Below are 288,358 nucleotides of genomic sequence, written 5' to 3'. Positions count from 1 at the left end.
CGGAAGAGAAACATAATGCATTTGAATATCAAGCGTACTTTCGTTTTGACAACAGACGACACAAATGATTCGCTGTACGATTGTGAATCTAAATTTAGTTTTATTGCAGATTCGTTCATACGACACAAAGACACAATTTTGTTTTACGGATCATTTCGACTTAGAGGACTGGGTGAGTCATGTAAAAATATCGATTATATAATATATATTTTTATAAACAACTGGTAGCAAGATGAGTTGCATGTAATTGGTCAGTAACCACATTTTAACTAACTCTTTTGACCTGTTAATTCTGTTCAGCTCAATTCAACAGTGAAAAATGCCCATAATATCACTTTAAGCAATAAGCAAGATTGTATTACAAAATCATCAAAGATCCGAATCATCTCGTACTGCAATTCTATGCAAAATGACAGTTTGTTTACGCAACTTTCTTCGATGCACATAATCTGTCATAGTTGCAGAAATAATTGTCTTACATCTTCTTTTGAATTGTATATTTAACTATAATTAACGTTAATGCTTTGTAGGTTATCGCATTTGAATCGTATCTCAAATGTTCAACGTCCAAGTAATAAGGATGGTAGCGTTATGGACCTACATGAATCGCAATAGCGGTTTTGTTGAAATGTGCACAACGTCATTGTTTTAACTATGTTACATTCACATGTCGTTCGTTATTACAAGGAAACGTAAGCAACATGTGGCTGACGAACCAAGGGATGGATGATGATAATGAAACATCAAAACAGTTTACGTCCAAAATGCTTTCCATGGCAATGACCTTAACTTTGAGTAATTTTAAAGTTTAATGCGTGTTGTATGAATTGTTTTGTTTTTTATTGGCGTGATTTTAATGCTTAATGCGTGTTGTATGAATTGTTTTGTTTTTTATTGGCAATATAACTTAAAACAAAACGAAAATACGATTTATTTTCTCCTGTTCAGGTGTCCAGGTTTCAGTTTTACTAAATTGCTTTATTTCAAACTTGAGGGATCGTACTTATTCTTACTATTTGAATAATTTTACGAATATTTAACAACTACAAAACATAAATGTATCAACTTTCTAATACAATAATACTCAGTAACTTAACATAACAGAACACAAATTTAGTTACATCTCATGCATACAAGTATGCAGCAAGAGGAACACTATATCGTTAGTTCTACAATATTAGAATAGGCATGTGCTTCACGGTTAACTGGGTACAGCCACAATACAAGTGAAAAGACAACAACAGAAGGACAAAACATTAAAAAACATACTATTTTGAATTTCCTGGCACATTATAAACTGATTGCCTTATTAAGGCATGCGTTAAACTATTTTTGTTTAATGAATATTAGTTTAGTAATTATTAACAATTTACCCAAAGCGATGACGTATGTAAGCATATGTTTGTAAGTATATTCAAAGCAATTTTATGTGGCCACACTTGCAATTCAATTAGAATAGTATACATAATAGATTCGAAGTTGACAGTAGCGGTTTACGGGTTGAAGTCAAAATACAACTGCAAAAAAGAAACCCCAAAAAGATAACCTTATATGTCCTAATGCAATAGGTGTATAGTAAACTCATTGTTTTCTTTAAAACAAACTGAAAGCACTATTACGCGTTTTGAAACATGTTATGATGTAACAAGATACCTAAAGCGATTACGTATATCTGCAAGTATTTTCAGGGTTATTCTAACAGTATCAATACTCTTATAAAATACGTAAATGTTTATTCCTTACAAACACTCTTCAAGCTTGTAATCAAGGATCTTGAAATGTTCACCACCCAACGTACTTTTAACTCTCACATTTATCAATACCGGCTCTTAATACTTTCTTATTAAAACATGTCGGAAAGCAGGAATTCATCCAAACAATATAAAACATTTTATGACAATATCGTCTGGGAGCAGAATCAACTCCATATACAATCTACAAATCTATGTCAATCTAATCTGAAAGTTTGTTTACGAAACTTTCTACGATTGAAATAATCTGTAATAGTTGTACAAAAATATTGCAGGAATAATTGACTTATATCTATATTTAAAATTTGATGTTTAACATTTAAGATGCCAATTTCTGTTTACCTTATTTTATGCAAGGTCGTAAGAAAGGAATGTTATTGGATTATTTTGTAAATTGCTTCAGCAATATAACATGACGTTTTATTGATTTTGCATCAGGATGTGACCTTGAAAAATGGGTTAAGTTTGATAGGTTCAGTGCATCATAGATTCATGTGGTATCCACCGTAAACAACAAGCAAACGTGTTTTACAAAATACGTATCCACACAAAAACATTTCAATGTAATTTTCATTAAATAATAAGCATAAAATATTATGTTCAGATATGTTCAGACAGAATTATTGTATATATTATCATTGAATGGAACATATTTAGTAAACGCCTTTTAAGCCTCGCCCTTATTATTGACGTTTCTGTCATTCTTATGACACATGCTAGGCTTGATCGTTTTCGGAATGTGTGTTGTTACATATACCATTGAATAACAAATTGCCTATGCAAAACACTAATTCAAAAAAGATGCATTTTGGTATATTTACTATGCCAAACTATTTTCTTCCATATGCACTTAACATGGTATTTATAATATATCAATTTGTTTATTTCATTTTACAAGGCTTCAACAACGTTTGGGTTGCAGTTAAGATATCAATTATTCCTTGCTGCGATAACGAAACGTACCCTTACAGAACGCAGTCACATACATCATTCGGCATATTGTTCTCGCACAATGCAACATCATTAGTTACAACTTCGTGTCTGGGAAAGTAAATTGCCTGTCGCTTGTGAAGTTAGGTTCATTAATTTGATTTGCAGACATTTGAATCGACCTTCTTCTTGTCTGGCCAAGTTCCAAATGTATTTACTATTATTTCATTTCAACATGTGCCAGTCAGTCAGATTGCAATCGATGTCTCGTACAAGTACGTTTGCGTAAAATATTTGATAGGTAGTACGTTCGTTCCGAAACGTTGAAGTGTGTGTGTCATCTTCATCTTCGTATGTGACCCCAGCACCAATACTGTATCTCCAACATTGCACAGAATTGCACACCGAACAAGAGACTTTAAATACAAAAGGGGTTGTTATAGCATTTCGCTGATAAAAACGATTAAAAGTGTTTAAGTAGTATAGTATAGCGGATATCACATATGAATATATGCATGTCTTACATATACATATGCACGAGTAAAAATATCCAGTTTTTATAATTATACTTATGTTTTCTCATTTGACGAAAATGTACCAATTTAGTTTAACAAGTACAACTGCTATTTTACTTAGTAACAAAAACTATTAAATACATTATGAATAACTGATTTTAACGAATATATCTGAAGATGTTATTTTGTTTACAAGAAAAGGTTTGTATATGCTAACCTTTTTCGTGAACATCATACATTTATCATTACTCATATTCATTGGCACGTGTATGGTTTCTAGACACCGTATGTCTAACAAGTATCAGGAAATTGTGAACATCACATTAATATATTGCAGTCGTGTTATTCGTATACATCAAATATTTGATATTATCATATTAACAGATGAAAATCGATAGTATAACAACTATCGAATAAACTTTAGCTTTATACTATTGCTATTTTTAGATCAGATTTGTTTTTTTCCGAAAAATTGGAGAATATGCTTTTGTCAACTATGGATTGATAAAATCGTCAAAAATTCGATATTTTATAATTATTAATGTAAAAAGGGATGAAATAATAGGATAAATAGAATATTATGTGAATTTTGGATAAAGATCAGTTTATCATGCTCGGCTCGAACCATGGTAGCGCGAGGCTTGCCGAGTTCTAAGCCTCGCATGATAAGCTTGATCTTAAACTCACATATTATTCTCTATTGTTAGACGGATCATTAAATTTTATGGTTTAAATGGCTTTTGTCTAGAGCGATATGCAATTTGATTGTTGGGCCGAATTACATGCTTTCTTGACGTATGGGAAATAATTGTCACATGAGACCAGATATTTTACATCTGAAATAAAGTACATAATTGTCTGGAGAGGAGAAATTTTGCCAAAATCAAAAGTTTTGAAGGTTTTATGAACAAGTTCAAAAATTGGCTAAAGCAAGTACACTTGCAGCAATATCCAGGCGTCTTCCTGCAGTTAACTCAAAACAGTGATATTATGCATGATTATCTCAGTTGTAATACGATACTCCAAACTGCGAACACTTTTTTCAACTATAATTTTGTACAAATAACGGTATTCTGGATATGTAGAGTATAACATAGAAATAATGAAACATCAGAGACACCAAAAGGGAAAGTCTGTTCACCACTCAAATGCGACACCAACGTCAAAATAGGAAAATATATGCATTACAGAATACATTGAGAGTCCCAAATTTAAAACGGCCAGAACACAGCATTGGGTCTTTAAACTAGTGTGATGCTATATAGTCATACTCACAGGTATGTTGTATTTTTTTGATCACCATGCACTGGCAATGATACGTTGTTTTCAAAAGTATGAATACCTTTTACCGTTAAATAAAACAAGTTAGTGGCCCATTCTTGTAAGTCCACCCTCATAGTATATAAATATTACATGTCTGACAGGGTGACACTAAATTTGTCAACTTGAGGAAATACTGTCAACCGAGGCGAAGCCAAGGTTGACAGTATTTTTCCGAAAGTTGACAAATTTACTGTCACCCTGTCAGACATGTAATATTTATTTTAGTATACCGAACAAACTATTCAAACAGGAGCAATTTATATGAATCATAAACAATTTTAATATTCAATAATTGCATTTAATTTCAGCAATGAACAACAATTAATATATTGAGTGGTTCAGCACCCAAATGTATAAACGCTGGTTAAAGTTACCGCTCAGTAACTTTCAAACCTTGGTAGGTTTGCAATTATTCAGGTTTAGTAACCTTCAAAGTAACTAGATTGTATAAACATGATATACCGCTACGTAACCTCGCCGCGCAAAGTTGAATTTAACCACCGGCATAGAGATGTGTAAAGTATAAGATGGTAAAAATAGCACCACACTGAAATTCGGAATGTGCCATTTTGTACACGGGTATCATCCACTAACTTATCCGTTGTGTAATGGAATGTTTTCCATTTTTTGTGTATTTATATATTAAATTATTTTCGTGTACAATAAGAGCATTAACTATAGACAATAAAACATTGTGCAAGTTTAAACATATGTTGTATGCTTAATCTGCAAATGCAACCGAGTTTACAAACGGCTATTATTTCATAAACTGCTCTGGTTCTTTTTGAACAACAAGAATGTAGAGTACATGGCGTAGCGTGTGACGAAGAAGAAAGTTTGTCGTGTTCATAAACTCATTTGAATATAGTAATAGGATGGCATAAGGGTCTTAATTTAATTATGCTAAACTAATTATTAAAGACCCTTGTCTTGATGTACAATCGTCAATCATTGACTTAAATGGATTATTTATGGATTTTAAAGGTAAGATACTATTTCGAACGCGTTTTGCTTTTTGTTTGTACTTTTGTCGTTCCCTGTTCTCGGAGAAGTTATTTTAACATAGGCGCCATTGATGCATCGGATCACACACGGCATACCCATAACAGAATATTAAAAACACGTTCTGTGCGTCCTTAAATTCGTCGTCCAAAATCGGAAAACGTTTATACTAAATTGAATTTTTTATGACTCCATTCAATGCTAAAATAATGGCATTTATCTATTGTACAGCACAGTTTCAGCTGCAATCGATATAAATTATCCAAATAAAACGGACATGCAAACTGGATTCTGCGCATGCGCAAATGGGACAGTATATTTTTCGAACATTTCGCACGTGGTTGCTATGGCAGCGGGATACAGTATTTTTTGGACAGTAATTTTTTTCCCGCTGGTGGCACGTGATTACCAAGGTAGCGGGAGACAGTATTTTTTGGACAGTAAATTTATTCCCGCTGGGTCTGACAGTATTTCTATGTCACGATGGCCTATGGGAGTTTAGCATTGTGAATGAAAGTGAGGTATAATAATAAAAAGTAGACGAAAAAATATCAGATAATGTTCATTTTTTATAACATATGTAAACATTTTTAAACAGTTTCGGCGGTTTCTAAAAGCAGTATAATAACTAGTAAGTCTTAAAAAGTTGTATCGGCATTTTAAACGCATAATAATACCAACTATGCAATGTTTGACAACACATTGAAGACAGTTAAGTAACATATACCGTAGTCCTATGGGAAATCATAACGCAGTCAACAAAGATAAATATACATATCTACAAATATTGGAATGGGAAATTAAACTTAAGGAAAGTGGCTTTCTAAAAAATGCTTTTAATAAAGATTATGTCCTCAAAAGACCTAAACATATTCACTATGACGTTTCTTCAAATAGCTTGGTGACATAAATTATTAATATGGAGAACAAATATTACTAAAATAATATGTGATATTAGAAAAATTAAGTATTATAGATATACATTTTCAGAAAATCTAGAAAATGGCCATCACATACGATCATTGCCATCTGTTGCTGAATACTAGTACATAGGCATACCATTTTCAAATCGAGTTTCAATAAACACATGCTTATGATGCGATGAATATAATAACTTAAAATATTCATTTTATAATTGTTTAGAATAAATAAAGATACACATTTACTTCAACACATTGAGGGTGCATTATTTGTCTAGTACACATTTACTTATTGACGTTATGTATCTTAGAATCAAATTAATTTCTATTTATACTTTGTTGAAAAAAAGAATATGATATTTTATTATCTTATAATACACTCAATAAACAACTTTGTTATGTGCACGTTAATAAACCCCCCCTTTTAAACCATAGCATGTGATTTCAATGCCCATCTGAACTCTGGACATGTGACCAAATGTAATAAACAAGCATATATTGACTCTGTACAATATACTGATAATAGTTGTATTACTTATTAACTTTTGATACATTGTATATAACCGCCTAAAATATAAGTATCCTTATAATTTACATAATACAAATCCAGAGTCCCCTGGAGTTTGAACCGGGACTCTAGTAGCAATATTATACTCGCTACCAAACCCCACGCAGGCTTTTGAATTTGTTAGTTTTGAAGTTATGTTGTTAATACACGTGTTTGCCAACACATCGATGCAATGGTTGCAACAGATGTATTATTTTTATCACTACGATTGATGATTAATCCGTTTTCTTAGTAAAGAGTGATATTTTTGTTTTGTTTTTAATGCAAAGCATACTTTTTTCGAATATATTACTTTTTATAATTGTCTTTTTGTCAAAACTGCGAACGAGTGCCCTTAAACAAACGCATAATTGCTATGAGCATTGCAAACCAATATTCTATTTCTCACAATGATAAGATATTGTCCAAGCCGAATGAGAACATAACATGTTATATTTGTATTGAATAAAACCGCTTCTTACACTATTTGATCCCTTCATTGTTATTGTATCTGTACTTTCATCAAATTGACACATGTGTCACATTTACAATTCTAGACAGTACGTATGACTAAACATAATTGCTTTTTGCTTTCTATGAAAACATTCCCAATACTAATATTGATACATGCTAAATTATCAGATATTATACAATTAAAATTAGAATAAATAATGTTTCTATTAAATATATTTGCTCTAATATTAAGTAACATTAATACGTTTAAAAAAAAAACTATAAAATAGAAATAATAAGTCGAACACTACTATTGAAACATGCGCACTTTCTATAACAGTTTAACAATTGAACGAGAAGACAAAATGCTTATATACATTGAAAGGCATCAACATATGTTGATGTTTTGTTCAATATGTTTAATATAAACTATTCTTCGGTGAGAAAGTAACAATTTAGACTACAATATATATTTTGGGAAGGTTACGGCTGATTAAAAGAATTGGTGTTGATCTTATTTGCTTAAGTGTTGAAACGATTATATTTACAAAGAATGTGTCGCATTGTTAACCTTAATTGATACAATCTTGTTCACTTCAAAGTATTCAAATCTATTGTCAAAGAATCGGAGCAAGTGCGGCGGTGTCATACGTGAAACTATTTTTCTATCACCATCAACAAGAATATATCAACTTTGTAAATGACTGTTCCATTCGTTTCAAACCAATAATTGATAAGTGGCGTTTAACTATGCATACACAAGTAACTTGCACTATTGTCATTTGAAGTCCTCGCCAATCGCAGCCCAATGTGTTATCCTCAATGCGAAGAATGACAATATGCCAGAGTAATATAATGGATACATCATTTATATTCAATACATTTATATATAAAAAGCATTGTGTGCGTAAAGTGAACATATTGCCATTGAAACGTGTACTAGGTCACTGTCTGGACTCGGGTGACATACACATGTTGTTTGGCATTCCGAAAATCGTTTGGAAACAGGGACTTTGACCTTACTTTGATTAATTAATGAGACGATGTTTCTAGTTTCTCAACACGCTTATAACATGAACTGTAGCATCATTAAAATGAATATAATGAATCAATAATAATAATAATAATAATAACAATAATAATAATTATTATTATTATTATAAAAATAATAATTATAATTATTCTTATTATAATGCTGTTGTTGTTGTTGTTGTTGTTGTTGTTGTTATTATTATTAGTAGTAGTAATATTACTATTAATATTATTATTATTATAAAATAAAAGCACTATTTTAGAAGCAATATTTTTTGTTTTTATATAAATATTGCATGCTTTATCTTTATAGATATAATGATTAATAATGATTTTATAATTATTGTTTTATGAAATTATGAAGCATTACAATTATTTTCAAGTTTGTAGTAAAGTATCGTGAGAAATCTTTTACATCAACCGTAGTTTTTAACCCTAATATATCAATGTTGGTTCGTCATGCAATCGAACAGAAATCATATCAAATTATCAAATAGAAAGCATGCATCCAGACAATAACAACTTGTTTGTTACAAATGCGTCTGGGGGAAATCACGTTATTCAATCTTCAAATCTAGGTCAGAGATCCATATTTTACGACGCAAATAACATGTCAAAACTGTGCACAATATTGCAGAAGAAATTTACTTTTATCGCTTTTTAACAGTACATCAAACATAAAATGGCAAATAAAAATGGCAATTTTAAATCTAAATTATGTTCTGCAGGGTCGTATGATTGTACGGTAAATACATTATATATATATATATATATATATATATATATATATATATATATATATATATATATAAAGCGGTTGAAATCTGTCCTGCAAACAATGTTTAAATAAATATTTACCACCGTCTTATAATAGTCCCTACTAACCACATCAAATTAAGTAGTTGAATCATTATATATATAATATATGTATAAACAATATAGAACGTTATCATAAAACTGAACAATCATTATTGTTCGTGGGACATTATAGAGCGGGATCATAATACTGTTCAATCATTATTGTTCTCGAGACATTTAAGAGCGGGATCATAATACTGTACAATCATTATTGTTCGTGGGACATTATAAAGCGGGATTATAATAATGTACAGTCATTATTGTTCGTGAGACATTAAAGAGCGGAATTATAATATGTACAGTCATTATTGTTCGTGTGATTATAGGGCGGGATTATAATAAGGTACACTAATTATTGTTCGTTGGACATTCATGAGCGGGATTATAATATTGTACACTCATTTTTGTTCGTGGGACATTAGAGAGCGGGATAATAATACTGTATAGTCATTATTGTTTGTGAGACATTAAAGAGCGGAATTATAATACACTGCACTCATTTTTTGTTTTTGGGATTTTAGAGCCGGATTATAATACTGTATAGTCATTATTGTTTGTGAGACATTAAAGAGCGGAATTATAATACTCTGCACTCATTTTTTGTTCTTGGGATTTTAGAGCGGGATTATAATAAGGTACACTCATTATTGTTCGTTGGACATTTTAGAGCGGGATTATAATACTGTACAACCATTTTGTTCGTTAGACATTATAGAGCGGAATCATAATACTGTACAATCAATATTGTTCCTAGGACATTGAATTGCGTCGAGTTTGTGGTTTGACCGACCAACAAAATAAACAAATATACAACGGAAAAAGAATATAAGAAATCCGCGAATTAACGTGTCCATAAAAATATCATTTAAACAAAAACATGTCTACGAATATATAGAAGTTAACATTAACGCGTGAGTTGTATGTATAATGCAGTTTTTTACAATATTTGAATTGATAATTTGTTTGTCTTGCGTAATAAAAGCTTTCTTAACTTTATTATGCGTTTTACGCATTAAATATTGGGATGAAATAAAACCGGTGGTATTGGATTTGAATTTTCTTTACTTAAGATAGAATTTACTTGAATAGCAATATGGCTTCATATTGAAAAGATAGTCACTTAATTTCACCACCCTAAACAATATTAATATCTATATGATATAATTTTTTTAAACTTTTTAGTGTTCTGCGTTTTTAATGGTCTACTCAACAGCAACTTTTTTAAATACAAGCCCTGGTTGGTCGCTTCTAGTAACATAAGAGTGGTTCACCCTTACACATAGACTGCGTTTTCATATGAACATCCCAAATGCTTTGCATGAACGTTACAATGCTGAGATCCCAGATTCAATTGTATTCGTGTATACTGATGTGTTGTATAATTATCCTGTTTATCATGTTAATAGCCAACTGGTAACCTGCCTAAAATAAAAGTAACATTTTTCTTTTTTTAATGTTTTCTAGCGTCGTTAACCCATGCATTAAAACAATATTGAGCAGAATTTTTTGTTTGTGTTTTTGTTAAGAAAATTGTGTTTGTGTTTTGTAATTAAAACATCGTCTTTTGAATACGTAATGCCAATATGATGTTACACTGATATATAATCAGTTCGGTGTAACAATTTTAAATAGGAATATGTTTAAATTGACTTCGTGCATATAAAACGTGTCAACGATGTACCTCATACAGCTACTAATGGCATTGATAAGAGAAATTAAGAAATGCACATTTATGCTGTAAATATGGCCGTATTCCATATTTAGCCACGTAAGAAGCATGATTTTGACATTCAGTACATGATAAGAGGGGTTTATTCATTCTGTGAGCGCGTAATTAGGAGACCAATCTGAATCATTCAAAACTACGTGACAGTGCTTTCACGATTTGTCATAAATAGAATAAATACACTTGAGACTCGCACAAAAGTATGTGTCACAGAGCCGTTAAACATCAGTATAAAAGCATTCCCTTATGTATCATAGAACAGTCTTAAAAAAGGTTCGTCGGATTCAAGAACAAACGACACCATGAACACCATTGCCTGCTTGATTGCTGTCGCCATTGGTAAATTTCTTTGAAATGCTTGTGTAATATAACATTGATTTTTTTGTTAGTAAGTACTTTTACAATAGATTTTCGCCGTTTAAAAGCATACTGAGTGGTCTTCACAGTTGCTTCAATTTACGTTTGTTTACAAAGGGTAGATGGTTTAAATCGGACTTTATCAATTATATAAACTTGTTTATGACTAAAGAAAGTGTAAAACTCCACGCAGAGACATTTATGATTCTAAGCATAGCTCATATCAAATCATTGCTGCCGATGATGATGGGTGATGGCTATTATTATTATAAGATATCAATAAAAAAAGTAACATTAATAACGTTTAATATATATGATTTCAGTTACGATGGTGATGGCGGAGGATTGCCCAACCAACAACGTAAATGCAGAATGCACCCATATGACTTGTGCAGACGGTTTCCACAAGGAATGCATTAACAGTATTTGCACGTGCTCAAGTGAGTGTTTCACCAAATATCGCTGTTTACATGTATTTTAATACCGATACTATTCTTATAAAATATAAAACATTTAAGCAAAATTTGAAGTCTTTTGTATTTGTTCAATCTCTTTACACTAAAATACATAAATACCGTTTAAGAATACATTTAAAACCAAACATAATCATAACAATTGAGCCACAATATTGATTGGCCATTTTATATTTAACTTGATTTTAAATTTAATGTTGGTGCAATTATTTATGCAAGCAATAAAGTATCCATTATTTTGAAATATTTAAAATTGAACTTACATTTCCGAACATTCGAATTAATAGACTACCAAGCAACATCATGGACAAACATATATATGAATTATTTAAATATTTTTATTCCGCAATACCGAAATTCTATAACAAGTTATTCAGTGCATATCGTATATATAATAAGAACACTTTATATGTGGCCATTAAGAAAACTGCACAGTGTTTGCTGTCATTGCTTCGAGTGTAAAAATATTAATTGAAAATCCCCTTAAAGTATGATCAAATGATCATGGTAATAATACTAAGATAAAAATTGAAGAAATAAAACTTTTACGAATACATGTACGTGATTAAAAAAATCATCTGGTTTCAATCCTCATATTTAAAAAGCTAAAATCATCATGCGTCCTTTAATTTAACACTGGTGCAAACAATGTATTCTAATGTAGTATCATAGTTGTGCAGGATTTAGAAGTTTTATTGAAAAGTCTTTCATTTGACGAGAGGCAGCTTAATGTATCCATATCACTATTAAACTCGATAAAAATCGCATGTGTGACACTATAAGTAGTATCAAACAGTAGATGGCGAAATTCAGTGTATTCGGGACAGTAAATTTTAACACGAATTTCGTGTGTTACACCATTTGTATGAAATGGACATATTATTGTATGTACATTATCTACCTATGTCTAATTTAATATGAACGACACTTATTCTCAACTTTCTAAGTGCTGATGTCTGAATGCATTTAATTCTTGGCATAGCGTTCAGTTTAATATGTAACACATTTATGCCTAGTTTACTCTCCCATCCTCTGGGTCTACGCTGTTTAACAAGGCCTTTTTCTAGACGCTAAGCATAAATAGGTTAAATTTCACTTTCTATTATTACTTATCTGAACAACTTTTAGTATAACGACAGTTCACAAACAAGCGTCAATACATGCTTTCAAATAAGCGTTATTTTAGAGTGTCAATATCTAAAGAAACTGCAATCTGTATATTAATCGTATTTTATATTAAACCAATAGAATATTTCCTCTTCAGTGCTAAGATTTACAGTTGCCATCGGGAGCATAAAGCCATGTTTTTACTAACTCTGGATAAATCCATAATTGATCTTTTGCACCATGGTTCCGGTAACAACGTTACCCCAAGTTGCATCCATGCCAATTAAATAACAAGCACATGGAAGCTATTTTGAACGTCCAATGTGTAGATATTACTTGTGGTAATTATGTTCACTTAAACAAGAAGCCGACAACAAACAAGCCGTTATAAAAAAAGATATTAAGCGTATACGGCGTAGTGTTATGCGTTGATTTCACCTCAATCGTGTATTCGAGTTTTGATCTAACATTTCAGCCAACTCAGGATGCGTGCTACAGACCGACTGCCGTGACACCGCGGATCGAACCTGCAACAAAAAATGGCACTGCGTAGACAACAGGTGTCGCTGCTTCTGAACAACCACAGGATTCTCGTTCATAGTATAATGTGATCTTCTGTAATCGATAATGACTTAAAAAAAGTACCAGGGCTATAAAGTTTCAAGATTTGTTTGTTCTTGTTCCTTTGTTTTCGGTAAATGTTAAGATTGTAGTGTCATTGTAAGATTTCTACACTCAAATGCAACACTTACATTTTATGTATAACTGTAAACTATTTAATACATGCCGATGATCGATGTTAAAGCAACCGTGGTTACATCGAATAGTTACGCCGTAGATCATGCCGGTGAAATTGAAAATCCCATTGGTCTACTTCATATAACACAATTTATATTCATGTAGCAGAATAAGGGACTGCTTCTGTAAATAAAAGTACATTCGACCTAGTGACCTATTTTTGACAGATATAATCCTGATTCAAGTTCGGCCTATAAATTGTTCAGTTAATCATTCTAAGCAAGTTGCATCAACATTAAGTCATACAATATACCTCTAGACTGGTGAAATAAATATAAGAAAACATCTGGTAACGTAAGTTTTGGAAGCACGCGACCCATATTTACACACGGCTTCATAGCTCTAGATGGTTTCATACAGGTAGCCTCTACAATGAAAACAATGTTTAAATAAGATTTAACTTTATGACCAAGTTATTTGACGCACATAACTTATGGAAGGGAAAGACCGCCGATATTATTTATCACAAGAAACGTTGCACGTGTGGGGTATTCAGCTGATATGTTCCATGTTGCAATTATAGATTATAAATACATTTCAAATATATCCATTCAAATTAACAAGGTTTGATATTTTATGTTTCAATTTTCAACACTGTTCATTTTCACAGCGGAGACACTACAAAAGTTCATACTGTCCAATTAAAATTGTTCAATGAATCAAAAAACTAAATGCTCAAACTGTAAAATATACATTTATTTGTATTTTGAAATCGCATACACAGCGCACAAAACTAACGCTTTACAAAGGTGAATGCTAAAGACGGTATCTAGTCAATTCGGCACCTGGTTACTTCGGCATCGTAAAAAAGTGATATTTTGGCATTCGGCTTCGACCAGGTCGGCATTCATAGTTAGCCACTTCGGCACTGGTATATTATCACATATTTTAGTGACGTATAATTAGTTTGCATAGTATATGCACAAACCGCGTTTTTCAATAAAAGAAGGTGTGAAAAAAATTATGATGCGATGAATACAATAACTTAAAAATATTCATTTTATAATTGTTAAGAATATATCAAGATAATCACTTCCTTCAAAACAATGAAGGAGCGTTATTTGTCTAGGATACATTTATTTATTGACGTTATGTATCTTAAAAGCAAATCAATTTCTATTTATACTTCGTTGAAAAACATTAATATAGCCCCCTTTAAAACCATAGGATGTGATTTCAATGACCATCTGAACTCTGGAATCTGACCAAATGTAATAAACAAGCATACATGTACGTTGACCCTATAACATATACTTATAATAATTGTATTACTTAGTTAACTTTTGATACATTGTATATTACCCCCTAAAATATAAGTATACTTATAATTTTACATAATGCAAAATCAAGAGTAAAACGTATCTTCATTTACCAACTGAAAATCTGAGCTGTTAAAGTACAATATTGACTATAGCACTTCATTGTGTTCATGATACTTTGTTTTATTATCCCCACGCTTTTTGAAAAAAAGGTGGGGATATTGTGGTTATCTCCGCCGTCCGTCCGTCCGTCCGTCTGTCTGTCTGTCTGTCTGTCCGTCCGTCCTGGCCACTATCTCCTCCTACACTAAAAGCACTAGAACCTTGAAACTTACACACATGGTAGCTATGAGCATATGTGCGACCCTGCACTATTTGGAATTTTGATCTGACCCCTGGGTCAAAAGTTATAGTGGTTGGGGTGGGGCCGCGTCAGAAATTATCACTCATTTTTTTTAGGTTATTTTACATTTACTTCTTTATTTCTACACCGATTCACTTCAAATTGATACTGGACCTCTCTTATGACAATACGGTCAATCTCAACCATGCATGGCCCCATTCCCAACCCTGGGGCGCCCCGCCCACATAGGCCACACCCACCAAAAATTTCCATTTACTATAATTTTTTCATTTCTACACGGATTCACTTCAAATTGATACTGAACTTTTGTTATGACATTAGGGTCAATCTCAACTATGCATGGCCCCAATCCCAACCCTGGGGCGCCCGCCCACATAGGCCACACCCACCAAAAAATTCCATTTACTATAATTTTTTCATTTCTACACGGATTCACTTCAAATTGATACTGAACTTCTCTTATGACATTAGGGTCAATCTCAACTATGCATGGCCCCATAACCAACCCTGGGGCCCCGCCCACATAGACCACACCCACCCAAAATTGCCTTTTCTATAATTTCTTCATTTCTACACTGATTCACTTCAAATTGATATTGAACTTCTCTTATGACAATACAGTCAATCTCAACTATGCATGGCCCCATTACCAACCCTGGGGCCCCGCCCACATAGACCACACCCGCCCAAAATTGCCTTTTACTATAATTTCTTCATTTCTACACCGATTCACTTCAAATTGATACTGAACTTCTCTTATGACAATACGGTCAATCTCAACTATGCATGGCACAATTACCAACCCTGGGGCCCCGCCCACATAGACCACACCCACCCAAAATTGCCTTTTACTATAACTTCTTCATTTCTACACCAATTCACTTCTAATTGATGATGAACTTCTCTTATGACAATACGGTCAATCTCAGCTATGCTTGGCCCCATTACCAACCCTGGGGCACACCTAGGTCAAACATTCGGCGTGGGGATACGCGTCGGCCTCTGCCGCGCCATTTCTAGTCTTCTTAATAACACACATTATCCTTTTTGAACCTTTAAACAGTTTAATGAATGCAAACTGAAAATAGGAGGTCTTAATCGATGTTTAACCGTTTTGGAGAAACAGGTATGTTTCGTCAGTCCGTTTAGGATACTATTAATAGGTTCAAATCACGACATATGCGATGACTTCAGTGATTCAGTGTAAAGGCATATGTGCATGGGATCTGAAAAAACACAATTTACCAAAATAGTTTAAATAACGCATACTGAATATAACGTGTTTAAATTCAACAATGTTCAACTACATACATTCAGAATAGATTCATTTGAAACAAACCTGTAGTATTGAATAATGTATTCAGTTTTATTATATGCTAAGGCATTACATCAAAGAACAACAAAGAATCATCATCATCATCATCATTACCACCACTACCACCATCATCAACATCATCATCATCATTATCCTCCTCCTCATCATCATCATCACCATCATCTTTCCCGTTAACGGTCTGGTCGTCCCGAGACATGAGGGGTGACGACAGAGAGATCCTCTTATGTGGGCAGCTGTGAGTAGTTAACATATTAGGAAGGACGTCCACTCTTCCATATTGAATATTCAGCTTTTATTTTGACGGCCTCAACGACGACCTCCCTCTAGCGTGCCGTTGAGCACATTCTTTGATAGTCTACTTATACCATACAGGCTGGTCAAACTTTACTTAAAACTCAGCAATAACCAAAAAGGGTAGATAGTGAAAACACGGCATTTACACAACAGACAAAAATACACCAAATATGATTACTTTTGCGTTTGATGGCTAGAAAATGGTCAATGTGAACAGATATTCGGAGCTCTTGAAAAACCTCCCACTTAGATCAGAATTATTCACACAACTCGCCAGTGTACATAAATATTTACCTCATAGCATTGTGCACTTCAATGTTAACAAATATAACGCGCATATCAACTCCATATAAATACAATTTCAATACTCAGAGGTTAAGGTTTTGCCAGAGCTCAAGAGACATATCTTAATTGTCTAAATTTATGCAAACAAATTAAAAGGGACTAGTTTACAGATTTTCGATTTCTTGAAAGAATTTTATTTGATAAATTTACGTATAAGCATGTAATATTTCGAATAGTTTTAAATCATTTTATTTAAAGGAAAAGAATTAAAATAAAAAAGTGCGTTCCCTGAAGTTTGAACCCGGGACGTCTGATAGCAATATTCTAGTCGCTTCCAAAACACAACGCAGGCTTTTGAATTTGTTAGTTTTTAAGTTATGTCGTTAATACACGTGTTTGCTGAATCATCGATCAAAATGGTTGCAAGCGCCTTATTATTATTATGAGTTTGATTGATGATTGACTCGTTTTCTTAGTTAGGAATGATATTTTTGCTTTTTTTAATGCAAAGCTTACTTTTTCCGAATGTAATACTTTTCATAATTGTCTTTCATGAGAATTCCAAACCAATTGTCTATTTTCTCATATTGAACAGAAAATGTCCCAAGCCGAATGAGAACATAACATGTTATATTTGTATTGAATAAAACCGCTTCTTACACTATTTGATCCCTTCATTGTTATTGTATTTTTATTTTCATTACATTGACACATGTGTCACATTTACAATTCTGGACAGTACGTTTGACTAAACTTGAATGCTTTTTGCTTTCAATGAAAACATTCCCAACACTAATATTGATTCATGCTAAATTATCAAACATTATGAAATTAAAATTAGAATAAATAATGTTCCTATTAAATAGCTTTGCTATCATATTAAGTATCTTTTAAAAAGATAATAAAATAGCTATAAAATATAAATAATAAGTCGAAAAATACTATTGAAACATGCGCACTTTCTATAACAGTATAACAATTGAAAGAGAAGAAAAAATGCTTAAATGAAAGGCATCAAAATATGTTGATGTTTTTTTTAAATATGTTTAATATAAACTATTATTCGATGAGAAAGTAAGTATTTAGAGTACAATATATAATTTGGGAAGGTTACGGCACATTTAAAGAAACATATATTTAGTGTTTATCTTATTTGCTCAAGTGTGGAAACAAATATATTTACAAAGAATATGTCGAATTGTTAACCTTAATTAATACAATATTGTTCAGTTCAAAGTATTTAAATTTATTGTCAAAGAATCGGAGCCAGTCCGGCGATGTTATACGTGAAACTATTTTGCTTTCACCATCAACAAGGAAATAGAACAACTTTGCCAACGACTTTTTCCTTCGTTTCAAACCAATAATTGATAAGTGGTCTATAACTATGCATAAGCAAGTAACTTGCACTATTGTCCTTTGAAGTCCTCCTCAATCGCAGGCCAATATGTTGACCGCAATGCGAAAAAGGCGGCATGCTAGAGTAATGAAATGGATGCGACAATTGTATTCAATGCATTTATATAAAAAAAAAGCATCGTGTGCGTGAACTGAACATTATGCCGTAAAAACGTGTACTAGGTCACTGTCTGGACTCGGTGACATACAAATGGTGTTTGGTAGTAGTAGAAGTAGTAGAAGTAGTAGTAGTAGTAGTAGTAGTAGTAGGTAGTGGTGGTGGTGGTGGTGGTGGTGGTGGTGGTGGTGGTGGTGGTGGTGGTGGTGGGTGGTGGTGGTGGTGGTGGTGGTGGTGGTGGTGGTGGTAGTAGTAGTAGTAGTAGTAGTAGTAGTAGTAGTAGTAGTAGTAGTAGTAGTAGTAGTAGTAGTTGTAGTAGTAGTAGTAGTAGTAGTCGTAGTAGTAGTAGTAGTAGTAGTAGTAGTGTGTAGTAGTAGTAGTGTAGTAGTAGTAGTAGTAGTCGTAGTAGTAGTAGTAGTAGTAGTCGTAGTAGTAGTAGTAGTAGTAGTAGTAGTAGTAGTAGTAGTAGTAGTAGTCGTAGTAGTAGTAGTAGTAGTCGTAGTAGTAGTAGTCGTCGTAGTAGTAGTAGTAGTAGTCGTCGTAGTAGTAGTCGTAGTAGTAGTAGTAGTAGTAGTAGTCGTAGTAGTAGTAGTAGTAGTAGTAGTAGTAGTAGTAGTAGTAGTAGTAGTAGTAGTCGTAGTAGTAGTCGTCGTAGTCGTCGTAGTCGTAGTAGTAGTAGTAGTAGTAGTAGTAGTAGTAGTAGTAGTAGTAGTAGTAGTAGTCGTAGTAGTAGTAGTAGTCGTAGTAGTAGTAGTAGTAGTAGTAGTAGTCGTAGTAGTAGTAGTCGTAGTAGTAGTCGTAGTAGTAGTAGTAGTAGTAGTCGTCGTAGTCGTAGTAGTCGTAGTCGTAGTAGTCGTCGTAGTAGTAGTAGTCGTAGTAGTAGTAGTAGTAGTCGTAGTCGTCGTCGTAGTCGTCGTAGTCGTAGTCGTCGTCGTCGTAGTAGTCGTAGTAGTAGTCGTAGTAGTAGTCGTAGTAGTAGTAGTAGTAGTAGTAGTCGTCGTAGTAGTAGTAGTAGTAGTAGTAGTCGTAGTCGTAGTAGTAGTAGTAGTAGTAGTCGTAGTAGTAGTAGTAGTAGTAGTAGTAGTAGTAGTAGTAGTAGTAGTAGTAGTAGTAGTAGTAGTAGTAGTAGTAGTAGTAGTAGTAGTAGTAGTAGTAGTAGTAGTAGTAGTGGGTCTTATGGTCATTCGGCCAGCGTATACCACGTTTACCTAATTCGAGCAACCTAATTATTTTTTCTGATTATCGCAGAAACGCAGTATGCGGTCGGACAAACAAGTGGACAGATAGACATAACGGACGAAGGGTTAAACTATCATCTCATCCAGTGAAACAGATATAGGACTAATACAAATATCTCATATTGTTATGATACATTGCATAATTCTGCATTTAGCACTCAACATTAATAATAACAGGTTACGGAGCTGGTTTAAAACCTTAATTACGTTTTAAAATCATATACATTGTAATTTAATTTATCTGAGTGTGGGATAAGTAAAACTTTGGGGATTTCTGCTCATGTTTTATGATTATTTTAGTGCCCATAAACACCGTGTTGTCTAGACGTATGAACGAGATGACTTTAAGGGGTTAATTATTTAAATATGTTTTTAAAGTGACAGGTTCTACCAAGCGTGTTTTTATAAACAGATCTTTGCTTATTCTAGGATTCACTTGATTGAACTTAGTACTTAGAACTTATTCCATGGAAACAGTGCAACTTTTTTCACAAAGGTTGTGAAATTTCGTTGGGGAGAACATACTTTTACTAAAATATGTAAGTTATTCAACATGCCTGTAGAGCGACGTCAACTATGAGTATATACTGTAACAGTACGATAGTCCATATGTAAATACCATGTATATAAAGCGATGTATTGATATCTAGTTCACGTGCATATTGCACAGTGTGCTGCCACACGCCGATTATATTGCAGATTTGAGACTCCCTTTATATCGTCGCGCGCATGTCGCATATGTTAAATAAACTGTTAGACAGTATACATGCAAAATATTCATATAAATGAGCCGTGCTCTGTGAAAAGGGGGTTAAATGGATGTGCAAAAAGTATCGTCCCAGATTTGCGTGTGCATTTCGCAGAGGCTGATAAGGGACGACACTTTCTGCCTAAACTGTATTTCTGCTAAGAAGAGACATCATTGTAACGAAAACATATCATAACAGCGGACTGTACATGCTAATCTGGGACGACACTTTACGCACATGCATTAAACCCCCTTTTCACATAGCAAGGCTTATATAAATATTTCGTAAATCTTTGGGATGATTAGACTAACATTATTCCCGTTTATAATGCGAAACCGCGTTCGGGGCTTTACATGCAGTGGACCGAGAAGATAAGAAATTTAACAACACGTTTAAGTGCATTTCTGAATGGTCCGTAACTCGTGATCATAGAAAATAGATATTTTCACTTGTGGCTGCGCCACTATTGAACATTTTATTTTCTATGTTCACTCGTGACTTAAAATCGATATTCCACCGAACCCAACACATATCCTCTATACATTTGATAATGTTACCTTATTGTAAACAAATAACATGTTTATTGTTTATGAAAATGACATTTATGGAAAATACATCGTAATTTAATTTTCGAATTCGGTCAATGATTGTCGTCGATGTCAGGTAGAAAATCGAAAGTATGTTTGTTGGTCGGATCCGCTAGACCGCAACCATCCTTTCTTTGTAAACGTAACAGTTCTCAAAATGGGAATTAAACATTACGCAAGTACAAACACACGGTATTGCCAAAATGTTGATTAATCATCGATCCCCACGTTTGCATGTTTATGCACATCCGCATAAACGCAGCGCAAAAATAAATTACAAATTAAAACGATATTCATGCCTTTATTCATGTTCTATCAGTAATTATCCGTAAAATGGTTCAGTTTCATAAAGAGAAGTAATTTAATCTGAGATATTGCTAGTAGGAGTAGCTCGCTATTGTTCAATAGAAATAATAAGAACGTGTTTACAACTTCACGCCGGGTATGCGAATACTTCCTTGACGGATGGCACTTCACTAACAGAGAACAACAAACGCCACGCGCGAGAGGTAAGTTCCTCTGTTTTATTTAAAGTTGTATCCTATAGTTAGTTTTTAAGACAAGACACATGGTCGAGTTGATAAATGGTGTATCCTTTTGTATTGGGAATACACAATTTCACGGAAGAATGGTACAGTTTTGCCCAAAAAATAGAAAATTCGATCGGAAAACAGCATAAACTGGATGAACAGTAAACATTTTAACAAAATAAAACTACTTAGAATTATTGCAAGAAAGTGTTTGCTATTCCAGCATGTAGAGTAATCACTGTGCTTCAAATACTGAAATTTTGATAGTATTCAATGAAATATAAACAAAGATAGTGCATGTTGTAATAGGTGGCATACATAAAGTTGCAGGCACTTTGTTTACCGATAAAGGGCACTTCAGATTACGGAGACTTTCAACAAAGCGGGCACTCTAAAAACTGAGTTTTATCTTCTACCTTAAATGCATTTATTTATATTATGGCTATTCATACGTAACATTTTGAAAATATATTTTTCAAAAATCACATTACTGTTAATTTATACTATGTTTATTATAATTGCAATTTTCAAATGAGATAATATTTAGTATTAAATAAATGTGTACATAACACACACAAACAAACACACACACACATACATGTTTATATATACATATATATAAGCCTCGCTCTGTAAAAAGGGGGTTCAATGCATGGGCGTAAAGTATCGTTCCAGCTTAGCCTGTGCAATACACACAGGCTTATCAGGGACGACACTTTGCGCCGTTATTGTACTTTTCTTTATGAGGAAGACTCTTCTTGACGAAAATCCAGTTTAGGCAGAAAGTGTCGTCGCTGATTATATTAAAAACAAAAACGGATATGCAAAACTTTTTACACCACTGTCGTGTGATTAAATCGACCCTGCCCGTTCTTTTATTGCTATTTTCGTTTACTGGCATTGAGCCAAAAAGTTCCAATAGAATTTCGGACCTGCATCGCTGCTGATATTAATCTCTGAGAGGCAGTTTAAGCAGAGTGATTATTCATGACATGCTATATAATATATAAGTAAATAGCCTTAGTACCTTCATTTGGACATAAAGATAAATGCTTTAGATCAGCCGTTTAGAACGTAATTTAAAATATATGGTCATATAGATTTTACTCATTAGACATATCCAATTTGTTTAACATTTATCTTTCACATTTATACCAAATCATAATCATATTTCAAAGGGATAAGAACATGCTTCGGTAATTCGTTTTTTATTTGCGTACTAAGTACATACAGTTTTATTTATTGCCTGCTTACTTTAACAGTATTCCACAGCGAATTCTGCATTTTTGATTCACAAAAAACGAGTGTGTTATATCTGGAAAAAAGTGTCTCGATGTCGGGAAACAAAGTGCCATTGTTTTTTAGATGATCGGTAAACGAAGTGCAGATGAAAAATGTGCATGCGACTCTTAAAACATTTGAATTTTCTCAAATACATTAGTAAACTAAAATGTAACATGTTGTAACATTACTGGATATATTGATCTTTTATTTCGAATAGTTAGCACGTTCTTGATTTATTTCCAAGTATGTTTATTTTGTTAAAATATGTACTGATCATTCAATTCATGCTGATTATCGATGGAATTTTATCAATTTTTTTTTTAAGAATTCACCGTTTTTCCGCAAATTTCTTTCTTCGCAATACGAAGTGCTATACCATTAATCACCCAAACAATGTTCTGTGTCTAAAAACCAAATAAACAGAACATAAATACAAAAAAGCTGAAGAACTCACCTCTCGCGCGTGGCTTTTGTTGTTCTCTGTTAGTGAAGTGCCATCCGTCAACGAAGTATTCGCATACCCGGCGTGAACTTCCGAACGTAAACTATGATAGCTACCTCACGTAGCTCAGTTTTACATACTTAAACATCCTTATATGATGCAAAATGTTTTTGTGGATTGATACATCCTTATTGCCGCTATTTAAAGCTTTTAGTTCGTCCTATGCTGCGCTTTATTAACCTTTTTAACAACAATAAATAAATAAACATCTCAGTTTCAAAGGAAGCATGCATAAAAAGAATGCATTTTAACCCATTTATGCCTAGCGTCTCGAAAAAAAGGCCTTGGCAAACAGTGAAGACCCAGATGAGACGCCGCATGATGTGGCGTCTCATCAGGGTCCTCGCTGTTTGCTGAAAGAAATGTCTGTAAGAAATATTCTAAATATGGAAATAAATATACTAGACATCCCTAATCATGGAAATGAATTGATCCAATTAAGACGGATGGGAGAGTCCACTTGGCAAAAATGGGTTAAATGCGGATGAGATTATTGAACTTGCCCTGAACAGGAAAATGGTTGACATTGGCATTAACATATATACTTTAAAATAAGCGAAACTGCAGTATGTTTGCATCAATATTTTGTAGCATACGTAGTATTTTTCCTGTTCTAATTTAGAATCCTAAATAAAAGGAAAGAGACTGCTTCTTTATATCGCCCCCCTTGGTGCAAAAGGGTAGCATGTGACATTGAAATTAGAAGCCACGTGGTGCCTTTTTTGCACCAATTGGGCGATATGGTCCCTTGACCTTAAACACAATCGCCGTTCTTTTTTTAGCACATACATGTATACATATATACAACAATTTAATAATGGTCTGTACATTTGTAACGACCATATTTTAACATCGAAACATTTACTTCTGTTTTGTTTTTGTTTTAATATTTGCAATGATTAAATGAGAGTGTTTATAAGCAACCGATAGAAACACGCATATATTTATCTATCATTTAATTATGTATGCTGTGTTGTGTTTACATGTTCTTTTATTTTGGTATGCACTACTGCAAAAATGAATGTCACGTTTATATGACATTTACCACAACCTTGTACCCATTCGAGACACACGTTCATGTGCGAATGGGCAAGTACTTTGGCCGCACTGTGACAATTTGTGAAAAACATGTTTACTGGAGTTTGGGTAGAAATGGTTTTACTGCCATACAAAGCGTACATGATGTTAGGTTAGTACTACCCGTTGCAAGTCGGTCTGCTCTTAACTACGCGAAGAACGATAACCACCGCATCTGAGGCTATTAAAAAATGCTGGTAAACACGTATAGTGTGATGTTGTGTAACTTCGTTCATAGTGCATGCTACTATTGCTGTTTCTGGGAATCATTCTTTTGTTCCCAACAGATAGCGGCGATCTTTTGTATTCACGGGTGCTAACAACGCAATAGTAAAAGGTTAAGTTTTTTACATTCACAATTCACAATTAATAAAACGTTAAACATGAGTTCACCATTTACTAAAGGTATATTATAGACAACAACAAAAATGCTTTACAATCGCTAAACCGAATATAAAAAAAACACTTAATATAACAAGAAATATATTTTCAAAAGGTAGTCGGCGGAAATGCTGACTTTTAAATTAAGTTTTCTATTTACGTTGCTAAATAATTAAATTGAAAACATAAGTTTAACAATTGTGTTTGTTAACGTGTTAGTCACATGTTCACCGCATGAAATGTATGTTATCAACTTATCATTGTCAACCCACACATTAGTGTAAGTAGATGAAATTATACTACGGGAGTACCACGTATTAGTGTAAGTAGATAGAAAATATACAACGGTAATGCACATCATATGTGTCCTCACATGCCTTATTATGAGTGTATTTCTTCACCATCGAAATATATCGTACGTTAATATTTGATTCACACGCAGCTTTCTTTCGACACATTTAAATCACACTTTTATAGCCGCGTCATGCTAAAATGGGTCTTATGCGTTTCGGCCAGCGTATCTTAAGCCCAACCTGTGCATTTGTGCAGTCTGGTCAGAGGCGATGCTGTTCGCTATAAAATTACCCAATGTGTAATTGTCTCATTATGTATCTCCTGACCAGACTGATGCGCAGGCTGAGTATGCTATACATATGATGGGCGCATATGGATTCAGACCCATTTTCGCATGACGAGGGTCATTAAAAATCTCAACGCGAATTGTAAATTCACATTTAAGCACAATGCTTTTCGATACAAAATTGTATTCTAAATAGGAAACTTGTTAATAAGGGCAGTCTATCCACGCGTTTAGGAACGATTTCTAGATGTGCTGACAGAGAACAGCAAACATTTGTGGTCGGATATTTAAACGATTTTCCTCTTATCGTGACACTATACCATTTTTTTGTTTTCTCATCTTGAAAGCAAAACTGTGTGTATCGATATTTAATTATATATTCCCCGGACAATATAGTGAACGAGTACTGACCCTGAAATTTTGCAAGCTGGACTGTAATGCGTAATTGTAACTGGGCCACAATTTGTGTCATTTGAACATACAGAGAGTAGTCCGGAATTCCTTACACTGAATAGTGATACATCCTTTGCGCTGAGCACAGACACGTTGATGTAGCCAAAGTGCAGAGGTTTTATCTCGAATCAGCCTATGAAATATTCGAATGTATTAATGCGTGTCTGCTGGCGTTATGTAAAAGTCATTTAAGGTGAAAAGCTGCGTACAACAGCTATGCCGAAAAAGCGCATTAGTGCTCTATACCCATGTTTAGGTCAGAGTTGTTGACACCGCGTAAGATAGGTATTCGATATTCAAACTATATTCATTTAATATGATGGTGATTGCAAATTGTCAGTTCTCATTACCATTTTTCTCATACTTACTATGCTTTCTGAACGTCAAAAAAGGGCCATGTTGTTGTTATTTTGTCTAAGTTATTTCTATAAAATAAATAGGATGATAAAAAGTGCACACACATCTCGACCCTTGCGTTATGACACACTCTTTATAAATTTGAATGGCTTGTTAATTTCAAACTTGCGATTAATTTTGTAAAAATTAGTTGCGTCTTAAATTATGCAATAGCGAACAACTTCAGTGCCTTCAGCGCTTTGATTATATATTGAAAACGTCACACTTGTTTATTTATAATAAATCTTTCAAAATACGGACAGGATGTGACGACGTTGATATCGACCGCAATTTGTATATAAACATGATTGTGCTTATTTCGTTTCTATACACATATCTGAAAGCGAAATAAAATAAGGTATGTTTTTATTTTGAATATTTTCGTATTTTATTGGTCACAGTTGGCGAAATTGTAACACATGCTTACTAAGTAAGATTTAAAGTTGCTTAACCGTAAATGCTTAAATAATAAGACCTGTGCGCATACAGCAGTAACAAAACACACACACACTAAATAACGATGATTTAAGCGTGTTAATAAAATTTATACAACATCAATGTTCATTTCTTTAAAAAATGTTGATTCATGGTTGTTTATTGGTCAATACTCAGCGATTTGGAGTTTTGATATTTCAAGTTAAATTAATACTTATATTTTGTTAAAATGTAATTTTACGTATGATTGAATTTTGTGTGTATTTAATAATAAATGAAACACTTAATGTAATTGTTTCGAAAGGATTAGACCTAATATCGTATAATTAAAAGTTGTTGTCAAAATGATGTTACCTGTTTACAGTACACATATCGTGATTATATGGTTTTATATTCGACCACATCCAAGACGATTATTAACACCCCTGATGTTGCATTGTTTGTACGCACGTATTTAAATCATTCTGCACCGAGCAAACTTGATAATAAATTATTTGAATATTAAGAAAGAAGAAGTTCATTCTGCTTGTAATATTTATGAACACACGATGAAAACCACTTTTCACTTAATGATGTGAATAAATAATGTCGTGATTTACGGAGCTATTAAATTGAACACGTGTCAAAGAGTTGACTGTATTACTGTTGTAACTACTATTTCATTCATATTGAAGTTGTTCTAATAAGCGGTGTCTTGTTTCTATTTCACATTGAGTTTGACACCTATTTTTTACTACACGCATTTTCCAGATTGTATGCATATATTTACCAATTGACGATGATATACGGATGATATCGTCAAGCATAATGATATACATGTACACTGATTAAGATATACACTGCACACATTTATTTTATTGGATAGTGGGACCTTTACCACGGTACCGTTCTGATATAACTACTTCGTATATTGTTAATACTATTACTTTTTTCCAGCGCTCTCGAAACAAGCGAAATAAAATTGTGTTGATAAAAATATTTCACGAACAGACACTTTTTTATGGAACCATTTAACAAGTATTAAAATTTAATCTATGATTTCAATGAAATAAATACTTTGAAGTCGATATACCTTTATAATGTTTGATACATTTGCAAGATTTCTATTAATGTTTATATCATGGTCTTTCTTCTTTATAGATAACATGAGGTACGCGATTGTTGTAGCGGTGGTCCTTTGCCTTGCTATGTCCGGTATGTAAAACACTTGACATGACTTATTCATAAAAGTGGGACAGATCCGTATAAAGTAGTTTTACATTTCATAGCATATTTCAGGCATATCTATTTACATCCCAATTAAACTATCAATGTCAATAAATTGTATTACCACTCAAATTGAATTACATTGTATATTGAGGTTTTAATTAAAGAGCTTTTTACTATTTCAATAAATGCAGTTCAAACATATATTAAAACAATGCATTATCACTTTATTTTACCCAATACATATTTGTTAACTTAATTACATAAGGCATGCCATTCATATCATACTTATTAATATTGCAAATAAATGTCTTTAAAACTTTAAAAATAAATATGTTTAGCCCCTTTCCGAAGGCCGAGGCCCCTTTCCGCTACGAGCTCTTTCCGTGGCGCTCGCTTCTTTCAGTTACTCGTATCGTACGGCATTCAAACATATTATAACATTAAATCATTTCTTGATTGATTTTGAGTAAAATTTAAAATGTAAACGTAAAGTAAGGTTTTGTTAATGAAAATACCAATAAATTTATTTAAAACTTTAAAAATAAAGGTCAAAGTTCAAGGTCACTGTGACTCGAAGCAATAAAATGGTTTCCGGATGATAACTCAAGAACGCTTAAGCCTGGGATCAGGAAAGTTCATAGGGACATTGGTCATGACCGACAAATGACCCCTATTGATTTTCAGGACACTAGGTGAAAGTTCAAGGTCACAGTGACTCGAAGCAGTAAAATGGTTTCCGGTTGATAACTCAAGAACTCTTAAGTCTGTGATAAGGAAAGTTCATAGGGACATTGGTCATGACCGGCAGATGACCCCTATTGACCTAAAGGTCACTAGGTCAAAGTTCAAGGTACTGTGACTCGAAGCAATAAAATTGTTTCCGGATGATAAGGAAAGAACGCTTAAGCCTTGGATCAGGAAAGTTCATACGGACATTGGTCATGACCGACAGATTACCCCTATTGATTTTCAGGACACTAGGTGAAAGTCCAAGGTCACAGTGACTCGAAGCAGTGAACCTGATGATAACTCAAGAACGCTTAATAAGGGATTAGGAAAGTTCATGGGGACATTGGTCATGGCCGACAGATGACCCCTATTTATTTTCCGGACTCTAGGTCAAAGTTCAAGGTCACAGTGACCTGAAGCAGTGAAATGGTTTCCGGATGATAACTCAAGAATTAACGTATTCACACAATAGCTGTCACTACAACTGGGAGGGGGGGGGGGCATGCGTGTTTTACAAACTGCCCTTGTTTGTTTAAAGGAAGTCTCTTCTTAGTGAAAATCCAGTTAAGGCAGAACGTGTTGTCCCTGATGAGCCTGTGCAGACTCCACAGGCTATTCTACGGCAACGCTTTGCTCACATGCATTTAACCCCCTTCTCACAGAGCAATTCTCAATAAAAACAGATAAATTATGCCTTGCTACCCTCATTGAAAATATTAAGTTTTCTTGTTTTTCAGTTACGGCATGAATTGTCCAACTTAATTTTTGAGAGCATCTAATTGCAATAAAATGTCACAAGAAAAGTTTCAGACTTAAAGATTGGAAGAAAAACATTATGAACAAAACATTTATAAAAGGATGAATATCATTTCATTCACAAGGTGCCATTGTATACATGATGATCAATTTACTGTGATGTTAAACTAAAGTAGACGCATAATAATGCCATCACTTTGTCCACACTTGTGAATACTTATTGGGGTTCATTGCACACAGATGTGGTGAAGATCAATGTAGGGGGAGGAACCAGTCAGATCCAGTTCACGAGTACCAACTACACGTCCACCATTCCCGAGCACAGCCCACCCTCGACCTCGGTCGTCAAGGTCGCAGTGACATCTGTTCAGCCGGGGCTCGAGTTCAGTTTTGCCTCTGGAAATACCAACCAAGCCTTTTCGATCAACTTGCAGGGTTAGTAAAGTGTACAAATGAATTGTTGTATTTTTTGCAGAAAATTACAATCTACCTGTATTTTGTTTGTGCCCTTTATAAAAATTGAAGTAAGTGTGATGAAAATATTGTGTTTGTTCAGTTAACATCTAATTAACGTGTTGGTCTTGAAAGCTTCAGCTACATGAGACAACTGTATCTCATAATTATGTCTCTGTTTCTCGGAATAATTGAAAACTGAGTCGGTTGACTTCTTATCACTACATTATTTACCTTCAATGAAAACAAATACCAGTAAATAATAACAAAATATTGTATATGATTATATGATCATCTTAGCATTTAATAAAGACACAATTATTTTAACTTACATAATTACATTATGAAATATGCAAATATTCAATTACAGAGCCCATTTGATTTCTATTAATCCTGCTTTAAGTAATTGGAGATGTAATAGTTTTTCCACTAGAGCTCACCATTTTGTGATTGCACCATTATTTCTTTATACATTTACTTACATTTGGCACTGATTTCCATGCTTGAGTTACTAACAGGTCTTTTTCCACTCATCAGGATTGGTTACCGATAGCAACACAGAAGCGATAGATTACGAGGAGAGCCAGCACATTAGTCTTATTGTCGCAGCCACTGTCGGGAATGAGTCCGCGTATACGACCGTCTGGGTGTCTCTCCAAGACATCAACGACAACCCGCCCTTGTTCTCACAAAACAAATACGTGACCGAGTTGTATGAGAGAGTGCCGATTAACACTTATGTTATGCAGGTATGAGTTTCAAATGTATTTGATACGAGGTGAACTACAATTGTGCATTTACATTTCATTCTTCTTATGAAATGTGTATTAAAAACAATTTTCTGTTTATAATTGTGTTAACTATATATTTGTTTTAATTATTTATATCACTGTGTGTGTATGAATTTGAATATTATTATTACTTTTGACATTGTTTTATTATGTCTCTTCTTTTGTCAACATTTTACTGCTTTTTAACAGGTTAAAAGAAGTATATTTTAATACATGTAGTTTTTTAAACTTAATTGAAAGCAAATGAAGTAAAAGATTCTTTAATGTTTGCAGGTTTCTGCAAGTGATGCTGACAGCATCGGGCCAAACTCTGACATCGTCTACCGCATCATTGGCGAAACGAGAAGGGCGTCTTCACCATAGACCCGCCGAAAAGTGGAATGATCAAGACAATCGCGATCGTAGATTACGAGGTGCAGGACTCGTACAGACTTGTTATAGAGGCCAGAGACGATGGGAAGACACTGTCCCTGTCGAGTACTTGCGTTGTGGAGATCAACATTATTGACATCAACGACTACCCGCCCTTGTTCTCACAGAACAAATACGTGAAAAAGTTGTATGAGGAAGTGCCGATTTACACTTATGTTTTGCAGGTATGTGTTTCAAAGCTTTTTGATACAAAGTGAACTACAAGTGTGCATTTACATTTTATTCATCTTATAAATTGTGCATTAAAAACGATTTTCTGTTTATAAGTGTGTTTACTATAACTATTATTTTTTAATTATTTATATCACTGTTTGCATTAATGTGAATATTAATATTACTTTTTACGTTGTTTTATTATGTCTCTTCTTTTGTCAACATTTTACTGCTTTTAAACTGCCTTAGCTTACGTAAAAGAAGAAGTATATTTTAAAAGTTTTTTAAACCAAAGTGATATCAAATGAAGTAAAAGATTCTTGAATTTCTGCAGGTTTCTGCAAGTGATGCTGACAGAATCGTGCCAAACTCTGACATCGTCTACCACATCTTTGGCGGAAACGAGAAGGGCGTCTTCACCATAGACCCGCCGAAAAGTGGAATGATCAAGACAATCGCGATCGTAGATTACGAGGTGCAGGACTCATGCAGACTTGTTATAGAGGCCAGAGACGATGGGAAGACACTGTCTCTTTCGAGTACTTGCGTTGTGGAGATCATCATTATTGACATCAACGACAACCCGCCCTTGTTCTCACAAAACAAATACGTGAAAAAGTTGTATGAGGAAGTGCCGATTAACACTTATGTCTTGCAGGTATGAGTTTCAAAGGTATTTGATACGAGGTGAACTACAATTGTGCATTTACATTTCATTTATCTTATGAATTGTGCATTAAAACAACTTTCTGTTTAGAAGTGTGTTACTATAATTAATATTATTTAATTATTTATATCACTGTGTGTGTATGAATGTGAATATTACTATCACTGTTTACATCGTTTTATTATGTTTCTTCTTTTGTCAACATTTTACTGCTTTTAAACTGTCTTTGCTTACGTAATAGAAGAAGAATATTTTAATAGTTTTTTTTAACCAAATTGAAGGCAAGTGAAGTAAAAGATTCTTTAATTTCTGCAGGTTTCTGCAAGTGATGCTGACAGCATCGGGCCAAACTCTGACATTGTCTACCGCATCGTTGGCGGAAACGAGACGGGCGTACTCACCAAAGACCCGCCGAAAAGTGGAATGATCAAGACAATCGCGATCGTATATTACGAGGTGCAGAACTCGTACAGACTTGTTATAAAGGCCAGAGACAATGGAACAGTGTCGCTGTCAAGTACTTGCGTTGTGGAGATCAACATTATTGACATCAACGACAACCCACCCTTGTTCTCACAGAACAAATACGTGACCGAGATGTATGAGGAAGGGCCGATTAACACTTATGTTATGAAGGTATGAGTTTCAAAGCTTTTTGATACAAGGTGAACTACAATTGTGCATTTACATTTCATTCATCTTATGAATTGTGCATTAAAAAAATAATTTCTTTTTATAAGTGTGTTTACTATAATTATTACTATTAAATTATTTATATCACTGTGTGTGTATGAATATAAATAGTATTATTACTTTTTACATCGTTTAATTATGCCTCTTCTTTTGTCGACATTTTACTGCTTATTAACTGTCTTAGCTTACGTAAAAGAAGAAGTATATTTTAATTGTTTTTTTTTAACCAAATTGAAAGATAAAGGAAGTAAAAGATTCTTTAATTTCTGCAGGTTTCTGCAAGTGATGCTGACAGCATCGGGCCAAACTCTGACATCGTTTACCGCATTATTGGCTGAAACGAGAAGGGCGTCTTCACCATAGACCCGTCAAAAAGAGGAATGATCAAGACAATCGCGATCGTAGATTACGAGGTGCAAGACTCGTACATACTTGTTATAGAGGCTAGATACAATGGGACAGTGTCGCTGTCAAGTACTTGCGTTGTGGAGATCAACATAATTGACATCAACGACAACCCGCCCTTGTTCTCACAGAACAAATACGTGACCGAGTTGTATGAGGAAGTGCCGATGAACACTTATGTTATGAAGGTATGAGTTTCAAAGGTTTTTGATACAAGGTGAACTACAATTGTCCATTTACATTTCATTCATCTTATTAATTGTGTATTAAAACAATTTTCTGTTTATAAGTGTGTTTACTATAATTATTTTTTGTTAAATATTTATATCACTGTGTGTGTATAAATGTGAATATTATTATAACTTTTTATATTGTTTTATTATTTTTCTTCTTTTGTCAACATTTTACTGCTTTTTAACAGTCTAAAAGAAGAATTATATTTTAATAGGTTTTTTTAACAATAAATTGAAAGCAAGTGATATAAAATATTCTTTAATTTCTGCAGGTTTCTGCAAGCGATGCTGACAGCGTCGGGCCAAACTCTGATATCGTCTACCACATCATTGGCGGAAACGAGAAGGGCGTCTTCACCATAGACCCGCCGAAAAGTGGAATAATCAAGACAAACTTGGTCGTAGATTACGAGGTGCTTGACTCATACAGACTTGTCATAGAGGCCAGAGACAATTGGATGTCAAGTACTTGCGTTGTGGAGATCAACATTATTGACATTAATGACAATTATCCAAGGTTCACAAAGACGTCACCTGTTTGATATCAGTGAAAGTACGTGAATTGTGCACACAATTTCGTATCATTTACTTATTTACACCATTAACAATGTTGATGAAAGTAATCAGAAAATGGGTAATAATTGATTTTTTCAATAGTATGTTGTTTTTTATGCTCTGGTGGGGAGAGCATGTACTTGCTGCTTTGTCAATCCGTCTAATTTCTTATTTTGACGGAGTTGCGTTTGGTGGATCTGAAACGAATTTTCCTTGTTATCTAAATTTCCTACTCAATGTCAGTATGTCCTTCCATCCATTATCACACTTTTCGTAGACACTAATGATCAAAATTTGACGAAACTTTACATGCAAATCCTTCTCATGACGTTATGGCCAAATGATTTTGTGAGGGAGTTTAAACACCTTGATTGTTAATACGTCATTTTCATGAACCTTTGCTTTAATTATTTACGCTTTTTTAGGAAGAACATGTGCATATTCGCAGTTTGATTTGCTCCATTGAATTTAAAAAAGTTATGAGCCTTTGAATAATGATTTCTCTCAGCCTTAGACTTCGGAAACTAATGATACAAATTGTATATGCATCTCTCCGAATCATTTTAAACATTGAGGTCAAGTTTTATTCAGAAAGAGTTCATTGACAGATATCTCACAAAGATCTGGTTGAAGTTTATGACAAATACACACCAGACTCTCATCTGCAACTCAATGTGTCCAGCGAGCAAATCTTCTTTTAATTGTCAATCATACTCTAACTTTGTCACGCAATGGCTGCCACTACAACTGACAGCCCATTTGGCGGTCATGCGTGTTTCACAAACAGCCCTTGTTTATCATATGTTTGAAGGATTTAGCAGTTTTATTAAAAAGTCTTTAATTAGACGAGAGGAAGCTTAATTTATCCATATCATTATAAAATTCGATAAAAATTGATTGTTTGACACTGCAAGCAGTATCAAAAATTAGATGGCGACATTCGGTGTATTCGGGACTGTTAAATTTAACACGAATTTTATGTTTTACACCATTTATAAATGGACTTATTGTTTGTACATCATCTACCTGGTTCTAATTTGATTAGAAGGACACTTATTCTCAACTTTAAAAGTGCTGATGTCCGACTGCATTCAATTTTTGGCATAGCGTTCAGTTTATATTAAATTTGTTTTTTCAAATTTTAGTTATCTGAAAAATACTTTTAGCAAAAACACAGTTCACAGACAAATCCGTTCATCAATACATCTGTTCAAATCATGATTTCACCTCAATCGTGCATTCGGGTTGTGATCTAACATTTCAGCCAACACAGAATGCGTGCAACAGACCGACTGCCGTGACCCCGCGGATCGAACCTGCAACCGGAGGTGGCACTGCGTAGACAAAATGTGTCGTGTTTTGTGTGTCGGCCTTAGAAAGCGAGACACGATATTTTGTGCGATACTCAAAGCGACACACGATATTTTGAGCGATATAAGAAGCGACACACGATATTTTGCGCGATACACGAAGCGACATTGGATATTTACTACGATAAATCCCCTTTAGGGCTAGCAACACAAGAGCAATATTTCGTAGTACATTCTCGCGCGTCGCTTCGTATATTGCGCAAAATATCGTGTGTCGCGCAAAATATCGTGTATCGCTTCGTGTGTCGCCCTTAATGAAAGAGGGGCGAGATTATAATTGGCACTATCCGGATTCCGTAATCATAAGATACAAGCAGAGGACAATAATCCATGCGTGAAATCGATTACAGTAGTGACTGTCTGACGTCACTATTGACTAATACGGTATATAAGGTCGGGTTTCACGTTTGACGTCCTTTTGCGAAAAAGCTTTGACTGAGAAGCTCCACCACCCTCCCTAATAAATTGCTGTTAATTATGTTTAACCTTTTTGTCATGTTCGAATCTACTGCCGAGATATTTATAACAGAATTGCTGTCAATCTGTTGTTGGCAACCACGGCACACGTTCGGATTACATTCACTAACTGTACACCACTCTTATGCAAGACGTCGGTTTTATTGTCGGGCCTCAAATCGTGGAGAGCGGCGGCGCCATGGTATGGATACATCGCTATCGTCCAGAATTAAGTCAATCTCCAGGATGTCGCTGGGACGCGACATTAGTGAATGGAAATTATGGGGAACAAAGGGTCATCCAATGTGTTTGAGTGTTTCTGCAACTTAACTTGCCGTGTAAAAGTGCTGTGATGTGTGCCTTCTTGAAACGAAATGAATGTGTATTAATATGTTATATTGTTGCTGCATAAAGTGTGAGATATTGTTCTTACCACGACAGTTAAATCTTAAAATCTAATTCAATCTGACACCATAACTTATATGTCATTATTAACTTATATTTATGTTTAATACTTCGTTCCAATATGACATTCTATGTCTTCGAGGTGATCGAAAGCATTAAAAGTATAAATATGAAACTACATGTATATAATGATGTACATACGTCCGGGGGACTTAAACTTAGTATTTTGTTTTCATCTATCACGTAGTGCTAGTCTGTGTGAGGATGGCAGGAATTCTTTCAAAATTATTTTCTGGATAGTATAGGTGTTCTAGTACTCACTCAATGGCAATCGTGCTTAGGCATACCCGAAACTGCTCTTTTTAACTTTGGAAATTATTGTGGCATTGCGAATATTTTAATATATGTTGCAATGGGAATCTACGGTACGGCGTACCGAGAATGTATTTGGCCGCTTGCGGTGGTCTTAGCGATTGCGCATGTACAATATGTTTCACAATACGGCGTACCGAGAATTTATTTGGCCGGTTGCGGTGGCCTTAGCGATTGCGCATGTACAATATGTTGCACGGTACGGCGTACCGATAATTTATTTGGCCGGTTGCGGTGGCCTTAGCGATTGCCCGTGTATAATATCTTTTTCCGAACCAGCCTGGTGTTCGTTGAACTAGGAATTGCATAAATAAATATGAGCATATTTTGGAGCTCTTGTGAAATAGCATATAATGCGGTGCATTAATTGGTGGTGATGATTGCATAAACGAGAAGCTAAATCAATAGTGCAACTGGGGTTGGGGCTATCTTTAGGGCAGTACTTCCGGTCGCCTCCTCGACATGCCTCAGTTGTAGTGATAGTCTAAAGCTGAGTTTTATTTACTCTAGTGCTAGTCTGGTGTAAATTATATTCCGTCATTTGGCCATTAAATTCCATTTATCTTTTTGTATTGTTCCTTTTATATGTTTTGTAATGTTCAAAGATACAATATCAAAATGTGTTTTCGTAATCACATAAAAATAATTATAATAAACATGTAACTGACAAATGCCTTTGTGATAATTATTCATCAGCTCTTTTAATACTTATTTACGGATTTGAATGCAACGGAGTAAAATTATAAAATCTTTATCAAGTTTATGCATTTATTAATAAAATAAGAACTCATCAATCATGTAGTTGGTTTCTTTTACATTAGACAAAGTGATAATTCATTAGCTGTTCAATTTATTATACAATATTTAGAATGTTAATATATATTGAAATTGACAACATCCGCGACAGGCTGCTATAACTTTTTAACCACATCTTGTACAATTTAAAAAAAAAACTTTACAAATATCGAATTTATCATGTCACTCAAATGTATTAATACCAAAAATCAAGAGTTCATTTATTATTGTTCACATTAAACATTTAAATGAATGTGACACTTAAACAATTGCCCATGTCTTAAGGCGCTAATCGTTTGCTAAAATCATCTTACAAAAAGGGCCACCCATTATAATTCTTAATGAAATACAAAAATAAGTATAATAAAATTAATAACGTCAATAAACACATACAGCAAGATCAAAGTTTTCATTGCAATTTAATATGAAATTCCACGTAAAATACCAAATTATTAGTTTCGTCTTAATCAAATACTATGTATAGAGAAACGAGGTAATGGTATTTATAACCGACCAATGACGTAACACTATGTAACTTTCAATTTACACAGTGCTTTATTTCAGAAAGCAGCTCAGTATCCCATTCGTTAACCAAGATTAGATTCATTCATCCGGTTAGAGTAATTTGGATTACAAAGTGTAACCGTCTTTGAGCGTTTGTTTTTGTCATGAATGTTCCTTTACAGTAACCTCCTTATCAAATGGATCCCTGATCCTTTGGCGACATCCCATTGTTCTACGCGTATTTATTAACAAGAGCAAGAGCTTATGAATAATTACTACAAAGGCAAAATTTATCAGTTACATGTTTATTATAAATTTTGTATGTGATTACGCAAACATATTTGATATTGTATCTTTGAAAAATACAAAACATATGAAAGGATCAATACAAAAAGATAAATGGAATTAAATGGCCAAATGGCGGAATATAATTTACACCAGACTAGCACTTGAGTAAATAAACCTCAGCTTTAGACTATCACTACAACTGGGTCATGTCGAGGAGGCGACCGGAAGTACTGCCCTAAAGATAGCCCCAAACCCAGTTGCACTATTGATTAAGCTTCTCGTTTATGGAATCATCACCACCAATTAATGCATCGCATTATATGCTATTTCGCAAGAGCTCCGAAATATGCTCATATTATTTATGCAATTTTTATTTCAACGAACACCAGGCTGGTTCGGAAATATATATTATACACGGGCAATCGCTAAGAACACCGCAACCGGTCAAATAAATTCTCGGTACGCCGTACCGTGAAACTATTGTACATGCGCAATCGCTAAGGCCACCTCAACCGGCCATATACATTCTCGGTGCGCCGTACCGTAGATTGCTATTCGCAATGCCACAATAATTTCCAAAGCCAAAAAGACCTATTCCAGGTACGCCTAAGCACGCCGTGCCATCGAGCGAGTACTAGAACATCCATACTATACCAAAAATAATTTTGAAAGCATTTCTGTCATCAACATACAGACTAGCACTACGTGATAGATGACAACAAAATGCTAAGTTTAAGTCCCTCGGACGTATGTACATCATTATATAGTTACATATTTATACTTGTAATGCTTCTGATTACCTCCAAGACATAGAATGACATATTGGAATGAAGTATCAAACATATAAAATAAGTTAATAATGACATATAAGTTATGGTGTCAGAATGACATACATTTTAAGAATTAACTGTCCTGGTTAGAACAACACAATTATGCAGCAACAAAATAACCTATTAACACACATTCATTTTGTTTCAAGAAGGCACACATCACAGCACTTTTATACGGCACGTTAAGTTGCAGAAACACTCAAACACATTGGATGACACTTTGCTCCCCATAATTTCCATTAACTAATGTCGCGCCCCAGCGACATCCTGGAGATTGACTTAATTCTGGACGATAGCGATGTATCTATGCCATGGCATCGCCGCTCTCCACGGTTTGAGGCCCGACGATAAAACCGACGTCTTGCATAAGAGTCGTGTACAGTTAGTGAATGTAACCCGAACGTGTGCCGTGGTTGCCCACAACAGATTGACAGCAATTCTGTTATAATATCTCGGCAGTTCATTCGAACATTACAAAAAGGTTAAACATAATTAACAGCAATTTATTTGGGCGGGTGGTGGGGTTTCTCAGTCCAAGCTATTTCGCAAAAGGACGACATTCGTGAAACCCGACCTTATATACCGTATTAGTGACGTCAAACAGTCACTACTGTAATCGATTTCACGCATGGATTATTGTCCTCTGCTTGTATCTTATGATTACGGAATCCGGATAGTGCTATCTATATTATCGCCCCTCTTTCATCAAGGGCGACACACGACACGCGAAGTGATACACGATATTTTGCGCGACACACGATATTTTTCGTGATACACGAAGCGACGCGCGATAATGTACTACGAAACATCGCTCTTGTGAAGGTGGCCCAAAAGGAGATTTATCGTGGTAAATATCCCTTGTCGCTTCGTGTATCGCGACAAATATCATGTGTCGCTTCGTGTATCGCGCAAAATATCGCGTGTCGCATTGAGTATCGCACAAAATATCGTGTTTCGCTTTCAAAGGGCGACACACGAAACACGAAGCGACACACGATATTTTGCGCGACACACGAAACGATACACGATATTTTTATCATTCAAATGTCACACAAATTATCCGAACTCGTGTATCTAATTTCAGACCGCGACACACGACACACGAAGCAATACTCGATATTTTGCGCTATAAACGAAGCGACACGCTATATTTGTACTGTTCAAATATCAATGTAATATTATCGCCTGTCGACTCTCTCGTTTTATAAACGGCGTTACAGTAATTATTAACCATTTTTTTTATCAATATGGCTGCCCTCGACCCCTTTTTTGTCTCATCTGATTTTTTGAAAACGCGAGACACGAAATTTTGCTCGATACTAAAAACGACACACGATATTTTGCGCGATACACGAAGCGACACACGATATTTTGCGCGATAAACGAAGCGACAAGTGTTATTTACCACGATATATCGCCTTTTGGGTTACCTACACAAGGGCGATATTGCATGGTACATTCTCGCGCGCCGCTTCGTGTATTGTGTATCGCTTCGTGTGTCCTGTTTCGCCCTTGATGAAAGAGGGCGAGATTACAGATGGCACTATCCGGATTCCGTATATGATCGATACGAGATTTAAACCTTTATCTACCGGAGATATGTATTCGCTAAGAAATCCAGAGAGTGCCATCTTTAATCTCGCCATTGTGTACACACCGGTCTTACTGACCTGTGTACTAACGCGAAAGGAATTGTGGGTAGCACTTCTTTTACGAGTGAAAAGTGAAAGCCAAAGAATGTCAGGTAATCGTGCTTCTGATAATCGCTATCAGTCCTAATAGAGATTCAAAATCACATTAAATCATAATTAAATAATATTTCTTTAAATAACATTCCGTTTTAAACACACAATAAAAAAATATTTTTCTTTCATTATTAACATTTTCATTCATACGCAGAACTACTATGGCGGAAGCATAATTCCCCAAACCAGGGGAATGTGATGCGTCTTAGTATAGAGGTGACAATAACGTAGTGACGTCACCATCTATGTATAGAATGTAATCTCGCCCTTCTCTCATCAAGGGAATGTTATCATACTAATTTAGTCATTCGCTGTAGTATGTTGTAGTGCGCAAGAGAAGGCCGGTCTGATATGTTGCATATGTGGCAGGCTTGATTTTGGAGTTTTAGTACTTTCATTGAGTTGTTTCCCTTAGACCATACTTGTGTTTAACCAGGTGTATTACTTGACCTTCGGTCACTTCCTTTTCCCACCAAATTAGAGGCTTTTCAATGGCGCCCAACGTGATATAAGTGTTCAGGAGCCGAACACACCAGCGCCAAACACTCCAGCGTCGAACCCAAGCCAGCATCTGGAACTACGGTGATCCAGTGAACTATCAATGCAAACTGTATTTAGTAAAATTCCATTTAAGAAATTTATGAATTAACAGCGAAGTTCAGTGAAAAATGGTAACATTTTGTGCGAGGGGGGAGAGAACTGTGACTTCAATGTAATTTATCGCATACCAGCAGCCAATTGTATAAACAATTTAACCACAAGGTAACCGCAAAATCGCGGTTACCGCTGTGGTTAACGCGTCTCGGCGGTTTGTATAAAAAACGACGTTGACGTTATTCGCCCTATTACCGCGGTTATTTTTAACCCACCTCTACGAGCTGGGTTAGATGCTGGTTACCACACGGACTACTGACCAACATGGCGGACGTTCTCTATTTTAGACACAGACAACAGCGACGATTTTGACGAATTGAAAAAAGAATGCAAAATGATATAGTGTAAGCTTCGCCAATAAAGTTTATTGCTTTATTTTACGAGAGGTGATGTTTCTGTGTCAAAATAAAATAATGTCCCCACACTGATCCTACCTTTTTCTAACCGTTCAAACGCGCGGTTGCACTTTACTGAAAAAATATTCATTTGTTTTACAAAATCATGATACCTATAGAAAACTCTCATGAATGAGCGGGCTCTCCACTTTATCCCATTGAAAATGATGACATATTAAAAAAGTTATCCTTAAAAATCTTACCTGTGTCGTGCTTTTGTTGACAATTAGCTCCCCAAACAGATCTTAAAAAGTCACGTGGTATAGGCACCGTGGATATGTAGGTCAATGAGAACAGCTGATTTGAAATAAATAGATAGGGCATTAGAAATCAATTTTTCAAAGAGTTTTAATAATTGACTTTTGGTATTTAAAACATTAGTTAATGTTGTAGATTTAATACCGGTTGGTTAAATAGAAATATTAAACCTTATATTATAAAGTGATTGGAACAGTTTGAGATTAATTTTTTTTTCTTTCTTTTTCAATACTTAGTTCTGAAATTTATTTAATAGAAATTTAATCAGTTGTGAAACAGAAACTTGAGCTCAAGCAATAAATAAGATACATAGAGTCACACGGTATAATTTTTGTCATGATATAGAGATACACTGTTCATGTTGTCATAGTTACCCGGTATCTTGCATAAAGCCATAGACCTTTAAGTATCATATCTGTTGTAAAGTTACTTTGATATTTCTTTGACAAAACACTTAAAAAAAATTCTTTCACTGACATTGTTTTTAACATTGATGGAAAAATTAAAATTTTCTTTATGGAAATATTAATTTTTTATATTGATGCAATATGATAGATAAATAAATACAGGTGTACTTTTGATAAATTGATATTGGAGAAAATAGATATTGATTTTCACACTTGATTGAAAAATAAGTTTTGAAGAGATTATAGTATACTGGTACAATTGTTTATACAACTAGGATTGAGGATATATTTGATTGGTTTAATGAGCCAGGGTGTTGAGTTATTGTAAATTGTGTACTTTATATTTGTTGAGTATTGTATTGTAAACCGAAAGTGAAAGTAGAAAATATTGATTGAATTGACTTACAGTTGTTTGAGTGAAATTGACACTTTGAAATACATTGACTATTGAGTACGGTTACTTCTGTCAGTTGAAGTCAACGCATCAGAGAATTAAATAAGCATTATTGTTATCGCCAAAACAACTTTTACAGACAATGAGTTGGTGCATTAATGCTTTATTGAACATTAGACTTTGATATACTCTGATTGTCAGATTGACTTACGTGAAGTTGAGTATTGGTATTTTTAAATATGAAACATTGAAAGATTGCGTGAAAAAGATTAGCGCCAGAATAGATTAAGTACAGTGCTGGATTGAAGTTTGGATTAAACTTAGTGAAAGATTGGAGCAAATTGAATTGAAAATTTGGATTGAAGTTGAGTTGACGTTAATGAAAGTCATTAACTCAAGTTGAGTTGAAGTCGTTTGAAGTTGAGTTGAAGTTAATTTAAGTTAAGTGGAAGTCATTGGAAGTTAACTTAAGTGGAGTGGAAGTTACTTGAAAAGTTAAGTTGGATTGAAAGTGAAGTTGAGTTCACTTAGTGAGACACTTGGTGAAGTGAACTAGATTTGTGTTTGAGTTGAGTGGGTGCTACAGTATTCTAAGTTAAGTAAAGCCGAACTTTAGTTGTGTTGAAGTTGGTACCACACTGTTGTAAACGAGTTGATATACATTGAAAGGATTGATCTGAAGTCAGTGCCATACAGCTGTAAGTGAACTGAACTTGAATTTAGGTTGATGCTATACTGCCGTAAATAAATTGAGTTAGAAAAGACTAGTGATTTGAAGTTGGTGCTGTACCATAGTACATGAATTGAATTTGAAGTTAGAAGTAAACTAGACTCATAATTGAAGGTTAGTGAAGAGCATTCGAAGTCAGAAAAAAAATGTTGCCTTGAGTTGAAGTGTAAATATTGAGTAAGTAACAGACTATACTTTAGGTGAAGTAAGTTGTGAAGCATTGAGTGAAGTGGAGTTATTGAGTTAGTGCCAGACTACTTTAAGTGAAGTGATTTAAAAGATATAGTGAATTGTTGAGTGTGGTTATTGCGTTAGTGCCAGACTATACTAAGTGAATAGTGAAATATTGAATTGAAGTGAAATATATGTTGTTGGTGCTGGACTACAGTAAGTGGATTGAAGATAAGAAGCAGAGTGCATTATTGACTTTAACGAGAAGAATTGAGTTGGTGATAGACATCATTAAGTGGAGTGGAGTAGAAGCAGAGTGAATTATTTAGTTGAAGCGAGGTATTGAGTTGACTGTGAACTGCTTTAAGTGAATTGTAGTCAGAAGAAGAGTGAGTTATTTAGCTTAAGTGAAGATTGGAGGTAGACTTTATGAAATGAATGAGCTGAAATAGTGTCATATTGAAATGAAGGGAAGAAATTATTGAAACTACGTTTAGTGAAGAGAGACTTAGTAAGAAGAAACTTAGATTATTGACCTGAAGAGGAGAGTTAGTGCATTACAGAAGTATAGTTGAGATTGACGAGTTAGTCAGTGCATTATTGAACTATTAGTGAGGAGTTGAAGAGTAGAGAACTATAGTAAAGAGATTGAGAAGTCAGTGCGTTACTGAACTATATTGAACTTTGATCTAAAAATAGTTAGTGCATAACTGAACTATTGAACTGAGATTGAGAGAGGTTAGTGCTACAGTGAATGAAGTGTTTAATTGAACATATTGAAGAGAGTTAATGCAAAACTGACTTAAGTGAAAGTGAATAAAAAAAAGATTTGAATATTTACACAAACCGATAGACACTAGTTAGTGCGAAAAGGTGATAAATATAGAACTGAGTGAATCCCATAATTCCCATACACAAAGATAGGCATCATGGAGTTGGATGCAGAAGGCAAGCCAAAACTTTCAGAAGAGGACATCAACATACTGCAAGCGTTTCATGCAATGCATCTGAAAGCACAGAAGATAGAGAATTTGATGTCGTATATGAAGCATATGGTGGATCATTACAACAAAGAGGCAACAGTAACAGTAACAACACCATCAGCAGCAAATACAGCAACAACAACAACAGCTCCTGATGTTAAACCTAGTGAAGACTTAGGAGCAATACCAAAAACAGGAAGTCACCATTACTCTAGATTGTCCATATTTTATGGTGAAGCCAACAAAGGTGATGTGATTTGGCAAGGGTTTAAATTTGAATTAGATTCGCTTATGGCAAGAGGCATTTTCAACGAAGATCAAATCCTGTACGGACTTAGACGAGCCTTGAGAGGAAAGGCTAGTGACCATCTACGAAGAGCAGTTTGACATTGGATGTTGCTGTTCGTAAACTCGAACAAGAGTTTGGTTGCATCAAAACCGTTGAATCTTTATTGCAAAAATTCTACTCTACAGAAAGCAAGCGAGGACATATCCACATATTGCGCGAGATTATATGACTTATATGAATTAATCGTCAAGCAAGGAGGATGTAGTAAAGATAACACTGAGATTTAAAACGAGTGTTATATAAAGGTTTGAAGAAAGAACTTAAACAAATGGCAGGGTATAAATTTGATACAGTTCATGATTATGATAAATTTAAGATGGAATTACAAATCATGGAAGCAGAAATTAAAAGTCCAGAACCTGATTCAAAAAAGTGTCATGCAATGAATGTAGATCCAAAGAAATCTGAATTATCTGAAATGAAAGATCAATTAATAAAACTTAATGAAAGAATTGAGAGGTTAGAAGAAGAAAAGCATGAACATAATTCATCAGCGTACACAGGTAGAGACTTAAGTAGGAGTCAAAGAATGGGCTTCAGTAAACCCCCTGGTAGAGGCAACAATGGTAATGCACGAGGCAGGGGCGTCTACAAACCACATCGTCCAACTGGTACCGGGATAATGCAGCCAACATGCTTCAGGTGCAATGAAAAGGGCCACATTGCAAGGAACTGTCCAAAATTAACAATGCAACCAACGTGTTGTAGGTGCAACGAAAAAGGCCACATTGCAAAGAATTGCCCAAATTTATAAGTGCCTCTGTTTTTGGGTCAAACACGGGCACTAATAAATAACGAGACCCCATATTAATAGGCGAAACAAATGAAGTCAACGTCAAAATAGCAAATGAAGAAACAAGAGCCCTTTTAGATAGCGGAAGCTGTGTTAGTGTCATCTCAGAATCTTATTGGAAAGAAAAACTATCTGAAACATCTCTACTTAAACCATAACAAGATATTGTCAACCTGAGAATAGAATGTGCTGATGGACAACAACTTCCATATTTAGGTTACATAGAAACAGAACTAAACATTACGCATGGGCTACCAAAGTCATCACCACTACATTGTTTATTTTTAATTACGCCAGATACAAATTACTCTTCCAGAACTCCAGTCATCATTGGTACCAACGTCCTATCAGAATAACTTGAAGAATGCAAACAGAACTTTGGTCCACAATTCATACAGAAAGCAGATTTACACACTCCTTGGTTTTTGGCGTTTAGATGTATTTCTTATAGAGAGAAAGAACTTAAGAGAAACAAGAATAAGATTGCCATAGTGAGGTCTGCAGCAACATCTAGAATCATACTAGGTCCAAATGAATCAAGAGACATTATAGGAGAAACATACAAAGAGTTGGAATATGGACAGACAGCAGCCATCATTCATGAGACTGAAGATAGTGTACTTCCAGATTACATAGACATTACTCCTGGCATTGTGAACTATGATGACAAGAAGAAAATGCAACTTGTTGTTACTGTATCCAATCTGACGACGAACAGCATTGTAATCTCTCCAAGGGCGATCATATGTGAACTACAACCTGTAAAGATAGAAGACAAGGTGTTTAATGAAATAGAAGAAGATAGTTCCTACCATGACGTTTTAGGAAAAGTTACAATAGACACCAACAATGAAGTTACTGAAGAACAACATATACAAATCAAAGGCTTACTTCTGAAACACATAGACATTTTTTCCAAAGATGAAACAGATATTGGCAACTGTACTAAAATCAAACATCGCATAGACTTAATAGATGAAACACGTTCAAACAACGCCATAGGAACATTCCACCAAACATGATTGAGAAAGTTAGAAACCATCTAAAACGTTTATTATCTGCAGGCATTATACAGAAATCTAAGTCACCATGGGCTTCAAATATCGTTCTTTTTAGAAAGAAAAACAATTCCCTGAGAATATGCATCGATTCCAGGCAGCTTAACAATAGAAGTCTACGAGATTCATACAGTTTACCTCGAATAGAAGAACTTTTTGATGTTCTACATGGCACCAAATATTTTTCAACTCTAGACATGAAGGCGGGTTATCATCAGGTCGAAGTAGAAGAGACTCATAGAGAACGTACCGCATTCACTACAGGGCCATTGGGATTCTTCGAATACGTTCGGATGCCATTTGGATTAGCCAACTCACCTGCAACATACCAACGACTGCTGGAAGAGCGTTTAGGAGACTACAATATGACCATCTGTGTAATCTACCTCGATGACCTTATAATTTTTGCAGACAGCTTCGAAGAACATCTAGTCAGGCTGGATAAAGTTTTAACAAGGCTAAAAGAATGCAATCTGAAATTTTCTCCCGAGAAATGCATCTTCATCCAAGAAAAAGTCAAATTCCTAGGTCACGTCATAAGCAAAGAAGGCACCGAAACAGACCCGGACAAGATAAATAAAATTAGAAAGTGGCCTACACCAAATAATGCTGAGGAACTGAAATCCTTCGTGTCGTTTTCGGGATATTACCGTAGATTTATTCGAGATTTCTCCAAAATAACTAAACCACTGACATATTTGATACCCGGAACAGCAACAAAGAAACATGCAAAGAAAGAACACAAAGAATGGACCTGGACAGAAGTTGAACAACAAATGTTTGAAGATCTTAAACAAACACTTACATCACCTCCCATTTTGGCTTTCCCAGACTTCACAAAAGAATTTGAACTACATACAGATGCATCTACAAAAGCCTTAGGCGCTATCCTTTACCAAGACAAGAAAGTAATAGCATATGCCAGCAGATCACTTACAAAATCCGAAAGATACCACTCCGCATACAAACTAGAATTTTTAGCACTCAAATGGGCTGTTACGGAGAAGTTCAATGACTACCTGGCATTGAAATGCTTAACTGTATTTACTGATAATAATCCGTTGACCTACATACTAACATCAGGAAAGTTAGACGCTACAGTATAGAGATGGGCGAGTACAACTTCGATTTAGTTTACAGATCAGGCTTTAAGATCATCGATGCCGACGCAATGTCCAGATACCCGTATGAAAGGTTAGCAACAGATGAAGATCAAGTAAAGATAGAAAATAGTACAGTGAAGACTATATGTAGCAGCATAACATCACCGCCGATTATTTAAATAATACCAGCAGCAAGTATCAACATAATTGAAGCTACAGAAATTCCAGGAACACCTATGGCACAGCTTGAAATAAGAGAGATACGACAGAGACAGCGAGAAGATTGAAAGGTGGCGTAGAGCGGTGATAGATCGGTATTTACCAGATAAGAGTCAGTGCTGGACCAAAGAAGACATGTTTATAAGGAAGAACTTTCACAGACTCAAGATAATGAGAGGAATCCTGTACAGAGAGGTGAAGGGTGAAACAACAACGAACCAACTGGTGTTACCGAACTGCTACAGGAAGATGGTGTTACAAGGATTGCATAACGACATTTGACATCCCGGGCGTGACAGAACTACATCACTACTGAGAGAGAGATCCTTCTGGCCAGACATGGCAGCTGATGCAGAGAATTGGGTCTCCAATTGTGAATGATGCATACGGAGAACATCATCGACGAACATCAAGTCAGAACTGGTACACATTGTGACAACGTACCCTTTAGAGCTAGTGTCAATGGATTACTTTACTCTCGAACCATCTAGAGGACATGGAAACATTTTTGTAATTACCGATCACTTCACCAAATATGCACTTGCGATACCAACAAAGAACCAAACAGCGAAACCACAGCAGTGTCTTTTTATAACCACTTCATTGTTAACTACGGCATTCCAACAAAACTTCACACAGACCAAGGGGCAAATTTCGAATCTGACTTAATAAAAAAAATATGTAACATCACAGGCATGAAAAAGACCAGAACAACACCGTATCACGCAATGGGCAACGGCTGCACAGAACGCTGGAACAGAACACTTCTAGACATGTTAGGTACACTAGAACCATCGAAAAAGCCAGATTGGAAGAACTACATACCCTCATTAGTATATGCTTACAACTGCACACGACATGAAAGTACCAAAATAACGCCATTCGAGTTAATGTTTGGAAGAAAACCCAAGCTACCCATTGACGCAGTATTCGAAACAATAGATATAGATCAACCAATCAGTAAAACAACAAAAGAGTACATACAAGATTTAAAGAAGCGAATGAAGACAACCCAAGACATAGCTAAACAGAACACAGACAAAGCCAGAGAGAAACAGAAGAAACAGTATGACAAAAGAGCAACACCGTCAAAAATCTCAGTAGGCGATAAAGTTCTGGTGAAAATACTCGCGTTTGAAGGCAAACATAAGATCGCCGACAAGTTTGAAGAGGACATATATGAGGTTATTGAACAGCCAAGACAAGAGATTCCTGTATTCAAGAAAAGATCAATGAATGGTGTGGAAAGAATACTTCACAGAAATCATCTGCTGCCCATACAGATAACAGACACTGATAGAGAAGAGAAAGAAAGTGAAGACACACAAACCTGTTCCTGTAAAGAGAAATAAACTACCGGTAAAGAGAGATAGAGTTGAAGAAAAAGGTGAACCTTAAGTTATACATAGAGCAGACGATAAAGGTGACGTCACCAGTGATTCGAAATCTAGTGTTTCAGGGGATTAATATGTGACTGACACATATAAAGGTGGGGACGCCCACAAACCTGAAAGTGAGAAGGAAATTCCAAGTGGAAAAGAAAGTAGTCATGATCAGACAATAGTTGTTGTTACAGAAGGAACAGATAGTACAGGTATCGTAACAGAAGAAGACACGGAAGAAGAACATTGTAGTCTAATCGAAAACATAGAAGTGAACGTAGAAGAACAGGCTGAATCAGGAACAAAGACCTCAATGACAGAGGAAAAGATAGATAAAGATACAAAAATCAAAGAGGCTGATGAAACCAGTGTGAAGAAGATAGTTGATGAAGCTACAGAGATGATGAAAGAAGACGAGAGAAAACCTGAAGGTGCGACAAAACAAGAAACAGATGTAAAGAAGAAAGACACAGCTGAGACTAAGTCGAATGAGACAGACACAGACACAGGAGATACAACTGGTACAGCATCAGGAGGAGTACATAAGAGGAGGAAAGGACCAAACCGGCTCCTAGACCACCGACAAGGGTATCAGAGAGACCTTAAACGGCACCTATAAGATACGAGGACTACGAGATTAATTTAATGGTCCAAAGAACATCTGATAACAGAATTCATGCTTTGGATGTTTTTATCAATTCTGGTGTTTTTAAATATGTGGATCCTGAAGTAGCGAAGAAAGTTATTAACGCAGTGATGCAATGATATATTCTAGACTACAAAGAGATTATTTTAAAGTTGAGATATATATATACAATTATGAAAGTGAAGTAGTATTGGAAACATTACTATTAAAATTTTGAATAGAAATTTTATTATAAGAATATAATATGATATTTTGAAATTTGTGTAAGGAATCATTTATATTGAAAGGATAACAATGGCATATTTTTGTTTTGAAAGTTGTTAATAATACATTAGCATTAAAGGTTATACTTAATAGAAAATATTGTGTTTTACTTGTTTTTAATTTTTTATCACAATTTTTAGAAGGGGAGACAATAGCCTGAAGACATGTAAGATTTTTTGACATGTTTTATGTATTTTTGAATAAGGTCTTCAGATTAAGAGCTTTAATTTTTATTTTTGAAAAATTTTGAAGGTTAATTTGAATGTAGCCTTTACTATTATGGATGTATGTATTATACATAATTTGACTATTATTTATTATGTACTTAATGAGTACTAACAGATGAATGATGGGACATCATTTCACAGACAGGGGAAGTATGTGGCAGGCTTGATTTTGGAGTTTTAGTACTTTGATTGAGTTGTTTCCCTTAGACCATACTTGTGTTTAACCAGGTGTATTACTTGATCTTAGGTCACTTCCTTTTCCCACCAAATGAGAGGCTTTCCATTAGTCTAAGGAGCAGATGAAAAGAAGTCTTGACTTGGTCAACATGTTGAGATGGTTGTTGATTTTTTAAACTTAGATTTGTGGTTTTAAATGAATGGAATATAAGATTTAGGTTAGTATAAGTTACTTATGATTCTCCATAAGTTCAGTTGATCTTATAAAATGTTTTGGGTCATTTTATCTTTTTATGTTTGACTTTTTCATTTTTGGTAACGATGAGGGCTTTCAGTAATGCTTATGTTCATAAATGACAGATTAGTTACATAATCTCTATTTCATTCTTTCTGTGCACCCTGGAACAAAGTACGTATTTGCAGACTACTGGTACGGAGAGATTGGGGGTTTTGACAGAGTGTTGGTGAGCTGATGTTAAGAGTCTGATTGTATCATTCCAGTCCACAACTGAGTAAGCTATAGCTCTGTATTATGATGTACATGTATATTTGTGTAATTTGTATATATGTAAGTTTACATATGTTCTAAGGTACATGTGTCTAAAGTACAGTTTTGTACATGTGTCTCATAACAGAAATGAGCCACTACACACAAGATAATGTTTTAACCTGTACTGTTATTATAATATGTGATATGTAATGTAATGTAATGTACTAAATGTTATATATATGATATTATGATATATTTGGATATGTAACTGATATACATTACATGAGATTTAGTATTGTTAATATATATTTTCAGGATGAGTATAAATACACTTATGAAAAGATCTTGAGCTGCTTGTTTCTTACACTTACGGTCAAGAAAGAACCTATCCCTTTAACGGTTGCGGATTACTATCCCTTTAATTAATATGGAACTATACAAGTAAATCGACAAAGTAACACATCTTCTATTTTTAGGTGAAATAGTAGTTGGCACTCCATCCATGGTCAATATGGCATCCGATATCTTAAAATAAACAAGTATCTTATATAAATAAAACCTATTTATAACAGTGTGGTCATCTGAATTTTAATCTTTGATATAATTACCTTACTACACAAGTGTCCTAAAGTAAATACAAATAAAACAAGTTCACCTGCACAGTAACCAGTTTTGTTTTACATACAATATAACCTAGCATGCAATGTAAAAAATGTTTCAAATGCTTATAATTGCATTGTGATGTCGTATATTGCAGTTAAATTCTCCTCACAATTCTATTTTTTTTTCAATAAATAAACATCAATATACTTTAACCCACACACCATAAACATTCTTTTTTTCTGCATTAAAAAACTAGTTTTTACGGCTCACAAAACATCAAAGTTTGTATAATATATATAAACAGTTATCAAACACAGACAGCAATTATTTCCAAGTTCCTACACATCCAGGATCCCTTCTGTAGCACTATCTGATATGTTGGGCATAGCGTTGACCTGTAGAAATATATAGGTTATTTTTAGGCAATATACATGTCTATTTTCTTTAGTATTGTTAACAAACAAAGCTTATAACAAAGCAACCACAGTTTAAAACTTCCTCAACAGCTCAGTGGTAGAGCGTTTACCACGAGTTCGTGGGGTTGTGGGTTCAATCCTTAGCCGCATCATACCAAGACGTACAGAAACGGTACCAGTTTCTACCTGCGGTTAACGCTAACCACTATGCAGGAAAGTACTGGCTTCTTTTCAAAAATGAAATGAGACCCTATTGGTGATGGATTCCATGAGGAATGAGGTGTCGAGTGTGATTAATATAAGTTCCCAAAACTTGTTTCAGAATCGACCTCAAATAAATTACTATAATCTAACCATCAAACATAATTCAAACAATATAGCACACAGATGCCAAACAGTCTATTTTATAAAATAAACATTGACAAGGGGACCAATACATGATTCCACTTTGAATTAATGTATCACACAAAATCTCTGTCCGATACAGACATTCCCAAAAGTTCCGGACCGTTGGACCTGACAGGTCCGATTAAAAATGCTATGTTGCCGGTCCGAATGTCCGGCAAAAATAGATAAAAACTTTATTTATTTCAATGAACTAAAACCTGAAAAAATAAAAGAGAGCTAATTTGAACAATGAGCAGTAAAAAATACGTCGACTTTTTGGTTAACATTTATGTAATGTTACTGCGCATGCGCATCGAACACTTCCTTCCATGCGAGTAAATCTTTCAGGTTACGCATGCGCAATTAATTTCCTTCTATGTTACATATACAATAGTTGAAGTTCGATATCAATTTTTAACCATGATCAAGCGTATAGCCACTCTATCATCATACATAATTGGAAAGATATTTGCATAATCTTTTGAAAAAAATGCATGACATTAAATTGTATGTGTTGTAACTCAAAATATTTACCTTAGAAAAGGAACAACGGTTTTGACCGATGTGGAGGTGGCCATTTTGGGCTCAAATAGTATGACCTACTTTCAAAGCCGGGAACCATCAACAGAAAAAAGTAGAGCACAGAAATGGCTTTTTTTCTTATTGCGTACACATATACCTTCAATTTGATACCAAAACATACCATTTGCAATGTATTTTACAAATCCTAGGCAGCCTGCTCTGAACAATGTGTGCTTAGTATCAAGTTGACTGCATGTAACCCTGCAAACAGGAGTTCCGGTATGGGGTTATGTGACCTTCAACAGTCTCTTACGGTTAAAAGAAAACACGCTCTGCAACTCAGATCGTTAAAATCGGGGTATATACAGTTTGTCCCTGATCAAAATTACGCTTCAAATTGCATTTAATTCATTTATATATATATTTCTAACGCAACGCTTTTTGCACGTGAATTGACAAATATTTATCGGTCGCGAAATTATATTGCAACTCAGAATTAAATATTAAATATATATATATATACCGATAAATATTTGTCATTGAACATTTCTGAATTGCGGTAATTCCTTTGTGCTTTAAATTATGTACTTAATATCCCACACGTGTTATGCTGATTTAGTATAACTTCTCTGATTCATATCAAGTATAAATGTGATTTTCTTTTGTAAAAATATTTTATTTACATTCATTAGTCACTGTCACAATTGACTATCAATATCTAAAAACACGTGATTGAAGAGAATACCAGTATACAACTTTTGAATTTTAAATTGAGAAATTGCATGGTTTTTAACATTTTGGTAAGGGTGCTGCCAAAAATGAAAGCATCAGGATATTGTTATCCAAACCTCTATTACATGATGCCAGTTAGAGAGAAGCTGTACAAAAAATGGATGAAAATCACAATATTTAGGACTTGCTCAACTCTTTCAAAGTTTTAAATATTTGTGTCAAAACCTGTGATCGCGAGTAAAATAACCTGTAGAACACACCTTTGACAGTTGTACATACATCATTATATGAAAAGTAATCATAGTCAAAATAAAAACAAATAATGATTAATATTCAATATTCATTTTCATCCTTTATGTTCTTTGGATCGGTGACAGTAACTTAGCATAAACAGCTCAAGACTTAGATGGTGCCGAAAAAAAATCGATGACTTGAAGTAGATATCAGTATTACCTCGTAATATTAACAGTTTAGTATTCTTTTTACATCATTTTGATTCAAGCAACATTGATTATATACCTTAGTTTACTAGGCGAGATTTATCAGTTAGTTCAAATCATTATCTGTAATCACCATCTAATTCTTTGACTGATAATATAGAATATAGTATGAATTAATTAACAAACACGCAACAGGCACATAATACAACTAGTGTGATTTACAACAATTGCCTTAATATAGAAGCAAACTAACGCAAAAAACAGTCTGTATTCTAATGGCAACGCATGTGTTGGTAGGTGCAGCCCTGGTAAAAAATGGCCAAGCATATTCGAGAGTATCGCTCGATGTAAGTAAAATGTAAAATGTATCCCAGAGACCAGATAGCCCACAGTTTCTCAAAACAGAGGTACACTTGGAGACTTTTCTAACGCAACACTTTTCAAACCTGAATATCTCAGTTATGCGTTAAGATTTTTTTCTAAAATTTCACACGTGATCATTTGACTATATTTTGTGCAAGATTACGATTAAAATCATTCATCCGTAACAATCAAGCGCTTGTGCACGTGGGGTAGATGTGATTTCATCTTTTTGCACGTGAATTGATGATAGGCGATATGATTCTAATTTTATTTCAATATCTTCATTTTAAATGGGTTGATACTCTAGGAAAACATAAAATTAATTTAAAAATCAATATGTCTCGTATAAAATTTCAGGAGCGCAACAGCGCAATCGGCATGTTGCAGGCTACCTTCCCCGCTTGCTGAAGCATCCAATCTTCACGGATGAATGACTTCATCGTTGGCTTGTGCATTTTGTAAACAAATGATCACATCTTAAATTTTAAATCAAAATATTCACTCATGACTGAGAAATATATATATAAGTTTGAAAAAGTCTGCGTTCGAAAAGTCATCACGTGTAGTACAGCGCGGTATATAAATCAAATTTAATTTCAATGTCATCATTCTAGGTGGGGTTTTACACCAGAAAAGCATAACATTAATAAGAAAAACAATATTGCTCGTACGAGCGCACTTATACAAGCCGGTCGGTATTAAGGCGTGTAAGTTTATGCGGTTTTGTTTACACGTTGTTATTTTATAATGTACGATTTTGCGAATTTTACATTTTTTCAAAGATTTTTTTAATTTGATATATTTGATATTTTAATGTTAATCAATTTCAATTAAATTTCCACGAATGATTAGATATGTGTTGAATAAGTCTGATTCCGAATTTCAACAAAATCCGTTCGAAAATAAGGGAGCTATAATGATTTGAATACGTGTTGCGTTAGAAAAGTCTCTAAGTATATTTTGATATTTTACGATTATGATAGGTTAACAGTGTGCATGGTAACCATTAACATCATTTGCAGAATAGCTGTTTCATGAATTACCTACTGTTTTACACTGTACATGTAATGCATATAAACAGTATATATATTCAATATTAGCCATTACAAGCGTCATTCTCAAAATCACTTATAGGCATGAAGTTGAACTATAAGATGAAAACTTCATGAAACACTGTGGTTTGACAGCAGACTCGTACATGTTCACGAAGATGCCGTTTATAACTGTCGAAGATTACCACTTGTATCAACGTTGTGTTTTTAATTGATCTCTATTGTGGCAATGTATCGTAAGCATATGCTATTAATGATATTGCATAGGCTAAAATGTATTAACTGTCATACATGTATATTATCAACATCATAAGCGTTTTATGCAATGATAATACAATTTGTAACATTATAAATAATATGATTAATATTATTCCTATTTCTATTTATATAGATGCGAAGAAAATCGGGATCTACTTGATGCTATTCCACGTGTTTCACTATCTATACAGTTCAAGTAGCTCTCAAAATAAATTCTTAGTTAACTATTTAGTGTGATATATAGCTGACTCTGGGACAGATATTGACTGAAAGTTCGAATTCTCATCAGTGAGAGTAATTGTACATAAGGTATTTGAGATAACAACTGGAACCTGATGGACATATCAAGAATTATTATTGTTTTACAGTATTTGCAATCATAACTCCAATTTGTCTATGTACAGTTGTTGAATTAATGTTATTTTCATTTTTTCTGGCATTTTATAGCATTTTATTTAATGTTTATTCAAAAGTCCTGCATATATTTTATCTAAGTTACACGCAACACACAATGGAGACTTCTTGAATGGTAATACGGAGTAAGAAATCAAATATAAGATATAATAAAGTATATGTATGTATTAATGGGATTTAAAGAGAGTATGCGCGATTTTTATATGTGTTAAATTGCATAATATTGATAAAAATATGTTACAATAACACAAAATAGGCAAGAACCATTATACATTGAAGACGAATTTCATAAAATGCAGCAAAGACAAATTAGCGCCCCGAGCCGATTGTGACGAAGATATTACGTACATATTTTCCTACAATAACCGAAGCATTCGTCTTTTTATTAGGATCGGAGTGTTCGTGTGTCGATTGAAAAGATAATGTTGCAGGAACTTAAAATGATCCGTAAAACTTAATTTAATTCACATCGTTCATGCATGATATACATGCTGGCGAATTCGACTGTACCGACATTTTCAAATTCAGAATTAAATATCTGGCTTATTTCGCATTTTTAGACACAAGTTCTTCTCAAATTTTAGTATCCCGACGCTTTTTGAAAAGCGTGGGGATATTGTGCTATCTCCGCCGTCCGTCCGTCTGTCCGTCTGTCCGTTCGCCCTGGCCACTATCTCCTCCTTCACTATAAGCACTAGAACCTTGAAACTTACACACATGGTAGCTATGAGCATATATGCGACCCTGCACTATTTGGAGTTTTGATCTAACCCCTGGGTCAAAAGTTATGGGGGTTAGGGCGGGGCCGGGTCAGATATTTTTACTCATTTTTTATGTTATTTTACATTAACTTCTTCATTTCTGCACCTATTTACTTCAAATTGATAATGAACCTCTCTTATGACAATACGGTCAATCCCAACTATGCATGGTCTCATTACCAACCCTAGGGCGCCCCGCCCACATAGACCGCACCCACCCAAAATTGCCTTTTACTACAATTTCTTCATTTCTACACCGATTCACTTCATATTGATACGGAAATTCTCTTATGACAATACGGTCAATCTCATCTATGCATGGCAATACGGTCAATCACAATTATGCATGGCCCCATTACCAACCCTGAGTCGCCCCACCCACATAGGCCCAACCACACAAAATTGCCTTTACTATAACTTCTTCATTTCTACACCGATTCACTTCTAATTGATACTGAACTATTCGTATGACAATGCGGTCAATCTCAACTATGCATGGCCCCATTACCAACCCTGGGGCGCCCCGCCCACATAGGCCACACCCACCCAAAATTGCCTTTTACTTAACTTCTTCATTTCTACACCGATTCACTTCTAATTGATACTGAACTTCTCTTATGACAATACGGTCAATCTCAACTATGCATGGCCCCATTACCATACCTGGGGCGCCTCTGGGTCAAACATGCAGCGTGGGCATACGCGCCGGCCTCTGCCGCGCCATTTCTTGTTTTCATTTATATTGAAATATATGTATAATAAGTTTTTATACATTTTATATAAATTCATGAATATTTGACAAAATCGTGCATACTCTCTTTGACTGTGTGAGCTACTTTGATATGTTGACTGACTTACAAAATCATTATTTTGACAGATTACACGTGGTTAAGTGCACATAGTTATGATGCTTAAGGAAAACAAATTTACTAAACAAATAGCAATGTTCACAGCCAAGATATCTGCTTGTGTAATATGTCACATGACACAAAAACACAAATTGTAAAATGCTTATTTGGTCAGAAAATCGCTGAATATGGTACAAAAAACTTGTTTTTGAAATCTAAAACGTGATGAGTTCTAAATATTAATTTAATTATCCCCACGCTTTTTCAAAAGCGTGGGGATATTGTGGTTATCTCCGCCGTCCGTATGTCCGTCCGTCTGTCTGTCCGTCCTGGCCACTATCTCCTCCTACACTATAAGCACTAGAACCTTGAAACTTACACCCATGGTAGCTATGAGCATATGTGCGACCCTGCACTATTTTGGAGTTTTGATCTGACCCCTGGGTCAAAAGTTATAGGGGTTGGGGCGGGGTCGGGTCAGAGATTTTCACTCATTTTTTATGTTATTTTACATTAACTCCTTCATTTCTGCATCGATTTACTTCAAATTGATACTGAACCTCTCTTATGACAATACGGTCAATCTCAACTATGCATGGCCCCATTACCAACCCTGGGGCGCCCCGCCCGTATAGACCACACGCACCCAAAATTGCCTTTTACTATAATTTCTTCATTTCTACACCGATTCACTTCAAATTGATACTGAAATTCTCTTATGACAATACGGTCAATCTCAACTATGCATGACAATGCGGTCAATCTCAACTATGCATGGCCCCAGTACCAACCCTGAGGCGCCCCACCCACATTGGCCACACCCACCCAAAATTGCCTTTTACTATAACTTCTTCATTTCTACACCGATTCACTTCTAATTGATACTGAACTTCTCATATGACAATAGGTCAATCTCAACTATGCATGGCCCCATTAGCAACCATGGGGCGCCCCGCCCAAATAGGCCACTCCCACCTAAAATTGCCTTTTACTATAATTTCTTCATTTCTACACCGATTCACTTCTAATTTATACTGAACTATTCTTATGACAATACGGTCAATCTCAACTATGCATACCAACCCTGGGGGCCCCGCCCACATCAGCCACACCCGTCCAAAATTGCCTTTTACTTAACTTCTTCATTTCTACGCCGATTCACTTCTAATTGATACTGAACTTCAATTATGACAATACGGTCAATCTCAACTATGCATTGCCCCATTACCAACCCTGGGGTGCCCCTGGGTCAAACATGTGGCGTGGGGATACGCGTCGGCCTCTGCCGCGCCATTTCTAGTTAGGAAATATTTTGGCTACCGAGTTTTATTATGGCACATCATCAAATGGTGGGTTGGTGGTAAATAAATACCTTTATTATTTTTTTCATTATGGATGGGAGCACCCTATGCCGTGCCTGCGTGCGTATATGTCTGCGTGTGTCTTTTGAAATACGTAAAACTAATGTGATGTTACATCGATATATAATCAGTTCACCGTTATAATTTTGAATAGAAATATGTTTAAATTTACATGAAATTGAGAAGAGAAACTAAGACACGCACATGTATGCTGTCAACATGACCGTATTCCATATTTAGACACGTAAGAAGCATGATTTTGACATTCAGTACATGATGGGAGGGGTTCTATCAATCTGTCAGCGCTTATTTAGATGACAAATCTAGAATCATACAAAGGTACGTGACAGTGCTTTCACGATTTTTCATAAATAGAATAAATACACTTGAAACTCGCACAAAGTCATGTGTCGCAGAGACGTTGAATATCAGTATAAAATTATTGCCTTGTGTATCAAAGAACAGTCTTACAAAAGGTTCGTCGGATTCAAAAACAAACGCCACCATGAAAACCATTGCATGCTTGATTGCTGTCGCTCTTGGTAAATTTATTTGAAATGCTTTTGTAATATAACATTGATATTTTTGTTAGTTAGTACTTGTACAATTCATTTTCGCAATTTAAAAAACTGTGTATTCTTTTTATTATTTCAGTTACGATGGTAATGGCGGAGGATTGCCCAACCAACAACGTAAATGCAGAATGCACCCACATGACTTGTGCAGACGGTTTTCACAGGGAATGCGTTAACCAAATTTGCACGTGCTCAAGTGAGGTTTTCACACAATAATGCTGATTACTCGTAGTTTAATACCGATACTCTTCTTATAAAATGTAACACATATAAGGAAATGTTAAAGGTTTTTGTATTTATTCAATCGCTTTAAACTAAAATACATAAATGCACGTTGAGAATACATTTATAACAAACAAATCAACAAAATCACAAAAAGTGACTCACAGTATTAATTGGCCATTTTATGTTTAACTTAAGTTTAAATTTGATATTGGTGCTATTATTTATTCGAGCACGTAAGTATCCAATATCTTGGAGTATTTAAAATTTAAGTTACATTTCCTTACATTCGAATTTATAAACTAACAAGCAACATCATGGACAAATATGTATATGAAGTATTAAATAGTTTTATGCCGCAATAACGAAATTATGTAAGTTATTGTGCATACCCTTATATAATATAAGAAAACTTTTTATAGCCATTTAGAAACTGCTGACTTTGCTTCATGTGTAAAAATAATATTTGAAAATCTCCGTAAAGTATGATCAAATGAGTCATGTTCTGAAAAAACTGGGCTTAATGCATGTGCGTAAAATGTCGTCCCAGATTAGCCTGTGCAGTCCGCACAGGCTAATCAGGGACGACACTTTCCGCTTGTATGGTATTTTTAGTTTCAAGGAAGTCCATCCTTACCGAAAATCAAGTTTAGACGGAAAGTGTCGTCCCTGATTAGCCTGTGCGGACTGCACAGGCTAATCTAGGACGACACTTTACGCACATGCATTATGCCCAGTTTTCTCAGAACACGACTCAAATGATCATGGTAATTATGGTAAAATAAAAAATGAATAAATAAAACTTTTGCGAATACATGTACGTGATTTAAAAACATCATCTTATAATAATCATCATTTTTAAAAAGCTGAAATCATCATACGTCCTTTAGTTTTAAAAATGGGGCAAACAATGTCTTCTAGTTTATATCATAGCTGTGCAGGATTTAGCAGTTTTATGTACTACAAGTCTTTCATCAGACAAGAGGGAGCTTAATTTATCCACATCACTATAAAAATCGATAAAAATCGAATGTGTGACACTACAAGCATTATCAAACAGTAGATGGCGAACTTCAGTGTATTCGGGACAGTAAAAGCTAACACGAATTTAATCTTTTACACCATTAGTACAAAATGGACATATTATTGTATGTACATAATTTACCTGTTTCTAATTTGATCTGAACTATACACATTCTCAACTTTCAAAGTGCTGATGTCTGACTGCATTAATTTGTTGGCATAGCATTCAGTTTTATATTTAAATTTCAGTTTCAAATAAAGTCTCAACTTTTATTTATCTGAAAAACTTTTAGTGAAATCACAGTTCACAGAAAACTCCGTTCATCTATACATGTGTTCAAATAAGCGTTTTTTAAGAGTGTCCATATTTAAAGGAACCATGTAATCTGTATATTCAGCACATTTTATATTACATAATATTATATTTACTCTACAATGCCGAAAATGAAAATTGCCATTGGGAGCATAAAGCAAGATTTTTTGACATAGTAACTGTTTACTGATCCATAGTTGATCTTTTGCACCATGGGTCTGGTTACTACTTGACCCCAACTTGCATCCATGCCAATTAAATACCAAGTATATGGTAATTGATTTTGAACGTCAAATGTGTAGATATATCATGTGATAATTATGTTCACTTAAACAAAAAGCCGACAGCAAACAAGCCGTAATACAAAAATATATTAAGCGTATACGCCATAGTTTTATGCGATTATTTCGCCTCAATCGTTTATTCGGGTTGTGATCAAACATTTCAGCCAACACAGAATGCATGTTACAGACCGACTGCCGTAACACCGCGGATCGAACCTGCAACAAGAGGTGGCACTGCGTAGACAACAGATGTCGCTGCTACTGAAGAACCGCAGGATGCTCATTCATAGAATAATGTGATCTGCGTTAATTGATGATGACTTAAATAAAGTACCGGGGCTATAAGGTTTGAAAATGTGTTTGTTCTTGTTCTTTTCATTTCGGTAAATGTTTAGGTTGTAGTGTCAGTGCTAGATTTTTACAATCACATGCAACACATATTTACCTTCAACTGTTTATTACATGACCATGAACGATGTTAAAGCCACCTTGGTTAAATCAAATAGTTACGTCGTAGATTTAATACGATCATGCCGGGTAAAATTGATAATCACATTGGCCTTCTTCAAATAACAAAATATATATATATAAATGTAGCAGAGTAAGAGAATGCTTTTGTTAATAAAAGTACGCAAAAAATCAATGAATCACGTGTGCTAATATTTTAAGAACGACATTTACAGTAGCATTAAGTTAAACCTTGGCGATTACATCCCGTTCCACACCCAGACGCCGCATGCCCTTATATGCAACGGAAGATATATTAACGTTACGAAGTCCTGAGTTAAAACAATTATACAAGTGTCATCAAGATTCAGTCAACAATGTTGCTTCTAGGTATGTAGTATAGCTTTTCTAATATTTGTTTTGTGACTTTTTTAAACGAGATCCAGATTTTAACTTGGCCTACATTTTGTTTATAGAATGATAGTAAAAAAAATTCTAACATTTGACCTAGTGACATATTATTTGACACAAATCACCCAGATTCGAGCACGGCTTTTATATTATAAAGGTAAACATTATAATCAAGTTTCATCAACATTATATCATACAATATACCTCTGGATTGGAAAAAAATCTAAGCAAGAGCACCGCCTTGCGGGTGCAGACCGCTCATCTATTTTTCTTTTTAAATGTGAAGGGACCTATCTCGATACTTCAATCACAAAGGAGGGAGGGGTGGGGTGGAGAGGGGTGTATAGTGTGGGTGTGTGGTCATTTATTACATTATCTTCCAAAAATAAGAAAAAACAATGCAAAAAAAGTTTGTTTTTTATTGGAGGGGGGGATTCTTGGGTGGGATGGTTGGACGGTATTTCACAAATAAAATAATAAAAATAAATATTTGTGTTTTTTTAACCATGTTTCAAAAAAAAAATTTTTTTTTTTTTTGGGGGGGGGGGTTCGGGAGGGGGGGGTCGGGGGTATAGTGCGAGGGTGTGGTAATTTATTAGATGGTCTTTCAAAAAAAGGAAAAATAATCTCGGGGGGGATTCTGGGGTGGGGCGTGGGGGATGGTTTGGTGGAGTCTATTGTGGTATGTCAGGTAAGAGTTGTTTTGTCAAAGTATCAATCAAATCTAATAATAAATAAAGAAGTTTAATAACTTGACCTTAAGAATCAAGGTCATTCAAAGGTCAAGGTAAAATTCAACTTGCCAGGTACAGTACCCTCATGATAGCATGAAAGTATTTGAAGTTTGAAAGCAATAGCCTTGATACTTTAGAAGTAAAGTGGATCTAAACACAAAATTTAACCATATATTCAAACTTACTAAGTCAAAAAAGGGAAATAATTCCGTCAAAATAACAACCAGAGTTATGCAACTTGTCCTGTACTGTCCCCTTATGATAGTTTGCGAGTGTTCCAAGTATGAAAGCAATATCTATAATACTTTATATGTAAAGTGGAACAAAACACAAAACTTAACCAAATTTTCAAGTTTCTAAGTATAAAAAGGGCACATAATTCTGTCAAAATGCACGCCAGAGTTATCTAACTTTGCCTGTCCAGTCCCCTCTTGATAGTTAGTAAGTGTACCATGTTTGAATGCAATAGCTTTGATACTTTATAAGAAAAGTGGACCTAAACACAAAACTTAACCGGACGGCGACGCAGACGCCGACGCCAAGGTGATGACAATAGCTCATTTTTTTTTTCAAAAAGTAGATGAGCTAAAAAAAATCTGGTAACGTAGGTTTTGGACGCACATGGCCGAGATTCGAACACGGCCTAAACATTGTTAGGATAAGCAATCCGACAACGCTTCATAGAGATGGCTTCATACATGTAGCCTCTAGAATGAAAACACTGTTTACCTAACATTTAACTTTGTGACCTAGTTTTTGACGGACATAGCTAAGACTTATATTCGATCTAGATATAGTCAATATTTAAATTCTTGATGGGTGTGTCATCTGTAGAGGTTACAATTTTACTCCAAAATTTAACCCTGTGACCTACTTTTTGGACAGATGTGAGCCAGATTAAAAATCGCCTAGATATTATCAAGATGATAATTCTCACCGAGCTTAATCAAGATTGGATCAAAACTGTGGCCTATAGATTGTAGCAATTGACAAAGCACGTCGTACACCGCACGACGGACGAAGATTGGCGCCAGACAAAGGGTGATCATAATAGCTCACACTGAGAACTTCATGCTCGCTTAACCCATTTATGCCTAGTGGACTCTCCCATCGATCTAAATTGGATCAATTTATTTCCAAAATTAGGGATGTCTAGTATATTTATTTCTATATTTAGAATATTTCTTACAAAAATTCCTTTAAGCAAACAGCGCAGACCCTGATGAGACGCCGCATAATGCGGCGTCTCATCTGGGTCTACGCTGTTTGCCAAGTCCTTTTTTGTAGACGCTAGGCATAAATGGGTTTATCTTAACAATGTGTGATGACTTTATCATTGCGCATGCAAAATAACATAACATTGCGAACACAACATGAAGATTACGATGTTCTTCGTTGAAAAGTGTTAGGAGTACATAGTCGGACAAGTTTCGAATTTAAATAAACAAATTGTATGTTCAGTTCGTGTTTTTGCGTCACGCATCATGCATTTGGTCAGATTTGACACAAAAACCGGACTCCAAAGATTGAGCTTCATTGTTCTATCGGCAGCTTATTCAGTAGGCATTCAAAAGATACTAATACAGTTGCATGAAAATCATAAGCGATATCTGGCCGTACGGTTGATTATTTTCTCGCGGGTCCACACGTTTGTAAAACTGTTTCTACTACTACCAAATAAGCACATGTTTAATATACATATGATAGGCCTGCGAATTAACCCATTTATGCCTAGCGTCTAGAAAAAAAGGCCTTGGCAAAAAGCGTAGACCCAGATGAGACGCCGCATAATGCGGCGTCTCATCAGGGTCTGCGCTGTTTGCTTAAAGGAATTTATGTAAGAAATATTCTAAATATAAAAATAAATATACTAGACATCCCTAATTTTGGAAATAAATTGATCTGATTTAGAAGGATGGGAGAGTCCACTGGGCATAAATGGGTTAAACAAAATGTGCATATTTTTTATTTACAACTGCTCGTTCGAAAAGTACTTTTAAAAGCAACGTGCACAGTTTATAAAATTGACATATTATGGCTGCAAAGTGTTTCGATTACGCGTTTTAAATAGTCATGGTCATACATGTTTTAGAATCATTCGTTCGTAACGTATTTCTACAACAAACACACAAACACCAATGTATAACATATACATGCTTGGTCTGTAAATGTTCCTCAGTCACGCGCTTTAGCAATATTGCATTGCTTTTATTTAGAAAAGCTGCATCCCAGAAAGAGTGTACAGTAAGAAACTGAACATTGAAATGAAACATTCTTCAACAATTGACTCCGAATGCTATAATTCTTTTTAAATAGAACTCGGTTGAGATGATTAGGCAATTACATTAGTTGTTATCCATGTTTTAGTTTGTTTACGCATGCTATCTAGCATCCTGGAAGAATTTATGTGTGTTTAACCCTTTCAGTGCGGAAACCGAATTTTGAAGGCCTTTGCAAACAGTTTGGATCCAGATGAGACGCCACAAAACGTGGCGTCTCATCAGGATCCAAACTGTTTGCTATTCTGATAGTATTCTTTGAAAAAAATCGAAGAAAATGCTAATTTTAGAAATTCAGCAGACGACATTTAAGCAGACGACAAATTTCCCAGCATGCAAAGGGTTAAGTCAGTGCACGTAGATCAGAATTGACATTTATTTGGAGCACTCAACAACGCATTAGACAAATGCGACCTGATAATGACACTTTCGTTTAACCAAACTTTTGCAAACATTAACTTAACTTAGGGCTTTAATAATCGAGCCCCATAAGAGGTAAAATGCTGATTTTCTGGTTGGTATCCCATGTCTGAGCTATTAATTTTAATTGATTAAAACCAATGTATTATATTATTGTTTTGTTTATTGAATTGCAATGCTATGATAGTATATCATGCTTGCATTTATTATGAATAATTATGCACCGCAGTTTGCGCGTCCTTAAATCGGATTAAACGTCCGTTTTTCATCGACGGTTCCAAAAAGCGCGTATAGTGCTCTAATACCGTAATATTTAAACTGAGGAAAATTAACATTCACTTCGCAAAAATTTGAATTTACTGTCCACACACTCCATAATCATTTGGGTTGACTTCCGCGTATGATTGATTTGATGCATTTACAGTTAACAACAAGATAAGTATTGATGCAAAGCAGCAAAGGGCGTCGGGAATTTCAGTGTAAAATGCACTCAATGAAGTTACATGGAAAGGTTACATGGAACGATTGTTTTTTTCTACAGTAAAAATTAATATATTGGTCGATTATTTTAAACAAAATAGAAAAAGATACTGGTATAACCATTATCAATGAGTTTGTGTTATAACCCCCGAATAACCATTATCTATGATGTTGTGTTATAACCCCCAAATAACCATTATCTATGATTTTGTGTTGTAACCCCCAAATATTTCATAGTTCATTTTATTTACATTGGTTTCCTTTTTTACTGGCATCCGTGTGCAGTTTTCATTAATGGAACAGAACTGTGTAGGTTTTAAAAAATCTGCTTCATCTTATAAGCGTAATTTCATATATTTCTCAACTTCAAGAGGAGATGATTCTGAACTTATTCTTACGTTGCTTATTTACGATAGGGGTTGAGTACTCATTGATATGAAAACACTAAAAAAAAAATAATGTGTTTACGAACCCCCACCCCCCACCCCCCACCCTCTCACACATATATTTCATGGACATAATGAAACCAAAAAATGGTTACAATATGACAGCATATTTATTTAAACTAAAATATCTACATCAAAACAAAAAGTTAACATAGAACACAAATAAAATAATTTGATTCCACTGGGGCTCGAACCTTGGGCCTCTTACATGTGAAGCGAGCGTGTAACCACTACACTACGGAACCGCTTGAAAAATCACGTTCTAACTAAGATATTAATAAGTGACTGTAGTATAACGGTTATCAATAAAGCAATAAACCATGTAATCGCTGTCGTCTTGTAAAATTGAAGAAAATATGCGTTTACCAAAACTCGAACAGCAAAAGTCTGCGCTATTGTTAGAAAATCCACAAAATAAATATATTTTGATTATGTTTTGTTTTTATACAAAACCAGAAAGTTTCACCGGTTCGCGTATTTACCCAGTCCCTGTGATCTTTTATTATTGCCCAGTCCCTGTTATCAGTTATTAATTAAAAGAATTAACTTTGCATTATTGGCAATAAATGTTGTTGTAAATGTAATAGGCACAAATGCAGTACTTATTTGCACTACTTTACACAAAAAATCACCACTATGCAAGATATTCTGACAAAAAAAATTATATACATTGATCCGTAAAAAAACTTCTCCTCCCATAAGCAAACAGAAACGTATTACATACTAGTCGCCGCACTTCAGTGCGACGCCAATAAATGAGACATGACAAGGTGATCAATTCAGTAAAATAACATTCTCAACATTTTATAATAAACAAACAAGCTCTAGTTGAATTACAAGGAGATATTTCTTACCATCACTACATCAAGATCCTTGACATGTACAAGCGACCCATTGCAGAACATTCAGAAACAGGGCAAAGCACATAACGAAAACAAACGTGTGTGTGTATTTCGATGTTTATGGGGTCCTTTCCGAGCCAGAGGCTTCCTTTTGTATGGACCCAGAGTGTGTCCCAGCTCTAATACATTATTAACTGACTAGACTCACGAACGTCGGGGCGAATTTTAAATTATAGCTGCAATTTGCAGCAACAATGTATTTAGTTCTTACTGAAAGATTTTTCCAATTTTGGTGTGGTCTTGTGTTGTGGGGGGAAGCCGGAGTATCCGGAGGAAAACCCACCTGTCCGTTATGGTGACCACCAACCAAACTCACATGCTGCCGGAAACGGGAATTGAACCCGGGTAGCCTTGGTGAGAAGAGTGTTGACCAACCACTGCGCCTGCCGGACAGCACGAAAACAAACATAAATGAGAGAAGAGGGTTCAGTGCCTTAAGAAGGTACGGGCTAAGTATAGCAATTTGAGTATAAAGTCGATTACATGGCGCCCAAGATTTACACTTGGTACATATTTATTAATTTAAGTGCAAGTTAACATGTGTCAAAATTTAACCTCGTAGCAGGACTGAAACAGGTACCAAAACAGAAAAGCCAACGTTTCGCGAAAGATATCGGTTCTGGTCGCCGTCTTAAAAGGGTTGATCACAGTGTTAAACAGTGGAATGATTGCACAAGTGCAGGGAAACCGTCTCATGTGTCATTTTAAGATTTGTTTTCATTGCACATCAACATCAACATAAACAAACAGTAGCATAAAAGGCATGTTAGTCGATGGATTTTCTTATTTTTACTCAAATCCGAACGTGACACAAATATTTATAAAAACGAAGCGAATTTCTAAAATAAACTATGGTGTTTTAATCTCGATTCATTGCAAATGGAATTTATACCAAAGCATATACATTTTCATTTATCCGCTTCGTCTCATATTTAAAATAAGTTCTATTCATTGTTCAAAAGTTCTGTTCCCCACAAAAAATGATATATCCGCAAGGTTTTCGTTCATACAAATCTTTAACATAAACCGATATTCCTTTGCGCGAATTGTGTTTGTGTTTTGGCTTTTGTCGATTCTGACAGTACTATCGTCGGTACAATCATTCGTCAACTATAAAACGTGTTTTTTAATTAAGACCTTGTTATTAACATGTATAAGGTGATAATATCGAAAAATATTAATCTTCAAAAACAAAGAATATTTTAAAGTTGCGATCGCGGTAAAAGAAAATAGAAATAAAAGGTAGTTCATACACTACTCAGTGCATAACGCAAATAATCCAAAGTTAAGAAAAAAAAACATGCATGCGTTTGATTTTAGATTGGTCTGCATGTAGGTCTGTCTGCATTCAGGTACGAACGAACGAACGAATAAATAACCGTCACTTGGGTGTTTGGATGTCAGTTCATTATAAGCAACCCTTCTCGACCGAGTTTCTCTCTCTTCTCACATCCAATTACAGGCATGCTTGGATCCATCACTGTGCATGTGTACTCACAGACATGGTTATGTCTACAAATCGTTTCTTTCACGCGGTATAGAAATATGTGCATTGTGCTTATTTTAAAATTCACATCCAAGCTAGAGTGAACAGAATGCAACAGAACGCGGAAATATCACATCATTCCCTAATAGACACGGAGCTCCAACATTCTTCCGATTTGGAATAAGGTTGACATGCACAGGCAATAACGTTAGTTGTTCTCCTTGCTTTACATGGTTTACTCATGCAATATGACATCCGGGTAACATTAATCTTATTGTTTTGTTTGAGTAAGTGCGAGTAGTTCAATGTTATTTTAATGGCTTTGACATTTGAAAATGCCCAAGAACCGGATAACGGTTTCGAAGCTGACCCTGACCAGTCAGTTTTTTACATTACAATACGTGTCTTGTTCTGAGAAAATTGGGCTTAATGCATCTGCGTAAAGTGTCGTCCAAGATTAGCCTGTGCAGTCCGCACAGGCTAATCAGGGACGACACTTTCCGCTTTTATGGTATTTTTAGTTTCAAGGAAGTCCCTCCTTGCCGAAAATCAAGTTTAGGCGGAAAGTGTCGTCCCTGATAAGCCTGTGCGGACTGCACAGGCTAATCTGGGATGACACTTTACGCACATGCATTATGTCCAGTTTTCTCAGAACGTGGCTCATACGTATACAACTCGAAATGTTTGCCACTCGTAATCTATTATCGCGACTTTATGCACCGCGGTATATACAAACGGACGGCATTGTTTTGTTGCGAATTGTACTCAATATTGAAAACAAAATCATTTTTTTTCGGAAATTGTGTTACACTTCCTGTTTCTGTTTTTACAACAACAAAACGCCACGAACTGGCCTAATGACATTAATAATGGAGTAGTGATCTTTTTAAGCAAATCGCCTGAGCAAACATAACCCGTCTACATCTGAACATAGATGTGCACGTCACTGTTTTATTGCTTACGTCAAAGAAGATTAAATAAATAATTAAGCGAGGCGAAAAGTTAACATTAGGCCTACTTTCTGTTGTATGTTACATTACTTTTGTAACAAAATAATAGAATAATAGAATAATAATAGAATAAACCATCAACATACGAGTCTATGAAAAAACATATCTGTTTCATTAATCATTTTGGATATAGTGTATTTTATATGAAAACATTTTCGTACCAGCATGTTTCGTACCAAAATATGTTTCAAAACTGGACATTGACAAACCTTTATTATAATTTATTGATTTGTGCTTGTTTTTCGCTTTTATAAGTTGTTGTAACAAGCATAGGGCATTGTACATACATTGTGAAATAGAAATTAAATTATTAATTTTGGCAATAAACACGTTGAAGACATTGAAAAGAAAGAATTGTACGTATGTCATTCAGTGACTTGGAATGATTGTATATCTAGATAATATAAACAAAAATATACAACAAGTAAGAAAATTGATTGTCTTGATCACTACGTTGTGATTTTTAGGAGTAAGACAGCGCAATGTTAAACACCAGCAACTACATGTATCTTGTTTAATGTATGCATCTACATTATTTATTTTTTTATTTTGAAATAAATAAATTGGCTGTGATGTTGGATAACATCATACTTTTTTGACAGGTTATACATTATGTTACTTATGCAATAGTGTTTCAACAAACTGCAAACTCTTCTGTATTATACCTGTGTATACACATGATATATTGAACGGTATATCAAACATAGATCACTAATTTTCCAAGGAAATATCACCTTAAATTTCAGTAAATTTTATTATAAGTTAGTTGCCGTGTTTTAACTTAAATATGTTTCTTTTCTTTTTCTTACAAATAAAGGTTATTAAGTGTTTCATCGCTTTACATTACCATATACTTTATTAAACAGGAATGTACTGGATATACCAATATCGTTTCGTGTTTATAAAGCGGCTAAGCATTGACAGCAGATGGTTGACAGATAAATATATGGCTACGCACTTTGTGTATGCATCTAAGACAATAATATAATAATAGCTACAAAACATGGTGTGTTTTTTTGAGTGGCGACTGTCACAGAATTCGTGGTGAACCAAAATTTAAAGCCATTTAGATAAATGTATTTAGCAAATGATTCAACTGGACAGTGGACACAAGTCTGTTGTGTTTCTACTGCACTCCGCACAAGCTAATCAGGGACGACACTTTCCTCCTAAACTGGATTTTTGCTAAGAAGAGACTTTCTTCAAACGAAAAATACAATAAATATAGAAGAGGAAATGTGTGTCCCTGATTAGCCTGTGCGGACTGCACTTACATTAAACACCCTTTGCCCGCCCCCTCTATAATATATATGCATTGACGTTCGTCCTTCGGTGTCGAAGATGACCATGAGTTCAACTGTTTGTGTTTCTGTGGTTGGTGTTGTGGGTGCGAAGGTGACCGATTAATCCAATCCTGGCATGGAACGCCCTTCCACATTTCGGGCAGGATGTTTCAGTTGGGGGTGCATCAGACGCTTCCCTCTCCATTCGCTTTGCTCTCTTATGCTCGGCAAGGCAGACACGATGCTGCTCGTGTTTTTTGGCTCCGACCTTTAAACTCGATCTCCAGGCACTACGATTCTGGGCGAGCTTCTCCCATGAGTCGGGTTCAATGCCAAACAGCTTGGTGGATACTTTCAGCGAGTCTTTGAACCGCTTCTTTTGACCACCTCTAGAGCGTGAGCTATTTACTAGTTCACCATAGAACAACTGTTTCGGGATGCGTGTGTCGTCCATCCTACAAACGTGACCAGCCCAGCGAAGTTGGCTTGACCGCAGTATGGTGTCGATACCGTACATGTTTGCACGGCTCAGGACCTCAGTATCCGGGATCTTGTCTTGCCATCTGATGCCTAGAATTTTTCGAAGGCATACTGTGTGAAAGTGGTTCAGCTTCTTGGTATGTCTCTGGTACACCGTCCAGGTCTCGCTGGCATACAGTAGTGCTGTAAGTACAACTGCTTTGTATACATTGAGCTTTGTCGCTGATGTGATACCTCGGCGGTTCCATACAGTGTTGTTTAGGCGACCAAAGGCAGAGCTTGCTTTAGCTGTGCGGGAGTTGACTTCGTCATCAATATGGACGTTTCTGGATAGGGTGCTACCAAGATATGTAAACTTCTCCACAGGATTGAGACGCTGAGACTTGATTGAGATGTTTGGCTCGATGTAAGGGATATTTGGTGCTGGTTGGAACATGACCTCAGTCTTTTTAGTGCTGATTGTCAGACCAAAACTGTCACAGGCATCTGAGAATCTGTTCAGGCTCTGTTGCATGTCAGCCTCTGTTGAAGCATTAAGAGCACAATCATCTGCAAAGAGAAGGTCTCTTAGCCTTTTGAAGTGGACCTTGGTCTTGGCTTTCAAACGCTGCAGGTTGAAGACTCCGCCGTCTGTGCGGTACCTGATGTCAATGCCTGGGTCACTTTCAGAGAAGGCATCTGCGAGCATGGCAGTGAACATCATGCTGAAGAGTGTAGGGGCTAAAACGCATCCTTGCTTGACGCCATTTGTTACCTTAAAGGTTGAAGATTGATTACCATCATCGAGAACATGGGCCTGCATACCATCATGAAATTGGCGTACCATCGTGATGAATCTTGATGGACAGCCGAATTTCTCCATGATTTTCCATAAACCAGTCCTGTTCACAGTATCAAACGCTTTGGTGAGGTCTACAAATGTTTTGTAGAGGCTGACATTCTGTTCTTGGCATTTCTCTTGCAGTTGTTTAGCAGCAAAAATCATGTCCATTGTACCACGACCGGAGCGAAATCCGCACTGACTTTCAGGAAGGAGGCCGTTTTCAATGTGGATTAGGAGTCTGTTCAATAGTATGCGTGCAAGGATCTTTCCTGTGATGGATAATAGAGAAATCCCTCGGTGGTTGTCGCACGACTGTATGTTGCCTTTACGCTTGTAGAGGTGAACTATTGACGCATCCTTTAGGTCTTGTGGTAGCGTTTCCTTTTCCCACATTGACTGAAAAAGTTCTGTCAGTTTCTGGATCGTCAGTTGGCCTGCGGCTTTGTAGATCTCAGCTGGAATTGCGTCTGCGCCAGGCGCTTTGCCAGTTGACATTTGCTTAATAGCCTTTTCTGTCTCTGTAGCGGCAGGAGGATTGTCGAGTGTATTGTCAATTGGGGCCTGAGGTAGGCGATTTATTGCTTCGTCACTGATTGTAGATGGCATGTTTAAAACCGATTCAAAGTGCTCAGCCCACCTATCAAGAATGCCAGACTTGTCTGTGATAAGTTTGGTTCCATCTTCAGAGAGCAGCGGTGATGTACCAGCAGGCTGGGGACCATAGAGTGTTCTGACAGCTTGGTAGAAACGTTTGGAGTTGTGAGAGTCAGCATAGTCCTGGATTTCATCGGCTTTTTATTTGAGCCATTTGTCTTTCATGTGCCTTAGCTCAATCTGAACCTTTTGCTTTGCCTGGTGTAGAGCGGCTGCGTTGGCTTGGGTTTTATTTGAGAGGTTCAGCTTAAAGAGCATATTCTTTTTTTCAAGCAGTTTGTCGATAGCCTTGTTGTTTTCATCAAACCAATCCTGGTGAGAGTGCGTTTTAGGACCAAGTAAGGTACAGCATGTCGAGTGTACAGTGTTCTTGAAGTCCGCCCAGTCTTGTTCAATGTTGCCAGAATTTAAAGGCATTGACTTAAGTTTATCATCCAACTCACTTGCTACCTGCTTTTGACGTCAGCATTTTTCAGCTTCTCAATATTCAGACGTTTTGGAGGTTTCTTCCCCTGTGGGCGCCTAGGAGGTTGAATATGAAAGTTGAGTCTACTTATTATGAGGCGGTGGTCCGTCCAACAATCTGCTCCACACATTGACTTTGTCACTCGCACATCGTTCCAGTCGGCAGACCTGACAATGACATAGTCGATAAGATGCCAGTGTTTTGAGCGCGGGTGCATCCAAGAGGTTTTGTTTCGGTTTGGCAGCTAGAAGAGTGTGTTTGTTACACTAAGGTTATGCTGGGCACACAATCTGAGCAAGAGTAGACCATTGCTGTTGCAAGATCCAACACCGTGTTTGCCAATGACTTCTCCCCACGTGTCTACATCTGACCCGACACGGGCATTGGAGTCGCCAAGAACCACTAGTTTGTCTTGTTTGGGTGCGGAGTCAATAATTTTATCAAGCTCTTCATAAAACTTGTCCTTGATGTCATCAGGGTTTGTCATGGTAGGAGCATAGCAGCTAACAATGGTTGCGTTTCTTTTTCCTTTCAGTTGAAGAGTGAGCGTCATAAGGCGATCATTGACTCCCTTTGGTAGGCTAGTTAATTTGCCTATGAGGTAATTTTTGATAGCAAAGCCAACCCCAGCCTCACGGCGTTCATCCTTCCCACGACCACTCCAGAAGAAAGTGTATCCAGCGTTTGGCTCTCTCAACTGTCCCTCTTCCGCAAAGCGAGTTTCGCTCAGAGCAGCAATGTCCACAGTGTATCTTGACAGCTCCTTTGCTACGAGAGCGTTTCTTCTTTCTGGTCTATTGGACTCGTCCCTGTCCAATAGTGTTCGTACGTTCCATGCGCCGATTGTAATCGGTATATGTTTGATATTTCTTGTATTTCGACCGCATGATTGGGATCCCTGCCAGCCGCGGTAAACTAGCCCGGGTGATTCGAGACAGGCAATTTTTAGGGCACCTTTTCTAGCCCCCTCCCCAGACTACGGGGGTGAGCAGTGCATTCCTAAAGAGGGCTGCTCAGTCACTCAAGATGTTGCCGGGAGCCTTTGCTGTCTCGGTCAAAGAGCTGACGACCAGTGTCTTGAGACGCCTGTGTGTAGGGTCGCAACTGCAGCTTCCAGTGTATCCACACCTGCTGGTATCGTCGCTTGCCAATCGCCACAGGACTTTTAGTGGAAAAGAGTTGAAAACATGACTTGCGCTAAAGACTTTGATAAAAGTGAAGAAGGGTTGCGCATAAACCAGCCTCACTCTCTCGTCCGTAATCATCTGGATCTAGTGGCAGGACGTTGTCGAGACGACTAGAGATGAATTCGGGTGCAGAAGTTGCCGGAGCCTTGCCTCATTTGCACAAGACACCGCCTACGGAACTTCACTCCGAACACGCAAAAGCTTGTTGTTGCTTTGGCCGGTGACTTCTTCTTGGAAGTTCATACGCCCAGTGATGCCGTGTTAACATCACCCCCTCACATGGTTTAGCCCGCCGACTGAAGCGGTTTCCAGGGTGTGGCGCTAGGAGCCAGCATGTGAGAGATTAGGAGATGGATGAAGACCAGAGATACCTGTCCATCCTAAATGTAGGATGCAGTCGACGGGCACCAAGGGTACTACTTCTATCCAGAGCCCCTTACACCCTTATATATGAATTATTATCGCAATAAAAAGGGATTAGAAGCATCAAATTGTATTAAAACATTTTTACATTTTTCTATTTAATCAGTACATTATACAGCTTTTACCAGCTTCGAAATCGTGAGGCTGAAAAACTTACCAAAAAGCGCAGGATGGTATAATGTTAAATCTAACACCTTATTTGGTCATGGAAATAAACGAATTGCATTAATTTTTTGCTAAATGACAGTGTTTTTTTATTAAAAAGCATTCATATTTTGTGAACACATTTATTTCCTGACATGTATTGATTTATTGATATCCAAGGCAAAAATTATTATCATATCCTTGTTTCTTATTGTTTGACGATGACGATGACGACGATCTTTAAATTCGTGACTAATTTTACTAAACCTTTATTTCCCGCCATTTTAATAAATCTGTGTTGTGAAAGAAAAAATACTGTCAATAATGCCAAGCATCGAAGACTGGATCAACGACCCACTGGGTATCATACAGAACATATTTGGTGAGTATACATCACCAAAATGATACCGTTATTTACCAATAAAATGGAGTTTTAAGTCAAATGTCCCATATTTTCGCGAGGTGCACATTAAACTGAAGTGACAACAATCGACATACATGCCAGACGTCCCGATCTCGGCGGGACAGTCCCGCTTTTGGGCCCTTTGTCCCGGCGTCCCGATATGAGACGATTTGTCCCGACATTCGTTAAAAAACGATGTAAGGTCTATAGTAGTCAATATAAATTGCCGCCTAAGAGTCTTTTGATGATTTTTGCTTTGGCAGACTCTTGGCGTCAATAGTCCACTCTATCTTTTTAATAGCGAGAGTTTTCCTTCTTTGTCTATATTGATGCGCAAGGAATTTGGTGCGCAACATTCAAGCCCCGATATCAGACAGTTAATATCAACGGATTGCAATAATATTTACATACCTGTGTAGATAATTCATTTCTCACTTATGTTCCGTAAGAATTATGTAATGACTCTTTCAATTTTGCACGCCTGACCAATTTAAATCAACACACTACTCAGATTTTCAATTCCTATCGCTGTGCCCGCTGTATACGGCAGGTAGATTTTAATCGATAACGCAGCCTATTACACCGTAATGCCTTCTTCTGATTGGTTGATATTTAAATATTTCATAACATGGCGAGAGGTCAGTGATTGTATTGCGATTTAAGCAGAAGTTTTACTGAAACAAATTATGCCTTTTAGCTTCAGTTCGACGCTATTTGAGGTAATAATGGACTAATTTACTAAAACTTTTTGAGTTGGTAATGTTATTTTGCAATTTTAAGCATATTGATATAATAGTATTGTATTTATTTTTCGTTATGGTTTTTGCAGACCGGAGTTTCAGCGTTCAGATCTATTCTGAACGCGAATTATTTCAGCTAGGTCTATAGGTTCCCAATGAAATTCGCTATTCAAGCTCTGTTTCGCTAACACTTACCACCGCTAATCCCTTTATTGCCCCTAATAAACAATCCGATTCTACTTCTCGTGTGTACCAGTGTTGTTTATGACACCTTATCAGTGATTTATCGGCTAATTATTGATTTTATCAGGCATTCACACCATGGTGGTCTTCAAGATAGTGGTCGCTTATTGCTATCGATAGTTGTATTATAATGAAATAAATGTTGAAAATGTGTTTGTTTTTATCTTTGTTTGAAACGGTTTACAAAACAATTGTTTTGTAAAATTAACTCTACGTCATTAATGAGTCTTTTACATTCAATGTTTAGTTCCAAAATAGCAGGATAATCCGAATGTGCAATATACCGAAATCGCAACAAACAGTCCAATAAGTGATACCCATCCTGTCTAGTGTAATTGGGTGTAATTGTAATAAAAACAACGAGGTGCTAAGCATGACAGTTTGACCCTACTCCAATTAAGTTGTTGGCAGTTAAAATGAACACAATGACGGTTTGCTTCCACCAAAAACCTACCTCGAAAATGTGTACGGCCGCGCATACCGTGTCAAGCTGATGTAACTGTTCGGTAGATAGTTTACTGTAACACGTACTTTCAGTGTACTGGATAACCTCCCTTGCGTTAATGTTTGCCATTGAAAGTAATATAATGAGTATTGTTGTCGTAATGTTCCAGATTTTGTACTCTAAAAAGATGAATATTATCTTCGTTGTTTGCTATTGTCTTACAGTACACTCCACGCGTTTTCCCCAAAAAACGCGCTCCCTCCGCGTTTTTTTTTCTGCTAGCGAGTGTTCACGCGGTGTTGAGAGAGCGAGGTGAACTTAATAAAACGCTCGGCGTTACGCAGCGTTCGCTAATTCCCGCGGCGTGTATTACTTTAGCCTAGTCGGTAAATGCAGACAATTTCCGTTTTTATCAGTGACCGCTGCCAGGGGTTTTTTTTAGAAAAAGGGGAAGACGCTGGACGCTGGGTAAAAGGGGAAAATGGAGCGGGAAAGAGACATATTTGGGGAAAAAAATTGTTCATTTCAATGTCTATAACTCACCAGGGGTGTCAATTTTCCGGATTATTCCGGAAATCCGGATTTGAGCCGTCCAGGGTTGATTTTGAGGTGAATGTAAATCCGATGAGTTTGTTTAAGGGGGGGTGGGGGTAGGGACAAAATTCTTTGAGTGCGGGATCATTTCAGAACGAATATTGTTATAGCATCGTCGGCATTCCGGACATTTGCGCTTGGTACCGATTTTATTTATTGATTTCTGATTGGTAAGCGGCTGGCACTGACATGAGCAGTAACTGACAAAGTAAAGCACTGCAATATCATATTTTAAAACAATATGTTGATCAAATTATATATTGACTGCGTATTTGCTAGGTTACTGGTTACTGGTTTACATTTTCTGCAGTCAAACGATATGCATATTTTATTTCATTCGCAAATGATGTATAGGGACATGTTTTCAGACAGTCGTTTTCGGATACGGTATGACGGTATGGTTTGTCGATTTTAATTTAATTTTGAAGTTCTTAATATCATTTGTTTAAAATGACAAATACACATGCGGTGTTACGGATGGTTTGGTTTATAATATTTCGCATTGTACTCACCAGAAATTGCACCTAGAAAGACTATAAAAAAAGAACAATAAGCTAGGGCTCGGTGGGGTTGGGCCCTCTCTTCCCTTTATCCTACGACCTCAGACTCTCGGCTTAATTTTCCGGATTTCAAATTTGGTTCACAAATTGACACCCCTGCTCACCTACAGACCTCAGGTTTTTTTTAAGAAAAAGAGGCATGTCTCTGACCTTTTTGTTCTTAAACACTGAACAAGTATGATATTAAAGTCAAAGTCCTAAATAAAGTTGCAAGTGTAGATCTAATAAAGGGAAATGTTTTCAACTGGGGCCGGGGAACGATGTCAATTTCATGATGAATGGGTTGACGATCTAGATCTGCTACAGTATTGGAAGGGAAAGGTGCGGCAGCTGCCGATTGTCTACTTTCACTTTCACAATAATCCGACAGTATTAATCAATGTTGATTACATGTACCTCCGAATCCTGCTGGGTTTCAACGGTTTTTGATGATTCATTCTTAAAAAATGCGTCAACGCAATGAATATTTTCCGAGTTCGAACGTTTTATTTTGTTCGTGTATGAACGCCAATTGTGAGACTTTATTCTGTTTTAACGTTTCTATCTTGGCTTTCACATAGCCCGGATGAAAATTCGACTGGTTTCCGGTAATTAATTGACGAAACACCCTTCTCGTGCAAGACCGGAATCCAGTAAAATAGTCATATGATTAATACGATTAGTTGCCCGGTTTTAATGACGTAATTTAAGAGCTATATATAGAATCACTGGGATTCCCAGATTTTAGAGTTCGTCGGGAGAGAGAGAGAGAGCGAGATCGTTTTACATGGTACAAATTAGATAAGTGTCGACTTCCCAAAAGAAAAAAAACATTTCTTTGAGGGTAAAATATTATATTTTGGTGAAAAATTATTTTTTTGGAGGGGAAATGGTATTTTTAGGGGAAAAATTCTGGTAGGGGAAGACGCCGAATATCGGCGTCACTTTCTTAGTAAAAAAAAAACCTGGCTGCGCAACGCCGCGTTAGCAGTGTGCTACTGGGCATGCCAAAAAAATAAAAACATTGTTATAATAAATTGTTTAAATACTGTAGTATATGTATAAAAAGATAATTGTATAGAAAATTAATACGTATTAACATTATGTTTTTTAATTCACAGGTACATCTACAATATGAATGAATATAAGACATTTGACAAATTAATATTTAAATCATAACACATATAAGACAAGAATAAATGTTCCGTAAAATTTCCAAATGAGAATAATAATTAGTAATCCGAAACACACTACGATTTTTAATGTTAACACGACGTTTACAAATGCTTCCAATATACAGTCATCATGTATATTTCCTGACAAAAGCGCGCGAAAATTATGCTGCAATGTACAAGGTATACTCCTGCAAAGCGTGCGTGTATTTATTTTTTTATACAAACTTTATAGCGCAGAGAACATTGAATTTTGTTGATTTCGGTTAAAAGTTTCTTTGGTATTTTTTAACAAAATTATATCGCGAATAAGTTGATATTTCCTCCAAAATAATTTCAAATCATACCCGCCGAATCTTTATCGTTACGGTATTTTAGTAGAGTAATTATTTTAACAGTAATTGTACTGTAAACTGATTAAAGAAGACATCTGGGCGGAACTGGATTTTAAGTGTTTGACGTTATGAAAACACGCAAAGCTTGTCTACTGACCTATTGTGTAGACTGCTGTCTGCGGTGTTTTGTCAAAAGGGATTAACATGTGTGAATGTCACTCTGCCGATTTGGTCCATAATTACTGGTAAACATTGTTTTGAATGTCGACGCAACAAGAATACGACTGTGAATATTAAATGCAACTATCAACTCAATAGTTACCACCTTCTTTTAGCAATCAATGGAATAACCTAACTTCAAAGAGAAAATAAATGCATTAGCGAGCAGAGAATTAACTTTGTTCCGACAATTAAAACCATTCCTTATGCATTCGTTGAACGTGTTTACTTGAGTAAGTTATGCCTTTAGACAGGAAGCGGCTTTTCTTTGATTACGTCAAACTGTCAATTCACACAGATTTGCGAGATTTTTAGGGTCTTTGGTCATTTGTTTACATGTTCAGTATAGAAAATCACCTGCTAACATGAAAACTTTGGATTAAATTATCAAAATAAAAACAATGTTGCAAACCGAGTTTATATTAATTGGTAAGTATTAGTTAAAAGAGGACGTTTTGTTTGTTGTAAATCAACGAGTTTTCTTTACAACAACTACTTCTACAACCACGTCGGGATCGATCTATTTTGGTTGTTGTTTTTTTAATTGTAAATATTATACTACATGTACATGTATGTACTTGTAATAAATGTAATTTTATTTGAAAATCAGGAAGTCAAACAAAATTAAATTGATCGTTATCTCGTAAAACGCGGAGTTTCCCCCGCATTGCCAACGCCGAGGGCCGCCGCGTCGGCTTATCAGTTTTGCCGATCGTTAACCGCCGCGTTCAAAATCATGCAAACGCCGCGTCTGGCGGGATTTTCTTAATCTCCCTCCAGGTCAATCACCGCGGAGTATGGAGGGAAATTGGGGAAACGCGTGGAGTGTACTGTATTTAATAAAACTGTTATAGTTACATGTATGTTTTAGATTTCATGCTTCATATCAGATGTTTTATGTCTTGAATAAAAGTATCAAGAGTTTGTGTTAGTACTATACTGACTACAGTAAAGGTGGAATGATAGATCGTTTTAGGTGTCCTGCTTTTTGGTCAAATGTCCCGTCAATTTTTTATGGAATGTCCCGCTTTGGACCTAAAAAATTCTGGCATGTTTGACAATCGAGTATATTCAAGTAACTACCACAATGTACCATGTTGTTGAAAAATACAATAATTGTCTGTGCATTTGTAAAGCAATATTTTTTTTCTTGTAAATACATGCATATTCTTCTGACAGGACATGTGGTTTTAAATTGACTCCCCCAGCCTTTGAAAATTTTTGCTATGACGGCTCTAGAAGTCCAAAAATCTTCAGTGCATAAAAGACCGTTTTTCTTGCAGTCTGTGCCGATATCTTTTGTTGACAAATTTTGACGTTACGTAAACATAACCGTGTACAATGAAAACAGTAGAACAAGAAAACATTCTGATTAAATAAAGTAATTCCGATGTATTTCAGATTGCCATAAGAAGCATAAAAATATGTCTTTTATGCTGAAATTCTTAGGAAAAATAGTTTTAAAAAGTTATCTGAAATAAAGCACTACTACCGTCGTGTAAACATCTATTAAAGCTTAAAAGGGGATTCCACACAAAGTCATTGACACATGATCCCGCACCCTGAATACATGTATGGTAGATTGAGCCTATGAAAGAAATAACAAAGTGAATTAAAAGCAATTATTTATTGCTTTTATGGTACAATTTGCATGACTTTGTGCTTTGGACAGGTAAACATTGATAAGTTTTTGTAGTATCAGTGTAATTGTTCCTTAGCCCTCGCAGTGGTGATCAAATTTTGCACAGGTCTTAGGACAATAGACAGCGCATTGTAACTCTTAGCAACCTTTTGGGTAATAAAGCTGATAGTTGAATTATTGCAACTAGGACAAACTACAAACTAATTGCTTAACACAAAGAGATATTTTAATGGGTCAATATACAAGATAAAAATGTGTTAACATATTAGTGTTTTTCCCAGGAGGGCGAAGGGGCATGGCGCATTACTTTCAAAAAGGGCATTTTAGCGCGCAGTTTAGGCAAAAAAGGGCAAAAACGTTCCCTGAATACCTGAATTACGGGGAAACATGTAATCGCATCAGAAGCAGTTGTGGAAAAAATAACATATAAACAAGCACATTTAATGGTTATAGATGTATTTAACTTACTATGATTTATATTAATATATTTACTTTGCAATTTCATTTAAGTTCCATGCTGTTTCAATAAACTGTACAGCACGACAAACATAATAAAGCAATATATGCATATAAATCTGATTATACACAGATCCACTAACATATTAATGAAACCATGTTTAACCAGGTTTTCCGAAGGAAAAAACTGGTTATTAGATTGGTGAATGCGGGCTGGCTGGCGGGCTGGCGGGCTGGCTGGCTGGCGGGCTGGCGGAATAAGCTTGTCCGGGCCATAACTATGTCGTTCATTGTCAGATTTTAAAATCATTTGGCACATTTGTTCACCATCATTGGACGGTGTGTCGCGCGAAATAATTACGTCGATATCTCCAAGGTCAAGGTCACACTTTGAGTTCAAAGGTCAAAAATGGCCATAAATGAGCTTGTCCTGGCCATAACTATGTAATTCATTGTGAGATTTTAAAATCATTTGGCACATTTGTTCACCATCATGGGACGGTGTGTCCCACGAAAGAATCACGTCAATATCTCCAATGTCAAGGTCGCCACGACTAAAAATAGATTTAAAAAAAAAAAAAACTTACAAAGGGGGTTAATTTTTTTTGGTCATTTCAAAAGTTCAGTTTGAGTTTTCTCCCTTTATCAGATTTTTTTTTCACAATGAAAACCTGGTTTTGTGACAATTTTGTCCCTTGTTGTCTTATCCCATTTTAAATCTCGACAGATGTTTAAAATAACATTGCGAGTAAATTGGTCGCTAACAAAACAATATGCAAACACTCGTTTCCGTGACATACATCCACCGATATCTGTATAGTCCGCCATGTTGATAAAATGTCAAATGATGTAAGCGACAGGTGCGCATAGCAACGTTAAATAGTATACGCGATTCGCATTTTGTTAAATTAGTATACGTCTCAGTAATTATTTCAATAATTAGATCTAATTATCTTAAAGATGAAAACGATAAAGAATAAATTTGTTTGTTTTTTAAAATGTAATTATGCGTAATGCGTATGTTTTGATATAACTGAATAATGCATGCAATGCACAATTGCCACGAGAATAACATCGAGTTTTTCATCAAAAGTCTCCGAAGTAATGACTTTATCGTGAGAAGTACACATTGCCGAGCGAAAAGTGCGCTTGGTATAACATAGCCTCCGGCATTATCGATTGATATACTGACAAGAGGTTATTCACGCATGACTAATTCACAGCTTTGGAGCAGTCAGTAAGAACTACCTATAAATTGAGCACTGTTATAGATTAAATCTTCTCAATTAATATAGTCGATTAGACGTTGACGTCTCTCGAGTAAATCAAGCACAGTCGGAGCGTCACAGACAATCAAGGAAGCTGATTTTGCGGACCAAGTTAGATCGTAAGGCAATAAAGATGTTATCGATAAGGGCGCGTGGCGAAATTTGCCATTGAAAAAAGGGCGCGTGGCGAAATTTGCCTTTGAAAAGGGCAGGGTGGCGATCCGGGAGGGCGGCGTGGCTTTTCACCACGCTAAAATGGCCTGGGAAAAACACTACATATTCTGGGAACACATTGTGATAAGACTTTGTTGTTTTTATCACGGCTTTATAATGTTTTTATTTTGTTCCAGATAAACAGCAAAATTTAGAAAGCAGTAATGTGAAAAACTATTTTACAGAAAAATTGAAGACCAAAAATGCATTGACATGGGTAATATTTTTACTATTTGAGTTTTGTAATCTATCCCATTTTTAGCTCGGCTGTTTTTGGAGAAAACCCAAGGTATTGTCAAAGCCAGCTCGTCGTGTCATCCGCCGTCCGCGTCGTGCTTAAACCTTGACATTTTGTCAAAGTTTTGAATATTGGCTCTAAAATCAAAGTGCTTCAACCTACAACTTTGAAACTTCATATGTAGCTGCACCTTGATGAGTTCTACATGCGACACCCATTTTTGGGTCACTAGGTCAAAGGTCAAGGTAACATTGACCTCTAAAAAAAAATTCTGACAAGCTGTCATTTATTCAAAACTGCAACCGCAGCCGAGCGAGGCACCGGTTATGCGGTACTCTTGTTTTTATGCCCCCGGATCGAAAGATCAGGGGTATATTGTTTTTGGTCTGTCTGTCTGTCATTCCGTCATTCTGTCATCAAAACTTTAACCTTACATTAAGTTTTGTAATAACTTTTGAAATATTAAACATAGCAACTTGATATTTGGCATGCATGTGTATCTCATGGAGCTGCACATTTTGAGTGGTGAAAGGTCAAGGGCAAGGTCATCCTTCAAGGTCAAAGGTAAATAAAACAAAAAAAACTTTAACCTTGCATTCAAGTTTTGTAATAACTTTTGAAATATTGAACATAGCAACTTGATATTTGGCATGCATGTGTATCTCATTGAGCTGCACATTTTGAGTGGTGAAAGGTCAAGGTCATCCTTCAAGGTCAAGGTAAAAAAAAAGCGGCGCATTAGGGGGCATTGTGATTCTGATAAACACATCTCTTGTTTACTACGGTAGTTTAAATTAGAAAGACAGTCAATTTTTTCGACCTACATTTAATACACACTAATGTTAGATTAATTGTCCCCTACCGGTGAAACCAGAGGGGACTTATGGTTTGCACTCCTTCTTTCTGTCAGTCTGTCTGTTTGTCAGTCAGTCCGTCACACTTTTCTGGATCCTGCGATAACTTTAAAAGTTCTAAATATTTTTTCATGAAACTTGAAACATGGATAGATGGCAGTATGGAGATTATGCACGTCATTTCATTTTGTTCCTTTGTCAAAAATTCTGGTTGCTATGGCAACAAATAAATAAAAAATATTTATTTTTTTTTTACTGACAATGGTGGAGTTTCAGTGGTAGGGGACCATATTGCTTGGCAATCTCTTGTTAATTTTAAGGTGAAGAAGGACCCAGAGCTCTAGTGTATACATGCTATAAATAAGCTTTAACATTTCTTAAACCAGTGTTTTGCACCTAATAACAGAACACACCAGGAAACTTGTTATGTTTAGCTCACCTGAGCACAACGTGCTCATGGTGAGCTTTTGTGACCGCTTTTTGTCCGTTGTCCGTTGTGCGGCGTCAACATTTGCCTTGTTAACTCTCTAGAGGCCACATTTATTGTCCAATCTTCATGAAAATTTGGTCAGAAGATTGGTTTCAATGATATCTTGGATGAGTTCGAAAATGGTTACGTTTGCTTGAAAAACATGGCTGCCAAGGGGCATTTTTTTTCTTATATGGGTATATATGGCCATAGTAAAATCTTGTTAACACTCTAGAGGCCACATTTATAGTCCGATCTTCATGAAACTCGGTCAGAAGATTCATCCCAATAATATCTTGGAAGAGTTCAAAAATGATGCCAGTTGGTTGAAAAACATGGCCACCACGGGGGCGGGGCTATTTTCCTTATATGGCTATTGTAAAACCTTGTTAACACTCTAGAGGTCACATTTATTTTCCGATCATCATGAAACTTGGTCAGAAGATTTGTCCCAATGCATACCTTGGATGAGTTCGAAAATGGTTTTGGTTGCTTTAAAAACATGACCACCAGGGGCGGGACATTTTCCTTATATGGCTATATATGACTATAGTAAAACCTTGTTACCTCTAGAGGCCACATTGATTGTCCAATCTTCATGAAATTTGGTCAGAAGATTGGTCGCAATGATATCTTGGATGAGTTCGAAAATAATTGTGTTTGCTTGAAAAAAAATGGCTTCCAAGGGGCGGGGCATTTTTCCTTATATGGCTATAGTAAAATCTTGTTAACACTCTAGAGGCCACATTTACTGTCCGATCTTCATGAAACTTGGTCAGAAGATTCATCCCGATAATATCTTGGACGAGTTCAAAAATGATTCCGGTTGGTTGAAAAACATGGCTGCCAGGGGGCGGGGCATTTTTCCTTATATGGCTATAGTAAAACCTTGTTAACACTCTAGAGGCCACATTTATTTTCCGATCTTCGTGAAACTTGGTCAGAAGATTTGTCCCAATAATATCTTGTTATCTCAGGTGAGCGACTTTGGGCCTTTCAGGCCCTCTTGTTTGTTTTTTTCACTCTGTATCTCCCCCCCCCCCCCTCAAAAAAATAAATATTTTCTTAAAATTTGTAGATTCCAAGCCTAAATGACAGTAGCCTTCACACTCTGAAGCCCAACTCCCTGGTGCGTTTCCGATGCATGGTGCAGGACATGTTTGACCCAGAATTTTATCTGGGCTCTTACGAGGTCAAGGACATTGTGACAGGGCAGACAACCATGAAGTCTGGCAAATACAAGGACATTGCAGAGTGTGGGGTATGTACTTAATCTTTCTTACTAGATTCAACTTTTAAAGGTTTCGTTTCCAACCCTAAAATACTGATGAGGAGCAACAGCATAAACCCTGAACAGACTGCAAGTAACTCGCTGGCTGTTCTCATTCTAAAAAAAAACGTTACTTCTTTAGAGCTATATGTCAACACAACTTCCATTATCTTCATTTTTCATAGCAGTTCTCAGGATCCAAAGATCCCGAAGTAACTTGTCAGGTCAGTTAAGTGATATGAACAATGTTGTTTGTTCTTGGATAAAATGTCCATAATTATTTTGAATATTTTTCTGACAAATATTATATAATTATTTTCAAATGCATACAAAAAGAATTTTATTCCATAACACATAAATGTTTGCCGAATTTTACAGTTCATATTCAGGGGTTTTCCTCGCTTCATTGGGAAATGGCCCTAGCCTATGGATTTTTGGATAAATTTGCTCATTTTGGGAAAAATTATCGCTAATATTACTGCTTTGGGAAATGAAAAAGCTGGTGTAAGTTAGGATTTTTGGGGAAACTGCATGATTTTAAACGCCTCAGTTATATAAGGCTGAAAACCACTGATATTAACCTCAGCTTGCAAGTGTTGTGAATGTTTCAAGCACTGGTTTACCATTATTAAAAAAAGACGTAACAGCCATATTGATTTTGAAGTTTATGCGCAGCAATTCTGCTACAATGAACACTCTGGGGAAAAGCCTGAGGCGAGCTGTGCTGTGGGGAAAAAGGCTTAATGCATGTGGGTAATTTCTAGTCCCAGATTATCCAGAGCAGTCCACTTTTCCTTCTTCGGATTTTTATCCCCCGCCAAAGGCGGACGGATATAGAATTGGCTTTGTCAGTCTGTTCATCCGTCTGTCACAAACTATTGATTGCTATAAACTATACAAGATATCAACACAAAACTTTATGGGTGTTTATACATCAACAAGGAAAATTAAGAGGTGTTGTTATTTATTCAACGAATTTGTTGGTTTAAAAGAAAGTTTCTTCTTTACAAAAATCCAGTATAGGCGAGAAGTTGTCCCTTATCAGGCTTTAATGGGACAATGTTTTAAGCTCATGCATTTAGACCAGTTTCCTGGTGTGTGGATCATATGTATGTACAGTAAGGGTCATGAGTATGAATCAAATTATGCTGCAATTATGAAAATAAAGAATCAAGTCCCATACACAATTTTTTACAAAAATGTGATTTAACAGAAAATATGGCGTCATGTTAGTGACTATAAGCATGATATGACTGTGTATGATAGATCAAACTGCAGTTATTTATTTCAGGCAAATCAGTCGATTGATCTTGACTCGATGAATAACAAAACGATGGACAGAATGACGCTCTACTGTGTACCAGTCCCTGGCGAGTCAAATTGGGTCAAGACAATATCCTTTCTTGAGTACATCAAACATAGATTGATTTCTCTGCCTAAATGTAGATTGATTTCTCTGCCTAAATGTAGTTTGATTTCTCTGCCTAAATGTATATTGATTTCTTTGCCTCAATGTTACTTTTGTTTTGAAAAATGTGATAATTTAAATGACGTATTTTCATGCCGGGTCAAAAACTATACCATTGGGTCATTTAGTGCATTTCAAGGATTAAGCATGGTGTCCGCTCTCTAATTGAAGTAGTTTTCATCCGATCTTCACCAAATTTGGTCAGAAGTTGTGTCTAAATGATATCTAGGTCAAGAACAAAAAAGGGTCATACCGGGTCAAAAACTAGGTCATGAGGTCACTTAGTGCATTTCAAGCATTTAGCATGTGTTCGCTCTCTAATTGAAGTAGTTTTTATCCGATCTTCACCAAACCTGGTCATAAGTTATGTCTAGATGATATCTAGATAAAGTTCGAACATGAGTCATGCCGGATCAAAAAATAGGTCACAGAGTCACTTAGTGCTTTTAAAACAATCACCATTGTGTCTTTTAACTTAGTCCATTAATTCAAATGGCTGTGTCTTGTGACAGTTTGGCACTCTTGTTCCTTATATGGCTATATATGGTTTTAGTAAAACTTTAGAGGCCACATTTATTGTTTGATCTTCATGAAACTTTGTTAGAAGATTCATCCTAATCATATCTTGGACGAGTTTAAAAATGGTTCGGGTTGGTTGAAAAACATGTACACCAGGGGGCGGGGCATTTGTCCTTACATGGCTATAGTAAAACCTTGTTAACACTCTAGATTCCACATATATTGTCCGACCATCATGAAACTTGGTCAGAAGATTTCTCCCAATTATATCTTAGATGAGTTGAAAAATAGATATGGTTGGTTAAAAAACATGGGCACCAGTGGGTGGTGCATTTTTCCTTATATGGCTATATGACTATAGTAAAACCTTGTTATTTAACACTCTAGAGGCCACATTTATTGTCTGATCTTCATGAAACTTGGTCACAAGAATTGTCCCAATGATATCTTGGACGAGTTGAAAAATTGTTTCATTTGGTTGAAAAACATGGCCACCAGGGGGCGGGGCATTTTTGCTTATATGGCTATTGTAAAACTTGTTAACATTCTTTTAAGTCACATTTTTTGTCCAGTCGTCATGAAACTTTGGTCAAAATATTTGTTTTGATGATATTTTGGATGTGTACGAAAATGTATCCAGTCTGTTAAAAAACATTGCCACCAGGGTGTTCACTATTCTTGAAAGTTGGTAAGAACATTTGTTCTAATGACATCTTGGGCTGCACAGATCAGGTCAGTTCCTTTGAATTTCAGGTGAGCGACTTTGGGCCTTTCAGGCCCTCTTGTTTCTTGAGAATTATTGCTGAAAACACATGCAGTTTTGATTGAATTTTTTATTCCTTAACTGACTTATACGCTAATACTGACATGAGCAAAGTGAAAACCAAGTGCTACCCTTCTACCTCCCAGACCCCGATGCGGTGCAAGCGTAACAGGGACAATAACGAAACCATGGAAACGTCCCCTGTGGACAATTCTGAAGACAGTTGTCAAGGTCAACCATTTTCCAGTGTAGTTGGGGACACAGACATAATGGAAATGGATTCCATTGAAATCAAGAGGAAGCAAACCAATAAAAGTGGTAGAATTGTGTTGTTTATTTTAAATATAAGGTCACAGTTTTGTTTCATTTGACAAAATAAACCTAGAAATAATTGAGCATTCAAATATAACTATACAAATTCAACTAGGAGTTTTTTAGTTTTTGCTGTTTGTAATTAGAAAGCATTGAGCTTGCTTTTAGCTCGGCTGTTTTCGGAGAAAGCCGAGGTATTGTCATAGCCAGCTCGTCGTCCGACGTCCGCGTTGTGCTAAAACCTTAAAATTGGCTCTAAAATCAAAGTGCTTCCACCTACAACTTTGAAACTTCATATGTAGATGCACCTTGATGAGGTCTACACGCCACACCCATTTTGGGGTCACTAGGTCAAAGGTCAAGGTCACTGACCTCTAAAAAGAATAATTCTGACAAGCTTTCATTTATTCAAAACTGCACCCGCAGCCGAGTGTTGGCACCAGTTAAAAGGTGCTCTTGTTGAAAATATAGTGTGAGATAGATTTCATTAAAAGAACTGTCATAACTGCTTAAAAACAGCCTAGCGATCTGGAGGTCACGGGTTCAATCTCCACTGTGAGAGCGTTACTTAGATCTCCCCCCTATACACCAAGTACTGGTTCTAGTCCCAGGAAACAGACTCGAGAGCGTTTTAAATAAGCCTTAGGCTTTCTATGCAATTGAGCTAAAATAAATAGGTTTGAACTAACTAACTGCTTAAAGACAAACACTATTTCTCTAGAACCTGGTAGTTCCAAGATTCCTGACCTGAATTTCCCGTTGCCATCGGAAACTGGACCAGCTTGCCTTGTTAAGGTAAGTTAACTTGCTATCCACAACCCAGCATCCAATGACTTGTTCTTTAATTTTTATGCTCCCCCAAAATAAATTTTGGGGGGAGCATATAGTCGCCGCTTCGTCTGTCCGTGTGTGCGTCTGTCTGTCCGTCCGTGCACAATTTTTGTCCGGGGTATTTCTCAGCAACTAATGACCGGAATTCAATGAAACTTTATGGGAAGCTTCACTACCAAGAGGAGATGTGCATATTATCAGCGGGTTCTGGTCGGATGATTTTTCACAGAGTTATGGCCCATTGAAATTTTCTATAAAAAAATTCTTGTCCCCCCAACTACTGTGCCCTCAAGACGTTTCCTTTTATCTGAATATATAGTGCAATATTGTGACAAAAAAAAACTTTGGGGAGCATCACCCGTCTCAGACGGTTTCTTGTTTACCTTTCTGTAATGCTGAACTTTTGAAAGAAAAGGCAAGCTATTAACCGCCCCAGCATCAGTGTTCAATGTGGTGTTTTCCTGTTAGTTGATTTATCAGAAAAGACGCTCAGGATTTCATTCAAACTTCATACATATGCTCTTCCAATTGTAATAGACCCATTGACCAAGATTGGTAACTCATGCTTGAATTGAAAATGGTCTAAATTAGGGGTCTTTTACACCCCGGAATTTTACATGTATCCAATAAAAGCAGGGTTTACGCCCCGTTCGAAGAAGGCAGCATATAGCATGCACACTTTCAGTCTTCAGGAGTGTTAACAAATTCCTGTCTGAGCCGTGACCTAGCCATACATGAATTGATATGAAAAAAAACTTGGCGCAAATGTAAAACCAACGTGAGACCAGTCCATTGTATTTCCCCTCTCCCTACCTTGAAGGTCATGGTCACATTAGGAGGTTAGAGGTCAATTTTGACCACAAGAAAATAATGAACATTCGTGTCACAACCATTACTGTCATTTATTAATGGATATTAAAGCAAGTCAAACACAATCAATTATGTCTTCACATCCTTTATAGCAGGTCACTGACATAAAATGTATATTAAATTATCAAATAAAAGAAGTTGAGAGCTGTTTTGCAAATAACCAAAGTTATCCCCCGCCATAGGCGGAGGGATATTGTTTTGGCGTTATCCATCCGTCCGTCTTTCCGTCCGTCCGGAGCCTTATCTTGGAAGTGCTTTGGCGGATTTCATTGAAACTTGGTAGGAGTATATATATGGATAAGAGGATAATGCACGCCAAATGGCATTGTACACCATCTGTTAATAACGGATTTATGGCCCTTTGTATCTTGAACAAATGCTTTTTTGAGTGTCAAATATAACATTTTGTGTCCAGAAGCATATTGGCGGGGGATATCAATTCAACGAATTTGCTTGTTGAAATACATTTTGAAAAATCTTTAGTGCATAAAAGACAATTTTTCTTGCAGTTTGTGCTGATATCTTAAGGTATAAGAATAAATCCTTGAATACTTCTGAAATCGGTGACAAAATTTCACGTTGCGTGAAGCATAACCGTGTAGTAAAAATCGAATTTTGAACAAGATTCAAGTAAGTAATTTAAGTAATTATTTAAGTAATTCTTATGTATTTAATATTGCCATAAGCAACATTATATAAATATTACATGGCTGACAGGGTGACAGTAAATTTGTCAACTTGAGGAAATACTGTCAACTGTTGACAAATTTACTGTCACCCTGTCAGACATCTAATATTTATTTCATTATACCGAAAAAACTATTCAAACATGAACAATTTATATGAGCCATGAACAATTTTAATATTCAATAATTGTATTTAATTTCAGCAATTAGCAACCATTAATATTTTGATAACAATAATAAAAGTACACTGGTTAACACAGTCAATTTCTTATCACAGAAAATAACAATTCAATAGTTAAACAGTATTAAGTATTTATTATATACCTGTTAAATGCTTTTAACAAAATACAGGTTGTATTAATCGTTGAAATAAAACCGGTATTATGCTACTCGCTGTTTTCTGATTCCGTATTACCATACTAGCCGGACTACTTTTTTCGACCCATTTAATGAATATATTACATAGTACATCGGGTGACGTCATTTCTGTGATGAAACACAATACAGTCAATCTTGTGCTTGCGACCACTTGAATTAAGCGACTTTTGTCTTATGCGACCACTTTAAATCCCGCCCGAGCGTTTTAACTTTATTTAACCAGGTTTTCCGAAGGAAAAAACTGGTTATTAGATTGGCGAATGCTGGCGGGCTGGCTGGCGGGCTGGCGGAATAAGCTTGTCCGGGCCATAACTATGTCGTTCATTGTCAGATTTTAAAATCATTTGGCACATTTGTTCACCATCATTGGACGGTGTGTCGCGCGAAATAATTACGTCGATATCTCCAAGGTCAAGGTCACACTTTGAGTTCAAAGGTCAAAAATGGCCATAAATGAGCTTGTCCGAGCCATAACTATGTCGTTCATCGTCAGATTTTTAAAATCGTTTGGCACATTTGTTCACCATCATTGGACGGTGTGTCGCGCGAAATAATTACGTCGATATCTCCAAGGTCAAGGTCACACTTTGAGTTCAAAGGTCAAAAATGGCCATAAATGAGCTTGTCCTGGCCATAACTATGTCATTCATTGTGAGATTTTAAAATCATTTGGCACATTTGTTCACCATCATGGGACGGTGTGTCCCACGAAAGAATCACGTCAATATCTCCAATGTCAAGGTCGCCACGACTAAAAATAGATTTTAAAAAAAATAAAAATTACAAAGGGGGTTAATTTTTTTTGGTCATTTCAAAAGTTCAGTTTGAGTTTTCTCCCTTTATCAGATTTTTTTTTCACAATGAAAACCTAGTTTTGTGACAATTTTGTCCCTTGTTTCATATTGTATTAAGCGACTTTTGTCTTACGCGACCAGTGACCGCTGATTTTAGTGTATTTTGATGCCCGAGTTTATCTAAGCCGATAACATAAACGATAACATCCGTCCGAAAAAAACTTTGACATTGGCGATAACTTTATCACTTTTGAAGATAGCAACTTGATATTTGGCATGCATGTGTATCTCATAGAGCTGCACATTTTGAGTGGTGAATGGTCAAGGTCATCCTTCAAGGTCAAATGTCAAATTTATGGTGTCTGTCCCTCCGAAAACTTTAACATTGGCCATAACTTTTTCAATATTGAAGATAGCAACTTGATATTTGGCATGCATGTGTATCTCATGGAGCTGAACATTTTGAGTGGTGAAAGGTGAAGGTGAAGGTCATCCTTCAAGGTCAAATGTCACATATATGGCGTCTGTCCGTCCGAAAACTTTATCATTGGCCATCACTTTTTTTAATATTGAAGATAGCAACTTGATATTTGGCATGCATGTGTATCTCATGAAGCTGCACATTTTAAGTGTTGGAAGTTCAAGGTCAAGGTCATCCTTCAAGGTCAATTTTTTTTTGGTTAAATGTCAAAGCGGCGTTCTCATGCTGCTGCACATTTTGAGTGGTGGAAGTTCAAGGTCAAGGCCATTCATCAAGGTCAAGGTCATCCTTCAAGATCAAAGTTAAAAAAAAAATCAAAGCGGCGTTATCATGAAGCTACACATTTTGAGTGGTGGAAGGTCAAGGTCATTCTTCAAGGTCAAAGGTAAAAAAAAACAAACGCGTTCTCATGAAGCTGCACATTTTGAGTGGTGGAAGTTCAAGGTTAATGTCATCCTTCAAGGTCAAGGTCATCCTTCAAGGTCAAAGGTAAAAACCCCACATCAAAGCGGCTTTATCATGAAGCTGCACATTTTGAGTTGTAGAAGTTAAAGGTCAAGGTCATCCTTCAAGGTAAAAAAAAAATTAAAAATTCAAAGCGGCGTTTTCATGAAGCTGCACATTTTGAGTGGTGGAAGTTCAAGGTTAAGGTCATCTGTCAAGGTCAAAGGTAAAAAAAAATAATTTCAAAGCGGCATTATCATGAAGCTACACATTTTTAGTAGTGAAAGTTCTAGGTCAAGGTCATCCTTCAAGGTCAAAGTCATCCTTCAAGGTCAAAGGTCAAAAAAAATAATTTAAGCGGCGTTATCATGAAGCTGCACATTTTGAGTGGTGGAAGTTAAAGGTCAAGGTCATCCTTCAAGGTAAAAAAAATATATAAAATTTCAAAGCGGCGTTCTCATGAAGCTGCACATTTTGAGTGGTGGAAGTTCAAAGTCAAGGTCATCCTTCAAGGTCAAGGTCATCCTTCAAGGTAAAACGTCAAAAATAAAATAAAATTCAAAGCGGCGTTCTCATTAAGCTGCACATTTTGAGTGGTGGAAGTTCAAGTCATTCTTCAAGGTCAAGGTCATCCTTCAAGGTCAAAGGTCAAAAAAATATATTTCAAAGTGGCGTTATCATGAAGCTGCACATTTTGCTTGGTGGATGGTCAAGGTCATCCTTCAAGGTCAAGGTCATCCTTCAAGGTCAAAGGTAAATTTTTTTTTATTTCAAAGCGCATTCTCATAAAGCTGCACATTTTGAGTGGTTGAAGGTCAAGGTTATCCTTCAAGATAAAAGGTAAAAAAAAAAAATTCAAAGCGGCGCAATAGGGGGCATTGTGTTTCTGACAAACACATCTCTTGTTTTTTTAAACATGGTTAAAGAACACAAATATTTATTTTTAGCTCCACTGGCCAAAGGCCAGCAGGGCTTATGTCATGGTCCTGTGTCCGTCGTGTGTGCGTGCGTCCGTGCGTGCGTGCGTCCGTGCGTGCGTTAACTTTTTCTTTAAACATCTTCTTCTCCTAAACTACTCGTCCAAATCTGAAGAAATTTCTCAGGAATGTTCCTGTGGTAAACCTCTTTCAAATTTGTTTAAATTATGCCCCTGGGGTCAAATTTGACCCTGCCCCGGGGTCAAAAAATTGAAAATTTGCTTATATAAGGCCTATTTTGTGCAAACTTTATAAATCTTCTTGTCCATAACCATTAGGCCTAGGGCTACCAAATTTGGTATGTATTGACATCTTATAGTCCTCTATCAAGTTTGTTCAAATTATGCCCCTGGGGTCAAATTTGACCCTGCCCCAGGGGGTCAAAAAATTGAAAATTTGCTTACATAAGGCCTATTTTGTGCAAACTTTAAAAATCTTCTTGTCAGTAACCATTGGGCCTAGGGCTACCAAATTTGCTATGTAGTGACATCTTATAGTCCTCTACCAAGTTTGTTCAAATTATGCCCCTGGGATTAAATATTACCCTGCCCCGGGGGGGGTCAAAACATTGAAAGTTTGCTTATAAAAGGCCTATTTGTGCAAACTTTAAAAATCTTCTTGTCCATAACCGTATGGCATAGGGCTACCAAATTTGGTATGAAGTGACATCTTATTGTCCTATACCAAGTTTGTTCAAATTATGCCCCTGGGGTCAAATTTGACCCTGCCCCGGGGGGTTAAAAAATTTGCTTATATAAGGCCTATTTTGTGCAAACTTTAAAAATCATCTTGTCCATAACCATTGGGCCTAGGGCTACCAACTTTGTCATGTAGTGACATCTTATAGTCCTCTACCAAGTTTGTTCAAATTATGCCCCTGGTGTCAAATATGACCCTGCCCCGGGGGGTTAAAAAATTGAAAAATTGCTTATATAAGGCCTATTTTGTGCAAACTTTAAAAATCTTCTTGTCCATAACCATTGGGCCTAGTGCTACCAAATTATCTATGTAGTGACATCTTATAGTCCTCTACCAAGTTTGTTCAAATTATGCCCCTGGGGTCAAATTTGACCCTGCCCCGGGGGGTTAAAAAATTGAAAATTTGCTTATATAAGGCCTATTTTGTGCAAACTTTAAAAATCTTCTTGTCCATAACCATTGGGCCTATTTCTACCAAATTTTGTATGTAGTGACATCTTATAGTCTTCTATCAAGTTTGTTCAAATTATGCCCCGGGGGGTCAAAACATTGAAAGTTTGCTTATAAAAGGCCTATTTGTGCAAACTTTAAAAATCTTCTTGTCCATAACCGTATGGCATAGGGCTACCAAATTTGGTATGTAGTGACATCTTATTGTCCTCTACCAAGTTTGTTCAAATTATGCCCCTGGGGTCAAATTTGACCCTGCCCAGGGGGGTTAAAAAATTGAAAATTTGCTTATATAAGGCCTATTTTGTGCAAACTTTAAAAATCTTCTTGTCCATAACCATTGGGCCTAGGGCTACCAAATTTGCTATGTAGTGACATCTTATAGTCCTCTACCAAGTTTGTTCAAATTATGCCCCTGGGGTCAAATTTGACCCTGCCCCGGGGGGTTAAAAAATTGAAAATTTGCTTATATAAGGCCTATTTTGTGCAAACTTTAAAAATCTTCTTGTCCATAACCATTGGGCCTATTTCTACCAAATTTTGTATGTAGTGACATCTTATAGTCTTCTATCAAGTTTGTTCAAATTATGCCCCTGGGGTCAAATTTGACCCTGCCCCGGGGGTCACAAAACTGAACATATGACGTTTACCAGTGGAGATTACTGCGGCCGTTTGGCTGTGACCAACAACAACATCAACATCTTGTAAACATGAGATAAAACCCTGTCATTTAGTGCCATTTTAGGTCAGATGGTGACTGCTTACAAAGGCATTGAAGTAAGAACATGTGTTATGAATGTTTTTCTTATAAACTGAAAAAAGTCGGGTTTTATTTAAATATGTCGAAAGTGACCATATATGCGGATGAAAATATTTTGGATGACATGTTAATTTCATGTATTTTTTGTAGTGTTAAAACCAGTTTAATAATATATTATTGATTTTAAAAACACAACTTCCATGAACATAATTATTTCAAGGAAAGTCAATATATGATACTGCACGGTAAACTCAAACTTTGTATCCAAGAGAAGGTGTTGAAATTAATGAGGTGCAATGTTCTTAACTATCGTATATGCTGCTTTTTAATAACTAATGATTCATTGTTCCTTTTGTGAATCGTGACTGATCATGAATTGTTGAAATGATTGTCAATTGCTCTACAATGCATATATATATCTGACCATTTTATATTTTTCTTAATATAAGTTATGAATTGATCTTTGAAGTCAAATGAATTACTTAATTAAATACATTTATAAATATAAAAAAGTAATCTTTAGATTATCATATTCATAATATTCTCAGGCCTGTTGGTCTTGGGGATGTGTGGGTTGATGAGCAATTTTCCTTTTATCACAATTATTTCTACCCTACCTGATCATTTCCTTCATATTCCATTTTAATTCAATTGACGTCTGCAACCTCTTTCAAATTGGGAAAGTCCAAAATGTGTTGTTTGGTAAAGGGTTAAGGCATTTTGATTCCTATGGGTCTTGTGAATCTGTTTCAAATCAAATGCGTAGATTTGATCTTCAGCATCTAAAAATATGTGAAATAGAAAGTACGACAATATCTTTTGGAGAGATAAATGTACCTACATTATAAGCAAAGGACCTGTGCAACAATTCCGGGGCTTTTTTGTCTGTTTAGTTAACACCGTAGTAACTTTTTCCATATATAAAAATGCTCACCCTTCCAACTTTAAGCGCCCAGTGGGACGAGGGATAGAAAGAGAAAGTCACATGCTTGAGTACATTTCAACCCATGCACATTACACGTTTTTTTCGCAAAGAAAAAACAGTGGAGCGATACAGGGCCATCATGGCCCTTTTGTTATTATTTTATTTTTGAAATACCGTCCAACCATTTCACCCAAGAATTCCCCCCCCCCCCCCCCCCCCCCCATAAAAAAATATAATTTTTTTGCATTTTTTTTTGCATTTTTGGAAGATAATGTAATAAATGACCACACCCCCACACTTTAAACCCCTCTTCACTCCACCACTCCCTCATTTGTGATTGAAATTGAGATAGGTCCCTACACCTTTAAAAAGAAAAATAGATGAGTGGTTTGCACCCGCAAGGCGGTGCTCTTGTTTATATTTAGATTCATTTGATTACAAAAGCAGAAATCGATGTGTCAAAAGGAGATAATCCGATATCTGGATTTAAAATCAAAGGTCTGCATTCATCACAAATGGCCTTTTTTTATTTAAAGACTATTTTATTAAGAGACCACTTTTGGTTACTCCCTTTAGTGGTCTCTAAATAAAAGATTGACTGTAGTTTTATTTAAACTCTCTTGAATTTAAGAACATGTCGGATGTGTTGTTTTTTAACAGTAAACTATTTGTTTAAAACATCCAGCAAATGCAAAACGTATTTCAGAGTGGGTGTTTATCATGCACAAATTTAAATTTCGGATAGGAATACAATGAAATAGTGTGGTTTAAACTAAGTTTCAATAAAAACATTGAATAAATAGAAGTGGCAGTTCATATCGTTTCAACGTTTTTGTTATAAACATTGGATTAAAATTGTCAACTGAATACTTATAAACATTGGATTAACGATGTCATTAAGGTAAGCGTGTCGGAAACCTGTGTTTTCCCGGTTCAAATGTTTACACGTTAATTTAAATAAACTGTATTTATATGCTTCTTAAATAAACTATGGCGTAGCGTTTAGACATTGTTTTGTAAGTTTTGTTTAAGGAAAAAAATACAATTGTTAACTGTTTTCGTTAGTTGTTGTATGTAATAAAAGGAATATTACTCTAGTCCATTGTTCCAAGAGTTTGTATCAGTCTCGTGGCTTGTGCTATTTCGCATCACACTCTAGGCTCCGCCTCTCGTGTGCTACGTCATCACACAAGCCACTCGACTGATACAAACTCTTGGAACATTTTACTAGCGTAATATTCCGTATGTCTCTTAAAGTGTTTTCTAAGTCTAACAGTAACAAAATATTAACTTCAAACAATTTTCCTTAAAAACGTGACGTCACCACAACAATGGAAATCAAATGACGCAGTCTTCATTCATAAACTGTGCGCGGACAATCATAGTGACATTCCGCATGTGATTGCTAAGGTAGCGGGCGGCAGTATTTTTTGGACAGTAAATTTTTAATTTTTTCCCGCTGGGTCTGACAGTATTTCTATGTCACGATGGCCTATGGGAGTTTAACATTGTGAATACAAATGCGGTATAATAAAAAAAATCTGTCTTTTATGCACTAGTTGAAATTCTAAAGAAAAGTTGTTGGAAAAAGTTATTTGAAATACTGTGGTGTTTACATCCATTAAAGATAAACAGAGGAACTTCACAAAGTCACGTGATCCTTCATCCTGTGTTTTGGAAGTGCTCTTGTTTCATCAAGTTTTTTTGCGTATAGCTAAAGATAAATGTGTCAAGATAGTGTAATGAAGCTTAACCGGTTCGCACTCAGAAACAAAGTGAAATCTCTGTGCAAACTGCATAAAACCAAAACAGCATAAAACCAGAACAGCCTGTGAGTAACTAGCAGTCTGTTCAGGCTTTATGCTGTTTGCTTCTGATCAGTATCTAAATGTTGGAAATGAAGCATAAAAAACTTGAATCTAGTAAAAAAAGTCTTAAATTTAATATTACTTTCTAAAGCACTACAAACACGTCAAAATACGTATCCAAGTGGTTACGGGTTAATGCATAGATACCTGATTTCAAATCTTAGCTTGGGATTGTATGAACTAATCTTAGCTTGGGATTGTATGAACTACGGGATCATATTTTCTTCACTACATACAATATATTTGTTCAATCTGATGGGAACTCGTTGAAATAATATTACAAACTTTCTGGGAAGAACCGGTGTCTAGAATTCAGCACAATATTGGCTTTTTTTTGTAGACTTGTAATTTCTCTCTAAAAACTATTACAGTACACTACAGTCAGTCAACCAGTTTAGAATCACCCGGTAAAAAACGTTAGATCTTTTCACCACAATAATTTCTTTCGTTATTTAGTGTCAATGTGAGAAAATGTAAAAATAAAGGGTAAAATTTATTTTGTATGATAACAGGTTAGGCCACACGGCATTTGCAGTTTTTTGTCAAAAATAGCCAATTAAAGTTCACCCTTCGGAAAATTATTTAAAATCATTCAACTTACAGAATTAGTATTTCAAAACTTTGTCATGGCATTTTATTTCAATCAGCAAAAAGTTTATTTGAAAATAATAAAATCCATATGCACATTTCAATAACTTATTCAATCAGTTCCGGTTAACTTTTGCTGCATTTATCCCCCCTCTGTATGCATTATACAAAAGATTTCTTGCTAAAACTTTGTTAATTTATTCCTTTACCTAATGTATACCTTAGACACTTATCATTTTGTTTTTATTGGGGCATTATGGAAAATTAAATACAAATTAATCGGAACTGCTGATTATCGGAACTGTTTGATAAACTGTATAATTTATTTACCCTGGATGTTATGTCGAAGATAAAAAAAATCCATTTTAGCAATAACATTGCTCTGGCAAGAAGTATTGTTAATATATGCTAGCTTAAGAATGCCTTTGTGAGGTTACATGTGAGTTTTCATGCATATATATTCATTTATGTGGAAGTATACAGAACAAAGGTACAGCTGTCGTTTATTCAATAATTACAAATGATAAACACGATAAAGCGCTGTCAATATATGTTAAAGAAAAAAAGGCAAATACACATTGTCTATAAAACAAGCACTACTTTGATGTAGAACAAGTACAAATCAAACTAAGGCATGTTGCAAATCACCGGATAAGAAATAAATTTCATGCTGTGCTGTTTGTTGCAGTAAGTAAAAGCTTTCATAGAGCTGCATGATTATTAATAAAAAAACTGTTATTTATTCCAGTGTTCACCCTTTACCACTTAGATACGTACTTTCACGCATTTGTAGTCCCTTAGAAAGTTATATTTAATTTAAGACCTTTCTTACTAGAGATTAAAGGTTTTGAGACTTGATCTCCAAACCTTATATACTGGTGAGCAGCAAACAGCATAAAACCTGAACAGACTGCGAGTTACTTGCAGGCTGTTCTGGTTTTATGCTTGTTTGCACAAAGCCATTTTTAGCTCAACTAATATATATAAAATATATATAGTGGAGCTATCCTACTCACCCTGGCGTCGGCGTTAGCGTCTGCGTTAGCGTGCAAATGTTTAAGTTTTCGTACTACCCCAATTATTTTCTTTGTCCCTTGACATATTGCTTTCATATTTTGCATACTTGTTTACCAACATGACCCCAACCTATAAACAAGAGCAGACAACTCTATCAAGCATTTTGTCATAATAACGGCCCCTTTTCCACTTAGAATATGCAGCAAATGTTAAAGTTTTCGTACTACCCCATTTATTTTCATTGTCTCTTGACATATTGCTTTCATATTTTGCATACTTGTTTATCAACATCACCCCAACCTATAAACAAGAGCAGACAACTCTATCAAGCATTTTGTCATAATTATTGCCCCTTTTATACTAAGAATATGCATATTATTGATAAATCTATGTTAAAGTTTGCGTACTACCCCAAATATTTCCTATATCCTTTGACATATTGCTTTTATATGTTGCATACTTGTTTACCAACATGACCCAAACCTATAAACAAGAGCAGACCACTGTATCAAGCATTTTGACATACTTATGGCCCCTTTTACACTTAGATAATTGAACATTTTGCTTAAATTGCCATAACTTCTTTATTTATGATCTCATTTTATTATTACTTTGACAAAACAACACTGACCTGAATAACACAATAGATTCAACCCAAACAATACCCCACGCCCCTACCCAGGATCCCTTTCCCCCCCCCCCAACCTCACCCCCCCCCCCCCAAAAAAAAAAATATTTTTTTTTAAACATCATCCAATAAATTACCACACCCCACATTATACCCCCCTTCTCACACCCCCCTACCCCCCCCCTACCTCCCCCCCCCCCTACCTCCCCCCCCCCCCAATTTTTTTTTAAACATCATCTTATAAATTACCACACCCCACATTATACCCCCCCCCCCACCCACCCTACCCCCCACCCAAATTTTTTTATTTTTTTCCTTTTTTTTTTTTTTTTTTTTATTGTGAACAATTTCCCATTGATGGCTTACGTTATACTGTCAAGCACTCGAATAGAATAGTCGAGTGCGTTGCCTCTGACAGCTCTTGTTACTTTGCTTCTGAGTGGGAAAGGGTTAATATGAGCAAGTGTTCACTATATCACCCTATTGGTGCACAAAGGTACCATGTGCCTTTTGATTTTAATGTTACATGGTACCTTTTTGCACCAATGGGGGAATTATAAACTTTTCCTATGCCTATCCCGCAGGTGTATGATGACGTAGACAGTTTCAAGGTCAACGATGTGGTTGAGTTTGTGGGGGTATTGTCTGTAGACCCTTCCCTTGCCATATTCCCGGGAAATGGGTATGTAGAAATCCCATCTTAGCCTCATTTATGATGGACTAGTTTCTACCTTCAGTAGATACATTATAGCTTTGGTTTGCGAAATTCAATTGAATTCTTATTGCTTGTATGACTCGATGTTTAGTGGTTAAAATGTCTCCTGTGGAAAAGCATGTATGTAATGTTTGTGATACTCAACAGTGTATATATATGCCCCGTGCTCTGTGAAAAGGGGTTTTAATTCATGTGCTTAAAGTGTCGTCCCAGGGATGACACTTTCTGCTTTTATGATTTTTCATTTCAAGAAAGTCTCTTCTTAGCAAAAATCTAGTTTCGGCGGAAACACTTTACACACATGCATTAAATCATCTTCACAGAGTGAGGCTCATATCTGTGATTGAAATGAATCTCTTGACAATGTCAAATTATTCTGAAGCCATTCAGTCTTACTCAGACTCCATGATGGCAATCGTCAGTTTCTGCACTGGTGTAGTGCTAAGATTGTCTTAGCTTGCCCAGGAACAGTAAGTGTGTGTAGGTTAATGTCCCCTACTGGTGAAACCGGAGGGGACTTATGGTTTGCGCTCCGTGTGTCAGTCTCTGTCAGTCCGTCACACTTTTCTGGATCCTGCGATAACTTTAAAAGTTCTTCATATTTTTAGCTCACCTGAGCACAACGTGCTCATGGTGAGCTTTTGTGATCGCCTTTTGTCTGTCGTGCGTCGTCAACATTTTGCCTTGTGAACACTAGAGGCCACATTTATTTTCCGATCTTCATGAAACTTGGCCAGAACATTTGTCCCATTGATACCTCGACTGAGTTCGAAACTGGGTCATGCTGGGTCAAAAACTAGGTCACTAGGCCAATAAAAAAGAAAAACCTTGCGAACACTGTAGAAGTCACATTTGATGCCAAATCTTCATGTAACTTTGTCAAAATGTTTGTCTAAATTATATGTTAGTTGAGTTCAAAAATGGTTCCGGTCCGTTGAAAAACATGGCCGCCAGGGGGCGGGGCAGTATTCCTTATATGGCTATAGAGAAACCTTGTGAACACTCTAGAAGTCACAATTTTTTTCCCAATCATCATGAAACTTGGTGGAAACATTGGTTTCATTGATATCTTGGACGAGTGCGAAGATGGTCCAGATTGATGAAAAAACATGGCCACCAGAGGGCGGGGCAGTTTTCTCTATATGTATAAAGTGAAAACATGTTAACACTCTAGAAGTCAAATTTTTGGTCCAATCTTCATGAAATTTGGTCAGAACATGTGTTTTCTGGATATCACAGATGAGTTCGAAAATGGTTACGTTTGCTTGAAAAACATGGCTGCCAAGGGGCAGGTCATTTTTCCTTATATGGCTATATATGGCTATAGTAAAATCTTGTTAACACTCTAGAGGCCACATTTATTGTCCAATCTTCATGAAACTTGGTCAGAAGATTCATCCCAATAATATCTTGGAAGAGTTTGAAAATAATGCCGGTTGGTTGAAAAACATGGCTGCCAGGGGGCGGGGCATTTTTCCTTATATGGCTATAGTAAAACCTTGTTAACACTCTAGAGTCCACATTTATTTTCCGATCTTCATGAAACTTGCTCATCAAATTTTTTCCAATGATATCTTGGATGAGTTTAAAAACGGTAACCTTTGCTTGAAAAACATGGCTGCCAAGGGGCGGTGCATTTTTCCTTATATGGCTATATATGGCTATACTAATATCTTGTTAACACTCTAGAGGCCACATTTATTGTCCAATCTTCATGAAACTTGGTCAGAAGATTCATCCCAATAATATCTTGGAAGAGTTTGAAAATAATGCCGGTTGGTTAAAAAACATGGCCACCAGGGGGAAGGGCATTTTTCCTTATATGGCTATAGTAAAACCTTGTTAACACTCTAGAGGCCACATTTATTTTCCGATCTTCATGAAACTTGGTCAGAAGATTTGTCCCAATGATCTCTTGGATGAGTTTGAAAATAGTAACCTTTGTTTGAAAAACATGGCTGTCAAGGGGCGGGGCATTTTTCCTTATTTGGCTGTAGTAAAATCATGTTAACACTATAGAGGCCACATTTATTGTCCAATCTTCATGAAACTTGGTCAGAAGATTCATCCCAATAAAATCTTAGAAGAGTAAAAAAAAATATTGCCCTTTGATTGAAAAACATGGCCGCCAGGGGGCGGGGCATTTTTCCTTATATGGCTTTAGTAAAACCTTGTTAACACTCTAGAGGCCACATTTATTGTCCAATCTTCATGAAATTTGGTCAGAAAATTGTTCTCAATGATATCTTAAATGAGTTCGAAAATAATTATGTTTGCTTGAAAAACATGGCTTCCAAGGGGCGGTCTTTATGAAACTTGGTCAGAAGATTTGTCCCAATAATATCTTATTATCTCAGGTGAGCGACTTTGGGCATTTCAGGCCCTCTTGTTTCATGAAACTTGAAACATGGACAGATGGCAATATGGAGATTATGCACATTGATTCATTTTGTTCCTACGTCAAAAATTGTGGTTTCTATGGCAACAAATGTAAGATTAAAAAAAAATACTGACTGGTGGAGTTTCACGGGTTGGGGACCATATTGCTTGGCAATCTCTTGTTTGATTATGTTATTCAAATATTGCAGTTGTCATTATAACAGCATATCTATATGAGCCTTGATCTGGGGAAATGGGGTTAAATGCATGTGCATAAAGTGTTGTCCCATATTAGCCTGTGCAATTCTCACTGGCTGATCAGGGAGGACACTTTTCGCAAAATCTTGATTTTCCCTTAAAGAGACCTCCTTTAAGCCCCATTTTCCTATGTTGAGATTTTTATGCCCCCCTTCGAAGAAGAGGGGGTATGTTGCTTTGCACATGTCGGTCTGTCGGTCCGTCCACCAGGTGGTTTCCGGATGACTACTCAAGAACGCTTAGTCCTAGGATCATGAAACTTCATAGGTACATTGATCATAACTCGCAGATGACCCCTATTGATTTTGAGGTCACTAGGTCAAAGGTCAAGGTCACTGTGACCCGAAATAGTAAAATGGTTTCCGGATGATAATTCATGAACGCTTATGCCTAGGATCATGAAACTTGATAGGTAGATTGATCATGATTCGCAGATGACCCCTATTGATTTTCAGGTCACTAGGTCAAAGGTCAAGGTCACGGTGACCCGAAATAGTAAAATGGTTTCCGGAAGATAACTCAAGAATGCTTATGCCTAGGATCATGAAACTCAATAGGTAGATTGACCATGACTCGCAGATGACTCCTATAGATTTTGAGGTCACTAGGGCAAAGGTCAAGGTCACGGTGACCCAAAATATTAAAATGGTTTCCGGATGATAACTCAAGAACGCTTATGCCTAGGATCATGAAACTTGATAGGTAGATTGATCATGACTCGCAGATGACCCCTATTGATTTTCAGGTCACTAGGTCAAAGGTCAAGGTCACGGTGACCTGAAATAGTAAAATGGTTTCCGGATGATAACTCAAGAACGCTTATGCCTAGGATCATGAAACTTGATAGGTAGTTTGATCATGACTGGCAGATGACCCCTATCGATTTTCAGGTCACTAGGTCAAAGGTCAAGGTCACGGTGACCCGAAATAGTAAAATGGTTTCCGGATGATAACTCAAGAACGCTTATGCCTAGAATCATGAAACTTCATTGGTACATTGATCATGACTGGCAGATGACCCCTATTGATTTTCAGGTCACTAGGTCAAAGGTCAAGGTCACAGTGACAGAAAACATATTTACAAAATGGCTGTCACTACAACTGAGAGCCCATATGGGGGGGCATGCATGTTTTACAAACAGCCCTTGTTTGCTCTTGTAACTGTTTAACTTACAAGAATTGTTTAACTTTCTCAGGAAAAATGTAATGTTTACAAATCTCTTTTAAGTGCTTTTAAATACAGCTATTAATCCCAACAAACATAAACCTTCATTGTCATATTTGTGTTGTATAGGGATGGAGATCACCCGCTCCTGGGTGGAGTTGAGGAGTCTATAGAGGAGCTTCACGCCCATGCCCCACCCCCCTCCTTGGTGCCACGCCTCCATGCTGTATTGTGCAATCACCGGGCACATGTCAACCCTCTAGTGCCAAACACTGGAACTGAGGAGTACAGTACAGGTGTGCTTGATTTTAGTTGTAACAGTTTAGTGATTGGTTTGCCCAAATTACAGCCTCTTATAGACTGTTTCCCAATGGCAAAAAGTCACATTTTTTTCCAAAAAATAAGCCAAACTTTCCAAATAAACTCAATAATTGGTTTATTGAGTTTATTTAACTGCAATATAATGCCCTGGTACTTAATAATATAAAGTTGTATATAAAGTTTATCATGCATATTTAAACAATTTGAATGCTGTTATTTATAATCATATTAATAATGTTTCATTTTTCCCAATTTCAATATTTTGGAGGCTATTTTTTGCAATTCAAAAGGCACAGGCTGTAAAATATCAAGCAAACAAAATCACTGTGGTTAATCTATATTGGTTGAAGTGCCTTTGATTTGAAAACCAGGCCAGCTAGCTCAGTTGGTAGAGTGCTGAAATACAAATCTGAGGACTTGGGTTTTGATTAAGAGCCTGGGCACATTAGGGGTTTGATTAAGAGCCTGGGCACAATAGGGGTTTGATTAACAGCCTGACCACTTCGGGGTTTGATTAAGAGCCTGGGCACATTAGGGGTTTGATTAAGAGCCTTGCCACATTTGGGGTTTGATTTACAGTCTAGCCATATTAGGAGTATATGTTAGTTTAAACCTATTAATTTTAGCTAAATAGCATGGAAAGCCTAAGACTTATTTGAAACACTCTCGAGTCTATTTCCTGGGACTAGAACCAGTACTTGGTGTCTTTAAGAGAGATCTAAAGAACACTCCCGCAGTGGGGATCCCCTTAATTCATGTCATTCTTGACACTTGACAAAATCACATCATGTGGGAAGTAATCATGGAGAGCCTGGGTGCATTGATTGCCAAATAACATCTTGTTAGCACATAGAAATATGAAATATTTACTAAGATATAAAAGTTGCTTTACACACGACAACACAATTTGGTATGCATAGTGTTGACTATGCAGATGTAATATGGCTGTTTTGCTTAAGAAACTGTTACAGTATGATAATAAAGTATCAGTTCAGGTTTGTCCGTATTAAACTGTTGCATACTGTGTATATCCTCTCGATCTAATTTTACTGCGTATTTAAGCCACCTTTTCCAATAAAAAGTGAGGCCTTAAATGTGAAATGTAGTTGAGATTTAGATGTTATAGCAATCATTTGGGAAAGCATATAAGTGGCTTTGTGTATGTTCCAACTTCTGTTCAACTATCTTTTTTTTCTAAAAGGGTTTAATATTCAATTAAAATTGAAATATTTGGCTTTTATTTTAATAATCGAGTATTTGCTTGCCATCTCTAGTTTAAAGGCTTTAATGTTGCTCAATATCTTACCTGTAAATTTTAGGAGTCCCTTGCATGAAATATTTCCTCTTTTGCAGATTTAGAAAATAGTCAAAGGGAGGTAACAAAAAATTTCAGCCTTGCAGTTCTAAACAATAGTCAAAAGAAGATAACATAATGTTTTCACCATGCAGTTCTAGAGAATATTTAAAGAGAGGTAAACAGAATGTTTCCACCTTGCAGTTCTAGAGAATATTCAAAGAGAGGTAACCACGCTCCGGGAAGAGTTGCTGTCCATTCTGGAGCTGTCGTTGCTAGGAGACCGACTGGCTGCCGAGTACCTGCTGTGTAACCTAGTGGCCAGCGTGTAAGAACTGGTTTGATTTGAGCCTTGGTCTTGGAAAACTGGGCTTAATGCATGTACGTAAAGTGTCATCCCAGATTAGCCTACATATAACACAGGCTAATCTTGGATAACTTTATACGTGCACGCATTTAACCCAGTTCTCCAAGAAACAAGCCTATTTTATGCTAGGTAGTGAAGTGTAGAATAACAGAAGTGGGATAAATAATTACATTACTCACAATGCTAGATAATTGTCTTCAAATGTAAAAAGTAAAAAAAAACTACTTTGTATCATAAAAATGACAGAAAGCTAGTTTCATTCAGTCTGATAGCATTATAAAATGACTAATACATATTTTCATTTGCTCTTTCACACTTTAAATTTGTATCAGTATCACACTGGAAACAAATATCAACTGTTGGTTTCAACTTAGAGAAATGTTGCTTAAAGACACCATCAATACATTTTTAGCTTAAATATTTAACAAAAAGTTACACTACTCACCCAAATGCCAGCGTTATGCTTTCGGTAAACTAGCTACATCTCTATATCCAGTGCCCCAGATAATTATTTTGAAAATAGGGTTTTCACCCATTGATTTTGAAAAATAGGGTGATTTCATTCTTGAAATAGGGTGAATCGAGTTATAAAAATACAAACCGTAAAATTATTTCTGCTTTACTTCTATTTAAGCCGCACACTTGTATTGATTCAATAAAACTGTAAACTATCATAATTAACTTTAATAAACAGATGTTTCATAATATCTTTAACCATTGAAACTGTCCATAATATAAACTTTAAACTTTAAAAAAATCGATAACACAAATGATTTATTGGCTCTTGCTATCTTGGTTCGAAACAGTTTGCGATCGACTGATATTTTGGCGCAACAATCGCGCACGTCTTTTGACCACTCTTGGACATTATTATTAGGCATCGTAATAGAAACTGAAAGTACAGACGCTTTACAAATACATGCACAATGAACAACGGATTCAGTTCGATTGAAAATGATGTATGTCGTTGAAATAATTTGGTCAGACACTTTATTTAACGATGAAATCCAGACAGCAAAGCGTTTGAATAACTTGACTGTTTTCCTGCTCTGTCATCCAGGTGCTTGCTAAATGAAAGCGTCACAACGTTACGATAATAATTCCAAAGAAAAATACTGAAAATGAGCAAAGCATTTGATTGAAGCTATTGTACCTAACGCATCAAATTTGATGAATTTGCGTAAAAGTCAAATAAGTTGCGTTTTCAATACGCAGAATATTGTATCTCTTTGCGTTTTTAAACATTTAAATAGGGTGAAAAACGCAAATACACAGCTTATCTGGGGCACTGATATCATTGTTTCTAGTAAGGGTATTTAATTATACCCCCATTACCAATGCTATAAAGGAGTAACTTTGTCGGTTGGTCTGTCGGTCCCGAAATTTTAATCCGATCTTCACCAAACTTGGTCAGAAGTTGTATTTAGATGATGTCTAGGTCAAGTTTGAATATGGGTCATGTCGGGTCAAAAATTAGGTCACGGGGTCACTTTTTTAAACTGAAAGTTTGTCCGGACCATAACAATGTCATTTATCGTTAGATTTTAAAATGACTTGGTACATTCGTTCACCATCATGGGACGGTGTGTCATGCGAAAGAAGTACGTCGATATCTCCAAGGTCAAGGTCACACTTGGAGTTGCCCATAAATGAGCTTGTGGGGGCCATAACTTTGTCATTTACTGTGACACTTTAAAATCATTTGGCACATTTGTTAGCCATCATTGGATGGTGTGTCATGCGAAAGAATTATGTAGATATCTCCAAGTTCACACTTTGAGTTCAAAGGTAAAAAATGGCCATAAATAAGCTTGTCTGGGCCATAACTATGTCGGTCATTGTCAGATTTTAAAATCATTTGGCACATTTGTTCACCATCATTGGACAGTGTGTCATGCAAAAGAATAACGTCAATATCTCCATGGTCAAGGTCCCACTTGGAGCTCAAAGGTCATAAATGGCCAAAAATGAGCTTGTCCGGGCCATAACTATGTCGTTCATTGTGAGATTTTAAAATCATTTGGCGCATTTGTTCACCATCATTGGACGGTGTGTTATGCGAAAGAATTACGTCGATATCTCCAAGGTCAAGGTCACACTTTGAGTTCAAAGGAAAAAAATGGCCATAAATGATCTTGTCCATGCCATAATTATTAGAGCTGTAATGCTTCGCCCATCATTCGAATTGATTCAATTTCAATACCAAATGGTCCGATTTGATTATATTCAGATCGATTCAAATTAAACTACTTGCTGCTTATTTTGCAAACTATTTAATGTTTGGTTTGTCCAGGGCATGAATTAACATGTTTGGTATTTGTTATTTCCTTATTATAATGTACATTTGAAGTGTTTAATTTTTTAAATAAAATTTTAAAACGCAACATTGTTTTATAAATAACAAATTTATTGAACAAAACTTCATGTTGCGTTATTCATAAATAACATAAAAAAAAACACAAAACATGTAAGTATATAAGCAACTTCCAGTTGAATTCTTAACAGAATGCACTCAGTTTAGTAAACAAACCGTATGTATTGAGGAAAAAAATGAGATCAAAACATCACATGGGTATAATTTTTTTGCTAACGTGTTTAAAGAGCTTGTCGTGGGTGATGAAGATTTCACATTTGAAATATCAACAGAGTGTTTTCTCTTTAAATGCTGCCTCAAATTTGTAGTGCTTCAAGATCTAGGGTAACTTACGTCAACAAAACACGTTTTGCAAGTTGCCTTTGTATCAGAACCTTCGCGAAATGTTCCCATACTTTTAATTTTAATTTTGACGGTGGGTCTTTCAGCGTGGTTGAAGGAGCCATTTTACCGGCTGATGTAATGCTCAGCATGTTATTCAGTCATTCATTGGATGCCATATTGGCTTTTGACCAATCACAAGACGTATTACAAATGACAAGAACGTTTAGACGACAGATTTGGAAAGTAAGGTTTAAAATGGGGATCAAATTGGATTGCAGTGAATCGAATCGAAATTGGCCGTATTGGTATAGAAATCGAATTTGCGGTGTTGAACCGGTTTTTCGATGCATCGAACCCAATCGTTTCAGCTCTAATAACTATATCATTCATTGTGAGATTTTAAAATTACTCTGTACATTTGTTCACAATCATTGGACGGTGTGTCATGCAAAAGAATTACGTCGATATCTCCAAGGTTAAGGTCACACTTGGAGTTCAAAAGTCAAAAATTGCCATATATGAGCTTGTCTGAGACATAACTATTGTCATTCATTTGTGAGATTTTAAAATGACTCTTTACATAACTTTTGTTCACAGTAATTGGACGGCATGTCATGCGAAAGAATTCAAGAGTTCAAAGGTCAAAATGGCTGTAAATGATAATGGCATAATAATTCTTAAAAATCGCCATAAATTAGCTTCTATTGTTTTGTGAAGACAGCATGCAAAATATTCTGTGTCAATGCAGCATGTGGTGGTATATGTCACGTCTTTGACAAAGCTCTAGTTGAAACTGTACACATGTATTCGGGGTCATTGAGTGAGTTCACTGACCAAATCCATAAGCCTACAATGCAATTTTCAATGAGTAATTTCTCAATATCACTGTTTCTACTTGAAGTATTCAAATGAATACAACTATGAAGGTTGTTCTCCTGCTCTGGATTCATCATTTGAGTCAATAAATTCCATAACTCGGAGCAATATTTGCTTACTCTGATATTTCGACTATATCACATAGTCTTCATCAGCGATGTGCTGGTCAGTTGAGCGAGTCACGTGACGTAGGATGGTTCAGGTACGTGGATGACACAATGACCAAGCTTCATGAGTATGATATTGAGTAGTTCTCCTCACACTTGAACTCCATAGATGAACACATCGAGTTTACATCAGAACAAGAGGAAGATGGTAAGATACCCTTTTTGGACACTTGTGTTCACGTGAACGACGACGGTTCCACCAAGGTTACTGTTTACCGAAAACCAACACACACCGTCCAGTACCTAAACTTCAATTCCAACCACCACTTAGACCACAAACGGTCGGTAGTTAGGTCATTATTCCACAGAGCAGAGAAAATAGTGAACAACATGACCAAAAGTCAGAAATTGAACACTGCAAAACTGCACTAAGGGCCAACGGTTATCCAGAGTGGATGTTTACGATCGCCAAGAAGAAAGACAAAACACCATCTGATAAATCCTCCAACAAAAACCAAAAGATTAATATAGGTATGCCATACATCCGGGGCACGTCAGAAGCTCTGCACAGAACATTCAAGAAATATGGTGTCAACATGTACCATCGCCCATATAACTCTATCAGACAACAATTAACTCACGTTAAAGATAAGACAGACAAATTAAAAAAGTGTGGGGTGGTTTATTACATACAGTGTGAACAATGCAAAAACGATTACATAGGTGAAACAGGAAGATCATTGGACATAAGACTGAAAGAACATATAGCCAGATCCAACTCGGCCATATATGAACATTGCTCCCACACAGGACATAAGATTGATCCAAACAACACCAAAATACTAGCATCTGAGGACTCGCACATAAAACGGCGGGTCAAAGAGGCCATTAACATCAAATAACGAGGACCGTCGCTTAACCGGGACGAGGGGCTGGAACTTCCGCCTGTGTACAATTCTCTCCTCGTGTCACGTGACCATTCTAGGTCACGTGACTCGCTCAACTGACCAGCACATCGCTGATGAAGACTATGTGATATAGTCGAAATATCCGAGTAAGCAAATATTGCTCTGAGTTATGGAATTTATTGACTCAAATATTCAAATGAAACTTCGCAAATGTGTTTAGGATGATTGTTTTAGTTCACTGACCAAGGTTTCTAACTTTGTCCTGCAATTTACCATGCGTGGGTCCAACAACTTGTGTATCTAAGAAATTCAGGTTACATGGGCATCCAACAAATTTTATAGGTTGGAAATTGAGTTAAATGTGTGCATCCAACAATCTTGCTGACATGCAGATTGTAGATGGGGCAAGTCAAGATCAAGATCAATGATGTTAAAAATATATTAGCCGTGTTCTGTGAAAAGGGGGTTTAATGCATGTGCATAAAGTGTTGCCCCAGATTAGCCCAATCTGGATTTTTGCTAAGAAGAAGCTTTCTTTAAACGAAAGCTTTCTTTAAACGAAAAAAAGTCACAGCCGTAAGTGTTGTCCCTGATTAGCCTGTGGCGACTGCACATGCTTATCTGGGATGACACTTTACGCATATGCATTAAACACCCTTTTCACAGAGCTTGGCCCATATAAATGGGTTTTAGGTAAATAACCTCTTTAATCATAGAAATATTGTGCTGAAATTGTTTGTGTAAGTATGTTACAGGCAAATCTAGAGAGGGATTGCATTTGGGACCAGTGAGGTCAAGGTTGCTGTTACTAAAAATAGAAAGAGTTTCTGTTCAATAACTTACAGTTGGATGTAGGTTTTGTGGATCCATTTTGTTATTAAAGTAGCCTTCAAGTAGACTTAGGATTGGATTGCACTTAGGATGAGTTGGGCGAAGTTTATGGTTACTAAAAATAAAAAAATGGTTTTCACTCAATATCTTGTGGAGCATTGTGCTGAAATGTTTTGCCTAGGATACTTAGATGAAGACCTTGCATTAAAATGTGAATCTTTTTTCAGATATGGACGAGCAGACGTCATGCCCCTGGGCAAGTTTGGCCTCAACCTGAGCAACTGCCCCAGTACCCCTACATACTCCCAGCTGCTTCATCATCTCATATCTAACCTCGTCACTCAGGTATAACCTGCCCCAGTACCCCTACATACTCCCAGCTGCTTCATAATCTCATATCTAACCTCGTCACTCAGGTATAACCTGCCCCAGTACCCCTACATACTCCCAGCTTCTTCATCATCTCATATCTAACCTCGTCACTCAGGTATAACCTGCCCCAGTACCCCTACATACTCCCAGCTTCTTCATCATCTCATATCTAACCTCGTCACTCAGGTATAACCTGCCCTTGTACCCCTACATACTCCCAGCTTCTTCATCATCTCATATCAAACCTAGTCACTCAGGTATAACCTGCCCCAGTACCCCTTCATACTCCCAGCTTCTTCATCATCTCGTATCTAACCTCGTCACTCAGGTATAACCTGCCCTTGTACCCCTACATACTCCCAGCTGCTCCATCATCTCATATCGAACCTCGTCACTCAGGTATAACCTGCCCCAGTACCCCTACATACTCCCAGCTGCTCCATCATCTCATATCTAACCTAGTCACTCAGGTATAACCTGCCCTTGTACCCCATCATTCTCCCAGCTTCTTCATCATCCCATATCTAACCTCGTCACTCAGGTATAACCTGCCCCAGTACCCCTACATACTCCCAGCTTCTTCATCATCTCATATCAAACCTCGTCACTCAGGTATAACCTGCCCTTGTACCCCTACATACTCGCAGCTGCTTCATCATCTCATATCGAACCTTGTCACTCAGGTATAACCTGCCCTTGTACCCCTACATACTCCCAGCTTCTTCATTATATCATATCTAACCTCGTCACTCAAGTATAACCTGCCCTTGTACCCCTACATACTCCCAGCTTCTTCATCATCTCATATCTAACCATGTCACTCAGGTATAACCTGCCCTTGTACCCCTACATACTCCCAGCTTCTTCATCATCTCATATCAAACCTCGTCACTCAGGTATAACCTGCCCCAGTACCCCTACATACTCCCAGCTGCTTCATCATCTCATATCTAACCTCGTCACTCAGGTATAACCTGCCCCAGTACCCCTACATACTCCCGCTGCTTCATCATCTCATATCAAACCTCGTCACTCAGGTATAACCTGCCCCAGTACCCCTACATACTCCCAGCTGCTTCATCATCTCATATCTAACCTCGTCACTCAGGTATAACCTGCCCCAGTACCCCTACATACTCCCGCTGCTTCATCATCTCATATCAAACCTCGTCACTCAGGTATAACCTGCCCCAGTACCCCTACATACTCCCGCTGCTTCATCATCTCATATCAAACCTCGTCACTCAGGTATAACCTGCCCCAGTACCCCTACATACTCCCGCTGCTTCATCATCTCATATCTAACCTAGTCACTCAGGTATAACCTGCCCCAGTACCCCTACATACTCCCAGCTGCTTCATCATCTCATATCTAACCTCGTCACTCAGGTATAACCTGCCCCAGTACCCCTACATACTTCCGCTGCTTCATCATCTCATATCAAACCTCGTCACTCAGGTATAACCTGCCCCAGTACCCCTACATACTCCCAGCTGCTTCATCATCTCATATCAAACCTCGTCACTCAGGTATAACCTGCCCCAGTACCCCTACATACTCCCAGCTTCTTCATCATCTCATATCAAACCTCGTCACTCAGGTATAACCTGCCCCAGTACCCCTACATACTTCCGCTGCTTCATCATCTCATATCAAACCTCGTCACTCAGGTATAACCCTTTCCGGCTCAGAAGCGAAGTGAAAATGGCTTTATGCAACCAGCGATCCAGCATAAAACCAGAATAGCCAGCGAGTAACCCCAGTCTGTTCGGGTTTTTATACTGTTTGCTGCTCACCAGAACTTTATTGTTGTAAATGAAGCCTTTAAAACCTGAATCTAGTAACAAAGGTGTGTTTTTTAGCTCACCTGTCACGAAGTGACATGGTGAGCATATGTGACCGTGTGATGTCCGGCGTCCGTTGTGTGTGTGTGTGTGCGTGTGTGCGGCCGTCAACAATTTGTTTGTGTAGACAGTAGAGGTCACAGTTTTCATCCAATCTTTATGAAATTTGGTCAGAATGTTTATCTTGATGAAATCTGGGTTGGGATTGTATTTGGGTCATCTGGGGTCAAAAACTAGATCACTAGGTCAAAAACTAGGTCACATAATAGGTCAAATAATAGGAAAACCTTGTGTAGATAATAGAGGTCGCAGTTTTCATCCAATCTTTATGAAATTTGGTCAGAATGTTTATCTTGATGAAATCTGGGTTGGGGTTGTATTTGGGTCATCTGGGGTCAAAAACTAGGTCACTAGGTCAAAAACTAGGTCAAATAATAGAAAAACCTTGTGTAGACAGTAGAGGTCACAGTTTTCATCCAATCTTTATGAAATTTGGTCAGAATGTTTATCTTGATAAAATCTGAGTTGGGATTGTATTTGGATCATATGGGGTCGAAAACTAGGTCACTAGGGCAAAAACTAGGTCAAATAATAGAAAAACCTTGTGTAGACAGTAAAGGTCACAGTTTTCATCCAATCTTTATGAAATTTGGTCAGAATGTTTATCTTGATAAAAGCTGGGTTGGGATTGTATTTGGGTCATTTGGGGTCAAAAACTAGGTCACTAGGTCAAAAGCTAGGTCAAATAATAGAAAAACCTTGTGTAGACAATAGAGGTCGCAGTTTTCATCCAATCTTTATGAAATTTGGTCAGAATGTTTATCTTGATGAAATCTGGGTTGGGATTGTATTTGGGTCATCTGATGTCAAAAACTAGGTCACTAGGTCAAATAATATAAAAACTGTCAACAATTTGTTTGTGTAGACAGTAGAGGTCACAGTTTTCATCCAATCTTTATGAAATTTGGTCAGAATGTTTATCTTGATGAAATCTGGGTTGGGATTGTATTTGGGACATCTGGGGTCAAAAACTAGGTCACTAGGTCAAAAACTAGGTCAAATAATAGAAAAACCTTGTGTAGACAATAGAGGTCGCAGTTTTCATCCAATCTTTATGAAATTTGGTCAGAATGTTTATGTTGATGAAATCTGGGTTGGGATTGTATTTGGGTCATCTGATGTCAAAAACTAGGTCACTAGGTCAAATAATAGAAAAACTGTCAACAATTTGTTTGTGTAGACAGTAGAGGTCACAGTTTTCATCCAATCTTTATGAAATTTGGTCAGAATGTTTATCTTGATGAAATCTGGGTTGAGATTGTATTTGGGACATCTGGGGTCAAAAACTAGGTCACTAGGTCAAAAACTAGGTCACTAAGTCAAATAATAGAAAAACCTTGTATAGACAATAGAGGTCACAGTTTTCATCAAATCTTTATGAAATTTGGTCAGAATGTTTATCTTGATGAAATCTGGGTTGGGATTGTATTTGGTTAGTCAGGTGAGCGATTCAGGGCCATCATGGCCCTCTTGTTTTCTATAATTTGATTTGATTTTCTGAGGGCCTTAAGGTGTGTCAAAGTGCATATCCGAGTGGTAAAGGGGTAACCAAGGCAACAGAAGTTTGCCAAAATTGAATATCCTTCCTTTTATTATTGAGCGCTGAGTGATTTTAATTTGGCAGAACTTTCAAATTGTCTTTGGATCTATGTGGTTGTAGCCCTGACTTAAGCCTTTACACTCAGAAGCAAAGTGAATATGCAACCAGTTTATAACTCGCAGTAACTCGCAGGCTGATCAGGGTTTATGCTGTTTGCTACTCATCAGTATAGTATAGAGTCTAGTAAAAAAGTCTTTACTTTAATGTGATTTTCTAAGGGACTACAAATGGATCGAAATGCGTGTCTGAGTGGTTAAGGGTTAAACAGTCTCTCTCCATCACTCACATGTTTCAGACCCATCTAGTGCACATGTCTCTGGACAACATGAACAAGCTGCCGTTCTCCCCACACAAAGATTACACAGCCAACAGACTGTGTTCCGGAATTCTGCAGCTGGCCTGTCGGACCAACTTGGTGTTGGACGAGACCTCTCTGGGGGCGGGGCAGCTGGATGTGCAAGGTAAGAGGGGGCCATCTGGGGGCGGGGCAGCTGGATGTGCAAGGTAAGAGGGTGCCATGGGGGCGGGGCAGCTGGATGTGCAAGGTAAGAGGGTGCCATGGGGGCGGGGCAGCTGGATGTGCAAGGTAAGAGGGTGCCATCTGGGGGCGGGGCAGCTGGATGTGCAAGGTAAGAGGGGGCCATCTGGGGGCGGGGCAGCTGGATGTGCAAGGTAAGAGGGGGCCATCTGGGGGCGGGGCAGCTGGATGTGCAAGGTAAGAGGGTGCCATGGGGGCGGGGCAGCTGGATGTTCAAGGTAAGAGGGGGGTCATCTGGGGACAGGGCAGCTGGACGTACAAGGTAAGAGGGGGCCATCTGGGGGCGGGGCAGCTGGATGTGCAAGGTAAGAGGGAGCCATCTGGGGGCGGGGGAGCTGGATGTGCAAGGTGAGAGGGGGCCATCTAGGGGGTGGGCAGCTGGACGTGCAAGGTAAGAGGGGGCCATCTGGGGGCGGGGCAGCTGGATGTGCAATGTAAGAGGGGGCCATCTGGGGGCGGGGCAGCTGGATGTGCAAGGTGAGAGGGGGCCATCTGGGGGCGGGGCAGCTGGACGTGCAAGGTAAGAGGGGGCCATCTGGGGGCGGGGCAGCTGGATGTGCAAGGTAAGAGGGGGCCATTTTCTTGTTGTGAAATATGAGCCTGGTTGTGGGAAAACAGTGCTTAATACATTCTACCCAGTCCTTTGAAGCAGCAACCTGACTTTTTGGTGAGGTTTGGTATAAACCTCGTTTTATGAAAACTGTGATTGAATTAATTTAATTATCCAGCTCTATAAATTGAACACCAGTGCGCGTAAAATGATACAGGAGGTCAGCAAATAAGGTAGTTGTGGAGATTCTGTGATGACTTGTATATAAACTCTGAAAGACGCACAGGTAATATTGAACAGACTTTCATTCTCAATTTTTAAAGCAATGGAAATTTTAAAAAAGCAAAAACATTATTTTCCCAATTTTAGCCAAAACTATATGATTTTTCTCATCCTAACAGCCTCGGCACCGTTTTTTTCAAAATATTGGTTGGATTCCGTGTTATAACGAAGCGTGTTAAATTGGATTTACAGTGTACATGTGTCATTCACATACCTGTCCTGTACATGTGTCCCTCACAAACCTACCCTGTACATGAGTAATTCATGTTCCTGTCTTGTTACTCCAAGGTGTGAAGAACCTGGCAGCCCTAGGCAACCTCATCACGTGGCAGAAGGTGGAGTATGACTTCAACTTCCACCGCCAGGAATTCATGGCAGATGTGTCTGTTCTCATATTGTCAGAGGGAAGATCAATCTTACCTGTAAGTGATATTTATCTTTCTTGTTAGTGATATATATCTTGCATGTAAGTGATATCTGTCTTGACTGTAAGTGAAATCCATCTTGACTGTAAGTGATATCTATATTGACTGTAAGTGATATCTATATTGGCTGTAAGTGATATCTATCTTGACTGTAAGTGATATCTGTCTTGCATGTAAGTGATATCTGTCTTGCATGTAAGTGATATCTCTTCCATATTAGTGATATCTATCTTGCATGTAAGTGATATCTATCTTGCATGTAAGTGATATCTATCTTGCATGTATGTGATATCTGTCTTGACTGTAAGTGATATCTATCTTCATTGTAAGTGATATCTATCTTCAATGTAAGTGATGCCTATATTGCATGTAAGTGATATTTATCTTGCATGCAAGTGATATCTGTCTTGCCTGTAAGTTAGGGAGTAACTTTTCTATATAAGTTTATTTTGTGCATCTATAAATAAAGATTTCTCACTCACAGTGTCTAATTGGATAGAATAGGCCACGAGTTATTTAACAAGAATCTTGTTGTAAAGTGAAAGAATGAATTAAAGCAGTATTGCAAATTAAAAAGATTTTTTTTTTAAAGAAAGGTGCGTGTTTTGAACTCCCATTACTCTGTCAAGCAATTACAGAATTTAGCTTAACCAGAAGTCAACGTGATATGGGTCTGTGACTTGTTTGAAAAGGTTTGAATCAAGTTGTTATGCCCCCCTTCGAAGAAGAGGGGGTATATTGCTTTGCTCATGTCGGTCAGATGGTCGGTCGGTCGGTAGGTCGGCCGGTCGGTCAGTATGTCGGTCCGTCCACCAGGTGGTTTCCGGATGATAACTCAAGAACGCTTGGGGCTAGGATCATGAAACTTCATAGGTACATTGATCATGACCCGCAGATGGCCCCTATTGATTTTGAGGTCACTAGGTCAAAGGTCAAGGTCACAGGTGAAGGTCACAGTTACTGGAAATAGGCATTATAAATTTATAAGGATTTAGCATGGTTAAAACAAGGGAAACAACTACGGTTTATGCATGTTCTTTTTATTACAGATTTGCTTCCCTTTAATTCATTCAAAATCTCATTTTACAGCAGAGATTCCAAATCTGACCTGTAAATGAGCCTCATATTTACTGCCAGTGCTAGGTTACCTTTTCCCATTTGATCATTCTTAAGTATTGGTATTGTAATGCTGCTACTGCTGCTGCTACTGCTACTGCTACTACTACTACTACTACTATTACTACTACTACTACTACTACTACTACTACTACTACTACTTCTACTACTACTTCTACTACAACTTCTACTACTACTACTACTACTACTACTACTACTACTACTACTACTACTACTACTACTTCTACTTCTACTACTACTACTACTTCTACTACTACTACTACTACTACTACTACTACTTCTACTACTACTACTACTACTACTACTACTACTACTACTACTACTACCACTACTACCACTACTACTACTACCACTACTACTACTTCTACCACCACCACCACCACCACAACCACCACCAACGTTCACAGTGACAAAAAACGTATTCACACAATGGCTGCTACTACAACTTATAGCCCATATAGGGGGGCATGCATGTTTTACAAACAGCCTTTGTTGTGTTCTTGTTTTTATGATTCTGCACAGAGGAGCTTATTGTTGGTCGATCTGTTTGTAGGCATAGGTTGGAAGTCTGTGGAGCAAAATGCTTCCTCTTTTATATAGCTATAAAATGAGAATTTAGAATATGTAATCATCATTAAGAGACTTCCTTTAAACAAAAAACTCAATATAAGCGAATGGTGTCATCCCTGTTAAGTCCCCACGGTCTCATCTGGATCAACACTTTTTGCACAGGCATTAAGCCCCATATTCCCAGAGCGAGACTCATAAATATCTGGAGTATTATGCTCAATTAATTTCTTGCTTGCTTGTGCTATATCTCATCAAGTAAAGGCAGTATTGTTAACAGAATTAAGAGAATGATGCACGCCAAATGGCATTGTACCCCATCTATTAATAACGGAGTTATGGCCCTTTGTATCTTGAAAAAATGCTTTTTTGTGTCCGGAGCCATATCTTGGAAGTGCCATGGCGGATTTCATTGAAACTTGGTATGAGTATACATATGGATAAGAGAATGATGCATGCCAAATAGCATTGTACACCATCTGTTAATAACGGAGTTATGGCCCTTTGTATCTCGAAAAAATGCTTTTTTGAGTGTCAAATAAAACACTTTTGTGTCCAGAAGCATATTGGCGGGGGATATCAATTCTAAGAATTTGCTTGTTTATATATAAATGAAGAGTTCATTGAAACCTGTTAAGGGGGTATTTCATTTTCCTCCCCTGAGGTGGTTCTTAAATCACGACCCCGGGAAACTGTTGTCCCTTATTAGCTTGTGCGGACTTCACAGTGTAATCCGCTACAACACTTAAAGCAAATGCATTAAGCCCAGATTTCCCAAAATGATGCTAATTCTTTGCAGAGTGATTGCCTGTTGCCGCTCCAATACTCCGGTGCCCCGGACGACCTGCGCACCCACTTCACGCAGCTTGACTCTCGACTCACGGAGGACTTTCTCAGGCGATGTCGCACATACCTGGGCCTGGCTCGCAACCTACAGTACTCCATGAATGATGACATACAGAAGGTAGAATCACAAAGATTAAAAATAAACCAGTTTTTTTTTTCACCATTTGGGAATGGGGCCGGGTACTTTTCGTGTTGTTGTTTTTATGCCCCCGGTAGGGTGGCATATAGCAGTTGAACTGTCGTCTGTCTGTCAGTCAGTCTGTCCGTCAGTCCGTCCGAAAACTTTAAAATTGCCCATAACTTTTGCAATATTGAAGATAGCAACTTGATATTTGGCATGCATGTGTATCTCATGGAGCTGCACATTTTAGTGGTGAAAGGTCACGGTCATCCTTCAAGGTCAAAGGTCAAATACATAGCTTCAAAGCGGCGCAGTAGGGGGCATTGTCTTTCTGACATACACATCTCTTGTTTAGCTAACAAATACTAAAAAAATATTAGAATGAATAAATGAATATTATATTTACTAAGGTTTTATAGAGGTGGATGGAAGAGGAACAAACTTTTGTTTTTTAATCGGAATTTGAAAGAAAAATACACTGTTAAAACGCTTTATCTAGACATTATATTGATATCTTGGCTTTTGTTTTTAAAAATGAATTGTGAGGGCAAAATAAGGAATTCTTAATATGCTGGCATCTGTATGCACAAAAGAAAAAGCAAGCCATTCTATTTGCCTCCCTTATGTAACAGCTTTCATGCTAGGTTGTTTTTTTTATGGTTTCTCAGGCATGGCTTTAGAGTGTTCATTCAATAAAAATGAACCTATTTACCAAATTTGTATTTGTTGTAAATTGTATAAATTAATGGGCCTTTTTTAAACCCACTTTGAAGAAGAGCAGGTATATTGTTTTGCTTGATGACTGTCGGTTGGTCTGTCGGTAGACCAGTTCGTTTCCAATCCATAACTTGTCAACAAATTGACCAATTGGCTTTATACTTCATATGTGCATTGGCCGTGGGCAGTAGATAACTCCTATTGAAATTTGGGTCAATAGGTCAAAGATCACTGTCACAATAAGTATGGAAATCAGAATGAAAATCATTTTCGATCAAGTACTTGTTAATGTATTGACCAATTGGCTTGATACTTCACATGTGCATTGTCCTTGGAAAGTAGATGATCCCTATTGACATTGGGATCACTAGGTCAAAGGTCAAGGTCACTTTCCCAATAAGTTTGAAAATCATTTCCAATCAATAACTCATCAATTAATTGACAGATTAAGTTGATACTACACATGTGATTTGCCCTTGGACAGTAGATGACCCCTATTGAATTTGGAGTCCAAGGTCACTGTCACAATAAGTGTGAAAATCGTTTCCAATCAATAAATCGTTATCAAATTGACCGATTGGTTTGATACTTCACATGTACATCGGCCTTAGATAGTAGATGACCCATATTAAAATTGGGGGTCATTAGTTCAAAGCCCTATTTGGGGGTAGGTGGGGGGGGGGGGCGGGGGGCATATGTGTCTGAACGTTTAACTCTTGTTTACACTTAGAAATTTAAAACAAAAAAAAAGCTATGGTTACTGGTTTAAACTTTTCAAACAAAGGTTTTAACCTTATTTCTAAAAAAAAAAAAAATTAAGATGTTTGAATGCAACTACTATTTATTGAATTCTGGCTGGCTAACTTGGGGATTATTTCCAGCCCGGCCATATGACTTGTCTGGTGATTGGACGTAAAATTGTTTCTACAGCCCTACCTCTTATTCAAGTATGGCACTTGTCAATGTCTACTTCAAGTCTGTGCATTTCGAGCTGGCAGGGTTTTTTTTTCCACTTTTTGGGAAGAAAGCCCATGGCTTTGGAATTGGGAATTTTATCTGCATTTTCATGAAATTGGGAAAATAAATTCATTAGCCTTTTTTTCCACACGAAAAGTCCACTGATTAGGGAAATACTAAATTTGATTTAACTCTTTATAATCATTCAAATTAAAAGAAAAAAATCATATAATACTTTGTTAGATGTAATTGAATTAAAATTGAGATAAAATACACATAAGACTTCTTTCTAAAAAAAAAAAAAAAACTTTTTTTTTTTTGGTAATTGGGAATTTTTTGCCACATTTTGGGAAAAAAGTATACTTTTTGGGATTGGGAACATAGCCGAATTTCGGCTATAAAATCGGGCCAAAAAAACCCTGGCTGGTAAACCATGAAAAGTGTGAGTAGTTATACTGAGGGCCATGATATATTTGAAATGAAATACTGACTGAAAAAGCAATTTCCCAATCGAATATTACTTCATTTATAAGTTCTTCAACCTAGACAAGGCATATGATTGTACATGCAGTGGACTGGGTCAAGGTCACCATAAGTGAATCTAGCAAATGATTTTGGCTCTGTTGCTTGAGAACAAAATGAGGCATTGTAAGGAAACTTATAAATCAGCACGCTATTTGTTAACCGGGCTTAATGCGTGTGCATTAAGTGTTGTCCCAGAATAATGTGTGCCTTCAGCACAGGCTAATCAGGGACAACACTTTCCACCTAGACTGGATTTTCATTTAGGAGAGACCTCCTTTAACCCTTTGCATGCTGGGTAATTTGTCTTCTGCTAAAATGTCGTCTGCTGAATTTCTAAAATTAGCATTTTCTTTGATTTTTTTCAAAGAATACTATCAGAAAAGCAAACAGTTTGGATCCTGATGAGACGCCACGTTCTGTGGCGTCTCATCAGGATCCAAACTGTTTGCAAAGGCCTTCAAAATTCGGTTCCTGCACTGAAAGGGTTAAACAACAAAATTCCATAATAGCAGAAAGTGTCAACCCTGATAAACCTATGTTTACTGCACTGGCTGATCTGGGACGACACTATGCGTATGCATTAAGCCCCGTTTACCCATAGTAAGGTTCAAATATAGATAGAAAGGTACTCAATAACCACAACTGGCTAAGGATTGTGTTTAGAATGGGTGTGGTATTGGTCACAATTGCTAAACATTGCAACAGGGGTTACTCTTGTAAGAATGAATTCAGCTGATGTCATGAACCTGCAAAGATAGATGGGTGTCATCAAAACTTTATTTAGGATTACATTTTGGGTGGATGGTGTCTTCATATAGCTCTGCCACAGTTACTAAATGTAATACAATTCTTACTTCTCAGTAACTAAAGAATTAATTTAGCTACAAAAATGAAACTTCAAATTAAAAATTACTCTTACTTTATACCCATAATATTTTATTCACATTGGAACCAACAATCCATACTGTTTTTTGTCCCCTACCGGTGAAACACTCTATGGTTTGCACTCTATGTGTCAGTCTGTCTGTCAGTCTGTCCATCACACTTTTCTGGATCCTGCAATAACTTTAAAACTTCTTCATATTTTTTCATGAAACTTGAAACAGGGTTAGATGGAAATATGGGGATTATGCATGTCATTTCATTTTGTTCCTACGTCAAGAATGGTTGAGTTTCACCGGTAGGGGACATATATTGCTTGGCAATAGTATTGTTTTTAGAAAACAATTGCCAGATATGTTCACATGCACATCAAAATTCGAGAGCACTGAACTTGTTATATATATCTAAGGAACTAGAGACTTTTCTCTCTTTCGTTTCCAGGACCTATTTGGTTTTGGTTCTTTAAATCGATATACATCTCTCTAAAAATGTGTAACCTTTGAAGTTTGAACTCAGTTTTGTATTCAGTAGGGATCAAAGTAAATTGACACTGACAAATGTTCACCCTTTCCTATATACTTCGGCTTAATAGGCTCTTTTATTATGCCCCCCTTCGAAGAAGAGGTGGTATATTGTTTTGCACATGTCGGTCCGTCCGTCTGTCCACCAGATGATTTTCGGATGATAACTCAAGAACGCTTAGGCCTCTAGGATCATGAAACTTCATAGGTACATTGATCATGACTTGTAGATGACCCCTATTGATTTTCAGGTCACCAGGTCAAAGGTCAAGGTCACAGTGACTCGAAGTAGTAAAATGGTTTTCGAATGATAACTCAAGAATGCTTACGCCTAGAATTATGAAACTTCATAGGTACATTGATCATGACTCGCAGATGACCCCTATTGATTTTCAGGTCACAAGGTCAAAGGTCAAGGTCACAGTGACTTTAAATAGTAAAACAGTTTCCGGAGGATAACTCAAGAATGCTTACGCCTAGGATCAGGAAACTTCATAGGTACATTGATCATGACTGGCAGATGACCCCTATTGATTTTCAGGTCACTAGGTCAAAGGTCAAGGTCACAGTTACCCGAAATAGTAAAATGGTTTCCGGATGGTAACTCAAGAATGCTTACGCCTAGGATCATGAAACTTTAAAGTTACATTGATCATGACTGGCAGATGACCCCTATTAATTTTCAGGTCACTAGGTCAAAGGTCAAGGTCACAGTGACTCGAAACAGTAAAATGGTTTCCTGATGATACTCAATAATAATTAGGCCTATGATCATGAAACTTAATAGGTACATTGATCATGACTGGCAGATGACCCCTATTGACTTTCAGGTCACTAGGTCAAAGGTCAAGGTCACAGTGACAAAAAACGTATTCACACAATGGTTGCCACTACAACTGACAGCCCATATGGGGGGCATGCATGTTTTACAAACAGCCCTTGTTTAAAACTTACTTTGAAAAATCCTATTCAGGCGTAATATATCAAAAAAAGGTTTTTTAAATACGATTTGAAATTGTATATGTATAAAATTATGAATTACCAGTTTAATATCCTTGTCTTTCAGAAAATTCAGGACGACTTTGTTGACATGAGGAAAGACGACCCCAAGAACATGACGGTTGATGACTTTCACTCTCTGCTGTCACTCACCAGGTTGGTGCATGAAGACCATTTAAACTCGATCAGGGGGATTTTGTGTTGTTTTTGTTGCGTTGATTCTGCTGTTTTACCCTTTTGCTGTTCTTGCATTGACTTGAACTACAGCTTTTGAAAAAGTACCAACTTTGGATATGTAACTAAATATGAAATGATTATAGATTGTATGCCTACAATTTAACATGAAGTCAAATATCTAGATTGATAATATTGTGCTGCAAAAAACGTGATGTCAAAATAAGATAACCTTGTCAAGCCTTTAACACTTGATGTTCATCAACTCAGGTGAGCTATTGGGGCCCTCATTCTGAGGTAAAATCTACTTGATCATGTACTGATACACAATCAGTGAACCATCCATTCATAATATATACATGTGTACTATAAACTTTTAATTTTTTGTGCTCCTGGTAGGATGGCATATAGCAGTTAACTGTCCGTCAGGCAGTCCGTCCGTCCGAAAACTTTAACATTGCCCATAACTTTTGCAATATTGAAGATAGCAACTTGATATTTGGCATGCATATGTATCTTATGTAGCTGCACATTTTTAGTGGTGAAAGGTCAAGGTCATCCTTCAAGGTCAAAGGTCAAGTATACGGCTTCAAAGTGGCGCAGTAGGGGGCATTGTGTTTCTGACAAACAGGTAATTAATGTTGTTGTATTGCAGGCTGCTGTCACTGAGTGATCTCAAGTCGAGTCCCACCAGTGAGATCTGGAGTCGAGCCAAAGTCCTTGAGAACAGTCGCAAACAGCGCGTCTCTCAGCTGCCAACTAGGGAGCGATCAGCATAGCAAAGCAAATCAATGCAGCCCATACTGCTAGTTGCCTTTGTATATTGTTAAAGATGCTTCGTGAATAAATTGACTCCCATTATTTACAAGTATCAATAGGTTTACAGTGTTGTTGGTGTTGATTCAAACTAGGGCTTTGCCGTAACAAAGCAAATGATTCGGTACAAATATGATGTTGCTTATATCAGGCGCGTAGGAAGCCAATGAACATTAGGGCCACTCACCTTCCAAACAGTTTTTAGCTCACCTGAGCACAATGCTATTGTCCGTTGTTTCTCGTGCGGCATCAACAATTGCCTTGTTAAAACTGTAAAGGCCACATTTATTGTCGGATCTTCATGATATTTGGTCAGAAAATTGTGCCAATGATATCTTAGACGAGTTCGAAAATAGTTCCAGTTGATTGAAAAACATGCCTGCCAGGGGTGGGGGCATTTTTACTTATTTGGCTATTGTAAAATCTTATTTACACTCTAAAAGATACATTTATAGTTCACTCTTCATGAAACTTGGTCAAAACATTTGTTCTAATGATATCTAGGGCTGCACAGAACAGGTCAGTTCATTTGTTTTTCCGGTGAGCGACTTTGGGCCTTTAAGACCCTCTTGTTTTTGTTTAGGGAGTGGATTAATCATTTTCCTATTTAAGAAAGTGTTCATATTCAAAGAATATTTTAATCTTTGTTCGGTTTAAGTAATAAATGAATTTAATAATACAATTTTTCATTATCAGTATGGTAAACTCACCTAAACAAAGGAACAAAGTATATTTAGTTTTAAATATCAGCTCAATATTTAATCGGAGAAAAAGCTTCATTATTTAAAAAGGTTAACAAAATTAATAACAGTTTTTCATGTCATTCACACACCTATAAGAGGGAGATCTTGACAAAGACAAAATGGCTATATTAAATTTCTGCTAAGCTTACAAATGATTTCACATTTTAAGAAATCGGTAAAATGGTTTGGGTCAAATTGTCGTCACTTGCCATAAGATGTAGGCCTCGACTCTGGCCCCCCAGCTGTTACTATGTGTATATTATTGTTAAAGATGTGATATAATACCTGTTATGTGTGGCTGTCCGGCTAGCGCAGTGGTTGGTACAATCGCGTCTAACCGAGGCGACCCGGGTTCAATTCCAGTTCTCTGCAGCACACGAGTTTGGTTGGTGGTCACCATACAGGACATGCGGGGTTTCCCCTGATCCGGGACGACACTTTACGCACATGCATTAAACGTCCTTTTCACAGAGCACGGCCCAAATCAATTAATTGGCACATTTACCACCATATCACGACGACGTGTTCAGTGCAACAACCATTTTGATAGCTGAATGATTCAGGAAACAATGGACCCGTCAAGTGTTTTCACATTCATTATATGTACTAGCATAAAGTGAACGAACATTTCTTGATCGGCCTATAACTTAGTTGTGTATGATGTGGTTACGACATACATTGGCACAAATGATGATCATATGAAAAGAACGATTCGCATGTACTAACGATGTCGCTCGCTGCCAAGTCACAGTAGATACACAGTATTTGCATATTCCTACTCGCACCCGGTTGGTAACCGAAAAGAAAACCTGGTAGTTAACGACACATGCTCCTGTGCGCTAAAAAAAGCCATTGAACTTCGACAAGGGTGGGTTTATTTATTTAACAATAACATTATTTAAACAACAGGATTTTGTCTTATTCTAAGGAATATGTTCAGTTGTGAACATTGGCAAAACAATTCTCTATAATAACTGTTTTCCGGAGGTTTTTAGAAATGCTTTCAGATATTTAGCCGATTTTTGGTATGTGAGTCAACCTACCTGACTTACAGATCTATGAAGTGTGAGTTTCGTTCCGGTGTATTGATTTGTGGCTAGGACTTTGAAATTTTCTCTGCAATAATCGTTCCCCGGAGGTTTTTTTTACGAAACGTTTTCAGATATTTAGGTAATTTTTGCTATGCGAGTCCTAACTACAGGATTTACAGAGCAAGTGTGAGTTTCGTTACGGCCAATTGATTTTTGGCGAAATGATGGGCCTTGGACTTAGAAATTGTCTATAATAACCGTTTTTTCTGGAGTTTTTTTTCGAAACGCTTTCAGTTATTTGGCTGGTTTTTGAGTGGAAGCCTAACTACAAGACTAAAAGGTGAAGTTTGAGTTTCGTTCCGGTCCGTTGATTATTGGCGAAATTATGGGCCTAAAGGCAAAGTAACCTGGCATAACGCGCAGATAGTTTCAAGACATTGCTATTCGCAATAACTCCCCTTTTATGTTATGCATGAACAAAATACTTGTTGTTTTGAAAGTGTTGGCCAACTAGTGGATGCTTACGACAGTAAGGAAAATCAATATGGGAATAATCTATAAAATATACATCATATTATGTTAACAATTATACTAATACACAAACATGAAGAAAACACTTTTTTTTATGAGTTTTGTCAAACGTAGGTTCGCCTTATCTGAACGACTGCTTGAGTCCGGGCTTAATGTATAAATATATCTTTTTAAACAAATACCAGCAGTCGCATCGTCTTTAGAAGTAAACGGTTATCGCCAAAATGAAGTTTAGCGTCGGGAAACATGGATGATTTGGGGGTAAGTATTTCTTGCAGTCTGGTGTGAAAAGCTGGGTTGGAACAATATTGCGACGACATAAGTCGTCATTTAGTGAGTTTCATTCTAAACGTAAGGAAAGAAATTTTCAATAACAAAAATCCTCCAATCGTTTTCTTCAATGTGATGTTATTTTGCGACAATGATTGAATGCACCACATTTTATCAAAAATTCAACCTCGAAAATAAAACAGTACATGTATATAGTTTGCACCATAAAATAATGGACACGATTAACTCGATTTTGCCTTATTTATGAACATTGACGTAATGATTCCACCGAATACTAAATGTGTCGACCGTCTGGAGGGTGCGAGAACGACGACACTAGTGGTTTGTTATTGTTTGTTTTCAAGGTAATGTCAATATGGCGTTACCTTAACGCCATTTTTTCCAGAACGTCGACAAGAATGACGCAAGTGTCAAGCTTTCGTTAATATTTAAGATGGTTGGTAATGATTTTGTGTTATTGTTTCATCATGATACAAAAACATTTTGCGCCCAAGTTTTCAATTAATATAACTCTAAAAGTTTGCATAGAGCAATATTTGTATTGTGATACGTGACGTGTTTTAAAGAATCATCTAAAAAAAACACTACAGAAACGCTCTGCACAACACTAACACTATCTTTATATATTTATTTAGGTTTGTTGTTCACAAAAATATATATAATACCTTTCATTCGTAATATTTAAAACTATTTTTTATCATATCATTTTATCATATTAGAAAGTTTATGAAAGAAAATCCATCTTAAATAAAAATGTTAGACACAACGCATGTACCACCTGACTAAAATATCAAACGCCAATGCCAAAAAAAGTCCGATTTCAATAGAACTTCGCCGAAATGTGCGAAAAAGAGCAATAGACGAAACTGTACTTCTGTTGACCTCAATAATGAAAGAAGTGTGCAAAATACACGTTTTTTATAAGAAATATATTGTCGGGTCACACACACAAAACTAATCAATTACGTAAAATGCTTCGGAAACCCATGAAATTATTTGTTCCAACACTAATGTCAATTGAAAGATAAAAAAACGTTTCTTAAACTCGAAGCGTGTCTATTGCCATAAATAAAGATACCGCTTTGTGTTATAGTTCAAATATTAACGCGGTTGTCGAGAGAATGTTCCAGCGCCATGCATCAAATACAATAAGACGGCCAGGTCAATTTCAGAATTGTTTATTATGCAACCTTAATCTCTATGTGTTATTCAGAGCCAAAAACAATAGTCCTTATATAAGTTAGCTACGACGTCTAAACTTATTTAGTCGGAAAACAAGGGAAAACTGACGTTTTAACTGTGACAAAAAGTATAGCTTGTTCATTTCCACAATCTCGATTTGAAAATAAGCATCACTGTATGCGCGTGTATATTTTTGTGTTTTACTCAATATATTAGACATGTTTGCAATAACTGTCTAAGAATGCATATACGTATGACAGCACACAACATGATAACGAATAAACTTGACACACTTTAAAAACTTCATATACATGTTTATTGGCCGATAGTTCAAAGGCACTGGTAAAACGGTAATGCATAGATGTCGTACTAAGCTTTATGATTATTTACGGAATGTTTTTGAAGTTGTTTAGGAGTGGACGCATAATATAAATAATCAATCTAAAATCCATATCGTGAGTTGGGCTTATGTCCGTTTCGAGCTTTAAAGCACAATGAAGACAATTTCACAGCAACGCAGGTTCCACTTTAAGATGTATTAAGTCTCGCAGCAGAAGACAGTCACGAACACGGTAGGGCAACTCCACCTCCGCAACTAATCGGTGCAACCGCCGAGCACATCTTTTGCGCACGAAGTTGCGCGCGCACGCAAACAAAGATGGCGCATGACTAGAATAATGACGCAAAATGCTTTTCACTTCTGGTTTGGCTAAGCACATTAATTCATCTAAATCTTCATTCGACACGTCGTATCCGGATTCTAAAAGAAGACGCGCCGTATAAACGAAGTTTTTCTTTACAGCAACGCCAAGTGTTGACAATTGTTGAGCAGTCGGTTCTATAACTCCATAATATGGAGGAAGTCCGATTTTGTATGCAGACTCTCGCGCACTACACTCCATTACGACGTTTGCAAATATGAGTTCATTGATCATACTCAGCTTGTTCCAGTACACGGCGTGCCAAAAAGGAGTTCCCCCGCAAACATCTGGAATGTTACAGTTAGCACCTAGTGATAATAGCGCGCGCACGCCGGAAACACTTTGCTCTTCCACGGCATAATGTAAACCAGTCCGCCCAAACTTATCCTGTACATTGACATCATAACCTTTTTCGACTAGCCGTCTAATAGGCTCTGTGATGTTAATCCATTGAACAAATCTCCATATTGATATAAGTGGACTAAGCGTTGGATCATCTAGTTCACACACATATCTTTCTGAATCAGTTTCATTATTGTTATCATCGTCCTTAATTTTGTCGTCAATGGATGAATTGATCGAATTACTTTCAAAAGAGTTACCGTTGTCGTCGAATTCAGACAGAATATGTTTAAACTGCGCGTTGCGCAGTACGTTAACGCTTTCGGTCCAGTCTAAATGCAGCGCCCATTGAAGCGCCGTTCCGCAAACGCCTACGTCAACGTTTGCACCATAATCGACGAGGATTTCCAAACATTTGTAGGAATTCAAAATGGCCGACAATACGAGAGCTGTCGTCTGCCAATAGTATCCTTGGAACACATATTCAGCCGGACATCCGTTGTCTAGTAACGTCTTCAAGACAACGTCGTTATCTGAAAAAACGCTACATTTTGTATCTTGTTTTAAGCCATTATACAGTAGTTATTAACTCGTTTAATTTTTGAACGAAGAACGTTCATAATGAACATACTTGTGTATATTTGGTACTTTCAATTTATATTCATTTGGATTGCATTACACCACGTGTTGGTATTTATTAAGAGACCAATTTTTCAACAGCATTGTTACATTTCACTTCATAGATACCAACGTCGGTAAATATAAATATGTGGAAAGTACTGTTAAAAGGAACTGGGTGTAACACATACCAAAGATCGCTGATAAACGTCGTTCAGACCTAAATGCAAAAATATCAAATGCATGTTTGCGATTGACCTGATTTTCACATTGTGTTTGACAACTACTACAATGCGTCCCTATAATTATTCGATTTTGGTTTACCTTGTTGCAATGTCTCCAAAATGGCACAAGGATGGTGAAGGTGTCTAGACCGTCCGTCAGTCTCACTCAGCTTGTTGCTATGCACGTCCTCGGCGCTAAGCAACAGGTTCACTAGGTCAATATCGTTGTTTTGCACGGCGAACAGAACCGACGACTGCCGAAGTGAGTTCCGGTAGGACGGGTTTATTTCGCGGACCATCAAAAGATTGCGCACCATATCAGCCCGGTGGTATTTAACGGCGAGCATCAAAGGGGAGAATGACGTCCCATGTGACTTCATAACGGCATTGACGTCAACCTAGAAAACAGAAAACTCCGATAAGGACACAACTATAAGTGCATCGTTCACTGTAGCTCATTAATTGTATGAGCGTCATGATCGTCCACAAATCCAACATTTGCCTAAATTGGTAAGTATTTTTAAGTAAGTCATAGAAATGAGTTTTAATATACGCAGAGGTTTCCTTATGTTTTACAGCAGAAGCACATGCTTGCGTTTTTATTAAACATTTGCTACCATTGAAAACTGGAAAAACGTATGTGACAAGTATGCGAAAATATTGTAAATGAATGCATTATTATATGTCTGGCACTGTAAAGTGTTGGTATAAATTCCATTCACTGTGATATTCATTTATATGAACATAGAAATTCCACAACATTCAATATTTCAACAGTGGACTGCCAATACCTTTTGTGCAAGAAGATAACAGAATATGTTGAAATGACCATGTATGATAGCTAAATGCAGAGGGCGAAGTTCGAATATCCCGGAAGTGGTTTCGAGGCTGCAGCCGGCCCGATGTAGGAACCACAACACTTCAAACCTGCCGGCGGCAGCGGCGATGTGGATGAGGCGGCTGGAGGCGGTGACCGTGTCGTACTTCCGGTCCATGCACCTGGGGAGAAAATATAATATTTTTTTCAGTTTTACTGTTAACGATCATTCTATACATACATGTAAGACCGGTGTGTACACAATGGTTAACGATAAACAACGATATAACGATTACATCTGTAAGAATAAGTGCAAAGCCATACCGTTAACAGAATGAAATACGTTTTTCGGATATCAAACCGTAAACTTATAGAAAACCGAAAATCAACATCGTAACCGAAAAAAATCCCACTTTAAGTATCCGTTGCCCTTTTATTTGTATTTATATTAATATTTTTTCGGCGTAGCTGTTTAACGTCACTTTTGACATTAAGTGACCTTTAGGTTACATTCATAAAAATGCCCGCGGCTACCCACGAATGAATACACTTCATTTATTCCATTGGCTGATTTGAGAATACCACCAGAACATTGGAAACATGGCCGCGTCTTTCTAACACTGTTTAACTGCGTGTTCAGCATGAAACAATTTTATCTCTTATGAAAAGGCATGATAGATATAACAGTTTTACACTCAACTCTTCACATCAATACAATTTGTGCTTAGATTCTACACCTTCGTCAGTTCGCGGTTAGTGTGTGTGAATGTCAGAGTTTATATACAGGTCATCGCTGCGTCTTCACGACTACCTTATGTGCTGACCGGAGTTCGCGGCCAGTAAAATAATCGTTATATAATAAAGACGCTATAGCGTGAACTAGGTGAACTGGAATTTTCTTTAGACCAGAAAGATGTTAAATGAAGATATCCAGAGATATAATAATGGTATGTCAATAATAGATTCTTAATGTGTTTTCAACAATACGAAGATAAATATTATTTTTGATTTATTTAACAAGAATTATTCCACCATATTGACTAATGTATTTAGCATGAGCGCGATGATTCTCGATACTGTTAATACTCGAATCAAATAGCAATGCCCGACAAACCACTAAAACAGGTTTGTTCAAAGAACGCGCGTATAAATATTTCAAATATGTACGGATACCTCGCGTATACCTCACCGGTTGACTCATATGTTTTAATTTCACTTCCATTCAACAATATGTAATAATGTAAAATAAGCCGCAAAAACTCCGCGTAGCATCCCGTACTGCGTGTGATGCAGCTAAGAACTGCACAGAAAAAGACATTCGCTATCCTTGATCTCATTCATTGAACTCTACCTTTCATAAACTCCAACCACAATCAACGCCGTATATCTTTTTTAAAGATATTTCTTGTTTACAAATTACACGGTTTAACGTTTAATAATGAACATTATTAGGACTGGTAAAGTATAGATTATAGACAAATACGACTCAAGTAACAATGTATTTTGTCTGCAAATTAAAGTTCGGGTACATAAACTCATAATGAAATGCATAATCGTCACCCATGCAAGCGAACTAAAAGTAGTTTACTTGTAGCGCTGACAATGAAAGCATGAGCCCTTCTTTAAACACTGGATAACGTGATCAGGCTTCCGGAAGTACTCGAAGTTCTCCGCGCAGATGCAATGGTTTGTTATTGTCGTGCAGTCTGAAATGGACAATATCATTTTGTGAAATGATATTATAATTTCAAAACGGACAATTCAATATTAAAATTTAAATTCGTGGATTCTAATTTCATAAACGTTTGTCTGTTTAAAGTGCTCAACACTTAAATTACACATGTACACACGAATACAGTGACGCCTCAATAAAACTGAGGTTATTTTTAAATTAATCAGTGCTATGATGTATATCTAATACATGTGACATAGTTCCCATTTGCATGCAGGTTCATACTTCAAGCTCCAAGACTCGAACATGCACCAAAGACATCACCCAGAGGAATTAGATGAATATTGAGATCAGTTTACGATTACAAGAGAAAAGAAACCGACAAAAATGTCTTTTTTTAAATATCAGATCAAGTAAACGTTTCACCACAGCAATTGCTTAACTGGAAAAATCAACGATAATTGTTTATTTAAATATCTTCAAAGACACTTTTACTTAGCGATTGTACGCGATCTTAAGTTAACAGACTAAACAGCTCAACATGCGGTGACTGGCTACAGTGGTTGAATAAACATTTAATTTAGTTGCATTCAAATGGACAATGCTGTGGAAGCGTTTGCAAAAATGGGTCAAATTCAGATGGTAAATTATCGAATTTTAAATCGGCATTTGACATAGTTAAAAGGTAATTGGCGATGAATTATTTATCAAACTACCGGTAATAACAAGTCAGACTTATGAAGGCAATTCAATCTCAGATCGCACCTATCGATATTTCTTTGTCGAACAGATGCGAAGCTTTGTTCAGCTCTTCCAGAGCCAAATGATCCGGACTGTGTACCACGTGAGTAATGATGGCCTCCATTTCCGAGCAGAGTTCTCCAAACACCATGGTACCGATCCTGTACGGAAATAACAATAAATTAAATTGTGCGCTAAATGCATGCACATGCCACCGGTTGATGCTGGGTTTATTATTTATTATCCTATTTATTAGTCAAAGTCAATGACAAGCTAAAGGTTGGTTAATGCATACGAAATTGCCGTTAGCAAACAATGTGCATCATAGAGTTGTAGCAAGTGGTGTTTATGCCATACATAACGTTTTCATCTACCGGTACTTAATCTCTTACGAATAGATGGTTTCAATAATTCCATGCCAGAATTAGGCCAGGGTCAAGGAAAGGCCACGTCAAAGGGATCGGTTGTTTGACGGATTTTAATCCCCCAGAAAAGAAGCGATGTTTTCGCGGTATATAATCACAGTTGAGCGAACAAAATATTTTATAATCTCACATTTCTGCAAAATACTTGACATTGCTACTCGTCAATCATTTCAAACTATTTAATCAAATCATAGCGGTTTTAGAAAATCAGTAATATCTGTTATTTTGTCGGCTTTGTGCCTATCGTGTGCCTGTAATGTAAATAACAAGAGGGCCTGAAAGGCCCAAAGTCGCTCACCTGAGATAACAAGATATTATTGGGCAAAATCTTCTGACCAAGTTTCACGAAGATCGGAAAATAAATGTGGCCTCTAGAGTGTTAACAAGGTTTTACTATAGCCATATAAGGAAAAATGCCCCGCCCCCTGGCAGCCATGTTTTTCAACCAACCGGCATCATTTTTTAACTCATCCAAGATATTATTGGGATGAATCTTCTGACCAAGTTTCATGAAGATCGGACAGTAAATGTGGCCTCTAGAGTGTTAACAAGATTTTACTATAGCTATATATAGCCATATTAGGAAAAATGCCCCGCCCCTTGGCAGCCATGTTTTTCAAGCAAACGTAACCATTTTCGAACTCATTCAAGATATCATTGAAACCAATCTTCTGACCAAATGTCATGAAGATTGGACGATAAATGTGGCCTCTAGAGAGTGAACAAGGCAAATGTTGACGTCGCACAACGGACAACGCACGACGGACGACGGACAAAAGGCGATCACAAAAGCTCACCATGAGCACGTTGTGCTCAGGTGAGCTAATAAAACAGGGAAAGACCACTTATAATGTTTTTAGAACTTAAGGTTCTACCCTTTTTTCAAAATAGTTGTATTTCTATGTACATTTTGTAGATTTGTGATTATTTTGGAAATAAAATATTTTTAAACTATCGTGTTTCTTATTTTCTCGTTTAAGAAACGGCATAATGACTAAAAAGGTCGTGTTTTTTTACCATGGTTCTTTTAACGAAACATAAACAGGCTTTTTTTATCAAAATATAGGTTTATCAAAATTGAAAAGAAAAATTGCTCGTCGAATAAATATCGGGTGCGAATGCTATTTAACAAATTATGTATATTTCACGATATGATTTTTAGGTTCTGCAAGTCGGAACATCTTATCAATTTATTGCGGCCTAAAGCGATGTTGGATGATAATTGGGATCGCATGAAGTCCGATTTTTCAGAACGATTATCAAGTTGTGTTGGTTCTATGTAATATTTAATTAACCTTCCGCAGACAGAAAGACGGACGGAAGAAAACCATTAATAAATGATTGGTTATTGCATGATTTGTGTTATGGCTTTTAACTTTAAAAGGACCTGTTATATATTTTGAAACATTTTAAAGTATGACATTCAATATAATAAATTGAAAAATGTAGAGAAAGATACTACAAAGTTTATAAAAAATAATACAAGAAAACATATTTTAATATTGCCATTTCATCCCGTTGCGAACGGTTTATATTTCTTAAACTCCATTTGATAAATAACAGACTACAAACATTAACTACAGGTACTTTAACTGCAGGTGCTGTTTTTGTGATGTAACTGTACACATCGTTGTAAGGGACGTGCTCACGGGTTTTCTTAATTTTGAAAATCTCTTTAATATGTTTACAAATAAATATAAAATGTGTTTAATAGTCTACATTTATTATAGTAGCAAGAAAACACGTTGAATAAAAAATATCGCCTTACTCGGGATTCGAACCCGAACCTCTTGAAACAAAAGCAAGTCACAAGCTGTAAATTAAGTGCGCATTAGTGCCACGCTGTAAATTAAGTGCGAATAATGCCACGCTGTAAATTAAGTGCGAATCAATAACTCTTAATTAGTAATACACTTATTTTCTCAATCATCGTGCAAAAGCAACTCAAACTCAAACAATTTTATTTAAGTAAATACAGGCCACCGGCCCAAAAATACACAATATAGTATACATGTATACAATAAAACTAAATACAATCACATAGTTGCCTTGTAACTAAGTTTATCCTTATTTACGATACATGTTGGTAGATCTACATATAAATACAAAGTTGATGTTGATTAACGGATGGTATACAAAACTTTCGACTTAAGCGTTGAAAACGTTTTATTATATTTTTTATACAAATAATTGTGTTTTAGTAAAAAGTTTTGTTTTGCTGTTTAAACATTATGTACACTTCTTTTTTAAACCTATGACAATTATTTGAATCGTCATTTTGCAAAACTGCCCTTTAAGGGATATTATTGTATTGTTCATATACATTGCTATCTTGTTAGTCGCTGTTATAATAATTGCTAGTGTGATGCTCATTGTTTGTTGCTTTGTGGTTGTTTAAATTAAGCGTTGTTCGTTGTTACATTTTTTTTTGTGAATCGGGATGCTGTTGTGGTAATTAACCCTTTCCCTCTCAGAAGCAAGGTGATAATGGTTATGTGCAAACAGCAAAAATACCAGAATAGCCTGCAAGTACCACGCAGTCTGTTCAGGTTTTATTCTGTTTGCTGCTCATCAGTATCTAAATGTTGTGCCCAAGTCTCGCTATTGCCGATAGAGCTCCGGTCCATCCCGGTTTGCTAACGCCGGTCGACCGGCGATAACATTTTAACGCGGTCACACTATTTCCCGGTGCCGCCCCGGTTGAAGCCTGACAACAACCCGGCAGAGTCCCGGTCAACCCCGGACTAGCTACGGTTTATCCCGGTGAAGCCGCGGCAGAGCCACGGTTGTCGCCGGTAATGCCCAGGTGGAGCCCCGGTGAAAGCCGGCAGCGTCCCGGCAGAGCCCCGGTATACCGTAACTTCACCGGCACTCACCGGGGCTATACCGGCATGAGACCCCGGCAGAGCTACGGCAACGCCCCGGTTTAACTCCGGTCGTCGCCGGTAATGCCCAGGCGGAGCCCCGGTAAATTCCGGTGGCGTCCCGGCAGAGCGCCGGTTTACGGATGTACCATAGCTATACCGGAACTCTGCCGGCATTCACCGGGTCTCCACCGGCGACAACCGGGGCGTTGCCGTAGCTCTGCCGGGTCTGTATGGGCCCCGGTGGTGCTACGGTGCCGTCCCGGTTATTCCCGGTGCCGTCTCGGTTGTTCTCGGTGCCGCGCCGGTCGTTACCGGTCCTTCCTGGTGACTCCCGGTTCATCCCGGAGGTATTAAACATTCTAATACTTTTCCGGTGGAGCCTCGGTTGTTCCCGGTTCATCCCAGTCGTCCCCGGTGGAGCCCCGGTTCATCCCGGAAGAGCCCCGGTGAGGTGTTTGTTGATGTGGTTAAATTATTCCTTAATATAATTTTATGTGGTCGTTGACATGGTGTTGGTAGTCCCGCTAATATAGTTGTGAATGTGGTTCATAGGGTAGTGATGATCGTTAATAAACTTGAAAATATCGAATTGGATTAATTCAAAGCAAAAAACGCCTTTGACAAAAATATCGACCGTTTCCTGTTCAAACTTAATCAAATACCGGTAGTGTGAAACAAAACATCTGATACAGTAAGCTGATATAAACGATAACCCTTTTATTATGAATTATTAATTGAATGTAGATGGCGACACCTTATTTGCAATAAAAATACAGTAGTTAATTAAATTACTCGTACAATTTTCGATTATTATTGGACACGCGCTGTGGAATGTCAATTCTTGCCCATGTAAAGTTGTCACTTTCGCATTGATCCGTCTGTATTAACATTTATAAATTTATTAATTATGAATAAAACATGAGACCAGGAACCTTTCATCCGTGCGCGCGCTTGATTTTGTTTTCGATCAAAATAGAAGCTGAAATGCAGCAGGTAAACACAAAAATATATGTGTCTTGTTCTGAGAAAACTGGGCTTAATTCATGTGCGTAAAGTGTCGTCCCAGATTAGCCTGTGCAGTCCGCACAGGCTAATCAGGGACGACACTTTTTGCTTTAATGGTATTTTTAGTTTGAAGGAAGTCCCTTCTTACCGAAAATCAAGTTTAAGCGGAAAGTGTCGTCCCTGATTAGCCTGTGCGGACTGCACAGGCTAATCTGGGACGACACTTTACGCACATGAATTAAGCCCAGTTTTGTCAGAACAAGACACATATGTAAATTTAATGTTTGATCAATGAAAACTATGACTAACTATGAATAGATTTAGAGAGTTTGGTCCATATTATTAACACTACACTTAAGTTACTATAGTGCAGTTAATCAATATCTTAACGCATGGATATTCAAACGACCAACTTGAAAATTCGCACAAAGAACGTTTATAACAATCAAGTGAATTGAAATCTAGTAGTTTAAATCAGTCGTACATAATGGGCGATGCAGATTGTGGTTTATCGATCAGTAATTCTTTTATAAGGTTGTCATTCTCTCAAATGTCTTTTTGAAGAGGCCATTTAAAACGAAATCCGACATTAAGCTGCCATGAGATTGTCGCCATGTGGCGATTTAAACATGAGCGTGTGTTTAGTAGACAGACAAAGGCTTCGGAAAACAAGAAATACTAAACACTAAAATTGGCTTGCATAATTTGTATATTTCATGCACTTAATTCGTTACGTTGCCTCGCATGTGGGTAGATATTTCTTTTTAAACGTCCATAGAATTAATTCCAATATGTATGACGTATGATTTATACGATTTGTAGAAGAATCCAGTGCATTTTGGAAATGAGTGCATGTAAGCTTGTCAAGTTATACTTTTATTAATCTTCGATTCACGATGGGGTGTTTTAATCGGATGCCTACGTAAGGAATCCACATTAGTTTATTGCATGCAAATGTCTATTTATTCGGATAAGAACGAATTTGCAATACACTGTGGCACAGTGCGGCTGTTTTAAAATACATAAAATCAATGTTTAAGATAATTCGTTAGGTTTGTATGCGGGCAGATTAAAACACAAAATCACATTTTCAGTTTACATTCACACTTATGTTTAACATGAACAGTGGTGAATTTGAAAATAGATAAAAAAAACAGACCTGGTAAAGCATGATGATATTACTATAAAGCATGGAGCAAAATAAAGTTAAACAGACGAAATTTTAATGCATAAAAACGTTACCAGTTGTTTAGCGTTGGTCACATACTTGCACAGGATAAAATCCGCTTTGCAGAATGTCAAGTCTAATCCGCGTCCATATACCAATAAAGCATTCACAGACTATGAACAAATACCTGAATTGCTCTTGACGCCGTTATAAGTGTCACACGGAGATCGATAATCGATTACCCGATCTTTGCAAGCCACTGTAGTTTGTAGACCGGCCACTATTGTATGAACTACGCCTAGTGATCGAACCACCCTGAACCGCTCGGAGAAGTAAAATATGTATGTGCTAAGTACGAAACGAAAACAAGATCATGTGTATTAGGACAAGGTTTGTTATGGACATGATAACAATACGAACAATAACAGAGTTGCGTCCAAATTATTCAAATTGATTTCTTATTTCGAATTAACTCTTGCGACGAATCGCTCTGTGATAGAAAAATCCTACCGATATAAAAATCCTGCCGATAATTGAGGGGGGGGGGGGGGGTTAATTTGTAAGTCCAATCTTGGTTACGATAATGTAACAATAATGTCGAAGCCAAGCGTTTCTGCCATATACATGTACACATGTAATGCAGGGACTTTCATTTGACTCTCCTTTTAATCACCCCACTCTTAGATTTTTGAAATATGTTTTCACTCCTTTTAACAGAACAGAGTATCGGTAGTTTATTTCGACTTAAGCATATATACAGCCAATCGTCATAAACATATATATGCAATAACAGCATGCGTTCAATTAAATACAAAACATACATCATTTCGAAGAAATATCAATTTAAAAAGGAATGAAAAACAGCATGTTTAGCTAGGATGTCACATGGATGAGGTTAATACATTATGATCACATAATGCAAACATGTAGTTTAATAATTGCAACACGTATAACATTATTCTAAGCTTACCGTATTTGTGAAAATTATATAATGTATCCTACATAAACATTTTCTCGCATTTTAAACAAAACATGGCTAGTTTTCTCAACACTATTTCATTTAAACTAATAAGTTCGATAAACTTGAACATATTTGGGCGAGATCTATAATACTTTGGAATTAATGAATTCCTAACATCGGCATAGTAAGGACATTTAATAACAAAGTGATCATTTACCGTGTAGATGATGGGGCACTCAATTATATTCCACTTAGTGATATACTGGTCTCGTTATCTGTTTTTAAGTAACGGGATTAATTGATTAGAGTTCACAGATTCGGGAAATAACCATACATCGTTAAAACCGGTTTGGTTGAGAATGTCCCGTACTTTCGATGACCAATTGTTTGTGTTATTTTTGCGTTCAATTTCTAATCTCGGTGATAGTAAAACGTGTTTTAGAATACAATTACCATGTCAACTGTATACAATTTCAAAAAGTATTTCACGATCATGACATATCTGCTCTAAATATAAAGGGAATCTAACAATATAAGAATCAAAATAGTTATGAACTCGTTTAAGAAAAAAACAGTCACAAAATCTTATTGACTTTCAGAATTTATGCCTACTGATCATTTTTGACAATTTATTTTTTAAATCTACGGATTTCCTTCAGCTAAATAGCAGTCAACTTATGCCGTCGTTGTAAACAATTTATGCATTTCATTCGTTTTAAAATTGTGCGCATATAAAACATTACACAGGTTAAAATGTCTCACCAGTTTGACCGCTTTGTTTGACCGGTTATACTTTTACCGTGTTGACGTGCGTATTGTTCGGTAGCGGTTTTGAAAATGGCGGATCAATTAAAATCAAAAATTCGTATCAATGAATTGATATTGGAATATTCATTTACTGAAATTTGGGAAGAGTTTAAACTCGCCAAATCACTTTCCGAAGACACTGTTGAATTACTTAATGGTGAGAATTGCGCGCAGTGATTTTTCTGCTCGGCTAAAAGTAATTTGTTGTTTCTATCCGAAAATATTTGTCCGAAATAAAGACCATTACCATGTATTATGTGACTTAAAGTGAATGAAAATGGAACTCCAATGCACTTTTAAACTGCTGCATAGCTGTTATAATCAAACCAGTGCCTTCCCCAGGAATTTTTTCAGGCGCCCCGGGGCCGATAGGGGGTGGGTTCGGGAGGGGTGTCCCCTCCCGTCGTTGATTTTTTTAAATTTAACGTGTCAATTCACGTTCTGTGGTGCGTTATAGCTCAAAGAAAAACAGCGTCAAAAGACGTCATTTGGTGCGCTATGACTCTTAAAAAAAATCCCCCAGTCATTTAAAAATATATATTTTTTATATTGTTTAATTGTTTTAAAACTTTTCCGCACAGATAGTAAAATCCCGACTCGAACAATTCCCCAATACATCCGTTTCAACCCGACTCTATTACTGTATACTTACTATTTTTCAAGTTTTTATTTATTACCAGATAATCCCGTTTATTCCGTTTTTATCAATCTCTTTCTGGTAAATATTAACGATAAAAGCTTTCAGTTATTTCTTTAACACAAACCTTGCCAGTTTTGAGTGACTATTTATAGATTTGATGAAATATTGCCTCTGAATATGCGTCAATCCCCTGACCTGTTGTGTGCTTGTTAAAACGCTCAATACACGCCATTTGTATGCAATAGACGCGACGTTGTACATGCTGCATAATTTTCGCGCTCTTTTTAATTGAGAAAAAGATTCGACACAAAATAAATTTGCACTGCTAATTTGAAGCAAAAATATTTAACGTTGCGGTAACATTTACATTCGGAAGTGTGTTTCGGATTAAAAACGCGTTAACATCGACTTACGGGAATGGGTTTCGGATTACAAATTTAATTATTCCCATTTGAGATTTCAACAAATATTAACCGTTGCGTTATAAATTCTACGATAATTTGTTTAAACACTTTACGAGTCGAATAAATGTTTTGACGGAATTATGCATGAAATTCACGTTGTCCACGAGGATCACGGCCGGTTGCCATCATCAGTCTTCTAACTATCGATTATCGGACGAAACATTTACAAGTGTGCATAATTAATTCAAGGAAAATTTGTTAAAGCGCATTACGTGTCGAATAAATGTCATAGAACTGAGTTGAATCAGTTCTATAAATGGACATGTTGAAATATACATGTACTGGAATTAAATAAATTGTTATCACATAATTGTAACCGGGAGTCATTTGCACAACTTACTCGCTATAATAATTAATTGTTTACCACTTGCAATTAATTTCTCGTATTAATTATGAGTCATAGGTAACACTTGTTTACAGTAAAAAGGTGTGATGATGATGCCCGAAACCGTCTTTAATGTTCTGTACTGTACTAATTACCGGTTTTATATTACTCAAATGGTACAACTTCTTGCTAATCAAGCTGCGATAAACTCTTACTTCATGCCCGACATCAATCAAAAATAATGGTCGATAGTTAACCCCGCCCTCATAAGCATTCGCGTAACCGATTGGACGATGAACTTCACAGTTTGACGACTGGAAAGTTACCAGATACATCCTTGTCAGCATTTAAATGACCGTGTAATGTGGCTAGAATAATCGATACGCGCGCCATGCTATTCTCTTATCAGTGGATTATCCATTACCCCATATGGTGTTTATGGCGATTACTTGTGAAAGTAGGTACCGAGTGCTCTTTTAAAACAGGGAATATTGATACACTGATAGGGAAACCTTGATTTTTTTGGTCAATCTCCACTTTCTTTTACTGAAGAATACACTGATCGGAAAATTCCAAGCGCCCCGGGGACTCTGATTTCGAAATTCAAGCGCCCCGGCAAGGGGCGCTTAAATGGCCTGGGGAAGACCCTGACTCAAACCATAGCCAAGTCTTGTTTAATGTTCAGCATAATCAACAATTAAAAAAAACGGTAATCTTCATAAACTTATTAAGATCAACATGTCCACTGATTTTATCTTGTAAGGTGAAGTAAAGAATGTTATATTGGACAAACAGACATTTTTTTCTTGTTTACCTCCTTAACTGATTTAAGCAGAATACAGATCTAAAGATAGGCTTTTGGGGGTAATTGGGTGATGGCCTTAAACCTATGATTGAATTTAATGCTTTCCACAGGATTTTTTCAGACACACTGGGGCTGTTTGGGAGGGGTGAATTATGACTATTCAAGAAAAAACCCAAAGTCAGTCATAAAATCTGATCGGGACAGGGTTTTCCCACTGAATTTGCTTAATTCGCCTGACCTAAAGTTCCAGATTTCATACAACAATAAATACACCAACACTAGATCAAAGACTTATAGAATACACACATTGGAAACTTCGCGCCTTATCGGGCTATCTCGTGGCGGGGTCACGTGGTCGAGAAACTGATAAGACCACTTTGGATCAGCAGACGATTTATTCCATAAATCAATCGGAGGAGTCCGAAGATAGCCGATGTATCACGATTGCGATAAGATAGCGACGTGTCCAGTAGCAATGGCTACGATTATCGAGCAAAGTTATGCGAAAATGTTAGAGCTATAGAAAGGCGGCTGTAACTTGGTCAATAATGATCCGATTTTTATATAACAAAGTTTCATAGAAACATGAGTTATTATGCTTTTACAAAATCTCGATTCTATTAACCTAAAATAAGAATTTTTAATGCCGCGCTCGTTGAAGTAATAGCGCTATAAGAATTTCCAAATCGCGGCGAGAATGCCGTTGGATAATTTATTTGAAAGGCTTTTTCTGATAAAATTTTCTTGTATACATTTTTAATTCAAACATTTAAAACCTTATAAAATAATATTATTTCAAAACGGATAGATATATGTGGACACATAGATCTAGGTCTCTGATAAAAACAACATTACAGTATAATAAATGCTATGATCGTTCGATCCAAAAACAGTTTCAGTTAGTCTTATTTCAATATTGATTCTGTGGATTTTTTCAATTTTTTAATTCTCTATTTTTTATTTAGATCTTATTCATGAGTTATAGGTTATTAAAGTTTTGTTTGTAACCAAGTTTTTTTTCTATTGGTAATTAATAAAAGCTCTAATTGTCATGGACTAGGATTTGGCGAAAAGAAAACAAAACAAACATTTCACGCGTGTGTTAATTGTCTGATTAATTAGCGAACTGAAGGAGATGTTATGTTTGTATGAAAAATGACAAAGGTTTTCACAATGAACCAAAGCACGTTTGACGACAGGTGTGTACAATAGGGTATAAGAGCTAAAAATTGTACCAACTTTGTACAAGGCCAAAATCCTTTACAATGAACATTTTCCTCCAGTTTGTTTAATTCAAACCTAGAAAAACATATCACCAAGCATAAAAATCTGACTTTATCTATTTGGGATTAAAAATGAAAAAGTTTATCAAAAAGAACAAAAACACGTTTGACAGCAATCGTGTACAACAGAGGAAAAGAGCTTAAAATTGTACCAACATTGTATAAGGCCAAATCCTTTAAATTGAACATTTTCTTCTACGTTTTTGTAATTTATACTTAGATTAACATCTCTCCTAGCATTAAAATCATACTTCAACGATTTGGGATGAGAAATAGAAAAGTTTTTAAAAAAGAAACAAACCACTTTGGCGACAGGTGTGAAAATGATTGAATGAAATAACAGTATAAGATTGTACAAAGGCAAAATCCTTTAAAATGCCTTATTTTTGTCTTCTTTTTATAAATCATACCTAGATTAACATCTCACCTAGCCAGGGCTCAACATTAACAGTCGTCCTATTGCCCCTGGCAAGTAAAAGTTGGGTCCGGGCAAGTTATTTTATCATCTAGTTGTCCTCCCGGGCAAGTGCAAAAAGAACAAAGAGCGTTTATTTAAACTTTAATTAGACTTTAATTGCTGTAATAATTTTGTTAAATGTGCAAAAATAAAAAAGGTTTTGTGGTGTATCATTTTGATCTTTATAAAAAAATATGAGGTTCACAGTTAAAATGATATTTCATGTTTGGGCAAGTGGCTTTACGTTCTGAGGGCAAGTAGATTTCTAAGTACTTGCCCAGCAGGGCAAGTTGGTTTCTAGGTTAATGTTGAGCCCTGCTAGCATAACCATCTTACTTAATCAATCTGTGATGAGAAATGAAGATGTTTTTGACAAAAATCGTTTGGGCTTTTCAATTTTTCAAAAATTATCGAAAATGAACAAATCCATTGTTCTCTTTCAAATTCCGATAAATTAATAATACATAAGAATAATAACTACCAAAACCTGAAGCATTACCAACAAAGAAAATAAAAACTTATTTTTATTTACACAAAAAAATATTCAATATGTCTGTTTGCGGTGACCGACTTTGCCCATAATTGATTGCTTTAAAACAAAATGGCCGACAGTAGCTGGAACAGGGAAGAAAATACAGGTACACCGGCATCTCCAAAATCGATGTCACGTGACCCGCGTCCGCCGTTAGATATTATCCCATATCGCTATCGCGAAGACGAGAGTTTCCAATCTGTGTTATCTATAGGTCTTTGACTAGATGTTGTACATGTCTGCATAAGTTTCACGCTCTTTTTATTGAAACAAAGAAACACTATACATGAAGCGCTGTTTATTTAAAGCTAGCATTTATTAGGCCATAGAAAATAAATTCCTAGATTCTCATCCCTGCCCGCCCATCGAAAATCGTCCCGCCGGAAAGTTTTTTATTTTGAAAAAAAAATCCGTAAAAAAATTCGAGCCGCAAAATACTGAGGACGAAACAGCTGAATGAGTTCGAAAATAGAGAAGTGCAAATCAGGAACTCAATGTCTCCAAGACGTTTATCAACTTTTAACGGCACACAAACGTTGTCTGAAATTTAAGTGATCTAATGAAAACAACAACAAAATATTTCTTATTTGAGGTGTAGAAACGCCGTTACAACTTACAACCGTAAAAGATTGGTACGGGGTGTCAAAATGTACAGAAACTTTAACTTTCGCGGACCTGTATAATGAGTTCATTTGTGTGTGGTTCGTATGATCAAGCCCCATTGAAAGTTGACCACCCTAAAATCGTCTGTGCCTTCATCGGCCGAAATAAATTAGAATAGACACAGGTGTCACCCGATGTTACAGTTAGTCAAACTGTCGGCTGTCTAGGAAATTTTTATTGACTTTAGTATTGGAGACACCCATGAACTTCCCATATTAAATGTGTATCATCTTCATTCTCAACATCTTCATCCAATTAATACAAACTGAACTCGAAATAGTAAATGCTGTCTATTGAATGCATACCATGTTTTAATCAATGATATCTAGTCATACTGAAAAAATAATGTAAAGGGTTATGTTACAGATTTGTATTTTCTTTAATACTTTGCCTAGTCAATGTTTTATTGAATGTCATAATATGTTTAACATGATATTCAAAGGGTAAAATAAAACACAATATTCAAATTTTGATAATATATTTCTTTCATTCTATATAATTTTACATACATGCATACAAATAGGCGTTATGCATATAAACCAACAAATTCGTGAACATTTCATTACTTATATAAAGGTCCGCCACATACAATGAAAAATAGAAGAAAAAAAATAAAACCCACCCACCCGCCCCAATTTTCCCCAAATTTTGGATGATAATCTAGTTATTTATTTTCTTAAAGCGGGTATATACAATCTTGTCAAATATTTATTAATTAATATAAAATGTGTAAAAAAGAGAATATATCATTATAAATTAAAATAAAAGGTAAGAAGAACATGTGTCGAAAAATGCTAAATAAGCCAGATATTTAATTCTGAAATCGAAAAAAGACTGTACAGCCGAATTCGCCATCATGTATATCATGCATATACCATGTGAATCTAAATTTAGTTTAACGGTTCATTTGAAATTCCTGCAGCAATAGCGATTCATACGACACACGAACACTTACTAAAAAGACGAATGCATCGGTTATTGTAGGAAAATATGTACGAATTATCTTCGTCACAATCGGCTCAGGTCGCTAATTTGTATTTGCTGCATTTTATGAAATTCGTCTTAAATGTATAATTTTTCTTGCGTATTGTGTGTTATTATAACATATTTGTTTCAATATATTACAATTCAACACATATAAAAATTGTATAATCACGCTTTAAAGGGAAGCGAGACAAATCAAAGTGGCATTAACTTCAGAATTGTGGTTTGGATTTCTATAGCTCTGAGAATATCAGGATTGTACAGTCTACATTTGACGATTGGCCTACAACAATAAAAAACTTCTTTTTTTTTAAATTGGTGTTAATAACATTAAAATAAATTTTCGTTTTTTTTTATAAACCCCTTAACTGGCCTCTGTAAAGTATAATATGACAACGCCAGCCTGATTCATGAATATTATACTAAGTAATATAGTAAACTGACCTTAAAAAATGCAAACACAAAAACACATATTATTTTAAACTGTAACTATTTGAAATATTATACTTAAAAGGTGATTTTTAGCTCGACTATTATATATGAAATATACGGTATATAGTGGAGCTATCCTACTCACCCCGGCATTAGCGTTAGCGTCTGCGTGCAAATGTTAAAGTTTTCGTACTACCCCAAATATTTTCTTTCTCCCTTCACATATTGCTTTCATATTTTGCATACTTGTTTACCAACATGACCCCAACATATAAACAAGAGCAGACAACTCTATCAAGCATTTTGTCATAATTATGGCCCCTTTCCCTCTTAGAATATGCAGCAAATGTTAAAGTTTTCGTACTACCCCATTTATTTTCATTGTCCCTTGACATAATGCTTTTATATGTTGCATACTTGTTTACCAACATCACCCCAACAAGAGCAGACAACTCTATCAAGCATTTTGTCATAATTATTGCCACTTTTATACTTAGAATATGCATATTATTAATAAATCTATGTTAAAGTTTGCGTACTACCCAAAATATTTCCTATATCCTTTGACATAATGCTTTTATATGTTGCATACTTGTTTAGCAACATGACCCCAACCTATAAACAAGGGCAGACCACTGTATCAAGCATTTTGACATAATTATGGCCCCTTTTACACTTAGATAATTGAACATTTTGCTTAAATTGCCATAACTTCTTTATTTATGATCACATTTTATTATTACTTTGACAAAACAACACTTACCTGAATACCTGATTCCACCCAAACAATACCCCACGCCCCTACCAGAATCCCCCCCCCCCCAACCTCACCCCACCCCCCCCCCCAATTTTCTTTTTTTTTTAAACATCATGTCGCCTACTGAATGTAATAAGTCATGTAACTGACATTTTTATACATTTTTACTTTTTTCCATTTTTGTGTTTATTTAGATGACATACATCAACTGTTAAAATATTAAGTCTACCTTTTTGGTAAAAATAATGTTTTTATCAAATTTTCGAAATTGACTTAACATTGACATGTCATTTTCTGAATGTAAAAAGTACCGTAACTGACATCTTGTTAAATTTTCAGGAGAAGCAAAAAAATGTTTTATTAAAATAATAAACATTTTTCCGTATTCAAATTTTCTGATTAGTATTATAATAACACTTGAACAAGAGCACCGCCTTGCGGGTGCAGACCGCTCATCTATTTTCTTTTTAAAGGTGAAGGGACTCTCATTTTCAATCACAAAGGAGGGAGGAGTGGAGTGAAGAGGGGTGTATAGTGTGGGGTTGTGGACATTTATTACATTATCTTCCAAAAAAGCGAAAAAAAAAAATAATAATAAAAAAATCGGGGGGGGGGGGTATAGTGTGAGGGTGTGGTGATAATTTGTGAGATGATCTTAAAAAAAAAAAAAAAAAAAAAAAAAAATCAAAAAAAAAATTTGGGGGGGGGGGGTGGGGGGGGTGGGGTGGGGGTATAGTGTGAGGGTGTGGTGGTCATTTGTGAGATGATCTTATAAAAAAAAAAAAAAAAAAAAAAAAAATTAGGGGGGGGGGGGGGAGGGGGGAGGGGGGGGAGGGCACGGGGGATGGTTTGGGTGAAGTCTATTGTGGTATGTCAGGTAAGAGTAGTTTCATCAAAGTATCAATCAAATCTAATCATAAATAAAGAAGTTATGGCAATTTTAGCAAAATTTAATAATTTGACCTTGAGAGTCAAGGTCATTCAAAGGTCAAAGTAAAATTCAAGTTGCCAGGTACAGTAACCTCATGATAGCATGTAAGTATTTGAAGTTTGAAAGCAATAGCCTTGATACTTCGAGTGGATCGAAACACAAAATTTAACCATATATTAAAAGTTACTAAGTCAAAAAAGGGCCATAATTCCGTAACAATGACAACCAGAGTTATGCAACTTGTCCTTTTACTGTACCCTTATGATAGTTTGTGAGTGTTCCAAGTATGAAAGCAATATCTATGATACTTTAGGGGTAAAGTGACCAAAACATAAATCTTAACCAAATTTTCAATTTTCTAAGTATAAAGGGCCCATAATTCCGTCCAAATGCCAGTCAGAGTTACATAACTTTGCCTGCACCGTCCCCTTATGATAGTTCATAAATCTTGCAAGTATGAAAGCAATAGCTTTGATACTGTAGGAATAAAGTGGACCTAAACACAAAACTTAATCAAATTTTCAATTTTCTAAGTATAAAAAGGGCACATAATTCTGTCAAAATGCCAGTCAGAGTTACATTACTTTGCCTGCACAGTCCCCTTATGATAGTTAGTAAGTGTTGCAAGTATGAAAGCAATAGCTTTGATGCTTAAGGAATAAAATGGACCTAAACACAAAACTTAACCAAAATTGTCAATTTTCTAAGTATAAAAAGGGCACATAATTCTGTCAAAATGCATGCCAGAGTTATCTAACTTTGCCTGCCCAGTCCCCTCATGATAGTAAGTAAGTGTACCAAGTTTGAATGCAATAGCATTGATACTTACTGAGAAAAGTGGAACTAAACGCAAAACTTAACCAAAATTTTCAATTTTTTAAGTATAAAAAGGGCACATAATTCTGTCAAAATGCACGCCAGAGTTATCTAACTTTGCCTGCCTAGTCCCCTCATGATAGTAAGTAAGTGTACCAAGTTTGAATGCAATAGCATTGATACTTTCTGAGAAAAGTGGACCTAAACGCAAAACTTAACCGGACGCCGACGCCAACGCCAACGCCGACGCCGACGCCAAGGTGATGACAATAGCTCATAATTTTTTTTCAAAAAATAGATGAGCTAAAAACGAAACAAAACTCCAAATTGATATGTCTTTTTTTATCAATAAAAAAATTAAGAAAGGAGCAGTTAACATAATTTCAACACTGAAATATTTTGAGCGCAAAAAATAACGTAAGTGCTCTTACTGTATTTTGGAAAATGTCTGAAAATATGCATTCCTGAACAATTCACAAAATGTCAGTTACCCTAGTTATTACATTCAGTAGACGATGTAATAAATTACCCCACGCCACATTATACCCCCCCTCTCACCCCCCCCAACCCCCCCCCCCCCCCCCCCCCCTACCCCCCCGAATTTATTTTTTTTTCCTTTTTTTTATTTTGAAAAATCGTCTAATAAATTATTGAATATGAACACTTTCCCCATGATGGCTTACGTTATGCTGTCAAGCACTCGAATAGTCGAGCGTGCTGTCCTCTGACAGCTCTTGTTCTCATTGTTTTCATGTTTTATAGATAATGTGTTCAATTATAATCATGAAAAACTTCTTTCCTTCTTTGGCCTCATTTTTTGGATTTTAATGAAAGTGAAAATTATCCGACTTAACTGAATCAAATTTGAATCCATGCAGTGCACTGACAGCGTATTAATTATATGATGATATACAAATTCTCAAATTTAATTACTGTAAAACCATTAAATTTCGTGTGGTACCAATTTTTGTGGATTTTGTTGGTCCGCTGAACCACGAATTCAAGTACCAACGATAATATATACATTTTTTATCCGAAATCTGTCATTTCGGAATGTCATGTCCGACATTATCTTTTGTTGTCAGTTATCCCAGATATTTGTTTTTTGTAATAGTAACTTCACTTCAAATAAACTAAAATAGTTAACAGATTTATCACATATGTCAATTAGTGCCAATTAAGGTTACAAGTTAAAGTTAAAAGAGACATTACGGTTTTCAATGTGTATTTTGGGGACCTTATTATGCCCCCCTTCGAAGAAGAGGGGGTATATTGCTTTGCTCATGCAGGTTTTTTTTTGGCCCGATTTTATAGCCGAAATTCGGCTATGTTCCCAATCCCAAAAAGTATACTTTTTTCCCAAAATGTGGCTAAAAATTCCCAATTTCCCAAAAAAAAAAAAAAATTATTATTTTTTTTTTGTTGAAAGAAGTTAAATGTGTATTTTATCTCAATTCTAATTCAATTACATATAACAATTTAAGTATTATATGATTTTGTTCTTTTAATTTGAATGATTATAAAGGGTTATATCAAATTTAGTATTTCTCTAATCAGTGGACTTTTCGTGTGGAAAAAAGGCTAATGAATTTATTTTCCCAATTTCATGAAAATGCCGATAAAATTCCCAATTCCAAAGCCATGGGCTATCTTCCCAAAAAGTGGAAAAAAAAACCTGTCATGTCGGTCGGTCGGTAGGTGGGTCCGTCCACCAGGTGGTTGTCAGACGATAACTCAAGAACGCTTGGGCCTAGGATCATGAAACTTCACAGGTACATTGATCATGACTTGCAGATGACCCCTATTGATTTTGAGGTCACTAGGTCAAGGTCAAGGTGACCCAAAATAGTAAAATGGTTTCCGGATGATAACTCAAGAACGCATACGCCTAGGATCATGAAACTTCATGGGTAGATTGATCATGACTCGCAGATGACCCCTATTGATTTTGAGGTCATTAGGTCAAAGGTCAAGGTCACGGTGACCTGAAATAGTAAAATGGTTTCTGGATGATGACTCAAGAACGCATACGCCTAGGATCATGAAACTTCATGGGTAGATTGATCATGACTCGCAGATGACCCCTATTGATTTTGAGGTCACTAGGTCAAAGGTCAAGGTCACGGTGACCCGAAATAGTAAAATGATTTTCGGATGATAATTCAAGAACGCATATGCCTAGGATCATGAAACTTTATAGGTAGATTGATCATGACTCGCAGATGACCCCTATTGATTTTCAGGTCACTAGGTCAAAGGTCAAGGTCACGGTGACCCGAAATAGTAAAATGATTTTCGGATGATAACTCAAGAACGCATATGCCTAGGATCATGAAACTTCATAGGTAGATTGATCATGACTCACAGATGACCCCTATTGATTTTGAGGTCACAAGGTCAAAGGTCAAGGTCACGTTGACCCGAAATAGTAAAATGATTTTCGGATAATAACTCAAGTACGCTTTTGCCTAGGATCATGACACTTCATAGGTACATTGATCGTGACTTTCAGATGACCCCTACTGATTTTCAGGTCACTAGGTCAAAGGTCAAGGTCACAGTGACAATAGTCGTATTCACACAATGGCTGCCAGTACAACGGACAGCCCATATGGGGGGCATGCATGTTTTACAAACAGCCCTTGTTACTCAATTGTTTCTACTAGGGGACCGATTGTGCTGAGAATTGCAAATATTGTCAAAATAAAACTGATGGGAATTAGCGAGCTGGTACCCACAGATGCGTCGCTTTATCGCTCTTATCGAAAATTATCGGCAACACTTTCATGCTTCAGTGCACATTAACCTTAAGTCTTGCTGTCAACACAGATTAGCAGATTATGCTTTATCATTACTCTGGTTGTTATAATAAAAGTTTAACTATTATGACGGTCAGTCTTCCCCGAAAATTTGAAATCCACGAAATTACGTATCAACGAATTAGATGTTTTTTATTTGAAATCCACGAAATTATGTGTCAATGAATTAGTTGTTGTTTATTTAACCACGAAATTTCATACCAACGAATTTCTATACGTTTACAGTAATACACATTCATGAACCTATAGGAATGAAGGATATACCGTTAAATACAAAATGTAACATGCACTAAAAATGTAAGCATTTTCTTAACACAATATTTTTTGTCTGTTTTCTAAAATAACTGGGTGGCCAATTCTATAATAATTGATGAAACAATACGAAAGAGGGTTATATACATGTACAATTACAAACCCAACATAAGTTAACAACAGAACTTCTCTATGAGAAGTTCTCTTGGAGTCTGTTTTTTTTTTTTTCTTAATCCACTGTTTTACCCGTAAATAAATGAGAGCTCTAACACAGGCACCGAAACTGTACGAAAAAATTTGAAGATCGGACTAGAATTGAATGTTGTTTGGTTAATCCTAAATTGATATTTTGTTACTGCTTAAAATTTAAATTAAATCACAATTCAGGCTTTTTTTTTATTTGTTCTGAAAGAAACATTTTAATTTGGTGCCTTATTTCATACTCTCTAAAACTCTCATACGTGCCAGTGTTTTGTTTTTGCCCCGTCTGTTGGTTGTTAGTTTGTTTGCGTCAAACTTTAACATTGGCCATGATAACTTTTGCAATATTGAAGATAGCAACTCAATATTTGGCATGCATGTGTTTAGACATTTTTCCTTATATGGCTATATATGGCTTAAGTAAAACCTTGTTAACACTCTAGAGGCCACATTGATTGTCCTATCTTCATGAAACTTGGTCAGAAGATTTGTCCCAATTATATCTTGAATGAGTTCGATAATGGTTCCGGTTTATTTTTTAGCCTGGCTATTTACCGTACAAACATGTACTGGATTGTTTATATGCCGTCCTATGAAGAAAAGAAGGCAGTCTTTCATGCAGTTATCAATCTTTGGGGTATTATTGTAATTATTTGTAGACCCGTCCGATTTCTACTTTCATTTTCAAGGTATTCAACTCAAAATGACCCGAAAACGGGGTGCATTGCTTTGAACAGCCATAACTACATCAATTGTCTAGCGATTTTCACGAACTCAGTCTTATTCAACGCAAAAATGAATGAACTTTGATCAGAAATCCAGTAATTGTTTGTTGTTATGTACAGGTACCTTTTTGAATTCCATTTGTATAAATAATATAGTAACCTTAGTAGATTTTTATTATATATGTTATTCCCTAAATTACCCGATTTAGTTAAAAACCCGGGGGTCAAAAACCCAATTAAGCTCAAAAGAAGGGGGTAAAATTTTTTGCTAAAACTTGAATTTACAAAAACCCTATTGTTGTCAAAAAATAGGGGTTGATTACCCAATATACGGGATTAACCCCAAAAGTTATCTATAGCCCTGTATATAGCTATAGTAAAACCTTGTTAACACTCTAGAGGCCAAATTTATTGTCAGATCATCATGAACCTTGGCCAGAAGATTTGTCCCAATGAAAACTTGCAGTGCTCACTCTGGCCTTCAGTAAATAATAGCCATAATTTTTTTCTTAAAAAAAAAATGGCCAAAACATATGCGGACTTTTCCGCAAAACGGTACTTAGGCAAAAAGAAAGAAAAAACAATGAATCTCATTTATCTATGTTTTATTAAATGTATATCTATTGGATATATATATATATATATATATATATGTATATATATATATATATATATACAGTGCCTTCCCCAGGAATTTGTGCAGGCGCCCCGGGGCTGATTGGGGGTGGGTTCGGGAGGGGTGTCCCCTCTTGACGTTGATTTTTTTTAATTTAACGTGTCAATTCACTTTCTGTGGTGCGTTATTACTCAGAGAAAAACAGCGTCAAAAGACATCATTTGGTGCGCTATGACTCCCCCAGTCATTTAAAAATATATTTTTTATATTGTTTAATTGTTTTAAAACTTTTCCGCACAGATAGTAAAATCCCGACTCGAACGATTCCCCAATACATCCGTTTCAACCCGACTCTATTACTGTATACTTACTATTTTTCAAGTTTCTATTTATTATCCGATAATCCCGTTTATTCCATTTTTATCAATCTCTTTCTGGTAAATATTAACGATAAAAGCTTTCAGTTATTTCTTTAACACAAACCTTGCCATTTTTTAAGTGACTATTTATAGATTTGATGAAATATTGCCTCTGAATATGCGTCAATTCCCTGACCTGTTGTGTGCTTGTTAAAACGCTCAATACACGCTATTTGTATGCAATAGACGCGACGTTGTACATGCTGCATAATTTTCGCGCTCTTTTTAATTGAGAAAAAGATTCGACACAAAATAAATTTGCACTGCTAATTTGAAGCAAAAATATTTAACGTTGCGATAACATTTACATTCGGAAGTGTGTTTCGGATTAAAAACGCGTTAACATCGACTTACGGGAATGGGTTTCGGATTACAAATTTAATTATTCCCATGTGAGATTTCAACAAATATTAACCGTTGCGTTATAAATTCAACGATAATTTGTTTAAACACTTTACGAGTCAAATAAATGTTTTGACGGAATTATGCATGAAATTCACGTTGTCCACGAGGATGACGGCCGGTTGCCATCATCAGTTTTCTAACTATCGATTATCGGACGAAACATTTACAAGTGTGCGTAATTAATTCAAGGGAAATTTGTTAAAGCGCATTACGTGTCGAATAAATGTCAGAAAAACGAGGTGAATCAGTTTTATAAATGGACATGTTGAAATATACATGTACTGGAATTAAATAAATTGTTATCACATAATTGTAACCGGGAGTCATTTGCACAACTTACTCGCTATAATAATTAATTGTTTACCACTTGCAATTAATTTCTCGTATTAATTATGAGTCATAGGTAACACTTGTTTACAGAAAAAAGGTGTGATGATGATGCCCGAAACCGTCTTTAATGTTCTGTACTGTACTAATTACCGGTTTTATATTACTCAAATGGTACAACTTCTTGCTAATCAAGCTGCGATAAACTCTTACTTCATGCCCGACGTCAATCAAAAATAATGGTCGATAGTTAACCCCGCCCTCATAAGCATTCGCGTAACCGATTGGACGATGAACTTCACACTTTGACGACTGGAAAATTACCAGATACATCCTTGTCAGCATTTAAATGACCGTGTAATGTGGCTAGAATAATCGATACTCGCGTCATGCTATTCTCTTATCAGTGGATTATCTATTACCCCATGTGGTGTTTATGGAGATTACTTGTGAAAGTAGGTACCGAGTGCTCTTTTAAAACAGGGAATATTGATACACTAATAGGGAAACCTTGATTTTTTTGGACAATCTCCACTTTCTTTTACTGAAGAATACACTGATGGGAAATTTTCAAGCGCCCCGGGGACTCTGATTTCGAAATTCAAGCGCCCCGGCAAGGGGCGCTTAAATGGCCTGGGGAAAACCCTGATATATATATATATATATATAAATTAAAAAAGAAATTGACACACTGATATTATGCTTGTTTTTAAGTATATATATTAATTTAATATATATACTTAAAAACAAGCATAATATCAGTGTGTCAATTTCTTTTTTATAGTTTTTCCAATTGCAATTTTTGGTGAATACAACTCAAAATATTATAAACCACACCTTCTGTATCACTGCATGTGTATTCGTCATTCTATTTTTGGTATTATGAACTTTGAAAATAAATCATAATCGACGAAAAAAAATACAGTATCTGAAAACGGTAATCCGAAAAATTGTACACGTTTTGCACATGAAATATTTATAATATAAAATATTAATACGTATAATCTAAAATGTGCATATCGTTGGACTTCTTTATCTCTTAATACGACATTTGCCATCGGCCGCAATATTGTAGGCAGAGGCCAATATCAATTGTAAATGATTTATTTCAAAAATAACACTTTGCAATGCCGATCATGTTTACTTCAAGTAACGTCACAGCGCGTGAGTTAAAATACACCACCTCAGTGTAATTCCAAACACGTGTTTCATTAAAATTAGCTGGCCATGGCATATGCCGGGTCCCTTTGAATTGGGAAAACCAGGTTACCTGGTTAAAAATTGAAATCATTATGTTAAAGCAGACGACAAGCAGCGGTAATTACGGGGATAATTAGTTGATGGCGATTAAATAATTATTTCATCAAGCAATGTTCAACGTAATCTAATTGCAGAAAAAACGGTGTGAAAAACAAACCTGCTGACAATATATAAGCGGCGATTTCATGACGATTAATAATAATAATTGGCGAAAAAATAACAAAGATCTAACAGTTACCGATAATTGGTAAAGCAAGGGGAGATTAAAAACGTTTTTTCCGAAATATATCACTGCTGTCGGACATTGATTGAGAAAAACGCTCTAGGCCACAATGTCGCAGAAGTTATTGACGCGTGTAGGCAATTTGTTTTTTGACGTAGGGGAATATATTAATCGCCATTTTTTCTAGACAATTTTAAGAAATAATAGCCAGCTGGATAAAATAATCACCATTGGCAATAATGTCTGGCAGCAGCGTGAGCACTGTCTTGGACAAGTTTGAAAATGGTAATGTTTGCTTGAAAAACATGGCAACCAGGGGCGGACATTTTTCCTTATATGGCTATATAAATGGCCTTAGTCAAACTCTAGAGGCCACATTTATTGTCCGATCTTCATGAAACTTGGTCAGACGATTCATCCTTATTATTTCTTGGACGAGTTTGAAAATGGTTTGGGTTGGTTGAAAACATGTACATGTACACCAGGGGGCGGGACATTTTTCCTTATATGGCTATAGTAAAACCTTGTTAACACTCTAGATGACACATTTATAATCTGACCATCATGAAACTTGGTCAGATGATTTGTCCAAGTTATATCTTAGACTAAGATATAATTTGGACAAATCTTCTAACCAAGGTTCATGATGGTCAGAATTCTTAGATGAGGTGAAAAATAGTTACGGTTGGTTGAAAAATATGGGCACCAGTGGGCAATGCATTTTTCCTAATATGGCTATATTAAAAACCTTGTTAACACTTTAGAAACCACATTTATTGTCTGATCTTCATGAAACTATGTCACAAGAATTGTTTCAATGATATCTTGGAGGAGTTGAAAAATTGGTGTTGGTGGAAAAACGGCAACCAGGGGGCCGGGTATTTTACCGTATATGGCTATTGTAAAACCTTGTTAACACTCTTTAAGTCACATTTGTTTGTCCAATCTTCATGAAACTTGGTCAGAATATTTGTTTTAATGATATCTTGGATGTGTACGAAAATGTATCCAGTCTGTCGAAAAACATTGCTACCAGGGTGTTCACTATTCATGAAAGTTGGTTAAAACATTTGTTCTAATGACATCTTGGGCTGCACAGAACAGGTCAGTTCCTTTGAATTTATGGTGAGCGATTTTGGGCCATTCGGGCCCTCTTGGTTTTTTTTACATCTTAAATAAAAATATTGAAAAAAACACAAAAAGTATTAAAATTTATTTCATATTTTTACAAGCCATTTAGAATGCTGAATGTGAATGCATTTCAGTTCTGGTGAAGAGAGAATACTCATCAAATGAGTTTGTCACACAACTTCTCAGCTTTCTGATGGTACTGTATTGCCTCCATGAGTCCAAACAGCCAATTAGAGAAGAGATTTGTGGTAAGTGTCCAGGTTCTGTTTTGCAATTCAAAACACTTTTATTACAATAACTTTTTTGGTACTCCTGAATTTGATGCGACCATGTTTCACATTTTAAGCCTTTTTGAACAGATAAATTGATATCTTTATTAATTATCTAAATAATCAATTCATTTAATTCATTCTGTTTTCATGCCCCCGGTAGGGTGGCATATAGCAGTTGAAATGTCCGTCTGTTCGTCCGTGCGTCTGTCCGTCCGTCTGAAAACTTTAATTGGCCATAACTTTTGCAATATTGAAGATAGCAACTTGATTTTTGGCATGCATGTGTATCTCCAGGAGCTGCACATTTTGAGTGGTGAAAGTTTAAGGTCAAGGTCATCCTTCAAGGTCAAAGGTAAAAAAAACAAATCCAAGGGATGTAACAAGCTTTAAAGGGAGATAATTTCAATTTATCATTTGGCAGGTACAGATCATTTTCACAAGGGAAGTATTTTTGTTTTAAAGAGATATAATAAAAAAAGGCTTATAAGGGTGGTTTTAGCAGGGGTGTCCCCTCCCGACGTTGATTTAAAAAAAAGTTAACGTATCCATTAATGTTCTGTGGTGCCTTATTACTCTAAGAAAAACAGCGTCAAAAGACGTCATTTTGGTGCGCTATGACTCTTCAAGAAAACCCCCCAGCTATAAATTCATTAATAAAGACATTTTTAGCTCATCTATTTTTTGAAAAAAAATTATGAGCTATTGTCATCACCTTGGCGTCGGCGTTGGCGTTGGCGTTGGCGTTGGCGTTGGCGTTGGCGTCGGCGTCCGGTTAAGTTTTGCGTTTAGGTCCACTTTTCTCAGAAAGTATCAATGCTATTGCATTCAAACTTGGTACACTTACTTACTATCATGAGGGGACTAGGCAGGCAAAGTTAGATAACTCTGGCGTGCATTTTGACAGAATTATGTGCCCTTTTTGTACTTAAAAAATTGCAAATTTTGGTTAAGTTTTGCGTTTAGTTCCACTTTTCTCAGTAAGTATCAATGCTATTGCATTCAAACTTGGTACACTTACTTACTATCATGAGGGGACTGGGCAGGCAAAGTTAGATAACTCTGGCATGCATTTTGACAGAATTATGTGCCCTTTTTATACTTAGAAAATTGACAATTTTGGTTAAGTTTTGTGTTTAGGTCCATTTTATTCCTTAAGCATCAAAGCTATTGCTTTCATACTTGCAACACTTACTAACTATCATAAGGGGACTGTGCAGGCAAAGTAATGTAACTCTGACTGGCATTTTGACAGAATTATGTGCCCTTTTTATACTTAGAAAATTGAAAATTTGATTAAGTTTTGTGTTTAGGTCCACTTTATTCCTACAGTATCAAAGCTATTGCTTTCATACTTGCAAGATTTATGAACTATCATAAGGGGACGGTGCAGGCAAAGTTATGTAACTCTGACTGGCATTTGGACGGAATTATGGGCCCTTTATACTTAGAAAATTGAAAATTTGGTTAAGATTTATGTTTTGGTCACTTTACCCCTAAAGTATCATAGATATTGCTTTCATACTTGGAACACTCACAAACTATCATAAGGGTACAGTAAAAGGACAAGTTGCATAACTCTGGTTGTCATTGTTACGGAATTATGGCCCTTTTTTTGACTTAGTAACTTTTAATATATGGTTAAATTTTGTGTTTCGATCCACTCGAAGTATCAAGGCTATTGCTTTCAAACTTCAAATACTTACATGCTATCATGAGGTTACTGTACCTGGCAACTTGAATTTTACTTTGACCTTTGAATGACCTTGACTCTCAAGGTCAAATTATTAAATTTTGCTAAAATTGCCATAACTTCTTTATTTATGATTAGATTTGATTGATACTTTGATGAAACTACTCTTACCTGACATACCACAATAGACTTCACCCAAACCATCCCCCGTGCCCTCCCCCCCCTCCCCCCCCTCCCCCCCCCCCTAATTTTTTTTTTTTTTTTTTTTTTTTTATAAGATCATCTCACAAATGACCACCACACCCTCACACTATACCCCCACCCCACCCCCCCCCCCACCCCCCCCCAAATTTTTTTTTTGATTTTTTTTTTTTTTTTTTTTTTTTTTTTAAGATCATCTCACAAATTATCACCACACCCTCACACTATACCCCCCCCCCCGATTTTTTTTTTTTTTTTTTTTTTTTTTCGCTTTTTTGGAAGATAATGTAATAAATGTCCACAACCCCACACTATACACCCCTCTTCACTCCACTCCTCCCTCCTTTGTGATTGAAAATGAGAGTCCCTTCACCTTTAAAAAGAAAATAGATGAGCGGTCTGCACCCGCAAGGCGGTGCTCTTGTTTAATAATTGTTTTTAAACTTTCCCGAAAAGATAGTAAAATTCCGACTGGAACGATTCCCCAATACATCCGTATCAACCCAACTCTATTGCTGCATACTTACTACTTTTCAAGTTTATATTCATTACCCGATGATCCCATTTTTAAAAGCACTGTCTGGTAAATATTGACGATAAAAGTGCTCATTAATTTCTTTTACAGCAAACGTTGCCATTTTTCTAAAGTATCAAATAAATTTCGGCATAAGTGACTATTTATAGATTTGATGAAATATTGCCACTGAAAATGTGCCCTGGTGTGTGCTTGTTAATACAACGCTCAATACACCCATGCTTTCTATGCACATGACGCCACATTGTACTTGCTGCATAATTTTCTCGCCCTTTTTATTGAGACAAAGGGTCAACACGAAATAAATTATTACTGTTTATTTGAAGCAAGAATCTGTTAACGTAGAGTAAACATTTACATTCGGAAGTGGGTTTCCGATTACAAATTTAATTATGCTCATTTGAGACTTCAAGAAAACATTAACAGTTGCGTAATGAATTCAACGATAATTTGTTAAAACGCTTTACGAGTCGAGTAAATGTTTTGATAGAATTATTCATGAAATGCGCACGAGGATTACAGCCATCATCAGTCTTCTAAGTAACTGGCCAAGATTTCTGTGGCAATTACATGTACGTCACGAGTCGTCTGCATGATTAATCTGAAGGCACTGCCTGCCTACGAGTGCTGTCGCTTATACAAAGCGTACAATCTCATTGGCCAATATTGATTTTCCAATACAGCGACGCTCCGCCCTTAAGTGCGTTTTAGTTGGATGAAGCAGGGTTTTTTATCTGATTTTGGGGAATGGGCCTGGCCTTTTTTGAGGGGAAAAAAAATCGCGCGAAATGCCAGATTTTGGGGTAAAAAAACACGCGAAAAGCCGAATTATGGGGGAAATAAGGAAAGTCTTAAATAATCTATTCAACATATTTTGCTGTTTTTAACACAAATTCAAGGCAACAGATAATCTAATTATGCAATATGCTATATTTTCTACACTGGATCAGGTTAACTTATGAATAAAAAGTTTAAAAAAAAAAAATATATTTTTTTTCTTTCTTTTTTTAGGGGAAAAAAATGAAGTCTGGGGGAAAATTCACCTGCTGAGGGGAACAAAAAATCCGCGGGGAAAGGGCCGATTTTCGGCGGGTCCCAAAAAAGGAAAAAAAGCCCTGGGATAAAGCGTTCGATGTAGTTGACAGAGGATCGTGAATTGGCTTTCAAAATTTTCGGCAAAGTCAAAATCGCTTTTATCTTAAGAATGGCTAGTTGCAGTAACAGCCAAAATACACTTATTGGACAATTTCAGGCGCCCCGCGGACTCTGATTTAGAAATTCAAGCGCCCAGGTGAGGGACCGTTAAATGGCCTGTGGAAAGCACTGCTTGTTCATCTTACTTAATTGTTTCACTTTGTTTGGGCTCAAAGGGGTTCAAAAATGTATTATGCCCCCTTACAAGAATTAAGAAAAAAGCATTGGTACTTTAAATTCCATTTTTGTCTGTCTATGCAAAACGTTCTGTCTCAGCCATTAGTTTTAAACATTGTTGAATTGCGATGGATTTCAAAATAAAGCCCAAATGTCAACAATCATATGTCAAAGTGTATTATGTAACACCTGGCTCCCTCTATAAAGGTCAAGGTAACACTTAAAAGTAAAATTTGGTCATAAAACAAGTTGATATTTGCTGTCTCAACCTAAACTTTGGCATTTATTGATGGATTCTTTAATAATTCTGCGAAAATGTGAACTAACATTAGACAATATCATTATGTCTGCCATCAAACAGCTTATATGGACTGTAACTTTTTAAATCATCATACAGTTAATAAATAACTTAAATGAATACCATTAGGAAACAGCATTTTGTGTTTAGCATGAGCCTTAAAGTTCAAGGTCACTCTCTTAGTTGTCAAAAGTCTTTGGCATTCAAATTTCTTGAAAGGACCTGTCTCACCCTTAACTTTGCCATTTATAGATGGATTTTCAAATAATATCTTTGCACATGTTACAAATGTTACACTTCGTAACAAAAGGTACAGTACACTCCACGCGTTTTCCCCAAAAAACGCGCTCCCTCCGCGGGTTTTTTCTGCTAGCGAGTGTTCACGCGGCGTTGGAAGAGCGAGGTGAACTCGATAAAACGCTCGGCGTTACGCCGCGTTCGCTAATTCCCGCGGCGTGTATTACTTTAGGCTAGTCGGTAAATGCAGACACTTTCCGTTCTTATCAGTGATCGCCGCGCAACGCCGCGTTAGCAGTGTGCTACTGGGCATGCCAAAAAATAAAAACATTGTTATAATAAATTGTTTAAATACTGTAGTACATGTATAAAAAAGATAATTGTATAGAAAATTAATACGTATAAAAATTATGTTTTTTAATTCACAGGTACGTCTACAATATGAATTAGTCTAATATAATACATTTGACAAATTAATATTTAAATCATAACACATGTGACACAAGGATAAATGTTCCGTAAAATTTCCAAATGAGAATAATAATTCGTAATCCGAAACACACTACGATTTTTAATTGTTAACACGACGTTTACAAATGCTTCCAATATACAGGCATGTATATTTCCCGCCAAAAAGCGCGCGAAAATTATGCTGCAATGTACAAGGTCAAGGTACAATGTATACTCCTGCAAAGCGTGCGTGTATTGATTTTTTTTATACAAACTTTGTAGCGCAGAGAACATTGAATTTTGTTGATTTCGGTTAAAAGTTTCTTTGGTATTTATTAACGAAATTATATCGCGAATAAGTTGATATTTCCTCTATAATAATTTTAAATCGAACACGCCGAATCTTTATCGTTACGGTATTTTAGTAGAGTAATTATTTTAACACTACAGTAATTGTATAGTAAACTGACTAAAGAAGACATCTGGGCGGAACTGGATTTGAAGTGTTTGACGTTATGAAAACACGCAAAGCTTGTTTACTGACCTATTGTGTAGACTGCTGTCTGCGGTGTTTTGACAAAAGGGATTAACATGTGTGAATGTCACTCTGCCGATTTGGTCCATAATTACTGGTAAACATTGTTTAGAATGTCGACGCAACAAAAATACAACTGTGAATATTAAATGCAATTATCAACTCAATAGTTACCACCTTTTAGCAATCAATGGAATAACCTACAAACAAAGAGAAAATCAATGCATTAGCGAGCAGAGAATTGACTTTGTTCCGACAATTAAAACCATTCCTTATGCATTTCGTTGAACGTGTTTACTTGAGTAAGTTATGCCTTTAGACAGGAAGAGGCTTTTCTTTGATTACGTCAAACTGTCAATTCACACAGATTTGCGAGATTTTTAGGGTCCTTGGTCATTTGTATACATGTTCAGTATAGAAAATCACCTGCTAACCACAGGTGGTTAGCGTGTGGCTATGATATTAATTAGTGAAAACATCATTTTGAATGATAAATAATCATATTATAACGAAAAATTAACTTTTCTGAAAAAAAAAATATTTCACTATCAAATATATATATAACAAGGTATGCAACTCAAAATCACCCCAAAACGGGGTGCATCGCTTTGAACAGCCATATCTTCATCAATTGTGCAGCGATTTTCACGATCTCGGTCTTATTCAACGCAGAAATGAATTTCCTTTCTGGAAATGTATATGTCTTGCAATATTTTTACAAATGCTGGGTCAACTTTTAAGAAATAACACGATACACAACACGCATGACCCAGTTGACAGTGATCATGCTGTCTTTAAGACTGAAATCTTCACGGAGTAAAGGGCAACTTCCCTACAAAGTTCATGTAGTTCGATACCATAATTCAATAAAACGTATGAAAAAACATTATTACCGTTCTTGTCGTTACATTCTGCATCAAGACTAACTGTCCAGCGCCGTTTGAAACCTTTGTTTACATACATTTCAACTAACTGACATTTTAAACATACGAGTGATTTCATTGGTCCAATGCGGAGGTGTGTCTTTACGACTGGAGATTTCATTCATAAAGAATACATGATCACTGTCAACTGGGTCATGCGTGTTGTGTATCGTGTTATTTCTTAAAAGTTGACCCAGCATTTGTAAAAATATTGCAAGACATATACATTTCCAGAAAGGAAATTCATTTCTGCGTTGAATAAGACCGAGATCGTGAAAATCGCTGCACAATTGATGAAGATATGGCTGTTCAAAGCGATGCACCCCGTTTTGGGGTGATTTTGAGTTGCATACCTTGTTATATATATATTTGATAGTGAAATTTTTTTTTCAGAAAAGTTAATTTTTCGTTATAATATGATTATTTATCATTCAAAATGATGTTTTCACTAATTAATATCATAGCCACACGCTAACCACCTGTGCTGCTAACATGAAAACTTTGGATTAAATTATCAAAATAAAAACAATGTTTCAAACTGTGTTTATATTAATTGGTAAGTATTAGTTAAAAGACGACGTTTTGTGTGTCGTAAATCAACGAGTTTTCTATAAAACAACAACTACTTCTACAACCACGTCGGGATCGATCTATCTTGTTTTTTTTTTATTGTAAATATTATACTACATGTACATGTATGTACTTGTAATAAATGTAATTTTATTTGAAAGTCAGGAAGTCAAACAAAATTAAAGTGATCGTTATCTCGTAAAACGCGGAGTTTCCCCCGCGTTGCCAACGCCGAGGGCTGCCGCGTCGGCTTATCAGTTTTGCCGATCGTTAACCGCCGCGTTCAAAATCATGCAAACGCCGCGTATAGCGGGATTTTCTTAATCTCCCTCCAGGTCGAAACCCGCGGAGTATGGAGGGAATTTGGGGAAAACGCGTGGAGTGTACTGTAACTTAAAATAAAACAATGTCCCATCTCCCTACTTCAGTGTTCAGGGCACACTTAATGGTCAAACCTCAAATTCTGCCATAAAAAAGCTTGTTACATGTATTTACTTAAGTGCAGTATTGGAACAAAAGTCAAATGTGATGGTATCCATGCCCTATGAATACATGTCTTTTTTAAATCACTTTTGCTAGCATATTACCTAATACAAATTATTTTTGCGACTTGGATCACTGGAAAATTGAACATATGACATACTAGTAAATAAAGTGACATACTAGTAAATAAAGTATCTTCTCTTCAATTGAAGGGCAGGGTGAGTCCATGACGCCCCTTGAAGAAATGCACATATACTGGGATACACTGGTAAACTTCCAGACTGAGGAAGAGATTAAAGAAATTGGACAGAGTTTTGTCAGTGTCATCAAACAAGCGGTATATTTTACTAACTCATTAATACTACTTTTGTGTCTAATAAATGATTTCTTTTTCTTAAACAATTCATGCAAAATATTCATACTACTTTATTCTTTATTGTTGACTGAGCAAGCAGTACATATTTCTTATATATAATACTTCCATACTGCATTAATGCTGTAGTTTGCTTAAACACTGAAGTGAATAATATATATGCCTGTTTATTGTGTTGTTATTTTTACTGAATTGTTTCATGATGTGCAAACAGTTTATAAATATGTTTTCCTTAAAGATCCATAAACACTCAAAATCAACAAATGTGTATAAAATAAAGTTTACCCATAACAAAATAAGTGTTCTTTATAGAAATAGCAAAAATTTCTAAGCTAGATGTGGTCTGGTTACATTGATTTAACGAGTCACAAAATGCTCTTTTTCTCTTTTTTTGTGGGACAATATTCCATTTGAATTTTCTGTAACGATATCCGAATATTGACAAGCGAAAGGGGGATTGTCTTAGGGCAGTGTTGGAAGCATGAAGTAATTCTCATGAATTTTCATTATGTTATTAATAAGTTATTCAGCAAGAACAAAAAGAAAGTGTGTAAACTTGAAAGTTTATGTGAGGCAATACATAACTGAATGGAACTGCCTCAAGGAACGAATGGGGTTGTCCAGTTATTTTGAAGTTTCTGGTCCTCATAAAGTGCAGGAAAATGCACTGCAAATTAAAGCAAACCAACAAAATCCTATCTGAGATCATCCGTAAAACGAAACAATCTGACATTGTGAAACGATTTTTAGATGCTAAAAATTTGCAGAATGTACGTATTGAATGTTTCTACACCAATTATACTATATTCAGGGTCTTCCTATTGTAATTAAACTTTGTATGGCACTTTTTGTTGTTGGAAGTTTTTATAAAGCATATTACAATGTAGTATTTGACAGTGTTAATGGACCTTTAAGGGGTACATGTATATATATATTTATAATAGAGTGCAATTGTTTTGATTTATCATAATGACCAGGTTGGGACATTTATCAGGGTATGTTCACAGTGTTTTTTTCTCCATTTTTGGAACGAAGCAGATGCCCTTTGGATTTGGAAAAAATCCTCTTGTTTTGACTAAATTGGGATATTTGTGTCATTTTTTTTGCTAATATATACTTAAAAATTGAGAATAAGTGTTTTTAGTATTATATATACTCAGGATCAATCCATAGATTGTCATAAGGAAATTTACTAAATGTTGCATTTTTATCAGAACAAAATTTAAAAATATTGATATTCTTATTTTAGGAAACCTTTACATTTGGGAATGGTGCCAAATTTTGTTTTAAAACACACACACACACACACACACACACACTTGTAACCTGTGCATTCTCTTGTAGGCAGTGCATGCATGTCTGAGGCAAACACACTGGGTAACCTGTGCATTCTCTTGTAGGCAGTGCATGCATGTCTGAGGCAAACACACTGGGTAACCTGTGCATTCTCTTGTAGGCAGTGCATGCGTGCCTCAGGCAAACACACTGGGTAACCTGTGCATTCTCTTGTAGGCAATGCATGCGTGCCTGAGGCAAACACACTGGGTAACCTGTGCATTCTCTTGTAGGCAATGCATGCGTGCCTGAGGCAAACACACTGGGTAAGCTGTGCATTCTCTTGTAGGCAGTGCATGCATGTCTGAGGCAAACACTTGTAACCTGTGCATTCTCTTGTAGGCAGTGCATGCATGTCTGAGGCAAACACATTGGTAACCTGTGCATTCTCTTGTAGGCAGTGCATGCGTGCCTGAGGCAAACACACTGGGTTACATGTGCATTCTCTTGTAGGCAGTGCATGCGTGCCTGAGGCAAACACACTGATAACCTGTGCATTCTCTTGTAGGCAGTGCATGTGTGCCTGAGGCAAACACACCGGTAACCTGTGCATTCTCTTGTAGGCAGTGCATGCATGCCTGAGGCAAACACACGGGTAACCTGTGCTTTCTCTTGTAGACAGTGCATGCGTGCCTTAGGCAAACACACTGGTAACCTGTGCATTCTCTTGTAGGCAGTGCATGTGTGCCTTAGGCAAACACACTGGTAACCTGTGCATTCTCTTGTAGGCAGTGCATGCATGCCTGAGGCAAACACACTGGTAACCTGTGCATTCTCTTGTAGGCTGTGCATGCATGCCTGCGCCAAGGCAAGAAGCAGCTGGCTCAGCAGGTGTTTGACAAAATGTTCACCGCTGAAGATCGTGCCAATGACACAAACGGCTCAGTAAGTAATGGGATTTGTACAATTATGATTAACTCTTTACCACTCAGATTTGCACTTTGACCCATTTGTACCTGTAAAAATCTAATTAATTATAGAAGTTTCTGAATAGATTCAAATGTTATATGCTTCATTTGCAACCCTCAGATACTGATGAGCAGCAAACAGCATAAAACCTGAACAGCATGCGAGTTACATGTACTTGCTGACTATTGGTTTTATGCTGGTTGCATATACATGTAGCCATTTTCACTTTGGTTCTGAGAGAAAAATGGTTAAGGCAAATCAATAATATGCAAGGTTTTTAAATGGCAGAACATTGACATTACTTGAGGGGTGGGGCCCTTTTATGCTTATTAAAAGTCATGGGAAATTAAAGTGTGTACAATAACATACATGCCATACGTCCCGGATTGTCCGGGACAGTCCCGGAAATGAAGAACTTGTCCCGCTGTCCCGGAAATCTGTCAAATGTCCCGGAATTTACAAAATCCATGTATACATGTACCTTATCTTAGGCTTAACTGCACCTCGAATCTGTGTATATCTGCAGCGTCTCCATGACAATGCCTACCCAAATAGGCAGACTACGCTACATGTCAAAATCAATAAATTAACAGGGGTCCTATTATTATATCGATTGTCTCACGTTCGCGGTCAAACCGAAAAGGCGGCATTGTTTAATGTGGTTGTTAATTTACTTTAATCTACTACGTCATTATTTCCCGCTGCGTAAGGGCAAAGTATAGTTGTTCACACATCTGAAGTCCAACATCGCTGAGAAAAAAATTAAAGCAGTTTATGTTTGCACATTAACCGACAAAGAAGTTGAGTAAAAAAGTAAGCATATAAAAACGTCATTATTATATAAATGTTATAAATCAATAAAGGCGTATCAACAACTACGCGTTACACACCGGTCTTAATGACAATAACGCAGTGACGTCACCATCTATGTTTAGAACGCTTACACTGATAACACGTGGCTTGTATCTAGTAACGGAAGTAGTAATGTTTAATTTCACGTTAATAGATCAAGTGTATTTCGGATAGGCTTTCGAACTTTTGCAATGAACGATGCGAAACAAAAAAAAAACGTACCAAAAATGCATATGTCTATAAATATCGCTACATTTTATACATGTCCCGGAAAATCGGCAAAAGTCCCGGACAATTTAACTCAATGTCCCGGAATTGGTCTGAAAAATTATGGCATGTATGACAATAATAAGGTACATGTAGTCCCAGGATGTTGTTTTTCAACTTTGGGGGAAAGGTGGCACAAGGAGAATTTCATTTAGATAAACATGATTACGTGCTAATATTCTTTTATGCCCCCAGAAGGGTGGCATAAAGCAGTCTGTCTGACCTGCATTCCATTTTCCAGACTTTTTTTCTTAAAAGCTTTAAGATATTTACCTAATATTTGATGTGTGAGTCTACCTACATGACTTACAGAGTAAGTGTGAATTTCGTTGTGGTCCATTGATTTTTTAAGGATTAATGGGCCTTGGACTTGAACAATTCCTTTATAATAACTGTTTTCTGTAGTTTTGTTATGAAATACTCTCAGATATTTAGCTGATTTTTTGTATGTGAGTCTTCCTAAATGACTTACAGATCAAGTGTGAGTTAAATGCATTGTTAAATACATGAAATGCCCCATCTGGCAAAATGCAAGTGGGATGCCCCACTATGACATCTTGTTAATTTCAATTAGCACCTGAATCGGTCAGTAAATATATAAGGCCTGTGAATGATAGTGAGATTCAATTCAATCTCTTTCAGGGCTTTTTTCCCATCTTTTGAAAGTGGCTTTGGCCACCTCATTTGGTGACAAAATGAGAGGCAAACTGTTAAAAAAAATGTTCAAAATTTGGAGAGAAAAAAAACAAATTGCAAATGTGTTTAAATAGTGAAAATTTGAGTTGGGAAGTTCTTTAAATTGTGAAAATTTGAGTCGTGAAATGCCCAAATTTGTGAAAAACTGCCATTCTCTAAGAAGAAAAAAAGCCATGCCTTTATTTTAATCTAGGTAAAGTGCACCAAAAAGATGATAAAAAGGGGGACATCAAATGTGCCAGACGACAAGAGGCTTGTTGATGATATCATCACGTACCTAGGCATGGTTTCCGACCAATACGCAACTCCAGCGCTTCTGATGGTACGGTTTTTAAAGAGGCTATACACATTTTATACTATTTTTGTAAACAAATACATGTACTTTGTCTTTTATTGTTTATGTCTATGAACATCATAATAATCTTTTGCATAGCGACATGTGTTTCTTAGAAGCTCCATTTAGGACAAGCATTTGTGTATGTTAACAGGCTGAGAAATTGATGAACTGCAGGGAAAATGCTGGACACAAGAACAACAACAACACACATCTTTCAATTCAGGGCGAATGTTCCACGGTCAGGGATGGAGGAAAATTGAGAGAACCTGGCTCTAGAAAACAGCATTCAACTGCCAGGTATAAGAGCATTTCATTCCGTTTTCAGCCTTTTGATGTTTTCCACACTGGTGATGGGTGTGTGGCCAATACACTGAAACATTATCAATATGTCATAAGACAACATTTTTCATCACTTTGACAAAAAAATAATTTCTGATTTTAAATTAATATATATGAACATATGCTTTATATTATATCAGAATTTATTTTTGGTCAAACCGATGAAAAATGTTAATTTATGACATATTGATAGTGTTTCAGTGAATTGGCCAATCTCCCAATACGTGTGGTTTTCCCTGGATTGGAAATCATTAAAGCCCACATAATCGAGCTAAAATCATTTATTACAATTATGAATATATCCAGAAACAGGAAATCGTCCATCAAACTGAGTGACTGAGCTGTGATGACATATAAAGCTCATCTAGCTTTCCCATGTAGGAAAAATATATTTACAGAAACTATGTATCAATTATTGTTAGTCTTTTATAAAAGGCAAGGCCAGGGCCTACTCTGCCATTTGCCAATTTAGCCAATGGCTACAAATTCGGAAATTTGGCTACAAAAAATTCCATTTAGCTGCAATGTTTTCTACATAATCACCCATAAAATATCCAAAATGATAAGAATTTAGGCTTAAAAAGGTAAATTTGGCTACAGAAAAATTTGACCCAGAGGGAGCCCTGAAGGCCTATACAATAAAGGACAGCACATACATTACAGCATGTAATACATAAAGCTGGGATCACAGCATTGTTCAAGCACATACATTACAGCATGTAATACATAAAGCTGGGATCACAGCATTGTTCATTGCAAATCTTTAGGGATTTAAACGCACTAGAATTCCAGCCTCATCACCACACCACTTTCCACTTTCATGGAATTTTTTGTTTAAATGTAGTCTCTTAAAAAAAAGTTGAGGCTCAAAGTTTTGTCTAAGATGACACTACACACATGCATTAAGCCCCATTTTCCCAGAACGATACTGTAATGTTGCTGTTCCCCCTTCAGAAAGAGGTACAGCAGAGACGTAATACAGAAGGCCCAGGAACAACTGGAGCCTGAGGACATGACAGGCCTAATGGAGAGAGGCAATGCCAGGCTGAAACAACTGTGGAGCAAGGTAAGGCATAATGGAGAGAGGCAATGCCAGGCTGAAACAACTGTGGAGCAAGGTAAGGCATAATGGAGAGAGGCAATGCCAGGCTGAAACAACTGTGGAGCAAGGTAAGGCATAATGGAGAGAGGCAATGCCAGGCTGAAACAACTGTGGAGCAAGGTAAGGCATAATGGAGAGAGGCAATGCCAGGCTGAAACAACTGTGGAGCAAGGTAAGGCTTACCTAGCTGTGGGTTTTGCAGAGCTTCAATGAGCAATGGGACTAAACCCTCAGACTGACCTGTATTTAAGTGTTTCCTAATGGCAGGTACATGTCAGTTTGAGTTGTGTTTGCTCAGAAAAATGGGTCTTTATCATGGACGACACTTTCTGCTTTTGTATAATGTTTTGTTTAAAGGAAAAACCCTTCTAAAAGAAAATCCAGTATAGGCGGAAAGTATTGTTTCTACATTATTGTATTTAGCCTTAGCAGCCTGCACAGGTTTATAGGAAGTGACACTTCTCACATGCATTAAGCCCAGTTTTCTCAGAACAAGGCTCAATTTAAAGTAGACCAAAAGATTCCAAAAGCAGGAGGAAATTTAAGTTTGTATGCCCCGGATCGAATGATCGGGGGTATATTGTTTTTTGTCTGTCTGTCTGTCTGTCATTGTATGAGTGTGTATCTGTCCCAAAACTTTAACCATGGTCATCACTTTTGCAATATTGAAGATAGCAACTTGATATTTGGCATGCATGTGTATCTCATAGAGCTGCAAATTTTGAGTGGTGAAAGGTCAAGGTCAAAGTCATCCTTCAAGGTCAAAGATCAAATATATGGCTTGAAAGCGAGTAGGGGGCATTGTGTTTTACAAACACAGCTCTTGTTGTACAAAAAATTAAACAAAGTAGCCGTTTGATGTTGTTTCTGTTTTTGGAAAAATTACAGGATGCTCATACCCCCCCATGGGCGTCAGGCTGTTAATTAATGAGACCCTTGAGGTAGTCAATACATGATTTAACCTTTGCATTCTGTTTCAGAACAACAAAAAGAAGTTCAGTGAAAGTCCTGAGAGGCCTAGTAAGTTGAACACTGTTTTCAATTGATTTGCGTTCTGGGAAAACTGGGCTTAATGCATGTGCGTAAAGTGTTGTCCCAGATTAGCCTGTGCAGCAGGGACGACACTTTCTGCTTTTATGACATTTTTCATTAAATTAAAGTCTCTTCGTAGCAAAAATCCAATTAAGGCAGAAAGTGTCGTCCCTGAATAGCCTGTGCGGACTGCACAGGCTTATCTGGGATTACACTTTATGCACATGCATTATGCCCAGTTTTCTCAGAACACGACCCAATTGAATACTAATTTTTGAATGAAGTCCATGTCATTAAGTCCATTGCCCTACCTAGTGACTCTTTTCACTTGGAAACATTGTACTGATTGGGTAAAAGTGATGATGAATTATTTTGTGGTTTATGCTGGCTTCTTACAGTGCGAGAGATACAATTTTAGAGGAATTGGTATAGGCAATAGTGCAAGCCCATTTCTTTCAATTACTAAAAAAATCGTAAAGACTGGCAATAAATATTGTACTTATACAGAATGCTTCTTTTCATTGCATTTACCATTGCATTGTGTTAATTAATCCCGTAGTGTTCTTTATTAGTTCAGTAGATTTTAAATATCTAGTCTATAAAACCACCCTTCAACATAAAAATGAAATGATGTACACTTAATCTCATTATCAATTGATGTGTCCCAGGCAGCAGTAGTCCTGACGACATGGACTCTCAGCAGGAGACCCAGGCCCCGCCCTCTCCTACACACACTGATAGTGCCTCCACCTCCTGTACTGCACCGAAAAAGAGGAAACCTTCCGAGCCAGACGCGTCTCAACGTCGGTCAGGCAGCAATTTCGAACCTTCAAAGGGGAGATCTGTCAGTGACACCACTACATCTAAGGGCAGTTCCGTCAGTGACACCACTCCAACGAAGGGGAAATTTTGCAGTGACACCACTCCATCCAATCAGAGGTCTGGCAGTGACACCAATCCATCGAAGGGGAGATCTGGCAATGACACCACTCTGTCCAATCGGAGGTCTAGCAGTGACTCAAACCCATCAAATCGGAGGTCTGGCAATGACTCATTCTTCCGTGAGAGACCCAGTCACACCTCCACACCGTCTACCTCTCATGAATTTAAGAAGCCAAAAAGGCAAGCTTTACTTCTGTTCATCTCATCTTTGCATGTGATCCTGTTCTAGCACTGCCGACCAGCTTCCTTCAGGTGTCTTGGTTCTTGGCTAGTATTTCCAGGTGTCCCCAAATTTTGTCCATCTGCTTAGCACTGGCATTAATGTCTCAGGTCCCAAGTGTTTCTTGGTCCATCTCTCTTCTGTTTCCCTTGAGGGTTCCAACTGAGAGATTGCCCTGTGGTATTGGATGCAGGCTTGCACATTTGTGTGGCCATCCATCGCCAAGTTCTCTGAAATATTATTATTTCAAAATATGATATGGTATATTACATTACTTATCCCCTCTAATTAGATTAATTTCTTACTTTGCATATTGTTTTCAACTATGTTTTACAGTACGGATGGGCCCTTCCCAGGGTTGAGGTATCGCAAGAACATTGGAAGACCTGACCGACACAAGCCTGCCACTAACAGGGCCATGTCTGATGTCAGCGATATTGGTGAGAGCTATGGTTAGAACATAATGTTGGGTTTATATTACATGACCTTCCTGAGTAAAATGCCTAGATTCTAGAACATTTGATTGAGTTTATCAGGTATTTTGAGCTCACCTACCCAGAATATGTTAATGGATAGCTCTTTAGTCCCCTACCAGTGAAACCAAGGGGACTTATGGTTTGCCATCTGTGTGTCTGTGAGTCTGTAACACTTTTCTGGATCCTGCCATAACTTTTTAAGTTCTTCATATTTTTTCATGAAATGTGAAACATGGATAGATGGCAATATGGAGATTGTGCATGTCATTTCATTTTGTTCCTACATTAAGAATTCTAAGCGACTACCAATGCGTGGAAATAGGTATCTAAATGGTAAAGGATTAGCAAGTAAAGCATGGAAAACACATTTTGTCATGATTCTTGTATTGTATCCATTATTTTATGTGCCCAAACTTTGTGTAACAAATAAATAGAGCTTTCAAAAAGTAATGTTACCCAGACTTAAAGGGTGTATTTTGTCCTCATTGGGCACTATTGTTTACTTTCTGGATTAAGTAATTATTCTGTACCATTTTTTTACTGTACCAATAAAAGCAGCAATTAGTGAGGAAGTTGAAACATTGAAATAACCATAGGAATAACTTTTTAATTGGTTTAAGACTTTTAATTTTTATGTTATTTTGTGAATTTAAATATACATCATCTTGGATATTTTCGTACCCAAAACAGTCTAGTATTTGGAAATCTAACATTTTATCATTTAGATACGCATTTTTACACTAGGCTTGTTTTCCAGCCCTTAGATATAGAGGAGCCAACAGTATAAAACCAGCTTAGCCTGCGAGATTCTCCCTGGCTTTTCTAGATTAATGGTGGTTGCATATAGCCATTTATCTTTCTGGGAGGAAAAGTGCATACAATATTTGTTGTTGTTGATTGCAGAGGATGATAACCGGTCCATGACTTCCTCAGGATCAAGCAGTCGACAGCGATGGACCTGGGAAGAGACAGTTGAATTCTACAAGGCCGTAAAGATGATAGGGGTGGGGAAATGGTCCAAAATTCAGGATTACCTAGGGACAACACGGTCACAGGTCCAACTCAAGGACAAATGGAGGAATGTTGTAAAAAGTGGAGATGCTAAAAAGCTTAAAAGAGAATTAGGCTAGATAAAGAGTTAGACTTGACTTGAGTTGAATCAGTGTAGCCCTCAATGGTTTTAGGGAGCCAAGGCTACTCCTTTTACAAATCTCTTTTTCTGGATCGGAGACACTTTGCAATAGTGTTCATGCTCTAATGTCGCCGTCTCATTGTCCACTGCCTAGGGTGCTAGCCCATGGTGTATTTAGAACCAAACTATGTCATACTGATTAAAAAGGAACTGGGATTTTGAAATTAAGGATATTGATGTACTTTATCTACCCCCATTTTAACTTTTTCTAAGAAATTTGATGGATGGTACATGCCAACATACGTTTTTTATGCTAATGTTTTCTACACGGTTCTAAATAAAAAAGAAACCAATTTACTGTATGCTTATTTTTATAGCATAATTACATATGTTTGCATCCATTTACTTTAATAGCAACTTAATACTTTTTTAAGGTCACCTGTCACGAAGTGACATGGTGAGCTTATGTGACCGTGTGATGTCCGGCGTCCGAATGTGCGTGCATGCGTGTGTGCATCCGTCAACAATTTGCTTGTGTGAGGGTAGAGGTCAAAGTTTTAATCCAATCTTTATGAAATTTGGTCAGAATGTTTATCTTGATGAAATCTGGGTTGGGATTGTATTTGGGTCATCTGGGGTCAAAAACTAGGTCACTAGGTCAAAAACAAGGTGAAATAATTGAAAAACCTTGTGTAGACTATAGAGGTCTCAGTTTTCATCCAATCTTTATCAAATTTGGTCAGAATGTTTATCTTGATGAAATCTGGGTTGGGATTGTATTTGGGTCATCTGAGGTCAAAAATTAGGTCACTAGGTCAAATAACAGAAAATCTTTGTGTAGACAATAGAGGGCGCAGTTTTCATCCACTCTTTATGAAATTTGGTCAGAATGTTTATCTTGATGGAATCTGGGTTGGGATTGTATTTGGGTCACCTGGGGTCAAAAAAACTAGGTCACTATGTCAAAAACTAGGTCTAATAATAGAAAAACCTTGTATAGACAATAGAGGTCACAGTTTTCATCCAATCTTTATGAAATTTGGTCAGAATGTTTATCCTGATGAAATCTTGGTTGGGATTGTATTTGGTTAGTCAGGTGAGCGATTCAGGGCCATCATGGCCCTCTTGTTTATTTATTTTATGACTCTTTTTATGTAAGAACATTGTGAACTATTATGAAGGTTAATCAGTGTGCTGTGCAACAATCTTTTTATGATAATCATACTTAATTTAAGTTAAACAATTAATGCTTTTGTTTGTTTTTATCAATATGATTGAATATCAAGTAATATCTGTAAGAAAACAAAATAAAGTACAATTCAGATGGTAGACATGGTGTTGGTTTCAAAGATGCTGGTGCTGTTGCTGATGATGAAATAATGCTTGTATGATGTTTTATGTAAAAATAATAATTGGTTCCATTATTGGCCTTGTCAGGTTTTATGAGTGAATGGCAGCCGTTATTAGTTCTTTAAACGCTGATTTTTGGCTAAAACTTACGATAAATGTGAGACATGTTCAGGAAAGGGAAAGATATATGGTGGTCTATTGACCATTTTTCTTGTAGCGGCAATGTATTTAATATGGTGATATAAAGAAAATGGTTATGCAAATAAACTAAATTATTGAGATTTCTGGCTTCTATAACTTAATATGTTTGCTTAAGCTTATCATCTGAATTATGGCAAAATCTTTAATCGTGCAGTATGCTTCATTGGTAAGAATCAATATTAACCCATTTATGCCTAGCGTCTAGAAAAAAGGCCTTGGCAAACAGCGTAGACCCAGATGAGACCCAGCATGATGCGGCGTCTCATCAGGGTCTGCGCTGTTTGCTTTAAGGAATTTCAGTAAGAAATATTCTAAATATAGAAATAAATATACTAGACATCCCTAATTTTGGAAATAAATTGATCCAATTTAGAAGGATGGGAGAGTCCACTAGGCATAAATGGGTTATTGTCTTGTTAGATTGATAATGAGATCTTGCCTTTTGAGAATCAAACAGTAAACAGTTTGTCAAAACAACGCTGAGACAAAACTTTACTTGATCACCATCATCAGTGGTATTAGTCGAGTCGCGTTCTGAGAAAACTGGGCATAATGCATGTGAGTAAAGTGTCATTCCAGATTAGCCTGTGCAGTCTGCACAGGTTAATCAGGGACGACACTTTCCGCCTTAACTGGAATTTTGTGTAGAAGAGACTTCCTTTAAATGAAAAATACCATAAAAGCGGAGAGTGTCGTCACTGATTAGCCTGTGCGGACTGCAGAGGCTAATCTGTGAGGACACTTCACACACATGCATTATGCCCAGTTTTCTCAGAACGCAACTCATTTCGTTACCTAATCAGCTTATAAATAATGATAAAACTTATAATTTAACGATTACGCGGGCGATATACGGCAAAGCATGAAGTCATTGCACCACTTTCCTGTGCACGCCTTGGAGATGTTTCCACAATACGACATGTGTTCAAACTTAAACTCCGACATCCCGTCTTACAGTATTTCACTGATGTTACGACATGTAAACCCAATTTTCGACACAAAATGTAATTGCAATCGGGATAGTATGGTTATAACGATAATTTCGATGAGTTATTATATATCTTGAAAAACAGACTTTGCCATCAGCATGCAATCATATTTTGATAGCCTTATCTGGCTCCCAATGGTCGATTTACTATAAAAACATACTGTTCAAGCAGTTACCCTGAAGTGCTGCGCATCGGATGTTTGGCGCTGAAGTTACGTTTATACATATGACAGCATTATACTGCACTAAACTTTGAAATGGTTGAATGTTACACAACTACGAGAAAGAATTTCCGTCGTTTAACACGTGATGTTTAACGCTGTACCTCAACAAAAAAGATTGATACGTATCGAAGTGAAAACAGAACGTTTTCTTTTCTGCTCAGAGTATTTTTTAACAGAGGGGGTATTCACGTGATAGTCAAGATTGCGACGCTAATGCCGATGCAGGTATTTTGCGCTGTTTTATACCCCTTTATTACTTTTATGATTTTTTTAAATGCCGCTCACTTTCCAGTCATATCAGATAGAACGTTACAAGCGTTTATTTTGTATTAATATTCGCTCTATATTATACTATAATACTAAGTCTATATATCGACTTAACTCGCTGCGTAATTTCTTAGCGAGATGACCTAATAACAGCTCCACTGAGAAAATGTGCGGGGAGTAAAGTCTGAGATACAAGGCGAATTTTAATACGAAATAAATGCTGATCACTTTTTCGGCGTAGCTGTATTAAGCCAGTTTTTCACCTTACCTGACCTTTGTAAGTGTCCAATAAAATTCAAATAAAATTTCTCGCGGCTAGGTACGAATGAATACACTTCATTTATTCCATTGGCTGATTTGAGTATACCACCAGAACATTGGAAACATATCCGCGTCTTTGTAACACGGTTTTACTGCAATTTTATCTCTAATGAAAAGGCTTAATAGGTAGAACAGTTTTACACTCAATTCTCGACATCAATACAGTTTGTGCGTGCACCTTTTATTTTCAGAGAATTACCAGCGCAAAAGCGTTTATACTGTCAAAGTATAAAGAGCAGTGGAAGCGAGGCCTCACTTTAATGCATTGCATTTCATCCCGCGAGGTACCGGGTCAATTCGCGGCCAGTGTGTGAATGCCAGAGTTTATATACAGGCTATAACCGGAGTTCGCGGCCAGTAAAATAATCGTTATATAATAAAGACGCTATCCGTGAACTAGGTGACCTGGAATTTTGTTTAGACCAGAAATATGTTATAAATGCAGATATTCAGCAATATAATTATGGTATGTCAATAATAGATTTTTAATGTGTTTTCAACAATACAATGATAAATATTATTTTTGATTAATTTAACAATAATTATTTCACCAAATTGACTAATGTCTTAAGCATGAGCGCGATGATTCTCGATACTGTTAATAATCGAATCAAATAGCAATGCCCGACAAACCACTAAAACAGGTTTTTTCGAAGAACGCGCCTATAAATACGGATACTTCGCGTGTGGCCGGTTGACTCATATGTTTTAATTTCACTTCCAATCTTCGTTTGGTTTTCTGTTTCGTATCTATAGTTTTATGACCAGCAATATCCTTGATCTCATTCATTGAACTATCAACGCCGTATATCTTTTTTTTAAAGATAATGCATGTTTATTGATATGGCTGGAAAGTTGGCGTCATTAAAAAAATAATAAAGGGTATAAAACGGCGAAAAATAATGTCCCGTTCAGACGTCGCCAATTGTTATCACGTGATTACCCGCTCTGTTTAACAAATTCGAAAATTATTTTTGTTTGGCCTTTTGGCGGGAAATTTGCTCAACATTTGATAAGACGTTCACAAACGTCGAAGTTTAGGTTAGACAGCTACGCCGAAAAAGATAGTGATAATCAGTCATATCACATAGCGTCATTTAAAACTAGATTATCAACTACATGTACTAGTATGTACTAATTTTTGTCTCGGTAAGAGTTGATTTGGTAATGAATGCACATGAGTTATCTTTGCAAAGTTATAGGACTAATTAAATACTTATATGTTTGACGTTTGTGCAAATTTATAGTTAATATCTAATGTTGATGTTTGTATCAACTGTTTATATTAATTGTTTGTTTCGGAATAATTGTTGTAAGTGGACTCTGAACGTGTACACTTAACATGAAAGATGTATTCAAAGGATTCGCGAATTTCACGCTAGGTTGTTTCAATAAAGATGCGCATTATTAAGTGAATCGCTTTCAGGTGAAGTGTTAAAAGAGAGAGCTGTGGTCAACGTCTCAAATATAATTGGGATCTGTTTGATAATTAGCCCCAGGACGGCTATATATTTGAGTACTTTGCCTATACTTCTCAAGGCTTCTTTACAGGCGGCATTTAGAAATTGAGGGGATGAGTACTGCGTACGTTCTTCATAACAATTGAACGCAGCGCAACTCAATTAATGTTATTATATTAACTGGAATTACAAATTACATTCGAACGAATACGAACAAAGGAAATGTGAGTCAAATGCAATTCTAAATACTAGTTCATTTGATATTAAATAAAGCGGAACAATTAAATGTACCTGTTTCAAATCTAAGCGCTCAGAAGGTCACATAACCCCAAACCGGAACTTCTGTTTGCAGGGTTACATGCAGTCAAATTGATACTTAGCACACATTGTTCAGTGCATGCTGCATAGGATTTGTAAAATACATTGCAAATGGTTGTTTTTGGCATCAATTTGAAGGTATATTTGTAAGCAATAAGAATACAAGCCATTTTTGTGCTCTACTTTTTCTGTTGATGGTTCCCGGCTTTAAAAGTAGGTCATTCTATTTGAGCCCAAAATGGTCTTCTCCACATGTGTCAAAACTGGTGTGCCTATTCTAAGGTAAATATTGTGAGTTACAACACATAGAGTTTGATGACATGCATTTTTTCAAAAGATTATGCATTTATCTTTCCAATGATGTATGATGATATAGTGCTGAAACGCTTGGTCATGGTAAAAATTGATATCGAACTTCAACTATTTTATATGTAATATAGAAAGAAATTAATTGCGCATGCGTAACCAGAATGGCGGACAAGTACATGTATCATGAAAATAGTTCGATGTCGAATACAATAGAGGGCGAACAAAAGAAACAAGACTTTCTTTCCCGATGTGGCGGTCGCTGTAAGTTGCTTATTTCAGTTTAGTTTGTGTTTGTTTTGGGTAATTTGTAATTTTCCTTCACAGGCACACAAACCGTTGAATGACATCTTTAAATACCATGAAATTACATTCAAACAAATCTTTTATACGCGATTGGTGTCTCAAAAAATATGTCAATTCGCATGATGTTAAATAACTTGTGACATGTCTAATTATATTCACAACGTCCAATCGTATTCAAGCATATGCAATATAAATGATGATTTTTATAAATATCTGTAAAATTTATCAATTACTAGATTTAAATTGTATATTTTTTAAAGTTGTATTTTTTTTAACACTAGCAAACTGGCTCTATGAGTAATTAAGTTAAGTTCCGTCCTGATGAAGCAACCCACGCATCCGATGATATTGTACCACTTCATCCGATTCGAACTGTGCATTATGCCCAGTTTTCTCAGAACGCGACTCAAATATAATCATGGGGATCCACAGAGAAAATGGATGGCATATGCCACCCCGTGTTCCAATGGTAAAATCGAGCCTGATCAAAATCAACCGTAATCAAAATAATTAAATATCGCATATGCAGTTGAATCAAGTGCCTCGTCTGTTTTCTGTTGACTAGTGATATATCGGCTGTTTTTTTTTAATTCTGCAGGTTTTAATCATTATGATATGTGCTTATAATATTATGCTGTGTGCTTGCCATAGTAAGCTGTGTGTATATGATGGTATGCTGTGTGTTTGTGATGCTATGCCGTAGTCTGCTGGGTGTTAGTCATGGTATGCTGTGTGCTTGCCATACTATGCTTATGTTTGTTTTGGTATGCAGTGTGTTTGTGATGGTATGCTGTGGTATATTTTTCCCGTTTTTATTTCTACTCTTTTTTAATAAGATAAAAAATATGAACCGTAACGTGTACATTATTTTCAACATATAATAGAAAATGGTACTACTTTTCATGATATACTTAGTAATACTTGAAACAAAAAAGAACAGCCTACCAGATCTGGTAGAATTTTCTTGTGATGGAACGAGATTGTATGTGAGAGCATGGAACGATAACTCTGCGTGGAGATTGTGATGTTTGTTGGCGAAATTTTTTAATTGGGAATACTCGGTTCTTGTCAAAAAAGAATGGTTACGTCATATGTATGTATGTTTGTCCGTGCGTCTGTCTGCTTGTATGTTTCGTTCTGTTTGTCTGTCTATCGGTTTGTGTGTCTGTCTATCTGTGTATATGTCTATCTCTCTGCTCCTGCGTCCATCCGTATGTCCGCCCGTCTGTGTGTTCGTCCGTCCCTAAGTCCTTATTTCCGTCTGTAATGTTTTTCTGTCTACCTGTTTATGTGTCTGTCCATCCGTATGTCCGTAAATCCAACAGACGGTAAGACAGGAAGACGGGTGTACGGACGCAGGGAGGGACGGACGTACAGACAGACAGACGCACGAACAGACAATCATTTGGACAGACGGTCAAATACATAAATAAACGACAACAACAACACGCTTTTTTTTAGAATGAACATATATCCTCGATGTTTTGAATTAACTAATTCCGTCGTCCGTATTTAAATATAAAAAAGCCGGTAAGCATTTTTCAGACGGTGTGTACTATTACGAGTGTCCCTTCGAGCCCCAGATGTCAATATGGCTGCTGGTTAGCGGAACCGTTTCTTTTCTCTATATTGTCCTGGTTCATCTTGTCTACGAGCGCAAGATAACAAAAGGTACCAGGTGATGTCGATCCTCACCATTTGCTCGATGTTCCTAATCGCTTGGGTGATATTGGGTAAGGACACTTGCGATGGAAAAAAATATGTAGGTCACAACACGGTGTAATAAATGACAAGCTGTCATAACGTGAATTTCGCAAGTTTGATAACATATTCTTGAATGTATATTGGCATAGTCAACTATAGCATAAATACCATATTTTAGTGCAAACTAACGCATGGCATCAGTTAGCGTATAGCTAAGGTATTGCGTAAATAAGTGCTTATAATGACGTAAATAGTGTACAAATAACGCATATTCTAAATAACTGCATACTTAGGCATATGTTTTATACTAGTTCACATATAACGTAACTGTCAATTTTGCACACAGAACCTTTATTTCTAATTTATAAATATTAAGCTTTTTGTTAAATAATTACGGTGGCATAGAGGTGACATTCACTCCTCTTTTTTTAAATTGCACTCCTCTTTTTTTCTATCTCGTGGCCATGACTTACTAACTCGTGGCAACGAGTTACTAAGTCGAGGCCACGAGATAGAAAAAAGAGAGTGTAAAACTAAATAAAACAGGAGTGCAATTAAAAAAGAGCGGTTCAGTAAATAAAGGAAGGGTGCATTAAACAAAAGAGGAGAGAAGGTTAGCTATCTCGGGATCCCGACTTAGCCCAGCAAGCATGCATAATATGGGTCCCATATGGGCTAAATCCGGGCAAGCCCATATGGGTTTGCACATACAGTACCCATATGGGACCCATGTACTTTTCAATTGAACTACCCAAATGTATATGGGCTTTTCCATATGGTGCCCATTTGGGACCCATATTACACGTACAGTACTGTAAGGAACGTAATAAAGCATGTGTTTAATGAAAGATGGATTGTCTTAAAAAAATATAAATAGCTTTTTATGTCGCCTCGATTGCATTAAAAGAGGTATGTTATGATAATTTTATATAATGAAATCGACTTTTAAAAAAACACAAGTTTATTAAAAAAACATGTTTGCGCGCGAAAGTTCTGTCTGGGCGCTCTTTCTAACGGTTCTTGGAAGTTGGATGTCTGTTGAAGAAAATTGGCAGTGAAATTGCGAAAAAAAAGTAAGCTTTATGAACGAATTTACATATATATTTTCTAACGAATTTCTGGCACCATGTCTCTTTTTTAGAAAAATAAATATCTAAAGGGCCGTTCCATTGTAATTGCAGTTGTTAGAGCGTTGAAATGTATATGTCACATATTTTCGCGATATAATTTTATATTCAAGCCAGAAATTTCAACATTGCTTCGCAATGGCGGACAAACGAAAAGCGGAGTATTGGTATTCGTACAGAAAAGATCGTTCTAGTGTCGAAGATCATATATCTGCAATCTACCAAGGTAGTGATTCGATGTCTCACACTTCTGTCAAATAATTGGGAGAGTTTTATTCTAATTTTTCCGAATTAACAGACTGTAGGCCAACATGAAGAAACACATCTTTCAGTTGACAATGGAAGTTCTTCACATTTTCTTCAAGATGATCACTATCATCAATACCTTTCAGTGCAAGACTCTCAGTCTTCTGTTGATGTAGATTTTTTTCGGAAAACCCTCCTTACTTGACAGATAGTGACAGTGATATTGATGATGACGTAGATTTTGATTTTGTTCGAGAGAGAGTTTGTTTGTTTAAGATTAAATGTGCTCTGTCGCTAAAGAGATTACATTTTCTAAAATGTTTTTGTTATATGATTCTGCCGAAAAGTTCTTTATTTCCAGTAAATGTACAACGGCTCCTGGCGGGCTCCTAAAATCCCATGGCCGACTTCCAAGCGCATATCTGTGCCATGGTCAGGCAACTTCCTCACAATCGATCGAGATGGGTCCAACATTAGGTCCTGTCCAACTGGGGCGCATTCCGACGGACAGCGTGGCGCGGAACTTGGAATGTATTGAGAGGCTTCAACTGACCAACGAAACTGAAGCGTGCTCATATAGTGCACAGAACTTTAACCGCTACCTAAGCGACAATGACTCAGCACATTTGCTCGAATGTACTCGGTGGACTACATGCTTAGACTATCATCCTAGTCTTTTCGGGTAATTGCAATAGCGATCGATATGGGTTCAACATTAGCTTGTGTACAACTGGGGCGCATTCGGATGGACGGCGTGGTGCGGCGCTTGAAATGTTTTGATCGCTACAACTTACCACCGAACTGTTGCGTGCTCATATAGTGCACAGGAATTTTTACAGCTAACCTATGCGACACTGACTCAACACATTAGCTCCAGTGGACTCTGTGGGCTACATGCGTAGTTCACATATCTTTAAGGCAGCAAAAGTAATCAGAATATTAGTCTTACAATATCTAAGGCGAATTTGAATCTGGGTAAAAAACCTAGATCACCATTGAAAATCTTACATAAACTTTGTTTAATGTCTACTTAATCATACAATTTAAAAAATGTTAGATTTTTTTGTGATAAATAGCTGTTATGGGCTTAATTGTTAGTAACCATATGAATATTTCGTAAAGACTGATAAAGGAAATACTAGTAACATTTTTGTGTGCAAAAAAATAAATTATATTTAAAAGTCTTGATTCTATCAAATAATTTGTCAACCTTTGTCTATACACTGATCCTCAAAGTTGGTCATCGTATTAATCTAATTGAACTGTTAGTAGTAAGTCATCTTATGATAGACTCAATTAAATACATGTACATTTAAGGCTTCGATCAAGTTCATTTGTGTGAGCGTTTTTAAAACATATATACGTCAAAATCCCTGTGTATCTTTAAGTGTGTAATGTCCGCATGTATGTTTACCATTGTGTTTGTTGCATTGTAATTTATGACATATGTTTGATAAAAAAAGTATGTTCATTCTTTCTGTAAGTGGTGTAAATGCATCTGTAAGTGTATACGCAAAGACCGTGTGACAAAATGCTGCAGTGACTTATAGTTGTGATGTTTGAATCACACCTTTGACAGATCTGCTTGTAACCATTTGTTATGTTCATTTTTTTCACTTATTAAATGTCATAACAAATTATTATTTTTGTTGTATCTAAATAGAATCCTTATCATTTCAACATCATTTTCATTCTTAGGTTGGGATAACAATGGAGACCCATATGTCCTTTGTAGACACCCATATTGAACCTGGTTATTGACCGGTTGTCATATATGGCCCATTTACCAACCAGATGTCGTGTGAGGGACCGATATAGGGCCCATATAATACCGAGATGTCAGACAAGTTGACCCATATGGGGTCAATATTATACCCAGATGTCAGTTACGGGACCCATATCGGGCCCATATAATGACAGACAAGGGACCCATATAGGGCCCATATTTTACTCAGATGTCAGTTAAGGGACCCATATAGGTCCCATATAATACCCAGATGTCAGACAAGGGATACATATAGGGCCCATATTATGCCCAGATAGCAGTTAAGGGACCCATATAGGGCCCATATTTTACCCATATAACAAGCCCACATGGGTCCCTCATTTTGCCCGGTTGCAAATCCCGCGTGGGCCCCATATGGGGTGCCCAGTTGGGACCCATATAGACGCCCAGATGGGGCCCATATGGGTCCAATATATAATGTTTGCTGGGGGCTTACTCGTGGCCACGAGTTAGTCAGCCAATCAAATTAATCCATATGATTGTCCATTGTGATCTTAATACAAAGAAAAGTAATCATCACAGTAAAAACCCGCTTTGGCTATATATATATATATATATATATATATATATATATATATATATATATATATATATATATATATATATATATATATATTTATTTATTTATTTATTTATAAGCGTACATAATTTTTGCACATGTTACGCAAAATTTGATTACTCGAAATAGCTAAAATTCTCTCCTCTTTTGTTTAATGCACCCCTCCTTAATTTACTGCACCGCTCTTTTTTTAATTGCACTCCTCTTTAATTTAGTTGTACACTTCTCTTTTTTCTATCTCGTGGCCTCGACTTAGTAACTCGAGGCCAAGGCATAGCTAACTCGTGGCCACGAGATAGAAGAAAGAGGAGTGCAATTTAAAAAAAGAGGAGTGAATGTCACCTTGATGCCACCGTAAATATTGCATGCTGTGACGCATATTGTTAACAATTAACGTATTGTTAACTAGTGCAAAATAACACATATTGTAAATTATTTCATATTGCGCATTTTGTTTACTAATGCACACATTATGCATATTTTCATAAAGATTTAACAAAGATATTTAACTCATGCTCATGAAACGCATATTACCAACTAATAAACACATTACGTTTATGGTCAACTACTACAGATATAAAAATATGGTCAACTATTTCACATATAACACATAATATAAACTTTCGCAAAATGAAGCGCATGATAAAAGACAGCATACATCACAAAAATGTTAACTAGTGTGAATATGAATCATATTAATAACTTGATCGCATAAAACTCAGATGCGGAGCTAAAAATGCAGATACGGCGCATGTTAACACTACACAACGCTAGACATCAACTAGTACAGATACATTGTCAGCTAGTGCCCATATGAAGCATATTGTCACCTAAAAAACATATCGTATATATGTATAATGCATATTGTTAACACGTGAAAAACTCGCGTGTACCAACAATAAAGACATAAACAATACTTAACAAGGGATTGAAAACTTTGAATAACGAACAGCATGTGTATCAAGCATTACTTCGCCCAAAACTCTCTTTTACAAACACTTTTATTCATTTTCAGGTTCGATCTGGGTGTATCCAAAATTCGCCACGATTTATGCAGACGACATTACTCCTTGTGTCGATGACGTCATTTCCGGTTGTGACAATCATTGCAACGACAATCTCCTTAGTTTTTCCGTGTTCGCGGTACATTAGAATGAATCGAAACACCCTTAACGGTGTTTACATATTATGTTTAACTCTTTCCCACTCGGAAACGAAGTGAAATGGCTCTATGCAACGAGCATATACAACCAACATAAAACCAGTACAGCCTGCAGGTCGCAGTTTTTTAAGGTTTAGTGCTGTTTGCTGCTAATCAGTATCCTATGGCTGAAAATGAAGGCTTTGTACCTTCAATCTGGTAAGAACGTATTAAAATGATTTTATTTTCTAAGGCATTTACCGAAGTCGCAACATCGTCGGAGTCCGTTACTTTTACAGCATAATGATCAAGAAGCATTGTAGCTTATTTGATTTTCGCTATGGGGCTTACTTTATGCATTCAACTCAAAATATATATTAAAAGTTAACTTTTAATCCAATACAAATATAATAATAAGCTTTAACCAGCACATGTTTTATAAGTGTACACGTCAATTAAGGACTAGTAACAAAGCATAACAAACAAGCATGTAAATTTAGAGTGTGAATCGAAATATAATTATTGTAATAGTGTAACAATAATCAATATTTGTAAATGTAAATAACTGTATTGTTGCATATATATCAACAATCAAAATTGGTCAAGAATCCATTAACTAATAGAATAAGCGACAACGTACACATTTTTATTTTGTCTAATCACTAGTTTTATGTCTTGAACGCACTATGCATGTTCGAAATGTACTTGTTAATAAATATAACGATAGAAATAGACCTTATATGTATATTTGAAATATGCATATACATACATGTATTAATGACACTTGAATGAATGTGTATATTAGACATGTGCACGAAAACAATTGTATTGCTAAACTTTATAAACAATCAATAATGTTTAAGGGTTTAAGTGGTAAAATTACTAATAGTTTGTGTTTTTTTCCCTATAAATATGTTAAAATATTATTTATTTACAATGATTACATTATTTATTACATAGAAGATTGAACAATACTTAATATTGAACGAGTTATGAACTATTTTTTCAAACATAGAATAATTTTTGTAATCGTGCATTATGTTATTAAAAATGAACGAGTAATACACCTCAGATGCCTTACCTATATATTTTTTTGCCTTTCGATAATAGGTAGGCGACACATCAGAACTCAGTGTATTAATATTTGTCTTATATGAATCAACTGAATCAACATCTATGTCAAGTTATTGAAGACCAATCCTTTAACGACTGTCGTATATTTTCGTATTGTTTAAAGCAAATACTTAAAGGAGAGGCATACTTTGACAACAATTGTGTAATAATTGATGTATACTTATATGTTTTATTTAAAAAAAATACTATGTTTATCTTAAGTATGTATGGAAAGACTTATTATTATATTAAGCATACTTGCATGTACAGCATGTTTAATATTATTGTCAGCAACTCACCAATTATGTGCAGATTAAGTACCATAAGATGTCTTGTACACTATAGATTTAACATGTTAGCCCATATCCATATTTAATAGCATGGATATGTTTATTCATCTTTCTGAGATAGTATCTAAATGGACAAGCACGTACTTACATATCATTTATTATAACCCCATTCTTTATGAGTATTAAAATATGTACACTTAATGTAAAAGGGCTAAACAACAAAGAAAAACGTATAACAATGTTCAAATGGTTAGAAGAAAAGAAATATAATATATGCCTACTACAAGAAAGTCATTTGACGGACACTGTTATTGAAGCATTAAATCACGAATGGGATGGTGATATTTATCTGAGTGGACATCACACAAACAAACAAGGAATCACATTTCTAATAAAAAATAACTCAGATGTAAAAGTCAGCAATTTTAAAGACATAATACCTGGAAGACTAGCGAGCCTTGACATTACAATACACGAAACACAAATAACATTAATTAATGTTTACGGTCCTAACTTAGATAAAAGTAATTTTTTCAAAACATTGCAAACCTTTATTAATTACAATTCAGATAAAAACATAATAATTGGCGGAGACTTTAAAACCGTAATAAATCCAATATTAGACAAGAAAAATGGCAATTTATATACACATCTGAAAAATAGGACATTGTTGAATGACATAATTGAAAATTGTAACTTGTTAGATATTTGGCGTACATTAAATCCATCCGAGTGCAAATTTACATGGCATTCAAACTCCAAACCTACTATATATTGCAGGCTAGACTACTTTCTTATATCGGAATCATTATGTAATATAATCGACAATTGTTGCATCAAACCAGGTTTCATGACTGACCACTCCCTTGCTGCTCTCAAATTAAACAACATTCAACTAGAACGAGGGCCGGGTTATTTTAAATTAAATAGCAGCATATTATTGGATGCTCAATATCAAGCCCACATAAAACAGGAAATAACATATACCATACAAAACAACAATGATGCAATCCCGAATAGTTTATGGGAGATTATAAAAGGTAACATACGCAAAACAACAATAAAATACACATCATTCAAACAAAAAGGAACACGCAAACTTGAAGAAAAAACACTACATGATATAGAAAAATTACAGACACAACTACATAACACTTAAATCATCGACAAAGCCAGTTTTGAAAGTGAACTCTATTAAAAAAAAACAAGTGTTAGAAGACATTTATCATGAACAACTAAAATGGTATAATCCTAAGGGCGACAGCTAAACACGTAGAACACAATGAAAAAAATACAAAATATTTTGCAAACATCGAACAACGTAATAGTGAACAAAAAATCATTCACAAACTTGTCGTAAATGATATTGAAGTAACCAAAAGGATACAGATTCTAGAAGAGCAACGATTATTTTATGAAAACCTCTATAAAAAAAGCAAACCTCAGCCAACACGAATTTCAATACTCCTCAATCAACTCTAAATGATAATGAAAAACACTCATGTGAAGGACTCCTTACTAAATACGAATGTGGGATGGCACTTAAAGAAATGCAAAATAATAAAAGTCCGGGATCAGATGGTATAACAATAGAATTTTACAAACTATTTTGGAATGAGATTAAAACATATTTAATCAACTCCCTAAACTACTCTTTCAATAATGGAAATCTAACTGTTCTGCAAAAAACAAGGTATCATATCACTTATCCCTAAACCTGGAAAAAACCTAGAAACCGTATCAAATTGGCGCCCAATAAATTTATTAAACAATGACTATAAAATTGCAACAAAAAGCATCGCATATAGAATTAAAAAAAATATTACCTTCAATTGTTTCAAGTTCACAATCCGGATTTATAAAAGGACGCTATATCGGCGAAAATGTACGATTGATACAAGAATGCATTAATTACTTCAATTGCACAAATAAATCAGGTCTTATATTCTTTGCAGACTTTGAAAAAGCATTTACTCCCTCAACCATTCCTTTATGTTCACATGTTTAGAGAAAATGAACTTTGGAGAAAATATGATTAAATGGGTGAAACTTTTTTATAGTGACATAAGTAGTATAAATAATGGGTTCTTCTCTGACTGTTTTAATGTCGAAAGAGGTGTTAGACAGGGATGTTCACTCTCATCGTCGTTATTTATTATATGTATAGAATTCCTATCTCATTATCTACAATCTAACCCAAACATAAACGGTATAGTCGTTAAACCAGGTGAAGAAATCAAACAGTCATTATTCGCCGATGACGCAACTTATTTTTGCACTAACAATCCTTGCTCCTTTAACAACTACATAGAATCACTGACCCTGTTTGGAAACGTATCAGGACTAAAATTAAACACATGTAAATGCACTGTGCTAAAAGTAGGTAATTACAGGCATTCAAACATTCATCTTTAAACGGAAATGAACTTCAGATGGACAGCAAACGAGGCATCAACGTTAGGCATAACATTCACAAACAATGAGAATGAAACAATATTAAAAAACATATTACCCAAACTACAAAAATTCAAAAGCTGTCTTAAATCATGGCGACATAGAAAACTAACCTTAATTGGAAAAATAACTGTGTTAAAAACTTTCGCACTACCGAAATTAATATATGTACTTACCGTTCTTCCAAACCCAGATAATAAAATAATCATTGAATATATAAAAACATCTATAATTGATTTGTTTATGGGTTGGCAAACCCGACAAAATAAAACGAATACAATTAATACAACCTGTAGAGCTTGGAGGTCTACAACTGACTGACATTTGTTCGTTCATAAATTCAATCAAATCCAGTTGGGTGAAACGTATGTTAGATACCACAAACAAGAGTAAATGGACGTTGTTTTGTCAACAAACACTAGCCAAATATGGTGGCTCTTTAATTTTTGAATGTAACATTAGTGAGTCTCTAATACTTGATATAGCAAAAAAGAATATAGTTGTTTCTAATATACTATCAGCTTGGAGTAAAGTCACAGATATGTTAGACGAAAAAAGTAACAGCAAAATAATTTAATGGAATAATAAAAACATAAACGCAAATGATAGCACATTATTTTATAAAAAACTGGTTTGAAAAGAGCATAAAGTATGTCGATCAACTATTTGATTACCGAATAAACGACTTTATTCCTGTCATAATATATGCTACTTGTATGAAATCCCATCAACAGACTTCCTTATGTATTACACGCTGATCAAAAGTATTCCATCACATATAAAATCTATTATAAAACCAAACAACACGCAAAACATTAGAACTCAATTTCTAGAAAAACTCACAACAAAACAAAAACCGAACAAACTATTATAAAGAATACAAATAAACAACAAGATAAACAAACTACTTAAATTCCATTAAAAAACCATTGATTGCAAATGAAAGACACGTATGTATACAATATATGCTTTAAAATGATTAATGCAAAACTAAAAAATAAAAAGATTTTAAAATACAATACAATAATTTAATAAGAGGAAGAAGGTGTGAATGTTGTAATTTATATGTGAGACTTGAAAACAAGTTTTGCATTTGACACTTATTGATTTGCAGCGAATATTAATGAACTGCTTTGCATACGCCTACAGAGACCACGTTTTTGCGGAAAATATACACTAATACCTAGTCATTTTGAAGCTGATAAACTATGAATACTGCGTATTTCCGGGCGATTATGAAATGATATTACTCTGAGGTCGTTTGCGTAGGCACTACGTTGACTCTCTGCTTGGTTTGTCCACCTGGAAAGAGTTGTTAAAGATTTAATGTGTATGTAGTTAAAAATGTAATAAAGGTTCAATCAATATGGAATAATGCATTTTAACAAATCACGCTTAACGTTCATGTGTTCATTACAAAGAAATACAAAATTTCAAGACTTACTTGTTGGTCTTTGCAGTCCTTCGTAGTCGTGTATTTCTTTTAATGATGATATCAAGTCGTAATCATTTGGTGTGATTGAAGATGGCCATTGCACCGTTGTATCGCATGATTTACCAGAAGACCTGTGAAAAAAACAACAACCTTGAAACGAGAGTTAAATGTCATTGGACAATATAAACGTGTTATAGTTCGTTGTCTTTTGCCTTGAATGTGTCAAGTTATCTCATTTTCAAAACGAAAACAATTATTAGCGCAACTGTACAACATATATAAACTACGAGCAATTGAAGTATGTTTTACTTAGTATATGAATAGAGTAACGATATGAAATATTACTTGTAGTTTCAACCTTATATCTAGTGAAAAAGCGTTTAAAACATGGCAGACGAAGAGACAGAAAAAGAAAAGGAATGTTTTAATAGATTTTCTAAGTATTGGACACAAATAAGAGACATCAATGGGATATATTGTATTCTGAAGATTATACTCTGAAGACACTAATCATGGTTACAAAGGACACAATCTCACAAAAGGGGAACTCTCGTTTGCAATGGTGTTTAATACGCTTTATGAGGTCCTGGATGCTTGCGTTGAGCCTAATTGAAACTTTTATCAAATATGTCATTATCTCTTTATTCAATATTGTATAAGGTTCTATTTAATCATTATATGGACATGCATGTTAACAACTCACATGGTATGCGAAAATGGCATGTCTTTCACGAACATTACCAATGATGACCTTCTTTAAGATATAACGAGATACATTTTATTACAACCTTCACATGTACATTGTGGTAAGAATGTCGTCGAAATATTGTTGTTTTCTTAATCTTCTTTTTAAAGTATGCTCTCAGTTTGGAATAAGTTACGATACTTACTCGATCGTTAAGCAAAAGTGACTATCATACAATATCCAAATACAGCACATTACAGTATCCAAGCATTGGAGCTGGAAACTTTTGTCAAGACGTATTTTATGGACGGCGAGGTTCCCGTTCCGGTTCCCCTTGTGGCGTGTTTTACCGCCCATTATGTCATTATAGGAAAAACATGTTACATTTACACTGTCTTTATGGCAGTTTGCAATAAATGCCTTTTTTAAATCAGTCATATAGTGTTTGTTCTTTTCTTTGTGACATCCGGTCTAAGACCTTTTCATTACTAATTAGGACAATACATAAATAACATTGTATACACAAATAAAAGGTTCTATGTCATTGTACGCCTTTAATTACTTGTGTTTAACCCAAACGTTAATTGTTACTATTTTCAATCGTCCAATCATATCGAGTTATAGGATAATGTGAGCAATTGTACTAATGAAAATCGAGCCTGGCCATACTTGTTTTGGAATTCCTTCTACACAGTTGCGTCGTTATTATCGACACAAATATCAACACCCACCACCCTTTCTCCACCATATGTTTTTTTGTTTTTTTTACTTGTTCGTTATATTTTTATATGATTGTGTTTTTTTATTTATTCAATATCATACATACAATGTAAACATGTATATGATCATACAACATAGTGATTGTACAAAGCAATATAGTTCAGCCATGTTATACAAGATATGCTAATATGTTTTTTTTTAGAGAGAAAAGAAAAGAACAACAGAGGAATAGTTATGAAAAATGATGAGTTGTATAAAGTCGGAAGAAAGCATACTGGACTTGTGTGTTTTGTTGTATATTTCCAATGATCTTGTCAGATTGAAAAATAAGAATAAAAAAATGATTCTTATTTTATATGATTGTGTTACTCTATAACATTTCATCTTGTATCATTATTATAACTATCGAAGCTTTTTGTTTATATACATGTTTTTATATACCTTTTTTACGGCGTGCTTTATCGCCCATGATGTAATTATAGGAAAAAAACATGTTCCATGTTCACTGTATTTATGACATTTTACAATAAATGCCTTTTTTCAATCAGTCATATAGTGTTTGTTCTTTCCTTTATGACATACGAGTCCGTTTGGTCTAAGACCTTTTCAGTACTAATTAGGACAATACATAAAAGGTGAACATAATTGGCTCAATTTAATATTTTTTTTTATTTCGTTAAAACCCGGAAAAAGACTAAATGTCCTTTGTCTACTTCAATTAGATATTAATGCGCATGGGCTTACAGAACAATCCTGTAAAATAAAAAGCAAGACAGTGCACATCAAAATATCAGAACTGTGTTATTTCTGCGTTGCAACTTAATTGTTGTCCTCTTGCGAAAAGAACGTGCTATTTTAATGAAAAACAGTGTCTCCAAAAATAATATCTATACTAGTAAAATAGTAATACATGTACATTCATTATTTTGCACATAAGCTTTTTTTACGTACAGATTCCTCCGTCGCCTTATGTACAGCGTTGCCAACATAATATTCGCCCCAACAGAAATTGACAGGACCAAAGCAACTGCAATAATCGCACTAAGTGGTATTCTGTTAGGATCATTATTTGATGCAGTGGGGTGGTCTTGTTCTTAAAAACAATGAAATGGTGTAGCACATTTATTATTTCCGTTGTAAATCAACAAAGTAAAAAAAGTTTAATTAACAACAAACCATGTGCTCAAAATAAATCTTAATTCACAAGAGCCAATGTGTCGATATGTAAAAATAGATCAATAGAAATATACCCGCCAGACACTGATATCCCGTCCAGCCTGGTAGACACCCGCGAGTGCAAAGGCCATCTATGTTGTCACAGAAAGACCCATTACATTGGCCACAGACGTTTCGACAGTCCACACCGTACGTACCGTTAGTGCATTCTTTTAAATTCACAATGTTTATTGGTTATAGAAAATACATTAGAAATCCGGAATATAATTATCATAAAATTATTAACTTATTCATTTCATGTTGACATATGTAGCCAGCGTAAAACATGGTACGTTAATTGATCTTTGTAAAACCCGAAAAAGTGCTGTCAAGTAATGTTAATGTACTAAAAAACCTGTCTCAAAGCGGCCCCTGCGGCATTTACCTTTGGTCTATTGATCTTTTTATCTATTCGCAAGGAATAGTCAATTACACGAATTTTATATTAAATTCCATTCCATAGTCACGTACCATGTCCGTTTAAAAGTTTTTTTTAGATTCATATGAGTGATGTAAAATGAAACACATGGTTATACCTTGACTGCAGTCATCAGAAAACCAGCCAGGTGCGCATAGTTTATCAGAGCAGTTACCGAAGACATGATCGCAATAAACGCCGTTCTTACAGTGACATACTGACGAACAGTTTATGCCATAGAATCCTTGGCAACATTCTGAAATCCAAAAGGCGCAAACACATTTAAAGTTTTATGCTAGAACTCAGATAAATAAATAAATTGCATGCACTCACTTCAAAATTTGCAAACACACAAATTGGTTTCTAATTACACGTGACTATCCGCAAAGAGGTTTAAATCAATTGACGAGCACATTTTGTCATTTCATACATTTATCCTAGGCTAGTGATTATTCAAACGTTACCAACATATATTCTATTTAGAGAAGTAAATTGTGATATATATATATATATATATATATATATATATATATATAATATATAATTGTATTCCTAAATTTACAAACATTCACATTCATTTTTTTTTTATTATAATGACATTAATTAAACTTAATAACACTATAATGTGGTTCAATAATGATTTAGTGTTTACGATCCAATATGCGATCTTTGTCAATTATCACATATAAGATATCTAATATATTCTCATCCAGTACATGAATCAAAACCTTTGATACAATAAATACAAGATTAATATTCTGTTGTGTTCTACTTTACCAGTGCTGCATTTATCGCCTTTCCATCCCGCCGCACAACGATTGTTCGGACAGTTGCCAAACACGTGATCACACACAGAGTCATTTTGGCAGTGACACTGAGCAGAGCAATTGCCTCCGAAATAACCGGGGTCACAGGCTGTACAAAAAAAAGCGTTATCTTTGAGCTTTTACATCTAATTTTGAATGCGTATCCTTGTGTGTTTTCGGCCATTAATAATTATTTTTAGCCAAATGTTTCTTTAGTTTGTTTGCTTCCTAATACTTCAATAAGTCCAAAGAGTATTGGCAAAATAGTGAATGAAATACTTTAACAGATGACCAAGTTTCTTAAATACTGTGAACACATTTTATGACGAAGGCAGCAAAACAAGTTCATTTGAAGATATCGTTAATGAAAAAAAAAACAACAGACAACCAATAATAAAAATAATCTGGAAAAAATGTTTCACACTCGCAATACCTCATCCCCGTGTACATATGGGCTAGAGAAAACATTGAAAATAACTATTGGCAATTTTGACAATGTGTTTTCAAACCAGTAAATCAGACTTGTTTTATACCTAAAGTTTTTCAGACGCAGAAAAGGCCTGGTATTATATAGACGAACAAAACAATAGCACAAAATGTGGATTTGGCGGAAAAAAAGCGTGTTATTGGCAGTGGTAGAGGTTGGCAGAATAAAAATTTTGCATTTATTTACATACAAATTTCAGAGTGAGATATATACGGAATATTACGCTAGTCAATTGTTCCAAGAGTTTGTATTACTCGAGTGGCTTGTGTGATGACGTATCACACGAGAGGCGGAGCCTCGAGTGTGATGCGAAATAGCGCAAGCCACGAGAGTGAAACAAACACTTGGAACAATTGACTATCGTAATATTCCTTTTATTATATACAACAACTAACGAAAATAGTTAACAAATGTATTTTTTACTTTAACAAAACTGACAAAACAATGACTAAAACGGTATGCCATAGTTTATTTAAGACGCGTATGAATACAGTTTATGTAAATTAACCTGTAAACATTCGAACCGGGAAAACACAGGTTTCCGACACGCTTACCTTAATGCCATCGTTAATCCAATTTTTATAACAATTAAGTTGACAACTTAAATCCGATGTTTATAACAAAAATGTTTAAACGATATGCACTTCCACTTCTATCTTCCATGTCTTTATCGAAACTTAGTTTAAACCACACTATGTTATTGTATTCCTATCGAAATATACATTTATGCATGATAAACACACACTCCAAAATACGTTTTTAACACATAGTTTACTGTTAAAAAACACCACGTCCGACATGTCCTTACATAGTTTAGATGAAACTATTGTGTTTTGTCACAGAAATGTCGTCACACGATGTACTACGTAATATATTTCGTAATATAAAATATTTCTTTTTTTCAGTGCGTGTAATGTGACGTCATTAAATGAGTCGAAGTAGTCCGGCTAGTATGGTAATACGGAATTGGAAACAGCGAGTAGCGTAATACGGGATTTTTTATTTCAACGATTGATACAACCTGTATTTTGTTAAAAGCATTAAACAGGTATATAATAAATATTAATATTGTATATAAATGAATTTAAATGAAATCATAATATAAATAACTTTACCGTTTAATGCCTGCCATTTCACTTCTAATTGCCATTATATTACTGTTGACAGTGTGGTGTGACAAATATAATACATCAGACTATGCATTTTAAAGGGGCCTTTTCACGTTCAAGTAAATTGACAAAATAAAAAAAAGTTTCAGATACGCAAAGTTTCGTTGTAGTTATGATATTTGTGAGGAATCAGTAATACTGAATATTTACTGTGATCTTAAATATCAATAATATGAATCTTTTGACGATTAAAAACCTGAAAATTATGAAGCGTTGCAATGCGAAACAATTGAATAATTTGGAGAGTTCTGCTGTTGTCGTTATAGTTTGTTATACTACAAGGATTGCTTATATAACATACATCATTCTTTGTATGAGCACGGTTTGCCGAGTGGTCTAAGCGATAGACTTTTACTGCAAGGTTCAGTGGTTCGAGCCCAGTTCAGGGTTTCTTTTTTCTTTCTTTAATTTTATTATTGTTTTTTACTTGAGCATTTTTAGATCTACTGTTCACATTTATCAATATAAAGCATTTAATGACAAACTTCAATACATGCCAAAATATGTGACCCCTTTAAAACAAATCCAATTACAATGTCTATACAAAAATCAAACCCTGTTTACCACTAACCAATTTCTAACGATAATCTTTTTAAATAATTTTCCTTGCGAAAAGAATCAACTCTGATTAATAATCAATTTATTTATTCCATTTTTTTTGCGATACAAAATTTTAACTTGGTTAAAAAATGATGCTAATTGTTAAATGGATTGCTACATTTCATTGTTGTCCAAAATTGTAGTCTTTTTCCGCTGTCTTAGAATATTGACCAATGGGAAACGCAGCGTATCTTATTTGTCGAAAATTGAGATTTGTTTGTCCGCTGTCTTGGTATTCTGACGTATGGGGAATGCAAAATAATTTGTATAATACTGACTACCGGTACATTTGCGAATAAATAGTTTGTGTGACGTCGTTCTGTGATAAATCTGTAAAAATTCGAGATGCGAAAAAAGGACATGCATTGATATGCTTATTTACGTGTCCATGGTAAAATCGTTACGATGCTGTTTTGCAAACGAATTTACGGATTTGAATCGCACAGTTATGTCTCTTTGACTCAAATGTTTAATATTCGGATAATGCGGTATATAAACAAAATTCGATAATTTTGTGGGAAACAGAATTGATAATGTCTAGGGGGTTTAGACAAGCTTTGTTTGACCAAAACACAGGCTGTTCTTTAACGGAAGTCTAAACTTAAACTTAAAATAGTTCAGACACTAAAAGACGGAGTCCTTACCCAAACCTTGTACATAAACTTCATCAACGACATCATAAGAAGAATCCCTCGAAATATCCACTGGGCCATATACGCGGAGGGTCTTTCACTAAGTTTCCTTAAGTAAGCGCATCACAACCGCAAACTAACTTAACAAGATGCGCTAAAATTTCTTGAGGACTGGATAAGGAAGTGGCTCATCACTTTCAACTCAATGAAGCCTTTTTACACAATCATTTGTCTATTTTCAAAATAAATGAATGCTAGACTCAAGCTCTGTGGATAGACGCTGGAAGATGAAAAAAAACACAGGTAACTTGGCGTGCGTTAAGACAGGCGACTCACCTGAAAGCAGCATACAGTCGAAGCTAAAACAAGCTGATGTTAGTACTCATAAAACAGCTTTAACGGCGCAACATGGGGCAGATGCAGGAATCCTCATGAAAATATATGTCGGCTTTCTAATTGAGTGACAGCATAGGGCCCAGCAGCAAATTAACACTTTGAAGGAGTCAGCAAAGTGCATAATGAATCGTGCGGCCCTAATCATCAACTGCGTTATGCGGTCAAAATCTATTCAAGAGCTAGAAACCATCTCGGGCCTTGATCCCATGGGGGCAGATTCTCATTCAGGCAGCAAATGCAAAACGTTTTCCACATAATCACATGAAAGACAGACTGAGTCATCGAGCAAAAGACTGAAGATAGAAAGCTTTAAACTCGACAAGAGTTTCGGAAAGGAAATGACCAGATATCCTGGATCATGTCCTATAAGATACATAAAAATAGCAAGAAAGACTATCAAAGCGTTGCTGAAAAGAGGTCCATCTCCATGGAACACACTTCACTGCTAGACTTCACTGACAAGTCTGCTGTCCACGCGGGCAGATGTGATGGTGCAGAAATCTACATCAGGTACCAATTAGGTGGAGAAGGAAACACCTCCATCGCTTCAGGCTGAACCTACGTCAAAGCTTCAGCAGTAACGCTAAAAACATTGTACAGTCCTCATTTAAAACAGCCAACTATCCTCCAACAACGTTTTTTTTTCAGCCACGCATAGTCAATCTTGCAGGCGCTTGACGATGCAAGTGACAAAAAACAGAACGATCTGTTAATTGCATTTGTCCTTCTATGCAGTGCTTACATGGACGTGCTGCAGTGGGTCACTTCTCAATGCAACATACTTGGAAAAGAAGCCGCAGACAATCAGGTCTACAATCTTCAAAGAAGGCAAGACAGTCAACAAAGCAAAGCAACACGAAAAATGGATGCAAATCATTCGCAATACAACAGACACGGCCCGTACCATCTGCCCTCTAGAGCCGAGCAGGTCAAAATATTGAGGCTTGGGATTGAGCTGCCGCATGAACCATCACATGTTCACCAAGTTCAAGATTGGCCCCTCAGACGAGTTTGTCGGTAAGGCTGGCAGCATGCGAAAAGCACACTTGCTGCTATAATGCCCACTACACGACACCCGCAACTGCCACATCTGTTATAAGGAGAAAACAATGCAGAGACGTTCCACGGCAGTCAGGATGATTTGCAACGTTTTTCTACCTTTGCACAGGGTGCATGCGTGTCCATCTGAGTGATAAGTTCAAGAAGGAGAAGATTGAAAAAAAGGATTCAAAATTTAAGACGCTTGTAATGATATTATATATGTTTTTTTATCATGTTAAACTGGTGCGATAGGGTTGTCTTTATTATTAACATAGATTAATAATATCACCCATCCGCGTGAAGTTAAAACGTGCATACGGTTAGACATTAAAAGTAATATTGTCGCCCTGCAGCCCGGACTTCATCCAGCCGTACAGTCTTCTCTTGTTTTGTCACACTCCGAATCAGTCTTGAAATGTTCATGCGGTTTACCAAATATATCCGTATTTGCCGGATTGCATATACAGCTACAAGTATGTTTATTGATGTGTACTTGTATATTGATTTCAATATTATTGCTGTGACATATTGCTGTTTGTGTTTTATACGAACGCACTGTTGTTTCGGCTCACAAAACCATTATATAAAAACGTTTAGGCACAACAAATTTGATCATTTTGATGTGTGCGTATTAAAAAGGGTTTAACTATTAACTGTTGTATACAAAAATGTATAAAGCTTCTAAACTAACCCATGATACAGTCATCAAGTGCCCATCCTGGTTCGCATCCGTTTTGACAAAAACCCGTTGTTTTGTTGCATATCGCAGACATTCTACAACGCCCACATGGTTGACAAGTCATTCCAAATGTCCCGTCGTCGCAATCTAAAACAAATATGTATGTTGTTATAAAACACATTTACAATTACATCTTATTAAACGACAATAAAAGTTTTGTTTAACAATGTGCACTATTTTTATGTACACGTACCTTTTCTGTAGATCATAACCTCACATATTGTAAGGACACTTTCGTACCATCTTCGAATCAGCAAATATTGGAATGTTCTGTTCCCCAAGTAAATTAATTGTCCAATGTTCGACTTCCAGTCCTTTACCATTATCACTAAAGAGTGATTGTCATTCGTTTGTGGAGCGTCACTTGTGTAAACAAGAAGGTCCTTACTTTGCTCCTCAGGAGCTAAAATACATTTTACACAAACCTGTCTGAATTATGTATGATTGATTGAAATTGACCTTTCCATGTTTTCTAAAACATTATTCAAGCAAAGTTCGCATATGTAACCGCGTAGATGGCTGACGACAGCAGACGCATTATTACATTACTGCTCAACGAAAGAAATGGTTTCATAAGGATTTGATATGCAAGATATCGACACCTCCTGCTCCCATGAACACTTTAAAATAAAGTATTGCGATATAGCGGTTTATTCTAGCAATAATACATACATCATTTTACTAACAACAATAATATCTCTATGTGATTTAACATCCATGTTTTTTATGCTTCATATCGTTACCAGAAAATATAGCTTTTGAGACGATGTTAGTATTTTTTATATAGAAATTGAAAAAAGGGGAGGCGATAAGTTAAAATAATAAAGGAGAGGGAATTTGATTTTTAAAAAACATCAAAAGACACGCTATGTTTATTACTTAAGAGAAAAACGCACAGACTGTATGTGCGCGGGAATTACGCCCTGGTTTTTGGCAGTAATAAGATTAACTAAAAAGGAGAAAAGAGGAAAGAGAGAAAAATAAACAAAACTATGAAAGAAATATCGTTAGGAAAAAAAACGGATATAGGCAAGATTCTTTAAGGACTTTTAGTTCATAATAAGGAAACTGTTGTCATAAGAGGGCTTTTATCTTGTAGTGACTGATTTTAAGATAATATGGCACAACAATATAGAACATAGGATGGTGTTTTAACTGCAAAAAACGTTGCATTCAATGCCAGTGGCAAAGAGTAAGGCAAAATTAGGATTCTAAAGGAAAAGTAGGGCATTGCTCTACACCTAGACAATACAGTAAAGAGTGTTAAAATACCTTTGGACTTTGAACAATATGCGTCGGTAAATAACGCTCAGGGACCTATTGGCTAAATCCAAGGTTATGATCATATTAAAAGGTCCAGCGTCAGACTACAATTAACTATCAAAATGTCAATATAGTATAATTTAAGTTGATATGTGGATATGCGCTTGTATGGATAGAACTCTCGATAACAACCAGATGACTATAATGCTCTTGATAGATATAGTTATATGGAACTTACAACCGAGTCGTCCAATTATGGTGATGAAATTCGCAATTACTTTCTGGCCAAAATTAATCTCCCACCACGGTAATGGATCGTCATCAGTAGCACTGCACTGTCTACATATATCTAAGCCGTCAGGATACGACGAAGAATACTTTCCATCTATTGCATGATCTGCTGAGCACAGTGCAAAAGTGGCTGCTTGATTAACACTATAGTTCAACCCAGGTACTGTTAATAAGTTGGAGACTGAAATATTGAGATAAATGAAATAAACGCATTGATACAATCGACCTCTTCAGCAATATGTAACACACAAAAAAACGAAATAGTTTGTAGATCAGCCCAACGCATACCCACTACATGCAGTTAATTTATTAGAATCATTCATCGCAAGCCATACGTAGCTATACATCTAACACCATAATTTGCATTCCTTTAATGTGATATATAATAATGTTAAATCAACGTAAAAACATTTAACAATCGCTTCATATTCGTTTGAAGAACACTCTTTGCCACAGAAATGTAGCTCAACAACATTAAAGTAACACTAACCTGTACGCATAACTATGTTCGATCACAATACATGTATAATATATGGTCACATGTTGACATTAACAACAGGCATGCCTTAAAAACTGAAGTGATGAGGTCAAAAATCGCTTTAACTAAGCACACAGAAAACATGCCATTTAAGGAAAGTCGTTCAAAATAATAACAATGACCTTGAAGCAATAATGTTTTATAAGAAGTGGCTTTTTTATTTACTAGTGCAGTGATTTTAACTATTTTCATGTTTTTGTCTAAAACAATTTTACTTCCAGTCTTCATAAACTTGATAAGTCGTTTTCAGTTTGTCTATTCAGGTTTGTGAACACTTATGAATTAATATTGAAATTCATAATTTATATTTAAAAATGTTAATTAACTTGACATTCCAAAACTATTATTGAAATACGAATCGCATCTTTATGTCTTCAATGTATTGAAGCTTTGTAATGTTCTATGTTGGTGGTTGCAACTTATTTTTTACATAAGCTACATTCGAGGCGGGATGGAAGTCGAGCAATAGTGACAAATTTATGAGAAAAAACTGACCGCAAAGGAGGAACATGTGATTGACATCCTAAAACGAATAATAATAAGATCTTAAATCGCATTTTGAAAGAGATCACGGAAACAGCTTCGAACAGAAAGCATCTTAAACTGAAGTTACAGAAACTGAAAAAAAGAATTCAACAATGAAATACCGTCGACGTCGTTCAACCCCCATGAAAAACTTCTTCCTATTTCAGTCACCAATGAATATGGACCCTCGACGACAACCTTCGTTGCAATATCTGAGCTAACGCCGACGTTCTACCAGGGTTACCGCCGAATTCTCCTGAAAAGAAACCTGGCCAGCGTTCGCTTTTGCTCCTGAGTATGTTCGGATGCCGTCGAAATCACCCGCGAGGCAATATTCGTCCTCCTCGACCGAATTTCTACCGCCGCACCATTTTGTGTAACATCATCATTCGCATTAGCGCTTCTGCCAACGCGTATTCATGGCAACTGCAAATATCCAGAAATATATGTCATTGGTCACCGCCGACGTCTGCAAAATGGATTCCATACGATATCAGCTGACATGTCCTAAATGGCTGATACATCGGCTTCATTGCCATCTGGGATGCCCTTTTCTTTGCCGGTCATTCGTCTTCATCAAACTTGCATAAACTATTATGATCGATGCTATGGTATATAGTTTGTGAATGCCGTCGCTCCAATCTTTAGTTTGATTATGCGTTCAAAATCGAGCAGTGTTCGCAGTGTTTCTAAATTGATAACTACTATACCTTTTAAACTACTAAACTGGCAAATGCTTTGGGATTTGTTTGAAACAACGGTATATTTCCATCACAGTTTGATTGATGTTGGTTTAAGTTCTGCTATCTGAATCCCAATTAAAAACGATGATGCTTGGACGATTGAATGGTTTCCATAAACGAACGCAAAGTACCATAGGGCAACTTATCTTTTGCGACATAGATATTGACAATCTTACGCAGTTATTTACGCTACATGCAAGCCCACTAACAATTACCAGCTCCGTTGATATCATTGCATAGTGTAAGGCAATCCTATTAATCGAATAAAAAGCTTCATAGGAGGTAAAGATTCATAAGGATAATTTCATACATGTGGTGGATTACTAATCCCGATTATCATCAATCAACTCATAGTTAAAGTATTTGGTCCGAAAACATGGAGGAAATAACTTGATTTCGAAAGAATTGCGTTGTGAAATCGAAATAGTCACTCAACACACCGAAAACAGTCTTTCCTCACCATACAGCCCCGACATTTAATTGTTCTCCTGAACACGACGATTGCTATTGGGAAATTACTTGCTGTTTCGTCGTGTGTTTCCATTATATTTGGTAAAGGTTACCAGCAATCATTTATCGCAGTGGAGTTGACCCAACGCTTGTGTCTCACGGAAGAGGTTCAGCTAGCTGCATTCGGCAGATTGAACAGCCTCGGATGTCCTTACCGAAACTGCTTGTCTGAAGACTTGTGATTTTAGTGCCGAATATCGAAGCATTTATTGAGAACTACTTAACGAATGTAGTAAGCCACCAACATATCCTGAAGTTAGCCCTTCTTGAAGACCGCTACGTACACATTCGGTTGAAACCGACATTTACCGAGACATTTTAGACAACCAGATTATCTGTAGAAATGTAACAAATCCTTTTGAAGACGAAAATGAATATCTGGACCGAAATCCCATCAGACAAAACGTCGACCCGTTAATCACGTGATCAGCATACTCACAAGTATGAGCTTGATAAGCAGAACTTTGGAATAAAATAGTACATCAATCACGATTTGTTTTGGACGCGTTTCTATCTCTATTAATTTATTTAATGCCGGATTATAATAATTTAACCCCTCTTTTTGGAACTGACTTTCTTTTAAGCATATTTTGGGACCTGACCTTTAAACGACAAACACAGCTCATACCCTTGTTTGAAGGTTTTACATGAAATACCTGTCGTCAAAGAATTCCGAATTTGTGCGAAATTGTTGAAGAACTTTTTCTATATAGAAGTCAAAATATAACATTTTTTATTCTTTTCTTGTTGACATAGTATCTTATATGTGAGGAATTGTTTCGTTTTAAGTCATAAGCTTAAAGGTGGCATAAACAGTGATTTAAATGTTTATTCCCATACTTAACTCTTACATCTGGTGTGAGTAGTATAAGGCACCAACTAATTGTTTTTAATGAGAATTCAATACTGCTCCAGCAGCTGGAGTTTCACTTCGTTATATTTAAAGCTATTATTTGCACAGTGTAACTTTTACATGTTTATGTTCACACATATGAACGAACTTATGTTTGAATATTCCCAAAACGGCATACTGTGCTTACTAAACAGAATACTATGCTTAATATTTGCACGTAACAAGACGCCAGTTATAGACGTTGAGGATGTCTAGATTAAAAAAGAAAGCGTTACTAAGTGTTTAACCGACGCTCTAGAAAGCGAACGGTACCCGAAAACCCTCCAAGCAAACAAAAAAATAATATAACGTCTAAGTACCACGCCAGTTAAACACGCACACACCAATTACATATACGTGCAATATATGTGTAATGAAAAAAAGATAAAGCCGGTTCGATTCTATTCGAAGGTTAATGAGACAAAAATACTACAATTATTGCGACTCGGAATACCTGAAGCTGTTTGGAATACCTGACGCGAGCTTAGAAGGTGCATATCAGTAGATAGTTGTTTGATTGCAAACGTTAATATTTACTGTTTATTGAATGCAATGCCATTTAACGCGTTTTGCCACAACGAAACTTATACATGTATGTAATTTTGATAAGACATATTTTGGACAACATACTTTTAAACAAGTTCTGTAGTTGGAGAATATGTCATAACCGCAAAAAACAACTTGTATTGGATAGAAATATTTGTGCAAATGCGACAAACGGTATGATTTCAGAAGAGATTATCAATATATACACGTATTTTATTACACTTTTATAATTATGTGAATACATATTATTTAACACTGTTTTATTGAAGAAATAAAGTATTAGTTCACATAGAAAGGTTATTTTGTTCAACCTAGCATTTCCTTCAAATCTTAAGTTATGTGTATAAGTCAAATGCATAACGAATTCATTCCGATATTCATTGACATACACTAACAGGAAGGAGCCGTAATGTTCATACGGAATCGTATGTAACCCCCAACAATATAGCATACCTTTTAGGCGGTACACTTTAATCTCACATATAGTCATCATATAAAAGTTGTATCCAATTGACGAAACGTTGATATATTGCCCGAGTCTTGTTGGATTGAAGCTTTCTTCTAATTGCGTAGTATTTAATATATCGCATGAAAGGCCAGGAAATATTCCAACACACAGCTGAATGTTTTGAGACTGCACTGTTGCTGAAAGAATACTCCAGATTGCAATTGATTTGGGTAAAGTATACGCACATGAGCCTACCCTTTCACATTTGGAATGGTATACAATCATACCGAAGATGGAAGATGCTCATATGTCCATTACAAGAGTTAATGCATACAGACACACAGGCATCTGTTTCTACACACGCATATTTGAACGATCCTGTTGATAGGAGATTCTTGAATCCAGGCGTATGCACATGATACACCGTTTCTAAAGTATACGGAAATTTTTGCATAAAAGAAAACCGAAACTCCCATTTATGATTTAGTATGTCGTTTCATGGAGCGACCCATATGCTGGCCTTTAATAAATTTTCATTCCTTACTGATAACTTTGATATTCCTCTTATGACCATGATAATATAGCTTCCTGCTGAAGCTCTGTCTTATTCGTAAGGAATTTAAATCCGTAAGGAATATTATTTAAGGAAAAAAACGATATCCGAACATTTACGAGCGAACGCGATATTGGCTTCGGGCAGCTTCGGAAGCACGACGTAGTTATCATGAATACGTCGTCCTTCCGACGCTGCCCGATGCCAGTCTGGCGTAAATGTTCGGATATCGTGGCGGGAAATTAACATGGAATATATTGCCGCACAAAAAATAAAAACGAGCATTTTGTATCTCGTTAAATCTATGTTACCATACCACATGTAGCGTTGAAATTTTGGCAATGCTATAAGGAATATTGAATTTTAATGGGTCAACCTTATTTTATGAAATATTTTTAGAAATATTCGATTATTTTGACTCTTTTGAGAAGTTATGTTACTTTTAACAAAATCTTTAATAACATGATTGAAATAAAAAGCGACGCCCACGAGTTCTATACTTATTTACCGATTTAATACGCTCATGCGAAACCCATATCGATTCTTAGATGATGTGATATACAATTTAAAATAATTAAAATAAAAAAAAACATATTTTACTTCCGCCGCAAATCGCACTAGTAAGTTCTGTTTACTCTTAATTTAAAGTCGAGTGTTACACCTGGACTCATTAAAGCAGACACTTGCGTCAATACCCTCGATGTTCATAATGACACAAATGTTTACTTTCACCAAAGTTCTGTTTAGTACTAACCAACATTACTAACCAACAATAAATTGGACTGGCAACGGGCGTGTTATTAAAATACTACTGTTTCATATACTAAACATGGATGCAGAATGAAGATTTCGATAGATTTGCTTAATTCAGAACAGGTGCACATGTACATGTTCTATGTTAAATACTAAAATATTTAAATGCTTAGAATATATTAGATAATAAAAATCTTACTAATAACCTATATGAGTTTAACATATCGCATGAAAGTTTCTAACAACCTGTGTCTGTTCGTCCATATACTTGAATCCGTGTCAGGGGATATGGCTGTAGGAGATCAATTGCAATCCAGGCGGGTCGCTGGATAGCTGTACAGCATGAACAAGCGCCCGCGTCTGTTCTATTATTGCCATCAATAACTCGACGGGGATCCCAACATTCGAAGGGTATACCATTAAACGTAAGTTGGCGGTTGTCTATGGGAACGAGTTCTTCATCTCCTTTAATGACATAGAAAGAAGTTTGATATTTTTTACTACGCTTAATACACTTGTATTGTATTGTATTGTCATACATGTAATTTATTATCTCCCTTGTAATTTGTATCTACTTTTGTTGTAATTATGTCCTTTGCCCAGTTTGCGTTCACATATGAAGGCTGTTGAAACAGTAGTTCTGTCCACTCATTATAATGTAATGTTATGATGCAAGGTTTTGATTCAACATTCACTTGACCTGTGCAATTTTCCATAGTAAATTACTGACCATGTTAGCATTCATCAACAGCATTACGACTCACGTTCGGTGCACCTTAGATTTACCAACCTGGTGGGTCCTGGTATTGTTTATTTTCGTTTGAAAATATTGGTTGATTGGATTTAAAATACGCCTAAAGTTAATGTGATAGTTATTCCATTACGTATTTCAAATGTATGCTTTTTAAATAATTTTGAATAATTGTATTTTTTTAAATACTTGATACTCATTTAATACCGTTTTTCATAAGTTTTTTTTTCCTGTAAAATTGTTGTATGGTATTTTTACAGGTTCTGTAAAAAGATGGGTAAGAACACCATGACCTTAATGTTCCAATCTATAAAATTGTAAAAAGAATAATCTCTCTAACTATTGAGGCGTCACATTGGTAATAATAATGTCTGAAAGTGAAAATATATCAAACGAAGCTCAATTTGGATTCAGGAATAACCGTAGTAAGGTTGATTGCATTTTAAATTACACTTTATAATTCAAAACGAATAAGCAAATAATATGACACTTTTGTGCGCATCTATGAATTGTGACGTCCGTGTGGGTAAAATTATTTCAGTCGGGTGTAAGTTGTAAGATGCTACATATACTAAAGTCAATCGATAAAAAATTCAAATAATGTGTTAAAGTTACTGATAACATAAGCTTTGCATAATTCTTAGATATTTCATAAGGCGTCAAGCAAGGCGAGCCTTTTTTCCTCTCCCATTTATTCTGTTTATAGATGATATAAATGACAGTTTAAATTTTAAGAAGCCCACATCTCAAGATAAAGATATACTTTCTATGCATATGTTATTGTTTGCAGATGATATACCGCTGTTTACAATAGATCATGCAAGCTAACAAGCTCAATTGAATTGTATAAATACTTACTCTCGAAAATGGGGTCTAAAATAAATTTAAAAAATACTTCAGTCTGTATATTTCAAAAAAATAAATATACAAATAATTATTAATGTTCATTGAACAACGGAAACATTGCGATTGTTAACAAATTTACTTACCTTGGTATTACATTTAATTATAATGGTTCGCGCAGTTAAAACAATGCATGAACAAGCCTAAAAGGCATATAATCTGTCCATATAAGCCTATAAGGCATATAATCTGTCCATATTACGTAGAGTAAAACACGATGTAAACAACAAATTTGTCACTTTTTGCCACGTTAGGTTTACCTGTAATAGCGTACGGTTGCGAAGTTTGGGTTCTACGAAAAAGAGGTTAACAAAGTACATCTTAAATTCTGTAAATATATAAAAGATGGCTGCCAACAGACATCAAATGCAGCCATCTTAGGCGAACTTGGCCGAATCCTATTATCTGTTATCTGTAAAGAGAGTGATCTCAAATTCTAGTGCAACATTGTTAATTCACCAAACTTGTAAGATAAGTAAGAATATCATAGATAATACGTTGGATGACACTAATTTAAAGCTATGCTGGACGAAAGCTATTAATAGCCATATTGACAATTTAGTCTATAGCTAAATATTGCCTGAAAACGTGAACACATCATTATATAAACAAACAAAGACAAATCGTTTTACACGTTTAACCAGTTCTCATCTATGATTTCCAGTACTAACACTACATAATTAATCAATATTTAAATTTTTTACAATGCTATGTTGACCAAATATGATTACCTTGCTAGAAAGCTACTTTGTTGCCTTTTGATAACATACAGATATAATCAGTCAGTTATTTATGTATTACCTAAATTATTCATTTATGTGATATGGATTTTGTTAAGTATTTCATTTGTGTGATAGTCTGTTTGTATATTTGTAAAGTAGGTAGTCAAAGGCATGTAATTGCTGATACTGCCAATAAACTGTAACTGAATCTAAAACTTTTAATTATTCGCCCGACCCGACAACAACGCATTAAACAAATAACTCAAGCGAATTTGTATGAGAAGTAAGTAAAGCATCATGTATCCATTAATCAAAAGTTTGTTAACAAAATACCGCTTAATTTTTAAACAAAATACAACTTAACGTTACTCATTCTGATTATTTCAACACCGGATTAAAAAAAAATACTTGACACGAACTTGATTGTAATTCATTGGTTGTATTATAGTTTAACAAAAATAGCTGACGGGTATTTAAAATTCACGTAAATAAGAAGTACTATATGATTTATAAAATGTATTGGGCATCTAGTCGCTCTTTAAATAAGAATAAAGTCTTATATTGCAAGAATGCCTTTGAAATATCAATTTGTGGCAGTAAAACACAACAATAAACTAAATTTGAGAATAAACATACAGACAGAAGTGCCAAGGATCAAAACAAACAAATCAATTATTTTAAGCATATAGTTTCAAGCATTTGTAGTGCATATACTCAGTTTGATTTTTATGTATGTCATCTATCACATCATTCGATAGTTATACAAAATATTGTTTATCGTCAAGAAAAGATCACAAATTATCGCGTAACTCAATCAGATTAGTGGTAACACAAACATAACCTTCACATTACAGCTATACGATCATATAACTTAATCATATGAAAGTGTTTGTTTTGTTACAATTTATGTTTGAATTAATGCCGATGCTCATTGTTTTGTGAATAACACGTTTGGTCATTGGATGAGTTTTGCTATCTTTAAAACCAGACACTCAACCAGTTCTACCTAAATCAAGCAACAATTAATTCTAAAAGCATAACGCACCAAAAAATTTGAGTATCTCGAAATATTACCTTTTATCCCAACCACAGGAATTAAAATTCCGAAAAATAAAATTGTAAACATTTTAAATTTTCAATTTATAATTGTCAAGTATACTTTTGAAACAACTTATTGATTTGAATAATATTTTGTGCTTATTGAAACCCCTATATTGACATAAAATAACTGGTAACTTAAACAGGTTGACCGTTTATGAGGAAGTATTAATAGATACGAGCGTTGATATCTTATCAGGCATTACCGGTGTGGTGTTATCTTGTCAAAAAAATGACAAATGTCTAGCGCAATGATCCACGTTGTTGTTGAAATGCTGATATCGCGGTTGTTTAAGGGGTTATTTACCAATGGGTTTAACAATATGTCCATGCATGTATTGCACGCCTTTAACTGGGAATGCGAGTGCAAAACTACAAAGTTATCTCTCTTTACTAATGAGGTGCACCCTGAATTTGATACGATATTTAAAACAAAATCAAAATCGTCTGGCTATAACTTAATATATATTTTAGTTGTAAGACAACACGTTTGAATAGGAATCTAATAATAATAATGCCATGACGATTTATGAGGTCAGGTTTTATAAACGAAATCGCATGTTCTGTCACATGGTGTTTGAACCTAAATACCCGAGCATTGTTTTGACCAATCCTGATGCCTATTTGTGCTTTTTATGTAATTCCCAACACATAGTACTAGTTTCTAGAGAAGTGTTAACAGAGAAACAAAATGAGGTTGATGTACCTGAAATGAGTTGACTATGTTGGCTGATTATTGCCATGTCGTACTATCGAGTTTGAAAGGCGACACAACGCGGACACGCAAGAACGACTAATATATGCACAAACATGATATGTATTAAATGTGCCTTCTTTCTTGTTAGAGTTTTTTTTTGCCCAGACAACACGCCAGAGTGACAAAGAAGCAAAGATTACACCCATCAATTTTTTTAATGTTGGCGCCTCCGATTTGTCGTTTTGGCGTGTTGTTTCGCGAAAAATTGACAAATTAACACACAAAAGGAATAGTTATATAATTATATCATTTTTCATTATTTCGTGTTATCGTTTTGACGTGTTGACACTATAAAACGCCTCAAACAAGCATAGACAGACCAGCTAATGGAAGATATCATTCACCATAAATAACAGCCGATTTCAGGACGCAATTAATGTCATCTTTTCAATATTGGTTGTTGATGTTTAACACCATCGTAACTTGCACTATCCTAATAATGAACATTGAGTGATGAACCTAGACTACCCAATACATCTCTCGGATAAGATGCAATATTACCTAACTAGTAATGTAAGTCAAAATATTATAACAATGCGTGCACTCTATTTTTTAATTGAGCTCCCACCATTCGGTTTAAAATATGTAAAATATGTACCGACAAATGAAAATATTCACAGTCTATTTATGTATGGAAGTTCATATATAGATATTAAGATATAGATTTAGCACTATTGTTCATCAGTTTATTCTCAAAGCAGTATTGAAATTAACTAAGACTACGTTTAGTGCTGATTTGGGTTTCATTGGTAGTCGTAACCCACGTTCACTCAAATACGATAATGATCTTGATTGTGTTTTATATTTATGACACTATTGTGTTTGTGACTTATATAAACGTCAACTCTAATGAGCATTAACTAATGTTAATAACAACACAACACGTGCTACTGCTTAGACGTTTAATATAGAAGTGCGGCATCAGAAAACAAGGTACAGGGTTAACGTTGGCGGGAGCCGTAGTCTGTTTCACAATATAAATAGGGGTGGCTATAGTCTATTTCAAAGTAGAACATTTAATAATAGAACATCTCCCTCTTTTTCTAAAAAGCAAAACCAAAATATGATTATGTTGTTATAATACATTACATGTTTGTATAATACATATGGTACGATAATATCAAAACGTTGAAAATAAATCAAGAGTTTTCAACAAAATATTCACCAATCATAAATGTTAGTTTATAATCAAACTATGGATTCAGATGCCTTTCTTGTGTTAGAATTTAATTTTCTCTATTTCGTCCATTCATTTCCTGCATATTTACGGTTGCCAATCACTAATCGTCCTGCCCGTGTTCTATATCCTGTATCTGGGTTTATGATCGGGTTATTTCGGGGATTTGGGATTGACACTTCCACTTAGGGGTTATTATGAGGGTGTTCATCAGGCTGTAAAACTAAGGCGTCGAATGGCTCAATATCGCTGGTATTTTCGCGCGTTTTGTGCAACACTGACCTGTTTCTGCGATACGTGCCACCATCGGCCGTTTGTAATAGTACGAGCGGTCACTGTGAACTTTCATGACCTTTCCAATTTTCCAGATTTTTCCAAACTTAATACGAACGCTGTCATTAACTGATAATGGCGCTAACGTTCGCGATGTTTTGTCTAAGTTTGACTTTTGTTGGGCCTTTGATTTTTGCATTCGTGTGCGTAACTGTTTGTCATTGATTGCTGCAGGTTGCAGTGCAGTAATTGACTAGGTGTGTAACCGCACTGTAACGGGGTATTGCGATATTCGAGTAGTGCTAAGTATACGTTGGTTTTCGTATTTAATGCTTTTTGCATCAGCTTTTTAGCTGTCCCTACTGTCTTTTCGGCCAAACCATTGCTTTGTGGATGACCTGGTGATGACGTTTTGTGTTCGAATCACCATGAATCGGCGAATTTTTTGAATTCGGCGCACGAAAATTGAGGGCCATTGTCCGATATCAGAATATCGGGAATTGAGATTTTTTACATGTGTTTTTGCAATTTCGTTATCACTGTATGTGATCGTGTATTCGGTAAATGGTCAATTTCAAAGAACCTACTATAGTAGTCGACCGTTAACAGGTATTCTTGTCTGTTAAAGTTGAACAGGTCAGTGACGATTTGCTGAAACGGTCTGTCTGGGAATGCGGTCGTTATCAGATGTTCTGGGGCATTTGCATCTCTGTGAGTAAGGCAAGTCGGGCAATTAGTGACGTAATCAGTTATTTGCTTAGACATGCCAGGCCAAAACAACGAATCTTTGGCACGTTCCAGTGTTTTCGTAATTCCCAAGTGTGAGGAATGAACTTTTTCTATTAGTTCATTTCGCAGAGACTTTGGGATAACCAATGTGTGACCTCTGAATATCAGACCATCCTCTGAGCTGAATTCGTCGCGGTGACTGAAATATTCCGCTATGTTTCGATCGCATTTGCTCGCAGATTCCGGCCAGCCATCGGTTATAGTCCGTTTTAATTTTGTCATTTGCGGGTCTTTCGTTATTTCGGTACGTATTATTTGGAGTCTTCGATCTGTGACGTAAATTTGTTTACATACCGTGTGCACGTGACTATCAAGACGTTCAATTATTTCGGGACATGTGTCTGGAAACGCGTGTCTTGACAAGCAGTCACTCACAGGGATTTTTTGCCGGGTACGTGCTATACAGTGACCTGGTATTTGGACATTGCAAGAAGTATTCTTGATAGTCGCGGCGGTGCAGCAGCCAGTGGTTTTTTCACTATTGACGAAATCGGCTTGTGATCACAGTGAACGATTACTTCTCTACCGTACGTGAATTGATGAAATCGTTTCAACCCAAAAAGCGAGAAGTTCTTTTTCAATGACTGCGTAACCAATTTCCGTGTCCGTTAATGATTTGCTGGCAAACGCAATTGGTCTCTCGTCTTGCATAAGAAAGCAGCCTAACCCATATTGCCCGCGTCTGTTTCCAGTATCAGGGGTTTGTTAGGGTCATAATACCCTAGAACTGGCGACGGGTGATGATGTCTTTAACCTTTGACAGGGCTATTTCCTGTGGGGCGTCCCACAGGAACTCTACATCTTTCTTAAGGAGGCTCCTTATGGGGGCGGTGACCTCGGCTAAGTTTGGCGCAAATTTTGTCATGAAATTAACGAGCCCTAGCAAGCTTTCGACCTTTTCGCGGCTGTCTGGGGTCGGCAATTTTGAGATTGCCTCAATTTTCTTCGGGTCAGCTTGTAATCCGGTGTCAGTAATCACGTGACCAAAGAATGGCACTGACTTTACCCCGATTGTGCATTTTAAAGGGTTGAATTTGATACCGCATTCGCGTGCTCGCATCAATACCTGTGTCAAATTTTGATCATGTTCCTTGGGGGTGCGACCCCAGACTAGAATGTCGTCTACGAGCGGGTGCATACCTGGGAGTCCCTCAAATATTTCGTTAACTTTTTGACAAAATATGTCGCTAGAAGCAGAAATTCCGTACGGAAGGCGCAAGTAGCGGTACCTTCCAAACGGTGTTGCAAATGTGGTAAGGTACGACGATTCCTCGTCTGAATCCACACTCCAGTATGCGTGTGTTAAATCAAGTAAGCTAAAACGCGTTGCGCCTGAACATTTGCGACAACGTCTTTAAGTGTAGACGTTGCATAATGCGGACGTCGTATCGCGTTATTGAGCTGTTTTGGATCTAGGCAGATCCGCAATTTGCCATTGGGTTTTTCAACAACCACGATTGGATTGACCCAGTCTGTCGGTTCCGATACAGGCCTTATAATTTCGTTTTTGACCATTTCCACAAGTTCGGACTTGAGGCGAGATTTTAAGGCTTCCGGTATGCGTCTTGCTGGCGTTACCACCGGAAACGCATCTTCGCGAATGTGCAATTTACTTTTGCCCGGGAGAGTTCCGATACCTCTTAACAGTTCGCCGTATTCAGACATGACATATTCCTTAGTGATAGGACTGTCCGTTTGTTTATTGACCTCGTATGTTAATTTCAACAGACCTAAATCAAGCGAAGTTTGTAAACCCATCAGGGGCTGTGCGCTATTCACAATGTAAAATGTAGCCTGTGTCTCTGATGCTCGGTATTTGCATTTGAGATTTATTTTGCCAAATACATGTATGTTATCGCCTGAGTAGGAAGTAAGTCTTGTGTCAGGGGCTTTTAATGGGGCTTTGATATGGACGATTCGAAATGTTTTTGAGAGATTGTGTTTACGCTTGACCCGGTATGAATTTTGAATTGTATGTTCTGCCAATTGGGACCGATGCTTACGTTTACGAATGCCTTATTGGGAGCAGAGGAGTGGGCGGACGTTTGTGGTTGACTTACCGTATCTATGGAGTAGGGTTGTATCCACGAATCACACGAATCATCGTCCTGTGTATTTTCACTGTCACTGCCACTATTATCGACATCGTATTTTGATTTACACATTCGTCTCCAATGGTTTTTCTTGTGACACCTTTTGCATGTCTCTCCCCATGCGGGGCATTGTGTCCGTTCTTTGTGCGGCGGGTTGCCGCAGCGCTCTCACCGTCGATCCCGTCCATTTCCACGATTAGGGGCTGTTTGCTGTGCTCTCCTATACGATTGTTGGTCTTGATCGGCTTTTTGCTGAACTTCCCTCTGTGCTGGGTATCGATCACGTGTTCGACCTCTTCTTCCGCCACGTACGTGCCTTTGTCACGTGAGCTAATGAGGTGTATGTCTTTTTGGTTGATCAGCGACATTTGTTGTCTGCAGTATTCGAAGTTTTGAGATATTTGTATCGCTTTGTCGAGCGTCAGATTTTCGCCTTCATTTATAAGCTTCTCTCGAAGTTTTTGGTTGTTCACACCAATCACAATTCGATCTCGTATCATTTCATCATTCACTATTGCTGGAAATCGACAGTCAGTAATTTTAAGTTTTAGCCTTGTTATCAATTGTTCAATGTTTTCATCATTCTGGTCTTCCTTGTAGAATTGATATCTTGCAAAGACCGGATTCAATTTGGGTTTCACGTGTTTTTGGAATTTGTCAAAATATGTTTTTAGTTGAGTTTTTTCTTCTTCTGTCATTGCCCATGCTTGTGAAATATCTTGGCCATTTTCGCCGACCCATATGAGCAAGAACGATATCTGTTCCTCTTCTGATTTTTCTTTTAATGGTCCAGAAAATATTAATTTGATGTGTCGTTCGAATTTCTCCCACGTGGATGGTAGGTTTGAACTGTCCCAGTCCATAACTGGTGGTGTTATCTATATATAGAGCCATTTTGTAATTGTCAGTAGGTTATTTATTACAAATAAGTTCACTCGATAATGAGATCTTGCGTTTTGAGAATAAAACAGTAAACAGTCTGTCAAAAAAACGCTGGGACAAACGTTTACTCGATTACCATCATCAGTGGTATTATTTGAGTCGCGTTCTAAAACTGGGCATAATGCATGTGCGTAAAGTGTCGTCCCAGATTATCCCTTTGCAGTCCGCACAGGCTTATCAGGGACGACACTTTCCGCCTTAACTGGATTTTTGAGTAGGAGAGACTTCCTTTAAAAGAAAAAATCTTGAAAAACAGACTTTGCTATCAGCATTCAATCGTATTTTGATAGCCTTATCTGGCTCCCAATGGTCGATTTACTATAAAAACATACTGTTCAGGCATTTACCCCGAAGTGCTGCGCATGGGATGTGTGGCGTTGAAGTTACGTTTTTACATATAACATCATTGTACTGCAATAAACTTTGAAATGGTTGAATGTTACACAACTAAGAAAAAGAATTTCCGTTGTATAACACGTTGTGTTTAACGCTTTACCTTAACAATAAAGATTGATACGTATCGAAGTGAAAACAGAACATTTTCTTTTCTGCTTAGTTAAAGTCTTTTTTAACAGAGGGGGTATTCACAATAAAGTCAAGATTGCAATGCCGATGTCGATGCAGGTATTTTGCGCTGTTTTATACCCCTTTATTACTTTTAAGATTTTTTTTAGCTCACCTGAGCACAACGTGTTCATGGTGAGCTTTTGGGATCACCTGTTTTCCGTCGTGCGTCGTTCGTCGTCAACATTTTGCTTTGTGAACACTCTAGTGGCCACATTTATTGTCTGATCTGCATGAAACTTGGTCAGAAGATTTGTCCCAATGATATCTTGGTCGAATTCGAAAGGAATGCTGGGTAAAACTAGGTCACTATGTCAAAATAAAGAAAAACCTTGTGAACACTGTAGAAGTCACATTTGATGCCCAATCTTCATGTACTTTGTCAAAATGTATGTCTTAATGATATGTTGGTTGAGTTCAAAAATAGTTCCGGTCCGTTGAAAAACATGGTCGCCAGGGGGGCGGGGCAGTATTCCTTATATGGCTATAGAGAAACCTTGTGAACAATTTATAAGTCACATTTTTTGACCAATCATCATGAAACTTGGTCAAAACATTGATTTTATTGATTTCTCGGATGAGTTCGAAAATGGTCCAGATCGGTGAAAAAACATGGCCGCCAGGGGGCGGTGCAGTTTTCTCTATATGTATATAATGAAAACATGTGAACACTCTAAAAGTCACATTTTTGGTCCAATCTTCATGAAATTTGCTAAAATATTTGTTTCCTGGATATGACGATTGAGTTCGAAAATGGTTTGGATCGGTAAAAAACAAGGCCGCCAGGGGGTAAGGGGGTAATTTTCCTTATATTTATATAGTATAAAAAGCTTGTGAACACTCTAGAAGTCACATTTTTTGCCTCATCATCTTGAAATTTTGTCTAAACATCGAGTATATAGATATCTCAAAAGAGTTGAAAAATGGTCATGATCGGTGGAAAAACATGGCCGCCAGGGGGTGGGGCAGTTTTCTCTATATGTATAAAGTGAAAACATGGGAACAATCTAGAAGACACATTTTTCGCCCAATTTTCATGAAATTTGGCCAGAACATTTGTTTCCTGGAAATAATGGTTGAGTTCGAAAATGGTCCGGATCAGTAAAAAAGACATGGCCGCCAGGTGGGTCTTTTTCCTTATATTTATATAGTAAAAAGCGTATGAACACTCTAGTTACGACAGCTAGGCTGAGTTTTAAAATAGTTCCGGTCCGCTGAAAAATATGGCTGCCAGTGGGCGGAGTAGTTTTGCTTATATGGCCATAGTTAAACCTTGTTTACACTCTAGAAGACACAATAATAGTCGAATCTTCATGGAACTTGGTCCGAAGATTTGTTCTAATAATAGCTTGGCTGAGTTCAAAAATGGTTAAGGTTCGTTGAAAAACATGGTCGCCAGGGTAGCGGCAGTTTTCTTATATGACTATACTAAAACCATGGTAACACTCTAGATGTAATTCGAATGTTGGTGCACTATGATGATAATGATGTTGATGATGATGATGATGGTGGTGGTGGCGATTGTGGTGATGATGGTGATGATGATACTGGAAATGGATTCCGAAACATTAACTACAACCCAAATATCCAATAATAATTATTGCATTACTCATATTAATTATTGCCTTTATTTCAGATTGTTATCAATATTTTTGCAGAAATTCAACATAGTGGTAAAACCAATAAAACGACAAAAATTGTTACATATTAATCTTATTTGACCTTTCATTCACTTATCCTTCTCTCTATAAAACTCATTTATACCTGTGCTTCATTGTTGCCATGTGATGATTGTGTTATACTCCTGGATATTGGCCAGAATTAACTGGGCACTTCCATCAAAGCCCTTTGTATTTATGTAAGATGGACACCATTCATAAGATATATTACAACTTGAAGACATGTTTTAGGCCTACAGTTGCAGTCAGAAGTTTGTGTGTGATTATGAAAAATTTGTGTTTTGATCAGGTTTAATTGTTGTTTCAATTGGAAATATCATAGCAAGGTGAGTCCGAAAATTGTCCCAGTTGTTTAAAAACACTTTGTAAAAAATGTGAACAATTTGATAGTAAAAAAACAACTTATCACACCTTTTAAGAAGCACAAAAATCTGTTTGGTTAAAAAGAAAAGTTGTTGTGCAGTTGTTTTTGCAAAAATAATGTATTTCTGGTACAGATATTTTGTGCATTTAAATAACAAAAAGTTTAACAGTTGTTTTGATATGATAAATTTTCCAATGTCTTGTGTGTGTTTACTTCTATATTTGCACACATTTGTAACTATGTGAAAGATCAAGTGATGTTTTGTACTATAAAAGAAGATCAATATTGAATTCGAGTACATATTCTCATACTCATTTACTTCTTTTTAACTGACTTTGTTTGATAGCAATTCAACATTTTGTATTGAATAATGCAAAAACTATTTTATAAACACACAATCTATTGAACAAATACCGTTGTTTTCGGTATATAAAAGTGTTCTTCCAAAACAGGTTGTAAACAGTCATTCCCTATAAGATGCTGAGATGCTTATCTCATGATCTCAAAGCTGGACAACAATTTGTGGAAAAATGTACTTCCATTTTCTTTTGCTGATGCTCTTTATTAAATTACTGTCCTCATGTTACTTTTATCCAAAATGTAGCTTTGTCGCAACTGGTAACAAATGTCTCTTTTAATAAACACACACACACACAACTACTTATAACGCATATATGTATATATTTGCCGAAACAACAAAGCCTTACTTTTCACAAAACAACGTTAACAACCCTTACATAACGTTAATACTACTCAGGGGAGCCAACCAGGGCCACCATGGCCCTCTTGTTTTAATGCCGCTCACTTTTTAGTCATATCAGCAAGAACGTTACTAGCGTTTATTTTGTATTAAAGGTGCCTTTTCACAGATTTTGGCATTTTTTAACTTATTCATTAAATGCTTTATATCGATAAATGTAAACATTGGATCGTAAAAGCTCCAGTAGAAAATCAAGAATAAAATTTAAAAAAGGAAAAGAACATTGCCCGGACCAGGTTTCGAACCAGTGACCCCTGGAGTCCTGCCAGAGTCCTGAAGTAAAAACGCTTTAGCCTACTGAGCTATTCCGCCGAGTACACTTACTTGACGTATTTTATACCTTATATAAGCAATCTTCGTAGTTTCAAAGAATTTAACGACAAAAACAGAACTCTCCAAATTATTCAATCGTTTCGCGTTGCAACGCTTTATAATTTTTAGGTTTTAAAATCGTCAAAAGATGCATATAATGGCTATATTAGACCATGGTAAATGTTCAGTATTACTGTTTCCTCACAAATATCATAACTAAAACGAAAATTTGCGAATCTGAAACAACTTTTTTCAATTTTGTCAATTTACCAAAGCGTGAAAAGATCCCTTTAATATTCGCTCTATAAAAGACTATATCTCGACTTTACTCGCTGCGTAATTTCTTGGCGCGATGACTTAATAACAGCTCCACTGAGAACATTTGTGGGGAGTAAAGTCTGAGATACAAGGCGAATTTTAATACGAAATAAATGCTGTTCACTTTTTTAATGATATGGCTGGAAAGTAAGCATCATTAAAAATATTATAAAGGGTATACAAAGGCGAAAAATAATATCTCGTTCGGACGTCGCCAATTTGTCTATCACGTGATTACCCGCTCTGTTCAACAAATGCGAAAATTATATTTATTTTGGCCTTTTGGCGGGAAAAGTTTAGGTTAGACAGCTACGCCGAAAGATAGTAATAATCAGTCATATCACATAGCGTCAATTGCAACAAGATAATCAATCAATGTACAAATGTACTAATTTTTGTCTCGGTAAGAGTTTGATTTGGTAATAAATGCACATGAGTTATCTTTGCAAAGTTGGAGGTCTAATTAAATACTAATATGTTTGACATTTATGCAAATTTATAGTTAATATCTAATGTTAATGTTTGTATCAACTGTTTATTTCGGAATAATTGTTGTAAGTAGAATTTGAACGGGTACGCTTCACATGAAGGATGTATTCAAGAGAATCGCGAATTTCACGCTATGTTGTATAAATAAAGTTGCGCATTATTTAGTGAATCGCTTTCAGGTGAAGTGTTAACCCATTTTTGCCTAGTGGACTCTCCCATCCTTCTTAATTGGATCAATTTATTTCCAAAATCAGGGATGTCTAGTATATATATTTCTATATTTAGAATATTTCTTACATAAATTCCTTTAAGCAAACAGCGCAGACCCTGATGAGACGCCGCATCATTTACTTCAATAAAATATTTTAACTTTAAAAAAATGAAGACTTTATCGGAAATGGATTTACAGTATGTAAACTCCGCTATTACGCGGATAGATTTCAAGTATGTTATTGCAGTGTACGAAACACCATCATGAAAACAAGAAATCACAATAGGGTAAACAATACTTGCGTTAAATAAATTAAATATTATAGATTTCTTCATCAATGCTAGATTTGTATCACTCCTTATCATAAGTAAAGATATTTCAATATACAGTTAACATGCAAAGACTGTTCGATTCGCATTATATGCAAAGTTCGTTTCCGTATGTATGCTAAAATCTATTAAAATGTCATTCAATGTAAACGAAACAAAAATCCATTCAAAGGAAAAGAAAATGATAAAATTTAGCAATTGTTATGTATTCCGTTTTTTTAGGGCTTTGTTTTACAATTGATTAAAAGCATCTCTTATATACACGTTCGATCGCTGATGAACAACAACAATACCCACATCACTCATAATTGTGATAAAATAAATATATGTTATATTATTGTTTAAACATTATTTATAATAGTCATACTTTAATAAAGAATACGGCTTATTTAGTTGTTTTATTGTGTGGGATTTTCAGTATTTAGTCTATTGATCACGTTCTCTGATGAACAATACAGCTGCTTTATCAGCAGTAAATACCGAATATAAAAATTCATTAGAAAATAATACATTATTAACAATTAGGGAAGTACAAACCTTTTCGTGCATATGTTGAGTCCATTGACATCTTTGAAAAAACAAACATTTTCTCACAAGATCTCTGTTCTCGTTTACAATCGATACACTCAATAATCATCGCATGACGTCACACAAGGGAGATAATTGTGTACTGTGTACGTTCTTCATAACAATTGAACGCAGCGCAACTCAATTATATTTATAATATTTACTGGAATTACAAATTACATTCGTAAGAATACGAACATAGGAAATGTGAGTCAAAATGCAATTCTAAATACAAGTTAATTTGATATTAAATAAAGCGGAACCAGTAAACGGGTAACACTTAAATGTACCTGCTACAAATCTAGGCACTCAGAATGGCTGACAGGTATCATGAAAATAGTTCGATAACGAATACAATAGAGGGCGAACAAAAAAACGAGGCTTTCTTTCCCGAAGGGGCGGTCGCTGTAAGTTGCTTATTTTGGTTTGTTATGGACAATTTGTAATTTTCCTTCACAGGCACCCAAACCGTTGAATGACATCTTTAAATACAATGACATTACATTCAAACACATCTTTTATACGCGATTGGTGTCTCAAAAAATATGTAAATTCGCTAACCGGAACCAGTTAAAACTTTTTCGTTATTTATGCGGGTAAAATTATAGTCCACCACGCACAAATTTTTCCAACACACCAGAAGGCAATTTTAATGCGTAATGCGATATTTAGACGTTTTAAACATGATATTAAATAACTTGTGACGTGTCTAATTATTTCCACAACGTCCAATCGTATTCAAGCATATGCAATATAAATGATGATTGTATAAATATCTGTACAGTTTATCAATTACTAGATTTTAATTGTGTATTTATAAATTATACTTTTTTCTAACACTAGCAAACTGGCACTTTATGGTTAATTAAGTTCTGTCCTTATGAAGCAAGCCCACACATCCAATGAAACTGAACCACTTCCAATGCTATCAATCCAAGTCAAATGATCTTTATCCACGTCCAACAATACTGAACAACAATTAGGCGACTCGAATTCGAAAGATTGATCACATAGTATGTGACAATATCAACAGAAAACATTATATTGTTTTTAGAGATTTTACAAAACAAGCATGATCAAATGAGTCGCGTTCTGAGAAAACTGGGCTTAATGCATGTGAGTAAAGTGTCGTCCCAGATTAGCCTGTGCAGTCCGCACAGGCTAATCAGGGACGAAAGTTTCCGCTTTTATGACATTTTTGGTTTAAATGAAGTATCTTCTTAGCAAAAATCCAATTTAGGCAGGAAGTGTCGTCCCTGATTGCGGACTGCACAGGCTAATCTGGGACGACACTTTACGCACATGCATGTTGACATCATGCGGCGTCTCATTTGGGTCTACGCTGTTTGCCGAGGCCTTTTCTCTAGACGCTAGTCATAAATGGGTTAAATTACGCATCGTCTGTTTTCTGTTGACTATTGATATATCGGCTGTTTTATTTAAATGCCGCGGGTTCTAATCGTATGATACGTGCTTATAATATTATGCTGTGTGCATGTCATAGTATGCTGTGTTTTTATTTTGGAATGCGATGAGTGTGTTTGTGATGGTATGCTGTGTGTTTGTGATGCTATGCCATAGTCTGCTGAGTGTTTATCATGATATAATGTGTGCTTGCCATGCTATGCTTGTGTTTGTTTTGGTATGCAGTGTGTTTGTGATGGTATGCTGTGTTATATTTTTTCCCGTTTTTATTTCTACTTTTTTTTAAATATGAACCGTAACGTATACATTATTGTCAACATATAAAAGAAAATGGTACTACCTATAATGATATACTTAGTAATACTTTAGACAAACCAAAAAAATGTCCTACCAGACCTGGTATGATTTTCTAGTGATGGAGAAAAATCTCAGAGATTGTATGTGAGAGCATGGGACGACAACTCTGCTTGGAGATTGTGATGTTTATTGGCGTTATTTTTATTTGGAATACTCGGTTCTTGTCAAACATAATGGTTACGTCATATGTATGTCGGTTTGTCCGTGCGTCTGCCTGCTTGTATATTTCGTTCTGTTTGTCTGTTTATCTATCGGTTTGTGTGTCTGACGATCGGTGTGTATGTCTATCTCTCTGCTCCTCCGTCCATCCGTATGTAAGCCCGTCTGTGTGTTCGTCCGTCCCTACGTCCTTATTTCCGTCTGTACGTTTGTCCGTCTGTCCAAGCGTTTGTCATTTTTTCTGTCTGTTTTATGTGTCTTTCCATCCGTATGTCCGTAAATCCAACAGATGGTAAGACAGGAAGACGGATATACGGACGCATGGAGGGACGGACGTACAGGCAGACAGACAGACGCACGGACAGACAATCATAAAGACAGACGAAAATAAGGACACACGGACAAATACACGTGCGTATGTCTGTGTGTCTTTCTGTTGGACTGTCTATCTGTTTGTGTGTCCGTTCATTCATCCGTCCGTCTGTCTGTGTCTATCTGTCTGTCTGTTTGTCTGTCTGTCATTCCGTTTGTCCATGTGTTCGTATATCTGACAGACGGTAAGACACACAGACCCAGGGAGGTGCAGACGTACATACGCACGGAAATAAGGAAAAACAGAGGAACAGAGAACGGACAGACACATAAACAGATTGACAACCAGACAAACAAAAAGGCACACAGACAAACGAAAATACGGACGGCCAAACGTTTGACGGTACCATTAGATTTATGACAAGAACCGAGAGTCCCGAATTAAAATAACGCCAACTAACATCATCGTGAATGAAAAGGACATCATATTAGACAAATCCACAGGGTAGTTCAACAAACAAGCAGACTATCATAACATCGCAAACAAACAGCAGACTATGGCAAACGGACAGCATATCATCACAAAGTTTGCTTTGTGATGACATCGGATCATCCCAAACCACAGCATACCATCACAAAAGCTCAGCATACCAACACAAATGCACAACATAATATGGCAAGTACACAGCATGCTATGGCAAGCACATATCATTTCGTTAAAACCCACATCATTTCAATGAAAAAGCCGATATATCAATAGTCAACAGAAGACAGACGAGGCGTTCCACAGTTAATATTTCAAATTTACTTAAACCTTCATATGCGCAACTGTATTCGCATGCATCGCCATATTTTGACTGAATATAACAAAGATCATTATAGGTATATACAACTTTCGTTGTTACCTGTACAGTATGAAGTGAGACTCACGAAAGCGAGTTTAACCGGAAGTGACGATGATTCATATTTGAATCCAACTTATTATCCTACCAACATGTTTTGAATGGCATACAGTAGACTCTCTGTAAACCGGACGTGATCGTCCGGTTTTCAGAGAGTTCCGGTTTACCAAGAGTATGCATATTGCCGAAATAGACATTGTATGCATTGTGTACAAAATCACATAGGAATAAAGCAAACCATATACATTAACATGTACCATGTGATAACCGTACTCATGTAATGATTATGTTAATAGCATTCTTCAAAAACATGTGTTTTTATTCGATTTAGAGCAAAAAACATTCCATACCGACTTGTTTTGATTAATCCCAAAGTGAGCGTGGTGCTTTATACATGTACGTACGTGACATTTATCATATAGGCGAGTGACGACACAAATAAGATTGTTGTAGATACACGATTTATTATTCAATACATACATGTACCACATTTCACAAAACATACACACGCAAAAAAACAGCGTCATAATTATTTTTTAAGACATTCATAATCTCAAAACCTACACATTCTTGAAGTTTACGATTTCACGAAAAAGTCCGAGATCACTCTCTGCTTCAAAGCACATTTCTCCTTTAATATCTTATTTTCTGCAATGTTAAGGAGAGTGTCCCGGAGCAAATCAGAGAACACAGCTGACGTCATCCACGCACGCTTATTACTGACGTAAGTTACACCAAGACGCTCTCGTCGCACGTTCTTCAAGCAGCGGGAATTTGCTGCCTTGCCAATGACCAGCGGTGTCAGCTTCTCTCCCGTGGCGCTGCATGCGAAGAGGACAGTTATTCTATCCTTGTGCACTTTGAATCCCTTTGCACCGTCTCCGCGCACAGCCAGGGTCTTGTCAGGTAACGCCTTGTAGTAGAGGTCGGTCTCGTCGGCGTTGAAGATGTTCTCCAGGCTGTATCCCAGTATGATGTCTGGAAGCCGGCTCTTGAAGTCACTGACTGTCTGCTGGTCCACCCCAGCACTCTCCCCGGACACCTTGAACGCCTTCACTGAGTAGCGGGACTTCCAGGAGGTGAGCCAGTCGCTGGACCCCTTGAAGTCGTGGTACCCCAGTTCCTTTGTGAAGCTGCTTGCTTTCTCCTGGATCACAGGTCCAGACAAAGGGAAGTTCTGGGCCCGCTTCCGGCTAAACCACTCCCACGTCAGCTCGTTCAGTCGGTCGAACTTGCATTCGTTGTCGAAACGGAACTTGGAGCCAGACGCATTTTTCTCCCACTGCTCCTGGTAGACGTTCTTTTTCTTCAAGATGTCGCTGACCGTTGACTTCCCGATCTTGAAGCGCTCGCCGAGTGCCTTCAGAGATGGTTTTGGTTGAGCAGTTGATTCCATAATGAGCGTTATCTTATCCTCTAACGTAAGCTCTACGCGTCTGCGTTTAGCTGGAGGCTGCGACATTTAAGATGAGTTTGAAATTAAGAAACGGCAATAAATGAATTTGAATACAGATGGATGGATATTTGACAGTCATATTTCTCACAGTTTATCTGACAAACAAACAAACAACCATTTAAGCGTTAAAACATGGCTATAAGATCTTTTAAAATACCCGAGAAGATCACAAGAAAGTGATCGTCGCAACGGCATGCATTAATTTTTTAATTAAATTGTTTATCATAGGCGATAATAAATAATTAATATAACGATCGGGTCAATCACTTTTTGGTGTTACCGCACGTCTATTATAGACATTCACAGTTTGTTTTACATTACTTAATCGGACTTCCATAGCGTGGTAACGACTTGACACCTTTATGGTATGTTAAATCCGGTTATCAAAATTGCGCGAGCAAAATGTGTGACACCGCACGCGCTGTGCTGACTAGGTATTGTAATTTTCACGCCTCGGGCATCTTGAGAATTTAGACCGTCCGGTATACTCAATGTATTTTACGTTGAAAATGACCAAATACACGGAGATATCCGTTCGGTTTCCGGTTTTGAGAGAGTTCGGTTTATTCAACATTTTTTAACAAAGAAATAGAAGGAGAAAATACGGGACTGGCCCGACCGTTCGGAATCGGGAGAGTTCCGGTATTCAGAGAGTCCGGTATTGGCAGAGTCTACTGTATATAAAATTAGAGAGAGAGAGCTACTTGTTTTCCTTTTAGGGATAAATAAATTACTCTATCTTTTTTAAATAAACGACAGCAACAGCACGCTTTTGTTTTTGATTGAAAATATATCCATCGATCTTTGAAATGTACTAATTCCGTCGTCCGTATTTGAATATAAACAAGCTGGTAAGCATTTTTCAGGCGGTGTGTACTATTACGAGTGTCCTTTAGAGCCCCGGATGTCAATATGGCTGCTGGTAAGCGGACCGTTTACTTTCTCTATATTGTCCTGGTTCATTTCGTAGGGTACCAGGTGGTGTCAATCCTCACCATTGGCTCGATGTTCTTATCGCTTGGGTGATATTGGGTAAGGACACTTGCGATGGAAAAAAATGTAGGTCACAACCTGGTGCTATAAATGACAAGCTGTTATAATGTCAATTTCGCAAGTTTGATGACATCTTCTTGATGAATACCGCTTATGCGTACGTTTATAGACGTAGTCAACTATCGCATAAATAACTTATTTTAGTGCAAACAAACGCATGACATCTGTAGGTTACGAAATCCGGATAGTGCCATCTATAATCTCGCCCTTTTTTCATCAAGGGCGACACACGACACACGAAGCGACACACGATATTTTGCGCGATACACGAATATTATTCAAATATTGCCCATATTATCCAAATCTCGTGTATCGCGGTCTTATTTCAGACCACGACATACGACACACGAAGCGATACTCGATATATTGCGCGATCCTCAAAGCGACACACGATATTTTGCGCGATACACGAAGCGACACATGCTATTTGTACTGTCGACTATCGCGTTTTCAAAAAATCAGGGGAGACAAAAAGGGGATATTGATAATAAATGGTTAAAAATAACTGTAACACCGTTTAAACAACGCGAGAGTCGACAGGCGATATTATTACAGCGATATTTGAACAGTACAAATATCGCGTGCCTCTTTGTGAATCGCGCAAAATATTGTGTGTCGCTTTGAGCATCGCGCACAATATCGAGTATCGCTACGTGTGTCGTGTGTCGCGATCTGAATTCAGACCGCGATACACGAGATTCGGATAATATAGGCGATATTTGAATAATAAAATATCGTGTATCGCTTCGTGTGTCGCGCAAAATATCGTGTGTCGCTTCGTGTTTCGTGTGTCGCCCTTTAAACACGAGACGCGATATTTTGCGAGATACTCAAAGCGACACACGATATTTTGCGCGATACGCGAAGCGACACACGATATTTTGCGCGATAAACGAAGCGACACGCGATATTTATCACGATATATCGCCTTTTGGGCTACCTACACAATGGCGATATTTCGTGGTACATTCTCGCGCGTCGCTTCGTGTATCGTGCAAAACATCGTGTGTCGCTTCGTGTGTCGCGCAAAATATCGTGTATTTATTAATTAACTTTATAGTATTAGACGAGAATGTGTTCAATTTGTTCGCCACATACAAGTTGAGCCTCGCCAATAAAGCTCGAAACTCACCTTATACGAGAAAAAGGCGGCAAATACGGAAAAACACGGTTTCAGCCAATCAGAAACCAGGAAAAAGCTCGGCCTTATATGAGAATCTAAAATTTCGACAATTTTGGATGCCATTTTGAAGTTGTATGCTTAGTTTTGGTGCAAAAGTTTAAATCTTTAAAACTATATATGATATTGCAGTTTACTTAAAGCACTCAGCCCCTTATATATTCAGCTCCCTTTTTCGACAATAACCATTATGCAGTGTAACCCCAACAGTCTGAGTAAGGTTCAATATTTGAGTGAGCATATGTACAAAATTAACAACTTTGTAACAATGAGCGCCGAAATAACAACGAGCGCCGAAAGCAAACCTAATGCGAAATCATGACGGATTTACACATTACAAATGCAATTCCTAATGGCAATAAGTAAGTTTTCAATCCTTATTGTCTTTCTGAGTTGTATTAAAAACAACAGTAGTGGATCCAGTGTGGCTGGAATGTTATTCAGGTAAATTTTGCATCATTTCGCGACCTGTCAAATTGTGTTCCTGCATCATGTTATGTCTTTAAAGCAGCTTTCGTCATATACTAAGTTTAAATGCTATTGTTCCTGTGCTTTATCAGTAATATCGCCTTCATATAACAATATTAATGAAATAATAATTATTCTTTTGAAATTAAATGCATGAAAATTGTTTCCTCTTGCAGCAATATTCAATTTTCGTTTTAAATTAACAAGATATCTCTTAAAGGGTACTTTGGTGTACATAACATTTTCAAAGCATTTTGCATGGGAATAAAAACAGGTACAAAGTCGTATAGAAGAGACATTTTGCTATTTTTCAAAACTTCATAATTCATTTAATAGCAAAATTTTTAATTCGAATGTCAAATTCAAACTTTTCTTGCTGAATAATATTACAAAGTTAATTAATAAAGTTGTCATTTATTAGTTGAATTCACATTGGCTTTGTTATTGAGCTTCAGACAGCCTGTCTTCAGCTCAATAACAAAGTCACTATGAATTCAACTAATTAATAACATTATACTATTACACATATAACACATAATTTCAACATGCGCAAAATTAAACGCATTATAAATGAAGCATACATCACATAACGTTTACTAGTGTGAATATTAAAATATATTGATAAATATATATTTATTATTATAATATATCAAAATATATTGATAAATTGTTCGCATAAAATACAAATGCGGAGCTAATGCAGATATAGCGCATAATAACATAACAAAACGCTAGACATCAACTAGTACAGAAAATATTGTCAGCTAGTGCCCATATGAAGCGCATTGTCAACTAATACACATATCGTATACATGTATGCTGCATAATTATTGTTAACACGTGCAAAACTCGCGTGTACCAACAATAAAGGCATAAACAACTTATACTTAACAAGGGATTCAAAACTTTGAATAACGAACAACATGTGTATCTAGCATTACTTCGCCCAAAACTCTCTATTGCAAACACTTCGAGTCATTTTAAGGTTCGATCTGGGTGTGTCCAAAATTCGCCAAGATCCATGCAGACGACATTACTCCTTGTGCCGATGACGTCATTTCCGGTTGTGACCAGCATTGCAACGACACTCTCCTTAGCTTTTCCGTGTTCGCGGTTACATTAGAATGGATCGAAGCACTCCTGTTCATTCTTAACGGTGCTAACATATTATGTTTAACCATTTCCCACACAAAAACGAAGTGAAATGGCTCTATGCAACGAGCATATACAACCAACATAAAACCAGTACAGCCTGCAGGTCGCAGTCTAATTGGGTTGTATGCTGTTTGTTGCTCATCAGTATCCTATGGTTGAAAATGAAGGCTTTTAAACTGGAATCTGGTAAGAAGTCTTAAACAAGATTTAATTTCTAAGGCCCAACATTTAACGAAGTCGCCACATCGTCGGAGTCCGTTACTATAACAGCAGTTTGATCAAGAAGAATTGTAGCTTATTTGATGTTCGCGATGGGCTATGCATGAACGTATTTTAAAAGCGATGGTCTGGTTAAACAGTGAATCAAAGAACTGACAGTACTGGTGTGACGATGCTTTTGAAGAGGATGGATATAAAAGCATCAATTTAAGTTTATCTACATCACCACAATTGTGATTGTGGGTAGAAACAAAAATTTTTGTACGAAATAAAGTTATGCCAAAAAATAATTAGGGTACGAAACAAACTTTGGGTAGGAAAAAAAAATTGGGTACGAAAAAAAATTTGGGTACGAAAAACAATTTGGGTACGAAAAACAAAGTGGGTACGAAATAAAATTGGGAAGGAAAAAAATGGTTACGAAAAATTTTGGGTACGGAAAAAAATTGGGGGTACGGGGAAGTAGTACCCGTGGGGAACTTGATCCACAATTGCACATTCTCGGCCCTTTCCGTCAAACATCGGATAAGTACCTCGAAGGCAATAGTATCAATACACATTTCGGAAGCGGTAACGCGGTCCTATCTACGCGCGTCAAGATGTCAGCGAAATATGTTAACAAAGCGGTAGCCTGTCAGGAATGTTTGAATTAACAAAGAAAATCGTGTATTGATGTAATGTTATTGAAGATGTACAGAAAATATATTAAATAAGCAATGGCGATATTTTTCTCAGCCACATAATTGTTAATAGTTTGATATCACAAAATGAAAGTGAAAGTAGAACTGTCAAAAATGACAACCTGCCAACGTGTTGATTTTGCTGGCACGAGAGGGCGATAACACTCAATGTGTTCACATTTTTACCATAGGCTTTGCCAATGGCCTTTATAGTATGGGTGGCTTTGTTATTATTTATTGCTTTCATGTAACTGCATGATTGTGAATATGTTTACAATACACAAAGCATACATTATGATATAAATATACTGATTGAGCTTATAATAATCTGATAACTATAGCCAGGTCAATTAAGGACTTAAAATACAATTTTTTGTCCTGATTTTATGAGCACTTGAGTTATTTATGCACATAGAGTATCAAGATATGGGGTGATCCACAAATAAAAAGTATTTTTGATCTGTGTTGTGCAAGCTCTTTTTCCATGACTGTGAAAGTGAAATTTACATGTGAAAAGGATGTCATTTTTTTCTGAAGTATTTCATTCAACCATTGCATATAATGAAAGGTTCAACATATATTGACAGGTGTTTGTAAGGTTATCAACAGGAGATGACCAGGGTGCCAGAGAAAAGGGATATACATTTGAGATCTGGTCAGGGCTCCATATAAAAGTGGTTAAATGGTATACATTTTATATCTGGCCAGTGCTCAAGTGAAAATGGGTATACATTTCAGAAAATTTTACCATTTAAAAATGTTTAAATACCGCTTGACTAAGGCTCTTAATTCATCTAGCGTGAACATTTTGTACTATATCTTTTTAACACTAAAAATAATATTTAATGTAAAAATTTAATCTACTAATGTGTACAGATACTACTTAACATATATCTGGACTGTATTGAATGTAGGAACTAGCTAAAATATCCGTTAGAAAAAAGATCAGAGGGTGAAATATTCATTACCTGAAGCTCTGACCCTGGAGCTATGTTTATATATCTTTAAACACACTGATTAAAGAAGTTAAACAATACATTGATACATCAGAGGGAAAATCATCCCCTCTAAACAACATGATACATAATTATGTATAATATTTTTGGATCTGGATCTGGATCTGGATAGGTACACAGCAGGACCTTAAGGTATGCGCGCTGCGGGAGAGAGATTGGAGTGACTTACATTTTGGATTTAATTTAGTTCACTGATATTCATCACTGAAGTTACAGTATGATCTCATTTGATATAGATGTACCTGATTGTATCAAGCACTAATATTAAATAATTATCAGTATAAATTACTGTCATGATTTCATTATCATTTAAAGGATTTCAGTCAAGTTTATCATTCATATACATTAATTTTGTAAATATTATCAATATAAGTATACTAGATGCAAACATATTTGAAATAATACAGTTTGATATACTGTATATATATATATATATATATATATATATATATATATGTAACTTCACATCCAAGCAGTCCATCAAACGATTGCAACCGAGCCACCTGGTGTGCCAACGCATCAGCAGAAAAGTCAAATGCCTTCTGACTTAGTGCATTTTACTATTTATAAAATCTACATAAGTTACAGATACATGTTTACATTTGTATGTGTTTGAAAAAATGTATAATCTTTAATGACATCATCTGACCATGCATGTCCTAGATTTCAAAATCAAGGCCCTGGTCTGACACGTTTAACTGTTACCAGGCTTCTGAAATTAATTTTTATTGAACTATGTAAGGAAATCTAAATCGGGCACTGATTTTTCTTGTTTCAAAATAGTCATAGATCAGTTGTGGCCTCACGTTAATGATTGACCCATTTTTGCTTCCTTGTCACAACCTTAAAACTTTCCGCACTTCTATAATAGCAAATCTGGATTTAGGTGATCTTCAATGGTATATTTACACTTTAGCTCTGTCACAAGAGTCTGCAATCAAAGTCGACACTCTACCACTAGGCTTTTATGAAGATTCTAAAATTGTTCGATCCCTCGAGACCAACCAAACCAAAAATTAAGTCAAATATTGCCGACTCGGTTTTATTGAGTCGGTTCATGAGGGATAATGGAAGGTGCAACATCTCTCACGCCCCCTAGCATCGCCTTGAGCAGTATTCAATTCTCAACACGAAAGTGCTGGAATCATTGATCCCGAGGGACCAGAAAAAAAAATACTTGATTAATGTTCGAAATAAAATCATTTTATTAATGACAATTCTATTATTTAAGCCAGGTCACAGGAAAAGGGCAGTCTAATCAGTATCCAATGAAACTATTTGTTATTGTCAGAAAACCGCTTTTAAGCAAACAGCTTTCAAGCGACTGCAGGCTAATCTGTATCCATACTGGCCACAATCACCTTAATGTCTCTTTAACTGTGACACAGTTCATTTAACTTTAAAATGATATCAAGTACTAAAATAGAAAGAAGAAAGAAACCAGTAATTTGAGTAAAGAGTTTGCAATCAATGTTGAACTTCATGACAGCTTGGTGATCTGCAAATCCCATATGATATGTTGATATCGGGTATCATAGTCATTCAATAAGTCGCAAAATGCTCGAATACAAATTATAAAGCAAAATGTGACTTAAATTGATAACTAAAAATACCAGTATGCCAGTTTTGCCGTGTCAAGCTGTCAAGATCCAGAAAGTCCTTCATTCACATCGAGTTAATCCTTCGAATTCCATCCATTGTTGTCATAAGCGGAGATTTAGTGAATAAATAACTCATATATCCTAAATGACAGTTTCTAAATAGCCAAACAAGCCGATTTATGCTGTAAGAAAATTTTGACACGAGTGTCAACATTCTCTCATGGGCGCGGCCATTGTTGTATGTTGAGGCACGAACGACAACTCTGCCAGGAGAATGTTATCAATGATAATCAGCGAGGAATGCCGATTAAGAAAATCGAGCTATCTCAATCGGCCTGGCTCGGTCTTTTACATAGGTCGCCATTGTGAAGAATTGTTTCATGGTATGATAGCTTAGACGAGCTGCTTCGCTGAAGCAGCATCGTCAAAAAGTATTCGTATAACTGGAATATAGAAACCAGATGGTTCGGATACTAATCTCCTCATGCTTGGATTTTTAATTATCTGCGCACAGATTAAAACCTAGAATATCAAACCGTGACTACTGCGAAACATAAACATGGCTTCCGTAAGCGTAAATGTCAAATTATAAGGTTAAAAGTAAAAGATATGCAAATGCACTATGTTTTAGTCTTGTTTTGTTTTTAACAAACAGGCTTGAATCTTCACCTTCGGTTAATGTTAATCCCAGAAAAATTCACATATAAATAATAAAAAATAACCCTCCATTGAATCTGCAGTTGAATATACATGCATAATAAATAGCAAGTACTTTCTGCAGGAAGTAGAAACGGAACTTGCCTGCAACTCGTTCTTTAGTATTAATTCGAAATTTGACAGGAACGGCGGCATTAGTCTATCTTTAACCCATTTATGCCTAGTGGACTCTCCCATCCTTCAAAATTTGATCAATTTATTTCCAAAATTAGGGATGTCTAGTATATTTCTTACAGAAATTCCTTTAAGCAAACAGCGCAGACCCTGATGAGACGCCGCATCATGCGGCGTTTCATCTGGGTCTACGCTGTTTTTCAAGGCCTTTTTTCTAGGCGCTAGGCATAAATGGGTTAACCACTTAAAACTGGATATTCAGTGTGTATATCAAACTTGCAAGAGCGATCGCTTGTAAACGAATGCTTTTCGGACTATATCAAATTTTTCCTTTACTGTTTGCGGAAGCAAGTGGTCTTTTCTTAGTGTAACTGTCAATAGCTGTATTGCGGAGAACTACTTCTTCTATGCGTAGGCATATTGTCAGTATATCAAATGAGAAGCGGTCACACATTTAAGTCACTCCTATTCTGCAACAGCTCGCAAAGTAAAAAAACCAAATTCACATATCTTGTGATTTATAACATTAACTGTCTACACAAACAGATTTTGGTAGTAACGGAAGTTAACAAGCTTCCCTACATATAACAATACCAATACTGTATATAATGAGGTGTTTCTAACAGATATTAAATAGTTTTAAAGATATGCTAATAACCGTATCTTCTCACCGTGCATTTCAATTAGTATTTCTCTTTAATTCAAAGGGACACTCTTATGTTTGGCGTAGGAGCAGTTGTTTTCGTTATAATAATAATAATAATTATAACTTTATTTCACGAAGATAACACATTAAGAAATAACTTTTCCTTTTTACAGTGTGGTCTTCAAAAACACAGTATATGTAAATATCACTCAACTATGTCTAGCATACTGCAGTCATCATTAAAATAATTACAAAAGCAACATCACTATAATAATAATAATAATAATGATAATAATAAAAATAATAATAATAATAATAATAATAATAATAATAATAATAATAATAATAATAATAACAACAACAATAATAACAATAATAATAAGAAGAAGAATAATGATGATGATGATTATTTCATTCTTTCATATCAACAGACAATTACAAAGCATAAAGAAGAAGAAAAAACAACCCCAAAACGGTATTTTAATCGATACAATCCACATACACATCAAAACAAGTTTTGCGTTTGTAGCAAATGATTTTTAAAGGGCCGTTTTAAGGCAATACTTGTAGGTGCTTGTCTTATATTTTTTGGAATAAAGTTCCATTTATTTCTCGCACAATAGACAAAAGTACGCTTTCAGTAATTGGTTTTAAATGCAACAGATTATAAATCGTTTTGGGTTGAAAATTGGAATAGAAGGAGAGGAAAACGGTTTATTTTTATTATTATTTTTGCAGCTCGTTTCTGTATCGAAATTATTAAATGTTAAGGTGCCGTGAAGTATCGATTAAAACTGGTGTGCATATTCTACTCCATCTGGTTTCAAATTATTCATCATAAAATGTTAACGTTAACCAAATAATAAATACCAAGAATCCTTTCTTTCGCGACAAATGGCATGAAGATAGTATGCTATTTTCACACTCGATACATTGTTTTCCCTGTAATTTGATGATAGCTCGTGTATTTTTCGTTTGTATTTAGCTTTAACATAGGCTACATGTGATCGTTTAAAAAATAAGTCAGTTAGCTCACACAAGGAATATCAGCATATTCCACATTCTTTAAAAACGTTCTTATAACAGTTACGGTGAATAACGATAAATTCCGATAAAACTAATTCACATTTAAATAGAATACCAAATTTGCATTACTAAATAATCATTCAAGTTGATTTTCTAGTTGCCGAGAAAACAGACAAAAACAATAATATCAAAGCCTACGAAGATTTTAAAATATACATTATGTAGTACACTAATTTAATAAGAGAAAGAACTAATTAATGTTATAACAAATATATGATACTTGAAAAAAGTGTTACATTTGAAACTTATTAAGTTGCAGCGAATATTAATGAACTGCTTTGCATACGCCTACGAAGACCACATTGCTGCGGATAATATGCACTAATAAAACCTCATTTTTAGGCTGATAAAGTATGAATACTGCTTATTTCCGGGCGATTATGAAATGATATGAGCCTTGTTCTGAGAAAACTGGTCATAATGCATGTGCGTAAAGTGTCATCCCATATTAGCCTGTGTAATCCGCACAGGCTTATCAGGGACGACACTTTCCGCCTAAACTTGATTTTCGGTAAGGAGGGACTTTCTTAAAACTAAAAATACCATAAAAGCGGAAAGTGTCGTCCCTGATTAGCCTGTGTGGACTGCACAGGCTAATCTGGGACGACACTTAACGCACATGCATTAAGCACAGTTTTCTCAAAACAAGGCTGATATTACGCTGAGGTTCTGCGTAGGCACTACGTTGACTCTCTGCCTTGGTTTGTCCATCTGGAAAGAGTTAAGTTTTAATGTGTATGTAGTTTAACATTTAATAAAAGTTCAATCAATATGGAATAGTGTATTTTAACAAATAACGCTTAACGTCCATGTGTTCATTACAAAGAAATACACAATTTCAAAACTTTCTGGTGGGCCTTTGCAGTCCTTCGTAGTCGTGCAATTTTTTTAATGCTGATGATATTAAGTCGTATTCATTTGATGTGATTGAAAATGGACATTGCACCGTTGTATCGCATGATTTACCAGAAGACCTGTGAAAAAAACAACACATTGAAACGAAAGTTTTTAATGTCATTCGACAATATAAACGTGTTGTAACTCGTTGTCTTTTGTTTTTAATTTGTCAAGTAATCTCATATTCAAAACAAAAACAACTCTTAGCGCAACTATACAACCTATGTACAAAATCTTTACGAGCAATTAAAGTATGTTATAATTAGTATATGAACAGAGTACCGATATAAAATATAACTTGTAGTTTAAACCTTAAATCTAGTGAAAAAGCGTTTAAAGCATGGCGGACGAAGAGACAGAAAAAGAAAAGGAATGTTCGAATAGATGTTCTATGTATTGGGCACAAATAAGAGAAATCAATGGGAGATTTTGTATTCTGAAGATTATACTCAAAAACACTTATTATGGTTACAAAGGACACAATCTCACAAAAGTGGAACTCTCTTTGGCAATGGTGTATAATATGCTTTATGAGGTCCTGGATGCTTGCGTTGAGCCAAATTGACACTTTTATCAAATATGTCATTATCTCTTTATTCAATATTGTATAAGGTTCTATTTAATCATTAAATGGGCATACATGTTAACAAATCACAGGGTATGCGAAAATTCCGTGTCTTTCACATTACAAATGATGGCCTTCTTCAAGATATAACGAGATACCTTTTATTACAACCTTCACATGTACATTGTGGTAAGAATGTCGTTGAAATATTGTTTTTTCCTAATCTTCTTTTTAAAGTATGCTCTCAGTTTGCAATAAGTTACGATACTAAATCTATCTCACTCTGTCTTATGGAGCAAACGTGACTAACATACTAAAGACAGCACATTATAGTATTCAAGCATTGGAGCTGGAAACTTTTCTCAATACGTATTTTATTTTATTTGTATGTTTACATCTTTGTCGATTTTATGTAGATATATGAACCAAAGTACTACGCATCTTTGACAAAATAGCCTGACAATAACTTATATAAAATGAGTATGCAACAGAAACATATGCAACAATGTTTCGCTTGTATGGTTACATATTCTTAATAAGTGGTGAAAATAATTGGCTCAATTTAATGATTTGTTTTATTTCGGTAAAACCCCGACAACGACAAAATATCAATTGTCTACTTCAATTAGACTTAATGCATTTTGACTAACAAAACCACCAGTTGTAAACTTAATAGCAAGACAGTCTACATCAAACGATCAGAACTGTGTTATTTCTGCGTTGAAACTTGTCCTCTAAGAATTAAATGCATTTGGGCTAACAAAACAACATTGTAAAATAAAAAGTAAGACAGTCTACATCAAACTATCAAAACTGTGTTATTTCTGCGGTGCAACTTGTTGTCCTCTTGCGAGAAGAACGCACTATTTTAATGAAAAACAGTTTCTCGAAAAATAATACGATTACTAGGAAACTAGTTATACATTCATTATTTTGCACATTAGCATTTTTACGTACAGATTCCTCCTTAAAGGATGCATGATGTACGTATATTTGTACAAATTTTCCCAATGCACGTGCAAGGACTATGGTGTGATGCTTTGCCCTTCACGCGCGTATACACTCGTGATACATCGGCTTGCTCGGATTCCTCCGTAACATAGGCCTCGTGGCTAACGGTCGCCATCTTGCCGTGTATTACTACTTTACTCACCAAAAGGTTATCAGTCTAATGTTAAAAGGCTATACTCGACGCGCAAAATATAGTTTCGAAATATATGCATATTTAACATATATCACAAGAAAATATTACTAATTATAAACGTTTTTGTATGTATCCCCCTCGAAATTTTCTATTCATAATATCGCAACATCCGGGCACTTGCGTCAGTTAGAGCTACGTGCCCATTGACGACGGTGAAAACAAAAGCGCTGCCGCCATTTTGTTTGCATTGAGAAATAGAGCGTGATCGTTTATCTTTAAACGATTATATTAAGATTTTATTTCTCAACATGCTAACAAGTTGTTATACTTTACTGAAACAAATAAGATTGAAAACAAGCAATAAATAGATCAATTGAAAATATACAACATATACAAATTAACCATTATGGTAGTTGTCTGGGAAAACAAACACGTTGATACCTTAAATAAACATTTAACTAAATTAAATGCAATATTTTTCATTTGATTTTTTGCATCAATCTTAGAATCGTGTAAGCCTTTGTATTTCGGTTTTTAATTGCCCCTTTGTTCTGCATAAACCGATTATCTCGTCTTGATCAGATAATTTGTCCAGACTTAACCACTGAGCGTATATTGACCTCATCTAGAGTCCGTGACTTAACTAACAACATGGTGTCAGAAATTGTACACCGTAAAGATACTAGACCGATTAATTAAAAAAAAAGTATTTAATAATGATAAAATTTACGTAAAAAACAAGTAACGTAGCGTGTATCGGTTAATTAAAACGACGTCATTCCGTATTAAGATTTAATGTTACGGCAATAAACGAACAAGAAATTACGTTTGAAAGCAACGGAGTAAATAATGTTAAAAAAATATGTATATAGATGAGTGTGTTAAAAATGTTAGATATTTGTCATTCGTACTCATAACAATGAACCGGTTTGTACAACACATGTAAGGGACAAGAAGTGATAACTAACAGGGCTGAGTACTCCAGTTTTAGTATTGGTTTCCTATATACTTACAGCTCTCTTGCATGACATTTAAGTCAATTTACAATCATTAGGACTGTGTACATCTTTCAGCTGTCACACATGCAGGAGGTGTGAAATGCCATTTGAGTAACTGCTAACTTAGAGGTTGACGTTTGTTTATATATTTATTATATATATTTATTTGTTTCAATTTGATTTATTAACAAAAGTAAAAGCGAAAGACAATTAGTAAGTAAGTCACGTTTATTAAACCAATCATGGGTCATAATGAATTGCATGTAAATCACAATGTAAACGGATAATGCACCAAAACAAAAGAACTACTATAAATGAGATAAGTATAAAGTAAATAAAGCTTGACTTTGATTTTTATAACACAACTAAGAAAGTCGTGTACCAGAATTCCCTACTTATTTTAAAGCTTCAGGTTATTATTATTATGAATTGACATATATAATGTACGAAGATGAATGAACCCTAAAAAACGACAATATTAATTACATCAACATCTATAATGATACCCCCATTATTACAGATAAAACTAATATGTTTTATATCTGGTGTCTCAATGAGAAAGTTATGAATGTCGCCGTACTCGAACATCGGCCATTTGGTCGGGTCATTTTTCCAACATACAGCATGCAATGTGCACGGACATTAATTTAGTCAAATTAGCTTTATTTTCTGGTCATATCGGGCTTTCGGAGTGCAATATAACCCTTCATAATAACCAAAAGACATTTAAAACACCAATTACAACACATTTAATTAACTATCAGCTTCCAAATAGGAATGCAATTGGCGAAATATCAGCAGAGGTAGCTCAATCAGCGTAGTTAATCGACCGTATCTAGGGCATTGTTTTCACCGTCGCTAAGGTACTGCCCCTTTAGTGACGTCAGCGCAATAACAAGAATACAAGTTCTTGCACAATATGGCAGACTTTGAGAAGGATTTGGAATATGCAGTGAAAGAACTCAAGATAGAGTTCAGTTTCAGCGATTATCAACTTCAAGCAATGAAAAGCTTGTATGAAAACAAGGACACGATTGCAGTTCTTCCAACCGGCTCAGGAAAAAGTCTAATATTTCAGGTTGCAACATACTTTCGCGACATTGAGACTTTTAAGTTTTTCTTTAAATCTTTATAGCGTAATGTTATTTTCATACCGACAATCAATAAATTTTGATGTACGTCCACAATTCGTAAGAACGAATCTATCTCTATTTTTTCAGTTTTAAGAAATTTGACTATTGTAATAACTCTATAAAGAATATGATTTGATATAATTACATTAATGCATTTTATTTATTTAATCAACAAGACATATCAACAATAAAATAATCAACATGCAGTTGTTGTTTTTTTCATTTGATACGTTGCTGATTTTTTTTAAGCCATTGAACGTTTCAATTTTTTTATATTTTAATTTTTGAAATTAATAAAAAGAATTTTAAATTATTTTTCAGACATTACCATGGCTTCTACATGGGGAAAATAGCTGCAGACAGGCCTATGATCGTGTTGGTCATTTCTCCATTGAATTCACTGATGCAGGACCAAGTGATCTCCTTGTGTGAGAGGGACATTTCAGCATGCTACATTAGCATTGATGCCTCAACAGTTACTACTTGTGTAGAAGTAGAGGAAACTGAGTACGAGTATGTATGAAACTATGAATCTGATATCTTTGAAGATTAATGGAATTTCAATTACAAGTTTTGATATGTTTTTATCACATCTGCTTACTGACAGATCTATGTAATTGTTGTTTTTTTAAGTTTAAACCTATTATCGTAAGCTTGATTTCATTGTAGGCCTTCGATTTATTGGAAAGCTCTCAAGTAAGTTTCATGACTAGAACCAGTACTTGCTAAGTTCTTCATATTTTTTTCATGAAACTTAAAAAATAGACGGATGGCATCATGTAGATTATGCACGTCATTTAATTGTGTTCCTACGTCAAGAATTCTGGTTGCTATGGCAACAAATAGACTAGAAATATTGCCGTAAAGGGTGGGTCCTGCTATAACTTTAAAAGTTCTTAATATTTTTTCATGAAACTTTAAACATGTATAGATGGCAATATGGAGATTATGCACGTCATTTCATTTTGCTCCTACGTCAAGAATTCTGGTTGCTATGGCAACATATAAACTACAAACATTGCTGAAAAAGGTGGATCCTGCGTAGGTAGAGGACTTTTATGGCTTGGTAATAGTCATGTTCAGTTCAGCTTGGTTGCATCGAAAGCCTTAGGCTTTTAAAATGCTCTCAAATCTGTTTCTTGTAATGAACCAGTACTTTTTCTTTTGTGGACATCTACAGAATGCTCCCACAATGGGAATTAAACTCATAACTATCAGGTTGTAAGGCGTTCACCATATCCACTTCGTTATAGCGACATGTGACCCCTTAACTTGTCAGTAAATGAAAAACTTACAAACATTTCATTTAATTGCAATCATAAATGCTATTAATTTTGCTGCATTTTTTATGCAATAACTTGTTCCTACCATGTCAATTGCATTAGTTATTTTCTTTTGCTTATAGTGTTCCCGAAGATTCAATTATTTTGTAAACATTTAAAAAAACTAGTTAATTTAACACAAAAGTATGTAACAGTTACTGAATATTTGTTAACACATTTCTCATATTTTGTTTTTATAGGGGCTCTGATTTTCGCCAGTCTTTCAACAGACTTGGAGAATTGACATGTTTACTCCCCAGAGTGCTTCACTTGGCTATGACAGCTACAGCGACCCCTAGTGCACTTAAAGAACTGATTTATCTCTACAGTTTAAGAACTGTACCAAAGTCCTAGCCAATCCAGACCGCCCTAACATTTATTTGGAAAAGAAGGAGAGACGTCCTAACATTCATAAGTTCGAAAAGTATGATTTGATAATGTCTGAAGTGCTTCCACAGTTAAAAGATAAATATATTGACTTTCCAGTCACAATAATGTACTGTGACAATTTAGAGTCTTTAGGGTACTGTTTCCAGCTTCTCTGCCATGAACTTGGGACACGCGCATATTTTCCTGAATCTAGTACGCTACCAGAGGACAGAATTGTTGCTCAATTCCATAAAGACTATAACGACAAAATGAAAACGCACATAATTTCTGAGCTCCGAAAGCAGAATCCCAAAGTTCGTTTGGTGCTTGCCACAGTTGTGTTAGGAATGGGCCTCAATGCGCCTTCCATTGCCACTGTAATTCATATGCGACAACTAACAACACTGGAAAAGTATATACAGGAAATAGGCAGAGCGGGACGCAATGGTAAGCCTGCAAAGGCTCTGTGCTTTTTTAATAATAGTGACATTGCGAAAAATAGAAAAGGTCTTGACAATGCAATGCGTGCTTATATCCAGAACAATGATAAATGCTTACGATTGCATTTGGTCGGTCACTTCGGTTTTAAGATTGTCTTATTTTCAGGCGAAAAAGCAAAATGTTGTAGTAATTGTAAAGTTACTTCTGCTGACTAGTCTATTAACCCTTTCCCACTCAGAAGCAAAGTGAAAATGGCTATTTGCAAACAGTATAAAACCAGAACAGCCTGCAAGTAATTCGCAGTCTGTTCAGGTTTTATGCTGTTTGCTACTCATCAGTATCTAAGGGTTGCAAATGAAGCCTTTAAAACTTTAATATTGTAAGACAGGTTTTGAATTTAATGTTATTTCTAAAGGACTACAAATGCGTCAAAATAGGTATCCAAGTGGTAAAGGGTTAAAATGGACATTTTTTTGTAAAATGCCAAAAACCATGTATTCAGGGGGATATGAACAAACTTGCTTTATTGAATATGAATATACATGTATATCAAATATGGTACATTATAATATACTTGTTTTGAAAGACATTAATACCCTTGTAATGTATAACATTAACATATATGTTAAAATCTCATTTGTTTACATAAAGAATGATAACATAAGATTTTAAACTGTATACTATAACTTATGTGCAACTTGTTCTTGACATATGTATTATATATATTGCTGAAACGTGTTTGGTACTACAACTGCACTTGTTTATCTACATCTGTACCACAATAAACAGATGTAGCCAATACTGTTTTACCCTGACTTAGCAAATGGCAGTGAGTCTTGACAAGAATTAAATGTGTACATGCTTAACAATGAAAGCTATGTAACTAACATGACCAATACTCAGCCATTGCTTTATCAGCTATTTTTAAGTGTAAATATTTATAAAATTTGTAATGACTAGCTGTATAAAATGTCCATTAAACACTGTATTATTTAAAATTTGAATTAGACATCAAACTTGGAATGGATACCAGTTTGGTCACTTTCTCAAATAAAACGTTTTCATGCAGAAGATGTGAATTTGTAATATTATGCCTATCCGTTTGGTTAAAAACAAATTTTCATCATTTCTCATTAACAGTAATAATATTTTGTATCTTTTGTACTGTATTTTTAAACTGTGTTCATGCACAGATGGACACTGATTCTTTTTTAAAATCCAATTTAACATCAGTTTTTAAATTAAAATCAAATTATATATATTTTACTTATAATTTGTAAAATTAAATAAATACATTAAGTAAAACTGCATATAACGGATAATTGAAAAAGCAGTTGTTCCAAAATTGATGTCTTATTGCAACTTCAATTAATAGCATGTTTTGTTTTTTAACAATTCAATTGTGATGATTTATTTGAGGTTTCAAATAAATCGCTAGAGAAATCATAAAGTTGTTTGCTTGATAATTTCATAACATTAAACATTTTTGTATGAACTGTCTAACCAACCAACAAAATGACTCATATGCCTCTCAAAATATGATCAAGTCTTTTTACTAAAAAAACACATTTGAGGAGAAATATGTAAAGAACTAGATTATATTTTTTATGATCTCGAATAAAGTACTTTATCATACAGGTAAACAATATTAAAGAGAATTATTTTTGCAAAATAAATAAAAGCTTCACAAATGGCATTCCTTGTTGCTACAATACCAATTATGAATTCAATAGAATAAGACAATGAGACGGTTGAATGTTATTGTTTAGACATAAAATAACACTAATACAAAGCATTCACAGTACAGTACTATTAACATTGTTTTAAGAATCTTCTTAGGACTACATGTAATACAATGCCTTCATGCATTCACAAGAATGTCAACATAAACAATCTTTAAGGCCCATCCAATGCTTTTGTATGCTTTTTTTGAAACCTTCCAACCAGTAATTATTCAACATTTGTAAAATAATTAATTTAACTATTTTTCATTGATATTGATATATTGGAATTTAAGTGTATTACAGGCAAAGCATTTACACTACACCGAAAAGTGATAAAAGACTGTTGTTAAAACTCAAATTATGGAATGGTATCAATCAGAAATTATATGAACCTTTAAAGAGCAACAGTAACATTAATGTTTAAGACAAACAACACAATCACAGTTTAAGATATATTAAGATGTTGGCCCTGACACAAAGCAACATAATAAGAAGAAATTTCAAAAAACATAAGCTGCTGTGGAAACCTGTTTTTACACAAACTGGAAGCAATAGGAGTGTCAATACTACAAAACTATTGTGAGAGAATGTTTTTTTCTTCATGCATGGCAATTGTTGGTAAAATAGTTATCTGATATTAAACACTTACTAACTCATTTAACACTCTGTCAAAAATGTTCAGGTAAGTGTTTGTTTTCCATTCAAGCACAGGAAAACTTACAAACCTGGGTGCACTAAACATGGGATCAAATTTGTTTGGCTACATGTTTCATATACACACAAAAGTAAGTATAAATATAAATATGTTGGAAGCTAGAACACTTTTGCTACATTATTTACTTAATGATATGTAAGATATCATCAAAACGAATACATGTATCCTAATTTCAGGTAAACAAGAGGGCCAAGATGGCCTTAGTTCGCTCACATGAGAGGAGTCGGTTCATTCAACCTTTACCAAATGTCGAACATGACCTAGATATTGTCCAGACAAACATCCTGGTCATGTTTCATCATTATTTCATCTGCGAGTCATGATCAATGTACCTATGAAGTTTCATGATCCTAGGCGTAAGCATTCTTGAGTTATCATCCGGAAACCATATTTCTAAGTTGAGTCACCGTGACCTTGACAGCCATTGTGTGAATACGTTTTTTGGCACTGTGACCTTGACCTTTGACCTAGTGACCTGATAATCAATAGGAGTCATCTGCGAGTCATGATCAATATACCTATGAAGTTTCATGAACCTAGGCATAAGCGTTCTTGAGTTATCATCCAGAAACCATTTTACTATTTCAGGTCACCGTGACCTTGACCTAGTGACCTGAACATCAATAGGGGTCATCTGCGAGTCATGACCATTGTACATATAAAGTTTCATGATCCTAGGCATAAGCATTCTTGAGTTATCATCCAGAAACCATTTTAGTATTTCATGTCATCGTGACCTTTACCTTTGACCTAGTGACCTGAAAATCAATAGGGGTCATCTTCGAGTCACGATCAATGTACCTATAAAGGTTTCATGATCCTAGGAATAAGCGTTCTTGAGTTATTATCTGGAAACCATTTTACTATTTCGGGTCACCGTGACCTTGACCTTTGACCTAGTGACCTGAAAATCGATAGGAGACATCTACGAGTCATGATCAATGTACCTTTGAAGTTTCATGATCCTAGGCCTAAGCGTTCTTGAGTTATCATCCGGAAACCATTTTACTATTTCGGGTCATCGTGACCATGACCTTTGACCTAGTGACCTGAAAATCAATAAGGGTCATCTATGAGTTATGATCAATGTACCTATGAAGTTTCATGATCCTAGGCCTAAGCGTTCTTGAGTTATCATCCGGAAACCATTTTACTATTTCGGGTCATCGTGACCTTGACCTTTGACCTAGTGACCTGAAAATCAATAGGGGTTATCTGCGAGTCATGATCAATTTATCTATGAAGTTTCATGATCCTAGGCATAAACGTTCTTGAGTTATCATCCGTAAACCATTTTACTGCTTTGGGTCACCGTGACCTTGACCTTTGACCTTGTGAGCTGAAAATCGATAGGGGTCATCTACTAGTCATGATCAATGTATCTTTGAAGTTTTATGATCCTAGGCATAAGTGTTCTTGAGTTATCATCCGGAAACCATTTTACTATTTCGGGTCATCGTGACCTTGACCTTTGACCTAGTGACCTGAAAATCAATGGGAGTCATCTGCGAGTTATGATCAATGTACCTTTGAAGTTTCATGATCCTTGGCATAAGCGCTCTTGAGTTATCATCCGGAAACCATCTGGTGGACGGACGGACCGACATGAGCAAACAATATACCCCCTCTTCTTCGAAAGAAGGGGGGGGGGCATAATGAGAAAACTGCCCCCCTCCCAACAGCCATGTTATTCAACTGACCGGAACCATTTTTGAACTCAACTCTCGTATCAAGGAAACACATATTCTGAGCAAGTTTCATGAAATTTGGGCAAAAAATGTGACTTCTACTGTGTTCACATGTTTTCACTATATACAAATAGAGAAAAATGCCCCGCCCACTGGCGGCCATGTTTTTTATCCGAACCCAACCATTTTCAAACTCGTCCGAGATATCAATTAAACCAATGTTTTGACCAACTTTCATGATGATTGAGCAAACATTGTGCCTTCTAGAGTGTTTACAAGGTTTCTCTTAAGCCAAAGAGGGAAAACTGCCACTATATACTTAAGAGAAAAATGCCCCGCCCACTGGCAGTCATGTTTTTCACCGATCTCGACCATTTTCAAACTCGTCCGAGATATCAATTGAACCAATGTTTTGACCAACTTTCATGATGATTGGGCAAAAATGGTGACTTCTAGAGTGTTTACAAGGTTTCTCTATACAGTCCAGAGAATCATGCCACGAAAAGCACTCATTCAGGCTGGTCAGTTCTAACCATATTTACAGTAACAGATAATGGCAAGATACCAATTATTGTGTGCTGCGGTCAGCTTCCCAGCATGATTAGAGTAATTTAGGGGCCATAAAAGTTGATAAAAAGTTGGCTGGTATGCCCAAACTTCACTTTTGAGGTACCTTATGCGTTTTTAGTATTAAACAGCTACACAGTGTTATATTCACTACTCGTGGAAGCACATGCAAAAATTGTTGGAAATCGAGATTTTATACCTTTTGCATAATAAACATTGCGAGGCAATTGTTTGAATTTTTTCAACAACAATCATTTCTACGGACATCTGAAAACTACGAGGATTGCTTAGATAAGGTATAAAATACATCCGACATTGTATCAGGAAGGATGGCCGAGATGTCTTAGTGGTAGACATTTTACTCCAGAACTCCAGGGGTTAGTGGTTCAAGCCCTGCTGAGGGTTATCTTTTTTTTCTTTTTTTAATGTTATTCTTGATTATTTTCGGGAGCTTTTTATATACGATGCTTACATTTATCAATATAAAGCATTGAATGACAAACTTCCAAACCTGCCAAAGTCTGTGAAAAGGCCCCTTTTACAATAAATAATTATTGTAAGTTATGAGAGAAAAAATTATTAATGTAACATAGTCTTGTATGTTCAACAGTATGCAATGAAAGAAAGTAGACTCTAATTTTAAATCAAGATAAGTGAATTGAAACATTTGAAATTATAACCATTACAGATCCACTTTTATTTTTCTCAGTTGTCTATGCGAATATTCAAATAATTTTTGTTTTGTATACCTCAACAAAATAACAAAAATGTGTATTAGATGAAAGGTAGCATAATTTATGCCATCATATATTTTTGCCAAGCATTGTTTGCTCATACATTAGCAAACATAGTTTAACCTAATCAAGTACGTCCTTTAGGAGCTGTCTGATCAGAGTATACTTATTTTTGGAAAAGTCGTTCAAGGCGTCATAAGGACTAAAGATGCTTAGTACTATAACTCTGTAATAGTGTAATGTGTAGGTTGTTTACTTGGCCTGGAAATTATCTCTTAAATAGAATATACGTGGTCTTTATCAATATTATTCAGGACTCATTTAAAGCAATACATGATTATACCTTTTCATAGGTATAAGAAAGGATTAATGTTTAGTAGAACCTGAGAAACTATTAAAGAGCCATTCAATGAGCTTTCCGTTGTACACAAAGTGTTGTATCTTTTGGAGAGTCTAGAACAGATTTAAGCTAAAGCTTAAGTTATAAATGATTGAGGACAATTTTAACTCTGCTTGTTTGTACATTTTATTGTACTCGTAGTGTTTAGAAATTTTTCAACATGTCACTTAACTTTATATTTTAAAATTGAATAGATATAAGATTTTATGTTTAAAATCTCGTGCATACAACATCGAAGGATGCACTGTGTCGATAATGAGCATTTTTGTCAGTTCCTTGTCAAAAATGTAGTTAACTGCCAGAGATTAGTGTTATGTCAGTGTTAACTTCGAATAAATATCTTAAAATGTGACCTTTTAGCATGATTAGCAAAACAATGCACACTGTGAGCTTAATTACTGCATTGATCTGTGAATAAACTTGTGTGACATTTTTGTCTGGATATTGTGTTATGTTTTTATTGCAAACAATACATTTTGAAATTAATAATGAAGCAAAATGCCTCAAATGTCATAACTCCAGTACATATTGTTCATACATGTACCCATTTTTTATGAATATGAATTCTAAATTTTGAAATATTCCATGCATTTTAAATATCTTGAAATTTTATATTTTACTGTATTTTAATTAACTTATCAGTCTAAACATATATCGTGAAAACATGCAAAACTGTTTAAGGTTTTTATTACAAGAAGAATTATTAGAATACATGGTTAAACAGTACTTGGAAGCAACTTGAAACCACACCGGTCCTGTGCAGTTGTATGGCAGTTTTATGGCCCCTAATTACCCTACCATGCTGAGAGACTGACCACAGCCCACATGTGGCCCATCAGCGGTAACTGTAAATATGCTTCAGCCAAGCCAGCCTGAATGAGCACTTTTCGTGGCATGATTCTCTGGACTGTATAGCCAAATAAGGAAAACTGACCCGCTCACTGGCGGCCATGTTTTTTAACTGATCGGAACCACTTTTAAACTCAACCAAGATATCATTAAGACAAATATTTTGACAAAGTTACATGAAGATTGGGCATGAAATGTGACTTCTACAGTGTTTACAAGGTTTTTCTTTATTTGACCTCGTGACCTAGTTTTTGACCCAGCACAACACAGTTTCGAACTCGGCCGAGATTTCATTGGGACAAAGCTTCTGATCAAGTTTCATGAAGATGGGACAAGAAATGTGGCCTCTAGAGTGTTTACGAGCAAATGTTAACGGACGGACGGACGGACGGACATACGACGGACAAAGACCGGACACAAAAGCTCACCTGAGCAATCAGGTGAGCTAAAAAGCAAAGTAGCAGTAAAATGAATTTTTAAAAACTTTCCGGTTTGACAAACCCAATAAAAGTAGGATGCATCATACTGGTCAAGACCTTGCCTTTAACAGCAGTTTCTTATTCAGCGTCCTCATTTTCTTCAGGCATTGGTAAACCTCTTCTTAGCCTCAATGCTGTGTTTAATACATGCTCATTGAAAGTCACTTGTTTGCCTTTCAGGTCCAGAACACTGCGGCTTTCATCCTAATACTCTCATCTACTTTCCTGCCATCAATCTTAACGAAAGGTCTTACTTCCCGCAGGACTTTTGCAGTCATAAGTAGATCATCATTTTCGGAAGGTTTTTTATGCACTGATGTCCTGTCTATATAAACAATCTAATTTATTAACTATTTCTTTAATTACAGGAGCTGCGGCGGTCACTTTGACGATAGCCTGCTCAGTTTTGTTTGATCCAAGTCCACGTATGAAGTCTTTTATTTCCTTAACTTGATTTTCCTTCTCCATATCTGCTGCTTTATTTTTTGCTTGTCTACCCTTCAAATTTACAAATGAAGAAGTCCGCACTTGCATTCCAAGTTTTAGAGGCATAATGATTTCTGTTTTTAGTACATAGTCAATGCATTCAGACATGGGTGAATGATTGAAGAAGAAAGGCGTTGCTAGTTTCAAGATATTGTTCAGTCGAAAGATATCACCCTCACGAATAGTATCTTTTAAGTTAAGTAGCACACAATAGTGCTGCAGAAAATTTAGTACATAATTCTGGAACTCATCTGCCTTCACCAAAGACCCCTCTAATGCGGTTTCCCCAACCATTATTTTCACACATGATTGATTCTGAACCATTTTTAATGGCTCATTTATCTTCAAAAGCTGACCCCTGTGTATAACGTTGATGGTTAGGTTCTCATTTTCAACAAGCACTTCCGTGCGATGACCCGAAACTAATACAGGCACTTTACTCTGGCTTTCCACCTACAATTTCATTGGCACAAATTAGTGGCATTTTGAAACTCACATTAAACAATATTGTTAAATAATTTGATGAATAATAAAACTTTATTTTTATCTATGATATCAAAGCTACAAATAACTTTTTCCCATGCCTTTCAATGTTTAAAAACCTGAACGATTTGTTTATGAATTCCAGGAACATGAGCAACATTGCTTTCAAAGAGCATTTCATTTTAAATGTTCAATAATTATTTGTTGGAAAAGAACAATACAAATATTATCAATATGCTACAATAAAAAAACTGTTTACAATTTGGTTAACTTACTTCATCAAAACTTAATGGAGCACAAAGCAGTTTCATTAGTCCGTCCATTGCTTTCTTGAATTCCTGAAGCCGTTTTGGAAGATGGCTGCGGCTAATATTGCCCTCTGGAATGTTACGTGTTGGTGTGCTGTCAAATGACTCCATACCAAAGTATTCCACAGCTGCCTCTTGTATAAAAGCCTTTCCAACAAGAAGCACAAAGTCCTCGTGTGCCTAAGAAAACATTTCAGAGATGATTAGACAAAAAAGCATTAACAATGTTAATTCTAAGTAATGTTAATAAATAATTTTATTATATACCTGTTGAACGCTTTTAACAAAATACAGGTTGTATCAATCGTTGAAATAAAAAATCCCGTATTACGCTACTCGCTGTTTCCAATTCCGTATTACCATACTACTATTTTTAGAAGCCGGACTACTTTTTTTGACCCTTTTAATGACGTCACAGTATGCGCACCGAATATAGGAAACCCCCTTTGTTAAATCTTCGACCCATTTAATGACGTCACACTACGCGTAGCGAAAATAGGAAAGCCCCCTGTGTAGTATTATTAGATACGTCGTCTGCAGTTTGACCAGAGAGTAAATATGGCCGAATTTTCGACCATGGACATAGCGGAATGGTCATCGATCGGTTTATTTGACTTAATTGACGATAGTTTTTTTGAAAATGAACTATTTGAAACGGCTGTTCATAATTCTGGAGAGAATGAAAATGTCAGTAGCACTAAAAATACTGAAACAAGTGCAGTGTCCACTCTTTTAGAAGCAGGTGTTCCGCTGCCCAATGAAAGTAAGTCTGATCTGCATCAAAATATAGATTTCACAAGTTCACAAGACCAAAGAAATCAAATGAAACAGATGAATTTAAATAGTCATGCTCAAGGTGAAACACGTAAACAACCAACATTTGTACATGTAACAGAAGATGAAAAGACAAATTTTGTTCAAAGTATGAAAAATGTGAACACTAACCGCAAAACTGAATTATGTATGCGCCATTTCCAACGCTGGCTATCAGAACCACCACGCAATGAAACAAGATCTGTCTGTGACATCATCACTGAACTTGACAACTACATAGGTTCATTCCTCCTGTCCATCCGTAAAGCCGACGGGTCCATGTATGAGCCTGACACACTCACAAGCTACCATCGATGCATTGACCGGTTTGTAAAAGAAATCCATATTGATACACCAAAAACATAGTAGAATAAAGTGCTCAGTGTATAAACAATCAACATTGAATCGAAATAGTATTTCAGTGATGATCATGCAATGTTGTTGTAGTACTGTATTACTCACTGCTGTAGAGATAGTTTTAACCTATATATTTAAGCTTGAGTCCATCGAAAGCCTAAGGCTTATATAAACACTCTCGAGTCCATTTTCTGGGCTTAGAACCATTACTATGTGTCTTTGTGAGAGATCTTAAGAACGCTTGCACGATGGTGATCGAACCCTTCACCTCCCAGTGGCTAGACGGACACCCTATCCATAAAACATTAAAACATGTCGACCTTGCTGTTGAGTTAATTTACTACATCCAACATAAAGTGATTAAATTAAAATATTTAAACAGCATGAAATGTTATAGCTGTGTAATTATGCTTTATAGTTGTTATGTTAACCTGATTGGTTATTACACACATCTATGAAAATAAAATTTAATTAAGTGGCAAATAAATGTATAAAAGTTATTAACCAAAACAATATGTAAATTGAATATAAACCGCACAATGATATTAACGGTTTAAGAAAAAATAATATCTCGAACAAAATGTAAATAATGCTCATAATTTTCAAATCATATCCAGTTTAAAAAAAATCAAATAATTCTGTACATGGGTCAAGTTTAAAAAATAAAAGAAATTGTTTAAATGTGATTTTTTCCAGATATTTAAGGGAAAATAAATATTCCCACAGCATTTTGGATGACAGAGAGTTTGAAACTTCTCGAAAGGTTTTGGCTTCCAAAAGAAAGGAACTGAAGCAAAAAGGAAAAGGAAACAGGCCCCATGCTGCTGAAGCCATTACCTCTGAATGGCTTGTGCTATTTCGCATCACACTCGAGGCTCCGCCTCTCGTGTGAAACGTCATCACACAAGCCACTCGACTGAATACAAACTCTTGGAACAATTGACTAGCGTAATATTGTGTTACCTTAAAACGAATTTTAACATTGCCATTCACATTTGTCCTTTGAATGTGTGTTTTAAGGTTATACAGGGTCCCAACGTCTCGACCAGATGACTTTTAAAAAAACTTCAAGACGGTTTTCTACAATTATTATGTTACATATTAATTAGTACGTTCATACATAGACAAAAAATTATACTTCTGAAGAAAATGACAATTTTTTGGAATTTTAACAGAGGAACAACTTTAATATTTTTATATTTTTTTTCTTTATAACAGCTAAGAAAACTGGCATTTTCATAAGGCATAAAGTAAACAATATAGATAATTGTCCAATAATTGTAAACAATTATTAAGTTCTGAACACAAAAAACGTTGATTTTAAAAATAAGTATTCATGAATTGAATTTGATTATTGGAAATTAATACCCTTAATATAGTTAGGATAGTAAGGATAATAGTAAGGATTTTTAATCACATATGTTAAAAACATCAATGGCCTTTACTAGCCTTGCTGTTCCCATTCCTCTTCTTATTATGATATGTATACTCACGTGGAGAAAATCCATCTGCCTATGAAACATCTCAACCACAACAGGGCATGGGTTTTCAAATCGTTCTTCCTTGGTATGTGCACGAAGTTGCAAGCTCTTTGCCCCATCCAGTCGCACTCTTGTTAGCTGGTCACCACCCACTAGAACCATAAGGCTAGCCAGGTCATCCGCAAATTATTTTTTTTTACAAAAATGCGCATTTAATATATTACTCATCTTCACATGAAGTTTATTAAATGATTGAAGACTGTGTTTGAGATACTATGGTAAACAATCTGTAAAACACTAATGTCCTCCCTCAAATATGAATGATGGCACTCCTCTAGATTTATAAATAAACCATCAATATATGCATAAAGACATTACAGTGTTTAATCTCCTTGTAGTGTTTTATCTTAGTTGTAAGTCTGCTATGAGTTTAATTATATGGGTGTTCAGGGTATTCAAATCGACTTTTTACCTTAAGTGTCATATCATATTCTTTTTGTGACCTTGAACATTGAAGTGTTGACCTTACATTTGATAGGCTTATACAAAGAAGCCAGCATACCAATATGAATGGTTGTAGTTCAAAGTGTTATATCTCATGCGGAAATTAACAGTCTACAAACCGATGGAAGTACAGCGTCAAAGCAATATACCTCCACTATTATTGTGATTAGTAACTTCAGGCATAATAAAGGACATTTTGAGTCCCCTATTGCCCCTTTCGTATTTTCAAATTGTAACTGATCTTGTTCTATTTAAGTATTATTTAGTTAATTTGTGAACAACTTATGAAAGTATAACACACTGAATAAGTGTGTATAGACTTAAAACTACAAGTAATATTTAAACTATTAAAGATGCAAGCATACTTATATCTACCAGCCTTTGTAAACCATTCTTGAAGATATTTCTCATATCCATCCATGATTTGCACACAGTCTTCATATTTACTTTCATTCTTCAACATAACAGGCAATCCAAATGAAGTTGTTTTCTTTGACATTATCTCCTAAAAAAAACATGCACTTGTTTTCCAACACAGAACATTATTCTGTAAAGACAATATCGTGAACTTGGATTACTGGCAAGACCCCAATCTTGGAAAAAAAAACGTTTATATACACAATTCATTTTTTTGCGATTTTCCCTGTTGTATTTTTGATGTTCACCAATTTATTTAAAAAAAACATGTACAAATAATGCATCTTTTGAATTGACCTTACCGTCAATACATTGACCTTACCACAAAACTGAATATATGAATGGATTAAAGAAAGCATAAACAATGAAACCATGGTCGATTGGTCATGCATGCATTAAACAAATTAAAAAACAAAATGAAAATAATCACAGATACAAATCTTTAGCAAGTGCCCATTATACTTACAAGCATAGGCATGGTATTACATATATAACATATATACATTTAAACAAATCCACATAATGATGTCCATTCTAATTTGGATGTCTTCTTAACGTTTAAAAGCATGCAATTTATGTTTTTTCAATTTTGCTATAGACCTAGGGAATGATCATATATGCAAACGGTAGAATTAAGGTTTCATTTTAATTGAAAAGTAAAATTGCAGAATACCTTCAGAAGGAAATCTGTGTGTTTTGGTACAACTAATTCCATCCATTTGAAATCTGGGTGTTCTATCAGTTGCCTGGCTATCAAGATTTTTATGTTCTCTATAAACATGTTGATATCTGGTTGGAATTTGTCCACACATATTTCAGTATTCCTAGTCTCCTTAAGATAGCTCACGAGATAGTCATTCTCATTGAAATCGTTTTCAGTAATTCTGTATGGGGTAAAATCACTTGCAAATAAGTGATAATCCCTTGACTTATTCTGCATTTTTATATCATTAGTTTGAACAAAAATGTCCACATTGTCTCCATTCAACTTTCCGTCCTTTCCATCGTGGATTGTTTTTATCAAACTTTTTTTTACATGTCTCAGAACATTCAGCAACAATATTTGCTTTGCTTTGAGCTGATGTTGTTATATGCAATTTGTTCAACCTGCTCAGGAGCTTAAAAAGAACATTACATGTATTTGGACCATACTGCATTAATATTCAATATTATACGTATAAGATAGACACAAATAAAGACAATACATATTATGCACATTTTCACACACATATGTATAATATCTTCTACAAATAGCATACTGACAGATTCATCAAGAAACAAGAGCTGTCTCAAGACATTACTTCCCATGGGCTATATTGTTTTCTGTAAAGTAACCTAATATTAAGCCCATACAGACATACTTGAAGTTGAATATCTGTAGAATTCATATTGTAGATATAGGAGTTGTTTCACACAAACAAGAGTACTGGTACAAAAAGGAGCATTATTCTGCTTAAATACAGATAAGAAGTATGAGCCTTGGACTGTGACCTCAAGTGATGATTCCAAATTCATTAATAAAGTTTCAATTCAATATCTGTAGTAGCAACAGAGATACAGTCAAAACCTGATAACTCGAGCTTGCTTGACTCAAATTTAAGGTAGGCTAAAAGTCTCCTCGAAGTACCAATTTTTTCTTGCTATATATATATTTTTTTAATTTCTTTTGTTTGGCTCGAATTTAAGAGGGTCTAATTATTGGATGGCTCGAACTGTTTTCTCTGTCGCGGTGACAATTTTCAGACTTTCTTTTGTTCTTTTATACTTGTTTTATACAAAACGTAATCTAAATTTTATCTAACACACACAACTTTTCCAGACTTAAATAAGAACAAAAAGGGGAATCATCCTGCAAAAAAGCTGGCCACTGTTATACATTCTCGGCAGTGTATTCTCATAAAGACACTGAATACATGTGTCAGGTTTTATTTCAATATCTGTAGCAGATAAAGAGAAATGGAGGCATTGCATTCAAACATAAACCAGAATTTTCTAAGCACAAACAGATGCATATTTCTACTAAATGCCAGGTCAAAGTAATCAAATTTAGTCACGGACCTCACATAATTCACCCATATATGTTTAAAGTTTCATTTTAATATCTGCAGCAGAAAGAGTGATAGTGCAATATTGCACATTAACTTTAACCATAGCATTATGTGGACATACCTTTAGGCGAGTAGTAAAGTAAAGATAGGACTAGTAGGTGAATACTTGAGAGCAGTTATTTTGCTTTAATTGTATATTTTCATTCCTATTATTTAAGAATTTCTCATTTAACAAGAAATGTGTTTGTAAGAAACACAATGCCCCCTACTGCGCCGCTTTGAAGTCATATATTTGACCTTCGACCTTGAAGGAAGACCTTGACCATTCACCACTCAAAATGTGCAGCTCCATGAGATACACATGCATGCCAAATATCAAATTGCTATCTTGAATAATGCAAAAGTAATTGCAAAACTTTAACCTTGTTATTGCAAAACTTTAACCAAGGTAAAAGTTTTGGGACAAACACATACAATGACAGACGGACAGACAGGCCAAAAACAATATACACCCTCTTCTTTGAAGAAGGGGGCATAAAAAGGGATTCTAACTTTTATAAGATATTAGGATTAAATGCGTTTAACTTCATTTTATGAGAACCAATGCCTGCACATTTGAGTGCTGTGGTTGGAAAAAAGGAGAAGCCTTTGTGTACATGTATACCGACAAACAAGACGGAGAGACAGAAGTTCATAGAGATTAAAATACATAAATTACAAGAGCTATGAAAAAGAAACTGACAGTCAAATGTTGCAGCTGATACAAAAGTCAATAATACCTTGTTGTCAGCATGACATCATACAGCAAGAATTGCCATTATTCGTTGTATTGCTGAAATCTTTCTGTTACGGCTGTTGAGAATCATACTTTATTATATACCTGTTTAATGCTTTTAACACAATACAGGTTGTATCAATCGTTGAAATAAAAATCTCGCATTACGCTACTCGCCGTTTCCAATTCCGTATTACTATACTAGCCGGACTACTTTCTTCGATCCTTTTAATGACGTCACATAACGCGCACCGAAAATAGGTACCCCCCCATATTACGCAATATATTACGTAGTACATCGTGTGACGTCATTTCTGTGACGAAATACAATAGTTTTTTTTAAACTCTCTGGGATTTAAGGACAGTCGGACGTGGTGTTTTTTAACAGTAAACTATTTGTTTAAAACGAACGAATGCAGAAGGTTTTTCAGAGTGTGTGTTTATCATGCATCAATATAAATTTCGATTGGAATACAATAAGATAGTGTGGTTTAAAATAAGTTTCGATAGAGACATGGAAGAATTGAAGTGGAAGTGCATATCGTTTTAACGCTTTTGTTATAAACATCGAATCAAAGTTATCAACTTAGTTGTTATAAACATTGGATTAACGATGTCATTAAGGTAAGCGTGTCGGAATCATGTGTTTTCCCGGTTCAAATGTTTACACGGTAATTTACATAAACTGAATTCATACGCGTCTTAAATAAACTATGGCGTACCGTTGAAGTCATTGTTTTGTCAGTTTTGTTAAAGCAAAAATACAATTGTTAACTGTTTTCGTTAGTTGTGTATATAATAAAAGGAATATTACGCTAGTCAATTGTTCCAAGAGTTTGTATTCAGTCTCGTGGCTTGTGTAATTTCGCATCACACTCGAGGCTCCGCCTTTTGTGTAATACGTCATCACACAAGCCACTCGACTGAATACAAACTCTTGGAACAATTGACTAGCGTAATATTCCGTATGTATATCATCACAAATGTAGCATTTTTGTTACCACTGTTGCCAATTAGGGCACTAAGTAGGTTGAATAGGAATAGAATGTTAAGTTCAAGTTCATGATAAGCCAGATCGAACAAGTTTTCTTCTAATAATATGTTTGGATCCTTTCGATTAAGAACACTCATGTTTATTCCAGTCATCTGCGAAAAAGCCAACTGTAGTTCAAGAATAATTTTCTGCTTGTCATCATCGGACACTACTGATCTTGAGGATGTCACCTTCTCACGCTGACCAGTTTCAACTATCATGGAACAATAACACATAATGTACAATATACATGATATATCATACATACATTTAAATGACACTTTTGAACAGTCAAATTGTTTATGAAGCAGAAGTAGTAGTAGTAGTAGTAGTGAGGATAGTTGTAGCTTCAACAACAGAGGTAGTTGAATAAAAATAATAGTTGTAGTTTGACTCACATCTCTTGCTAAAATGGAGCGTTTCATGAACAATAACCACAAAATTTTCATCAGTTTGAATCCCTGACGAGGGTTTTATAACTATCAAAACCATGAAATGTTTTTCATAAAAGTGGTAAAGAGAATATAATAAGTAATTAGAATTAATATAAATAATTAGGTTATTTTTTTACAAATTATTTGTAAGTTTATAGTTTAATATGGATCTGACAAATTCTAAGATTACTTCGGTTAAATTTGATTTATTCACACGACTAACTCACTAGATATTAAGCTTATTTGCCAACAACAAGTATTATAACTACAGCATCATAAGCATGTTTAATTTTTAATACACATCTATATTACTAAGTTATATATTATTTTGCATTTAATGTGCGTGAGTTAACATCTTAACTGAAAATTCACATTAATATCAATATGAAACAAAAGTATCATGTAAAGTATCTTTGTAAAGCTTATACTATTTTATTGTTGCATATATTCTATAAACATCTTTAGAGATCATATTCCCTAAAATGGCTTATGCACTGACAATTCATTGTTTGCCTGATTTTGTAATCAATTACTGAATAATCACTGCATTACAAATAATAACATGTCTTCTAACTTTAATAGAACAAAACAGAAACTGTATACACGACTTTACTATAGCATTTACAGCTCACAGCCAAATACACGGAAAAAGGAAAACATAAATACACATGCGTCGGAATAACAAAAGTAAACATAGGGAAATAAAAACATGCAATTCAATTCATTTTTACAAATACTAATATATGATTTTTCTTGAGAATGCCAAGATTTTATGAGAAGGCGCTGTTTCACAAACTTTCAAAGTTAAGTGAATGTTTAAAATCCCAATTTGATTAAAACAGAGTTTATGCAGTTATATATTTTATACAAAATTTCAATTCACCAAGAATATTTTCTCACAAATCTCTATATCGGCTCTATGTACAAATGCTTTTATATAGGAATTTGCAAGACGGATCAATTTAGATTATCTGGTCTCGTTTAATATAGTTTATACAGTTCTGTGCTTTAAAAAAATAAATAAATAACTGTCTCTATGTAGGCTTGCATGCGTGATACTTTTGTTCTATATAAAAGAAACATGAACTTACCTCATAACACTATAAAAAAAAATCTGTTGCAAGAAGAATTTTAGTAGCACCACTTTTATGAAACAAGCAGCCATGTTATTCAACTGACCGGAACCATTTTCGAACTCAACTCTCATATCAAGGAAAAAAATGTTGTGGCCAAATTTCATGAAAATTGGACCAAAAATGTGACTTCTAGAGTGTTCACATGTTTCACTATATACATATAGAGAAAAATGCCCCGCCCACTGGCGGCCATGTCTTTTCACCGATCTAGACTATTTTCAAACCTCGTCCGAGATATCAATAAAACCAATGTTTTGACCAATTTTCATGATGATTGGGCAAAAATTGTGACTTCTGGAGTGTTTACAAGGTTTCTCTATAGCCAGATAAGGAAAACTCCCCCCCGGCAGCCATGTTATTCAAAGGACCGGAACCATTTTCGAACTTAACTCTCATATCAAAGAAACAAATGTTCTGACCAAATTTGATGAAAATTGGGCCAAAAATGTGACTTCTAGAGTGTTCACATGTTTTCACAATATACATATAGAGAAAACTGCCCCGCCCACTGGCGGCAATGTTTTTTCACCGATCTGGACCTTTTTCAAACTCGTCCGAGATATCAATAAAACCAATGTTTTGACCAACTTTCATGATGATTAGGGAAAAAATTGTGACTTATAGAGTGTTTACAATGTTTCTATATAGCAAAATAAAGAAAACTGCCCCCCCCGGCAGCCATGTTATTCAACTGACCGGAACCATTTTCGAACTCAACTCTCATATCAAGGAAACAAATGTTCTGTCCAAATTTCATGCAAATTGGGCCAATAATGTTACTTCTAGAGTGTTCACATGTTTTCACTATATATATATATATAGAGAGAGAAAAATGCCCCGCCCACTGGCGGCCATGTTTTTTCACCGATCTGGACAATTTTCGAAGTCGTCCGAGATATTAATAAAACCAATGTTTTGACCAACTTTCATGATGATTGGGCAAAAATTGTGACTTCTAGAGTGTTGACAAGGTTTCTCTATAGCCAAATAAGGAAAACTGCCCCCACCCCGGCAGCCATAATATTCAAAGGACCGGAACCATTTTCGAACTTAACTCTCATATCTAGGAAACAAATGTTCTGACCAAATTTCATGAAAATTGGGCCAAAAATGCGACTTCTAGAGTGTTCACATGTTTTCACTATATACATATAGAGAAAAATGCCCCGCCCACTGGCGGCCATGTTTTTTTCACCGATCTTGATTATTTTCGAACTCGTCCGTGAAATCAATAAAACCAATGTTTTTTGACCAACTTTAATGATGATTGGGCAAAAATTGTGACTTCTAGAGTGTTTACAAGGTTTCTCTATAGCCAAATAAGGAAAACTGCCCCGCCCACTGGCGGCCATGTTTTTCAACGGACCGAAACCACTTTTGAACTCGATCAACATATAAATAAGGCAAATATTTTGACAAAGTTACATGAAGATTGGGCATGAAATGTGACTTCTACAGTGTTAACAAGTTTGTTTTTTTACCTAGTGACATAGTTTTTGACCCGACACGACCCAGTTTCAAACTCGGCCGAGATTTTATTGGGGCAAAGCTTTTTGCCAAGTTTAATGAAGATGGGACAAGAAATGTGGCCTCTAGAGTGTTTACGAGCAAATGTTTACGGACGGACGGACATACGACGGACAAAGACCGGTCAGAAAAGCTCACCTGAGCAATCAGGTGAGCTAAAAAGGGGGAGGGTGGGGTGAATAGGGTGGGGGGGGGGGTAATTTATAACATTATCTTTCAAAAATGAAGAAAAAGAAAAACTAATTATTTATTTTTTTAAGGGGGGGGGAAATTCTTGGGTTGGTTGGACAATCTTTCAAAAATAAAATAATAAAAATAAATATTGTTTTTTTTTACCATGTTTCAAAAACAAATAATTAATTTCTTTTAGGGGGGTGTCAGGGGGGTGAGGGGAGGGTATAATGTGGGGTGTGGTCATTTATTAGATGATCTTTCAAAGATAAGAAACAAGAGGGCCAAGATGGCCCTAGTTCGCTCACCTAACAGGAGTCGGTTCATTCAATATTTACCAAATTCAAACTTGACATAGATATTGTCCAGAAAAACATCCTGGTCAAGTTTCATCATTATTTCATCTGCGAGTCATGATCAATGTACCTATGAAGTTTCATGATCCTAGGCGTAAACATTAGTGAGTTATCATCCGGAAACCATTTTTCTAAGATTGGTCACCGTGACTTTACAGCCATTGTGTGAATTCGTTTATTAACATTGTGACCTTGGCCTTTGACCTAGTGACCTGATAATCAATAGGGGTTATCTGCGAGTCATGATCAATATACCTATGAAGTTTCATGAACCTAGGCATACGTGTTCTTGAGTTATCATCCAGAAACCATTTTACTATTTCAGGTCACCGTGACCTTGACCTTTGACCTAGTGATCTGAAAAACAATAGGGATCATCTTCGAGTCATGATCAATGTACCTATGAAGTTTCATGATCCTAAGCATAAGCGTTCTCGAGTTATCATCTGGAACCCATTTTACTATTTCGGGTCACCGTGACCTTGACCTTTGATCTAGTGACCTAAAAATCAATAGGGGCATCTACGAGTCATGATCAATACCTATGAAGTTTCATGATCCTAGCCTAAGCATTCTTGAGTTATCATCCGGAAACCACTTTACTATTTCGGGTCATCATGACCTTGAACTTTAAGCTAGTGACCTGAAAATCAATCGGGGTCATCTACGAGTTATGATCACTACGAGTTATGATTAATGTACCTATGAAGTTTCATGATCCTTGGCCTAAGCGTTCTTGAGTTATCATCCGGAAACCATTTTACTATTTCGGGTCATCGTGACCTTGACCTTTGACCTAGTGACCTGAAAATCAATAGGCGCTATCTGCGAGTCATGATCAATGTATCTTTGAAGTTTCATGATCCTAGGCCTAAGCGTTCTTGAGTTATCATCCGGAAACCATTTTACTGCTTTGGGGCACCATGACCTTGACCTTTGATGTAGTGACCTGAAAATCAATAGGGGTCATCTGCGAGTCATGATCAATGTATCTATGAAGTTTCATGATCCTAGGCATAAGTGTTCTTGAATTATCATCCGGAAACCATTTTACTATTTCGGGTCACCGTGACCTTGACCTTTGATCTAGTGACCTGAAAATCAATAGGGGTCATCTGCGAGTCATGATCAATGTACCTATGAAGTTTCATGATCCTTGGCATAAGTGCTCTTGAGTTATCATCCGGAAACCATCTGGTGGACGGACGGATCGACATGAGCAAAACAATATACCCCCTCTTCTTCGAAAGGGGGTGGGGCATAATGAGAAAACTCCCCCCCCCCTTCCAGCAGCCATTTTATTCAACTGACCGGAACCATTTTTAACTCAACTCTCGTATCAAGGAAACAAATGTTCTGAGCAAATTTCATGAAAATTGGGCCAAAAATGTGATTTCTACTGTGTTCACATGTTTTCACTATATACATATAGAGAAAAATGCCCCGCCCACTGGCGGCCATGTTTTTTCACCGATTCCGACCATTTTCAAACTCGTCCGAGATATCAATAAAACCAATGTTTTGACCAACTTTCATGATAATTGGGCAAACATTGTGACTTCTAGAGTGTTTACAAGGTTTCTCTATAGCCAAATAGGGAAAACTGCCACTATATACATGTAGAGAAAAATGCCCCGCCCTGGCACTGGCGGCCATGTTTTTTCACCGATCTCGACCATTTTCGAACTCGTCCGAGACATCAATTGAACCAATGTTTTGACCAGCTTTCATGATGATTGGGCAAAAATTGTGACTTCTAGAGTGTTTACAAGGTTTCTCCATAGCCAAATAAGGAAAACTGCCCCGCCCACTGGCGGCCATGTTTTTTAACGGATCGGAACCACTTTTGAACTCAACCAAGATATCATTAAGACAAACATTTTGACAAAGTTACATGAAGATTGGGCATGAAATGTGACTTCTACAGTGTTTACAAGGTGTTTCTTTTTTTTTTACCTGGTGACCTAGTTTTTGACCCGGCACAACCCAGTTTCGAACTCGGCCGAGAGTTCATTGGGACAAAGCTTCTGACCAAGTTTCATGAAGACGGGACAAGAAATGTGGCCTCTAGAGTGTTTACGAGCAAATGTTAACGGACGGACAGACGGACAAAGACCGGTCACAAATCTCACCTGATAAGCAATCAGGTGAGCTAAAAATGGAAAAACAAATATTATTATATTTTTTTGGGGGGAGGGGGGTTCTAGGGTGGGTCGTGGGGGATGATTTGGGTGGAGTCTATTGTGGTATGTCAGGAAAGTGTTGTTTTGTCAAAGTATGAATAAAAATCTTATCATAAATAAAAAAGTTATGGCAATTATAGCAAAATTTTATACTTTGACCTCCTTGAGAGTCAAGGTCATTTAAAGGTCAAGGCCAAATTCAACTTATTAGGTACAATGCCCTAATAATAGTAATACAGTATTTGAAGTTTGAAAGTAATAGCCGTGATACTTTAGAAGTAAAGTGGATCTAAAAACCAAATATTCAACGTTACTAAATCAAACAAGATAGGTGTTTGTCCCCTTTTACACCGCTTTGAAGCTATATTTTTGACCTTCGACCTTGAAGGATGACCTTGACCTTTCACCACTCAAAATGTGCAGCTCCATGAGATGCACATGCATGCCAAATATCAAGTTGCTATCTTCAATATTGCAAAAGTTAAATGCAAATGTTAAAGTTGGCGCAAACAAACAAACACACAAACCATTACAGACAGGGCAAAACCAAAGTCCCCCACTATAGTGATGGGGGACATAAAAAGGACCATGATTCTGTCAAAATGCCAGTCAGAGTTACATAACTTTGTCTGCACAGTCCCCTTATGATAGTAAGTGTTGCAAGTATGAAAGCAATAGCTTTGATACTTTAGGAATAAAGTATACCTAAACACAAAACTAAACCAAATTTTCTATTTTCTAAGTATAAAAAGGGGACATAATTCTGTAAAAATGCCAGCCAGAGTTATGTAACTTTGCCTGCCCAGTCCTCTAATGATAGTAAGTAAGTGTGCCATGTTTGAATGCAATAGCTTTGATACTTAATGAGAAAAGTGGACCTAAACAATATACTTAACCGGACGCCGACGCAGACGCTCAGGTGATGAAAATATTTTTTTTCTTAAAAAAAAATAGATGAGCTAATAACAATAATATTCTGATGCTGGAATATGAAAATTCTTCTGAAAAACTGGAAACTTTTTTACTGACCACCAGTTATGTCATTTTTTTCTTCTATATTCTGGCTTTACCACAAGGTGAAACATGCGGTACTTGTCAGCATTTATCAGCAAGAATCATTTTATTTCAAGTCCCTGTCTATCAAAATAATTTTATACAAGTCATGTTGATAAGACACCAATTCTTAAAAGAAAAAAAAGTTTAGTTTCACTACCCAATTTTATGCTCGTAAAAAAAGATTTTCTTGCCTGTATGTTTTTGTTTGAAAGCTCTTGGTGTGAATAGAATAGACGTTTTAATGTATGCTAAATGTAGCTACATGTACGGACATAGTGTAGTTAAATGATGACACACTACATATTTAAAAGTATTATGATTTACAATTAACATATACCGGTAAGTGACACGGAAAGGCTGATTGTGTACAGTAAATATTTATTTTTGTTCGAATGTGTTAAAAAATAATTTACAGAAATAATAAAGGGTAATTTGAATGATATTTTAAAACTCTGTTTTTATATTTAAAACACAAACATAATTGGTCTTGAAAATACTTCCATTATCATAGTTCACTGCCAGTAATTGTTGTTGCGTTGATTTTCAGATAGCACTAAATTTGCTTATTTAGACACACATTGTTCTATATTTCAGCATCAATATATATATTAAATTAACTGGGTGGGAATAACAATTTAACAGAAAAAATATGGTATTCAGAACAAGACCAGTTTAACGGAGAAATAAATAAAATGAGTAACTATGATCACCAAGTCCAAATATTAATTGTTTTTAGACAAGTTTTTTCTCCACCTTCATGTTGACTTTCTGGTTTCTTAGTTACTAATAAGACAGCGATTCATTATAAGGCAAGATATTTCTATGAATTACTCAAAGCTCTCTGATTGTAACAATTTTAAAGGCTAATTATAATCTCAATTATTTCAGTAAAAGTGTATGCACAAACTATATCCAAAAATTCTGTTCTAACAAGTTGCATAAGTAATAATTCTTTAATAATTTGCATTTGATTTAAAATATTAAACAAATGTTTACAATACAATAACTAAATAAATGGCAAAGCAAACACAAGTATTATTACACCAGTAAATCAAAATACATGCATATATATTATGTTGTGTTTTTTCCCCAAATAATTTAGCATTTGAGAAGCAAATCATTAATGTATAGTTTGTAATGATTAAAACTTAAAAAAAACCATATATATTTATTACATGAATAATGGTGAAAAAGGGCAGAGATTCCACAAGGATATTGCTATAAAAATCACAGGGGCATAGATGCACTTATAGCACTCAAATAGGACACATTAAATCAACAAAAACCTCCAAGCCATATGGGTTTTATGTTTTATTATTTGTGTCCATGTGTCCTATATAAATTTCTATATTACTTAATACCTAAAACAGATAAACACAGATAGCATAATTGTGAATTGAGGAATCCCTTAACTGAACAATTAGGCACAAGCCAAAGCTACACCTGAATCCAACATATTCTGATATAGGCCATGATTTGCAAAATCAGACACAGGTGAGCCCTTACATTTAAAGACCCTCTTGAAAGGCGGTATGTTGGTGTTGTTTATTGAAAAGATGATAAGTTTTATCAGTTTAACTTTCAAATGGGTATTTTATAATTCTATAAAGCAAAATAAACTATATTTGGAATAAGGAATGGCTAATTTAAGTTTGAAAAGTTAAAATATGTGTCAGATAATTATCATATAATTCACCTACCCAATTTCAGTTTTTCAAAACTAGTAAGCAGGCCTTCGATTACAGTTGTCTTTCGTTTAGGCGTTCCTTTTATTTTCTCAAGACTTCTTACGAGTCCTTCAACTACTGTAGGTCTTCTGTGTGGTGTTTTTATAACATTTTCATTGTCGACTGTCTTAATTCTTTTAGATGTTGATATAACTGGTGACGATTCAGGGCTAATGACCCGCTTTCGAGTCTGATTATGTGTGTGTTTAATTGTGCTAAAAGAAAGAGAAATACAGCTGATGTAAAATGACAAACATAATTGGTTACAATGAGGTCTGCAATGGTCACACAATAAGTCTAAAAATTTGCTGAACATTGTTATTTTCTTTCCCAATATTAAATTGCAAATGAATATTATCCTAACACACCTCCAATTAAGTTAAAGACTATTTCTTGGACTAGGCATGTCCCCAGACTGTTCTGAGTTTTCAACCTGCACTATTTTAGCAGAACCATGTACCATGTGATGGAAGATATTTTCCGTACGAAAGTCAACTTACATTGTATGATATGTGCATACCGTTTGCGCTGAGCCTTGTTAAGATTTGAGTACATGTATTATTACACTAGCAGGTATGTTTTGTTAAACCCATTTACCATTTGCCAATAGTCTCAAGTCTTGTGAACAATATTCTCAAGACCGTTATTGTTTCGGGGCAGCTATTATCGCAGTATTTCATTTATGCTCACTGAGATTTGTTTTTAAATAAACATTTGTGACCTTCTTGTTAAATCTACAAGAAAAAATCTCTTCTGCCAATATCAATGGATTCTTGGTAATTTAATAACAGAAAATGATGGAGAATATAATTTGACGCCAAATTCTACTTAAACAACAATTGAAATGACATTTCCCATACAACTTCTACACTTTTATTTTTGGATTTGTTTAAATAAGTCTTATTGCAGGTGCTTGGGTCAGACATTATTATTTTTGTTAAACTTCTTTGGGTTGCACACCACTTAAAATGATATCAACTAAATTGATTGTTTCCATTGAAGGTATGTCAGATGTTAGATTTAATGTAAGTATTATCTATTCCCTTTTACAGCGGATATACCTGTTGTGATAATATATAACGGCTAGATTGCACTTTACCGGTACGCAGTTGTTTACCACTATCGACAAAGCGGGGGTTTAGGATAAAAAGGATTGTTAGCTGTTGCTTTAGGTGTTAAGTGTTAGGTGTTGCGGGTTATGGTACGCTTTTCCCTTCTTCTTTTTACGTACCGGTTAAGTGCAATTGCCCCTATCACATATATAAGAATGACGGACAGGTCCCAGTGGTATTGTTTTTTATGTGAGTACAGTTAAATTGTATGGTTTTTCATTGTAAACAAGTAATGCTTATATGCAGTAATGTAAAATGTGATTCTATTCAAATATTTATCTGATTTATAAAGATTGTGTTTAGACAAATTATTACTCCTATGGTACATTGAGAATACAGTGTTGCAGGCTATAATGATTTATCTTTATTACACATAATCTTGTAACCAGTTAAAGTTATTGCTTCATTCACTGACAATGTATTCCTCATAAATGTTATGATGCTTTAGTTCTTTAAACTTTATATTTCTGTTAAAGCTAACGCTGTAGAATGAAACTTTTATTCATAATTGTAACTTTTTGATTTAAGTAAGTCAATAAGCAATCACATTTAGAAAGCGTCGCATTAAACGAATGAAACTATATAACCGAATGTGACTCGTGAAAATAAATAATAATAATATTAATAATAATAGATGAATTATAAACAACTTAACATGTAACTTGTCGGTTACTTACCTCCTGAATAATGCTAGTTCTGGCTACCATAACTTTAAATGTCGCTTTTTATGATTTTTGACAAAAGATTACCTCAATACTATTATTGTTTTTGTAATGTTCTATGGAATAACAACAGTATTGGCGGTATATTCATTATAACATTACTTTTGGTTTTGATGCGAGTGCAAAATAAAAACAAAACCCATATTTTTTAAATATAATTAAACTATCGGAAAGAACAAAACCAAGAACATATACAGATCACTAAATTGAAATAAAAAAATTAATATAATTCTGATTTTGTAAAAAAAAACATACATTGTATTAAGGTGAGTGAATTTCCGATCTGCATTTGAACATTAACTATCATCTGTTTAAGTGGCTATAGAAAAACAATTGTTTCATCTTAAGTGTTAAAATTGTGAAAATAATTATATTTATTTAACAAATAAATAAATAATAATTCCCCTCAATAGCGAATTACCATGATAGGGGCAATATTTTCTTACCACAAATTGTAATTAATGTCTTGTTACGCATTTCAAAAAATGAGGCATTTGTATAGCAAGATTTGTAAAAGATGCTCTGATTTTAAGAAATAACATTTCTAATGTTGTTACTTAACTTCATAAAGTTATCCTCCATATTTAAAAAAAATAGTTTACCAAGTATTTTCGTAACCGTATACGATGCTGCTTATGTTTATATTATTACAATGTTTATCTCTGTGACATATTTTATTGTGAAATATTTAGTGTTAAGACGATGTACAGTGTGCAAGACTGAATAAATATGTCTTGTCTTGAATACATTGTATACATTGTATATTTTAAAACGAGTCAACCTTTGTTCCATTTTAAGAAGTGTATTGTTCAGATAGCTGAAACAGTCCCTGTGCAATCTAATCAGACACTCCACATTCGCGTCCATTTGGGTTTATTTCTTATCTGAACGTGACAGGACTCGGGCGCAGCAACATGAATGGAACTAAATACATTATGGTAAAAGTCATTTATTTTACACCGCCTAAATGAATTGTTGATAATTATTTCAATGTTGTTTCACCTATTATCGCATAGTCCTTTGTGAAAAGAAACGCGTTGATATGTTCGTGTATTTTCGTGTATGCTAGTTCCTATGAGAGTATACGTGTAAATTGATATTACAGGTGGCTGGTGTCATCATTTTGTCTTGGCTTGGATCACCTGGCCACACGTTCATTCTGGACACCATAACAGATCCATGCTCGTACAATTCCTACGCCATTTACTGCTCCGCACGTGATCTTACTCGGATCCCTTCTTTTGACGAGAAACTATTCAATAATACCCGGTTGCACTGGACCGGAATAAGATTTCCAGCATTCCAGACGATGCATTTCAAACTTTACGCTTCATGAACTGTTCATTAGCTATTCATATCGATCAAAATAACATTTCGCAATTAAGCGAATACGCGTTTCGTGGCATCGAATCAAGCGTGACCGGATTTTATCTTGACAACAACAACCTTCTAACGTTGCCAGAAGCAATAAGCTCGCTTACACATCTGGAATCTCTTTCTATTTTACAAAATACTTTATTATCGTTAAATTCCGCAGTCGCGGCTAAAATTGGACTTTCTCTTAAACGTCTAGATCTTGGGATGGCATCATTTCAAAGATGGCCTTCTAACAATTTCTTAGAATATATTGAAGATAACGATATGAATGGGTTAAGTAATTTAACACAACTTTATCTACAATTTAATCCAATCCAAAATATCACATTAATGGCATTTCACAAGACGCCTAATCTAATACGACTGATTCTGTCGAACACCTTTCTAACCACTTTGCCTGGCGCCGTCACTGTGCTACCATCTCTTCATCTGCTTAATCTTACTAACACATACGTTGAATGTTCTTGTGACATGGTGAATCTGAAGGGTTGGAAAGTATCTTACATAGTGCTTGACGGAGAATGTTACCAAAGAAGTCAACGTATTCAAGAGTATCTCACGAGTTACATCGATACCGATAGATGCTAGATATGTCAAGATTTAGCTTTTTGTGTAGACAATTGTTTAAACTTCCTACCCCTTTCACTTGTTTATTGTTTTTATTACATAAGTATTTAAAGGTATATGTCAATAAAAATCATTCAAAAACCATGAAAGTTTTTTTTGTAATTGAGCATACTTTAAATTAATAATAAGACAGGTAATCGATGTTGTTTTACTTGAATAATTATCAACAGCATCATTTATCATTCAACACATAAAACAAAATATTTAAATGTTCGTCTTTATGATACGTTAATAATTATAAACGGGTGATTATAACAATTTATTTTCTTTAATAATCGTGACATAAAATTATTGTATAGTAGTTTGAATATTAATTTTTTTATAACGGGTAATTATTTTCTAAGTTTAATTTATACTTGCAGTTTGATCAAGCAAGTTAAGTCTGCTTTCCGGTACCACTTAAATTAAACATACTTAATACTTATGACCATGTACATTTACATCAGTATAATAGTTTTCCGTTTTGTTAATTTGCCTTTTTGTGAGTGTGTTTAAGAAAATAAAGGTTAGAATATGTTGTTGTGTTTTAAAGCAAATTATTCATTTAGCTTCATCAATCAAATAATATTAATGCTATTATATTTTATGAAGTTAGAGACTTCAATATATGACAATAATGAAACTCGAGAAACTTTTTAAACATTTACTAACACACACTAGTCTTTTTTATGGCAAGTCACTATTGCCTATACATTACAGGAAAAACATAGGGTCAGCGAGTTTGAATGGTCGATGTAAAGCATTTGGGGTTCACCGGTTGAATGACGCTTCAAATGTACCACAAAGCCAAAATAAGTCACTTACACACACGTGTAATAAACTCTACTGGTGTTTACAAGAATTGCAAAAGTAGTATCATACAGTGCAAACCCAAGTTCATTATTTTGCATCTCAGGAAGAATGCAGGCTGCAAAAAGACCCAATCACATAGTTTGGTTGTAAATCCGAATACTAAAATAACGCAACACAATTAACTTTATTAATGATCCTAATTGCTATATAAATAAAAACACTATATTATAACACGGCTAAACGTGTTGATAACAATATGCTATCAATAAGGCGACACCGTTATTCATGTACAATGTCAGTGTTCGTGTATCGAATTAAACGACATGTACAGACAGAGTTTAGATAAAAAATATCCGTTACATTAAGTATTAGGACATCGATTTTAAAGATATATATATATATATATATATATATATATATATATATATATATATATATATTATAATACAAATTATTAATCAAATAAATTTCCAGGACTGAAGATATTATAATGAGATAAATGCATATCCTAATTTAAATGAGTTACTACTACAGAACGTTACATTTGATTTTGTGATCAATAGAGCGTTCACATAAGCTCGTGATTCAGTTCGTTCAGTCCTTGTAAGTTTGCAACTGTTTAGTTCTCATACCGACAGAGAAAGTAACAGTGTTCCAAAGTTTAACCTAACTTACATAATAACTCAACCGACGAAGTGGCTTACGCTGCATTGTTTACTATCACAAACGTCTGAAAAAGATATATTTTTTAATGTTATGTTATAAAAGCGTGTCCTTAATCCCGAAAAACATCGTTTCATGCGTATACACACATTTTATTTGTATTTCAATTAATGTTGATATTATTATACTACACGCTGTTACATGACGTTTAATGATACTGATGATATCTCACACCTTTCTACCCAATGAATAAGTCTCCTTCACCGTGCTTCCATCTCTTCAAAATCTTGACATAAAACATCAATATTAAATGTACGTGTGACATGATGAATCTTAATAATTGTAACGGTTTGTGTATATATATATATATATATATGAAGGTGCCATCACCTGCAGAAAAACTGGGAATAGTTTTTGTGAACAGAAATGAAAAAGTCTAGAAAGCCAAAGACATCTTCATCGACGCACTCAATTTTACACATATTTTTGATGTTACTTTTTAAGTAGATGGTTGTTCTTCTTTTCATTATTTAATTCAATTGAAAAATCTCTGAACTAATTGTTGTCTTACAATGTTGCCAACATGGTTTGTATTAATGGCAACATTTTCATCAAGAACATCTTCAGTGTCAACATCAGCAACATAGTCCTCTTTAGGGATATCGCCTTGTTCGATTCCGAAATTGTGCAATACTATACAAGCAGTTATATAAGTAACTGTTGTTGCCAAATTATTTCTTAGTCCAGAATGCAGAATTGAAAAATCTTCTTTGGATTATTCCAAAAGTTTGCTCAACGAGCACTCGTGTTCTGCACAGCGCCAGGTTGTATCGCTCTTCACTTGGTGATTCAGGAGTCCGGAAAGGGGTGATGATGTATGGGGTGCATGGATAACCCGAGTCACCCAAAGTGAAGCTATTATGAACACCTGTTCAGAGAAAAAACATTATATTCATACAATGAGTCCATACATACACTTAGCAATTCTGAGGTCGATGTCACAAGCCCTTATCACAGTAAATATTGTTTATGGGTCAAAGATCATTTCTAAAAGGTTCTTATATGAGAAAATTTGATTTTCACTATATTTGAATTTTATTTTGGCCTGCAAAAATGCACATTGTTATTTGTTACATTTAAGGAAAAGAGGATGTATTGTGATTTTTATAGCGCCTGGTCAATGTCGAATGAGCTTAAAACAAGAAATTTAATTGTCTGCTACGGTTGGGGGTGGGGGTGGTGTGGAGAGGGGGATACATGTTTAACAAACATTTTTGTAGTATTGCATAATGCGGGATTTATTTTCATATTTTAATTATTTATAAAACTCATCTACGTCATTTAATCTTGTATTATTTTTTAAAAGTATTGTTATGATACATACTTGCTTGGTCATACGTAGACATGTTGTATATTTGATAGTTACCTTGTTCAAACTGATTAAGTAGATGACATTATCATAGAGTCATGCGTGCTGCCTAGCCATTTAGCAGTTAAACCACGCACTCTTTTGTTGTGGTCACATACCATCTGATATTAAAAAAACATAAAAAGTATTTAATATTACTTTTTAATTATACTATTTTTATAGTGGACTGTTGGCAATAATAGGTTTATGCAATACATAACTTGCCTATGTATATATACGTTATGTGAATAAATGGGTAGCCTTTATGACAACAATCTAACTTGCGTGTATGAATGGGTAGCATTTATGACAACATTCTGAATGTTTTTGTCTTTAATGTATTTCTTTATGTTTCTGCATATGTGCATACCAATGTATTCGCACTATATAGAATAGCGGGTAGTGTACTTATTAAAAAACTATACTTTACTATATCGGTTGTAAAATACCTTACTTTACTTGGTACCAACTTTATTCAAATAAACTGTGTAAATATTTGTAAACAGAGTATTGTTTTTAAGTTATTTAGACCTTTTAGACTTAGTATATAATGTAATGCCAAGTACTTTAGGTAATCTAAGAGCTGCCTTTTATTCTGTACTAGAATGTTATTGCTTATCCGTTCCTTTATGATCTGATCATAGGGGATAAATGATTTATTGCCATCATTTTTTTCGTTTCAGTGTGCACTTGCACATTTTTTCCGATTCAGTGTTTTATTCTAGACATTGTATTGCAGTATTTAACTATCAGGTTAGCAAAAACAATCCAGCAAGTTGTATGTGTATATATTTTGGTTGATATATAATTGTGTTATTAGTATGTGTTATGTGTTGATATAACTTGTAAGAGAAAGAAGGGTAACTTGGAAGTGCTTATTTACAAAGGATACAATATGAGCTTCCGAGTTAGCTCCCTTTTTAATAAGTTATATATAAAGTTAAATAATTAATGTGTCTGTGATGAAAGGATGAACTAGTCTCTTGTAACTCAAAATTGAGTGGCAGCAATGATTGTGATTTATGTTTTAACGAATTTGTCTATCTGTGTTTGTATGCAATTATGCTGATGAAACTATAATAAACTATACCTTAAAGTGCGAACAAGTTGTTAATTGTTATTACAATATTGATTGAATAATACTGCTCACGTAAATTTTGAGTGAAATGTTAGTGTAAATGAAAATGGGATGTTTAGTATTAATTGTTGTTAAACAACAGTTAAAAAATACATATATGAATGCTGTAAAAGTTTGAAATAATGTAATTATAAAAACAAACAAAAAACATACTTGCACGTTCAAAAAATGGTAGCCATTCCTATTTATATTATTGGCTTCGTGGTTCGTTGGTCTTTGAATACGAACATGGGTGTCATCAATCAGTCCGATTACATTTGGAAATCCTGAATAAAAAATATGTTAGATATGTGATATTTACAATACAATCAGTGTACATACATTAGCGTTAACATTGTAATGCATGTGAAAATTTATATTTCTATATTTGAGAATTAAATATTAATATTTGCTGTTAAAATAAATAGCTGTGGATATGTTCGGCAAGTTACAATGTATATACAGTAATTGCATTTCACGTAAGCAATTATCATTAAACTACATATTTGACAGATTATCTTGATTTGTTTTATTAATAATAAATTTCATCAATGTTGCTTTTACTACTATAAATATTGCATGCCTCTATAGACCATGGTCTGCTTTGCATGGGAGGGAGGAGGGGTGATATTAGAAAATAGAAAAACAAATAAATATTCAATTGAAGAGGATACAATGCTCTTAACCAATGATAAGCGAAATGATGAGAGAACAATAGGGTATATGAATATATTATAAGTTAATCATAACCCTGTGAAATCACTTAGAGGGACACGCATAATAAATTACATACTTATATTCTTAGTTTGATAGATACTGCTTAAAGGCATAGCAATAACAACAATGTCGTTATTATCAAAATGTCATTTTCAGTTAAAAATGAATATATATTATATTACAGTAACTACGAATTAACGACATGAAAGAAACATTCCACTATGTACTGAACTCTGGTGAAATTGCCCTTCAATTAACGTATGCTTCAACTTCCTGTGAACTTGCCTTTGGCCTAATTCAAAATGTATCATACAAAAAATCAAATAGATACAGTCTTAAAAACTACTGAATTTAAAATAGTGTGTAAATCATTTGATTCAACAACATCACATTAAATAATTGATGGTCGTGACTGCGTACGTTGTTTATGCAATAACGACGACAATGCCCCCTCAAAAAGGAAGCGCAAGTAAATGATTTCCCTTGGATAATTTTTCTCAGTCAAGGTCATTTAGAAAAACACTAATCTCTCACCAGCAATTGACTGAAATTTTGATTTCAGAGTTTTGCATTCTTCCCTGTCAGGAAACTGTATGTAACGGCGAGCTATGCGAGCTATTGCTCGTCCAACTCGTCGGCAGCATCTTGAGACTGATGACTGACTGACCCGCACAGTGTCTTCTACGACGAGCTGGAAGGATCCAGTCACCATGGCACGTAGGAATATGCATAACTGCTGTATCGGCCGCAGAGGAGAATTTCTAAGCGTTCCGAAGTCCAGAGACTCGGCGATCAAATCCAATAAGGTCAGTACAGTTGCCGGAAGAAATCTATATCTCCTGTATACTTCCATTTCTGACAAACCGTCTCGAAGATTTTCTCGATCGAATAATCTTCTAAGCGGGACATTTTTTGACATTTTTGAATAAGATATTGGCATAACGCATAACACGAACGGCCATCTTGGAAGCTTAAAGAATCATTCTAAGAACGCTCCAAAGCATTCTTAGAATTCTAAAGAAAATTCTTTATTCTTCAGAATTTTCTTTAGCATTATGAATTGGTGAATTAGACTTAAGAAATTTTTCTTAGACTTAAGAATTTCCTATATTCTTAAGTCTAAGAATTGCTAAAGAATTGTTGGTGAAAACGGCCCCTGGGGCAACTTCAAGAACGGCTGAAACATTCTGAACAAATAACTGCCATGGCTGCCTTGGACCTAACCCATGTGCCACATGATCAGATCCCCATGCACGGGGAACAGGACATATCCAGCTGGCTGGGCACTTCCAACGTCCAGAGGAAGAACTGCTGACAGAGTGGGCCGACCTAAAAGTGAAGGTCCTGGCTGAGACAAAATCCTCAAAAGTCATCCTGCAGCAACTTGTTGATAAAAAAGAATTGTTAGGAGATCTGTTTCCAAGCATCAAGCTCTGTCATCTCTGAAACATTAATACTTTCAACAGCGGCTGTGGAAATAGTGTTTTTCTAAGTAAAATAATAGTGACAGAGCATAGGAACCGCCTTGAAGTTCTGACCGTCTTCTCATAATCAAACTGAACACGGGCAGATTCCATACTAAATACTAAAATTGACATGAGAAAAATTGTAACAGCATTCCTGAATAAGAATAAAAGAATCATGTAAAATATCAAAATGAAATAAATACAAGTGCCTCAATAAATATTTAAAATGTATATGTACAAGTATTATTTCAAATGGTATAATAAACAAATGGGCCTGAAAGGCCCAAAGTCGCTGACCTGAGATAAAAAAATGACCTGTTCTTTGCAGCCCAAGATATCAATAGAACAAATGCTCTAACCAAGTTTCATGAAGAATGAACAACAAATGGCCCCCTGGTGGCCATGTTTTTCAACAGACCGGAACCATTTTTTTAAATCGTCCAAGATATCATTGGGACAAATCTTCTGAATAATTTTCATGAAGATCCTACAATAAATGTGGCCTCTACAGTGTTAACAAGGAAAATATTCATGACGCACAATGGAAGACAGACAATTGACAAAAGATGATCACAAAAGTTCACCATGAGCCAAAAATATTATGCTCATAAAGATTGCAACCATGTTTGAACATGATATGATTAACACTTATTGAGTAAACTAAAGCAAGATATGATAACAACATTTGTACTCAGCAAGTGTCATTCAGATTGAACTAAAAATGTGACTAAAAGTATTCACAATGTTTCACTATAAACATCTGTAGACATACACAAAAACTACCATCCCCCTGAGAGCATTTTTTTTAAACAAACATTAACTATTTTCAGACTCACCTTTCAATTATATTTCCAATTAAGAAATCAATTAATCCGTTTTAAAACACAAATCTTTGATCATCAAAAAAAAAATTAGACATCAATAAACTGTGTGCCTCAAAAATTATATCTTCTCTTATCTATGGTGCCTGACATCAAAGAAATAGCACAACAAGGTATCAAGTTGCTGATCTAAAAATAGAACAACAAGGTTTACTCAGAGATGTTTATTGATTTGTGCTCTGGAAGCTGATAAGGGTCAGTTGGAGTAATTAAGTGTGCATTCAAGATTAGAATTCAAACTATACAAGCTATGAACAGTTTTTCCTCCCGTAAGTAATTTTCTGCGAAATAAATATAACTACATCAAACTTCGAGAATATTTAACAAGAGTGTAAACAAGGTTTTACTTTAGCCATATAAACAAAAATGCGCCGCCCCCTATTTGCCATGTTTTTCAACCAACCCAAACCATTTTCAAACTCGTCCAAGATATATTTAGGATGAATCTTCTGATAAAATTACATGAAGATCGAACAATAAATGTGGCCTCTAGAGTGTTAACAAGGTTTTACAAAAGCTATATACAGCCATATAAGGTAAAATGACCCGCCCCCTGGCGGCAATGATTTTCAAGCAACCGGAACCATTTTCGAACTTGTCCAAGATAAAATTGGGACAAATCTTCAGACCAAGTTTCATGATGATTGAAAAATAAATGTGGCCTCTAGAGTGTTTACAAGGTTTTACTAAAGCAATATATGTAAAAATGCCCCGCCCCCTGGCGGCCATGTTTTTCAACCAACTTGCATTAATTTCAAAATCGTCCAAGATATTATTAGGATGATTCTTCTGACCAAGTTTCATGAAGATTGGCGATACAGGTGGCCTCTAGATTGTTGACAAGGATTTACTATAGCCATATATAGCCATATAAGGAAAAATGACCCGCCCCTTGGCAGCCATGTTTTTCAAGCAAACTTAACCATTTTCGAAATCATTCACGATATCATTGAGACCAATCGTCTGACCAAATTTAAGATTGGACAATAATTGTGGCCTCTTGAGTGTTAACAAGGTTTTACTATAGCCATAAGGAAAAATGCCCCGCCCCCTGGCGGCCATGTTTTTCAACCAACTGGAATCATTTTCAATCTCGTCCAAGATACTATTGGGATAAAAAATCTTCTTACTTAGTTTCATGAATATTGGATAATAAATGCGGTCTGTATAGTGTTTACAAGGTTTTGCTATAGCTCTATATAGCCATTTCACGAAAAATTCCCCGCTCCTTGGCAGCCATGTTTTTTAAGCAAACTTAACCATTTTCGAACTCATCCGAAATATAATTGAGACCATATGAATGTCGTTTTTTACATAAATCACGCGTTAAAATACCCTTTTTGAACTGACTGCGCAATGCGCCTTTTTCCCTCCTGGGAAAAACACTACCGTTCATATTGTATTTTTATTGAGGATATTGCAAGTAAGTTGGGATTACAATGTTAGAAATATGCATATTGTCTCACGTTCGCAGTCAAACCGAACAGGCGGCATTGTTTAATGTGGTTGTTAATTGGCTTTAATATGCTTCGTTATAATTTCCCGCTGCGTAAGGGCAAAGTAGTTGTTCACACATCTGAAGTCCAACATCGTTGAGAAAAAAAAATAAAGGCAGGTTATGTTTGCACGTTTAACTGACAAATAAGTAGAGTAAAATACATTAACTCAACAGTGTTTTCCGAAGAAATTTAAAATAAATTCATTATATTTATTAATTCTCATGCTAAGGGCAAGGAATGGGGTAAGGCTGGTTTTCTCCCTTAATTTGTGTGATTGCCCATTGAATGTTACGTATTTTTGTATGTGATTCAATTAAGGAAATGGGAAAATATCTAATAGGAAATGGGAAAATATCTAATAATTATATGTTTTGTTCAATATATTACCATATATTATGATGATATATTTCAATTGTAAAATTGTTTTGTTTACAAATTGTACGAGGGAGGTGATTACGCCTCAGCCGGTAGTGTGACGTGTTTGTATACATGTATTGGAGTCAAGATCCTTGGTGCTATACTGCCAATAAGGATAATGTCTGGTATGTTATATAACACGTTCATAAACATTTAGAATAAAAATTACAGTTAATTTCTTAGCTTCTTAGTTCTTCATTACAGTTCGTCCCTTAACGCTTCGTTAAGTGAAAGACGTAGGAACCCGTACTATTACACATATAACAAGAGCAGCGCATAGCGGGTGCCAACGCTCGGCTGTGGGTGCAGTTTTGAATAAGTGAAAGCTTGTCAGAAGAAAAGGAAGAAAGGTAAGAGGCGAGACCTTGACCTTTGACCTAGTGACCCAAAAATGGGTGTGGCGTGTAGAACTCGTAAAGTTGCATCTACATAGGAAGTTTCAAAGTTGTAGGTGGAAGCTCTTTGATTTTAGAGCCTATGTTTAAGTTTTATATTAGAGGTCACAGTAACCTTGACCTTTAACCTAGTGACCCAAAAATGAGTGTGGCGTGTAGAAATCAGCAAGGTGCAGCTACATATGAAGTTTAAAAGTTGTAGGTGGAAGCACTTTGATTTTAGAGCCAATGCTTAGGTTTTAGCACGACGCGGACGGCGGACGACGACCTGGCTATGACAATATCTCGGGTTTTCTCCGAAAACAGCCGAGCTAAAAATCTTCATAATTCACAAGTCACTCATTTGGCATATCCAATCTTTAATAGATGGTTATATTAGTCCTGTATCATAATGACATTAGAATTGCATCAAACAGATAAACACATATCAAACACAAACACATAAAATATAAGACTTTTTAGAAAAATACTTCAATGCATAGTATTTTTTGGTAACCACAGTTCATGTACAACTGCTTTTTACTCATTTATATTAAGAGTACACGATTTCCCAAAATTCCAAAACTGTTCTGATTTTTAATTAATTATAGACTATACTGATGTGGGCATATGCTAAAAGATTTACTGTATTTGAGAAAAAATATAAACAAGCCTGATATGTTTTACCAAAACTTAAGTTTAGTCCCAGACAAGCTACTACTGGTTTTGGAACAAAGTTGTTTCCTTATGATGGCTGATTACTTTGGAATGATTTCGTTCTACCTGAAAAAGAAAGTAAATCACAGAGCATATACCGTAATAACTCT

General features: G+C 35.8%; 8 protein-coding genes and 2 long non-coding RNA genes across 17 annotated transcripts; 6 read left to right on the top strand and 4 right to left on the bottom strand.

The window, feature by feature from the left end:
* The first annotated feature begins 11,229 nt into the window (after positions 1 to 11,229).
* Positions 11,230 to 13,663, top strand: LOC127866943 (serine protease inhibitor Cvsi-1-like). Its single transcript, XM_052407813.1, has 3 exons — positions 11,230 to 11,396; positions 11,738 to 11,854; positions 13,470 to 13,663. The coding sequence occupies exons 1-3, from the start codon at positions 11,360 to 11,362 to the stop codon at positions 13,568 to 13,570; spliced, it is 255 nt and encodes an 84-aa protein (XP_052263773.1). The 5' UTR covers positions 11,230 to 11,359; the 3' UTR covers positions 13,571 to 13,663.
* Positions 13,664 to 30,821: 17,158 nt separating this feature from the next.
* LOC127870274 (protocadherin Fat 3-like) lies at positions 30,822 to 34,368 on the top strand. Its single transcript, XM_052412906.1, has 6 exons — positions 30,822 to 30,954; positions 31,270 to 31,592; positions 31,916 to 32,239; positions 32,564 to 32,884; positions 33,214 to 33,534; positions 33,852 to 34,368. Exons 2-5 carry the CDS (start codon positions 31,377 to 31,379, stop codon positions 33,277 to 33,279), a joined length of 927 nt encoding a protein of 308 aa, XP_052268866.1. The 5' UTR covers positions 30,822 to 30,954; positions 31,270 to 31,376; the 3' UTR covers positions 33,280 to 33,534; positions 33,852 to 34,368.
* Positions 34,369 to 60,131: 25,763 nt separating this feature from the next.
* Positions 60,132 to 62,528, top strand: LOC127870273 (uncharacterized). The gene is made up of 3 exons (XR_008044734.1): positions 60,132 to 60,298; positions 60,411 to 60,527; positions 62,338 to 62,528. It is a non-coding gene; the product is annotated as an uncharacterized LOC127870273 (long non-coding RNA).
* A 13,970-nt stretch (positions 62,529 to 76,498) lies between these two features.
* Positions 76,499 to 128,704, top strand: LOC127866942 (mini-chromosome maintenance complex-binding protein-like). Its single transcript, XM_052407812.1, has 15 exons — positions 76,499 to 76,630; positions 84,655 to 84,734; positions 87,157 to 87,339; positions 88,640 to 88,741; positions 90,191 to 90,416; positions 91,132 to 91,205; positions 103,391 to 103,488; positions 107,453 to 107,619; positions 109,143 to 109,266; positions 114,953 to 115,070; positions 118,898 to 119,063; positions 120,261 to 120,394; positions 122,901 to 123,065; positions 127,737 to 127,825; positions 128,499 to 128,704. The coding sequence occupies exons 1-15, from the start codon at positions 76,573 to 76,575 to the stop codon at positions 128,620 to 128,622; spliced, it is 1,908 nt and encodes a 635-aa protein (XP_052263772.1). The 5' UTR covers positions 76,499 to 76,572; the 3' UTR covers positions 128,623 to 128,704.
* Positions 128,705 to 131,869: 3,165 nt separating this feature from the next.
* Positions 131,870 to 143,332, bottom strand: LOC127866941 (putative ankyrin repeat protein RF_0381). 3 transcript variants are annotated; one of them, XM_052407811.1, is made up of 6 exons: positions 143,205 to 143,332; positions 137,577 to 137,713; positions 136,728 to 136,845; positions 135,114 to 135,321; positions 134,423 to 134,720; positions 131,870 to 134,013 (listed from the first exon to the last, which is right to left on the bottom strand). In XM_052407811.1, the coding sequence occupies exons 2-6, from the start codon at positions 137,701 to 137,703 to the stop codon at positions 132,944 to 132,946; spliced, it is 1,821 nt and encodes a 606-aa protein (XP_052263771.1). In that variant the 5' UTR covers positions 137,704 to 137,713; positions 143,205 to 143,332; the 3' UTR covers positions 131,870 to 132,943. The 3 variants fall into 3 exon arrangements, with proteins under 3 accessions (XP_052263771.1, XP_052263769.1, XP_052263770.1); XM_052407809.1 differs by having other exon boundaries at positions 143,092 to 143,251; XM_052407810.1 differs by having other exon boundaries at positions 143,117 to 143,250.
* Positions 143,333 to 144,791: 1,459 nt separating this feature from the next.
* LOC127866939 (serine/arginine repetitive matrix protein 1-like) lies at positions 144,792 to 181,460 on the top strand. Of its 3 annotated transcripts, XM_052407806.1 has the most exons (12): positions 144,792 to 144,942; positions 162,387 to 162,500; positions 170,030 to 170,154; positions 171,703 to 171,735; positions 172,309 to 172,410; positions 174,443 to 174,571; positions 174,738 to 174,883; positions 175,880 to 175,991; positions 177,008 to 177,047; positions 177,728 to 178,181; positions 178,558 to 178,661; positions 179,601 to 181,460. In XM_052407806.1, exons 1-12 carry the CDS (start codon positions 144,816 to 144,818, stop codon positions 179,825 to 179,827), a joined length of 1,713 nt encoding a protein of 570 aa, XP_052263766.1. In that variant the 5' UTR covers positions 144,792 to 144,815; the 3' UTR covers positions 179,828 to 181,460. The 3 variants fall into 3 exon arrangements, with proteins under 3 accessions (XP_052263766.1, XP_052263767.1, XP_052263768.1); XM_052407807.1 differs by lacking the exon at positions 171,703 to 171,735; XM_052407808.1 differs by lacking the exons at positions 144,792 to 144,942; positions 162,387 to 162,500; positions 170,030 to 170,154; positions 171,703 to 171,735 and adding an exon at positions 171,747 to 171,791.
* Positions 181,461 to 192,624: 11,164 nt separating this feature from the next.
* LOC127866938 (uncharacterized) lies at positions 192,625 to 217,011 on the bottom strand. Of its 4 annotated transcripts, XM_052407804.1 has the most exons (12): positions 216,846 to 217,011; positions 213,642 to 213,860; positions 212,095 to 212,286; positions 207,835 to 208,068; positions 206,527 to 206,736; positions 206,286 to 206,420; positions 201,241 to 201,378; positions 200,582 to 200,719; positions 200,081 to 200,215; positions 199,782 to 199,923; positions 197,435 to 197,556; positions 192,625 to 197,292 (listed from the first exon to the last, which is right to left on the bottom strand). In XM_052407804.1, the coding sequence occupies exons 1-12, from the start codon at positions 216,895 to 216,897 to the stop codon at positions 197,237 to 197,239; spliced, it is 1,773 nt and encodes a 590-aa protein (XP_052263764.1). In that variant the 5' UTR covers positions 216,898 to 217,011; the 3' UTR covers positions 192,625 to 197,236. The 4 variants fall into 4 exon arrangements, 2 of the variants coding, with proteins under 2 accessions (XP_052263764.1, XP_052263765.1); XR_008043171.1 differs by lacking the exon at positions 199,782 to 199,923; XM_052407805.1 differs by lacking the exon at positions 212,095 to 212,286.
* Positions 217,012 to 232,225: 15,214 nt separating this feature from the next.
* LOC127869711 (tigger transposable element-derived protein 6-like) lies at positions 232,226 to 233,110 on the bottom strand. The gene has a single exon (XM_052412367.1). It carries the CDS (start codon positions 233,108 to 233,110, stop codon positions 232,226 to 232,228), a length of 885 nt encoding a protein of 294 aa, XP_052268327.1.
* Positions 233,111 to 251,288: 18,178 nt separating this feature from the next.
* Positions 251,289 to 262,990, bottom strand: LOC127869710 (uncharacterized). The gene is made up of 6 exons (XM_052412365.1): positions 262,587 to 262,990; positions 261,872 to 262,001; positions 261,005 to 261,144; positions 260,133 to 260,564; positions 258,309 to 258,521; positions 251,289 to 258,003 (listed from the first exon to the last, which is right to left on the bottom strand). Exons 1-6 carry the CDS (start codon positions 262,851 to 262,853, stop codon positions 257,371 to 257,373), a joined length of 1,815 nt encoding a protein of 604 aa, XP_052268325.1. The 5' UTR covers positions 262,854 to 262,990; the 3' UTR covers positions 251,289 to 257,370.
* Positions 262,991 to 277,005: 14,015 nt separating this feature from the next.
* LOC127866936 (uncharacterized) lies at positions 277,006 to 278,715 on the top strand. The gene is made up of 2 exons (XR_008043167.1): positions 277,006 to 277,131; positions 277,299 to 278,715. It is a non-coding gene; the product is annotated as an uncharacterized LOC127866936 (long non-coding RNA).
* Positions 278,716 to 288,358: the final 9,643 nt, after the last annotated feature.

The sequence above is a fragment of the Dreissena polymorpha genome, chromosome 2 (genome assembly GCF_020536995.1).
Source record: "Dreissena polymorpha isolate Duluth1 chromosome 2, UMN_Dpol_1.0, whole genome shotgun sequence".
Classification (NCBI taxonomy): domain Eukaryota; kingdom Metazoa; phylum Mollusca; class Bivalvia; order Myida; family Dreissenidae; genus Dreissena; species Dreissena polymorpha.
The sequence above is the reverse complement of the archived record's forward strand: the minus strand, read 5'-3'. Positions and strand labels throughout refer to the sequence as shown.

What these genes read in the sequence shown, in the direction of transcription:
- LOC127866943 (XM_052407813.1), top strand. Translation starts at nt 11,360, where the DNA reads ATGAACACCATTGCCTGCTTGATTGCTGTCGCCATTG. An exon ending in CTTGATTGCTGTCGCCATTG is followed by an intron (nt 11,397 to 11,737) that starts GTAAATTTCTTT and finishes ATATGATTTCAG; the next exon opens with TTACGATGGTGATGGCGGAG. An exon ending in CAGTATTTGCACGTGCTCAA is followed by an intron (nt 11,855 to 13,469) that starts GTGAGTGTTTCA and finishes CTAACATTTCAG; the next exon opens with CCAACTCAGGATGCGTGCTA.
- LOC127870274 (XM_052412906.1), top strand. Translation starts at nt 31,377, where the DNA reads ATGATCAAGACAATCGCGATCGTAGATTACGAGGTGCAGGACTCGTAC. An exon ending in TTTACACTTATGTTTTGCAG is followed by an intron (nt 31,593 to 31,915) that starts GTATGTGTTTCA and finishes GAATTTCTGCAG; the next exon opens with GTTTCTGCAAGTGATGCTGA. An exon ending in TTAACACTTATGTTATGAAG is followed by an intron (nt 32,885 to 33,213) that starts GTATGAGTTTCA and finishes TAATTTCTGCAG; the next exon opens with GTTTCTGCAAGTGATGCTGA.
- LOC127866942 (XM_052407812.1), top strand. Translation starts at nt 76,573, where the DNA reads ATGCCAAGCATCGAAGACTGGATCAACGACCCACTGGGTATCATACAG. An exon ending in TGTAACCTAGTGGCCAGCGT is followed by an intron (nt 109,267 to 114,952) that starts GTAAGAACTGGT and finishes ATCTTTTTTCAG; the next exon opens with ATATGGACGAGCAGACGTCA. An exon ending in TCTCTGCTGTCACTCACCAG is followed by an intron (nt 127,826 to 128,498) that starts GTTGGTGCATGA and finishes GTTGTATTGCAG; the next exon opens with GCTGCTGTCACTGAGTGATC.
- LOC127866941 (XM_052407811.1), bottom strand. Translation starts at nt 137,703, where the DNA reads ATGGTGTTTGGAGAACTCTGCTCGGAAATGGAGGCCATCATTACTCAC. An exon ending in TTTCATTGTCAGCGCTACAA is followed by an intron (nt 135,322 to 136,727) that starts GTAAACTACTTT and finishes TTTTCTCCCCAG; the next exon opens with GTGCATGGACCGGAAGTACG. An exon ending in GTTATCTTCTTGCACAAAAG is followed by an intron (nt 134,721 to 135,113) that starts GTATTGGCAGTC and finishes TCTGTTTTCTAG; the next exon opens with GTTGACGTCAATGCCGTTAT.
- LOC127866939 (XM_052407806.1), top strand. Translation starts at nt 144,816, where the DNA reads ATGGCGGATCAATTAAAATCAAAAATTCGTATCAATGAATTGATATTG. An exon ending in CAACTCCAGCGCTTCTGATG is followed by an intron (nt 174,572 to 174,737) that starts GTACGGTTTTTA and finishes GTATGTTAACAG; the next exon opens with GCTGAGAAATTGATGAACTG. An exon ending in AAACAGCATTCAACTGCCAG is followed by an intron (nt 174,884 to 175,879) that starts GTATAAGAGCAT and finishes TTCCCCCTTCAG; the next exon opens with AAAGAGGTACAGCAGAGACG.
- LOC127866938 (XM_052407804.1), bottom strand. Translation starts at nt 216,897, where the DNA reads ATGTTTACAATTTTATTTTTCGGAATTTTAATTCCTGTGGTTGGGATA. An exon ending in ACTTGATGACTGTATCATGG is followed by an intron (nt 201,379 to 206,285) that starts GTTAGTTTAGAA and finishes TTTTTTGTACAG; the next exon opens with CCTGTGACCCCGGTTATTTC. An exon ending in TTCTGATGACTGCAGTCAAG is followed by an intron (nt 200,216 to 200,581) that starts GTATAACCATGT and finishes TGAATTTAAAAG; the next exon opens with AATGCACTAACGGTACGTAC.
- LOC127869711 (XM_052412367.1), bottom strand. Translation starts at nt 233,110, where the DNA reads ATGTCGCAGCCTCCAGCTAAACGCAGACGCGTAGAGCTTACGTTAGAG.
- LOC127869710 (XM_052412365.1), bottom strand. Translation starts at nt 262,853, where the DNA reads ATGCAGAATAAGTCAAGGGATTATCACTTATTTGCAAGTGATTTTACC. An exon ending in ACACAGATTTCCTTCTGAAG is followed by an intron (nt 262,002 to 262,586) that starts GTATTCTGCAAT and finishes TGTTTTTTTTAG; the next exon opens with GAGATAATGTCAAAGAAAAC. An exon ending in GGCAGATGGATTTTCTCCAC is followed by an intron (nt 260,565 to 261,004) that starts GTGAGTATACAT and finishes TTTTTTTAAAAG; the next exon opens with TCATCTGGTCGAGACGTTGG.